The 215989-nt window shown below is 39.7% G+C and overlaps 4 protein-coding genes across 10 annotated transcripts; 2 read left to right on the top strand and 2 right to left on the bottom strand.

Annotated features, from left to right (window-relative positions):
* The first annotated feature begins 1082 nt into the window (after window positions 1-1082).
* On the top strand, window positions 1083-27281 carry LOC120804801 (transmembrane protein 132D). The gene is made up of 9 exons (XM_040154438.1): window positions 1083-1185; window positions 6727-7603; window positions 14431-14568; window positions 19426-19618; window positions 21639-21782; window positions 24669-24874; window positions 25161-25425; window positions 25657-25848; window positions 25938-27281. Exons 1-9 carry the CDS (start codon window positions 1113-1115, stop codon window positions 27255-27257), a joined length of 3408 nt encoding a protein of 1135 aa, XP_040010372.1. The 5' UTR covers window positions 1083-1112; the 3' UTR covers window positions 27258-27281.
* glt1d1 (glycosyltransferase 1 domain containing 1) lies at window positions 14099-47033 on the bottom strand. 4 transcript variants are annotated; one of them, XM_040154442.1, is made up of 12 exons: window positions 46492-47033; window positions 46235-46386; window positions 44394-44499; window positions 43147-43198; window positions 42436-42472; window positions 41809-41865; window positions 34685-34783; window positions 33842-33891; window positions 31724-31767; window positions 31097-31217; window positions 30389-30487; window positions 14099-14762 (listed from the first exon to the last, which is right to left on the bottom strand). In XM_040154442.1, exons 1-12 carry the CDS (start codon window positions 46557-46559, stop codon window positions 14715-14717), a joined length of 933 nt encoding a protein of 310 aa, XP_040010376.1. In that variant the 5' UTR covers window positions 46560-47033; the 3' UTR covers window positions 14099-14714. The 4 variants fall into 4 exon arrangements, with proteins under 4 accessions (XP_040010376.1, XP_040010377.1, XP_040010375.1 ...); XM_040154443.1 differs by lacking the exon at window positions 14099-14762 and adding an exon at window positions 23335-23602; XM_040154441.1 differs by lacking the exon at window positions 14099-14762 and adding an exon at window positions 28294-28761 and having other exon boundaries at window positions 46492-47028.
* Window positions 46811-74304, top strand: slc15a4 (solute carrier family 15 member 4). Of its 2 annotated transcripts, none has more exons than XM_040154440.1 (9): window positions 46811-47325; window positions 47548-48178; window positions 50505-50797; window positions 51515-51656; window positions 51842-51922; window positions 54359-54539; window positions 58860-59018; window positions 63375-63533; window positions 72307-74304. In XM_040154440.1, exons 2-9 carry the CDS (start codon window positions 47600-47602, stop codon window positions 72456-72458), a joined length of 1746 nt encoding a protein of 581 aa, XP_040010374.1. In that variant the 5' UTR covers window positions 46811-47325; window positions 47548-47599; the 3' UTR covers window positions 72459-74304. The 2 variants fall into 2 exon arrangements, with proteins under 2 accessions (XP_040010374.1, XP_040010373.1); XM_040154439.1 differs by lacking the exon at window positions 46811-47325 and adding an exon at window positions 47364-47455.
* A 5168-nt stretch (window positions 74305-79472) lies between these two features.
* Window positions 79473-210303, bottom strand: si:dkeyp-14d3.1 (transmembrane protein 132C). Of its 3 annotated transcripts, XM_040156112.1 has the most exons (9): window positions 209477-210303; window positions 182767-183655; window positions 140976-141122; window positions 114424-114610; window positions 96683-96826; window positions 91293-91501; window positions 86489-86762; window positions 83901-84092; window positions 79473-82074 (listed from the first exon to the last, which is right to left on the bottom strand). In XM_040156112.1, exons 1-9 carry the CDS (start codon window positions 209520-209522, stop codon window positions 80905-80907), a joined length of 3258 nt encoding a protein of 1085 aa, XP_040012046.1. In that variant the 5' UTR covers window positions 209523-210303; the 3' UTR covers window positions 79473-80904. The 3 variants fall into 3 exon arrangements, with proteins under 3 accessions (XP_040012046.1, XP_040012049.1, XP_040012048.1); XM_040156114.1 differs by lacking the exons at window positions 182767-183655; window positions 209477-210303 and adding an exon at window positions 156049-156170 and having other exon boundaries at window positions 79475-82074; XM_040156115.1 differs by lacking the exons at window positions 114424-114610; window positions 140976-141122; window positions 182767-183655; window positions 209477-210303 and adding exons at window positions 113179-113302; window positions 114189-114200.
* Window positions 210304-215989: the final 5686 nt, after the last annotated feature.

The raw sequence follows: 215989 nt of genomic DNA, 5'->3' as shown, positions 1-215989 counted from the left end.
CATTAGCCCGGTGTACTCTACTAGTCAGTGTATGACAGTTGCAATATCTTGACTTTCTGTGCAGACAATCGCTCGTAATTTGGGGCGAAGAATTGTAAACTTATACGTTTAGCAAGGCAGAAATTGCGCTGTAGAAAAATTGTGGAAATTGAGAGGAATTAAGGCTGAAGTGGCTTTCTCCAAATGGTTTTGCGATGCAATGTGTTCATTTTAGTAGGCAATGGCCTCCACCATGAGACAAGCATAAGGTAAAACAAAAACGAAGTTAGGCTCTCAGAAAAGTATCAGTATTATTTTTTTTTCCATCCTAGAAAAGACTTTATTCTAATGATATCTGCATTTATTTGATTCTATTTTCAGTGAACTATTATAAAGACATGGTGGGTAAAGTCACCTTCACTGCATCCATGCTTCCAATTCCCGCTGCTGATCTGGACACCCATCCCCTTATAACGGCTATTGAAACTATTGGCGTCATGATATGTTGACTCTGGTAACTTAACGGATTAAGTGATCAGAAATCAGTAGACACTAAATGCGTCGCGCTCGATCGTTTCTTATGACATTACATCCAAACCAGCGCAGGGTTAATCCTACCAGCTGCGCACTGGACGTGGCTTCCTGAGCGGATGAACAGTGGCAGATGATGAGTTCAGTGCCCTGAGGATTGTGCACAAGACAGTCAGTGATCTTCTAACAGCCGCGTAACACCGCAGAGTCCCTGCCGCGGCAGAATGGGAGAGCGTCTCAATCTGGACTAGTTGAGGTTTCTTGCTTAGAAAGGTAATATCGATTGAAACTGAACATCCTCCATCACGCAGTTTCAGCTCAAGATTCCCTCACCTTCTGACCGGACACAAAGTCTCCAGGATCTTTACGCACAACTTTTGCGCACAACCGGGGGACCTGCCGAGGAACAGATCTCGATGCGCAGTCCGTGATACTTTCGACACGGACTACACTACAATTTATACTCCCACAGGTGTGACTATGTTGAGTGTGCGAACTGCAGAAATGGATGAAACGATCCGCTCCATCCTCTGCTGAAACGAGACCGATCCTCACGGACACTGGGAACTTGCCTGGACAAGCGAGCCGCGCCGGGTGCCAAAATGAGCCTTTACTGCCAGAGCTGGAGGATCTTACAGATAGTCTTTGCAACAATTACAGCAGTTCTCACCCAAGGTAAGGGGTAATTGGTTGCGCATTTTCATTTTTTTTTTTTTTCCAAAACTAAAATATCCACGAGGGACGACTACAAGACCAGCTTACGCCAAAGTGCAGTGAATTAACCTGAAGCCTCCAGGGACTGGCCGCGTTTAAGCAAGCATACTGTGTCCACATTGTATTTAACGATAATAGCTGAAAAGAAATGAGCTATTAGAACGGACTGTCTTATCTTGTGCACATGTTACTGAGGTGAGGTGGGCCTTTTCTTAGAAACGCTATGCCAGCGATAAAGCAGCCTTCTCTAGAAATCTAAATAATATATTAATGTCCTCATTTGTGCCACAAACTTAGGCTCTTGTTCAACAGTGACACAGCGTTCCAGAGGGGCTAACATAAGCATATGGATCTTATATGTAGCTGCATGGCAGGGAGTGGGATATTGAACATTCAGGGTGAAATCGGTGAGGAGTAAAACACTTGATGGGTTTATATTACAACTCGAGCCATGCCTTAATGCCCAGTACTTTGCTTCTCTCTGGGACTGTATCACTTTCCCTCATGGATTTCAGCTAGAAAGTCGGGTGAGACTGTTTTCACACACAGCAAGACAAACGAGAAGCAGACAATCTAAATTCCCAACTTTGATAAAGGGAAAAAGGGGGGGGGGCACCACAAAGGTATTTACTGTAAAGCCTATAACTGCCTCATAGATGGCTATTTGCAGGGAATGCAGGCAGGATGAGTAATGTGGATAAAAAGATGACTAAAATGGAGAAATTGTGGTAAAACAGATTTTTTTAAAGCAGCTTTAAGAGTCTCATTGGACATAACAATCCCTACCAATCAGTGCACAAGCTTAAGCCTCCCTCAATCTCTCTCTCTCCTCTCCCTCTCTCTCCTATCTTCTCCACCCTCTCACTACCCAGCCCCACAGTACATTACATGCTGTATGATCAGTACTACATCATCTTTATTTTTCTGTACAAAACATTCCCTCAAGCATCCAAGATGGAAATAAAAAAAACGCTGTCAAGTGTACTTTGAGGAGATTTTAGTGATAACAAGTGTTGTGAGCTAACTTTTATCCTGGAAAGAGCATGCAGCCGGGAATGTTTTGCAGCTCTAGTGTTGTCAGCACATAATTAACTGTCATGACATACAGTAAATCGCACAACAACAAATCAGCAAGAGAGTCATGACCACAGAGCATAAATCGGGGAAAAGCTTCGACCACTCTATATTTTATCATTTTTGGTCAATTTTAATGTGTTGTACTCATTGTGATAACCAATGAACTCAGATCTATGTAACTTTTCATTTAATTGGGACAACAATACTCCAATTAGGCTTCCTGCAGCAGACACCACATTATAGCCCTGCTTAAATTTCTAACAAACATGTCTAGAAGCCCTTTGATAATTAACCACACTGCTGTAAGATACTTTATTTAAAAGAAAAAAAAAAATTGTTGAGCTCACTAGCAGGTGTTCCTCCTCTGTTGTAAGCCCCTGTTTCCCTCCGAAGATGACTGCTAAGTGTGTAAATGTCCCACGGACAACATCAATACAAATCTTTATGTCTAAGGACCCACTCATTGGCAAGCTGCCAGATCCTAATGAGACTCTTTGGTGCTCCATTACAGGTAGATGCACTGGAAACATCAGCCGGTCAAAAGATAGGAACACAGAGGGCTAAAATCAGATTGAGAAGACCTTGTTTGCTAAAACTGCTTAATTTGTGTTATTAGCATCCTGCCTATTGCCAACACTTTCTTATCTTAAAGTATTTATAATCAGTGTGTTGCTATATATGGGACCAACATGTGACCAAAAACCTTTAAAAGACAGCATGCAAGAGAAACTTTAAGCCTCAAACAAGTCTTTTAATCTCTCAATTACTGATTAAAATGCAGACATCCATTTTTGTCGTCTGTGATGCTATTGGGAGTCGACTCACTTCGGCAAGCTGTTTTGCACATATGGTAAAAGTCATTACTGCGCATTAGAATTCACAATGGCTGCTCAGGCTTTGTGCATTTTAATAGAATAATACAAAGATTAATTACAAATGAAGAAATAATGCTGAAGGACAAGCACACTGAAAAAAGGTTAGCTGACATGCCATGAAAAGCATTTAATAGGGAGCCTTAAGACAAACCGCAGGACAAAATGTTGCTCATTAGCTACAGAATTGTTTTTATAAAAATTGGTGACAGGGAACATTATTTTGAAAGGAATCTGTAAGACTTAAGCCCTAAGTAAACTTTTAATTTACTTGCACAGAACAAATCTCAGTTATAGTATTATACTTTTCAAGCTTAGGTTACATGAGTACTTTCCATTTTCATCCATGATAGAAAAACTCTCGTTGCACTGTAATTATGTCATACAAGTGGCTTAACTAAAAACACAACAAAACTGAGGGATATTGTACACATGAAAAGCTCAATTTCAGAATGTGACAGAAAATCCCTACCTGAGGTTAATTTTCTGCTGTCAGTAGAAGGTAGTCTTAGTATCAAATGGTGTGTAAAAAAACAACTCCGAAATCTAATTTGATACAGGGAGCATTTTCAACTGGAAACAGAGAGAGGGATGAACAAAGATTTGATTGACAACATATGATTTAAACCCTGGCATAAAAGGGATTTGTTTTTTCCTCCCAGAGAGCACTTAACCTAGATACTGTAGAGAAAAAAAATTAAAAAAAAAAATCAACAGTGCAAGGCAGTGAACATGTTCAGTCTGTAGGAGAACGGCCTTGGAGAGGTGGCTTTTAAAGGCGGTTGTAGCATCTGCATGGCAACACTGATGCTTTTTGACCCAGTCAAGGAGGAAGAGAAGCTCAGGGTCTTCAAAAAGAGCGATTTGAGAGTCTGGAACAGCTGGTGCAACAGATTTGCTCTTATGTTTATCAGTTGAGGGCAGGACTCTCATCATGATGAGGGGAGCATAGAAGTTGAGTTTTACTTACATTGTCTACTTGTTAAATTCCCAAAATACTGGCAAAGGAGAAGGATGCTTCTCTCAAACTGCAATGAATCGTAAACAAACAGTTCCTGCAAAGTCTGGCACCATATTCACAGATAGATTGTGTGCTCTGTATGCTCCATTTAAATGGTCTCCTTCTGGGTTTTACAAAATGAAAAGCATGTGAAATAACATGAAGAGCACAGATGACCCTTTAAACCCAACTGTAAAGGGATGGGCTTGCGTGTCAAGTACTTTGTTTCTACATTGGCGTTGCATTCTCCCTGCTGGAGACAGTGAGCCAGTTTATATTCACTCCAGCCGGAGCTGCTGCCAGCTCTGGTATTAAACAGCACATCTGTCACTATGGCCACTGGTAGGCTAAGCCAGGACAACCCCATTCCCGGCTCCAGTCTCTGCCTTATGCAGTGTGTTGCCCACTCAGCGAACATGACAGACACTCTTGTATTTGTGTGTGTATGTGTGTGTGTGTGTGTGTGTGTGTTTGTGCGTGTGAGAGTTGGGGGGGGGGACTGTTGTCTTTCTTGGGGTCGACATGATTGTGACACTCACAGTATAGTCATTGCTGTGTGAACTGTCAGATCATGATGACAGGCTCTTTGCATGAGTGGATGAGTGAGGGTGCAGAAAAGCACAAGCGCCCATGATAGACGGACCCATCAGATGCCAGCAGCCATGAGGGAAATGACGCCTGATTTTTTGACATGGAAAAACTTCAAGCCTTCCTCATTGAATAAATAACAACAACACTCTATGTGGCGTATTTTGTTTTTAATTTCACAAATGCATCTTACACAGGTCTATAGATCTACATATTTCTTTTGGTAATTTTGGTATACTAGTGGGATGATGTTTGGTTAGGTCTGAGATGCTATTAAAAGTTGTTTTTCACCTTGCTTAGTGCAGCTCCATCCATTTTGTTATAATCTCCAGAGTAAACACCAGTCTTTTTGTCCTTAATTCACCAAGTAGGGCAATTAGCCACCAGATAAACAGTGCACACTCAGGTCAGCTGCTATAATCTTCATAATTCTATCAAAAAGGATGTTTAATGAGGACACATGATGGTTGGGTGACCTCTGCCTCTGCTCATTTCCATTGGTGTAAACACTCACCATAGAGCTTTTAAACCAGATCAGGGAATATTCATGCTGTTGGTTTGTGTTTACTGTCTCATGTAAAAAGGTCAATCTATGCACTTTGTGATCAGTATTTAACAGCCAGACTGTAATCCTGTACAATCAACACAAAAAACTGATGCATAAATGCACTTAACGAATTATACACAATTTTTCAGATGCATTTCTGTCTTAGTTGACTTCATATATTCATCAAAGTCAAGTATCCAAGTCTTTTACCTCACTCGCTGATGCACTATTCTCATTTTTTTCATGGCAGATCTGCTGGGTATTCACAGCCTGCTGACAGTCTGAAAAGCCTCCTTTAATCCCAGTTTCTGATGGTTCCAACCTTGTGCCAGTTGTATCACATCCCACCTTTCCTGCCCGTATAGAGAAAGCAGCTCATTCATGAGAGGGGTGAAACTTGGGCAATGGAGGGGAAACTGGGAAGTACAACATGACAAGCAATATTTTTGAAGAAAATGTTATGTCTTGAACCACTTGACACTTGCAGCACATTTAAGTAACAGTAAACAGGTTTTAAAAAGTAAATTCTATAAGAAATGAAGTGGTGATTTTAATATATTATCTTTCTCCGACATGATCACCTATCTGGAAATTATCTAGGGACTGGACAAAAATTATTAGTGGCTGAGGAGAGGGGGTCAGAAAGTGTGCAAGGTCTTGTAATTTTTCTTCAGCAGGGGAGGGTCTTTGTCTTACTTTGCAAAAATAGTAAATAGTTAAGTAATTAAGCCTGTTACGTCAAATAGACAGCTTTAACGTGCACCATTTTTATTTAGGTGCACTTTGTTATATGCAGAGGAAGACAGTTCTGCCTCTTTATCAGGGTTTTATTGATCCGTACATCTGTGGTGCACATTAGACATTCCTTTGAGATATTAAGATTTAAACTGGGGTAAGTGATTAAACAAGTTTTACGTATTTAACACTTCCATACAGTATTATTTTTACGTTGCGGGAAGGGTGTTGAAGTTTTTCTCTAAGTCAAGAGGAGGGTTCGAATAAATATTAATAACCCTGAGGAGGGCCTTGCTTTTTCACAAAGTGAAACATAAGGTTTCGCTCCTCTCAAAAAACGCCACTAATTTTAGCACAGTCCCTTAAAAAAGCCAGCAAGTTCAAATGCTGCTCCATGCATCATTTCACTTATGGGCTCCGTAATAGGAATTTTAAGGTTAAACTCAGAGGTAGTTTATTGTAATACTTTGATGACCCACTCAGTGGATCATTTGCCCTTTGCTGACTTTTGCGCTGAAGTGTTAGTTCCTGGAACAGAACTATATTTCCAAATGTAGAGGAGAACTGATGTCCTTATTTCTGTTTTTGTTTCAAGTAGAATTCTTGCTTCTTAGAAATGGTACTATGATATATTCAGGTGGTTTTTAAGAAGCCTAATATAATTTTCTATTTTTACCTTACAGATTTCAGCAGTAAAGAGTTGACTGACAGTAAGAGCACAGTGCCTTTCCCTGTCTTCTTGCCAGTCAACTATGATGTGCGAGATGCTGACTACCTCTTCCTAAAGGAGGCCAGCCAGGACTTCATGAGGAACTTCAGCATGCAGAGTCACACGCAGCCCTTTGTTATCTTAAGAGCCAGCCGGCAGCCAGCTGTCAGCGCCAGCTACGGCACTATGTCTACAGAGCAGCTTGTGCCTCTAGATCTTGTCCAGTCTCTGCAGCTCTTCAACGCTCCAGAGGTCTTCACCTTTAACTGGAAAATCCAGGCCTTTGTGCTGACACCTCTGGTTTTCTCCTCCAAGCCCAAAGTGCGGGTGCTCTTCTATGTTGCAGGGAGGGATTGGGGCAGGGGGAGTGGAGCTGTGGATGAGCTACCATGTGTGACAGTGTATGCTTTCTGGCAGACCCAGGAGGTGAGGGGTTCCTGTGCCATGGGAGGGGAGAGGGGAACCTGCATAGCTGAGCTGGCTCCTGCGCCTGGCTGGTTTGCCCCAGGGTCAGAGGGCACCAGCAGAGAGAGGCAGGATCCGTCTGCTGGGAACCCTGTGGAGCTGTACTACCAGGCTCAGCCTAAAGTCAATGGGAAGTGTAATTCTGTGGATGGAAGTCGCTGGAGTGGCTCACAGCAGCAGGCTGAGTATGTTCCTGTCGCGCCCATGCAGAGGATTGGCAGTGTACGTCTTCTGCAGGTGCCTAAAGGAATGGCAACACTTTCTCGACTCAAGCTTGGAAATGCCATTGTCATACGGACATCCTCCAAACCCCTGAAGAAGACTGACATCGCCACGTTCTACATACTCATGGCCAGCTCTGCTCAGCTGACTAACTTCACTCTCAGGTGAGACTGTGTTTTCTGTTAGCTCACAGTTTCCAGCTGTCAGAATGGCTAAATTGTATGCACTGCCGCACACTGGATTGAAACACTGCCATCACTTCAGTGGGCTCTGTAATTTCAATGAAGTCCAATTTAATTGGTCAGTAAGAACTCAACACTGGGAATTGTTCGCTAACAGTATCAGTCCTTATCTCCAATTCTTGCACAAATCCTGTGCCATCAAAAAAATAAGGGAATATTGGAGGAAATGAGATTTAGGATGGATTATGGCATTTCTCTGAAAATATCATGGAGGCTGACAGTCTTTCCAGGAAGTGGGGTAGATTATTTGAGTTAAATTAGAAAAATACACAGCCAGATGACAATAAGGGCTGTTTCAAGAGTTGTAGTCATCAAGGTTGACATGGATCAAATGAAATCATGTGTAGTTTATGACTCATTATTGCTCTGCTTTAAAGGGTATGCTCAGGATCTGTGTTCATATATGCTATGCACTGCTATTGAATGTATGAAAAACATGGGGATTACAAACATAGCCTAATTTAATTTAAAGCTCTGTAATCATTTCACAATGCAGAGTAGTCCTGTTTGACCGGAGATGAGAGCATTTGTAGTACCATCTTAAAGCTGGAGGTCTGTGACACCTTTGGTAATAAAGGCTAATGTTATACAGATATTGTAAAAGAAATGTTTGAAAAGAAATATTCCCCAAGAATTAATACCTTGACCACCTGTCCTATTATCCTCTGGAGGAAAAGAAATATACAAATGCACAAAAGAAAGAAAAACAAAAAAAAGTCCCTGTTTCAAAGTGAAATGATGCAACATGGGAGATTGGCACCTCAAAATTGGATTTGAATTAAATGCCTCCAACTTGCTCTTAACGTTTGTTTCATTGATGGTTTTCATGGTCATCTGCAGCATAATACCTTTTGTTATCATCATCCAGATGGAGATCAAAGCATAGCTGGATTTGTCTACGTTAGCTGTCAGAGCAGACAAGTAAAGATTTACACAAACTTGAATAGAGATTGACTTTTTTAAAATTATTATTCCAGACACTGTCAACTTCACTCCAAGCCAGTGAATAATGGACTTTCAGGAGGCGTGAAATGCTTTTTTCTTACAGTTATTCATTGGGTTTGTGTGTAGATTGGGATCATGAGTAAAGCATGTCATAAACCCACTTTAGATATGGGGTTTGGTTTTTACATCATGTAATAAATGATAGGGGAGGTGTTTGGTGTTTGCAGTGTTTTTGGGTGATGTCCAGTTAGGTGTCCTGACTTAACAACAAGGAGAAGAAGAAGACCAAGAAAGTCCTTGAAGGCAGGTAATCCAAATGTGTGTTCGTTCTGAAACAATAGTCACAGTCTTTCCTCGTGGATTAGGAAACACTGTGGTACACAATCAGTACTTCCCTGAAAAATAAATAATTTCTGACTGACTTCCACCTTGACTTGCTCATACATGCTTCAGTGGAGGTGAGCAGGTGAGGAGACAGTCATGGATTATTAATTCCTTTCTCACCCGGTCCCCCATTTATTCACTTAGACAGTCACTTACTCAGATCAATTGTGAAATCTGGAATAGCTAAATATTAATTGAGTGGACAGCTGTGCATGGATGCACTTGTCCCCCTTCAGATTTCAGAGTTGAGTCTGAAACAATTGGTCATAATTTCCCTTCAGATGTTTAGTTATTTTCTGGGGTAGCCAAGCGAACAAAGATACATAAAGCTGAAGGTGTTTTGTCCAACATTTTATCTGAAAATCGTTAAATTGCATTATAGAGCATAACCTGTGCGTTCATGTGTTTTAAAGGGTTAGATCATGTATTTGAATTAATTGGATGGTTTCATTTTGTTTCTGTCTCTTGATTTTAGCTGAAGCAATGAAGCCAAAAACGAAATCCTTATTTTTCCCTTTTTATTCTGTTGCTTTTAGTCATTGCTGCTTTAATTCATTTACTCAGTCACACGTTCCGAACAAAAAGCGGATAGCAGTAATGTTGCCTCTCCTCTCCTCTCATTATTGTTTTCCTTTCCTTTCCTTCAACTCTACTCCTCTCCTCTCCTCTCATTATCCTTTTCCTTTCCTTTCCTTTCCTTTCCTTTCCTTCAACTCTACTCCTCTCCTCTCCTCTCATTATCGTTTTCCTTTCCTTTCCTTCAACTCTACTCCTCTCCTCTCCTCTCTCATTTTCGTTTCCTTTCCTCTCCTTTAACTCTACTCCTCTCTTCTCACAGCCACTTTCTGTTGGTTGGAAGATTGGCAAGCTTGTTAGGAGGCTCTGTAGTAATTAACCTTATGTGATGTGCAGTTGTGTTTATACAGTACGTACTGGTGACTAAACTCTGAACTTCCTTTTTCTGCATCAAGCATGACATAATACACTGACTGTTCTCTAACTCACATAGTCAGTGCCACAGTACTACCCTCCCCAAGCTTAATAGAACATTAACAAGCCCTGTGCATCCAGTCCTGCAGCTGTCTGTGTGGTTTATCACTGTCTGAATGTCCCATTAAGCTTTGCTTAATACTCTCTCATCAGCATGATAAACCTATTATTGATGTCCATAGGTCGAGTCAAGGGACATACAAATTTGAGGCCGACTGAGAAAAAGACAAGCCACACCTGTCCGTTCCAGCAAAATGAAGCCGTCATTCTCTGTGACAGTGTGATAAAGGTTATAGATAGTATTGTACTACCAACATCACACTACGCATGTCAAGGGCAGTTAGATTATTCCTTTGGTGTACACCCAGCAAGTCTGATCTTACTTTTTTTTCTAAAAATCAGCTGTGAGGCACAATACTTTGTCTTGTTCTTTGGGTTTTATTTTAAGGCAGCATTGTGATTAATAAACTCGAGCCTTTTGTATCAACAGGACACAGTGTCAGTGAGCTCTTCAACCAGGGAGCCTAATCATTCATCTTTGTTACAAATAGAACTTTTACATCCATGTTTAGTGCGGTGGTGCCTGCCATCTGGCAGGAGTGTTGCATGAGCATCTCCCGAACTCCCTAAACCACTCCATAAGTACGATAAGCACGTTGCCGATGGCTGGCTATCAGACTGGCTAAACGTTGGGCATTTGACTGCATAATTAACGGTTGCATCTGTTTCAGGTTGCACTGGGGTTCAGCGGTGGTACAGTGGCCCCTCAGTGCAGCATTCACAAATCCAAAGATGGGAACACAAATCATATCAGGGGAGTAATTACAAACCCTAAGTAGAACATTCTTAGCAGCCTTGACGATGAAATGCATCAGGGCCATGTTGTCTAGCTCACACAGAGGATACAATCTCTCCTCTAGGATTCTGATCAGACTCAGTCTGTGTTTTATTGTATTATGTAGTCATGTTTTTGAAAGTTCACATTGTTTTACTCTCCTTTTTGGTTCCCATGGCTCTGTGATCATTAAAATTGGTTTAAAAAAATCTGCTTCCCACAAATAAATAATGGAAGGGAACTGACTGATAAAGGCCAAGTGCCAATGTCTGCTTTGAGTGTATTTGACAGCGTGTGTATCTATTTGTGTGCCAGTTTGCGTGTGTGCATATGCGCGGTGGCATTTTTACATGCATTCATGTGGTTGTGAGTGAATGAAGAGTATGTAAAAGGTGAAACAATAGTGCCACTCACACCTTGCCCGGTCAGAAGTGAGATGGATGGCAGGTGCAGCACCTGAGAGCTACTTTTCTCACACACTGTCAGCTTTAGTCTCCATAGTAATCCATCTTCTCTGCCCTAGTGCCTCCTCTTGCCCACTGCCTCCTCAGAGTCTGCTAACCAAAGCCATGGACGCTAGTTCCTGTTCCCAGCCACTTAGAAGAAAAACGCCTCTTCCAGTCACAGGGGATTTTTTTTTTAACATTTTTTTACACAAGAGGGGCTGAGAGAGAGAAAAAAGGGCTTTAGATAAGTCTTCTTGTTACTGTCACTTTTTATCAGTTAAACCCTTCTCCACTCCGCTCAATACACAGAGGTGTTTCATCACAACAGGGCATGTTATTCAGAAGCCATTACTAGATTAACAGTCCTAGGTTTTCTCATTAAAACAGTGAGCATGCCATCCTGCTTACTTCATTGATTATGCTGGATTAAAGTTTTTCCCATTTAAGATTTCTCTAGTGCATCTGTACTTTTTCCACGTCACATGTGAACAGTGTTTCACACTTACTTATTTTTCATACACTTAGAGAAATAGTTTGACATTTTGGGAAATATGCTTATTCGCTTTCTTGCCGTTTGATGAGAAGATTGATACCGCACTCATGTCTGTATGCTAAATATGAAGCTACCACAGGCAGGCAGTTAGCTGAGCTTAACATAAAGATTGAAACAAGAGGAAACCGCTAGCCTGGCTCTGGCCAAATGTAAGAAAATCCACCTACCAGCACTACTAAAACTCACTAATTAATACACTTTATCCCTTTGTTTAATTCGTACAAAAACTGAAGTGTAGATATGGCTCTCGGAGACTTGGATATATGTAGCCCGCATGACATTGTAATGTGAATTATAACCGTCGATTGGCAAAGTGATGAGGCAGAAATAATTACGATGTGACATATTACCTCCACTGCCATTAACAGGAGTAAAAGGGTGCAGGTACTTTCCTTCTTGTTCATACCTCACCTTTCATCCTTATTAGGAAACTGTAGCCTGTTTACATCAAAACCACATGTATTTCTCTTTGCTCATTTAGCCCAAACTGAGTGTTTTTCCCCCGTGTTGTTGGCTCTCTGCCACCTGGGAACCCTCCTAATGGCTATACCCCTTTCTGCTCTCTTATGTCTCTCTCTCTAATGCAAGTACACAGAGAAGTTAGTTTAATTTACAATACTAACAAAGAGACCATGCAACACTTACCGTATTTGGGTCCTTTTTCTGCTTTATTTGAAGAGAACCGCTCAGAGCCAAAAGTGATTTAATAAGTCGGGGTCGGAATTTGAAAGTCCATTGTGTCTCCAGATACACGTCTGCTGCAGCAACCTCTGCAGTAACACCAACGGGGAGTGAGAGGTTAGAGGCTTCAACACAATTACCTACCTTATGGTAAATAAAATGGCCATTAAACCGTCCACTGACTCTTCAACTGTAGCATTCAGCTGTGTGCAATTGTGACCAAAGGACTTGGAGGTTTTTATTTTCAAGCCAGCCACAGCACCAGATGATTTCCCCCTTTAGCCCTCTGGTCCCTGGCAGAAAACTGTGTTAATAAGATAAACCATCTTCTGTGGTGTTTCTGCTGGAATGGAAATCGGCAGTCTCCGTGGTCACGGTGGTCCAGAAAGTCACGGGTCATCGTGGCACATGATTAAAACCACAATTGAGGAACACTGCTCAGTCATCTATTTTTAATTGTGACCTTTAACCTGTAAGTTCTTTGTCTGTTTTAATTTCAGCAACGTCACAAATGCCACAAGACGAGCCAAATCCATTAATTCTGAGAAACAGACAGAGTGGAAAAAAAAGTGACCTTTCTATCTTGCACTCCTGCGGTTAAGGCACCAGGTCGTGTCAGACAGTGTGGCTTTTGCAGCAAAAACCTCCATGCCAAAATCTGTGGCCACTTGAGACCTCACTTTCTGATTACATGTTGGTTGTGCAGATGTTGTCACAAACAAGGGGGTCACACAGACATCCAAAATGTGCACAATGTACACGTGAGGTCATCTTAAATATTTCAATTAATAAAATAATGCCTGCTGGTAGATTGTTTTTTGTTGTGCTGAACAGGGAGCAATGTCTCCTGTTCAGAACTGCTCAGCTTCAGATTGCTGTTGCTCCTATCATACAGTAGATTACACCCTCCTCAGAGACTCATAATGCACTTTGTTTTTATCTCAAAGATTCAGAGATAAACCGCACAGCTTTGCATGCAGATGAAAACCAAAGAATTACACGAGAATGTTGTTCTGAACTATTTGAGACAAGAAGTCTGAGCTGTTGCTGGGTATGCAGAGTCTTATTAGAGCTTTAAATATACAATATAAAAGAAGGAGCAATACATAGTGAGAGTGGTTGACCATATGGATTACTAGTACTGTTTTAGCAGAGGACTGTATTTTTATGAGATTTTCACATGCGTGCTTCTCCTGGCCTTACTCGATCGTAATTCTTCTACAAGAATTTCTCATTAAATTTTGACCTACTGCAAACTGCTTATGCTGGGAAAGCCCACTGGGAAGGTCTACAGACGCCGATGCATAATGCCTACCATTTACAAATTAGTGCCAAGGAAACTAATGATCTATTAGTAAAGTTTAAATAATGAGCGCACACGAGGATGAGCAGAAAGAACAAGGTTTACTTTTCAAATGTAAAGGAGTTGATGTGAAGGGGGGGGTTATGGGTGGTAGTAAATCAATGTTTGTTGACATTTTCTTTTGCAACTTCCTCCACTTTTGCTTTTATTTGATCAATGGTTTGTCTGAGTATTATATTTATTTTATAATGCATAATACATGACAATGAAATGAATGTATGAGACTTTTTTTTTGTGTGGAAATCCTGGGTTTTATGGAATTAACCTGAACAGATAAAGTTTGAATGAAGAAATCAAATATGTTCTGTCTGAGGAAACTGGATTTCCTAACACTGCTGACAAACTATAAATTAGTAAGTCACAAGAAAATTTAAAAAAAGGCATGAAAATGGGATGAAGAGAAAAGGTAAAGATATGTTTTGTTAATTGTTCACATTATATACTTAAACTTTGGAAAAAGAACCATTTATTGCCTTATATTCCATTGGTTGTTAATAGGGGACATTTTAAATTTGCCACATTCTTGACCTTTTCGTTTCTGACTTTTCACAGAGCGACAGTTAAGAAAGGTGTGACCTTTCGAACAGCAACACCCAGTAACTCTTTACTGTGGGACATAACTCTGGATATGGGAGCAGACGGAGCCATCGCTGTAATTTGTCAGAGGAAGGCTCCAATACCTGGAAAAAGGCAAGTGTGTCTAATATACCAGTGTGTTATATCTTTGTGTGTCTATTTTGTTTTCACTGAGAATTTGATCACATATTTGTAGGTTTAAATGGCTATTGCTTGAATAGACAAATACTCCAATGTTGGTTTGCAGTGTCTCTAGCTGTTTAACTGTTGTAATGTCCTGCAGAGCATAGCGGTATCTGTCTCTGCACCTGTGGATGAAAAGACAAAGCATCTGTACTGTGCAAATCTGACAGCTTACTGCAGAAACATACTGTACTGTGTCCTGGGACGACATCTCTTATACTCTCTAAGCACAGATTGGCTGCAGGTGCTCCCGTAAAGCTGAACTTCGTAAACAGCTATTGCTTTTTCCCCTAATTGCCCACTTCTCCTCTTTGCTTTAATCATTTCTAAACATTTACCAATTGTGCATGTCAATGCGTTTCTAGCATGTAGTAAAACATATTTAGACCTGTGATTTAAAAGCTGCAAGCCAGGAAAGTAGTTATGGCAAAACTATAGCCATTTCCAAACATAACACTTACAAACATTTGCAGGTTTCTCCATTCAAACTCGGCTCTTTGGGGATTCTAAGAAGTACTTAACTTGCACTGTTACCTTATTAAACAGGGCTACATCCTTTCCCCAACAAGCAGCTTATCACAGATGTCCCTTCAAGTTCAGCTAAGTGCAGCTTTATTTCACTGAACTGAGATCATTCAGTTTATTTAATAGATAGGTCATATGAGCTTGACCCATGCTTCCTCAGATTAGATGACACCCTTTTTAAATAAGGTCATAGGCAAAAAAAAAGGGTAGAGAGTTTCTGCCATGTCCTTTCATTCCTTCTCTGTCTTGCACAATTGCTTCTTTCCTTGCTGCAACAATAGCAGCCTTAAGTTAACCTGTCTTTCAGTTCTTTTGTATTACATGGGCTCTATCTTATGGCTAACTGAAAAATGTAATACAGGCAAAACTAGAGTCTAACTTACAGCCATATGGCTTTGTCAGACCGTACTTAGGCATGCAGTACTTTGAGCTAAATGCTAACACCAGCAAGAAAACATGCACACAGTGACAATGGTAACACGCTGATGTTTGGCAGGTATAATGTTTACCAAGTTGACCATTTTAGTTTTGTGTGTTCGCATGCTAATGATGACAGAGGAGGGCCGCAAGGGAGGGCTAACCCTCTTCTGACGTAATAAGGATAACTTCTGAGCGCGCTGGAAAGTATACATGCTCAACAGAATGCTAACATTTGCTAATTAATATTAAACACAAGGTAGCTGAGGCTGTTAATGCCATTACTTTTGCAAGTATTTGGTAAGAAACAAAAATATCCGGCTAATTTAAAGTTGGACGTGATGATGGTGCTACATTAAAATTTTGGATCATCAAAGTATTACAATTCATCCTGAAGGGGATATAAATGTCTGTACCAGATTTCATGGAAATCCATCCAACAGTTGTGGAGACACACTATAAAACCACAAATGGCAGCAAATGGCAATAGAGGAAAAGTCAGCAGATCACCAAAGCCGTATAACACCCATTCAAAGACAATGATTGGATATGGATAGATATTTCAATCTGGATGTAAGTTGTGGACTGACAGGCAGACAATGCCATGCCACTAGTGTGTCATCGGTGAGCTAATTGGTCTAGCTGAGCCAGCGATCACCCAAACAACTTGATGCAACATACATTCAGCAGAATACGACTTATGTTGTTAATGTGCACTTGATTTTAATTCTATTTTTTTGACACTTAAGCTTGACAGTGGTCCTAAATACTGATCCACTGAGATTTAACTCGAACAGTAAGATTATTTCAGCCTCTAGAGCAGCACCAAGAAATGCTTGTAAAACTAAGGCTCTAATCTGTGTGTGAATGGTGAATGGCTCGCATAGCTGGAGAAGAGCAAGTGTATGCAGCCAACTTTCCCAGGATGAAAAAAAAAGAATAGTAATAAAGGTAGACAAAGAATAACATTCGCTGCTTTGCTTTAATATAATGTGTACCCACTGTAGTACAGGGATAAATTTAAACTTCCTGAAGCTAAATGTGGGTTTGTCTAACACAGACTCAAGAGGTCATACAATAGACACAGCTTACTTTAACCAGAAAAAAAAAAAAACACTGACCTTATCTTTGCTCGTCATTATTGGTTTGACCTCATTAAGTTGTTTTCCCCATTTGCCGTGGATTATGACATTGTTTATCACAACTTATTTATGGGTTAACACATTTTTTCACTCTGTCATTTTGGCTAATCCCCTCTAAAATGTCATGAAACTAACGGAACCCCTACAGAGAGCGTCTACTGTCACACCACTGTGAGGATTTCTCAGACTTTTTGTCTTCCTGGCTTTAGTGAGCACTAAAAGTATTTGCTGTATCTGTACATTAAGGCTTTTGTTTATCCTCTGTCGCAAGGGCTTGGTTTGGATCTTACTATTAAAGCACAGCTACTCAAAGACAGACTGCCGACCATAAACAAGTTGTTGAAGCATCATTCCCCTGAAAGCTTCACAAGAATGACTGAGGGTGTAAATAGAATGCCAGCATGCCCTATCTTATGGATATCTGTGTTAATGCGTACTTAAGGGGATATAGGCATGTTTATGTGCGTCAAGCAGATCTTGTTTTGATACTTGACCAGAATTCCGTTATTATCTTTTAATCTCAGGTCTCTGAGCAATATGCTAAGATTATCCAATTTCACTTCATCTCTATCTTGCCTTTAATAAAGCCAGATATGAGAGGGGGATACAGAAAAGGACTTTTGTGTGCTTTGTTGTTGAGTTTGGAATTTAATGGAGGATTAACTGTGTGTCTGCAGAGCTCTGACACAGATATTTATAACATGGACACACAGATGCAGAGGGTCTGATAATGTCCATGCGGGAATTTGCATGCTTACTGCTTACCAATATATCTTTTCTACAGTTCAATACGGTGCCAAGAAATAAAACCAAGGATACTAACTTGGGCGATGGGAGAAAATTGAATCCATGGCTAGGGCACTCTGTTCTTGCTGGCATCACTGAGAGGCCATTATAACGTACAGGGGCTGATAATTTTTTTGTGTGTGCAGGATGCTGCTGTCCTCAGACCACCTTTTATTCTTTTTACACTTAACATTACCAGATACTCCAGCATAGGGCCAGCACAGAGAAATTCAGCTCTACTCTTATTTGGTTTGGTTAGTGAAAATGCCTAGGGATGGAAAGCCCTCTACAAAATAAAAAAAAGGGGGATTGGGTCTTGTCACAACTACTGGGATCACATCCCTCTCCTAAAAATCCCCACACTTTCTACCCAAGGGGCCAAATTCACAACATCAAACTATGAGTTTCGAGCTGAATATTTCCAAAAATCCAGTCTTGGTCTTTATCAGTTTACTTTTTACTTTGCTTTAAATAGCTCCAACAGTTTCCGAAGTATTAAATAATTTCAGATTTAAATTCTGATGGTGGAATGGCTGAATCCACCCTTTAGGGATGTATGGTCTACTGGTCATTGTGGCCTATAAAATACACACTGCCTTTGCATCATACAGTAAATGAGGTCTTATTGATGAATTCTGAGCTGTGAATACCATGACATAATCCTATTCATCTGGTCAGTGGTTAAAGTTATTTTGCTTGACACCCATTATTAAACATTAGCTCTGGTCATAGAAGGTGATGTCTTCATCCAGTTATCTATTGTTTCCCATATAAATAAACCATTTGGGTATTTTCAGCCAGTGACACATTTTGTGTATAGCACAGACATGGTGAGCCCACAGGAAACTAAAGCAAGTGGGTTTCAATGCTATTGGCATGGCTCCATGAATGTCAGTGTCAATTGGTGGGTCCACCACTATGTTCTATTTACTGAAATATCTCAACAAGTGCTGGATGGATTTTCATGGAATTTGACACACACATTCATACACCTTCTTAGGATGAATTGTAATTACTCTGACTTTTCATCTAGTGCCATCATCAGGTTAAAATTTCAATATGTCCCATACACTAGTTTATGTCCAAGTACCTCCAAAGCTCATGACATTCCCATCAGCCTCAGCTGCACTTGCGTTTTATGCTCATTAGCAAATGTTTGCATGCTAACACACAAAAGTGTGATAAAGACCATGGAAAACATTACACTTGCTAAACATTAGCATGTTAGAGTGGCATGTTCGCATACTGATGTTATTATTTAGCTCAAAGCATCACTGTGCCAAAGTACAGCCTCAAAGAGCTGCTAGTTTGGCTGTCCTTAGTCTTGTGGTAATTATCCAATTAAATATCTAAAAATCCTAACGCAAAGTCTTCATCAGAATCCTAAAAAATTAAAAAAAAAAAAAAAAAAAAAAACATCCATGGATATTGACATGTCCTGTATTGAGAACACTGAGCCACAGGCTGAAGTGGGGGATACACTGCTGTAAAATCACTATGCCTTTATTCAGACATAATTATCTCTACAGGAACTTAACGTGAGGCAAGAGATTTTAAGATTCCAATGGTGAAGTAAATTATATTAAGTATCACTGGCTGTGATGGAAGGATTTTGTCTTTCTGTCGCTAATGTACAAATTGAAGGTATTGAAAGAATTAGACGGTCCCCAAATAGTCAAAACACTAAAAAATGTAGTACTGCTTGCAACAAATGATAATAATAAATTGACACTGGAAAGCTGCAGTAACATTCATTTTACCATATGTCTTTTCTTATTTGTTTTGCTTTGTTTAACTTCATTTTTACACCATAATTTGTTGTATTGGAATTGTAGGCAGGTGCTGTATTTATGTATGTGTATATGCTGTATGGAAACTGTATTTGTCTAACTAACTCAGCTCTTTGTTTCCCACCCAGGCTTGAAAGCAGTCTGCTAGAAGTGCTTCAGATGGATTTTGAGGTCAAAGAGCCGAGCAGTCCTCTTGATAGTCAGGTGATCATATGGAAGCTGGAGCTACCGTCTGCATCCAAAAATGTAGCCAAGACTGAAGGAGCAATGAGGATCTATACCACTCAGAGAGACTTTGTTGGCTTGGCTCCTCTTGTAATGGTGAGTTAGCTGACAGCTTCCATGTCACACCTAATCATTATTAAAAACTGGTGCATGAAAACATCATAAAATGCACTTTGCTGTGATCCATTCCTGTCTGGTTTGCATATGCAGAAGGCTGGATATGCTTTGGACTGTTTAGTAAATGGGTTCTATTTTGAGCACAGAGTGACCTTGTGTTGTTGACTGTCAGCTAGCTGATGTCTCTCTTCTGTGCTGTTCCGCTCTGTTCTGGCGTGCAGTATGTGGTCATCCTCTCCTCCTAACAGCTGCTTCATGTTCGTCTATTTTGGTGCCGCAGGCCTCTTTATCATGCTACCTCTATAATTAATCCATGATATAATCGCCACTACTAAATATGGAAGATTACACAAGAGTTTACACCCCTTTGAATTACAATATTGAATCTGATTTATCTGTCACCTGGGTCAGTGACTTCTTAGTACACCATCGTTTGTGAGAATGACACACGGCAATGACAACCTGTCACCGAAAACACTCAGACTGCCTTTTTAATTTCTAAACATCTTTAACCACATATTATTGATGAAATATGAAATTTATAAAATTAAAAGTTAAGAATTATTATGCTTTATGTTATACTTTTGGGCAGTAGGTTACTCAAATTTTGCCGTGCTGTTTCCATCATAATGGTGCTTGAATTTATGAGAATACGCTACAGTATCCTGATTTGTGATTTTGACATGGTTCATCTCTCTCTGTGGATTAGAAGCTGACCTCAGGCTGAGGGCCAAACACGAGGAGATTTGATGGATGGCTCGAGGGGACATTAGCGCTGACTGATCACTCTTAGCCTTGCTCCACGAACCCCTGCTAGTGCTGCTGCTCAATACTTCTCTACAATGGCGAAAGCCTCACTGACACAACCTTCAGATCAGTGTTTTTTTTTAACTATATTATAATGACAGTTGAAAAAAAAAAAAGATGCTTGGTTATTTCAGCTTCATTTAAACCAGTTTTACAGTCAAGGGACACGCATCCATCTGTTTCATTTTCATACTCAGAGTGGCCAAGTGTCTCTTTTAATTTAACTGATCATTCACAGAACTTGACTGGGCTGCGCTCCACTGCTCTCATACTAATCTACACACACGTACACAGGCGTTATTAAATTATTTCAACTTCATTTGAAACTTTTTTTTTTTTTTTTACAGTGGAGGACACATATCCATCTGCTTAATTTACATGCTTTCATTACCCATGTATGCATACAAATGCTTGTACAAACAAACAAACAAACAAACAAACAAACACACACACACACACACAGTCAGAAAGATACCCGGTCCTTGGTAAATGGAGCGCATTTATATATTTATCCAAATCACTTCATAAGTCGTGTCTCTTCACCCATTCACATACATACTCATACCATTGGAAGACGCCTCCCATGCCGGTGCTGGCCTCACTATCCTGAGCAACTGGGGTTCAGGGTCCTGCTCAAGGACACTTTGCCGTATAGATGGGGGAAGCCAGGGATCAAGCTGCCAGCCCTGTAATAAGGGAACGACTCATTCTATCTGCCCCAACTGCTTTACCTGCAACAGCTGCCCTATTTAATAATACATTGAGCATTAAGGAACAGGCTGTACTGTATTTGTGTAGAGATTATTCTTAGTCCGTGCCCATGTCTCTAGTGATTTGGCCATGTTTGAACTGATATCGCATCCCTCTGAGGAACATGCCCGTGCGGAAAAGTCCGAGATTAGCTCTCCCTTCCATGTGGCATCCCGGTCATCACCCAGCCTTAACCCCCCCCCCCCCCGCCGGCTTCCTATAGAGGGGAAGCTGGATTGCTGAGTCACTGAGTCACAATTCATCACACTTGTCTCTCCTACCTTAGTCCTCTACTTGCACCCCTTATTACTCCTACAGAGAAAAGCTTTAGCCATCTGGTAGTCCCACCCCATAAAATGTAAAATTAAATAAGATTAAATTATTGTAATAGAATTGTTATTTTTATGTTATGACTGTGTCTCATTTTCTTGTCTCTCTACAGGACACAGAGATCCTGAACACAGCCATACTGACTGGAAAGAAGGTGGTGATGCCTGTGAGGACAGTAGCTGTGGAGGAAGATGGAGTAGTTACCGATGTGTCTGACTACACAGACTGTAGCTCCACTGATGAAGATGTTATCAAGGTAAGACTTCCTCCTCCTCCTCTTCCTCTCCTTTGCATCAGGACTGACATTCACATTCTTCTGTTTACTGCTGCTAAACGCATTTTTTTCCTCAGGTAACCATTTAGAAAGTAGTGATTGAAAAATTTTTTTTTACACAATACTACTGCAGGGAAAGTGATTTAAAGTTGAATAAAGAAAAAAAAAAGATCAATTTCACCTCTTACCTTGTCACTGTCCTTTTTATGAAATAGACTTAAGAAGCAATTTATGCTACAGTTAAAACAACTGTAATTGGATTGTGTGAAACTAAATAAACTGGAAATAAAGAATCAGAAGGATATTGTTCACTGTACAGTATCTGGAGGGATGTAAGAAGGGAGGGCAATTTGGAGTGGATGTTAAAAAACTGCTCCATAGGGACAAGGTGGGTTTCATGTGTGCTGGTAAGGAGAGATCCCGACAAATAAGCTGTACCAATGTCACCTCTGCTACCTGTCTCTTTTCCACAGTAAAACAAACTATTAGTTGATCACACATCAATCTCCCAGACAATGAAGAGCCACTGTGCTAAATCGCTCACCACAAACGACCTCACAGTCTGCCACTGTGCTCCCATCCTGTGACTTGTCCCTTTTATCCTGTGAACCTGAGCACGGCTGACTGCCAAAAGCCAGCTTTGTTTACTGATGAAATTGAAAGTCAGGCCCCTTGCCCCTGAGGTAAGAGGTTGTGAACGTATTTACTCAAGGGTAAAGTGGCATTGTAAACAAAGAATAAAGACATGAAGTGGACTCTAGCACTCTACTACGTTTTTTGCTAGTCAAGTATGTCCCAAAGCAGTTTTAGCAAACAACAGATGTCTTGGCTAATAAATATAGTGTTTGTTCAGTATTATGTTCATTTGTGTTGCTCCATGAGGCGATCCAAAGGACAGTATATACAGTAAATGCACATGTATTACGTGCAGATGGGTGTCAATTAGAATAAAGCAGGATTACGTGAGGATGTCAAGAGGCCGGATGTGGACTAAATCATTCTTTTCACCCCTGTAATGTAGTCGTCTTTGCTGTTGTTCTGAGCTTACTGTAGCTCTCAGTGTATTTGCTGACCAGATAGCAGCTCCAGTCACAAATATTCCCTTTAATCTTCTTAGCCTAACAGCTCAACTCAGATATCTTTTCTCTTCTGTTGTGCCTGAGGAGTATCAAAGCTGCTAATGATAGAATGGAAAGGATTTATCTAGAATGAACAGCTCATGTGACTAAACAAAAGCAAAGAAAGTCTAAGGTTTTTCACGTGTACATGAATGACAGAGAGCATAGGCATTCTCTTTGTCAGTTCAGGATTGAAGGATTGACACTTGAACATTTATAAGCAGGGACAGGTTTTGCATAGACGATAATCAGGACTTTTTATGGCCTAGCGTAGCAATTTGACTAACTGATTTACATTAAGCCTGAACTGAGTGTAATGCTTACCTAATTTGCCCCTTTGCAAGATATATATTAATTCTTCACACTCATTAAAACTTATTTAACTTGTTTATTTGCACAAGGAAACCACAGCCACAGTTGTATCAGTAAAGCAACCATTACAGCATTTTTTAATTTCTGTCTGTCTTTAACACTTTACGCAATGATGAAAGTCAAATTTCCATTTTAGATAAATATCTTTTTTGACACCAAAACACAGGGATATTCTTGGCTGCAGAGCTGATTGTGACTAGGATGAGTGGGCGGATGGCACATTAAAATGGTATTCCCTTTTAACTGATACTTCAGAATATTATTTGAACGTGGCTCATATTAACTTCAGTGTAGCTCTTGGAAGATGTTTCTCTAAAAAAGAAGAAATGAGCAAAGTATCTTAGATCATGGATGACTGGTTGAATGCCTCCACACTGAATTAAAACACAAGAACTCCAAATGACTTCACTGGAACTACATCAGCCCATCTCTGTCTTTTGTTCCATGCTTGCATTAGAAATTTTCCATAACAACAACTGTTCAAGGGCTTCAGTGCCACATACTGTAAACCTGCTGTTTGCATATAAATCAAGCATAGGATTATTCACAGAGAAGAGGTCAGGGCTCAGTTAGCAGCAAGGATGACACGTCGTAAAAAGCTTAAGCTCTCGTCATGGGTGCAGAATGACTGACGCTCAGATGCAGTGATGATAGAAGATCCTCTCAAAAATAGCATGTCCCTGGGAAGGCACATCCTCTAGCTGTTGGGTCCATGCAAATGAGAGAGGGATATCTATTTGCTAATTGTATTCCTGCTTTGGCTATCTGTCAAAGTCACTGTTTTTCTTCTCCACTCCCCTGTGCACTACCAAAGGCTGGTGACTGAATTTCAATTCTACGTTAATTGTCCAATTTGTTTAACAGAGGCTGTTGAGTCGACCAATGAAAACCTCCTGACTCGTGTCTCAAAATGCCCATGAGATCTTTCAGCAGTTGCCCAAACTTGCTAAGGTCACCTTTGAAATCACAGTGTAATGAATGCACTTGGCTGTGAAGGACTGACGTTCAGCAGTGCACCACATGATATTTTGATTAACATAAAATTGCAATGCTGCCTCTTCCTAAAGCTTCGGACTGGTGATCATCACAGTAGTTTATTAGATCCAGCTGACATTACTATGGTAACACATGCAGTCCAAACTGCTGGAAGGCCATTTGTTGTTGTAAGAATAGCATATTTGTTTGGATAGTGACTTTTATGAGAATACCTGATTATTCTTTGTCATTGGTTAGATAACTAACATCTCCTTCACTGACAACCATCTCATCCTCTGTTTGATATAGATCGTTTACACAAGTGTACTTACACAAACTTTGATATTATCAGGGAGATTAAAATGATAGAATATTCATGTTCCTTTTATCTCTCCCTACCCAGGTGTCAGACAGGTGCGACTATGTTTTTGTGAATGGCAAAGAGACAAAGGGCAAAGTGAAGATGATGGTGAATTTCACCTACAGCTACCTGAGTGCTCAGCTGGAATTGAACGTGTGGATGCCCCAACTTCCCCTCCTGATTGAGGTGTCAGACACAGAGCTGAGCCAGATCAAAAGCTGGCGGGTACCCATACTAACCTCTAAAAGGTGGGACAAACAAACAAACAAACAAACAAAATAAGCAAACCAGTTGTTTAACATATAAACTGTCCTTATTTGGTTTTCTAGGTGGGATTTCTGGAAGTGCCCTTCAGCCCATACAAATTATATCTCTCCAAGGGTTTAGGGTTTTGATTCCATTACATAATTTACTGTAATATCTCAATGTGATCCAATCAAGCAAAGAGACAGGATTGAGTGATTGGAGTATAGCAGGTCAAAGCATTTACCGAAAGGTGTGACCTACACCTGTGTTTTTGTGCTCATGTCCCAGACCTGGCTGGAACAGTGAAGAAGATGACAGGAAGGGAAAGGGCTGCATGCTGCAGTTTCAGCATGCACTGGTACGGGTGCTAACTCACTTTGTGGCAGAGCAGATGGATCCTCGGGATCCCAAGGCCTATTTCCTGGGCTCTGACTGGCAGGTGGATGTCACGAGGCTGGTTCGATATTTCATGAAGGTGGAGGACCCTCGCGTGGCAAGGCTTCAGGCAGGAAGGGTGCTGTCAGGACGGGACCTTGGGACCACCACCATCCAAGTAATAAACTGAACTACTACTTGAATTAACCTTGTCCCCAGAATCCTGTGACCAGTGGCTGGACCCTAGATAGGATGGGGTAGTTTCTTCTTTGAGTAGACAAAAGTTGGATTTAAGTTTACAAGGACAAAAGTTTTACTTTGAACCTGATGAAACAAACTGATCCCGACAAGGAGGTACAGTATGAGGCACCCTAATTAATTTATTGTGTCTCTCATCGTTCTGTGACAGGTGTTTTCTCCACTTTCTGATGCAATCTTGGCTAAGACAACTATCAAAGTTGTGGATGACAAAGTGACCATCACAGAGTTGGGGGTCCAGCTGGTAACAGGCCTCTCCATGAGTTTACAGCTCAGTCCAGGAAGCAACAGGGCCATCTTGGCTACCACAACGACACAAGAAGTTCTAAAGAGCCCCAAACAGGTAAAAGTCTTTATCGATTTTAAATTTCTCAAAGATAAACTTAAAATTCAAAGCACAATTACAATTTCTGCCATTTTCTGTTCTTTCAGGAAGCTTTGGTCAGTGCCTGGGTACAGTTCAGTGATGGCAGCCAGACACCTCTTGATATTTATGATCCTGCTTACTACAGGGTGACGGTGACATCTCTAGATCAGGGGGTTGTGTCGGTGCAGGGCATGCCTCCAGCTGTGGTGGCAGAGGGAGAGGGCGAGGGAGTTCTGGTCAGAGTAGAGATGTCCATCTGTGAGGCCTGCCAGAAGTCCAAACGCAAAAGCACTATAGCTGTGGGCAATGGCAGCCTCAAGATCAAGTTTCAGGTGAATAGCCGACGGCCAGACGGGAATACCAGTAGCTTTGAAAGTAGCACTGTTAGCAGCAAGGACAATGGCAGTGACTATGGGAATGATGGGGAAGAGGTGGACAGTGAGAGAAAGCAGAGGAAACCATCTCCACCACGCAGCTCAACCTCAGAAAGAGAGGAGAGCGTCATGCAGAAGATCACAACCACCATTAAATCTACAGAAATAACCTTCATAACCAGCGGCAGCCTCGGAGGAGTGGGTAAGACCAGCCATTCAGGAAACCCCAGCAGCCCTACCACTGTGGTAAATGTAAGCATGATCAGCAGCCCCAGTGACAGCAGCAAAGGATATGGCTCAGACAACATGATAGTGGAGGATATGAGCAGTATTAGCTTTACTAGCACTGTGAAGGCCCCTGGGAACTTGGTAAACTACAACAACTTCCCCACCAAGGTGGAAGAACCTGGGCAGGAGACAGTGGAGGTAGAAATTGGTGGTGAAGAAATGTTAGCCAACAGGCCTCTCTCAGACTTGGAGATTGGCATGTACGCTCTCTTGGGTGTCTTTTGCCTGGCTATCCTGGTTTTTCTGGTAAACTGTATCTCTTATGTTATTAAGTTCAGGCACAAGAAGCCTCCCTCTCATGGCCAGGAGCCCACAGGGCACAGGCATGACTGGGTATGGCTTGGCACAGATGCTGAGCTGGTGATGAGCGTGCCAGGCAGCCCTGTCCAGCAAGACTCCCAGACAACAACCACCGTGATAGACATTGGACCTGGTAAAACCACCTCTCTGTCCAGGAGGCCCAGTTGCTTGGCCTCTGTTACAGACTCTCCCCTCAGTTGCGTGGGCTCCCTCAGGAGCAAACCTATGCAAACAGAGTCCCTCCACTCGCCCACCAGCAAGAGAAAGAGAGTCCAGTTCACCACCTTCTCCACACTGGAACGCCAGCATTCGCCACATCTCCCGCCAAGGGAGAATGGCCATGGAATCCACTGGGTTGGGAAGGAGGACAGTTGTGAGGAGGAACCCCAAGTGCCCAACACAGAGCCTGGGGACCAGTTATAATACAGAACCTGATCAGACCTCACATGTACAGTAGATGTGGCTTTGATCACCTCAATGCCTTTGTTAATTCCAACAACTGTCAAGAACATGTGATTTGGGAATTGCCCTCCTCTACATTTCATTACCTATTAAGGCCTTTTACATGTACATGTACTGTATATTATTGTTAATATACACAGTGTTGTTAATAATACAAAATGTTCAAAGCCACCAAATGTTAATGCTGCATGTGGATATCTACTTCTGTAATTTTTTGCACTCACATGCTGGTATAAACAGTACAGACACACTGTGTAAAAAAGTATCCCAAATTACAAATACAACATATTGATTACCAGTTATAATATAGAACTCAGTCTGACAGATATGGATTTCACTAAAAAGGTGGCTTTGATTAAACATAATACTAGCTGAAATTGGTGTTTTATATTATGCAATATCCAAGACGTTTTTCTTTGTAAATTTAAGTTATTTTTAATTTTAATTTGATTTTTTTTTCATTAAAACACTATGATCTTGAATGCTGCCTTTCATTTGATTTTTTAAAAAACTTTTTTTATGTTAGGTACCTATCAGTTTTTTAAAGAGGCACATGACCTCTGGTAACAATATGCTTGTCAGCTACTGATGTTTATCCATATTTTGCGTAATGCTTAATTTTACAGTTGCATAAAAAGTAGGCATAGTGCAAAACCTTTGAGAGAACATTTAATGTTTTTCTAACCAGGCAATGCCCCAGTGTGTTACCAAAATCAACCTTTGTAAAGACAAATTACAAGAACCTTTTGTGCCCCTTTACCCTTTAAACAAATTGAGTTTTTGCAGGGCTCTTGAATGTGGTAGTTTACAGTCTGGAAGAAATGCAATTTTGGAACCATTTTTAGCAAGAGTAGATTAGCTGATCCTGCACAGCATTTGAGAGAAAAATCAAGATTTAATGGTACTTCCAATTTATATTACAAACAGCTATTTTTGCCTCAGTAGACTGAATGATAATTCACAACCATCCCACATATTCAGATTACCAAACAGGGGAGTTGTTTGCCTCTTTTATTAAGTACAATGACTAAACAGAGAGCCCATTCTTTTCCTATATTTATACCAAACCATAAATAACAGTACATAATCAATTTCAAATACAGTGCATACAATATATTAACAAGACAAGCAACGATTTCTACCCTAGGTCTTTGGTTCAAATTGCTCTGCAGAATAATTTCAATCTTGTAGTGCAGATAAAACAGGATTATTTTGTATAGACATCTGTGTAGCCTGAATTCTTGAAAGACTGGGAATAAGGACACCTATAATGTTCCTGAGTAAGTTTACAGTGGGAATGAATGTTGTGACCTTGTGCTCAGTGCAAAATGTCCACCAGCCGCTGGTAGGTTTCTCTCTCCTGTTTCAGGCTGTGATGCTCTTCCACATAGTTTTTTCCATTCCTCACCACTCTCTCTCTCAGCTCATGATCTGACAACAGCCTCTGAGATTGGTGCACAAATTCCTGGCAGGGATAAAGGCAAAATGAGTCTCATTTACTGCCAAATGCCACTTGAAGCTTGTCATTGAAGTTGCCTGAAGATATGTTTTTTTAAAGGCATAAAAGATAATCCAAGGCATGAGAACAGAGCTCAGATAAAAGCCTGTGTGCTGATTAGTAAATACTGCAAAAGCATCTGTACATTGCCCAAGGATGGAGATATTTGTGGCTCCAGATCCAAATATGGCTGTCCAATGGACCTTTTCAGTCTATCCTAATAGCTGCCACCTCTCATTTGCTTATGAAGAAAGAGGAAAAACAAATAAAGTGACTGCTACAGTAAAACAATACTACCCAACCAGCTGCCACAGGGACATTGGGAGTGGAAGATGAGGATAAAATTTAGACAATTAAAAATGCGTAATGGTGCCATCACTGAGCATTGACTGAGATGTGGTTTATCCACACAGCATCCTGAATTCTAGTTGCTCATCTGTTAGTCCATTAGACTTAGAGAGGCCTCCAACAAAATGAAGCTGAAGAGCCTTAAAGTGTTTCTGCAACATGGAAGCCAGCATTTACGGCAGCAGGGAGCCAATGGGCATACAAAGTTTTAGCCACTGCCAGTCAGCAGGCCACTTACTTTACTTCATGTCTCTCAAGTGATGTGATTATGTCTGGAGAGGCTCTTGGTAGGAAACTGCTCTTCTGTATGGCCATATGAGAGCTATAAATCCTCAGCAACAGGATTAAAGCTCAACTTATGAGAAGCATGCTCATAATCACTTCACTTTTATTGCAAATTATAGAGCCAGACAGGGAAGGCCATTTTTCTCTTTAAAGATTTCAAGTGCTTGTGTGTTCGTTTCTTCTGACACATTTCTGAATACCTATAGTCCTCATATAATTACTTTGAAGGCTTAAAGAACTAGAAACACTGTCAATCACAAATAAGACAGGATTTTAAAGCATGCAAAAAAAGTCTCGAGTATGATGAGGTCTGAGGTCATGGTTTATCCAACCCAAGGCGCTGCAACCATCTGTGAGAGCTTCCTCCTGGCAGCTCAACTGAACACACGTGACCCCCCCCCCCCACAGGCTAGGACTTATCACCGCCATTTCAGCAACATCACACTATAACCTATGGTATTCTCCTTTTGCATCAAACTTCACCAAATATCAGACTTAAGTGTTCTCATGTGGGCTCCCCATTTTGCACTTTCTGGCTTGCTGCTATCTGTTGCATCACTATGTGGTAGTGTGGTATCTTTGCTCTATCCTGAAGGCTTCACTTTCTAAACACCTGAGAAAACATCAGCTCCTTTTGTTACATATTACCTACTTAGATTGGACTAACGACAAGGATTTAAAGTACAAAGTTTTAGAGAATTATGTTAAAGTTGGAGTTTTCTTTCTCAAAATTGTGAGGCCTTTTAAGATAAATCTGTGCAAGGATGGGGACACATATCTTTAGACATCCTGAGGCATTGCTTCAATACTACTTATTAGCAGGAAGTACTTTTCAGTCAGTTGAGGTTGGCTACACTGTATATGCAGTACATTCTCTCTATGGTCCATCGACAGAGTCAGTGTTAAAACTTAAAACGGCTTAACGCATGCGGTGATATGGTCACTGATTGTTACTATATACCTGATGAGAAGAGTATAGCAGGCCAGTGAACTCATGCTGCACCACAGCTGCATTTCCTGGAATGTCCCTAGCCAACACAGGAACTCCAAGATCCATGGCCTATTGGAGCAGAGAGCATTAAACACTCACAAGTCACAGACTGAGATTCACAGTCAGACAAAAGATACTTGCTCCTTCCATCATTACTAGGAAAAAAAAAAGCACCTAAGCACCTACAAAATTGTACAGTTTGGCTATTCTGCTCTTCAGTGCCTGAGTTCACTTACAGAATTAACAATCTGTATCGGCTAATACTTTCAGCAGGTTGTTGAGTGAAACATGCTAACATACTAATCAGACTCTAAGCCTACTGTGGATTGTCTTAATCGACTGTGTTTAAAAGAGATTAAGTAGATTTGCTCACTCAGGAATGGAAAGATTGGAGTCAAGCAATTAATTTGGGTAATTGTCCCTGAAGTGGTCAGATAACATTGTAGCTAAGCAAGAAATGGCAAGATAAGGACTCCTGTAAATATTCACATTTCAAGGGCTTTGGATGGCAAAGTCTCAGTATATACTTTGATAAATCAAATTCTCATTACATAAATATTATTTTCTGCACCACATAGCACGAGTAACAAAAAGATAAAGTTTGTTTAGCATTTGAATTGTTGAAGTCAGGACATAGTATCCTCCAATTACTCCCTGAAGAGCCCTGAAGATGTTTACCTCCAAGATGGCTGCTGACATGCCCTCTGAGATAGAGCTGTTGACCACAGCGAAGCACCTTTTCATTGCAGCATGAAGCTCCTGTTGGCTCCTCTCCTGGGCCAAAAAGACCCCTGCCGTTCTGCGGAAGCAGTGGCAAAGCTCAGTTCTGCGTGACTCAGGGCTCACAGAGGCGTGAATGATGCTGAACTGCAGTGACAAGCTCAGGGCAAGAAACACAGCTGCACTATATGTGACATGCACAAAGTGTCCAGGTAAAGTCCTAACCAGAGAGGGCAGCTTCCTGCTGCAAAGATCTTTGTTGTGGTGAAGGCCCTTGGCCAAAAACTGAAAGATCAGCCAAGACTCGAGAGCAGGATGACAGGAAAAAAAAAAAAAAAAAAAAGGAAAAAAAAAAAAAACAAAAAAATAAAATAAAAAAAAGTGTCTTAGCGCTCCCCTCAGATCTGCATTCTGTTCACATTGTGTTAAGATAAATTTAAACTACCATAAATAAATAGTCAGAAACAGTCTAAAATTTCTCACAGGAGCAAGATCTTGGCAATTAGACTGTCAAATTTCAAGTTTTGCATTTATGAAATGTGTAACTGATAAAGAAGAGAAAACTAAAGAAAGCAGAAGGTTTACCTTTTAACAACGGCTTCCACTTCCACAGTAAGCACAGGATCAATCTGCAAGTGACAAAGATTACAAATACATGTGAACCCCCTTTTCCGAGCTCTGTTTGCATCAAGGACGGCAGCAACAACTTAATCAGAAACATGAAATAAACAATGGCACAATTAATAATCTCTATCATGAGCAAATCTTTCTCTAAAAATCCTATATTTTCAGAGATTGGGGTCAGGGTGTGGTGGGTGGCCAATCTGATTAATTGCAATGTTGGATTTGTGTGCATTAGCCTGCCTACAGAAAAGTCAAGCAATTTAGGTCAAAAATGCTGCCAAGCAAGCTCCTACTTTTTTTCCCCCTTTCAATCTATAGGTCATGGAATTTCTAAATTGAATCTGCTTTCAAGCATGTGTGCATTTAAAATCAAAGAATCTAAACTAAGAACATTTTTGTTTCCTGGTGCAATCTGAGAGTTTGCAGACATTGTAAAACAGAATGGGATAGATCAAGATAAAGGCGGTATTAACAAACACATATGATTTAAGCACAGATTCTGTTCTGTTTTAGGGTGAATCACCAGAAACTGGAAGGGAAGGACATAACTATTCAGAAGGGGAAGGTCTTGTCCTGTGCCACATATTTTCTTGTTTTTAAGCAACAAATATGGTGCAAATGCTATCATCATCTATCATCATTTTCACAATAATCTTTAAATTAATTTTTATTTCATTTTAATACAAAATATGCTGCACAATGTAGTGCTTGATAAAACCCAGTTACAGAGCAGTGAGATATGTCATTCCTGACAAACTGACCTGAAATTTCCTCTTAATGACAGATGCTGTGCAGCCAGAGCACTTATTACTTGAATGAAGTGGCTGTGGATTTATGGTAGATCAAAACAGCCTGAGCTATCCACTCCTCATTCTTACTTCCATTTGTATTTTTACATTTTACTGTTAATTCATTAAATATAACCAACAATGTTTATGTTTAATTAGCTGTGGAATCCTAAAATTATCAACAGTCATATAAATACATGTTTATTGTAACAATAATATATGGCTTTTCCTTTCTCAGACAAACAAACAAACAAACACACTTCCACTGTGATTCAGGAGTGTCGAGAAGAATCACACGTCTCTGCTTCCACCGAACCATTTCATCAAACAACAACAAAGCACGGCAGAGCAAGAAGCTGCAGTAAGACAGTGTATAAGCCCCTGGCCATGTCTAATTGAGTTGTTTTTGAGCAAAACTAAAGTAGAACATACCTTTTGCCTGACACCACTGTTTGAAGTGTCACAAAAATACTGTACATTGACGTCATATCAAAGCAAGTCAGGAGCAAGGGAAGATAAAGACAAACATACACAGAAATCAATGAGTGGAAATGAAATGAAGAAAAAAAGAACAGTCTTAAGAGCACTGAGGCTGCTACTGTTGGCTGGGATATGACTTATACCTGCAGAACAGCATAAAAGTGAAATCAGTTTAAAAAAAAAAACTTTTATAGCAAATCTGTAAAAACTCCCTTGTCTGGTTTGACTGTCTGGCTGACTGGCTGGCTGATTTATGAATATCATAAATGATGGCAGACTGTAGGAGTTCAATTGCTTTTTCCAGTTATTTAACTTGCTTGACATGAAGACATGTAACCTTTATAAGTGCAGTTAATGTCGTCAGGGCTGATACACAGGACAGAAACATGATGGTGTGTTGCAGGGCTACTAACGCTTTGGCACATGCCCAGATATATGCCCATCCATGTGTATTAAAATGAGGTAGCTCTATACAGGTCACTAGTCAAAGGTAAGTGCTCATCTGGAATAGGAAATGCAGTACATCAAGCAGTAAGCCAGAAAAAAAAAGCCAAAGAAAACAAACAGGACCACTACTGCTGTTGTTGACCCTTGTCCTGTTTGAAGAAGATTGCCATTTCCTCCCAGCACTAGCTGTTAATTCCAGCTAAACAGCTAATACCAGTATCTCTGCTACATCCAATTAGAGGCCTTCTGTATTCCCAGGGGAGTTTTCAAGGTAATTTCAACAGTACAGAGCCCTGGTCCAGAGGGAGATACATGGCAAGTATGAAAAGAATCATGAATTATTGTATAATGATCGTGTACGTACCTTTGGCCCAATAATGACCAGCACATTCAGTGGATTGTCACAATGCCACTCTGAAAGACACAAAATAAAACTGGATGAGTAAATGAAAACACCACAGTGTGGGTAAAAAAAATGAACAGCGGCAGCTTTCTCAGAAGCAGTAAAGCTGTTTCTCCATATAATTCTTGCAGCTATACTTGCTTAGTGCACCATATGTTTGTATTTTTAAGCCTCTGAATAGTACAATTCAATTCCAAAAAATGCAATGTGAAAATCCACACATCTGGCTCTTCTATCTAGATGAAACATTAATATATAATTTGACGCCCTCTAGCGCTGTCTTATTACTACTGTGTTATGAAAGTCAAAAAATAAAAGATGATTTAAAAAAGAACCCCCTGATGTTGCTAATCAGTGGTAATTCCCATTGCTGACTTCATTAGATGCATATAAGATATATAAGATAGCAATCATAGAAAGAATCACCATAAAGACGAGACTCAATGAGATAAACTATCTTTGTGGGGCCAACATGAGCTGTCAGAAGTATCTCATTACACTTTTATATAAATTTTCAATTATGTGAAACTCAACCACAGAGATCTAACATCATTCCTAATTGATGAGGGACATTGCCGTTGCCTCTAACACATGCTACTACAGAAATACAGTGGGACATGCTTTGTAATTTGGAGATTTACCTCACCATAAGTTGAACAGGGTGATAACATGCCAGCAAGAAACACCATCCCCTCTTTTAGCTGGCCAACTTACTATATTACTTGACTATGTGTTTCATGTTTTTAATCACAAGTACATATGTATAAAATAGATGGTAAACATGAGGTGTATTGTATGGTATACCTGAAAATACTTTCACCAGATAGAGGGGGTCCTTGACTCTTCTGAGGCCACAGACCAACAGGAAGACACGCATCTTATCCATGTGCTCACTGGTTACACCTGGAGAGAAGCCAGACACAAAGAAAGACAGCGCCACAATTTCAAAACACTGCATAATGAACATCCCAAGTACATCGGCAGATAATGAAAGCAATATATCACCCAAGGTCATGTGGAAAATAAGACAGCAGTGACTAATGCGCTTGCACAATTCTCTGATCAGAGTTGTAATGCTCAAGAGGGAAATAGTCTGCTGAAAACATTGGAAGGTTGCAGCCTAATCAGTGTGTAATATGGCATCATAACTACAGAAACAGAGCATTTGCTCACTGAACAGCTTAGATTAAAATTAGCTAACCCAGCATCATGTCAACAACATCAAATGTTTTTGAGAACCTTTCTTTAATTGCAAGGCAGGGCCACTAAACTGACTCTTTTCCCAGATCATCCAAATTTCAGTATCAATCCGGAGATTAGTCAGAAACTGGCTGGCATACTGTGCTCACTGCCAATGAATACTGTACTTCACCTCACCTTCTAAAGACAGTGGATAAAAGTCTTTAAATAGATAATTACTTCACACCAAGGCCATAATTATAATACATATTATGAGGGGTGGGGGAAGCAACAACCTCAATTATCAAATATGCTGAAAATGCCCCCCCCCCTCAGTATATAGCTATAAATAAAAATGATTGCATTTGTTGATAATTATTAACAAATGTAATGATCATAGTCATAACTGAACTTAAACTGCCATTAATATTACTACCGGTTCTAGTGTTACGGTGTACTGCGTGTGGTGTGTCCAAGTGTTATAGCTGCACCCCAGCAGAAGCCGACTGATAGTTGACTGTGATCATTTTTGTAAAGTCTTATGAAAATGATAATTTTACGAAGGGTTATCATCTGGCAATTTTCTGCTAAATTTCTGTCAGAATCTTAGCTAGCTAATATGCATTCTGTGCATTAGCTAGCTAACAGCCCACACATTCTGAGCATATTCCAATCGCAAGCTTTATGTAAAGTTAGTATCCGTGAATGTTCCCATCAGTTGTAGATGGGACATTTATTATTGTAACACCGTACCCATAATAACACTTCAGTTCGGACAGGACATGCATGAAAAGGTAACATTAACGTCAAAACGTCATTTTGTGCTGGAACGGTAATTATGGTAATAAATAATATTTTACTAAAAAGTATCAGTAACTGCATGGAGTGGAAACATTTTTGGCCGATTTGCAAGTGTTAATCAACCAACCTTAGCTATCGTAGCTAAGTTACCTGGAAAATAAATCAACCACACATTCACCCAGTGACCAACATTGGTGCTCATGGGCATATTCAACTAACATTAAGTCTTCATTATGTTATACACTGATCAGCCACAACATTAAAAACGCTTACTGGTTTTAATGTTGTGGCTGAATGTTGACATAGATCGATGTTCTTAACTGATTCATCAGACCTTGACATTCAAGTGTTGCCTCTACAACAACCTCGCTTAAAAAATACATAACATACTGGAAGTACAGCTATACAGTATACTATATGAAAATGCAATGAATGAAAGCTACTACTGTCTACAAAAATTACACCTGCAGCACAACATAAATGATTGAAACTTTAGTCAGATTTCATGTGGGCTTTCTGACAAATATACCAAATGGTGTATTGGGATATTTTAACATTGGAGGGTTACATGAGAAAATTAATCTGTGATCCCTGACCTTTTATGCTTGACAATATCCCAAAATGATAAATCATAAATGCTGAGTACTGCTCCTTGTGGTTATGCTGGCAAAGCAATATTGAACCACACCTTAAGTGTAAAAACAGCTCAGGTAAGAGGTACTTTTAAAGTGTCTGTGACAAACTGAGAAACAAACCATTTTGAAATTATACCACAGACAGACACCAGCACATGCTTAAAGCACAGTGACAGTCGAGCAAAATCCCCTGCTGCCAGATAAATCCAGATCAGGAGGCTGAGGCAGCTCTTTTAATGCTATTAAAGAGCATCTTAAAATGACAGCATGGAGTCTGGGCATTGACCCTGATCCTAGGAGCTGATTGTCAAAAAAGCTCTTCATCTATCAAACTTCCTCGCATTGATTCGCAGGATGAGAAAGCTTGTCAGCTAAGGTAAACAGCCATGCCACTAACTGAGAACAAAATGCAGGAATATAATGGAGGATTGCTGGAATCATACCACACCAGACCTTTCAAAATGAACAAGAAATTCAAAGAAACAAACAAATCCTTTGGATCTGAGACACAATTCATCTTTCCTCAGGGGAGAAAAACAAATTGTACAAATCACCTGTTGTGCCAGCAGCAATCTTTTCTCTTTCTTTCTTTGCAGTTCTGCGAGTTCTATGCAAAACACATTTTGTTCATTTGCCTTTGATTTCAGAAGGGCATTCAGAACAATCCTCCTCATGCTTTAATCAGTATGTGTGCGCATGTGTGTAGATGTGTGCGCATGGATGTGGGAGCGCATATCTATCTGAACAGCTCCTAGTAATCTCTTGAGTGGCACAGGGCGTTGACAAGATAATGACACCATTGAAAAAAGAATTTAACTACAAAAATCACATATAAAAAAACATAACTACACACGTGAGACATATTCAGTCAATTAGCATTATGTCTCAAATTTGATAGTTTCTGCACAAATTGCTGGTGCATACCCCAAATGTGAGAAGTCAACTTCAGTTAGTTTCCTTCTCTCCACCTTCGACAAACACATACATACTGTATAGATGAGTAGATGAGAAGCATTTTTCATCAATAATTTTAAAATAATTTATATTTTATAACATGTTTGAGTCAACATCTCTTTGTATGAAGTCACCACTGAGGAAATACATCTAAATTAGGCAGAGGTATAGGGTGGGAAACAGCATTTCCAGTCAGAACTACACTCACCAAGTTGGACAAACAGGACAGGAATTGTAGCATTTGTGCTGCAGTTTCACTGTGTTCATTCTGTTGAATTCTGTTCTGATATCGCCATAAAAAAAAACAAACCCCAAAACAACCTCTTTCAACAAAGTTAGCATGCTAACCAGCAAGCCCCGGCCCTGCAGGCACGTCTCATCACTTTCCAATAGTGAGTGACTGTAGTGTCCAATTTCACCTTCGTCTGGCATGAGAGGATGAAGAAGTAGCGCTGCTAACCTCTTGTCTTGTAAATGTAACAATGGATCTGAGCAAGAAACCACATTCGGTGGCAGAGAAAACATCCTCTCAAGCACTGTCAGGTTGGATGGGGACTATCAGTACACAGCCCTTTTCAGGTCTCTCCAGAGATGTTGGATTGGCTTTAAGTCAGGGCTCTGGCTAGGGCACTCAAGGACATTCACAGAGTTGTCCCTAAGCCACTCCTGTGTTGTCTTGGCTTTGCTTTGCTTTGCTTTGGGTCATTGTCCCGTCGGAAGGGGAGCCTTCGGACCAGTGCTCTGGACCAGGTTTTCATTGAGGATCTCTCTGTAGTTTGCTCTCTTCAGCTTTTTCTCAACCCTGACAAGTCTCCCTGTAGCCACTGAAAAACACCCCCAGTGCATGATGCTACCACCACCATGCTTTACCAATGGGATGGCATTAGGAAGCTGATGAGCGGTGCCCGATTTCCTCCAGACATGACGTTTAGAACAATTCAATCTTGGTTTCATCACACCAGAGAATCTTGTTTCTCACAGTCTGAGAGTCCTTTAGGTGCTTTTTGTAAACTCTAAGCGGGCTTTCGTGTGTCTTTCACTGAGGAAAGTCTTCCGTCTGGCCACTCTGCCATCAAGCCCAGATCGGTGGATTGCTGCAGTGATGGTTGTCCTTCTGGAAGTTTTTCTTGCCATCTCCACACACAGGATCTCAGCAAGAGTGACCTTTGGGTTCTTTGTCACCTCTGTTTCCAAGGCCTTTCTCCCCAAATTGCTCAGTTTGGCTGGGCAACCAGCCCTAGGAAGAGTTCTGGTTGTTCCATACTTTTTACATTGAAGAATTATAGAGGCCACTGTTCTCTCGGAAACCTTTACTGCAGCAGAAATTTTTTGTAGCCTTCCCGAGATCTGTGCCTCGAAATAATCCTTTCTCTGAGCTTTGCAGGCCTCATGGCTTGGTTTTTGGTCTAATATACATTGTCAGCTGTGAGACCTTATATAGACATGTGTGCCTTTCCAAATTATGTCCAATCAATTACATTTATCTCAGGTGGACTCCAATCAAGGTGCAGAAACATCTCAAAGACGATCAAGAGAAATGGGAGCTAAATTTCAAGAGTCAGACTTCAAAGTTTTAGAATGCACCAGTCAATTTTATATTTCAGTTCTTCCTTTTTAAGGAATTTAAAAAAATTACTAAAATTTTGTTTTTGCTTTGTCATTATGGGGTACTGAGTGTAGATTAACAAGGTAAAAAAAAAAGATTTTAAATGATTTTAGCATAAGGCTGCAATATAACAAAATGCGGAAAAAGTGAAGGGGTCTGAATGATTTCTGTAGCACCGCAAGTATTCAGAAATATGCGCTTAAAATATCTTAGCTCGAAAAACACAATGCATTTGTTTTTTTTGATTCAATATGGAAACAACAGTCTGATAACTCATCATGGTAGTATAATGACTGAGGACCATTAAGGCCCTTTTCAAGCATGACATGACCTATATGACACAAACACTGTTCCCTAATCATGTAGCCACACTAGACCACGTAACCTTCGCCCATTCTTTGCTTTTTAATTATCTATTTCTACAGCTACATCATTGAAAGTTTCATATGTAATTTTATTCAATATCAATCATCCAAGGACCAAGTAACTAGACAAGGTGACAACAGACCCTCTGATGTTTCCCCTCATTCTTCAGTGATTCAAAGCATCGATGCACTTTCTTCTCATGTATCCCCTTAACCCCACCTCACAAGGCACACAGCAGGGGCCACAAACAGCATACACTAAGTGGCTTTCATAGACTGACAGCTTCTGGATCACAGTGCTGATGTCAGTGCCTTTGGAGGTTACATGGACCCAAAGGATAATCACAGACACACATACAGTATAGTCAAGTATCTTCAATCAGGTAGGAGGGTTGCTTTGCCTCTTTTATGTTCACTGGTGGATGTCTTTTTACCGTGTGCCCCTGCAGCACTGGGCCATACAGAATACATTTATTCCCAACAGTCAAACTGCTGCACAACTTTGTTAAGATAGCCTATGTAAGATATACTCTAGATTTTGCTATTTAGTAATGATTCATTTATATCACACCAGATGGAGAGATGAAAAAGTAAATCAATCGCACCAAGATCTGGGAGGAGAGAACACACACATGGGATAGTGCCCCCTGCTGTGCTGGGAGTGTGTGAAGACAAAAGGAGGATGAGAGTGAGGAGGGAATACAGAATACTCCTATTGCACGAATCATTCTGTCAGACTGCGTTGTTGCGTTTGAGGAAAACTAAAACACAAATGAAGTTGTTGAGAGTTATTACTGAAGGTGACAAAGCAGGAAATCAAGGTTTAAATGGAGTACATGGAACATTTCATCTTTTAGACAGCAGAAAGCCAAGACCACCCAATGACAACTAAACAGCAATGCTGAAAAAGTTTTCATTTTTATGAAAACTTAAGTACAGTTATCCACACAAAAGCACATTTATAACAGTTAAACACAGACTGCAGGATGAGTTATCATTTCATTTGACTGAAGTTTCAGCTCTCTGGCTTGATGTCATACCAAATAGTCCCTATTACATACAAACACAAATAAAAATCTAGAGAACGTGTTGTCTAATGCACTGTGGTGTTACCACTGTGGCATGAAAAATACAAAATGAAAAGGACTTTTTCTTAATGATGCATCTAACTCAGACAGCAAATAAATGACTCAGACAGCACATATGCAGAAAGTGGAACAATGTTTACAGCTCTAAAAACAACTATGAGTCAGATTACAGCGCTTTCATCACATCTGAGGAAGAGCGCAATAGTAGTGACTCCTATTTCAAGTATAACAAATGGAAGAGTCACTGTGGGCAATTAGTATTACTTGCACTGGTTGTGAAGCATGGTGACAAATAGCCCTGGGCTAGAGGGCTATTAATCAACTGTTCCTCCCTGTAGTCAACAGTGCTCTCTATGAGCACTAATGTACCTGCGATGGACATCATCTTGCAATGTCCAATTTAAAGTCCAGGCTGTTTGCGGAGAGGATGCTTAAAGTAACTATGCATATTGTATTTACTGAGCTACTTAAATGAGTGTTGGAAAACTGTAGGACAGGAGGGAAAAGGCTGGATATATGGAGTTCTCCTACAAACTCTGGCCTTCGGAATCATCACACTGATGCTTCTAACATAGCACAGAGTAGATGTATGCTCTCTTATTAGTACTTTTTAAGTTTTGGGAGTATGGAGAGAATATAAGGAGAGAAGGATGCAGTCTAGAATATGGTAGAGGGCATTTATGTAGAATATTACAAACAGTTACAAATACTGTATGTGGCACAACTGTGTGTATCTGGTCAAAATGACACCAGTTGACCAATTTTACAAGGGAGCTTAAATTTCAGTGTGCAGGTAAGTGCATTTTATTGTATCGACCATTGTATTCAACACCTGTCCCACTAAGGTTTTTGTTGTTATGCACACAACTATCCCTGCTATAGTTTGAGACACAGCCTTGACAATTACATGAGACACAACAGTCAGCTTTATGATGCTAACACCAGACTGACTCAGTACTTGAGCAAAATGTTACTTGCCAAAAACAAGGAGTTCTTAAAGAGCAAAAAATATCAAGCTAAAATACAGTATTTCCTAAGTATGACAAATACATATAATAGCAATTTCAATTTTTTACTATTCAGTCTTGCTATTAAAGGGTCAGTACAGCAACGAAAATTATTGAAAGAAAAATCTGTTTTATGTGCTTACTCTGGATGATCCGCAGACCTCCTTCAGAATAATTGATATACTTATAATAAGTAAACCTGACAACTGTCTATAGAGAGATCTGTAAATTATCAAGTGCCACATTATCTAGATAATAGCTGGAATGACGACCAACTGAAGCATTAACAGTACCTGAGCTCCTCAAGAATTCAGCCCAGCAGAATTTCTCAGTCACTTCCGTCTGGATACCTAGACAAATACAAGGCACAGTGATCTCAATTTAGCTTTTACTTTACACATAAACCATAAAGTCCTCTATGAAACAAATGATTGAATTAGCTTGTAATTACAGAAGTAAATAAGTAACTCCAGAATAGTTTTTATGATCATGACCTTTGTTAGTAATGAGACAACTCAAGCCATAAACAGCAAACACATCCTATATTCTTCACAATCTTTATTCATATTCGGTACATACATTGATGTTTGTATAAAAAAGCAACCTGTAAAAAGCACTTCAGTGTAATAATTATCTGGTGACGAGCACAGAAAATAAGCTTTCACTGGTCTGGGTTCAGCCATGCAGCTGGCCCAGGGCTCTCCTCTAATCTATGAAGGGAGACTATTTGCCAAAAAAGGCTACTGGTGGGAAACAACATGGAAGAGTGATTTGGGCTGTCCTACATGGCACAGTGGCCAATGGCAAGAGCAGACCCAACTCTGTACTGCAGAAAATGTCAAAGCTGATTAATATAACACTTCAATGGTGAGTCAGGGATGCAAAGCATCAAGCGAGGATATTTATCCTGGAGAGCTTACCTTGGGGTTGAACGTAGATTTTACTGCTCTGGGAAAGCTTTAAAGGAAAAATACATCTGGTTAAAACAAGTACTAAAATATAAATACATAGGTGTTTTAAATCAATATAATTATTTGCAGCATTTGTTTATACAAATTACTTTTGATTACACAGTATCTAGCTGTGTTTCTTTCTCTTTATGTCAGAAAATAGAAACAGCCAATTAATGCTCTTTGTGCTCCAAACATATTTAAACCAAAACCAACCTTTAAAAGAGAGTCGGGAAAGCAGTTGCTAAGATAATGGGGGTGCTACAAAATAAATCAGAGCTGTTGGAAAGGAAATTGACTGGATGTTATCACACTAGATCCATCCCCTATGTGTGTTTTCTGTCACAATAAAAAGCGTGGCAATGCCTCTCACTGCCTGTCCTGTCTGCCTGCTGTCAGCACTAAATGGCAGAGATAAAGCATACCACTTGCCTCAAACTGCAGCCTACGGCTGGAATCTAATCTGAAAATAAAACACGATAATATTGTTTTAATGCCAAACTATCACGGGACAAGCCAGGATATTGAGTTTGTATAGTAAAAGCCCTTCTGTTGTATTTATTGAAGCTGTCAGGCTCCTGCTGTGTTGTTGATGTGCCGTAAAATGCAAACAAAATCTTTTGCTCTCAGATACAAACTACTATAGTTGATATTTTAAAATACAAAAGTGTAGAATCATACCAAAAATAATTCTGCCTCTGCTTTCAGTTTGTCAGTAAAGGCAACTGCGAACCTGATAAAAAAAACAAAAACAAACAAACAAACAAAAAACAGTTTGTTTTCACTCCTGTAAAAACAATTTCAATGAAACAAGAATTTTCATCGCTGAGAGTAAGTTTTTGCCCTTTACAAGCAATGACAATTTTGACAACAATAGAGGAAAAAGTATCAGTAACACCAATAAAACACAAAAGTCTCAAGACTGAATACGTAAGAGCAGAAAAACAGCTTGTGGTTTGAAGGCCGTGGACTTAAGGATGAATACAACAAGAATACAAAGAGCAAATCAAAGGCAATGTAAAGCAAAAAACAGTGGGGAGATATTAATTTGCACGTATGTGAGCAGGTCAATGGGCTCACAGTGCAGACTGAATTTCATGATCAAGGTTTGTGTGAGAACGCACTAACAGCAGGAGGTGCATGGATTCAGATGTTTGAAGTCATGAGACCTGGATATCCCCTGTTCTCCCAGAACGCAATTATCCCCTTAGATTTATTAGATGGATGCCCCACCATCTATTTTCATCATAATGATAACATAGATACCTGGGTCTGATGTCAGGGCAAAGGACAAGATATTGATAAGCCTGTGTGCGTATTAACTTTTCAACTTTAAACTAGGAAGAAGAAAGAAGAAATGCCCTGGCAAGCTCAGCAACACCAAAACGCCTGGAAGACCATGGAAGACAACTAAACTGAATGATTGCAGAATTCTTTCGTCAGTTAAGAAAAACCCCTTTAAATCTAGTCAGGTCAAGACTACTCTTGAGGAGGTAGGCGTATCACTGTCAAAGTCTACCATCAAGAGACGCCTTCATGAATGTAAATACAGAGCGTTTACTACAACGTGCAAATGACTGGTAACACTCAATAACAGAAGGGCCAGATTAGATTTTGCCAGAAACCATCTAAAAAAGCCTGCTATATGTAAAATCAATTAAATCAATTCATCAATCATTTGAGATTTCCTGCTAACTAACAGAGATAGTAACAAACAGATGGGACAGAAAACATATTCTTCACCATGTTTGTCGCTTTATGCAAACTGTGACTCTGCAGTTCTTCACAGTGGTCAAAGTGGTCAAGACCACAACACATATTTTCACAAACTTTTCCAAAAACATTTTAGGAAAGTCGTTCAGTCTGTGTGATATGTTGAATGAAGAATTAAAATTCATTTACTCAGTAGTAGCTTCCTGCAACATCACCTGGCTTTCAGTAGCACCTGCTCCATAACCGCACGCTTCTGTGCAACTTTCACATCTTCATTTATGTCTGTTCCACCAAAGATGACGCCAAAGGGTACTTGGATGTCTGGTGTAAAGGTTAGACATAAAAAAGGATCTAAAATTTGTCGGACAGGTATCTGTGCACTTGTAGGTCTGCTATTATGTTGACAAACGCAAATGACTTGAGTATGTGCAATGGCATGAAAAAGTTTGGGCACACCTGGTCAAATTTCTGTTGCTGTGAATAGTTAAGTGAGTAGAAGATGAACTGATTTCCAAAAGGCATAAAGTTAAAGATGAAATAATCCTTTCACCATTTTAAACAAGATTAGTGTATTATTTCTGTTTTATTCAAGTTTGGAGTGAAAAAACGAATGGCGCTCCATACAAAAGTTTGGGAATCCCAGGAGATTTGAACTATGACATTTACCAAGGTCTCGGGCCTTAATTAGCTTGTTAGGGCTATGGTTTTTTCAAAGTCATCCATAGAAAAAAAACAGGGGATGCAAATTTCAAAGCTTTATAAATACTCTGACTCCTCAAACCTTATCCCAACAATCAGCAGCCATGGGCTCCTCTAAGCAGCTGCGTAGCACTCTGAAAATTAAAATAATTGATGCCCACAAAGCAGGAGAAGGCTATGAGAAGATAGCAAAGTCTTTTCAGGTAATGTTTCCTCAGTTTGTAATGTAATTAAAAAATGGCAGGTAACAGGAACAATAGAGGTCAAGTTCAGGTCTGGAATACCAAAAAATCTGCTCATAAGATTGCCAGAAAGGCATCAAAAGCCCTGTTCGACTGCAAAAAAGACCTCCAAGAAGATTTAGCAGACTTTGGAGTTGTGGTGCACAGTTCTACTGTGCAGCGACACCTACACAAACATGCCCTTCATGGAAGAGTCATCAGAACAAAATCTGTCCTATGTCCTCAGCACAAAATTCAGCATTACAAGTTTGCAAAGGAAGATCTAAAACAAGCCCGATGCATTTTGTAAAACAAGCCCTGTAAATTGATGAAGTTAAAATGGAACTTTTTCGCCGCAGTGAGCAAAGGTATGTTTGGAAAAAAAAGGGTGGAGAATTTCATGAAAAAAACAGCTCTTCATCTGTTAAGCAACGGGGGTGGATTGATCAATCTTTGGGCTTGTATTGCACCCAGTGGCACAGTGAACATTTCACTGGTAGAGGGAAGAATGGATTCAATTAAATACAGCCAAATTCTGTGAGCAAACATCACACCCTCTGTAAAAAAGCTGCAGATGAAAAGAGGATGGCTTCTACAACAGGATAATCATCCTAAACCATTCCTCTAAAATCCACATTGGACTACCTCAAGAGGAGCAAACTGAAGGTTTTGCCATGGCCCTCACAGTCCCCACGACCTAAACATCATCAAAAATCTGTTGCTAGACCTCAAAAGAGCAGTGCATGAAAGACGGCCGAAGAATCTCACAGAATTAGAAGCCTTTTGTAAGGAAGAATGGGCGAAAATTCCCCAAACAATAACGGAAAGACTCTTAGCTGCTACGGAAAGCGTCTACAAGCTGTGATACTTGCCAAAGGGGGTGCTACTAAGTACTGATCGTGCAGAGTGCAAAAACTTTTCTTTCGGGCCATTTTCCTTTTTTGTTATTTTGAAACAATAAATGTAAAATATTCAAAAAATGTGTCATCTTAACTTAATGACATTTGGAAATCATGTTGTCTTTTACTTGCTTAAATTTTCACAGCAACAGAAATTTTGACCGGAAGTGCCCAAACTTTTTCATGCCACTGTACAGTAGATAAGTAAATAGATCATGTAACAGCAAGCATGTTTACCCAAGAGAAGTCTGCCTGCTCTGAACAGATGGATAGCCAGTGCACCCTGAAATGGAGGATTTCGAGAAACTAGGTTTGCCACCTCTGCAGGTGACCGAAATTCTGCTGCATCTCTGAGCTCACAAATGTGTCCTGCTGACTCAATGTGGGACCTAAAATAAAAGAAACATGTGACTGTGAATGGCTGTTCTCACAGGCTAAATAATAATTAACAACAACTGTTGTAGCTAGCTACACTTAGCAACAAAGTAAATTACCTTATTCTCTCAGCTGTAGTGTGGTTCCCAGTTTTAGGGCTGAGACAAGCAAGAAAGAGTAATTTCATATCTTCATTAATAGCCGGGCTGTTGAGCTAACAAGTTCACATGTAAACATTAATGAAACCGGATGGAATGATATAGAAAGCAGAAACTCTATGTGCTGTTTTAGGCTCGCTAAACCGAGCTATCACATTTCCTGAAACCATGCCTGTAAGTTACACGTAGAGCAAAGCCAGCCCCACAAGGTTAGCTCATTACTTGGCAGTAAACCACGTTTGAAATGTTTACAAGTCCGTCCCCTATACGATCCTCTGGAAACACATGATGGTAGAACATACTGCACAGGCACAGTTGCCCCATTGCAGTACCGTATTTTATTTCGAAACCATATTTTTTCGGTTGTCCCAAAATAAAAATAAAAATACACGCAGAACATACTCCTGTCTGTTGACAAGTCTGTCAACGCCAAGAGCAGCGGTAACAACAACTAAACGAAAACCATACTATCATTTCCTTCTTTCGATGGTACATTGCCTGCGTGAACGGGACAGACTTCCAAATCACATGGATAGGCTGTTAATCGCCTCGCTGAGAGGGCACGTCGGATAAGTTTCATTTACAGATCGTCTCCAGGGAAACGCAAGTGCAACAGTTTGTTGACTGAGCTATGTGTCACGCGATAGTACTGTGACTGTTTTTTGTTGTTGACTTCTAGTTCACCCTTGATAAAGTGTTGATTTTAGACGAGGCAAAGTAAACATTTGAGCGGTAAACATCATCTAGGTTCATGGAGATAACGAAGACCCCTGGGGCGAGTTTCATTAATTAAAGGTAACGTAAAACCAAACTCTTAACAAGCCATCGTTGTGCTAAAGCTAGGTCAACGTTACTTAAGGTTTGGACTAAGTGCTTGTATTACATGTGATAAAGAAGAGGGCTCTCCTCGGACATGTGAGATGTTGTGAGTAAAGCACAGCTAGCTGTTTTCTCTTTGTAAACATTGATGACAACGTTTGGCTAGTCTGTCTAACCTGCTCTGTATTTTCTTCTCAGGTTTGAACTCTTACTAATCAAAAAGGAACCTGAACCATCAAGTTGGTTGAGAATGGCTAACAGCAGGGATGCCAGTGAGAGCACTCCTCTTTTGGACTCAGTTGATGGGAACAGACCTTCACCACCATCAGTTTTCCAGGGAAGACGACTAGCATGTGCAGCCATCCTGCTGGCTGAATCATTAGAAAGGATTGCCTTCTACGGCATCACATCCAATCTGGTTCTTTTTCTCAATAGTAGTCCTTTTTATTGGGAGGGCACTCAGGCGAGTCAGGCACCTCTGATGTTCATGGGAGTTACTTACCTGATTTCCCCATTTGGAGGCTGGTTGGCGGATGCATATCTTGGAAAATTCTGGACCATTGCTTCAAGTTTGATCCTATATTTCACTGGCTTGTTGTTTTTCCCTTTCATTTCAAATGAAGACACCAGGATACACCTGTGTGGAGAAGAAGTGGCTTTTCCTGTGCAACCTGCTGAGTGCCTGAGCACAAACAGTACCCCTCCAAACAATGTAACCTGCCCCATCCGGGCCCCATATTGTGGCCCAGTAGTCTACAGTGGACTTTTTTTAATTGCATTGGGTGTGGGTACTGTGAAGTCCAACATCACTCCATTTGGGGCAGATCAGGTAGAGTATGAACAATATTACTTTCAGATCTCAAAGTCTGTATAAAATAAAGAATATTGAGAGGAGACTTGGAGTCTATCATAAGCTAGAATGTCTTTGAATAAGTTTTTTTTTTTTTTTTTTTTTTTTACATAGGCCTGTGTAAGATTGGGTATGTAGAGTGTCATCATGGAAGTCAGACATGTGATGGGATTTCTGTTGCACCATGACAGTTCACTTAGACATGCATGCTCTTGATAATCAGGCCAGACCCTGTGGACCACTATGTGGTGTCACTGGCAATCCCTCTATTTTTCTGTAACTCATACAAATGTACACTCTCACAAACACTCAAGAACAATGCTTTGAATGATATTTTGGTGGTAATTAGAAGTGAAACATAATACATCTGGCAGTTTGGTGACAATATAATATCAGATTATCCAGAGGACCTACGGTCTAAGAGGCAGTTTAAGAGATGGGAAAGTTCCACCAATGGGATCATTGTTCCTCATGATAATCGAATCAGGAGTGGGTAAAACCTTTCACAGGGGACGGGCAGGGTGAATACGCTTAGGACTTGAGCCCACTACGCTCATTACAAGATTTTCACATTTCTGTCAATGATTCTATTGGTCATATTCAAAAACACAACATGCACAACATCAAGCGAAATCCATACATTGGTGTAAAACAAAAGAAACACAGAAACAGATACATCTCACAGAAGCACACACCATAAACAACAGCTATATATGGAATACATCAGCTAGGTTTTTACTAGTGTCAGAGATTGTTAAGGCAAAATAACTATAAAACACTCGATTATCTTGACAAAACTTAATACTTATTTTAGAGTTCTGAATTTGAAATATGAAAGTAACCACTTAAAGGCAAAATGTTCATAATTGGCAGTGGGGGCTGTTAGTACTTGAAATTTGCTCAGTTTGAGTAAAATTGAAGATTTTATGTTACTTGGGACTTGATTTCTGTCTAAGGAATAATTGCAGCCTTTTGCAGCATGAAACTCGGCATGGTTGATGTTGTGAATTTTTTTTGTGTTTATATGCACCTTGAGCATAATAATCATAACCTTACGGTTTTACTGGGGTTGCACCCCAGGCCAGCATAGATGCTTCTGTGTAGACAGCTGTTGCTGGACAGATCTTACAGTTGAGACATGAAATGAAAGCAGATTTAAGAAGGGAGAAAACTGCATTGCACCTGTGTCCCCTTTTTGATCTTTTGTGAGTCACCGCAGATGTAATATCTTTCATCGTCTGATCAGTGTAATATTTACTGATCATATTCTGTATTTTAAAGAGGGTCAACACTGAAAGAAGATAGTAAAATAAATGTTTGTCTTGTCCTCACATGACTACAGGCTGGTGGGAACACAACCACTTACTCTGACTGATCTTGTGTCAAAAGTAAATGAAGGAGCAACAAAAGCAAAAATTACTTTGCATTATTTTAAATCTTGTTACAGAGCAGTTGTTGGTAATACAGGACAACCAAGTGATTTTGTAACTGACACTGCACAACTTCAAAGAGGAACCCCAGAAAGATTTATGCACAGTGTTGGCTTTTGAATGCCGTTACATTATCTCCCCAGTAGTTAATTGTAGCTGTACTGCTGCATCTTTTGTGCTCATATATAAAAGACATATCCACTCCATCAAACACCGATATAATCTTTTCCTCCACAGGGATAACTGCATGTGGAATGGCTCAGTGCCATTATGAGAATAATACTATGTGCTTGCATAGACATTTAACTGAATTTATTGCAGTTTTGGTAAGCTAACGGCGTAGGCTGTAAGAATGCTCAAAGCCACAGTAAGCAGATAAAGAATAAACAAAAAGTTGCGGTTTATTTTGTTTGTTTTATTACTCCCTTAAGTAACAAAAAAAAATCCCCCCTCTCTTGTCACCTTGTACTTTTGACAGTTTGATATGACTATAGTCATTCCATGCAATGCTTGGGCTGCAAAAAGATTTTACTATTAACTATATTACTATCACACTAATTACAGTAATTTTAATCATTTTACTTACTTTCACATCCCTGTCAGTTTCAGTTTGTGTTCATGGTTCCTCTTTGTCGGTGCAGTTTGTCTTTTCTGTTGTGTATTTTCATGATTTTTCAAGCTGGTCTATATAATGCATTTTTTAGTTGACTACGGCTGCTAGCTGAAAAACTGTTACAGCTGTTGCAATGTTCAGTGTCAAAGGTCTTCCCTCTGTGATGGCTAAATTATTTTATTTTAAATTGTCTACTTGTATGTGTGATAAAATTAGAAAGACATGATGGATTTTTGTCATCCTGCTCTGTATGTAATCTCAGGTCAAAGACAGAGGACCAGAGGCCACGCGCAGATTTTTCAACTGGTTCTACTGGTGCATTAATTTAGGAGCCATCCTTTCTCTGGGAGGTGTGGCCTACATCCAGCAAAATGTCAGTTTTGAGCTTGGCTACATCATTCCAGCAGTTTGTCTCGGGGTCTCTTTCCTGGTCTTTCTCCTGGGCCGAACCGTCTTCATCACCAAGCCTGCTGATGGCAGTGCTTTCACAGATATGGTCAAGATCCTGAGCTTCGCCTGCTGGTCTCAAAAACCCAAGGAACCTAACTTGCTCCGGTGAGAGCAGCATACAAACCTCTGTGTGTCAGTCAATTTAAGGCATTTTATATACTGATGGGGAAAAAGATAAAACTGTATTGTCATGCAATAAAAGGGGTAAAAATTTGCTGAATGACAAACAGCATGCTCACAATAACTGCGGTGTAGCAAAGCATTCATCTGTCTTAATTGGAAGGCTCCTTTTAATAGCGTAGCTAGTATTTTTGTTCATGGTAAAGTTTAGTGGGATGGTGTCTCTGATCCAGTGGAATAACTGAGCTAGGTGTTGTTGGTAGATCTTTACGTTAAAGCCTCTTTTGATCCCCTTGTATAATTGTTTTTTATCCACTGGTCCAGGATTTCATCTTCATTCCCTGTGGTGAAAAGTTATTCTGAAGTGCTACTACATGACTTTGAACCCAAGCAGCACAATTGGTTCAAAAACTTGACATTGAGTTTTTTAAGATGGCCAATCCCTTAGTCTTTCAAGAATTTCTTATTAAGGCATTCTCTCCTGGGATGGAGATTATAGGATTTAGACAAAGTTTCTTTCCAGTCTCTAGAAGTGCTGTTATTTAAGAGGGAGATGTTCACAAAGAAGGTTTCCCACTTCAAGATTTTAGAATAATTCCAGTATATTCCATAATTTATTTATTTATTTATTCATGTGTTTATGTTATGCTATCAATCACACTGTATTTTAAAGGTTATTTTTCTTTTTTTATTCCCATGAAGCAACAAACCGACACTACTAGACAGTGCCAAAGTGACCTATGGAGGAAAATTTCCAGAAGAGAAAGTAGAGGAGGTGAAAGCCCTGGTGAAAATCCTCCCAGTTTTCTTTGCCCTTATCCCATATTGGACGGTGTATTTCCAGGTAAGATCAACCCATTTTAAGTTGAATCAAAACCTATGAGCCATTTTTCACATTAGATGAAAAATATGAAGGGATTATTTTCTGTTTCAATATTGGAGGAGAAGGGTTTTGCAGCAGACATCCTGGTGATCACAAAATAGAGAATTACTTCATGCTGAGACTCTAATCTCCTCATTGTGTTGCAGATGCAGACAACATACGTCCTGCAGAGCCTCCATCTAAGGATTCCTGATACTGGCTCGAACAGTACTGTTGACTCCCACCAGGTAACCTAAAGTGGAGACACTCTCAGTCCGAGTACCTGTTTCTTGTTTGATAAAAAAAATAGCATCAGTGCGGCAACATTGTGATTTGCTATTCACATATTAAGCAACTAGTGTAGAATTCTGTTGCGTTAAACAGCTGCCTCTACATAAGTAGGCATGAACTACATTTTTCAGTGCTGAAAATAAAGGAGTCAGTAGGTCACTGACACAGTGGTGGGCAACAGCTGGAGGCAGCAGCAAAGGTTGGTAATGCCTTGGGGATTAAGTCAGAACTTTACTTCACAGACTAATACCTCGCAGATTAGCAACCTGGCTGTGATTGTATCTCTCCACAACAGTGCCTCTAACTGATTCTTCCTGACGAGTGTTGCTGGCTTGCCTGTGTCTCACTCTGACGGATTTTGTGTTAACTTCTGACTGAAACAATGCCACTTACTTCACATGATACACAACTCCTCAAAAATCAAAGAATTAAAAGTGATGAAACTGGAATAGACTAGGAAGTGTGTATAGCACAGGTGTTTTGCTTTTTGAACAGACACACTAGAGGTGATAGTGAAGAGTACTGACTTCATGGAAATATGAAGTGAAACACTTGCCTGTAAGACACACAGTCTAACCTAGTGTTAGGTTATAATTGGCACATATACAGTATATTCTAATATTTGACAATAATATTCACTGAGGCTTTTTACACTTTTAAACTGGTCTGACAGTTTTGTTTACTCGTATTCCACTGTGTTCAACTGTGTTTAAAAACTATATTGGCTGTGTTTTTTTTCCACATACTTTTCGTTGGGTATCAAAAAGGGAACTAAGCCTGCTACCAGCCTCAACAGTTCTCAACATCAAAAGGGAAGTGAGATTAGATGCCTCTATGATTTGCTCCCTCACCTCACCTGACACATTTCAGTGGCTAAATTGAACAAATTCTGTCTTTTCAAGTAAACAAGAGTCCATGCTAATAATAATAACTGGAAATGGGAGGTAGGAGGGAATGTGTTGTAATTATTTATGAACAGATTAAGTCCTGGTGTTACTACTCTATTGTAGTGGCATGTATTTGTTTTAGGATTAGTATTTTCTGACATATTTGTTTGGATTACATTTGTAAGGAGTCTGTACTTTTAAATAATTAAAAAAAAAAATGAAAACTACCTTTTAATGTGTCTATATGGTATCCTGTGATACATATAGGGCAATGGTTCCCAACCTTTTTGGCTTGTGACCTTTATATACAAAGCAAACTCAACTAACCACACCTTTAAAAAATAACCATAAGTCATACGAATTTTCTTCACAAAGAGATATTTTTTCTTCTCACAAATAACTTAATTTTAATATATTTTGATACCTGAAGAGGTGAAACTACCCATTTTTCTACAAAAAAGCAAAGATTTGAGAATTGTCCACAAAATAATTTTGTGGAGCAAAAATAAGCTTTCTTTCTTGCTACCTTACTTGTTTATCATCTCTTTAGTTCCCAACCTGGGACCCATGATATAGAGTATATATGCATACAATAAATGTGTATTTAGTCCATTTTTGGAAGTAGAAAATACTGCCACAGATCTAGGCTTGTTAGAAAACGTCTGTCATTCATGCCAGCCTTTCCCTGACAAAGAAAAAAATCTCACATAGCACTTTCTATCATTCTGAATATGATAATGCGCAAACAAGGGGGTAAAACACTCTCTAAGGGGCTGCGTATAGATTGCCAGCCGTTACTCCAAGAAATGGAAATTCAATTTGAGAATAAATGATGCTATCAGAAATGTTAAACCAGGGATGCATCAGGAGCTTAGATGGCACTTGAAATTTGAATTGCTAAAAACATCTCCAGCAGTTTGCAGTCTTTCATTGCTTACTCAATGAGATATTGCCTGAACTTGTAGATAATTTGTATGCTCACTATGGATATTTCACTGATTGATATGTCATCCAGTCTGTTTGTACAGCATAATTATTCTTTTCATATATAAAGCTCTACAGTAATAAATGTAGATTTGTCCTGAAAACACATTTTGACAATTTGTCTCAAAGGCCACTTGAAAATTTAATAGATAAGCATGTAAAAAACCAGTATACTATTACTACTATCACTACTTCTACCACTACGCATAATAATAATAATGATTATTTTAATTAATAAATAAATAACCAAATATCCAATTTGTTCACTGATAATAAATTTATTTGACTGTGTGTTTTCTTTACTGTGAGTTGAATAAATATTTTTCATTTCATTGTTTGTTTTTGACCACCTGGGGGTGCCAAAGCAATATCAAGCCCAAAGTACACACACTCACACGCACAATCATATGCACAGAAACACTTGCTGAACTGTGTTGGAATGCATTGACACTCTCCGTAGTTTTCATGCCTTGTTGCCTTTTTACACAGTTTTACCCCATCTCTCTCCTCTGGATCCCCCAGATGACGTTTCGCTTCCCGGCTGCCTGGCTCACAATGTTTGACGCAGTGCTCATCCTTATGCTGATTCCCCTTAAGGACAAAGTGGTGGACCCTATCTTGAAACGTCGCGGCCTGTTGCCCTCGTCTCTGAAGAGGATTGCGGTGGGGATGTTCTTTGTGATGTGGTCTGCTGTGGCAGCGGGTGAGTGCACTAACAGACATGTCCTCTCTAAGCTGTCACATAAGTAGGCCAGAAAAACACCAAGGAAACAACAAAGTTAGCACTTGTTTTCTGTGATAAATGCCACATGAAATCGGTACTGCCAGAGCAACAAGCAATGAAGCTGTTGTGTCACATCTACAAAAATTCTTACCTTTACTCAAAAGAATCATGTTACTGTTAACAGTCCCTCACCAACAGTGGTATAAATGTGGCATGCTCTAGGAGAAATATTATTGCTGAGGCATTTTCAGTCTGCCCTGAGTATGATTTGAATGTATTTGGCAAATCCTTTTTTCTAACTAATGGTTGCCTTTACTGTGTTGTTTTTTGTGGAATTCAGTAGATGGTCTGTGACAGATGTATTAATTATCCCTGAATCAAAACATCACTTTCTACCTGGCAAAGGGGGAAAACAGCCCCAGAGTTTTGCCTTTTTTCCACACCCCGTAGTGCACAGGGGGAGCTGTGGCATCTCCCTTTCTGGTCCTGAATGACTGCATCCGCATGCGGCAGCGCTGCTCAGTCCTATTCACTTCCAGTGTGTGGATTACTTTGGAAATAAAGTCTCAGCCAGGCCTGTCAGTGGGCACTGCTGCATTGATACATCCAGGCTAAAATATTTTGAAGGAGACAAGCCTGGAGGCAGGAAAAAAACAAATCAGTAACACTCCTTAGAATGAACATGTTTTGTCATTAGTGACCTTTTAGATATTGGCTGGTGTGCTTCAACCAGATTGCCAAATGATTTTTAAACATGCACTGCATCAAGTTTGGCAACAATTGCGCAGGATAATTATTTATTTTTGAAGAGTTTATTTAATACTTTGTTTGTACAAATTGAAATCATGATAAATTAGGAACTAACAAAGCTTCAGTAGTTCAACATTTTAAATAGAGCAAATAATATGATGTGATTAATTATTTCATTATTAAATAAAGTACCTATTAGAGGTCGGAGTAGCCCTGTTCATTGATTTTAACATGTGATTTTGGAGTCCAGATTGGAAAGCTCTAACAAATATTTTCATAAATGCCATTTGAGCATAACAACATTAGCTTAAATTTACCTGTCACCATGTATGAATATTGTAAATGTATGCTGTTGGAGCAGCCCCATGAGTGCTAATCCTGTCCCCCTGCAGTGGTCAAATAAGATCACACTTATTTGCCATGAAAGATTCCAAAAACTTAGATATTCTTAGTCCTGATCTTCATTACAAAGTTATTAATTTTTTGCATCTATAAAGTCATCTGATAGCACAACCCGATCAAAATATAAAAGTCGGCATGACACGACAACAGGCTAATACATAAACAACACAGCATTTAGATATTATTATACTTTAAAAAGGAGCTTTGAATGTTTCTGTGCCAATGCTGACAACAGCCGCTGGCGACAGCTGTGTCCGGAGGCATTATGTTTTTAGTTGTCCGTCCATCCGTCCAACCATCCGTCCCATTCTCTTGAACGCCATATCGCCAGGAACACTTTGAGGGAATTTCTTCAAATTTGGCACCAACATTCACTTGGACTCAAGGATGAACTGATTAGAATTTTGTGGTCAAAGGTCTCTGTGACTTCTCAAATCATGTTTTTGGCCATAACTCAAGAATTCATACGCAAATTAGGATAAAATACACTTAATACCTTTTATTAAACTCCTTAAAAGTCTTTACTACATATATTATATGAGTCTGGACAGACATGGATATAAACTGCAACTTTTGGTGGTTGGTGGCATATAAATGCGAGGCGGTAGTTCTAGTCTTATGTGGGAAAAGCTCACCTTATGACATTATGAACCTTTTTAATCACCCCCTGGTACAACCAGAAATATGCAAGTGGTGAGTATGATCTGTAGATTAAAGGAAATAGCACCCATATAAGCATCTGTGTGGTTTTCTTGTGTGATTTTAAATATAAGGGAGAGAAAGGGTTACTGGGCTAAACTCTCATTCTTGTGCAGTACTTTATATAGAGATAGTGAAGAAGAGATGAGAAAGTTTGTTGAGGGAGAGTTTTCAGATAGTCTAGACTGAGTTACTAAAGCCTGACTTAGCCCATCAAAAAAATCCTTTTCAATTAGCGAAATGTGGTAATAGGACTATTAACCAAATCCGATGTGTCTACTTTTCGGTTGAAAGTAATATTTTCATTTCAGAGGACATGATCAATCCTAGATGAAAGGGTCTCTAACATCTTCATTTCTGATGTTCAAAAGCTGTTCAGGTATTTACTTTTCCATTTGGCTTCCTGAAGGAAAGTGCAATCCTTGCATTTGAATCAGGCTAAATAAATTCTGAATATTTCAGAAAGCAATTTTGGGTCCTGGAAGTGGAGAGAAAGGGTTTATGGTGCAGTGGTGTGGGCATTGGTCACAGAACAGTGGGTGAATACACAACTAGTGTGCAACACAGTTCCGACCTGGATTTTAGGAGTCAAATCAGACACTAAATCTAATCTGTATATTAATGTACTTTGTGAGTTATTGAGATACAGTATTTATGAAATTGTATCTGCATCTTATTGTGACAATTATTCATCCCAGAATAATTTGCTGAGCTTGTGTGTCATTTATTTCCTTGCTTTACATTTATTCAGATACACACATTGACTCCTGGGAGCTGCCTTATACTGTTAATATGTTTTGAACTGTGTTTCCCTCAGCTGGCTTTCCATGTGTCCTCAGTGCTTATCTGCATATGTCCATCCCTGAAACTGGATAGTTGTGAATGACCAAGTGTAGCATCTTTTGCCTGGAGAATAGCCAGTCCATCACATTGCATTGTTAGCCTGCCACTTAGTGTCCATGAAACTGGCCAGACTACTGCTTTTCAGAGATAGAATCACTTTCAGCATCATGTGCCGGAAATTTGCACGAATTTGTCATGATAACATTGGTGCAGCAATATTTCACAGGATTACAATGTACACTCTGACACGCATGGCACGGGGGCAGCTGGACCACCCATGAAGCACAAAGGGACAGCTGAAGATATGCTGTCAAGTGGACAGTGGACTGATTCTGATCCCCTATCCATTTGTGTCCCAGACTTCAGCCACACACTGAGCCCAGCTCTGAAAAGCTGCACTGACATTGCTTTTGAAGAGATGTTTTTAAAAAAATTTTTTTTAGCATGTTTTATCACATTCTTTATCTTCATGGTCTAATCTGCTTTGGTTACAACTCAATGACTTTTAGGTGTCCAAAAACATCTCTCTTTTTTAAAAAAAATAAAAGCCAGAGCAGAGTTGCCAGGGATAACAGTGGGTTGTTTAGTATGGGAAATAAAAGCAGGGATATGTGTTTATAGGGTGAGACTTGCTCTGGGCAGCCCAGTGACCACAGTGGCTGTGATGGACAGCTTGTATTATAGAATAGTTGGATTAAAAGGCTGCAACTCCTCTCAAATACAGCATTAAGTGTAGTTATGATAGGAGGCTGTCTCTGGGAGTTATCTGGAAATAGCCGCTAGTTACATGATAATAGCCATCAAATAAAGCTTTTAGGAGGCGGTAGCCATTGATGACAACTGCTTCGCTGTTATTATTGAACTGTCTGCAATGTTCTATTACTAACTGCCATAATATAGAAGCGTGCAGATGTGATCTTAATGAAGTGGTAGGGTAGCCTTAAAACTAGTTAAATCCTTAATGGGCTGTCACTAAATCTTTCAACTCTGGCTGTGTTTGGCTGTTTGTTGGTGTCATGGACTTTAGAGTGATTAATATTTTAACAAGTTTTTCTTCATCCTGACTGATATATAAAAGTATTTAGATTCACTTGCACCGTTTGTATTTTTTTTTTTTTTGGTAGCTACAAACAGGTGACAAAGTTAAAACCAACATAAAGTGTCTTAGTAAGATGTTAGGCAACCACATCCTGCCAGAACAGCTTCAGTGCAACTCGGAATTGATGCTCCAAGTCTCTGGAACTCTACTGGAGGGATGAACAACATTCTTCCAAAAGATATTCCTTCATTTGGTGTTTTGATGACGGTGGTGGAGAACAGGTGTTCAGTTCGGTTGAGATCTGGTGACTGCGAAGGACATATCATATGACTCACATCATTGTCATACTCATCAAACCATTCAGTGACCCCTTCAGCCCTGTGTGGAGGCATTTGCATCTGCTAGGTTACTCCACTAATTTATTCAGGTTTTTCCCTTATTTTGTCACCTGTCTGTATGTTTGTGTAGTTTTCTTTTTTTTTAGGACAATTCTCTGTCCATTTTTTCTTTCTCTACCCTTAGCTAACTGTTTTTATGTGCATTGTTTTCTGTGTCCTTCCCCTCAGGTATTTTGGAGACAAAACGCCTGGAAATCGTCAAATCAAATGGTACAATTGACCAGGTGCTTGGCAACGTTATCTACTACGCAGCAGATTTACCCATATGGTGGCAAGTTCCTCAATATGTGCTGATAGGAATCAGCGAAATCTTTGCCAGCATTGCAGGTACAGTTGTTTGAAATTTCCTGTGGAATTTGCAGCTAGTAGAAGCTCTCATTAAGCACTGCAGTCAGGTTGACAAGATGAATTAGACTAACAGTAAAATACAGTATCCTCCATCGATGAGCTTCATGGTTTGAGTTGGTCTGATTCACCTTCACATTTAGTCACTCTGAGTGGATTGTGGGCAAAAAAACGTACGGCCCATTCTCCGAATTCAGCATAATTCAGTGACGACAAATGCATAAACCCTTTTTGAACTGTTTGTTTGATTCATTGCCAGACTGCACAAGCTTAATGTGTTTGTGGGTTGTAGTCCATAGTAAATAGCCTAAAATGTTGATCGATGATTGATTAACCTGATTTTCTCACACCACTGCAAGACATTGTTCAGTAATGGGACATTTTATAAATAAGTCGTGGATAAAGAAACCGTTTACAATTGAAATGATGATGAAGCTTTGCCTTTTCTCCAGCCAGTGACTAGCCTCACATTAGCCCTCTTCCTCTGCTTGTTGTCCAAACATAAAGAGTAGATAATAAGATGGATAAACACACAGATTTCTTCTTTATACTATACCTATATCCCTGAAGTTATAGTCAAAGTTGCAACTCATTTAACATCATAAGATTAACTTTTCACCTCCATGTTCAGTCAGCTGGTGTGTGCTGGACATTTACCACTATCAACTTAAATATGTCCCAGCATATGGAATATTGTATCACAGTGTATGCCCTCTCCCCTCCACCATACTCAGACACACTGAAGAGGGATAGTAAAAGATAATGTACAAATCTCACTGACATGAGTTGTATTGCAAGTTCAACTCTTAATTATCCAATTAGCATGGTTCCTTGGCTGTCACACTGTCCACAGGAACATATTACACTTGAATAAACAGAAAATGAAGGCATGTTTACTTATCAGTCCAGCACTTTGAGGATGGTGACAGTTACTTTTGAATGTAGACCAAAGAGGCAGGGAATGAGTCTTTAACATCCTTATAAGAATGGTACGCACCAACTCCCACTTTTAGAGGCATTATACTGTAGACTCTAATGACTGCAAGAACAAAGGCAAAGTCCTTTTCTTACTGTAAAGCCAACAGTATATTACAATTGAAACTGGTATATACTTGTGGGTTTATAGCAGACACAAGCACACACACACACACACACACACGCACACACAAGCACACACACACACTGGCCTTCAATCACTGCAGTGAACACAAGCCGTCAGTAAGAACTTGTCAAAACTTCGTATACCACACTCTAGCATTGGGTGATATGGATAAAATCAGTCACTTGGTAAAAGAGCCTGTTGTGAATGTCTGCTTCTGGCTAATTCAGTGAAATAATACCTGACAAATCAAAGCACTTCATCAAATTTAAGCAAAACTCTCATAATCCACAGTATTTCTATAAAGTGGTCAGGCTCATTGATTTGCAAAATTGGCCTAATACAACCACAGCTATTGCTTCCGTGGTATAAAGGGTATAAAGAATTTCTGCAGGTTGACAAATTTCTCACAGTAGAGCACAAACAAAATTGATTAATCTCCATTGGAGTATAGGGGTGGCACAGCCAATGTTCCAAAGGCAGATGTCTCAAAACCTTGGCACAATAAACCAAAACTATCTGCAAGACCAGGCACCACTACAAATGAGTGTGACTTGGGGGAAGTCCTTAGCTTTGTAAAAACCTTCCTATTAATTATTTTGTCCCTTGTCAATAGCTTTTTATCTTCTATCTTCTGTTAGTAGATAGATTAAGTTCTTCTTTTTTTTTCTTCCGGCACTTGGACCAACTTTTCACAGTAGAAAGCTTTGTGTATATGGCCCCATGTCTGATTTCAATTCAAAGTTGTGTTATTGTTCATTCCATTAAATATCATTCTAAACATATGTTCATCAGTATGAGGCCACCCATAATACTTCACCGGAAATTTAGCAGAAAGTGCTCTTCAGAGAAATAGACTCCCTGTTCTTTTCCAGAACAGGATTAAAAAGAAAAGCATTGAATCAAAGCAGGTCAGAATAGTTCATGCTGGAACTGACAGCTGCAAACTTCTCTTTGATAGTTTCAGACTATCAGCTGAAAAAAACTGCACCATAAGAAGCTGCCTTTCATTACTTGTGAGCCCTGACCTAAAGAGGAAATGGCATTTCATTAAAAGCTATGAGAAGTAAGGGCATATTGTCCCAGTAATACAATAATGTGACAAAGTGAGAAATTCCACTAATGTTATATCAAATCCTGGCTGCAAAATGCGAGACAAGCATGGAAACAACAGCAACAGTATTCTCCTTTATTAAAAGAGGGGGAGTTTGTGTCTGTGAGGAATGTACTGAATGTCATATAGAACATTGCAATGTGGCTGCTGTGGGCCATTTTTATCCTACAGTATACTCTGGAATACACAACGGAAATCTGCCTTGTATCTATCTGTTTGGAGTATATCTATGTGTCTAAATGTTTTTCTTTTTCTTTACCGTTTTTCCTCTACAGTCATGATTGTGGCTTCAGGCCTCAATTATCTTTGTGATTCGAGTTTGTTAAGGCTTCTAGCCATGCCTGAGTCATCCTCCTATTACTACAGATCATGTTGTTGTTGGCTCTTCCATATAGCACTAACTTTATTTCTATATTAAGAGTGAAGATTGAACCATTAATATTGAAGACTTTTTTTTTCTCACCACAGTGGAACGATTATTGAGCCGATCAAGTCACTGCTGGGTTTTTGTGGGAATGAACATCATCTTTTCGTTTAAAATCCATGGCCACTAAGATTTGTCTAATAAGGGTATTATAAAGCCCTTAAACAGAATTCCATTGGGCTTCTATAAAACACTGGAATTTGCACAAACTATCAGGGTCCCTATGAAAGTCAAATCCAGACATTAGAAAGCGATATATTAAAATAAACTTACTCTCTTCTCTCCCTCCATACCATCCAAATGGCCTGACAGAATTGTGACATATGTCTGGTAAAGAGAACTACTTCCCCTTAGTCTTCTTCTGTTTGAATAAATCTGTGTAAAACCTCAGGTGCCAACAAACTTCCTTGCCGCAATCCCCAATCTTGTAGGACTATGGGTAATTCTTTGCACATACACCACCCAAGTTTGTCTGCTTTCAGGCAATAAGAATATGCAAAAACTTTTGCAAAATGATTCCCTACAGTATTTTTAATTATGTATTGCAATTTTGAAAATGTTAAAGGCTAATGTTATTTTCTAAGAAAGAAAAATCACCCCTCTAACAATGCCCATGGGAGGAAAAAATTATATATATATTTTAAATTCAATGCCTTTCTTTTTTTTCTTTTTTTCTCAATAATTCTGCCCTTTGGTCGAGAAAGGTGAAGCTGTTTGCTCTGTGTGTGTTGAAAGCTGTGGATGTCCCTGTGATTGTATCTTAAATTATTGTTGTCACAGCCAGATAAGAGCTGGAGCTAACATGATGTTACAATGTTGGTCTGTACTGTTCTCTTTGCTATGTGCAGAGCTGTATCTGAGAGCCCACATCAACCTTTACAGTCCCCTGTGATATGCATACTGTAGCTATTGACATGCTTTCATATCATTCCTTTTCTTATGATGTTTTTTTTTTTCCCCAACTCGCGCAGGTATCAGTGGGAAAACTATTCGTCACATTAAATTTAATTTGCACGATGTCCCTCTCCAAGAAAGGTCTTAAAAGGCAAATGTATTTAACTGTAGCTCCCTAATCTCTCCTGACAGATGTAGCTATAGGGCCTCATTTGAAAAATCACATGTTTGAGGTGCCATGAAATTATCAATGTCAGCTTGCAGGCAGACAGATCTTTAGGGATTTTTTTTCCACTCCGCATCTCCCTTTCTCTTAGGTCCCTTGCCCTTTTTCTCAGTTTCTCAGCTCTTTCTTTCATGACACAATAAATACTGAGTGATGATGAGTGTGATACTGTAATTTCCAGAACTAACTGTTTTTTTAGGGAGCAGTACCAAACAATTGCACCACAGACGAGTGCCACAATGTAAAATTAGCTGCCAAGCAGCTGCTGAGGAAGCCTTTTGGTTTCACATACAACATACTAATAGAAAAACAGTCACTGTCAACAAAACGCATTCATGTTACATGCATGCCTCGTTTGTTCCACTATCACAAACATGATTTTGACAGTATGTCTTCTGGCAAAGCTTATAACTAATTAGCATAACAATGCAGGCTACGTTACACTGTCACTGGCTGCAGAAAGTGAAAACTGTGCTTTTATTTTCTGCAGGTCAAAGCATGTTAACCGTTTTAACTTTTTTATATCCTACACATTCCTCAACAGTTCAACAAATACTATCTGTTTACTCTTTTTGTTGCAGGCCTGGAGTTTGCCTATTCTGCAGCCCCGAAGTCCATGCAGAGTGCCATCATGGGGCTCTTCTTCTTTTTCTCTGGGATTGGCTCCTTCGTGGGCTACGGTTTGTTGGCTATTGTCTCCCTCAAGGAGATTGGCTGGATGTCATCCCACAGAGACTTTGGTAAGAGATACAGTAACTTAAACACTCAATGTGTGCTGTAATTGCTGCACACCACCAAACTAAAGCAAAACAAAGGACCAAGTCACTATGTTTGATGTTAAAGGGGTCACTCATAATGATGAACCCACAGAGAATTATCAACTGAATCTGCAGTTACCCTAAATTTGATGGAGCTTTATAGCTTTTTGCAGCTCATTGTTTAGGTTGTCCGGCCAGCAACTTAACTTTGTTTGGTCAGTCTCACCGGTCTCATAAAGTTGTTTCCAGCCACAGCAGGGAGCAGTGACAAATATCACTTTACACTACCTGTACGGCACCAAAAAGCAGACAGACAAAGTTAGCGACTAGCTGGTGAAGGTAGTAGAGCATTTAACCACTAAAGAGCCAGATATTTCTCCCAGGAATCTGAAAAGAGAGCTAAAAATAAAGTAGATATTTGACCTACGTGCACCAGGTGGGCAGAAACACAACTCCCAATTAATGTTAATGCTGTATTTCTCTGTATGTGCTAGATGTGTAAAAAGGCAGTGCTATGCTAAGTTTGCCATATCAACTTAAAAGGATATGTCAGTGTTGTGTTCACAGTACATTTGTGCTGCCAAAAAAAACCCGTTATTGTTGGTTTAAAGCTTTACATGTTTTTTTAATTTGATCAATAATCAATCTATATCTTCAATAATAATATTGACATTATCCTGAAAAGGAGCTTTTAATGTATATTAATAGAGCTGTGCAGTTGTGCATCAGGCTTTAATACGATATGTTTTGACGTTGCTCAGAAACAAGCAATTGCCCCAATTGGTGGGAGATTCCAGTGTGTTGGTTATAGCCATTTAACATGCATGTGGACTCTCATGAGTCTACATGGGTGTACCAGGGTCCACTACATAGTTTTGTTGTGACTAGGACTAGCTTCCCTGCCATCGGCAGCAGAGCTGCTAGCATCCCAGATTGCGTGCATTTAAAAAACTATGATATTTTGGCCTGATTTTCAGAGGTTTGGGTTGACATCTGTCCATCTTTGGTTTTAGAGGGATTTACAACACTTGCTGGAAAGCTTTTATTGCACTCAGTGTAACAAGTTGTCAACCTGTCTCTCCTCTGCTCCACTCTACTTTTTACATTTTTTTTAACTTTGGGTTCCCCCCCAAGGCAATGGTAGGGGAAACAATGCAGGTGATTGACCATTACTCATACAGTTTTCTTGAGGCTTTCCATAATCTACCTGAATTGAGCATTACAGTTGTCAAACCTGCTGTTAGATGCCCAGTGCATATAGAGTGCACTATTGACTTTCCACATCGATTGTATGTATGGACTCGTAATAGAATTGTTGGTATCGATTCAGAATACAGAAATTTATATTACACGGACATACCTTAAGAATGTTCATAGCTCGTGCTGATTTAAAATCCACTTAAAGAGTTTGTAAATTAGATGCGGGGGGGACAATAACACCCTGTGCAGCTCTCTTGTTTTCAGAGTGTTTCCCATAATAAATAGACATGTCAGACTAACGACAAAAGGTTTGTGTAAATCTGTCCAAGTGGTAGAATGAATATCGTGGTGGTGGCAGCAGATGGATGGGCTCCCTAGTGAGAGCAGGCTCCCAACCCAAATGCACTTTTCCCTGAGCATGCGGTAAATAAGCCAACACTGTAAATTGTTTACCCACAAACACCTAATAGCTCATTAATACAATGTGCCGACAGGTAGGGAGGTGCTTTTTTTGATGATGTTAGCACTCGAAGATCTTTGGCACGCTTCATAAATCCATCCTTTGCTCAGCCTTGCTTCACTTGAGGGGCCGGATTGCCCGTAAGACTTCTTTTTGCTTTCCAAAACAAGTCATTTAAAAGGTGAGCTGCAGAAAATGGAACAAAACTTCCTCCTGGCCACTGATAAAAGACACATGGCACAAAGCTTAGGCATTAAGTACAGTCAGGAATCATGCAGTTTGCTTTTGTAGCTGTTTTTCACAGTTTGTTGGATGTTAGCTTCTTCCACATCTCGTGGCTCTCTCGGTGGAATGGATTCAACTTCTTTCCATGGCTGCGGGCAAAATGGTGTGCAGTAAACAGCATCTTGGGTGAGCTGTGCTGAGTTGTACTGAGCTGTGCAGGCCGGGAGACAGATGAGCAGCATTAATCACAGGCTGGGGTTCTGATTACATAGCCCTGCTCCTCTTAAGTAAAGCTGTCCCTGGAGCGTTACATGGAGATGGCACTGCTAGACTGGCATCACTCTGGTGGATGCTCAGCTCTCCGCTGTCGTGCTGTAGCTCATTATAACTCTGCTTTGCATAAAGTGATGTTAGTCAGCATAAGTGAGGTGTTACATGAAAAGTCTGTTGAGTCTGTCCTATGTTAGGCAACTAATGGGGGGGGCAGGCAGATTTTTGGGAGATGTGTGTTTTTAAAAAAAGCGTATAAACAACCTAATAATTACTCGTGACCTAATCTGTCAAGATAGTCATGTATGTTATGTGTCAAAAACACAGATATCTTGAACATAACCAAAAAAAACAGGTCACTTCTATCTACAGCCTCCTGTTTTCTGACATTCTGAGTGTCCATATTTGAATGATTTTCCCCATTTACATGTGGAATGACCATATATGCGACTGAAAGCCCATGGCAATGGTCTGCAGAACCATGGTGAAAATGGTTATACAGTATTTCACATCTTTTTTCAAACTTAAAACAGTGAGCTTATGTGTTTAAATTATTGATCTTTCAAATCCCACGGCACATCCTTCCCCCCTCTAGTTACATCTAGTGGAGTAGTCATTCATCATGCTCTTTTATTTGGTATTTTTATAGGGCTGGCCTAACACCATCTCATCCTCTCCTGTCAAAGATAGTATGGAGCTGTTTTAACCTCATAAGCCAAGTCAATCAAAGATCAACCTTTACTTACTTCGCTTGCATTATCCTTTTCACAGGAGGAGGTTTTTATTTCCAGAAAATGTCCTTTGCTGCATTTAATTTGTTCCACCTTTTGTGGGAGTGTCATTCACTCAAAGTAAATGGTTTTTGTGAGCCGCTCTGGTCACGTGACAGGAAATGGCCTTTTCTTTGACCAGTATTCAAGTCCTGTCTGATCTCATATCGGATGTCTGGGACGTGTTCAGACATTCAGAGTGAGCTGACATTCGCACATCCTGCTCATGGAGTGTTGGATCACACTCACAGTGAAATGTCAGTGTTTTAATGGAAGCCTTTAATGTCAGATCTGGCAAATTTAACATGAACTCTTACTCTGTTTGAAAGGGATCTATCTGAAAATGTAATTTTTGATGCGTGTATTAGACATGTCAGAATCAGCTGAGGGCACATTAATATAGTTAGCATGACATGGCCATTTGCAAAACTCCAGCGTCAATTTTAAAGTTTTTATTAGGCACAGGAGGCTGCAGAAAAAAACTATATTTATAGCTGAAACAAACATGCATTGATTCCCTGTGATTTCATTTTGAGGTAGAGGATGGCACAGAATGCACTGAAGCATTAAAACGTTGGGTCATTCCACTGAAGGTCTGGATCAATTGATCCATTTTCAAATGTTAAATTGATATCGATCTGTTTCATCTGGACTCACATGGTCTGCTCAAACCCACAAGCAAGTCAATTGTCCCACAAGTTAATATAACTCAGATATTAGATGGCTGACCCTTTCTGTTGGAGCATTCAGTGTAATCACAATCTTGTCATTTAATAACTCAGAGCTGTAAAACATGGACCTCTGAGCACATGTGGAAATCTCTGAGACAACTTGTGTTCCACTCTGATTGGTTTACACTATTCCCTAACCTTGCTAAGAATTTGCCTTTAAAATAACTGTCAAATATTTATGGGCTTCATTAATGTTTTTTACAGCAACTCCTTGTTTAGTCTTTTGCTGCTGTAATTAGCCTTCCATATTTTTCGAAAGTGCTTAGCAGCCAAGTGGGCCCTGGGGGCAGAGGCTGGAAGGGGGAGGTAGAGCCTAACTTAATGTATAATGAAATTAGAGCAAGAACCCTCACAAAACTGAAACCTTGCACAATTTTCAGGACTAAAAAATTGTATGTAGCTTTTTTTTGCCATACCCCTTTTTCATTCCTTGAGTGCTAGTTAAGAGAGAGGTTTTGAAATCTAGAACAAAGGTTGGGATTCAGTCATCTGTCAGAATAATCTTACCGGAGCAGTAACATTTTTTCCTGTAACAGGGTAAAAATGTTTTAATATCTGAATTTGTTACATGCCTCATGTTGACACTCAGTACCTGCCCAAGAGCGAACACGGAGAGCGTTGAAAATGTTGCTATAAATCCCGCAATTATATTCGTAATGTCTTTATTCTACTTTTCCAGATCATACTTTAGTAAAAGCTTTGGATGTTTCTGTTCTCTGCCAGTATACATATGTCTTCCCTCTCCATTATTGTGTGCTATATTTTTTGCTTTTTATTAAGCGATACTGCTCTGTTAACTATGACTCAAGCAGTAGGCCCCTTGGTTTACTATCTGTTTAAGTGACATATCGATTGAAAATACAAGCACCCTCGCCACAAATGCACTTTGCACCTTTTTCCTCCCTTGCTCTCCTGTCTAGCACATTGTTGTGCACTTCACGAATTATTCAAACACTGCTTTGGTTTTTGATTTGTTTGTCACGATTTAAACCTTTGACCAGATTAAGATCACAACAAAATAAGTTAAAACTTCAGTAGGGGTCAAAGTGTTTGTCAGGTTTTCCATTTGCCACTCATTTCATTAATGCTCTGGCAGAATTTCACAGTCATCAGCCAGCTCTCTATATGTAGTCAGCATTAGGATCAGTAATCTAAAAATCTGGGGTGGCAATAATGGTTGGTCGATCGTCCACCACTTCGGTTCAGACTTAAATAGCTCAACAACTATGGGATGGATTGCCATGAAATTTGCTGCGGACATTCCTGGTCTCCAGAGGATGAATCTTAATGGTGGTGATCCACTGACTGTTCCTCCACCAACCACTCAAAATTTGGTAATGCTTTGTTTTACTTGTCTGTAATATTTTAATAATTAATTCATTGTAAATGCAAATGTAAATCATCAATTTTAATGGAAGACAGTAGATGCATTTAAATCGGCATTAATATACATACTGTATGAAAAGTTTCTCCTTCAGTTCATTCAATCCCTGCAGCATCTGAAGGCAGCCGGATACATACAGTATGTTGATAAATCTGGAGCCTCCAATTTGAGAAGTGCCGCACCAGAGCGCAGTGCCATTACACATGATCATCCACTGTGTTTACCTTGATTAATTCACATGCAAGTGACACGAGGCTGCTACAAAGTAACCACCACAACAGACGTGTCAATTATAACTAAGCATTCTGCTATTTATGTAGGAGACATTAGATTACCAGAGCTCATTTATCCCACAAACACGCCTTCTTTTCTAATTAAAAAAAAAAAAAATCAGCGGTTCATTTTTTATTCTTGAAATCCATTTCAAAGCAACAATAACATTTTAAAGATATTTATTATTATTATTTATTTATATTATTGCTCTACTAATTAAGTATCAAAAAAAACCACACCATCTGCCTCTGGCTACAAATTTGTGATCCTTTGTGCTCACGTCATGCCGCCCTGCACCATCTAGACGACAATATGATTTCCTGGACAAAGCGTTTTTCCATTTGTTGAACTGTTGTTGTCATGCGTCACTGTGATTGGCACAGTTGTTTCACAGCTGTGAGACCAGTGATGTGCCTGGCTGAGATCACCACGCCCTCTCCTGATCTATATTCAATTTTACCCAGTCCTTTTGCAGTTCGGGCACCTGCATATACATGAAACAAAACAGGTTTGCTTGCAGACACCCACACAGTCCACTTGCCCAAGACCTACCACTTTGCACTTGTCTTAGTCTTACAGTCAGGTACATAAGTATTTGGAAAGTGACACAATGTGACAGAAACTTTGCTCTTTAATTCAAAGGTTCATTGACAACAAATCCTTTGCAGTTGATGCCTGCCTGAAGTTTCCTCCTTTGAGATGCTTTGCCAGGCCTTTAATGCAGCTACCTTCAGTTGCTGCTTCTTTGTGGGGCTTTCTCTCCTCAATTTCATGGTGTGACCTGTCCAGAGAATCTTGTTCCAGAACTGTTCAGGTTTTTTAGATTTTTTCTGGCAAAGTGTATTCTGGCCTTTCTGTTCTTGAGTGATACCAGTGGGTTGCACCCTGTGGTAAACCCGCTGTATTTTCATTCAAGAAGGTGTCTCTTGATTGTAGACTTCAACAGTCATATGCCTACCTCCTCAAGAGTGTTCTTGATGTGGCTAGATGTTGTGAAGTGTTTTTTTCACCAAGGAAAGAATTCTGCAATCATCCATTTCAGTGGTCTTCTGGGGTCTTCCAGGCGTTTGGTGTTGCTGAGTTCGCCAGTACATTCCTTCTTTTTAAGAATGTGCAAAATTGTTGATTTTGCCACTCCTAAAGTTTCTGCCGTCTGTCTGATAGGTTTGTTTTGTTTTTCCAGCCTATTGATGGCCTCCTTCATTTGCATCAACACCTTTTTGGACCGCATATTGAGAGTTCTCATGAACAGCTACCGAATGCAAGTTCAAAGCCGGGAAACAACTCCAGACCTTTTATCTGCTTAATTTGTCATGAAATAACAGAAGAACAGGCCACAGCTGTCCACAAAACTGATTTTCAGTCAATTTTCCAACTAATTAGTTATTTCTGAGAAGAAAATGAAAATGAAAGACTATATATAAAAATAGCTGTAATTCCTAAACAGTTAATGTGATATTTTTGTAAAACACTTTGTATTAAAGCTGAAAGTTTACACTTCAATCACGTCTTGATGGCTTTGTTTCAAATCCATTAGGGTGGTGTAAGGAGGCAAAATTGTGTCACTGTTCAAATACTTATGTACCTGGCTGTATATGTAAGCATATCACTCAAAGACTACTCAAAGGGCAGTTTCATTGAAGTGATAGCAGGCTTTCTGGATGCTTTCTACAAGGCTTTATATACAACACATTCAGTTGTTCAAGCACTGGTTTTGTTGTTATAAAGGCTGATGACGTCGACCATGCTGTGAATTTGAGCTGTTCTACTTTCTAAAGTAAATCCTTAAAAACAATTAGGGATTGCAAAAAACAGTTTGCAAAGTCAATCTAATTGGCCTGTATAGCAACACATTCCAAAATGATTCAATAATAATAGCCAAAATTGTATGGTCTGACATGAATAAAGGAATCTTTAGACATCCTGTTTTATTCCTGTCAACTGTAAACTGACAGGTGTCATTAGATCAAAGTCCCGTATACTCACATTGCACACAACCCTGCCACGAATAGGCAGAACTTGAATTAAGAATTGGCCCCATATCTAATTAAAATCAAGCCTGCTTCTCTTTCTCTGCATTTTATTCATTGTGACAGCTCCACATGGAGATTCTAATGGGAGCTCTCTGAGAAGACAGCAGATTGCTCTGGGGCTGTACATATTACATTATTTGACAATAATGTAGGATGTAAGGTATAGGTATCTCTGTTCACTTGTGAAACCGTGCCTTACTCGGAGCCTGTTACATAAACCAAAGACTTTTTTTTGTTCTTAAATGTGCTGTAGCAGAAAAAAAAAAACCTCTGCTCAGTGTAAGGCACCCTTCAGCAACCAGCTCCCCCCTAAACGTGTCCTTGTTCAGCACAGTAGTAAATCGCCTCATCTTATGCCGTTGGCTACAAAGTCATTTGATCTGCCTGACATGGTCAAGAGGACAAAAGCTGCTCTAATACCAGTCCAATTGTCTCCATACTTGAACAGTGGAGACAATTATATTGTCGTCAGCTTTGCCCTTCGTGTAAAACCCTAGCAAGGCGAAAACAGGATTTGTTTGGAGCTTTCCTCTTGAGCTTTCTTGCCGAATGAGGAAGAGCACTTCAATCAACTGCGCAGCAAATGTTAAGACAATTAGAATTTAAAGGCTGCTGGTTGAATTTTTCCAGACCAAGTAGGAAAAAATGGATAGGGAATGTCAACAAATAGCGTTACCCCATTTTTTAATGCTTGAAAGTTACTCTACAGTGTGTCCTTAGTTCTGTCAGTGTGAGAACTGTGTTTGTCTTCCCTTCCCTCCTGCACACAAGTCATAATTCAGTTCCAGCAAATCACAGTGGAAGCTTCAGTTTATTTTTTCCTCGTTTTTAGTGTATCCCATTCCCATGAGGAAACAAACAGTCTTTTAATACTGATGAACGACTCCCAGGGTCAAAGCTGAGGGCCCATATTGCTCTGTTATTTCTGATACTTGAGTCCCACATCATCAATACCGCCTTTCTGTGTCAACGTCAAAGTGCAGGGTCAACCGTCTTTACTTTCAGAAGGTTTCACAGTGTTGTGATCAGAAGTAACAAGCTCCCCCCACCCCCGCCACTGAATCCTAATTCCTCCCAGAATCACATTTCCCTGCCAAGCTAACTTGAAGCCCGCCTTTCATGTCTAGTAAAAAAGCACAGGTACCTGTCACAGTTGCAAGCTTACGGCCGTTTACCTTTGCCTTTTGGTTTTCTTTTAACAATAAGTAGTACTTTGTGATGAAAGAACCCTCCTGCTGTCACCCTCTGAATATTTCGTGACTGACTGTTTTGTTCTCCAAATTTCCATATTTGTCATTTTTCGAGGAGCTCAGAGTTTTTAAGCATCAAGTGAATGCCAATCTTGCTGTTTGGAGTTTTTAGGTGTTCCGTATTCTGTTATAATAATGTCCTTGTTTTCTTTCTTCTAGGTAATATCAATGACTGCTCTCTGCACTATTACTTCTTCCTCCTGGCAGGGATCCAGGGCATAACCTTGCTGGTCTTCCTTATTGTCTCTGTCAAGTATGACAAACAGAGGGGCAGATTGGGAAGCCAAAGACAGAGACACGCCTCCTCTTGACTCCAACACATGTCCCAGTATCCCCGTTCACCGTACCTGCCTTTTCCTGTTATATCACTCAATGCCCAAAGACCCTGTTGAATGGATCCTTACTAATCACATCATACAAAAGTCTGAGTTACCTCATGTGATTCTGTCATGACTATATATTTCTTATTTATGTTGGTTGAAGCTTTTATGTAGGAATCCTTTATCCTTTTTTATAACAACAATGGTTTTACATCACTGGGTGAATGCACAGATACCACTGAACGTATAGAGATTAATACAGCAGCCATGTTTGAATCGTTTCTACTTTACTCCCTTTCTCTCCAGTGTGTTTCCAACTGTTGCCTTTCTTTGAACATTTGCACTTGACTTGAGGAGTGGTACCATAAAAATATGTTATCTTGATATTTTCTAATCATGAAGAAGGTTCAGTTGTTTTATAGCTTGATTTTTACTTTTTTGTTTCCTAATAAATCTTATTTTTGGACTAACTCTTTTACTAACCATTTTACCATCCTGGGTATGATAAATGAATATTTAGTCAAACCAACCATTTGAATAGTTTCTCAACATACACTATCAAATGTGAAAATGGGGTATTTGTGCATTATTATTATGTACTTGAATGTCAGCAATATTTTTTACCTATGGAGCCATGTAGTTGTGATCACATCAAATGGGAAATTAGTTGTGATGCAGAGGGTAATTTTATGTTTTAGTGTTGTTGCACTTTCCCAGAATTGATTGCTGATAATATTGAGACAGGATAGGGTTTTTGTTCGAAGAGATTCCAAATGAACACAATAGAAATTCCGTTTGACTAATCTAATATTCAAATCAAATATTGGCAGAAAAAACATTCTACTACAATTGTTTCCTCTGTTTCCACAGTCCTCAAACAGCAACATACATGAATAAAGATAACTCCTCATGTTAAAAATACTCCATGACTCCCATGAAGCTTCACAGCAGTATTTAATTTCTGGTCAAGCTGCAAAACTGCAGGTATCAGCATGACAAACAATTAATTGGAAACTAACCTTTGACTTAACCAGCAACCTTGAGTGTAGCTCTTAAAATATCTGTGGCATTAATGCTTGGAGGGTGATCAAAAGTAGTTCTGGATTTAAATTCATTTAAAATAAATAAGTAATCAAAAATTAAAAATATAATCCATTCACACTGACATCATGTCTACATTTGGAATTCATAGCAAAATGAATCACAACTTCCAAAGTGTTTGCTGTCAGAAACTTTTTACAGTGTTATCATGGCTTTGCAGCTTTGCCAGAAAATCTTGAAAAAGAAGCCTCTGTTTTGTTGTTGTATTTATTAGACTGTGATGCATTTGTTTTAGCTTTATACTGTTAAGAATAGTGCTAGTGTGTGTGTTTCTTCAATCCTCAGAATAAGTAGAGCACATGGTACTGAATTTACTCTCAGGGCTTGATGAATAGTGTCAAGTGGCATAACTCTGCAGGAAATGTAAAACTGCCTTTGGGAGCTCAGAAGAGTGTTTAGCCTGTGGTGTAAATAAAGTTACTTTTGTAACAGCACATTAAAAGAAGACGCTATCACACTGACGATATGTGATGCTTTTTATGATGGTTTTAATTTGTGTTTAACTAGTTGGATAAATGGATGTTCCTCGTTTTATTGCATATTTTATATATACTTGCTTTGTCATCTCAGTCATCTTAAAATGATTTCTTAAGTTTATTTTGGAATTATATTCTTCTTTCATATTGCTGCAGAACTGGAATATTGTTTTATGGTTATTTTTATGGCCATTAAAGTATATTAAACTGAGAATTGGGTTTCAACCTTTGCCTAAATAAAGCATCACTTGCAAAGCTAGTTCAGATGGTACTTAACACAGTGGTTGTAAAAAGTTTTTTTCTTTTCTTTATTCTTCACTTTAATTGTGCATATTTATTTATTTATTTCTTGCAAGCCAACACTGATTTTTTACAGGCTGTGCACTCAGAAGTTATATGTATAACTGAAAATTTAGTAGCCTACTTAGTTTACTCCTGTATTCACACATAACTGATGTAAATGTTGTGTATTTTAATCATCAGAAAACATTAATAGCTCAGTGTGATAACTCGGCGGTGGGGTGACTATTGTTTGAATATCGGATTGTGCCTTTAAAGCCTGCCATGATGCTTTCATAATTAGGGGTTAAGGCAAACTCAAAGTAGAGTGCCTAATTTTTCATATTACAAAAACACACCCTGTGGCAGGCTTTTGCAAACACACAGGTATAAAGCCTAATTCTGCATTCCTGCTGGGGAAGGCTGCATATTTCTTCTGAGTTTCATCAGAAAGAGATTGAAATCAACACGTCATCACAGATAATTTTTTTAATGTTAAGGCCTCCCAGCCATGACACTCACAGAGAGCCATTTCCTGTTTAATTTGGTCAGAGAGCTCACATAACTGACTGAGCAGACAGCTTGATGTTTGAAACCAACACAATGCCTCCGGTCATAATTCTAGTGTGGCGGCTTGTTTCTCATGCTGAGAGGAATTTCTGAGACATCGAAATTGTTATGGAGGCAGAATGGCAAGGCAATAACACCAAGATACATAGTTTTGGTACTGGCATTCAAGTATTTTAAGTTGATTTATTGCCAGAATTGAAGCACAGTAGTACCTCGGAGATAACACCCCTTGCATATATTCATAACTAGTATTGTTTTTTTTTTGTTAGCATGGTCTATTAGCCAAGGTAATGCATGGCCTGTGAAGGCAGTGTTGGTCTGTCAGTCCACTGCTCTGGTGCAGACTGACTAATGGATGGATTGCAATGACAAATTGTACAGACATTCATGGTCTCCAGAGACTGAATCCTGATGACTCAAGTCAATAGGAATCATCCTATGACATTTTTTACTTATCCTGTGAAATATCTCTACATCAGTTGGATCGAGTGGGACTGTGGGACAAAAGTTTGGGCAGTCATTCCTGGTTCCCAGAGGATGTAGCCAGATGATTTTGGTGATCCCGACTTCTCCTCTACTGCCAGCATGAGGTCTACAATTGTGTTTTGAGAGAAATGGATTTATCTCAAAGCACTGCTGTGCCTAAGTACAGCCTCACAGAGCTGCTAGCATGGCCGTAGACTCTTTGTCTTGTTTATTATTTCCTACGAATTATGTGCCTAGAACTAATCAGTAAGACTCAAAAATGTAAAAAAAACAAAAAAAAACAGGTTTGTTCAAGCTAAAAGACTGCCAATATAGTGTGACAATAAATAACAAAGTTTAAGCTATGATTGCAAATTGCAGTAAATGGCATTTACTTTCTCCAATTATAGTTAATTTAGATTTAACAAAAAAAGAAAACAAGTTGGTGTGTGTATGTCCATGTCTCCTGGAATTTATTGCTTGATTAAGACCATTTCCCATGCTCTATGACAAACAGTTTTGTCCCCCGCATGACTTTTCGGGGGCATGTGGCAGTCTAACATAATCTACAGAATGTTAAGCTGCTTTTAATTGTATTACAGTCTTACCTGTGTATGAGCAACTGGCAGATGCTCCCTACGATGTTCCTCCAGTAATTGGAGGATTAGGAGGTATCATCGCATGTCAATTAAGATAAGCTAATGCAGACCCTATGTTTAAGAAAATGGCCAAGCAGACAAATCACCCATCTCTAAGTATTAATCATCTGCATTTACATAGCCCTAATTATCTTTTCTGGGCTGTCTTTGTTAGGCATCCTGGAGCCTTTTCTGTGGGAGATTCCAAACGGGACAGTGTTTGATGAGACAAGTTATTTCAGGGTTTTTCAGGGTTGATCTGTTTGTAACATGCTACACCAATGAACTCTTGCTGAGGATATGAGCTATGGAAAGGAAAACATATGTGGGGCCTCTCACAATCTCCTGTTCCAGAAAATGTGCTTGTCTTGTCACTTGAAAGAATGTTTTCTGTGGGACTGAGCACAATGGCGGGTTAAGGCTGTTCATTCAGACAGATGATCTGTGAAATAAGAAACCGTAAAATGCTTTAACAGTGTACATCCATCTGGATTTATGGCATCAACCATGGTTATTATTAGCAGGCCCTGTAGTTTAGAGCATCTTATTTGTACAGAATGGGGCTTGACTCCCATAGAACAGTGCAAGTATCAAGATAAATCTTTCTCAGCCACACTGAGGAATACTATTTGTGCCAGGCGTATCTTGGTGGCCCTCTGACCTTCTGTTGTTTTCCAGCAGGTAGAGAAATGCCCTGGCCTGTCTGAGAGCACTTGCTGATATGTCACTCCCCTGTGAACAGTGCCCTGCTAGTCCTCCTGGGCACGCATATCTAAATGACATGGTTGGGTACTCACCTCATGCTGCTGAAGGGCTTTGCTAGCTACTGTATTTGTTTGTTACCTTTTGGGTTCTTGAGTTATTGCTCATCTTTTTTGTTGTGCATCTTTTTATACTGCTATGTGTGAGTTTGTGTTCGTAAGACTTTGTGGGAATCAAACTCTAATTGTCCACTGGCGTTATGGGGACACTCCTCTATGCTGGGGACCAAAAAGCTGTTCCATACAAATTTAACAGTTTATTTCGGGGATTAAGATTTATTTTTAGGGATTAGGTAAAAGGATAAGGCTGGAAATATTTTATATACTTCTTATCATCAACAAATCCTATAAAAAGATCAAAACCAACGATTAATTGATCCTAACAATAATTTCCTGTGCAGCTAAAGCCCGGTGTAGATTATTCCTCTGTGCCATCAATTTCCATTGTTGTCCAAAAACTGTTAAAAACACATCAGTGAGCCACAATTATGTGCGGCATGACATGTTCCTCCATAACAATGAACATGGGCAATGTAGTTTATTTTGAGTCAGTGCCACATATGCTGTCTTGCTGCTCTAAATACTCACTGGAGCATCAAATGTGTATCAATCCACGACTAAAAATGGTACACAACAAATGCACTATTAACTTCTCTTATGAGTAGCACCTTAGAAAGATTGCCAATGACAGGGTAACAAAGTCAGAAAATATTGAGAGATGGACTAATACATTGAGGATTTTGATGTTTCATGGTATATATTGACAAAAAGAAAGTGTAGAGTAAAACCAATCTTATCCTGTAAGGTAAGAATAGGGTTTAGGTTGGGGTCAGGTGCTAGGTTGAATGTAGACAATAAAGACTCCTTACAAGGATAGTGTGTGTGTGTGTTTGTGTGTGTTTGTGTGTGTGTGTGTGTGTGTGTGTGTGTGTGTGTGTCGCATTCCCGTCAGGTGGGAGATTGTGTTAACAAGACACAGATTCGGCACAATGGTTTTGTTTATGATCAGTTTTGTCTTAGTGCCCTGTTGCTCCATCTGTAGAAATTGGTAAAACTGGAATGTCAAGCTGACCTTGCCAGCTGCTCCTTCATTCCTCTGCAGCAGCGTGCTTATGTGTGTTTAGTCGCTGTAAAACTACTGTGAGCTGATTTTAAAATGAATTCAAAGGAAGCAACATAAATCAAGCAGCGACTAATCATTTGGAAATTGCAAATACAGACCTGGCACATTAGGACCACAGGGAGCACAGCCAACCATTAGTGAGAGTTTGTTGGTCTCACATCATCAATTTAATTAAAAATCCATTTAAGATGGAGGCCTGGGGAAGGTTTTTTTCTTTCCTTTCAGGGAAGTCAAACTTCAAGGCCACCAAAAAAGAGTCTTGAGTTACCATGCTCCAAGAATGGAAGTGAATATAATCATTATATCTGCAGTGCCACATCCCAGTAGGCATGAGCACGTCTAAGACCAGAGCCCAAGGGGTTGGAGATGGTGGGTCTTTAACGGGCTGCGCTGCTTTTCCTACCTGAAGAGGCTGAAGCCACAGACTATGGTCACAGAAAGAGAGTCGCAATGGTGTTTTAATTACACAGGGCCCTCCATCAATCATACCCCTTGTGGCTGACAGTTAAATCCCTCTCAGGCCTACACTGGCTCCCCTCGCCCTTCACAGTCCACAGGCTGAGCACAGAAGCCTCAGTCCCAGCACACAGCATACGCTGCACACATACCCCGCCTCAAACCCCTGCAGCCACAGATAGAGCCACAGAAGCAGGAAAATCACACAGGAGACAGCAGATTCCACCACAGAAGAAAAAAAGAGAAACATTTCAGGACAGAGCAGAAATGTAGAGAAAGGAGTAAGGTGGCATGTGTTTTTCCTCTGAGTGTGTGCATGCAATGGCTAAGCTGATGTCTTATTTTTTTTCGCTTTTACTAGACTCAGTTTCTTAAAAATCAGTGATTAAAATACTGTAAAACCGGAAAACATTACTGTAGTTTAACATTTTAGGAAATATGCTTATTTGCTTGCTTGCCAAGAGACAGATGATAAGATTGATAACACTCACATCTGTGCAGTATGTATGAAGCATACACCAGCAGCCGGTTAGCTTAGCTTAGCATAAAGACCAGAAACAGGGAAACAACTAGCCTGGCTCTGTCACTGTTCATGCAGTTTAAATAAACGAACTATAATCTATTAAACGGTTCGCTTTAGAAGTGATGGCAGGCGGATTTTATTGTTTCTAGTCTTTATGCAAAGCTAAGCTAACTGGCTGCTGGCTGTAGCTTCATAAACAGACATGAGAGTGTTGTCAATCTTCTCATCTAACTCTCCGCATGAAAGCAAATAAGCTCATTTCCCACAATGCCAAACTAAACCTTTTTTCTTCTTAATACCTATCATGGCTTATTATATTTCTATTTGAATTCTATTTGGTGGGTTTTTTTTGTCAAGTTAATTCAATGTTCTGGCTCAGCATGCATGAACCAGTAGCAGCAGCCCAGAGGTAGAGAAGAGAATCTGTCAACAAGCGACTTGAACTAATTAAATGAAAGTAGAAAAGCCACTAAACTTTCACACAGGTGTCTGGAGGGGCTCCATTCAGCACTGACTGTTGACATAACTGAGCTAATCTAAATGGCATCCCTAATTACACTCAAGATAGTGCTACCATTTGCTGAAGTATCTCACCTCCCCTCTTCCAAGCTAGTAATGTGAGCGTTGCTGATTAACAATCTGATCCACACTGCAGCAACAGTTAACATAATGTGAACATTTCCCTGCTTGATGGAAAATAATAACGCAAAAAAACGCAATCAGCCAACACCACTGTGATGATGATAACATTCACTGAGCAAAATGCAATTTTTCAGCTCACTGCCTTTGTTTAGGATGTTTTCAGAGATGATTATTATTTGTGCAATTATCAGAATAATAAATGATCTATTTTAAAAAAAAATCCCTTTCCCACCTTCCCCGTAATTATCCCTTTTTGTATCTGCATGCTCCCCGAGAGATGGAGAGTATGTTATATCCCAGTTTGTCCATCAGTATGCTTTTCCTGGAGGCTATGGAACAGAGGTTAACGAGACCTTAATTGGAATTTTCTGCAAAGCTCACAAAACTGTAAACTGGGGGGTGGCAGCAGGAAATGTCACATTACCATGTTGTCCAGCCATTTAGCTTAAAAGCCCCTTCATACACTGGCTGTCATGTTAGGTGTTCTAATAGATAAGATGAAAGTATTAATGGCCACTGCCTTCCGACACTGGCGAGGATTAAAAGGGTAACATATTGTGTTTTGGGTAAATTGCATCTCATATAATACTTTTGATACAAAGGTGAATGTGTAATTGCCCTCCCTTCCTCACCCACAGTCCTCAGATAACCTTAGGATGCAAGAAATGACTAGCTTTATGATGCTGCAGTCAATCAAAGATACTACACGCTCTTGACATTGTTGTGTATTCCTTAAATGTTATGAAAATACAATATACAGAGCAACAATACAATGCTTTGGAGACTGTTCAGTATATACATAACAGGTCTTCTGCCATGTTAAGGAGGATGCGAATGAATGGCAAGGTTGTGCCTTTTTTTTTTTTCCAATGACATGCAGAAATTTCACTTGGCTTGCTTTGGCCTTTCCAGAGCTCTTCCACAGAATAAGGATCTGGCGTAAGAAATTAATATCCAAAATGGTACAAAACCTCCAGACCCATTTAATATGCACACATATTCAGAACATCTATCTAGTTATGTCACTTTTCTTTTTAAAATCTACATGTCGTCTCAATATCACAGATCATAATTGCTGCAGATCAGTCCTGGGATCATTACTTGAATTCTATCTAAACCCTGTAGTAATAAAATGATGATAAAAAGGTAATCATCTCATCAACAAATGGAAACAAAAGAACCACCTGACATCCTCATTCACTGACATATTTTTCGTTAGTGATTCATAATCAGTCATTTGTGGAATCGTGACAGTCCTCTTAAATTTAATGACCCTTTGGCAGTTTTGGGTGATTCTGAAGTAACTTTCCTCATCTTTCACCTACTTAGAGGTCCGGTTTCTGTCCAGACCACTTTGCTCTGAAAGGCATAAGGGTGAGTTTGTTACAAGTGCACAGGGTACATTATGCCACCTCTTTTAAAGCACTGTCATTTAACCTTTCCATGTAATTGCGCAACTCCTTGGAGTCTCCCAGCTCCACATCTTGGCACACCCACTTAATGTCCTGGTTGTGGCTTCCAGTCAGTGTGTTGACAGTGGGGTAGCTATTGTCCGAGGGGATGGTGGTGAATGTGGTGAACTTGACACGCTTCCTCTTGGTGGTGGGTGAGTCTCCTTTGCTGTCCTTAGCTATGCAGCCTGTGTCTGCCATCCGGTGCACTTGGCCATGCACGTTCTTCTGGGCCGAGCCTCCATTCAGTAAGTGGCTGCCCTCCTCTAGGCCGCTGCTTGAGTCCATCATGGAGGTCTGTTCCTCCTGCTGTGGCGACAGGCTGATTTGGCTCTCCAGCAGCTCTGCCTCATTCCCCAACCACACCCAATCATGGGCATGGTTCATGTTTTCCTGGCCCTCAATGGAGAGCTCCTTGTGGCGGTATTTCAGGGTATAGGAGATGCAGTTGATGAGAAAGACCAGGATGGCAAGGCAGAAGACCCCCAGCAGGGCGTACATGCCGATCTCCAGGTCTGTGAGCCCACGAGCAGTCTGAATGAGGTCATCATCCATGTTGCGGCCACGGGGCAGGTCCACTTGTGCAGGGAAGTCAGCAAAGTCAATTGGCATGTTCTGGCTACCATCATCTGAAAGTTTACCCCCATTGGGTCTGCGCATGATTGCACTTCTAGTGGTGGTAGCTCTCCTCAACACCCCATCCTCCATGTCAGAGATGGAGCTGCCATAGTAGTGGGTGTTAAGTCTGGTCCTGTCCTGGGAGGGGGACAGCCTGCCTTTGTTCTCTATATCGTCTCCATCGGGGCCGTAGTCACTGCCTCCTCCCCTTGAGCTGTCACTATGACCAAACTTTACCCTGACGTTACAGTTCCCCGCTGCCAGGACGCTGCGACGCTTGAACTTCTGGCACACCTCGCAAACAGTCATTTCAACCCTAACCAGTAGGCCTTGGCCCTCCGCTTCCGTCACAATGACAGGCCATTTCCATGAGGGGTCCTGCTGCACTGTCACTACTTCCTCATCTAGGGAGGTGGCTGTCAGGACAAAAAAGTCTGGGTTGTACAGGTCTAGAGGAGCAACAGAGCCATCACTGAACTGTAGCCAGGCGCTGATCAAGGCCTCCTGTGGAAATACACACACCAACACAGACAGAGACACAGACACAAACAACAATATAACAACAATATAACAATGTAAGGGAGAGAAAGAAAGAGAAGATAGTCCCTGACACAAAGATAACATGGTGTGGTTTGGTACTACAAAACAGATGGAAATTACAGTGCAAAAGTACTGCATCTAGCCTCATTTCATTGAAATAGCCTAGAGAAGATATATTTGTTACCTCTGTCAAAGAGGTTATGTATTCTTGCCTTTCGGTTGGATTGTTTGTTGGTTTCTTTGTTCATTTGTCAGCAAGATTATAGAAAAAAGTACTTAAATAATTTGCATCAAACTTCTGGATCTGGATCTTGATCATTCACTATGAATCGGAATTTTTTTCTCTGAAGTCTGGTGTATGTTGTTTGACATTGGCCTTTCTGCTCCATTTTCTAGTTTTCAATGTATTAGCTGTGAAATTGTGAAATTGCAAGGCTTCTCTGCTGGGTTGTCAGAGCAGCCCAGTTGTTCTTCAGGTACATTGGTTGTTTCGACCGGCTTTTTCTCTCATGGATGCATCGAATTGGTAAAAATTAAACAATGATTATTTGCATTCAATGTTCCTTTTGTCAATGCACCACAAGGACTTACAGTATACTGAATATGGAGCTTGTATTGTAAGTCAACATTGTAAGTGGAATACAAACTCACTAAGTCGTATGGTTCTGCACACTCAGTGGCTATTTTGCCTACGCGAAGGGGGATACAGATTAAAAGATAGGCGGGAAAGATCAAACAGTAACATTAAATATTGCTCATGGGAATGAGGATTTGCCATACAGTAGGCATCTTAAGGCCTTCTCCTACTGCAGCTTCACAGTTTGCTTTTTAATGTTGCCAAATCCCCAAAGGCGCACAAGCAGATCCTCAAAGTGGTCTGTCAGTGCTCCCTAATTACTGACACCAGAGGACTTAGAGTGCAGTGCTGCCTGATTATCTTCACACTGCATATGGAGATAGGGCAGATAAATGGCCTTCCCATCCTTCCTTACTTGGAGGAAGAGGGTGAAGACAAATGTAAAGGAGCAGTTCAGAGAACTTGTGAGAGAGCTTGATGGGCAGATCAAAGAGGCAACAATGAGAGTAGCCAGGGTAAATGAGAAAGGGAGGCAAAATGTGATAGAACGGCCAAGTTTGGGCTGTAAATCATATTCTGGTACAGAGGCTGTGATGTTGCTTTTGCATGCTCTGAGATTAAGCTCCCGTTACTATTAGTTGCCCAAGGAAACACATTCTGTCACACCCTGGCTTTCAAGCCTTGGAGTTAAGAGCGTTAGGGATGGTGTGGAACAAACAAATAGACACGTGTACACAAACACATGCACAGTCACAGCTTTCTTTGATTGTAAAATTGCTCATTCAAGGACCCTGATAGTGTGAAATGGAATCTGGAAGAAAGTCTTTTGTTTCTGCACAGTAATCAAGGCTGCAGAATGTACATTTTTGGCTTCAGTAGATATATAAACAAATGGCCAAATTCATCAAATGGCTATCAAACCAATGAAGAATAATTTAATATGCTAGGAGATAATAATTACTGGTATAAAACAAATTAAAATCATTCTCTGTCTTAATCAGAACTGGCTAAATTATTTTTGCAAATAATTACTGGTCTTTGTTCTTAATCTATTAGATCAGAATCAGCATAGGTTTGCTAAAGGAGGCTTTGTATTCAACTATGGTGGCTAAGAGAGACATGAACTGTAAGGCAAAGCTCAATTCATACTTAATTTTTGTTTCAAACTTTACTTCAGCTATTTTATAGTAAGTATATATTACGGTATCCTGACCTGCTTGGGGCTCTGCAGAACCTCCTGTGTGGTCGTGGTAGCCAGGATGGCTCTGTTGCTTCCTGGACTGAGCTGCAGGTTCATGGAGAGCCCTGTCACCAGCTGGACCCCCAACTCTGTAATGGTGACTTTGTCATCCACCACTGTTACAGTCTTTTCTGCCAGGATTGAGTCTGACAAAGGAGACAACACCTACGAGGTGCAAAAGCAAGACAGTGAGGAAAAAATGAGAGGGAAAGAGATTACACATTACAACATTAAAAGAATTTTAAAAAGAAAAGTTCTTCCACAATATTCTTCTCAAATACGTGATTTTCAAGCAGTGACCTGTGACATTCTGGTATGATCAATTACTACTGTGCTACTCTACAATATTGACTAAACCCATTGTATAGGAGGTCTTTCCCAGGAGAAATCAGCAGTAACAGCAACCACAGCTGAAGAGAGAAAAGAAAAGAAACTTCAGCGACAGAAAAACTAATCAGAAATAAGTCAGTACTGGTCACACTGCTTGATTGACAAGTCATTCCTGGCAAGTGGAATGCAAAAAAATCACATCAATGAGCACTTAGCAGTGAAGATGTCACCGACATGAAAAAAGCGGATTACCACGAGTTACAGGTGATTTAAGAAAATGTCTTTCATCTAACATAAAAGACTCACAATCCTCCTGCGCAATGTGCAAAACGTTACGCAAAACCAAGTTTTTTAAAAATCTTTTTACTCAGGCTATGTGGATCAAAAAACAGCTTGACTTGGCTGCCATCCAACCCCCTTACCTCCTATAGTTAAGAATCCATTCCCTTTGATTAATACTGTTTATCTAGAGGAGAGGCCCACTTTAACCCCAAAACAGAAGCAGGAAGTCTAACTGTGTTTACGAAGAATACCATGAGAGGTATGTATGGCATCAGACTGCGTGGTGCGTGGCACGGGTAGACACAGCTGTCAGATCATCGCACCCGTCATGTTTTCCAGTTTGTGCCTCTTTTGTGAGAGCATGGATGTTTTGCGAAGGTGAAGACATGTCTGCACACAGACAGACGGATGAGTCCTTGACACCAGGATGCAGATCCCACTCAGACAGATGTCATTAGGAGGCTGACATTCATCCAGTTAGCCCGAAGAGCCTGACAAAACAAAGGGCCGAGGGGGAGGACCTACTCACTGTTGAGAGCCCGAAGTACAGGCTGTGACACACCAGTAAGCGCCTGTCTGTGCTAGACTAAAGGAGATACTAGTCAATCTGTAGCAAGGACAGTGGCATCTGTTATTGTCCCTGGAATAAATAATACGATCATGCTTCTGCAGTATATTATCTTAACATGTTTTTGTGTTGACAGAATAATGTACCATATTGAGGTTGAATAAAGTATGTAAATGTAATAAATCTACTTCAGGGTGCTTTTATACACTTTTTAAAAAATAATAATTCAAGTAGTTTGAATGTTGGTGATACTTTAAAAGTAATAAAGTCATTATCATATTAGTTTCAAGACGTTCAAATAATTATTTAATTGTATTCTGTTATTACTAAAACAGACCTTTGCCAAAATTCTTTGCAACCTCCACTGCCCTCTGCAATGCATTTTACACAGTGTGACAACAGATTTTGGGAGAAACCTGAAAAATAACTTGACATCACAAGATCGGAAGCAGGCACTGATCTTCCAAAACAAATATGAGTGAAGCTTTAAGGGATTCCAATGGCAGATGGTAGAATGACTGAACGGATATTCACTTTTACCAAGAGATGCTTCAGGATCCTCCTCTTTTCACAAAGCATTGATAGGTAGAAGCAGAAGGAAAAGTGTCTTTGAGCCAGGAAGCATGGGCTTAATTTGGGAAGCACTGGGACAAGTGCAATGTTAGAATTACTAATGCTCCCTACCTCCTGTGTCATTAACAATGCCAATAGCATGGGACGGCAACTATGACCTTTTTATTTTGGCATGCATATTTAGGAACCACCACTGCGCTAAAAAATAGTTCTGGTTAACTACAACTTTGGTCTTACTTCCATAGTTCTAGCCATCATTTCTTGTAGTTGTGATGACATTTTACTCACTAAAGTAGCGGCTGAAATCTGGGAACATGGCCTCATTGCCTCAGTGAAGTCCAGTCAGACAATCAGACAGGTTGTTATCAAGCCAACAGTTAAGCCAAATTACTTGAACCAGTTTATTTGAAAGTGAGCACTACAAAATGTCAACAAAATCCCTCATTTCACAGGTAAACCGTGTGTGTGAAAAAAATACAGAAAGTGCAACAGGTCAAAGTTGAACTAGGAAGTCAGTCTGTAAACTATGATGGATGTTTACATCCATTTGGGGTAATCATTTTTACAGCTCATCTTCCTTTACTATTATATAAGTTTGGCCAACCTGGGAGTTTGTTCCAAACCTCGATGATTGTTCAACTGCTCATGTTTCTCGCCCCATCTGACTAGTGAGTGCAATCTTAGCACTCAATAATGCAATAGAGAAAATGGCCAAAAATACAAAGATAAGGCCCAAATTGTATTAAAATGGAATTAACATGTATAATCCTTTAAGCAGTGCCCCCTTTAAAACTGACACATGGCCTACCTGGATAGTGGTCATCCCGATGTCGAGTCCCATCAGTATCCTCCTGTCCAGTAGCTGTGCAATCTGGGGGTCCTCTACCTTCAGGAAGTCCCACACCAGCTCTGTGATGTCCACCTGCCAATCAGTGCCTAGCATGAAGCTTGTCTGGCCTCGCGGATCAGCTGACTCGGCTACGAAGTGGGTCAGGACTCTAACCATGGCGTGCTGGTACTGCAGAGTGCAGCTTCTTCCTCGTCTGTCTTCATCGTCCTCGTCCTCACTCTCCCGTGTGGACCTGGCAATAATAATAATAATAAAAAAGACAACCCCGATATACTCTAGAGATGGCAATGTTTCATTTAGGGCCAGGTCAAAATCTGAATTTGTCCAATACTTTTACTCCAATTGCTGCAAAACTAATGACATTCCCATCAGCCTCAGCTTTACTTTGTGTTTTGTGCTAATCATTAGTTTTTATAGATGAGAAAAGAAAACATCAACACTGTACTCTGCATTGATGTGTGGTTTGTGGTATTTACAGCAGTGTTTTCACTTAAACCAATCTCTGTCAAATGTACTCACACATTTCTTTCTCAATGTCTATCCTTCACCATTTTGAAGCACCAGGTCTGGACTCTGAATGTGTATACTCCTCCTTTCTGCTTTACTTAATAGCTTCCCCGATTGCTCCGTTGCTAGCAAATCTAATTTTATTACTGTAGGCAACAAATCAGCCAACAGAGACTCAGCTCTTTCTCACCAGTAAAACTGCTTTGAATATGACAAACTAGGTTTAAATGGTTACAGTACAGCTACTGCAATATCATTACATTTCGCCCATTACTATTTTTTTCTTTTAAATTTTGCTTCAACAAACAACTTTATAAAAACACACATAAAGCACCCTGAGATGTTGAGACAGCAATGTTTGAACAGTTGATCTGGGAGAATAAATGCTGTAACAGCTCTTCAGTCTTACACTGGGGCATAGTTGGGATACTTGCAAACAGAAAAGTGCTTTGCTAACAAAACTACCCATCGTATACAGTACTGTAGACTTCACACCCGCCTCTTCATCTAATCATCGTCATTTGTTCCTCTGTCCCTCTTTCTCTGTCACACAAATACACACTAGCAAAGGTTGTGATCATGATAAAGGGTAGAAGAAAAGAAATTAATCTCTTAAACTGTTTTTCTTGCGATTATCCGCTCTACTTGTCTCTTTCTGACTGAATCCCCTGCGAAATCTGACTGCATGCGAAGCCGTGGGAATAAAGATGTTAGCTGCACGCTCCAGAGAAAAGCCGAGAGTACAGTGAGACTTGGAGTTAAGGGCTTAAATCCTTAGCTGGCAGGACCAGTTTCACATGCAACTGAAAGACAGCCATTCTCAGAAGAAATTATCCTACTATGGATATTGTGGGATCACGAAATTCACGATTCAACAAGGTTCAAGAACAAGTGATCCCCACTTAAAATTTTGACTGAACTGTGTTGTCTAAATACAGAACAAAGTTTTACTATTACTACTTAATAACTATTACTTTTTCTATAGTTTTATTAAGACCTTTTTACTTTCTCTTTTGCTCTGTCTTGTAAATCCCAAAACCCCTGAAACCTTCATATCAAAGTATTTCTCTACAACACAAATTATTCTTGACTGGATAAACAACAATTTAAAGTAAAACAACAGTTTCACACTCAAAAACGCAGATATTGTTTTTCATTAGGATTGTGTGAGTGTGGTTTGATCAGATTTGATTGACAGGGGCCAAACAACCCACCAGCTGTCATCAGATTTTGATTCAAATGTTGCTAAATCATGATTGGTGCACAGAACTACGTGACGTCATCTTTTTCCAACTGAAATGAAAGGATATCAGCCTAGAGTCATCAGTCCAGGTCTTACCATTATATCAGACTTGGATGGATGTCTGTTGATCAGCTTGTAAAGCTGCTGTTTGTGCTGCGTAACACCGCCAACACGACTCTGAGTTGTATTTCAAAAGTTTTGTCTTTAACACTATATTGGAAATACTTGTAACACTAGATTAAAAGAGATCAGCAGAACAGTTGTGCCTGAGTAGGCCCTGTATTTCCCATTTTATGCATATTAATTATTGCTAACTCCTCAGTGGAACACTGGTAGGGATGGGCTTGTTTGAGTTCATTCCTGGTCAATAGTATTTTTGCTTTATCAAATGCATGGAGCCTAATTGCTGGGTTACCTTGGTCCACCATGGCTCATTAAAGGCCAACCTTCGAATTCACATATAAACAAAATAAATCCCAGCTGCATAAAATGTAGCACCTTTTGACATACATTGTTTGTTCCAACAGACTAACTAAGGTTTGTGATTCATGAATGTGTGATCAAACATTCATTTTCCTTTGATTCACTTTTTCAATTTCTGTTCTCATTTCAAAAATTCCTGTTCTCTATTGTCTCGACATTCTTTCTCCACTCATTTACATATTATATGCAGAGGAGAAAACCATCTGCCAGTGATTTCAGTCCCCGTCTTCCAATTATTCCACTGGCAGTATCTAAAAGTTTCTTACCAGTGACTGCTTTGATTGAACCCTTTTGAGTCATATTGTGAGTGTTTTGAGCATAAACAGAATTTGTTATTTGACATTCATGGTCAATTTATTGACAAATGGCACTAATGCTGTAAGAGTATGTACTGACATATTGACTGACTTAGTGTGTACATTATATTTATATTTATATTCATATTTATAAGGACATTTAGTATTAGATATTAGTCAGGTGTAAAAGATTCAGGAGTAAACAAGCTGATAGTGAAGTCCATCCGTTTTATCTCTGGTATAAATCTGATATACCAGTGTTTATGCAGCAATCTCAAAATCTAATCTAAGGTTAATCTAATAAACAAATCACACTCGACGCTTAGAACAACCTGCTTCACAGAGCAATTTTTCTTTCTGCTTCATTCACCTTCAAGCCCAGCTCTTACTTCAGAAGAGATGCTGCATATTAATGTGTATGTCATGCTTTTTCATTTTCATTTTTGTTGTGCCCTGTGGATTGCGTGCTGTATTTGTTTTGGCGTTTTGCTGCATTTTATTTTCTGCTACAAGAACATGATGAAGGTCATTTGGACAGAAATAGGCAGATCGGCTTCTTTATATACAGAAGCAGCTCTATCTGACAACGGTTGTTTTTTATTGTTTGAATCTTGTTTGAATCTTTTACGGAATTCAAGTACAGCTGTTTGTTTTACAGTACGAAGAGAACACTCCGTACACATACTTTAAGACAGCTCAGTATAAAAATAGCATTGAAAATTGAGTTATAAAAGGTTACTGCAAGAGAACTTTTAAAGCATCATTAAAACTGGAAAAAAAAGGAATCTCAATACACATACCTTGAAAAAAGTGTTAAAGCAGTAGTGCTACGCCTACACTTAGGTTTGCTGTGTGCAAAGGCTTATCTTGTCCCTGTTTTGACAGGGTTTAGAGAGGGAAGAGGTGAGCCATCCAGTCTATGTCGATCAAAAACTGTGTAAGGAGTACTTTTGCAACTATTCCACTAACAGGTCTGCTGTCTCTTTAGCTCTCATTTCTTTCTCTCCCCCTCAGTGTGGCCATGACTTGCCAGCCTGGCTGACAGAGGAAGGTCCTGCCACTTGCTATTGTCGCTCGCTGGCACAGGTCCTTGTGGGCTTATGGACAGTGGACCAATGCCCATTCTCACCAACAGGCATAGTGCTACTACGCAAGGCCATGCCTGTTGTCCCCTGATAAACAGAAAAGGATGGAACATAGGGAGAAACAAAGCTTTTTGCCACCCATCAGCAATGGTGCTGGTGTCAACAAAGACAACACAACTTGGCAGTCCCCGTCGATAAAGGCATACCAGCGAACAGCTGGGAAAGCAACATCCTTGACAAGCCATGGCGTTAGTCAAATGCTGTACCTCTGTCACTCAAAATAAGATGGAAGCAGGAATAATTAGAGCGGCCAGTCTGGTGTGTGGGATGACTCCAAGTCCAACCTCAGTGCTTCTACAGAAGTAATTACTGCAGGTAGGCTGATAGCTGCTCCGTCAGTTGATGGATTTCAACAGTTGCAGAATAGCACTGCACAGTTGCGTTGGCAGAGGTGCTGTTAGTTATGAGGCCCCAGGGGGAGAGGTCTGACCTCCAGACAGATCTAATAATGTTCTGTCCTACTGACAACTAGGAGGCATAATGGCAGGCCACCTTAAGCCAGTTGTAATGAAAAGCTGTATTGCACAGGGTCAGCCATTTTGTTTTTGAACTGTCAGTAGTACTGAAGTCAGGAAGAGACGGGTGGAGTGGTGTTCAGTCACACATCTCATCATTATCTTATCTAGGGCTGCCATGACTGAAATCAAACACATCACCTAGAATAAAGGCTATTTGTTACCCTCTTAAACAAAGCTAGTGCTGCAAAGGTGGAAAACAAAAAGGTGAGCATTTCTGTGATGCCAACAGGAAAATCTAGAAACACAACACTATTTTTAGAGAATGAAAAAAAATAAACAATTGCATTTATAAATTGAACATGGATGCACTCAAAATAAAAGTTGGAGCATTACCCGGATGCTGTCTCATTGCATAACTGGAAAATTATGCCTGAATAACACTTTGCACAGCAGAAGACACAAAAAAACTGAATGGCACTCCGTCCGATTAACATTTCAATTTATTTCTTTATTGTAAATAACTACTCACTTATACTTCTGGTGTACTCTGATACAAAACGTTTGTTAAATAAGAGAGCAGAACCCACTGTCACAAATCCCTGTAATGGACAGATGCATGCAGGACTGTACCTCTGACTGGTGACCATGATGGGTACCCTCCACCCTTTGATCTGGCTGAGCTCTGTGTCTGACACCTCAATCTGGAGGGGGAGTCGAGGGATCCAAACGTTGAGCTCCAGCTGAGCGCTCAGGTATCCATAGGTAAAGTTCACCATCATCTTCACCTTGCCCTTCATCTCCTTGCCATTCACGAAAACATAGTCACACCTGTCTGACACCTGCGTGGGAGGAGAGGGAAGGATTATGAGAGAGAGCATTTAAGTTGAGCTCCTTTGACGGTTGCACTATATGATTACACAGTGAATTACACAGTGCAGTATACTGTACAGTGTACACTGGGGGCCAGGCCCTCCAAGTTGATTATAAGGCTTTACACTCCTGAGCTCTCTACTGATACAGTATTCCTGTAACTACTTTGAACAAGATGAAAGCTCCTCTATCTGCTCCACACTCAGGATAAGAGGGAGGAGGGCAGTAAGGACATCTTTGAACCTGGGGGAAAACAGGTCGTGGTCTGCTCTTCTATTATAGTTCAGCCTACAGCTAAAAGAAGAACCAACAGATGGAAACTAGTAAAAGGAGAGCAGTTGTCTCTTGATAAAATAACCAAACTCAAATCCATCTGTTTCATAAATTGCTTTACAAAAGGAACGAGTGGGCCAATTTTGTGCTATCGAAACACACAACTCCTTGTTGCTTCAAATTGCTCTCTTTGAAGCTCCACTGTTTCTTCTTCTTTCTTTTAAATACTCGTACCAGTGTTTGACTAATGTCCAGAATCCTCTCTCTCCCTCTCTTTTAAAGCCTTATGATGTGGTGGTGCAAGCACTTCAAATATATAACATACGCAAATACACAAAAAGCCAAGAGAGTTATCCAACAGACACACACTCACAGACACATAGAGGTAATTAATCAGCAGTCTTAAACAGAGATACCAAGTTTTTTCTGGGCATTTAGTAAATCCTCTTGATTCCAACATATAGCAGACTACCATTGCTAGAACCAGACAGAATTATATGGTCTGGGGACATGTCTTTTTTCTGCTTCCAATTTATTTCTCCACAGCAAGATAAAACCTGAAACAGCCATTCATCATGAAGCCGCGGCAGGATATCCTCTGTGACTAGGAAGAAAACTTTGTGTGTGACAGATTCTGTATCTTTATGTGAGCTCCCTCCACTTCACATCACCTTGAGGATGAAGCCAGCAGGAGAGTTTCAGTGGAAAATACATTTGGCGAGTTTGTATAAATAGGAGAAGGTATTTGCAGAATTGCTGAATTGCACTTAGTTACTTACCACTATTACTCCTAACCTTAACCATAATTTAGTTGCGATAAACAGATTGGCAGCGCTGGATGTCAAAAAAAAACAACAACATCACTAAACCTGTTCAACATTATTCAACTATATGCACACTGCCACCTTGAGGCAACTTAAATTCTCATTCTCTTTTCTTTCTTTTTTCTTCCTTTTTTTTTGGAGTATAGCTGACCATTTATAAATGGTACAAAAAAACTTCCGTCCAACAGCAAGCCAGGAAAAGCAGTGGACTTTTTTCACTGTTTATTCACTGGCCTGAGCCAGAGACAAGAATAATATACAATAAAGAGAACATACTATATATAGTAGCACCTTGCTCGTGCATTAGTGCCGCACTACACTGTGATGTAACAGGTACTGGCAGAGTTGCTTAATGAAGCTTTTGAACATTTCTACAAGGGCGGTGTCGCTCTCCTGGCTACAGTCAGTCATGGAGCAGATTGGGCTCCATCAGGGCTTCCAGTGTGAGAGGGTGTTTGAACTGATAAAGATGTCAGAGGGGTCTCTGCTCCTTATCAGCCCTCATTGTTCAGCTTGTTCTCTCTCACTACACTCAGTCTGCTGAGGCTGAAGTGCTTTCGACAACCTATTCGTCTCAGACTTTTCTCACAAGTCTGCTTGGCAACCTGTCCGTACAAGCATTAGGTTGCAGACTGCAACACCTGGGCTCTGTGAGGCTCACTGACCATATATAACTGTGATATGAATAATCAATAAAATAGATGCTGCTGACAAATATGTTTATCTTTTTAGTCTTATTTTTCTTGCCGCATTCACCAAAAAAAACAAACATATGAAGCCTGTTTACATTTATTTGTAGTGGGAAAAGAATGTGTAAACGAGTGTGGGATTTCCAATGACAGGGAAATTAATTGCCTGCTGGCATTTCTCCTATCTATTCCGAACAATCTAAGCAAAAACAATTATGGGAAACATGGCAGCTGACATCCAGCCATCCCAACACATGGATGGATGTGTGTACACCTTCCTGCTGTATTATTGGCCAACATACTGTAGCTCCAAATCAATATTTTAACATATAAAGACATCCCCACTTAATCAGCAACCACTTTAACCCCTCATACACCCTCCCAGCAGGATATGTGTTGTAGCAGACTGAGGGTGGGACCGTCTCTGTGAATTACACACTCTCCGTCATTCTGATTCACCAAGGATCATAAACGTCCAGGAAGATCCACTGACACATTAATCAGACATACCAGGCAGCTAACGGGAGAATACTTACAGAAGACATTAAGGCTGTCTCTGGATCTAGCCAAGGAAATTAACAACTCACCAGACAGATACAATCCACGGCATATATGAGTGATGGGAGTAGGGAGCGTGAAGGTGGGGTGAGCCTGTCTCTGGCTTGTACACAGAGTTGGTTTGACAGAAGCAATTAAACTGCTCAGACTCCTCAGCATAAGCTACACCACTCACTTCAACGCAGGGGAAGGTCTGTACATATTCTAATAGCCCTGTTTCATGATAGCAGCAGTTGTAAGAGCCCACTTATAGGATAACCTTGAATAACTAAAGTTCATGGATAACATGGAGATAGAAAATGCTCTGGAAACTCATGAATACACAACAGTGGAGAGTGTCTCTGCTGCTGTTTTAATTATTCTTTTCTATATGAGCAACTGTAATAAATATTTTTTTAATTTAAAAAAAACCCTGGGAGACAAAGGTACATTCTAAAACATCTGTTTAATTCCAGAATATAGAAATATTAGTTACTCAGAGAATATTTGGTCCTTCACATTGAAGGCCCAGAGAGAAATAAGCAAAGGTCACAGCAAAACGATGCATTTAAAAGTCATGTTTAACTCACATAATTTTAAACCTGCATTAACCAATAATTTTATGGCCACTTGGGGGCAACAGAAACAAGCTATAAACACAAGATTTTCTTATTATCATTTTTTAAGTTAATATGGCAAACTTGTCACCGAACAGCTGCATATTTACATTTCCAGCAGATAATATAAGTCAAATATTCAGTCTCGTTTAACTCTGTTTTTGGTCTTCACCAAATCCTAGGGTTGCATATCTTTCTCTTTAGCTGCTAAAATGTGCTTCTTAGTTAGTTAGCTAGTAGCTAACTTTGTTTACCTGCTGTTTGTTGTTATACATAGGGTTTCAGAGCTTTTTAGGGCCTAAAAACAGCTGCCTGATGCCGCTTGAAACGGTGAAGCAAACTAGTAAAGTTGGGGGTCATATAACCAAAAAAATATAACACACATGAAACTGGGGGGGGACTGCAGAGTTGGGTAATAATCCTTCTCAGGTTGGGTCTAATTCTTTCACATATATACAAGTATTAATGTAATCCATGGTTAATATAAAAATTTGATTATAGCCGTTTTAAGTCTTTGAAAATGCCCTTATTGTTGTATAATGGTTTTCTGCTCCGCCTGAAGCTTTATAATGAGTTTAGATGTGAAGTAGATGTGGTTTGACTGTCCTTCAGACTCTAACACATTCACATGTACCCACAGCCAACACAGCCCACACAAAAAAACAGGCAATATACATATCAGCTGTCAAAAATATAAATCCAGAAAAAGCAAAATGTGCGTGCAAAATAATAATGGCAGAGCCATATTTTTGCCTATACATGTCAGCCAAAATTTGTTGAAGCATCTCCAAAGAGGTTTAAAGAAAAAGCATATGACCTGAGGTATTTCTTTCAAATTCACTGTAATTATAAGGCCACAAGTGAGTAGAAGGACCATTTAATGTGCACAGTGATTCATTATTCAGGTATAATGTCAGTCTGTGTTTTCTTATCACTGATTCCCTAGGTCCAAATTAGATAAATTAGTCATGTTTACATACATGATCGCAGGCTATGATTAGAAAAAGCCTTCCCTGAGCGAGCAGCAGGGAGCATGCCGGGTGAATGCTCTGAACTGTAGATCTCAGCGGCAGAGCTGTGGCTTTTAAAAAAAAAAAACCTTTAACTACAATTTAATTTCCCTCTGGAACTCACTTAACCATCCCTAACTCACACATCAGGCACGATAAAGTGGATCGATGTGGCAAAATATCCTCCTCTTCTTTAGTTTTTGATGTTGTTTCATTATCGCTTTTTAGTGTAAATTGCTTGAGTTTGATTTGCTGCATCTTGCTATCCTTTCTGATCTTGACAGGTTCAGACAGGAAACATGAAGGAGAGAGCCCGTGGGGTGCTGTTTCTAGACACTGAGGAACATCTTAGTCACTTCGAATTGGAAACAGACCACAGACATATGTGGTTTTTTCTCTCTGGTTTTTCATAGAGTCTTTCTATAGATTATTAAGGAGTCACTGGGATTCTGGTGGAAAGCGACTTCTTTTTTAGAGGAGAGCAAGGGTACCAGGGCTCAACTTTATAAAGACTGTAAGGGACTTTTTATTCTGTTGTGCCTTGTGCCCCAGGTTTGAAAAGGGGTCTAAAAATAAAGGAAAACTTGAGCAACCTGTCAGCAGTCACTGCATATCAAACACACACTTTCATGTTGTTTGCTGGTGTTTGTTTATCCTTTCTGGAGGATTTATATAGATGCGCTAAACATAGAAAACCTTCTTATCTGTCGCATTTTTAATACTAATGTTTGTAAATCTTGACAATACCTGCATAGTGTCAGTCATTAAATGTATATTTGTAGTTAAACCTTGTTCACTTCAATCTGGTATTTACTTCGCATTGAATTTGATTTAGTAAGTAAGTAAATATATTATGCAGGTAAATGTATATATACACAATATGGGTCCTACTCTTTGAGTCACTTCACTTACTTTTAACAACATTGAGATCCACTGAGAAAAAAAATTCCTTTACATACTAGACAACTGAGAAAAGGTGCAGCCATTTTATACTGTATATCAAAATAACAATGTGCCTATCCATATTTATATAATCATACAGTATTTGCACATGGCTTCACCTTGTCTCCATGTTACACAATGTTCCTGCTACTAATGTAAAAACTTAGTGAATCTGTGCCAGTCTTGGAAAAACATTAGCAAAAACCTATTTGAAGAGATACAGAGGTTAATTTTTGTCAAACAGCTCATCTTGCTGACCTTGACCACATCTTCATCAGTAGAGCGACACTTGACTGCTTCGGAGACATCAGTAACGGTGGTGTCTATTCCAATGGTCACCACTTTTACTGGGACAGCCACTGTCTTCCCAGTCAGCACGGCAGTGTTCAAAATCTCAGAGTCCTAGAGACGGAAAGAAAGAGAGAGCTCAGCAGAGTACTGGTCAAAGGCCTGGCAGATCTGTAATCCATCCATTAACAGACAATCAGTAATTACCAGCTCAGAAGAATAGATGAGTGCAAGTAACAGTGGCATTGAAAATGACCTATAGAGGTTTCGCACAATCACTGCTCAATTAGTGATTATTTGGAAAACCACTTTGAAATCAGAACCACTGCTGGTTAGACAGCTAATGACTGATGGCAGCTGCTGAGCTCATTGTCAATGAAATTGTTACAGCGGCTAAAAATCCATGGTTTTGTCATTTAAATTCTATAAAACTAGGTCCAGTGTACAACTAGAATCTAGTTTGAACTTCCCCTCATGTATTTGATCTCCAGGAAAGAATTTCTTCAGTTTTTAAAGGTGCAACATGCAGCATTTTGTTTCCATTGATTTTTGAGCAGCTACTACTATATACGTAATTAAGCATTATTATTTTGGGGGGTTATTGTAATTATTGTGAATGTAATTATTAGGATGAATACAGAACCTTCCCCTCGCTGCCATGCTCTTCAGCTGTCTAACTGATGAAAGTAATTCAAATAACATTGTAATTGGCTGGTCAACGAAAATACAAATTACAAAAAATTATTGAAAATTAGGTATTCAAGCTTTATTACATGAGTATTTTTCTACAAATCATTTCCTTACTCAGACACTTCATCAGTAAAATAACATGACATCACTGAGTGTTTCTGTTGCCTGGGTTTTCCAGCTTTTATTCCTGTTGTCTGGGCTCCATAGTAAATTGATGGCTCTCTTTGCAGTCTCTGTGGTGGTTGTGATTACCCTACTCTTATGCATGGGTAATTGCCTAGTAAGAGTACTGCCAGGAGACGTCTCAGTCTCTGCTTTGTTTGGAATACACAGTGAATGCCACTTCTACCTTCAGTCATATGCTTGGCCTCTTTTCTCATAGTCTTCCTAAAACCCTATGTTTTAAAGTATAGGCCGCAGGGATGCTGGATGGGCTGAGGAGGACATCATAGATTCAGGGTCATTTATATATGATAACGGTTAATGGTAATTATACATTTTATTGATAAGGGGCTTCTCTGACAGGGATGCAAAGTGCAGTTAACAAAACAAACACACAAACAAGAACACACACACAAGTCATACCTGGGAAATTATGGAAATAAAATGCAAAGCAAGAACAAAACAATCATCAGTACAGAGAAAAAATAATAATAATAGAAAGAAGCCGAGAAAAATATTGCCCTACAAAGTGAAGTTGAAAAAAAAAGGCTAAAGTTTTAAGGCACGCCAACAAAGTTAGCAACAGTTAGAATGGTTGTAACGCCTCTGTTTTACCAAAAAAAATAACATTGCAACAGAAGAGAATCTACATAATAACTAAGAAATACATATACTGCATTTTGCATTTGAACATAATCCAGGGAGAAAATGTATTGTCCACCAAAAAACTTTCTCGTCCATAAAATACCCTTATTTTAATCATTTACTCTCCATGGTTCATGGAATTTAACTGTAGGTATCTCTTTTTTGCTGTTTCCTGGCTGTCCTACTATTAATATGTTGAAAAACTTTAAAAAAAAATACATACAATGTAATAAATCTAAATATATATTTTAACGTTAGCTTAGCCACACCAAATTGCATGAATTCCACTAGAGTCAAAAACTAATACTGTGGTTACTGCTACTCTGCTAAGCTAGTTAACAGTAGTTCAGTGCTAGCTTAGGTGTTTTTCTCCATCATGACTGAATTTAGCTACTATGCCGTTTAGTTATGTGGAATAACAAACTAAATTACAAAGATTTCACCTGGACAATTACAGATAACAGCTGGGGAAAAATAAAAAAATAAATAAAAATTTGTTTTTTTTTTCTCTTTAGATAAGGCTAGCTCTGGCTATGTCATTAGCTTACCATTAGTTCTCTTGCTATAATTCTCTAGTTAGTTAGCTGTTTCTCTGTGAGTGCAGTTACTGCAGTCTGGCTTGGTTTTAACTTCTGTTTTATAGTCACTGGAACCTTATGTGCTTTTTTCACTCAAATTATATTGCATTATAATTTTTATATGATAAAACGGGCATTCAGAAAGTCAGGTCTTAACTTAACTTTGATGAAATATGTGGCTTTTGCATTTCAGCTTTGGAAGCATATAATATAGTTAATGTGTTTCATAAAATTCATGGTGAAACTTAACCTACCGGGACAGGTCCATCTTGTGTAGCGTAATACTTACTGCCAGAACACCTTTAACTAACCTGTATGTAAAAAGCACCAATTCTGTATTTTGCCTCTCATTGTGGGGGCTCTTATTGAGTGACCTCAGCAGTCTAGATAGCCCTGGTTCTTTAAATTCAATGGCAGAGCTTTATTACTCTGAACAGAAATCTTAACCTTTTATTACACATACACACACACACTGACACACAGTACTGTTGTCACAGAGGATAATTGGGGCCAGTTAAGATAAGTTTGAGGTAACTTTTGCTCTCTAGTGACCCATGCATAATGGATTGTTTCTTCTGCCTATTCAGTCCAAAGAAATTGCACTTCAATTACACAGATTACTATGGAACCCTGGGCACCAAAGTAAATAGTTGCAATTGAGGTCAAAGTGTACCTCTTAATACTTCTACTGTATGACAAACATAGCATTCTTGCTATCGGGGAACTGAAATGACTTTAGCTAATTGTACAGCATGACAAAAGTCTCTCATTGTAAGCTGTTTTCATTGTGTGGGATGGTCTTACACAAAAGCCTGGCACTGATTTCCTATTTTTTTTCTCTCTGTGTTGAAGCTTTGCAGGCACTAAAGACATGTCTGTGTTATTCTATTTAGGTAGCAACTATTCTTTTTTTTAAAAGAGAAATCTAACTCTGGAAGGATTCCTGTTGAATAAAATGTCACATTCATCAGAATATTATTCAGAATAATATTGCTAAACCTGGCAAGCGCAGACAGGACCAATCTACAGTGTCTGACTCAATGTCACCATATTCATGTGTATTCCACAGTCACCAGCAAAGTACACAAGATTTGTATACTGCTCTATTAACTTGCTTTTTAAAGACTTACCCTGCGTGTGTGAGCTTGAGAATCAGAGTCATTCAAAAAGAGAAAAGGAGGATTAGTTTGGTTGAAAGGAGCTTGGTTGTTTGTAGGCATCAATTACTGAGACCATTCGGCTTTGGAGTGAAATGATTATTAGTTGAGCCAGGAGATACCAATGAATCACAAAAAACACTTAATCTTCAAATGAATTTTCATTACAATTTTATAGACTGTGACAGTGTTATATAGTAATATAAACCCCCCTCTCCCTGTGGCGCTGACTTTGATTCAATTCCCCTTAAAATTGAGGGTTGCTGTAAATTAATTCTGTCTACTGGGATTCCTCCATTTCCAGAGGGTCTTCTATAATACATGATGGGGTAAATGGTTAGGACCTGGTGAAAGCGGAGGCCAATGTTAGATTACAACAGCTGGAGATGACCCAGCAGGTTGAGAACAGCAGAAAGCAGGGCCTGGCAGTAATAAGCCACAGCGGGATCCCACAGTGATGCATCAATGGTTCACACAGCCAGACAAAGACAGTGGAATTAAACACAAAATGGAGACCAGTGGTGCACATCAGCAGTGTTACTCAGTTAGTTTACAGTAGTGTGAAGGAAGATGCAATGAAATATAGGCCACTGAAACTGGAAAAATCTGTCTATTACATGATGAGAGCTTTTATTATGGTCAGAGATGAATGAGTTTCTTATTTGAGGTGTTAGATATCCTAAAGGGGAACTTTACAAAAATTAATTTTAACTTTTAACTTTTCTTTCATAAAGGAATTTCCCTTTGTATCAAATAATAATCCAATGGATTTCAGGACAAAACTAAAAAAAATTACACTTCATGTAAAACTAGGTTTTAAATCATGATTTTAGGGTCCCTTTTAGGGCCACACAAGGGAGATCCTCAAGATTATGTCATAATGCAGATGTCACATTAAAAGTACAGTAAGCGATTCTAAATCAATACACTTTTTGGAAAATTTAGTGAATATCTCCTGAGAGTCTGCCAGCTGTTCGTTCTATGTGTGTGCTGAAAAAAAAATCTACTGTTTCTACACAGCCCTGGCTCTGTAAATGGGAAACAAAGTGGCTAAAACCGAGCCACGAAACACTATTCCACCTGATCAGCAACAGGGCTCGTTTGTGTATAGGACAAGGGAAAGAAGAATTGGGGTAAAGGGGGCAGTGAGAGGAAAGGAAGGGCTATAATCAGGCAAGGGCGACCTCCGAGAGTTGAAAAGCCTGAAGATGGATGTGGAGGGTGCTCTGTTTCTGCTTGCCATGTGGGTAACATTAATTTTGCTATGTTTCACAGAGCCAGTAGGTCAGTATTGTTTTGTCCTTTTTGCTAATGTTTGTGATAGCTAATTCCAACTGGTTAGTTAGCAAGCAGGTACCTGTGTCACATTGGTGTGTCCAGTAACGATAGATGACCTGCCCACTGACATTCAGCTTAGTTTTAGTTTGCTAAGGTATGGTTTTAATTTTAGCTATAGTAGCAGGAGAGCTGGCTATGGGAATTTGTCTTGTCCTCTCTGCATGTTAGCGTTGCAGCAGCAACTGTTGTGACGGTTTGCTAACTCACAACCTATCTAACATTAGTTACATTGCTGTCTCGTTGTTTGTTCTATATCATGGTATTTTGTCCGTACAACGTGCAAAGTTTTATAGCCACAAAGACCTAAAAATTCAAGTTTGCTAGCACAGTGGGATTATTTGGAGTGATGCATAATTCGAAATGCTATGTCAGGTAACGTTAACTTCCTTGTTATCTTAGCTACAAACCTGTGGACCTCTCTTCTGTCACTGTAGTTTTATAAAAACAATCTAAACAACTAACTTGCAAGTTTTTACACCATTGTGTTTTGGATACTGTGTTTGTGTGCATGTTGTTATATAATATAATGTTTGTTTTCCTTCAGCTATAAGAAAGTTTATCCACTTCCACGCCGTATAAGACGCTCTGGTATCCGCCATATTTTTCTTTTGGTCAGCTAGCCCAGTTGTTGGTGATGTTGCCTTGGCAATGTGTGTCCATGAATTTGGGGGATGGAGCTTCTGAAGGAGCAATGAAGGGAGGGGGGGATTTGTTTTGCTGTTGAATTCAAATATCAACAGTCTTTCTTCAGAATCGCTTGCCCTTCCTTTAAGGCCCCTATCATTACAGTTCAGATTGTGCTTTTACTGGTGCATACACTATTACCGAACTAAACTGCAATTAAATCACACAGTGAGTCTGGAGCCTTTGGGACCACCAAGGATCTCGGACCCCAAAACTGTTGTTCGCTATGCCCAGTTTGTAATCAGGCGAAGTAAATGTAGAAGAAACTGTAGCCTAGTAACACCTGAAACAAGTAGCCTAAAATCTACAGAATAAGCATTGGTTTAGAAGAGTGATACAGAAACAACATAAGAGCTGTGCAGTTATCTGAAAATAATGCACACTCTCCCAATCAAAACTGAGTGCTCTCTAAGGTTATTAAATATAGCCCCTTGAAAAAAAGGCCTTGATGTGATATAAGGGTAAAAAGGAACATTATGTGAATCAAGTTCTTCTTGTCACATCTTTCTGTCCTTCACCTGTGCCTCTGCATTGACAAGAAAAAAAAGATAATAAGATAAGAATAAAAATATTTGGATATCACTTAACATGGAAATGCTTAAACAAAGAACATGAGAGACAGTAACACAATTGTAAAAATGCACTATTTATATTTTTAAAGATGTTTCTATGCATGCACCATGCTTGTAGTTCATTTGATTCTCAACTGTTGATGCTGTTGTTTGTGCTTTACTTACAAACAAATCTGCTCCCTGCAGTCTAACAGACAAGAGTCTTTTTGTTCAATAATCTGTGGGAGAACTGCCTGTCTGCTTTATCAAGGATCTCTCTGTTAGCATTCAGCACGCTTCTGTGGCTGGTAATGTGTTCTGGGCCGTAATTTCTGCCTGTGTCTCAGTTGGATCTGAAAATAAGTGAGATTTATGGTGTCAGACTGACTGACATGGGCAGCATGAGAAGTAGTCAAGCTGCCTGTCCTGGTGTTGTGATTAGCCTCTGCTTCTACCCTGTGCTAACACATCCACATTCTGACCCCACCATCCTGGCTACAGCTACAAATGAACCGGTCAAGCACAGTGTTGAGTTGGGGGTTTTAAGGCCTGCATTATTCATAGTGCAGCTGGGAAATAGAGGGCAGAAAACATAGTGTATATGCTTAGTGTGTACACCTACTCATTTCAGCCCCTCATTGTTGTGGCTGTCTTAAAGACAACAGACTGTCAAGATAAACACAAAAGCGCAAGTCAGGACAGTAAAAACCATATAAGCCAAAACACCTAATCTGGTGCTTTTACCACCATGATTGATGACTTGTCATTGAGTCTCTTTATAATCTTTTATGTCATTTCTAGAGCAAAAGCATTAAAAAACAGGCCATGAAATATGCCAACAGTCAACTAACCTATAGTGAATGAAATAGTCATAGTTCTGATAAACAATCTCATCCCTTGATGATAAAGTATGCGTACGTGTGAAGAAACTGAAATGGGAGTAGGGGGATTGTGAAGTATATGCTGTAGACATTAAACGCCACTCAGACAGTGTCCTGAAGCTATTAAGCAGACTAAAAGAGACATGTCCTTTCATCAGCTCCTCTATCCACACTGTGCATTGCTCAATGTGGCACTTCCTCCCCTCTATTCCAGTGGGCGTTAAATTGGCTAGATTCAAGAAACATGGCGGAGAGTGGGAATAAAGGCCTTGGTAGCACCATGCAGAGCGATACATCACTGCATGACAGCGCATTGAAGAGGTGGGATGGGTGTGAAGCCAACACACTGCCTTTTAATGAGGGTCTCTCTCTTGCTCCCTTCTCTTCTCTTCCCACTCTTGCTCCTCCGAGAATCAACTAGTTCCTCTCCTCACTACCTCTTCCCCTTTTCCATGTTTCTTCCTGGCTAACGGGATGAAGGTGGCTGCAGTACATGGCACACAAAGACCCATCTCCACACGGCAGTCATCCCTCGCTGCCTCCCAAAAAACCTCTAACCTCGTTTCAGTAGCAGTGCCCGACTGAAGTACACGGCAGTTAGAGATCTGATCTGCTCATTACTGTTGGCTGTGGCTGGTCCGGAGAAGATTAACTTGATGCCTGCTTTGATAGTGGATCCACTCCAGAAAGTGTCAATATAAAGAGAGAAGTAATGAGATATCATGCTGATGGTCACATAGACACAATGAACTGGTGCCTCAGAATTAGCAGTCATGTCGAGGGCCACTTTAATAGGGGCCTCATTCAGTAATTAAGAGACATAATAGAAAGGGCACTTCATTCCCTGTCAAAGAAAATAGTAGAAGTCAACCACACAAAAGAGGCAGTATATGAATGAGCTGAATTGTTAAGCTCATTATACCCGAGTGTTTTTTGTGGCCCATGGCACATATATGGGTGTAATTAAAATAATATTATTATTTCTTAGAACAATAGTATATGTTTATTGTTTTTTGTTTGCAATTTGTGTGTATTTGTAGGCATTCCTACCAGAACGTTTAGCAAAACATGTACATCCTTTTATTAGATACATATATGATCTACCTAGGAGCATAGTGTCAGTCCAGGCAGAACACTGAAGTCGCTTCTTAATTAGCCAATTGACATCAGCTGCTTTTTTTCATGCTTCATAATGACTTCGCTAACAGCTGACTACTTACGTCCAACTCTTTTCAAGCAGGTGTACAATGTGGCCAATCTGACCTGACACTTGTCACAGTTACTCTATTGATACACACCCTTGCCAATGCTGTTCGCTGCTGCAGCTTCCTCCACCATCCAGACCTCATCATTATGTGCTAAGCTTTTGGTATTGCTGATTTAACTAAAATTTACTGTATGTATTTATTATAGGAATAGATCAGCATTTTGGGAAATAAGCTTATTCACTTTCTTACCGAGAGTTATATCAGAAGATTGTTACGACTCACATGTCTGTATTGTAAATGTGATTCAACCACCACTAGCTGATTAGCTTAGTTTAACAGCTAGAATGGCTCTGTCCAAATGTAAAAAATGGTATTTACTAAAGCTTACTAATTAACACATTATATGTTGTTTGTTTAATCCCTACAAAATGCAAAATATGGAAAAGACAAGTTCTGGTTTTACCGGGGGGTATCTGTCTCTGTTGTCTCAGAGTCTCACAATGATGAAAAGACTCCAGTAAATCACCGTGGCCGGCCAAGAAATAGTCCAGCAAATAATCCCCTGTAAAAGCACAACTTGCCAACCAGGCTAGATGTTTCCTCCTGTTTCCAATCGTTATGCTATGTTAAGCAAACCATGTAATGGGTTATAAAATGAATTTCCTAAGATGCTGAGATATAAGCCTTTACGGGGGTAATCTCACCAGCAGAATCCTCATTGCTGCTTGGATTCTTTGAGGTCCCTGAAATATCAGAGCCTTTTCCACCTGAATCTAAATGTACAACTGTTAAAAATGGCCAGTTCCTCGACACAAGTTTCTCTGACTGAAATAAAAGAATAAAGCATCTTCCTTCAAAATGTATGACCTGAATTTGACTTTGGACAATCAAGCCATAGTCACCAAGAAAGCAGCAAAGTAAGAAAGAAAACATCAAAAGGACAAAATGGTTTGCAATGAACCTTCTAGACACTTCTCACAATACCTGAAGTAAAAGTGCTGGATACACTTGCAAAAAAATTCCTAAGCCTAATGGACTCAGTGGTGGAAAGATTTATGTTCTGTTGGTGCACTCGCAAACTTCAAAAGAAAGGCAGCCAATGACGTATTAAGAACTCGTACTTTTTTCATCTGAGCTGCTTGGCTGGTTATGTAAAAGGATTCACACAATAGTTCATGGACAGTATTGGTGTTTTAGTCACATTGAATTGCTCTCAAATGTAAATTATTTATAAGTGCACATGATTTATGGGTAAACTTTGACAACAGGGAAGTGTTGCAATGGCACACTGCTGACGGGACAAACCCCCCCCCAACAAATATTAATTACATTATGAACTGTGCCCGATTCTTGAATCAACATGGCTTGTTGACAGTATAATACATTTTCTACAAAGCAAAGCGTCTTTCTAAGGGGGAATCTGAAATCTTATCAAGCATCACCATTTGATTTTTTTAAAGAAGTATCCAGAATATAAAGGAAGACATTTTCTGCGTGATAGGTAGATTTATGAACTGCAGTTACATCCCTATATGCTGCATCCATGCAACTTCAGGGCATCTCTTGTAAACCCGCCTGTCCATAAAATGAAAGTGCGTTAACAGAGTGCTTAAAAGTGTCTGTACTTACAAAATAAAGTTTCAGTAGAGGAATTATTGAGGGTTGGTGCTGAAAGAACAAAACCACACTCTGGAGCCCATTGGCCATGAATTGCACCTCATGTAGTGAAAAGGAGCTTGTGAATAAAACATGGCTGGACGTGGGAGTACTATATTTTAAGTTTATAGGACGAATTGCCTGCAATTCTCATGAATACCATACCTGAAATACATCTAGATCAATGTGTGAGGAGGGAGGAACGGGTGTCTCTAGTGAATTAAAATAACAGCCAGACTCAGCTATCGACGAAACAAAGCCAGGCACCAGGGACACAATCAGCTTTCTGCTCACCTTGCTTTGAAATTAGTATTCTAGCTAAATTTATGTATAGTGTTGACTGTATTTAATGTATTGATGTATATTGATGAAATTTTATGTATATAATGCAATTAATGATCATCATGTTATATGTGTTATGTATTGTATGTCAGGTGTAGACCCCAGAAAGATTAACTGATTCCCATGGCATCTGCTAATGGGGACCCTTTAAATAGACAAATAAACATATAAAAACCTAGAGATGAGTGAGAGAGCTGCAGGAGCTCAGGGGAGGGGGCTTGCGGGCGCTTTGACTGATGCGGGCACTGGTGAAGCAATGCCTTGCTCGTGCCCCTGCTGTTTGCCTATTGAGCTGGGGCCTGGCGGCCAGAAGGCAGGGAAACAACCCTGCCTGCACTAGTCTGCTCAATTTCAGCCCGATATCTATCACACTCATGCAATCAATGAAGAGTTCTTCACCAACAGCCAACCATGCCTGTAGGGGGATGACCTCCTGATCTTCGTCTGATTTCTTCACCCATCTCTGATCAAGATCCATACTGCCAGCTTAGCTTGGTTTAGCTTGGCTTAGCTGCCCTCTGGACACAGACCTCTCCCAGCAGGGACAAAGGTCAGCTCCACTATAGAGTCCATTACTGCTAAAAAATACACACATTCCTTTCAAACCTCAGTGGGCCAGGATTAAAGTCAGAATGAATAGGACTGAGCCTGAATGTGAAGTGGGATGTTAACAATTATGGGGAGACATGAGATATGGACATGTGCAGACCCTGTCACTCACAGATCGATCTGTCAGTCTGGATCTGCCCTCCACTTCATCCCTGCATTTTTTGCCTAGCTTTACAAACTTTCTTTCACCATTACTGACAGGGTTAGGAGAATTGAGAGGGCTACAGCAACAAGGGTGAAGGTTTACAGCATTCCATTAGCAAAACTAGAATATAAGTGGTTCCACAGGGTAAAGGTCTTAACCATTTTCTGTACGCACAGCAAAATAAATTTGAACATAAATGCAATGTTTCATGCATGAATCATGCAATGCATTGTGGGTCATCTTCTTAGAATTGCCATGGCACAGGAAACAAGTCATTTGACCTCACTGCTGGAGGAGCTTTCAAAAACATTGTGCAAAGATTACCTTTCTTAATGGAGACTGCTAATTTTCTGATGTCACTGAAATGAACAGGCTTTGCAGAAATAGGTTCTGCAGCAGCAAATTGTATGTAAAATGTAATGTAAAAATAAAGAAAGGTTGTATAAGCCTGTGTTTTAAAAGGTATCAAACCCATCCCACTCACTTTTAGCCTTTCAAATACAAAAGGATGTCTGAATATACAATATTCTACCCTGAGTGACATAGGAAGAATTGCCATTAAATCTCAGTGTAGCTGTTTCTTTTGAAATTGTGCAGTAGTGTAATGAAAAGGTAGGTACAGTAGTTCACCCACTCACTTCCTCACTTGTTAATGTACATGCAGTGTGAATGAGTGTCAGTTCGTCCAAATACCTTTTACATCCGGTGATGACAATGGAATTAGGGATCAAGGAAAAAAGCCATACAGCGTCAAGGACTCCGCTTGTTTTCTGGATTAACAATCCATTGTCCTAATTAGCATTACATGTAGTATGCCACATGTGCATACTGCGGGAGCCTCAATTAGTGCTACCACTTCATCATCAGCCTCTAAGCTGTAGTAGATGCTAATGGATTGCTCGCTTGGGGTCCATCTATCAGCCCCTTACTGTAAAGTCTATGACTCATGCTATCTAAAGAAAATGCTATTGCTATCCTGTTCCACTGAAACGGCAAGGGGCATGCAACAGAAACTCAACCCAAGTGGAACAGAGTGGCTGAGGTTATTAGATGACAGAAATTAGGTATTTTTCATTTTCATGTAAGCTGTACAGAACATGCTCTTCTGATAAAAAGCTTGCACGATATTTTGTGTGCATATGATGCCTTTCTGCCGGATTAGCTGGCATATACATGCTTATGTCTGGATGTCTAACTATGTGTTTGATAAATGGTTCTCCAGATTTCACTTGCCTGGCAGAGAAGATGTGCATTGCAACAGAGGGAATGGAATCGAAAGGAGTAAAATGAAACATTCATTGCAGGATGTTGATAGATGACTTTATCATGTAAGTGCAGAAGTGGCCAGAGAAGGCTGGGGTGATGATGTATTGTTTAACGATACAATGGATCGGTACGTGAATACAAACGGCTGCTTTCATTTCTCCTCATCTCTGTGGCCGCTAAGCTAGTGTGAGTGAGCACAGTTTGGTGTCTCGTCTGGAACAGGAAGACTGATGAGTCCAGATATGATGTATGCCCTGTCCTTCTGCTCCCTCTCCATCACCAGGCATCCACAGCATGGGTAATGATGATGAGGGCAGCCTGGACAGGAGCATATTACTTCACGATGGTAAAAGATAATGGACCAGCCTCCTACTGTGCTGGGGAATCTGCGCAGGCATCCAATTACTGCCTTTAAGATCCATCTCAAGATGACCCAAAAAAACACACAGCTCTTTCAAACTTTAAGTGAAATGGAGGATGCCAACACAAGGAGGCGGAGGGTGACAAGGGAAGCAATTAATCTACACTGTTAATGTATTAATGTATGTCGTCTGGAGCAAGCAGAGGAAATATAGGGAGAGAAAAGACGTAGTAAAAAAAGTTGGAGGTGGAATAGATCTGAAAAAGCAGGTGAAGAGAAGACAAGTAAGGACAGACAAGCAGTATTACAGCTGACAGAAAGCGTTCTGAGGCATTTCCTCGCTCTAAACTGACTAAAACTTTTGAGTACTCTTTTCGTTTTCTGCTTTTGAAATAATTGCTGCATTTGCAGAACTCCGGCTTCACGGTTTGAAATTGGTGACAAAGTGGTGAGCAGCGCTCTGAGCGCTCCCAATGCAGGTGGGTCTGTGACAACACACAGGAGGAGCCCTCTTCAAAGGGAGGGGAAAAAAGAGAACTCATCTTTCAAAACGATGTCGCTGCTTTCCCAGAGGTGTCAGCCATGGCAGAGCCCATCACTTGGCTGCAGAAATGCAATAAAAAGACCTTTTTATAATAATCAATTCTAGCAAGGGCACAGTAATTTAGATCACGGCATAAATGGGCAGGGAATGGGTCTGACGAGCCATTGAAGTAATAGGCCATAAATGTGATCAAACCCAAAATAAGCTTCCCATTACTAATACTCATTAGCTTTATTACATTACAACCTTCAGAGACATGGTCAGTTATGGATCCTCATTCAGTTAATGAGATTATTTTTGGTCAAAACACAATTACAGCAGCTTTTCCATTCCGACAAAATACAGTCTAGCCTATTAGACTAATTAGTACTAATTACAGATGAAAGAACTTTCTACAGCAAAACCACGGAGCTGTTGTGTCAACAGATGCCTTCAGCATTCTCTGTGAAGTCTCCGCTCTCAACTTGATTAAAAAAGATTGGAGAATTTCCCCATGTCTCTCCCTCTACACTATCTCTGAAAAATACCTCCCTTTTTCCCTGTTTCTCCCCTTCCCTTCTCCACACTTCTTTCTTCTTTCTTTCATCTGTATCCTTGATTTACTTTCAACAGCACTGATCATCAATTGCAAAAAAAAAAAAAACAATAACCATAACAATGGCACCAAATAGACCACATGACAAAAGACTTTCAGTTGGTCTTTATGTGGAGATACAGTACTGTAGCTAACTAAAAAGGCAGCTATAGAAAGTCATATTTCTTTAAAAGCTCCATTAAGCAGTATTTTTTGATAATAATACTTACTGTCTGGGATGTAATTGCCAATACTGTTGAGCACACTGAGGATCAACACTACAGTCTGCACTTCAGCTTCCTGTCCTGCCCAGCTCATCACTTTGGGTCTCAGAGACACCCAGATTTTTTTTCTCAGAAGCCAGGGAATGAAACAAGAGGCAAAACAATTGATTAATTGACTTACATTCCACCAATGGTGAGACACAGGACTCAGGGCTGACGGGATGTCAGTTTTACTCTGTTTCTGCTGGATGTGTGAGTAATGTTTAAAGCTTCTCAAAAGGGATAAACCGACATTTCAAATCAGATGCTGAATACCACCAAACCACATTCATAGAAATTGCCACAGAATTTAAACATCACCTTCTTGGAGACCTGTACCGAGGGGGTTACTTCCTCTGGGAAGAAAGTCTTTTGCACTCATCTGAGTCAACTTCAATTATTACTGTGCACTTGGCGAAAAAAGCTTAAGGAGCAGCAGAGAGCAATTTTTTATATTATTTACCCAGGGTTTTGCCTCACAGGTTATATACAGTCTGCCCTACATTACTGGTGGAGTTTTTTGGGGGCTGCATACGGCCTGAGAAGAGCCTCCTCTGGGCTGGAAAACACAAAAAACTTACAGTTAATGCTATCCTGAAAGAAAATCGAACATCAATTTTAAAAAAAAAAAAAAGAAAAAAGGGAAAGAAGGTGGCCTTGTAGCTTAAACGTCACTGTATTAAACAACATTGTAACCAAGAGCGACATATAAAGGAAAGATGCATTTCCTTGTGCAAAGCTTCCAAATCTGAATCTGAGTAGTTGAAAAATGTATTATGGTCAGTACTTTTTTGTACAGTACATCTGGAAGGAGGGATCTGTGCTGCTTAGGGCAGACAACTTGGGGTTATTAGGTCTGACCACTTCTCTGTGTGGTGCCCTTATGATATTCCCATATGGCACACTGAGAGTGCCACCTTAAAGTAATTCAACATTTGGTCCCTGAAGTTACAACCCTTCCCTAGTCTAACAATCTCTATATCTCTCCATCAATGAGTTTCGTTGTTACTGGGCATGTGATTGTCATGTATCCTGTCCACCCACATTTCTTGTACTAAGTCTGCTACAGCTCTGTCTTTGCTACTCAACCAGGACTCAGTGACTTCAGTTCTGTGTGCAGAGACCTGTTTTCTATTGGAATCACTGAGTTTGCTTTCCCTTTGGTTGACAGAGGGTGCTGTATCTGTGTGTGTGTTTAAGGTGGGTTGAGAACACTGCTCTTACATTACCTTACTTCCTCTATTCTATCAGCGAGGAGTGTGGCAGAGGGGAGGGAGAGGAACTTATCTGTGGTCCTTTCATGCCACAGTGATCCCAAGTAATCTAATTCAGCCCTCCTCTTTCTCGCTTGTGTGCCTCTCTCATATTGGTGCATGCAAAGCAAGTGCAAAGCCTTGTGTGTGTGTGCATGTGTGCCTGTGTGTGTGTGTGTGTGTGTGTGTGTGTGTGTGTGTGTGTGTGTGTGTGTGTGTGTGTGTGTGTGTGTGTGTGCAAGCGTGAGGGAGAGTGGGGAGAGAAAAAGGGGACAGAGGGAGAAAGACAGAGTTAATGAGTTCTGATTGTGTTTGCACATATAAGTATTTGTGTTATGTCTTAAGTACCATGGGGTGGCTGGCGATGCAGTGCACCTTGGGAAGTTGTCTGTGCAGGAGAAGCACTTGTGTGGAGCTTTATGGTAGAGCAAAATAAAACGAAATAAAACTGTCCAACTCAACCTGTTTCCAATAAACAATGAAATTCCAAATATTTGCATCGATGGTGTACGCGGATCAGGGAACCTGATCCTTTAGCAATACACTGTATCCACACACTCTCTGACATGAGTCACTACTCATCTCACAGGAGCCTCACGGGAGGCTCCTGCCTAAATTATCCTGTCCCTAATTGATTTAGCCAAATTTAGCAAATAATTGTAATATCAGGTTAACTGAAATGGATTTTTGTCACTGTGAAAAAAGTTACATGATTTATAGTGGGCCATAAAACCCCCTTCTTCTTCGTAAAATGAGCATAATAATCAGAGTGAAAAAGCAGACACTTTGATTGATTGATGCGTGCATGTTAGAGTTTGGAGGGGTGCGCTCATTCACAGATTCATTTTAAAATAACAATAGTGGAGGTATCGACTTTTATATATGTACAAAGCCAGATGAAATGAAATCGGCCAGTAAAGTGAAGATTTTATTTAAAATATGCTTTTCAGTGAGCAGACAATAGCAAATTATTTGGCTGAATCTCTTACATGTTTTGAGCCTTTGCAAGATAATCATGCAAATCATCTTTGCAGTTTTTGTCAGCAGAGGTTGTGGGAGCTAACTATATATTCCTAGAGCAAGGCAAGAAGGCTGTTGATACGTCTATGACATGAAAAGGATCTGAGAGAAGGAACTCAAACAATACTGCAGCATTAGACACATGGCTTCAATTATCCTGAGAATGGATCAGTGGGTGAGGATGCGCCGCATCCCTCTGAATCCAGGAACAGCCACCCACGGGCTTCTGTCATCTACACCGCTATGGGCAATATTTAGAGAATAACATTGACACAACAGTCAGCTCTGTATCATGCAGATCAGAAGCACCAAAATAGAAATGAATGCAATCTTTGTTTTAGTAATCAGTGCTGATGTAACAGCACATCCTTCTCTTTAGTCAACACACTTGATGTTACTCATTTTTACACCTGAATGTTTTTGATCGAAATCAGAAGTGGTGCTCTACAGGTCGCTGAACGAAACTGTAGAGATGCGTGAAAAGCCCTCTGTGTGAATTTCTATAGGTGGAGCTTTGGTTAATCTACTCAATAGAGTACCTTTGCTTTGCTGAGGGAGACACACAGCTCCAGGCCAACCCTCAGGCCAGAGCCACCCTCTAGACGCCATCTGAGGGCTGCTGGAAGGTACAGCACCTCCTCCTGCCCTGCTCCTAAACGCACTCTGTGGACACAGACCTACATTACAGCTCTGCCTTCTCTATCTGAGTAGCAGTGGTGGAACAGGTATTCAGATCCTTAATTTACTTATAAGTAGTAATACAACAATGTCAAAGTCCTGCCATTAAAAATTAATCAAGTAAATGCACTTTAATATTGTCCGCAAAATGTACTTTAGGAATCAAAGATAAAAGTACTCATTATACAGACTGACCCCTTTCAGAGTGTTATTATGTGTGTATTATATGCATTACTGCATTACTAATGTATTAGTGTGTATGCAGCATTTTCATGATGCAGCTGGTCAAGGTGGATCTAATTTTAATTATTTTATCTTGAGTAGTGTAGGAGCTATTTTTAATTCGATTGGAGTGTTTTATTTATTCTTAATATTTGCTTTGTAGCAGTTTCTCTTGCCTGTACTTTTTATTGTATAAGAATTGGGTAGCACCTCACTAAGCTCAGGGTCCTACACCTGGGTAGGCAGGTGTAGGACCAGCATGTATTTAGGACTCTGAAAAAGAAACTAGTAAGCAACCAGATTAATTTAATGAAGTAAAAAGTGCAATATTTCCCTCTGTCTTAATGTAGTGGAGTACAAGCAGAAATGAATATACTCAAAGTACAAGTACTGCACTAATGTACAGTACTTTTGTGAATGTATTTTGTTACTTTCCAACACTGCTAAGCAGCAACTGATACACTGTCTGTGCAACATTGTTTGTTGTCATGGTCCGATTTTACTAATACCAATGTATTATTAGGAGTATTTCAGTGTCAGTGAAATTACTTTTACTCCACATGATAAAAGCAAATGTCCTGCTCGCTATTTTAGTGTTTATTCATGTGGTGTTACTAAGTACTTAAAAATCTGTAGAAAAACCTGTGACCTGCTCATGAATACATTCATCTTTCTCCTTCAAGCTGCCACCAGTCATTCTCAGCCGTTTCCAGTGCAAAGTATTTCATTCATGTGCTGAAAGAAAACATTTGCAAACGTTGATTCAAAGTGTAAAATTAATAGAATATGGTGTTCTATATTTTCAAGACGCACTATGTCACATTCAGAGTATTGAGTGTGCAACCATCTATTTATTGCACTGAGCTGGAAGCGGCAACACTCACCATGGCCAGTGGCACGATGCCTGCTAGGTCCTCCTGTGCCAGTCGGATCTCCGTCTCAGCCTCTTGTGTGGTGGCACGACTGACCGGGTACTCCACCTGCCAGGCCATCCACCGGCTGCCCAGCGGCTCCGGGAAGCTTTCCATTTTCAGATCCACTTGGAGCACCCTCTGCACTCCCATCTCAGACCTGCCAGAGTGCAGTAGAAAGAAAGTGTCAGTGAATGGTTAAGCAGATTGCTGGGCGAGAGTCTGAAAAAGAATAAGTGTGTGTGTGTGGACTCAGCTGCTCGTGTGTTTGTGAGCTCATTCAACATACTGTCTTCTGTAATGACGACGAAAGGTAAAAGCTGATGAATACGTCTGTGGCTGAGATCTATGACATTTTATCAACTGAGATTCTTCAAAATGTCAAGTCCCTTTGTGTTTGGCTCTCTGGTCAACCCTCCACTTCATGGAATATCACCCTCTTTTTCTTTATTCCTCTCACACTTTTCCCCAGGTGATGTGCACTGTAAATAGAACCTATAATCTTGTGGCTGCCCCTTAGAGCAGTTCAAAGGAATACTTTACCAGGCATCACCCCCGCTAAGGTGTTGATGGTCAGGTTTGTCACCGGTGCCCTTGTTTGCAGCAGCAGAGTGTAAATATACGGAATGCTTTGGCACGATATATGGCAGGCCTGAATTAAGTCAGACAAATGGAGAGCGTTGATAATAAAGTTTCCCATGGTGCCATAAGTCTCTGGTGCTCAGGGTTTAAATATAGCCTGGAGGCAGGAAAGGTCAGCTTTACAGAGGAGCCGGAAGATATGGGAAATGGCACAAGATCTGTTAGCCATGTCTTGCGTGTCAAATGGCGGGACTCGGGGCCAATAAATTTCATGCATGGTCTCTGTGGCACACCAGCACAAAATAGCATCTTGTAATTTGAGCATGGTGAAGAGGAAAGAGTAGGAGAAGGGGAGAGATGAATAAAGCCACATGGTATTTTATTGGGAGAGGAGGGTGCATGTGAATGTAACATGGAAAATACTGTGAAGCACATGGCAGAAAAAAGGCAACCTTTAAAGCTCCGTTTAGTATCAAGCAAACAAAACACTGCCATAACAAGAGATAATACATACTTGGTACATCTTGGAAAGACAGCAGAGGAAATGTATAACTTCCTAAATTATGAATAGGGGACTAAAATGATAAATAATACAAAATGTTTTATCCAGAGCTCTCCTATTCACATATGTGTGACACTATTTCCACATCATTCTCATATTATTCAGTTTTATTCTGAAAGAATGAGAGATTTGTTGCGCGGCAGAGCACAACAACCCAATTTTCACATCCAACAGAGGTGAGTATAAATAATTAAGATGACAACCAAATAAACTGTATCACATTTCATAACAGTGTACCAATCAGAGCACGGAGCCGTTGAAGGCATAGTACGACATCATGGACCTACATAGCTATTCCACAATGCTTTGGAAACACACACATGCTAATCTCTGCTTGCAGATCGGTAAAGCCACGAGCTTCATTATGCAAACAAAGTTAACAGATGATGCACTAAACGTCCAGAAATAAACCTCTGAGCGCTCCACAGTCACCGAGCATCACAGAGGACCTGTGTCAGCCGTCAGCCCAAGTGGCCTACTTTCCCCAGCACAGGCACACTTTTACTGCAGAAAGGTTGCTCTGGCAAACATCACACACTTTAGACGGGCAGGCAAGAGAATGGAAGTAACTGTGCAGCAGAAAGGTTTGATTGAGCTGTACACACACTACCCAAGTACAAGAGCTACAGACGGGTGACAGGTTAAAGGAAAAACCTTAATAAAAGAGCGGAGAAACAAAGCAAATGCAGATGCCTCCAAACAGGGCTCGAGGGGTCACTGAGTGGTTTAAGGAGTATGAAAATTGTGTGAACCATATGCTATGGCCTACACTGTCACCAGATCTCAACCCAATTGAAGGCTTATGGGAGATTTTGGACAGACATGTTAGAAGGTCTTCCCCACAGAGAATCCTTCCAGTAGAGTTCCAGAGACCAGTAGAATCTATGCCAAGGCGCATCGAAGTTGTTCTGGCGGCACGTGGTGGCCCAACACCTTACTAAGACACTTTAGGTTGGTTTTTCCTTTGTCACCCATCTGTACACTCAACACTTTCACAAAGTTAAAGGACCTCCATAAAAGACACAAAAGTTGTCTGTCTAGCTTTTTCCTTCAGAGATGTCAATTATATCCCTGCTCACATGATCCAGTTTGCAGAGTTTAATAGCAGCTGTGAATGCTAAGAAATTTATGAGATGTTTATGTTTGTTCCCACAAGAAAGGTGCCAACAAAATATTGAGCTTAGAAGCATGTACGGTGTAGGGTAAAAATAGTCCCTCTGCTTCTTTTTAGCATTCAGACACGCTGCTAATTTTGCATTCTTTTGACAGAAATATCCAACTTCAAAAGAAGACCTGAAATGGTGAGAGCAATATAAAAATGTGAAGAAATAAGATCTTGGGGTATTGCAAAGATTAGATCAAAGAAAAGTCATATAAAGACATATAAAGAAATGCACACCATCACTTCACTTAGGCCATTCTTTGACTTCAATAGATGACACCTTTGCAGGGAAATGAATGGAAATGAATTGCAGTGCATTGAGAATGTCCGCAGGTGTGTGTTTGACTCTGATTTAAGTAAGGGTTCATGATTTTCAATGCACAAGGCTGGTACTAAAATAAACACAATGTCCATGGTGAAAGTGGTTTATTTATTGCATTTTTATGGTGACTCTTAAAAACCAAAGCTGCTGCTGGTTGTATATCTAGCTAGCAAATACATTGTAAAGGAGACGGCAAAAGGAGGGAACGATAAACAAAGACATATTGGGCTCTTTTCCTCACAGAGAAAGTCTGGCAGCATTCCGTTTTTGATTTTCCTGTGTACTTGACCCCCATTGACACATGTCATAAAATGAAACCTGACAGCAACATCGGTGTCAGGGTGAATGCGACTCTGGAATTGAGTCAGATACATTATCCACATACACCAGCATGCCATCCTGAGCCGACCTCCCCTCTCCAAGTCTGCTAATCACATGGCTCGCTGGGGGAAACTGTTCATTTCTCTGTCACTTCCAGCATGCGGCTTAATTCAATTAGCAACAAAGGGCCTGTGGATGCGTGCCACACAGCTGGCCTCAGCCTGATAATTATCTGTAAACTAGCTGTGGTTTGACTGAATCTGAGGCCAGACAGATGACCGGAGGGCATCCAAAGGCAACAGAGAAGGGGCTCAGCAGATAACAGGCCCTGAAGTTGGAAACAGCTGGCCCTCTGGCTTCAGAAACCGGGCTGGAGAGGAAATCCGACTTGACAAGATGCTGCCCGAGACGGCGGACAACAGACTCACTGAGAATAGCACAGAGGATGCTGTTTAACCACATTCAGGATGCCCATAAATCACAACGACACCAGCAGATCGGTAGGAAACGCACTGACTTGGTTAGTAACAGAATCTATTTGTTCCAGTTGCTACATGTAGCATTTTTATATGTCAAGATGACAATTTCGATATATATAACGGAGGTGACTGTGACATGACAATCAGCTCTCACACCACTGGTATTGTAGAGCTAGAGTCTCTAGAAATGACCAAGACATTACTATAAAGCTTATGTGTTCCCTGACACAAAGAAAAGGCCACACCGATGTGTTTTTTTTTCTTTTAACTTATCGGAGGTCAGACTGCCATAAATAGTATAGTTTAAATTCACACGCATACACAGTAGAAATTCTGTGTATGCATAGTTACCCACTGTCAATATTCTCACTGAGAAGTCACTATGATATATCAGACTTTACTGTGTGTTTAGGCTAGAAATTATGATAATGTGTTCATCGTTTTTCATCATCAATAAATTTCTCGATTAAAGGAACAGTTTGCGATTTGGTATACACACTCATTTGAGTTAGACAAGGAGATCAATTCCTCGCTCATACTTGTCTAGTAAGTATAAGGCTACAGCCTGAAGCTGTTTATCTTAGCTTAGTTTAGCATTAACACTTAAAACAGGGAGAAACATCAGCCAAGAGTTAATTATCCCCTGTAAAATGACAACTTGTAACCGACGACAACAAACGAAATACAAGGTGTTAATGAGTGAGCTCTAGCGGTGCAGATAGGTGGGTCTTGTTACCTTTTAAGTGAGCTGCTAAACTAAGACAACCAGCTGCTGGCTGTTATATTATATTTAACAAACAGATATGAGGGCAGTATCCATCTTCTTATTTAATTTTGGGCAAAAAAGGTGAATAACTACTGCTTTAATCAAAAAATGGTCAAAAAACTAGGAACAACACTCCAAAGCTTTAAGATATTCAGTTTACTACCATGTTTGACAATGACAATGACAGGCAGAACATGTTTGGCCTTTTTGCTTGTCTTAAAAACCCTTAAATGATTAATGAATAATCCAAATAGCTGCTGTTTAATTTTCTGTTGATCAAATTGATTAATTGACTAATCTTTTCAGCTCCACCTTGCAAATATACAAAGGCCGAAAAATCAGGTACTAGCATATTATTAGAATAATATTTTCAACATCCTCCACATGTCCTTTCAAAATGTATCATCGACAACCCCAAACTTCTAGTTTTCATCCTGTGTTCACTAATTACATGTTCGAAAAAGCTCTTTGCAGCTCTGCCTGATCTTGATGGGAGCAATTCAGAGAGCTATTGAATTTGGCTGCAAGAAAGTTACATTTAAATGTCAAAATGAATAAACAGACACAGGACAAAGTTACTGGAGGAATTTCCTTTTAAACAGATTTCTCTAGAGAAAGAGCTATAATTGAAAGAGCTTCCATTGTTCCATTATCAAACTCACTGGGTCTTTGTAACACTCCTTGTTTAATCTCCCCCTGATGTGATAGGATCCTCGTGTCCACTGCCTCACCCAGTGGGGTTTAGAGAATAAGAGCGAGAGACAGACAGGAAGTCTTTGTGGGATAAATAAAGTGACATTTTCAGGTCCATTTTCTTCATTTCTGAACTTGTAGATTAAGTATTCTTAGACATCCCCGGTTTTCACTGTAACATTGCAACAATCGAATGATTTGGCCCCATGTCTGGCAAAACATTTCAAGCTCATGCCTGACAGTTTTTTCTGAGTATGTTTTATGTATAAGATATTAGAGTAAGATGTAGAGTACATAGCAGAATGGGCCATAACAAAGCTCCGCAGAGCAGCTTGAAACGCTGCTAATTCACTGTAATGAGACATGTTGAATGGAAACAGAGTGGCAGATGAAGATGCATAATGCAGGCTGGTGGAAAAAGAGGAGATGCTGTCCAAAACAGTCTGAGGCGGTGGTGTCATTGTGTGATTGCATGTGTGAGTGTGAGAGTGTGAAGGGGGGCCTCAACTCTAAACTACTTGTGGAGGGAAAAAATAATCAAATTTGTGGCTTCAGTGGTGCTTGAAAACAGCACCCTGAAACTCTGCTGTTCTCATGCTCCGTCACCTGGAACAGCAATAAACCAGTCAGCACAATGAAGCCAGGACACACACATGCACTCACACACGCAGCCACACACAAACACACACAAAAAGCATACATGACGATACATGTATGTGCATAGACGTATATACACGCATACACGCATGAATCCGGCCTGCACTCACCTGGACAAACATTGTGGACCTAATCACTCATGCAAGATGAAGTTGCCTGAATCTAATACAAACATCCATTTGCAACAAAATGTCTTGACTACTGTCATCTGTTCTACTATCAAACATAACGGCTGCTACATGTGTTTGCATCTCCACAAAACCTTTTACTACATGCAAAAGCCATAGTTTGTCAAAAGCACATTGCAATTTGTAAATTCAAATTTTTATATGCATTTGTGTCAAGAAGTTATTAGAAAACACAAATACACCATAACCCTCTGTTACAAAAAGTAGCAGTGTAACGATAATGATTTCTACCTGATTTTGTGTTCAAGATATCCATGAGCTTCTGTATTCTCATGCTGCATTATTAATAATGTACGGATTATGGGTCTTCTGGTGCTATTATTTTTACAACTGTTGACAAAACTGTTGCAATTGCTACACTATTACCAGGGCTGAAGCCAGGAATTTAGAAATACAAATAAAAAGCTGTCCACACAATGCCAGGAATATAATTCTGTTGGAGAAGTATGAAATCCCTTGATTTATGTTTTTGGCCTAAAACAATCAAATTTAAGAATTTAGACTGTAAAAGGACTGTAGAATCTAAATTCCTCCTCACACTGTTTAAAACCCCAGAATTTCCTGAAAATACAGTAAGACATGACCTCAGTGTCCTCAATGGTAACAACCCTGACCAACCTATGTTACTGATGTTTCGTCCTTTGAAAAGTTCACAAAAAATATGAAAGGTAAAAGGGAAGAAAACAGATGTAGGTGATGATGGACCGATACATAAATAAATGTCCCATGATACGACGACTATAACAGTACATATATAGGAGGAGTTAATGTTATTAAGACACACAGAACAGTCTGGCCCATTAGAGCAAATATCTTGTGAACGCCATGACAGAGTTCTCTAAACTGTGGGAGTTTAAACTGTTCTAATGGACTCCCCTCCACAGCCTGAGGGGAGTCCATTAGAACTAAATTACCCCGGGCCTCTTCCAACAAGCATCCGCCTCAGAGGTCAGAGCGTCTTTTAAGGCCTGATTTCTGAGAAAGGACCCCAATGGTCACAGCATGAAGCATAATCTTTTTGCTGAGGGTGCCTTGGCCAGAAACCAGAGTCCTTAAGTCACATTTTCACTGCCCTTTGCAATCAAAGCAAATAACTCCTGAGTCATAGTCACAGCCTGAATGTGCTGTAGTCATGGATACATTCAAAAGCCGAAAAGTCAATGTCTACAACAGAAAATTATACAGTATCAATTTGAAAAACAAAGGAAAGAAACACTGCATATGGAATGGAGTTTCCATGGATACTTAGTATAAATTAATATTTATTATTAGCCTAAATTCACATAAGATTTTGAGTGTGGCAGTAGAGTGCTGTACTGAAGGAATATCAAACTTCTGCAAGTTAGGCAGAAGAAACTTGAGTACAAAGCCAGTATGGTAAGTCCATTCGTAATTTTATACTCCAAAGAATTTTTTCCAGTCAAATACAGTATGTTTCTGAAAAGGGTGGGAGGTTGGGGGTTGCGGGGGTTGGGAATGAGCCTAGGAGGAAAAGACACCTATCCCCAGCAGAACTCTTCATTTCAACCTTGTCCAGAATCCAAAGAGAGACGGTGCCAGAAGGAGAAAAAGGTGTAAACTCCCCCTGAAAAACTATCAAATAAAGGGGAAGACAGGAACAAGAATAAAAGTGATAAATGTCAGTTAGGTGTAGCTGCCTCTTTGGAGGTTCAGGGTCATGCAGAAATACATTGTATGTAGTGGCCACAAGAGAGTTAGAGCCAGATAGAAGAGAGAGAAATCATACAAGAATACAAACAGTTTAAGATAGGAGTAGAACAGAGTAGACTCGATGGTTTAAAAATATAATGATAACACTTCTTTCAGTGCAATCATTTTGAAGTCTACGTATGTTTCTATCTGGCAGAATAGAGTGAAAAGTACATGTTTATTGTGCTCTGTTGGAGCCACAAGCTCCATGATCATCATAGGATAAAAAGTGAAAAAGTACACAAACAGACACCCTTACAGTACGTTGGTTTTTCAAAAATCAAGAACCACATTCAAGGTTTCGAACCAATTTCAAGCGTGTCTTGGTTATAAATGTGTCAATATAAAATTTCACTCTAGGTTAGGCACGATGTAAGAGAATAAAAAACATCAAATTCAAAGCACCTTTTTTTTCCCTTTCACCTGACAGCAACCATAAGTTCTGTATGGTGAGGCTCTCTCCATCTTGTCCCGGATCTAAACTGTAAAGATCCTGCTGTACAAAGTGCCTGCTGATGAGACCCCACAGCCACCAGCGTCCAGCATTAACTTGTCAACATGATGTTTAAAACGACACCAATTTTACATTTGATTAAACTTTAATACCGAGCCGCATCTGAATGTATGGGTTTGCATCCGGGGGTGTGGGCGTATATGCATGCAAGTGTGTTTTTATATGGCTCGATGTGCATGTGCAGGATTTCTGTATTTCAAACAAATCAAAGTGTTTCCTACATGAAGGCTTTGTGGAAGACCAGTGACACAAACAAGCGAGCCGGAGCATATCTCAGGTTGCTATCATTTCCTTTGAGATCCTAAACCAATACCTTTGATTTACGGTCTGTCACCTGACATTCACTTACACACCTCTAAACTGGCAGAATAAAAATTGAGGAATATTAAACTGGGTTGTTAAAAGAAGCTCTCTGTTTAAAGGTTATGCTGGAGATGTGGGAGTGATGTGATGTTATGTGACGTGAAAAAGCGTAGATTCTGGTAACAGTCCTTTAAACTTTACAACAGGAAGCATAAATCCTTTATCACATTCTACACTGTCATGCCATACTATAATTCCCCAAACAGTAGCCGTTGATGTTAAAGAAGAATAAAAAACGTGCATTTTAAGAAGAAAGTCTTGTTTAAAGGTAAAGTGGTTGACTTATCTGTAAGTACTCTGGCATTAGTTTTTAGAGATCTTATCCTGGAATTTAACCCTGATTCAAATGCACTGTTACATCCAACTTCTTTCCTCACTAATGAAACAGTTCACCAATTTAGCATTGATTTCCTTTAACACTGTCAGACTCACAAAGGACAGTTTAAAAAAAAAGCATCAAAATCAATTTCATGCATTCTTCTTCTTTGTCAAAACTTGGCACCTTCATCACCCACAATGCAACTCAACTGCTGACAGAGATTCCGGTATGTCAACTAAGTACATTTAGTCAAGTACTGTACAGTTTTGAGGGTTTTTTAATTTTTATTTTCATTTTCCTCTTCTTAATACTGCTATTCAACTACATACTTTGTAACTGGTCACTTTGCACAATAAGTTTCCCTGACCAACTACAACAGTAAAAGGCTGCTTACACATTAAGTAATCATTTGCATGAATCAATAATAATAATCCAAAAAGATAATATAGAATGATATAAAATTTTTGGCCACTTTAAGTCTATTGTGCTCATAATGCTTCCATATTTTTACTACATTTAAATACTTTTGCCTCCAGAGATACTAACAAACCACATAAACCCAGTAAAATCCAATGTGTTTGTTTTAAGGAGGTTTATTAATGTCTCCTTTTATAAAAATAATTAAGTTAGACATTCAGACTTAAAAAAAATGTTCAATGGGGCACCATTGACTGGCATGTCCTAAGTTTGTGTCATGTCCGGGGTCTTTTTTTGCATGTTCCTCACCTCTCTCCCCACTCATTTCTTGTCATCTCTCTACTGTGGGCAATCCAAAAAAGGCATAAAGGTCCTAAAAAAATTAATAAATAATAATGTTATAATAAAGTAGGAGCCCTATACCTTCAAAAAGGTGTTCTACATCATTCTCCTTTGTTCTTCAAATTGGCAAGAAATAAATTCTGTAAATGTAATTTCCATTTTTCTTATTCTTCAGGAGTGCAAAAAAATGATCGGGCTGTTACATTTCAAATACCCTACAGTGCCTGAATTAAAACCCACTTTTAATAAGCATCAGATTCCCTTTAATTTAATCATTTATTCTTTACCCCTTTCTAACGTGCACACAGAGAAAAGGGCTGAGTACTAATAATTATACGATTATAATGAAGCATGGGTGCAAACCGAGGGCTTCTGGCTTCTGTGCATCAAACCCAGTAAGGGGATCAAATTTCCGATTAGCTTAACTGTGCTCTGCAGCATTCATCAGCTAAAATATTCAACTCCCACACACACACTGCTCTCTCTCCTCAGCTCCCTCCCTAATACATGCAAACTGTCACATACATGATTAAATGTACATGGGAAAAGGGAGAATTCAGTCTTTCGGACTGCCATATTTCGTCCCAATTTGGACACGGAAGAGTTTTTGTCATTGCTTTGCTTTTTTATGACTCAAATCATTTACTGACACATCAATAAAAATGCTTAGTTGGCAGGTTGGTCAGCTTCTACACAGAGACTGAAAGACAGTGTTTTACAAATAAATTTTATCAGTGCAAGCAATATGGTGTGGCAAGAAAGTAGAGACAATATATGTGTGGGCAGTACGGTTCGCTAAAAGTCAATTTGTCTGGTGGGTATAAAAAGGGGAAGGATGTTGAATGTAAAAGGTAGAAGAGTGTCAGGAGGGGAATATTCCATTATTACATTTGTTTCTTAACTTGCTCCAGATTGCCTTGAGGGAAACAGGGCACAGTCAGTGCAGGCTCAAACAGTGGTTTATCCATTCCCAGACAACAAAATCTCATCTTGGAGTTAATGAAATACACCATGCCAACAACTGTCTAATCAAAACCAAATGCTTTTCTGCGTTGCAACGTCATTAGAGTCCATCAGCTGAAGTAGGCTCCATGGTGTAATGGATCCCTAATGACTGTAGTTATCATCACCAGTGACCTCAGACCTTTTTTGCATCTGACATTACTTCCCAGTCAGTTGCACTCTGTATCTGTCTCATTCATAGGAAAGCTATCTAAATAGCTAAATTGCAATATAATAAATGGCTGCTTGTCCTGACTGTTACACTCAATTTTCCCCACATCAAAGCACTCATCTCAAGGCTGGATAATAGACATTAACCACTGGGAACGGCCAGCAAAGCTGCTGATAACTCATCCACAGACACACACACACATACACTAGGGGGCAGCAGACACTGAGCACTGGGGCGGAGATGCAACCGTTTGTGCAGATAAACTGACCCCCCCCCCAGTTGATCTGCGGGTGTGACCGTCCGGGCCTGCCCTTGCACCTGCAGGTGCTGTGACACTGGCAGCGCCTGTCCTCCTTGGAAAAGTCCATAAAAACCCACAAAACCTGGGTCCTTTGAGCTCTGCTACTGTTGGCATGGCAACAGAACCTGGAGAATACACAGGAGTCATTGACCAGAGGGGCCCAGACTGTCAGATCAATGGTACTCTATTATAACTTAGGCTTCAACCCCCCCCCCCCGCGCTTGTAGATTTGCAAAGGTTGAGCTTGGACCTGTGTCAGGGAGAGGATGGGCTCAATATTATAGAACGTTTTTTTCACACAGGTCAGTGGAAAATAAGGACAATTCACTGTCAGCAGAGTGAGATCTGTGCCAGCATCTTAGGAAAAAAACTGCAAAGATCTAAATGAGGGGTATTTAACCTCATGTGACGACACCATTTAAAATCGGATGCAAAAAAATCATGCTGTAGGCAAACATACAACACGCACAGTCACATGATAACTGATGCATGTACACACAAATATACATGCGCACATACAACATATGTTCGCATGCACACACTTAAATCAACAGGTTAAACTCTTGCTTTTTTTCAACCATAACCATATTTGTACACAGAACTGCTTTGTTTGTATAATCACAGAGTTGGTGAGGAGGAGATGCGGAGGCTGCGTGGGCACGATCGCCTTCTACCTTGGTCTTAATGCAGTGTCTCATGGGTCAGACAGGTAGGACGTACTGGCGGAGGCAGAGCTCCTGCCTCCTTAGGAGTCCTTAAGAGATCCAATTTAATTCAGAGACTCACAATAAATTCATGTGACACCCATATTCTGGCTATACTTTCTCAAAAAAAATCAGTTTTCCTTTAGCATACATTCCTTTTTATGTGTTAAGACTGGCTTCCAAATGTGCTGACAGTTTCAAATAAATTATCTTCTAATTCTTACATTTCACTGCACATTAACCAATGATTATCTGTGCAGCAGCTATCAAACAATAAAAGATCAGTGCATTACCAGCTTGACAAAAGGCTGCCCAGTCTTCACAAATGGTCAATTTGCATCCACTTGGAATTAGTAGTTATATCACAGATTCTTTGATTCCTTATTCAATTAAACTTGAGTTACAAACAATATTGTAAATTTATGGACACAAACATACATTTAGAGGATGAAGAACAGTGTGTATCACAGTCTGTACAGTCTGGAAATAAGTAGAAGTTTTGCATGCTACAGATTATTAAGTTACTTGAATGATCTCAGGACTCACAATCCATCTGTATAAGAAATAAATCTGAAAAATAAAAAAGCTTTCCTCTTCTGTAAATGTCTTTGAAATCCCTGTGTACATGACATTTTGGATTCATAAATCTCCTGAGCAGCTATCATGGCCTCTTGAAAACTGAACCCATGGACCCTAAAGGCCATTTTTAAAACCCATGAGTACTAATTTACAGTCTCAAAGTGTTAGAACAGCACCTCCTCCTAGTGTACACAGGAGTCAGGAGTGCATTTAGGTATTAAGGAGAATTTAGCCACCTCTTATGCAGCACTTAATGAGCTCAGTGCTAAATTACTACCAGAGCAATTACAAACACACCAGCCCTGTATTCCCCGACATATTACATCCACCATACACATGTCAGCAGTACAAATTCAAACAAGCTATTCCATAAATCAAACTATATATTTGTTCAAATCTGATCACGTTTATTAAAAAAATCTTACCAGTGCACATATTACATATATCAGTAGGCTTTAAGCAGCAGAATTTCTCATTGATCAGCAGTTGTGGAGTGTGGTGTGATCAGCCGTGTAAGGCAGAGGAGAAATTATAAAGTATTTTGTAACGGAAAGACTCCCTCCACACGTCCAGGGGTGCAGAAATGAGACATTGATCCATAATTGGAAGCACTCAGTCATGAAATCTAAAGACTAATTAAAGAAAGAGAGCTTTAATGGCTCCATTTACATATTCAGCACAGTGGTTCAACGCTACTGAGAGATGGAGGGTTGATCCGGAGGCTGCGAAGAGCTGAGTTAGATCACATCACGATAGACTAACGAAAAGTGTCTGAAACGTCTGGCTGCATCAGCGTCAGCTGCTCGTACGACATGACTTTGATGCTATTGTGGCTTTGGCATCACTGACAGACACATCAGCAATGAGAAACTCGTGGATATGCAACAAGGTCATCTAATGACGGTGATCATGAATATGGTCTGGTCACAAATGGCAGTGAAGGTTGTGAAGTAATCGCATAACTGAGGAGCTGCTGGATGTCTTTTCAGTGTGACCTACCCAAGCCAAGGACAGCTTCTGATGCTTCACGATCACCTGAGGTTCAAACCTGAATTGTTCCGACAACACACGTGAATCTGTTTGTGTGTGTAAGTGTTCAGGGACACCCATGTATCTGCCAAGTGTTTACATGTGCGGCTTCAAGGTGGAAGAGGTGACATGTACAGAGTGGCATCTCATCTGGAGGCATGAACATGTCCGCTTGTCCTGTTGTGTTGAGGCGCTCAGGCTCCAGCTGCTGATACCCCTGTGGCCCATTGAGGTGTACACACCACCTGATTAGATGTCAGAGCTGGTAAGTCCTGCTAAACACTGCCTACAGTGGAATCCTAGTTTTCCCTGCATGTTATCAGTTGGACAGAGATCTGTTTTTAACCTGTACGGTTAGGAATGATAACAGAGGACAGCAAAAGATTGCTTGTCAGTGTTAGCATGCATAAGTGCCTTAGCGCAGACAAGAGGATGTGACTCCTACCTTTTCTGTTTGTCTTCTGGTTGACTGAATCTGTGTCTGACTGAAAGCAGAGCTGTCCATTTGGGTTTCATGCACTGAGTTCTTCAACAACCCTTCCTTTGTGCGTGTGCAGCCCCCCCTTCTTTCTCCAAATTCTGCTTCTATACCTTTCTCAACTGCTCAGGGTCTCTTTTAATAGGCTCATTTAAATAATTCTCCCGTGCAGGTTAGAGAAATGAGACAGCGTTGGTGCCAGACTAGGCATTTCTTTAAGTGGGATAGGCTTCGCTATAAAAGCCAATCATCTTGAAGGCCAAGTTAAACTGAGGGTAATTGGAGCCAACTGCAGGCAAAGGTTTCCTTTGCCTATTCAGTTAGATCAATCTGTTGGGAGTTTCTGAGTGAAATTTGAATGACTATATTAAAGACAAGTGGAGCTTATTCTCACTGCTCAGTTGATGTTCATCAGGGGCGGAGTGCTGAATGAGGGAAACCAAACTTAGTACACACCACGCTACAAAGATGTAATTAGAAGAGAAAAAAAACAGTATGTTTGTCAGAATGCCTGTAGACAATTACATGTTTACATCTCAACACACTTTGCCTCCCTGGCTGAATGCCACCTGCAGCAAGCACAGCAACAGTCTAATTTCCCCACAACTGTGTCTGTCTGCTCTGAAAACCTAGGGAAATTTTCCGCAGAGTTTTGCATTAATTTTTTGGGGAAAGCGTGGGAAATAAATCCATGCTGTGCTTATTTGTGGCCTTTGTTTCGCACCAAAGAATTTAAAAAACACAGTCGAAGGCTTCCGATCCCTCTCCGATGCAGGTTGTAAACACAGCGAAGAGTTGACCTGCTTCATCCAATTGTTAGCTAGACCACTGTTTACTAATGAGTTTTAAAAAACGTATCCATTTAGTAATTTGTTAAATGTACTTTTTAAATAAAGTGACAGACACATACACATTTGATAAAATAGCCTAAGTAATTATTTCTATGTCAGGTGCCAAAAGGAAAAACATTTGATAACATTTCAAATTACAGTCCCCAAATTACAGTGTAAATATTTTGGACATTTGGTGCATCAATAAAATCCTCACTGTTTACCTCCTGGTAGGTAAGGGAAGAATTACAGGGAATAAGGAGCAACACATTTGCATTGAGGAGGGACCTAGACAATACTTTATGTTGAAAAGGGGTGAACAGGTGACTGCTTTATTTTACGGTCCACATACCCTGGACTAACATTGTAATAAGGGAGTTTTTTCCCACATATTGAATTTGTTGCCATGATTGTATTGTATTGTCACCAATAGATAGCAGGCAGCGGCTCAGATGGGATTACTCATGAATGCTTTTCAAAAAAAAGGAGAGAAAATTAATGTGATTTGTGAGTGATGAATGGCTTGATACTATCTTCTTTATGCTTTATGTTGTCCTATAAATTCCAACAAAGACATCTGAAGACGTGTTAGGGTGACAGTATACTATATGTAGTCGCTTTCTTGATGATGACATATATGAGGAGATGAAAGCTGTTTGCTTCTATTATAACATCAGTTTTGATTGTCAGATGGATCCCAGAACATCGTCATTTTAAAAATATACACATAACTATTTTAAAGCTATAGATATAGCATTAGGACCTTCTTCCTGGCTTAGCCTAATGTTTTGTTCCCTAGTAACAATAATACTGCACAGCATAGTCAGTTAACAAGTACTCCAGATTCAAAAGTTTTCACAATGTAATTTCCAAAAATTATTTTTGTAAGGATATCATAATTTTAAAATAAATTACATCATTAAGTTGTTACACCCTGATTCCTTGACTTATTGTCTTTTTCTCTTGTACTATTTGTCCTGGTATAGGTACCCAATAAGTAATTTACTGACACCCAACCTAGTCTCACCAAATGGCATATGAATAACAATCCAAATTCTTTACGTCATTTTGTGTGTTATCACTAAACATTTTTTGCTCATTTTCACGTAATTTCTCTACCTACTAACCCGTAACATGTGAAAAGCGTAAAACGTATAGACATGGCACGTGAAATGTCCTGAAAGTGGCGTGCTATTTGTATACAGTCCCATGAGATCACATACCCAGTATGTACAAAACAATTACACTGTAATTTGCAGGCCATAATTTAAAGCGTAACCACAAGACAATTTAAAAATGGCACATGATGGCTGCATATAAGGATGAATGAAGTTTAAATCAGTCTGTACATTCATGCATCACCATGTTAAATACAATTTTAAAGGCAAAATGGTCAAAAGGTGACTGCAACCAATCAAATGATTATGCAATATGCAATTCAATCTAAAACAGCTGTGCAAGAAAATAGAAAAAAATAATATAAATTTATTGACCCATATAACAGTACTTTTACTCGTATTAGGTTAAACAAAAATGTTTTATTGAAGGTAACTACAAACAAACTCTGTTAATACAACCCGTCAAACACTGGTGGCCACAATCTAATCCTCCAGGGGATTAACCTCTAAGAGCAGGATATTCACTCATAAACCTTCATAAATCTGGAACACATGAACTCTCTGGGACACATGTAAACCACAATCTGTCCCTACTCTGCACATACACTATCCACCACATGGTGCCAGCCACAAACAAATTCTGACATACGGCATCCATCGTGGTGTGATAGGAGTGAATCTGAGCTACCATGCAACCTCTCATCTCCCTATGTCACTCACAAGGGAGGAAATTGTGATACGCATAAGTTTTAATCTTTGACAAGGGTTATCCTAGCAACTTCATGGTCACCCGGTGTACATGTACACAATACAGATCAGATCTTCCTAATTGAGTGGTATTCCTGTCTGACCAGTTAACTGAGAAAAAGTGCAATGAGGCATACTGGGACATTATTTCCCTATATTGTTTCCTTGGCAATGGAATAGAGGAGCAGCCTGAACAGTCACATGTAATCTGGGCTGACTGCTGTAATCAGCTGGCTGTCCTGTGGAGACACAGAATATGCCACATCTCTGCTCCGGTCGTGATAAAGGAAATCAAGCCACATCTATTCCATTAAATGCAATTTAAAAGTTCCTTTCTCATCAACCTTACATTATAGCACCTAATAAGACCTCTAGTGTTCACTCTGTCTTGACAGAAAAAGAACGTCAGTAAAAAGCTGTGATGCGCCTGGGCTGTCACACGCGAGCATTGATCACACATCATTTCTATTACTAGGGGATGAACTAAAAAAATAGAGCAGTGTAGACACTTGTGTAATGGTAAATACTGCCAATGAGGCTCCAGGAAGAGTGTTTACAGTAAATGGAGTCCACTGAGAATAGGGCTGATTCATTATTAAGGGTGCTAGCATTAAGACTGTCAAGTTAACATTCAGACTTGCCCCTAATGTAATTGGGCCATTTCATTTGACCCTTGATTTATGCTGCATTATATATCATTAAAGGCTGATGCGCTTTAAAAAAAAATGGATTCATGCAGAAATGCAAAAGAGGTTTAGCACCTAATTTCAAATCAAGTTCGAAATCACTGAAATACCACAGACCTGTTAATGTGCTGTAGTGTCTGTGAAAAGAATTTTGTTTTTAAAGGATTTTTCTTGAAAGCCATCATTCTTCCTATAACTAGACTTTTTTACATCTCATACAATTAACCACATAGAAGCACATTTTTCTGAGAACCTAAGATAACAGAGAAATAATGATACAACCATGGCTGTATGAAGATGGTTGATATTTTTTTCAGGGGCCTTGAGGTCTAAAAAAGCTATATTTGGTTTGTTTCATTTCAGTTTTGCAGTAAATGTCACAAACTATAAATAACTATGTTCTTAAAGGTTCCCTTGACTTTGAAATTGAGATAAATTGCCAGGTCGCTGCCAAATCTCACATTGTTATTACATAGCTGTATGATTTCTTTCCCTCTGGGATCTGAACCATTCACACTGATGAGATCTACAAGTCTGCTTTAGAGGAAAAGTCATGTATCTTTATGTTGAAATTAATGTACGCTGAATTTAATCACATTAATTCCAAACTCTATACAGATTTCAGACAATGTAAAACAGGCCGCAAAGAGCCTGTCTGAAGTTTGGAAAATTAAAAAAGATATTTAAAATATGACCCCCCCCTCCCGTCCCACTTGGACTGGCTCTCTTGTGGAGTGGCTGTAATGAGAGGAATGTCGACTGTCTATCTGCCGGGTGTGGTGTGGGGGATTAATGAAGTGGTGGCTCACAAAGGAGATCCATCTGCACCCAGACAGTCCTAATGTACTACCAATGCCCAGACATGGCACTTTTACTGAGGCCTCCAATTATGGCTTATGACATGCTGAGGAAGCAGGACTGCTTTTGTTTTGAATGGGCTCACTTTTAATGGTGACAAAATGAACTTTTCAATCTACCAGAGTGCACTTCAGCCAATGTGTGTACTCCGCATAGCAATTTTGTCCCTTTCTATAGGGACTTCTGATTTCTTTGATGTACTGTAACACCATCACTGAAAATCTTAACCTGTCAAAGAGAGGGAGCCAGTATTTACAGGATGACAAATAACAAATAGCATACAGCAAAATACAAGCGAAATTGGAGTTGAGCCCTGTTCCCCTTAGTTACTTTTGGCATATACTATGTATGAAGTTTAAAATGATAAAAGTGGCAGATTTAACACTCAAAATTCAGACTCTTCACACACAAGTAAACAAAAAGAGGCCAGTCATTTCCAGCTAAAATCCATGGATTTTGTTGGCTGAAATGCAACAAAAGCTAGCTCAAGATAACACAAACCCTAAACTCTGTGAGTTGGTAGAAAAAACCTTCTCCATCTGACTTTTTAAACATAATATCGTGCCAAAAGACTGAGGCTAAAGCATAATGCCCACTGAAAAGTTAGCATCCTCACCACATGATGGTCTATTAACAAGACAAGGAAATAAGGAAGCCGCAATGTTCATGTATTGCAGTGTAGAGCTAGTTAACCCTGGTGTTGTAGTACAGTGTTATTTATAAAAATACAGAAAGTACAGAAACTAAAATGTTCTTTGCCCTAATGTAACCATTGAATGGTTTGGATGCTTACAATAGAGTATATATAATAATACATGCAATATACTGCTACTATGTTCCAGTCCTGATCAGATATTTTTTAATGTAACCTGTAAACCCACATAATAATAGTTATGCTAGTTCTAGCTAATGAAGCACCTTGCTTCTGGAAATGACATTAGCTTACTTTACTGCTGTAGGTAGTTTGATAGTTAGCTGGGCATGCTAAACTTTGCAGCTTACATACTTTTTAATCCATTCCTATACTTTTAATGGTAATAAAAGATACACCTCTCTCCAAACTCTTTAGATTCTGAGTATCATCCTTATTAAAGCCCTATACATACTGTTTCAGCATATGGAGAAATCCAAAGCTTGATAGGCCTGTTGTGCCTAGTAACAGGTGCTAAGATATGATTAGACAATTGTTATTTGTAGAACTTCCACCTTATTACTGCATATGCTTAAAAGCAGAGACTAATCTAACAATTAATTACTTAGTCTTCAAAGTAATAACAAGTGCAACATTCTCCCACGATCTAAAGTGACCAGACCTGGAACGAAAACCAAGGATATTCCCAGTTCGTTGGTCAATATATCATTAAAATATCCAAATTTTTTATCTGTGAAATAAAAGGGGGGCAGTTCCGGTTTCATATATTTTGACCATGTGGTACTGTAATAAACTTTGGTGAAGGCTGACTGTTGACTTAACTAATAAGACTTAACTTTTTCTTTTTCAATCCTTCTCCTCTTCTTTTCTTCGTTTGTCTTTCCTCTCTTTGCCTTACAACTTAATTCTTCAGTCCTCACTTTACTCTTAATTTTTCCTTCTCACTCTCTTCTCCTTCCTTTCTGATCTTTAATAATACATAAGTACACTATTAGATAAAATACTTTGGTAAACAGATTCCCATTATTTGCCTCTATTTTGTATTTTATTGTTTAGAATAATAAATCGGCACGCTCTGTAATCATCTTTTTACCTTTCCTCCCCTATCTCCTTCGCTCTTCTTCCTGTTTTATTTTTCAGGCTGAGTCATATTCCCCATCTACAATTTCTAAAACAAGTTAAAAGGGCATTAGCCCTTGACGCCTGCTAAACAAATAGCATGTTAAATATTTTAAATAAAAAATTATGCACTATATTTGTAGATCACATCCAACTAGATTGTATGTCTACAAGTCAGCTACCTATCACCTGGTAGTACGGTTCCTAAATCCTGTAACCCCACCCCGATTCTAACCCTGGGTTACTTCCTGGCTTGAAAAGAGGTTTGTGATGATGCTGTGGATTAACTTTACACTTGCTAGTGTCTGTTCGGTTTTTACACAGCGGTTTTCTCTAAAACTAGGCGAGCAAGTGGTTAGTAGTAGAAGAATGCTACGAAGCTGCTATGGCGAGCAGCCAGCGCCCTCTGTTAGCCAAAACAAGCACGATGCAAGACGTCCGCCCTTCTGGTCTGCTGCCTGGGCTTTCTTTGCAGTCTTTTTTTACTCCACAGTTAAAAACGGGGACAATTCTGGGGACAGCCCCAGCCAGGGTCAGGCAACCAAAAACGGGGACTGTCCTCAAAAAATGGGGACGTATAATAAAGAGGGGTTATTTCAGCTACTTCATGTTCTTAGTGGAGGTAATTACATGAACAAGTGCTTTGCTCAAAAACGATTGTTCTTTAGTCGATCTGGGAATGAAGTCCCACCAATTTAACCCAATGCAGCTTTACCGTGTGTGTCCCAGCCTGCAGCACAACTGGAGCAGATCTGGCTTTTCATTACAACATCTCATGACAAAATCGAGGACAGCTAATTAGTCATTATGGAATGCTCAAACGATTTCCTTCATTGAGTTGAAAAGAACTGACATCAGGTGTTTGGTGGCGTTTCCCTCAAGGTGAATTCAGCTCTGTTATTTTCAGTCAAAAGCCCAACCTGTCTTTACACTGTAGCACCCCTTGATGAAAAACTGTCACCGAAGTATTGCTTTTATTAGGCTGATGCCACCAGTCAGAGAAAGGCAAAGTGTGCAGGATCCAATGTCCTCAGGGCTGAGAAACTAATGATAAGAATGTGCTGCATAATGAAATTCGTGTTGTTTGATGAATACTGTCAGAAATATATATTATGTTTTACAATAGATGTTATGTTAATTTGAAAGTTGAGAAGAAATAGTCGGCAAGTGCACAATGGCAGTTTCTTTTATTTATTTTTTAAATGGGAATTCACAGTGATTCGGGTGTGGTTGAAGCATCAGCTGTGAGTAGGAAGAAAGGAGCAGCTCAGCTGGCCAGGGTGAGTAGCTTCAAGTGACTGACTGAACCTGCACATGGAGTACACCTGACCCATCGGTAACGCTGTGCTCTCAAGCTTGCAGTGGGACTGGGCTCCCATCATGGCAAACACACACACACACACACACACACACACACACACACACACACACACACACACACACACACACACACACACACACACATTTCAATTACAGACATTATTCAATGACACTTAAGTCCAGTCCATAATCTAAGATTCAGTGGCAGTGGCAACGATCCATTTGTACCACAACTGACAGTCTGATTGGTCTGGTTCCAATTTTCAGTCTGTGTGTGTGTGTGTGTGTTTGTGTGTGTATGTCAAGATGAAAGTCCAGCCTCGCTAGAATCATGAGAGCAGTAACTGATGACATATATTGTGTGTTTGCCAGTGTCATTACCTAACTTGCTAACAGCTGTGCACCCTGACAGGCTGAGCCACTCTCACCCTTTCATCCAAGCATTGAGACAACAAAGAGAAGAGTATCCATCTCTAACAGCTACACTGTTCTTTAATTTTTTAGTAAATTATTTTCTGGATTGAAAGTATTTTTGGGGAAATTACTAAAAAAATTGAGTTTTATTAAACATTTGACACTAAATATTTGAAAGTTCATTTTGTTTCTGCATGTCACAGTTTTTAGTTTCGATGTGTAAATGTCACCCAAGATTGTGCCAGAGCAATATTGTTATATACAGGGGCAGTCTACATTTGGTAAGTGCCACTCATTGCCAGTCATTCGAAATGGTGTAGGAATATGGAAGTAGCTGACAATCAATAATTCACTCTTTTAAAAAAAAAAATTGTGATTTTATTTAGTTTCACAACTCCTTCAGCTTTCCATGCTTCCATCCGAGCAATGTGTTTTCTTGGTTACATCCCAATGTTTAATGTTGGTGGCTTCACATAAAAGTGGACATGCAATGCATGAAAAGGTAATAATAATAATAATAACAACAACAACAACAACAACAACAACAACAACAACAACAATAATAATAATAACAATAATAAAAAGCGGGGAAATTTCATGGGCAAATCATTTGATACGAACGCTTAACTTTGAGTGTGCTGAAGTGGAGTAATAACTCAATACAATAATCAATAGAATAAATACTTTTTCAGTGTGACTATCCAGCAACTTTCAAGTCTTTGGGCACCTTTTTAACAGGACTGGAAGTGAACAGCTTTTAGTAAGGTGAAGGTACAATCTGCTAAGTTATAAACTATACCCAACACAGATATGCCCACAAAATTTAAGATAAGGACAAGTAATTACAAATCAAAAACATCCAAAAATCTAGGTTGTCACTGGTCAAACACATTGTACTTTTAGGTAGAGCGGTTCTTGAGAAAAGGAGCAATCTCAAAATGCAGTTCAGAACTCGTATCTTGTTAAATGGATAATCATGTTCATCCTCTAAAGACTAGATCAAAACCTAGTGTGTGGTCAACGTTTGAAATTGAGGACACAGTTGAAAACGGTCGTGTAAATGCTGTAAATGACTCCTTTCAGTGGAAAGTAGCTAATGGCTGCTTGAAAGTTTGTTAAATATCGCTTGATGATGTAATACGCCAATTAGCATAATCATGACTTCATCGCATCGTATTTGCATTCTGCCTAACATCAGCCGGTTTCACCCCTTTATTTGTTTTTTTCTATCCTACTGTCTGTGCTCACATATGCAGTATTTTAATACAGCTGAATTCCCAATAAAGCTGTTTTCATTTAAATGTTTTTCTGTTTTTCTCGTCGGACAACCAAACAAGTATGAAATAGTATCTGAAACGCGGCCCATTAAGTCTACATGTTAACCAGCAGTCACTTCCAAACCATTTCCAAGCTACTGCTCTTCACTGCTGAAATCCTGATTTTATAACCATGACGTCGTCTGGCTAAATCACCATTGCACACCAAGTTAAAGACAATGGCTGTGCTGTGATTTAGGCTTTATTTAGTTGTAAAATGATCACTCAGAGAGAAAGTTAGAAGCTCATTCACATCTGTGTGAGCTGCTGTGCGGTCAGTTGAATGAGGAGGGAAAACTTGCGCTCACGGAGCAACAATGGCGACTCTCTGAAAGAGATTTTTCACTTGATGTTTTTTTGGACAAAAAGTCACTAATGGGTTCTGAAAAATCTGTTAAATCTAGCAATAAAGGCGTTAAGTTGGCGCCATTTCATGTTGAAACAGCAATGGCCAATGGGGAAACTATCACAAACTGAACTCTATCACTCACGTAGCCACGGACATACGGAGATGTAGCACTGGACAGTGGCCAGTCCAGTAAAAAACAAAACTTAAGATGTAAACTAGATCCACATATGTTTGACTTACAGCATTCACACACCTCGTCATCCTACTATCCTCATGAAAGGAGCACAGAGAGGAAAGGAGGCTGAATGACAGCTCAACAGATGAAATAGCTATGTCTAATCCCTTTCTAAATGAGCTTCATTGAAATGACTGGGAGCAGGGAGGACAAGACGAAAGAAAAATTGGAGCATTGTGTATTGTATAGCCATCATGGGGCGTCTTTGGTCTTCTCTGTGAAGTGACTTTGACAGCTGTGGGGATTAAGGAGCAGTCCATCGTACAAGGCCCAAACAGCAGGGATTAGACTAAATATGCTCACTCTTGTCTCTGGCTCCTTCACTTAGTAAATCAATAAAACATGATTTTACTACAATAAGAGAGCAAAAGTGTGTGTGCGTTTTGTGTGTGTGTGTGTGTGTGTGTGTGTGTGTGTGTGTGTGTGTGTGTGTGTGTGTGTGTGTGTGTGTGTGTGTGTGTCTGTCTGGTTGTGTTGGGGTGAGGGGTCATGAGGCAGAGCAGAGAGACTAATACCTGCATAAAAGGGGGAGAACGGCTCCAGAGGGAAGGAGGAGCCAGCTGCCAAGTGTTCCTGCTCACTGTTGCAGCTTGTTGAAAGCTCCTTTTTATGTTGTTCAAGATGCTGCAGCTCCGCTTAGAGCCATGCACATGCATTTTATATTAAATCTATGGGAACATTAATGTTAAAGGCCTATAATTCAACTTGGACCATCTGTGCCAGACCCTCACATATTCAGGTTAGCAAGTAGTGTTTTGGGATTTTAAAACAAAAATTTTATTCCACAGAAACATGTTCATGCTCACCATATTTCCAAGTGAATCCACTAAACTGCTGACACCAGCTGCAAAAGAGCACTAAAATGGCTTTCAACATTCAGGCTTCTTACTAAAATAATATAAAACCAGCTCTAAAATCATGTGTTTAAAATCTTACTAGTGTACTGCAACAATCTGATGGCAGAAATCATTTTCGTCTCACTTCTGTAGCTTATCATGTGCTTTTAGTCATGATCACAAACTAAAGTAGCTACAGATATTCTGGCCATTATTGTTAAATTACTAAAAAAGAGGGCGGATCAGGAATATACACACATAATGATTATCAACAGCATATTTTGCATCCCTGCATATTTGCAGTCCGCTGAAACCTTTCCATTTATAAGAATGAGATGTCAGAACTTCTCATACAAGTGAACGGAAGATATGAAAAGAAGTTTCAGTGCGGACTTTGAGCCCCTAAGGCAGCTCATGTTTGCAACTTACTGTTAATAAAGTAAAGTTGTACTGTATTTTCTAAGTAGTGAGAATATTAAACCAACGTTAAAAACATGCCCCTGAGATCTGAGTGCAACCATGAGCAACCCGCACGACTGAGCTGCTGGTTTGAACGTGGCACTGCGATGTCACACAACAAATTACTGCATGAGAGGTCAATTAAAGAAAATCTTTATTAGCCATTTCTGATTTTAGAGCCAACGGCTGTTCACAGACAGGCACGGCTATCTTTGTTTAATGTGCTATGGAGTTGCAGTTACACCATAATCATTCCTCGCCGTGATCCACTAATAGCAGCATGTCTAAAGAAATCACTGGACCAACAGATTTAAATTACACATGTTTCATATACTGCTCTACACTTAAATAACCCCTACACAAGTTTGATTATAAAGTTGCAGTTGCAATGTTAAGAATCCTGTTTTCTTAAGGGAGTGGTTAAGAATTTGCTAAGTGGAACGAATGCTACAGAGCAAATAAGTGGAGCTTTCTCCTACCCCAAATCTGTCTCTAATCCATAAAATTACACCTGTCACTAGAAAGTTAGATTTATTAAAAGTGCTTCCTGATCCCAGAAGGAAAACCATTAAAACACACAAAGGCCTTCAATCAGCAGTTAATTAACACAGCAACCTTTTTCCAAGTGCTGGCAATCACTTCCCTATCTGCCAGATTAGTTTAAGGACATGAATACAGATAGGAAATGTCCAAAACAACTTTAAGGCTATGGCAGCTGAGAAAATAAGTATACAAATAAAAAAAAAGCACGAGGGAGAAGGGAGGATGAAGAGAGAGAGAGAAAGTTAGAGAAGAGGGGATATTGCAATAGTCTATTAACCTTCCCTCCCTACAGTGGATTCAACAAGACATATCCCATGGCCTCTAAGTCAAGTGTGTCATTTCAGCAAAGGGAACATCACTTAGATAACCATTCACACTGTATGTGTCAGTGCTTGAATGTCTCCTGCAAAATGTGAACAATCAGCAACAGCACTTTCTAAAATGTAAAGGACTGTAAAAGCATTTTTGAGGAGATTGGACCATCACTCAGTCTAAGTGATCTTGCTATCTCACTGGCTGAGTATCACAAAAGTGAGAAATGAGAATTTGCAACAGCTGTAAAATTAATTTGAGTAATTTTTAATTGTGTTATGAAGTCTATTTTTTTTGTTGCATACAATTTAAAAATCCTTTTAGACAGCAAAAGGACTACTTCTGCCGTATCAGCTGACCATGAAGAAAGTGGCCGGTGGGTACCTCATATGACTACAAATCACTAAAGGACAGATGAACATACATATCAGTGTTTAGTTGAAATAGAAATTAAAGCTGCAATAATTAATAATTTTTATATTGACAATGGAAAAAATAACTACATGTATTGTTGGAGGGGTCACCAGTATTGATAAACCCACAGAGAAATATGACCCAGTGATGCAGCTCCCCTTGACTCTGCTGAGAATTTTAGTGTCTTTTAGCTCATCGTTGTGGTTTTATGTCCCGCAACTTTTTGTTTTAAATGTTTGGATTCACCCTCACCACTCTCATCAAACTTGTTTGCAGCAGCTGGCAGCAGTTTTTGACAAAAAAAAAAAGAAGAAGAAAAAAGTACTTCTAAACCCCAATGTATGCTACCTGCCCAGCACCAAATTGCAGACAAAGTCAGTTATCTAGCCTTTAGCAGCCAAAATCCCTCAGGAGTTGCTAGAGACCAAAACAGAGCTAAAAGGAAAGTAAATATTGGGCTTACATTTACCATCTGACTCCAAATAATTCCTAATGTTGCTCTGTGTCTGCTAGAGGTATAAATAGACAACTGTTTGCTAGTATGCTCGCTATATGTTAAAAAAAATCACATTACTAAGGAAAGGTAACTAATCAGTCGGCCAGTCTCCCAAAACCTTGATGTGTTCCTTTAAAGTGAAGTAATTTATCTGCTTACCTGTGCTGATCGTAGCTGGACTCCTTCCTGCGGCAGTGCAGAGTCACCACCCGGTGGCCTTCGCTCCTCAAATCCTGGCTAACTATCCACTGAGTTGGGTTGCTGGGACGAGCCCCAAGAAATGTCACTCCTTCTTTCAACTTCACTCTGTGGAGAAAGAAAGACATGTTTATGAACATACAAAGCAGAAAGATTCTCTTCTGTTCCCAAAAAGATGCTCATTTCAGTTAATCACTGGATTTATCCAGTTGATCCATGCATAGCAGCTGTGTCCAAAAAGACAATGATTTTTTCCCCCCTCATCATTCTGTCTAGCAAAACATTATCCAGATGGTTCACTGCACTGTGTTGTCTTCAAAAGATGTCACAGCTGTTATCTTGCTTTTGATCACACTGTTTTTGTTTCCCAAGAGAACAACTGGTTGTTTTAAACATGTGTGTTGTCTTATGTGTTTCACCAGTTAAACAAGTAACCAAAACACAGACAACATCTGCTATTTTAATGTGCAATTAGTGCATTGTCAACTGTCTGGTAAGTGTTGGTGAACATCTTTGCTAAAATCTCATTAGGTTTGATTCGAAAAAGTATGTATCAAAATTAAAATCAAAATCGTCTGTGGTGAATATGCTGTTTACCATGACATGAGGGTATGCGTAAGTGGGATGTGACCGTACCATTATGTCACTCCTCTCCCTCATTTACCTCATAAATAATAGATTCACTATCTCACAGTCTGAAAAGGACCCTATGTAAAGTTTTTTTTTGACAGCAGCAAAATTAAAACGCGTCAATATCTTTGGCTCAGCGGACTGCAAAGAAGGAAAATTTTCATAGGAAAAAAAAAACTGGAAATGAAAATCTGCTTTAAATGTAACCCATACTGTAAAGTATATCCACATACAATAGATTAATGTTCCATAGTATAACATGTTCAAAGGGCTGTGTGATTTGGTCTGAGAGTGACAGCGAAGTTCTAGGATTGAAGAGAAGACTAAATTATAACAGAGGGCCCAATCACTTTTCCTATGCAATCCATACCAGATGAGATTGGCAGATGAGACCAAAGATAGGACTTTATTTTCATTTTGAATTTGTTGCTGCACTTTAAAATGTTCTATGCGATTGCCTGTCTGTATGCCAATGAGTATGTCTGCCCTCTCCGGTCAAGCCTCTTTCTTTGATGTGATGTCTTATCATGTTGTGGAGGGGGCTTATATGCGAAGTGGAATTGGGTAATATGACAGATGGTATGCCTCCCGTCGCTATAAGAGTGAAGATAAACACAACACGTAAGGGTAGCTCTGAATGTTTGTGTGTATATATGTGTGTGTACTCCATATGAGTAAGTGTCTGTGTAATCATATTTTTGTGTTGCAGTGTTTCCAAGATGTTTTGATATATTTTTACCAGCTGCTTTCCTCTTTGTTGCATGTGTGTGTGAATGAAGGCCTGCAGACATTTACAGATTTTGCCAGAACTCACACAATCACATATTTAGTTTTGGAGTACACGCTGTTTTTGTCTTTTGAGATGAGATCTGTGTCAGTCCAGGCAACCAAAGAGTCATAAATTGTAGCCATGACTTGGTTGAAAGACATGGCAGGTGACGCACTGGACCCCAACCAATCATAGCTTGCCATCTTTCAGAACATGCCTGATGTGAGGTGAACTGTAAGGTGTTCCACCTGACAACACCAACAAATATAGGCTTTTATGAATGAAAGCAAGCCCTGAACCATTCATCATCTCTCAGCAGGGACTTTGGTCCTGTCTTTTTCTTTCCCAGAGAACAGAGAGAGGGTAAATGTGTGGATGAGCAGCATGCATAAGTGTGCAGGGGGTGATGTTGGACCCACACGTGCGAAAAAAATTCGGTTTCATGCTCCTGACCAGAGGGTGATAGTTGAATGGTTATAGGTTTACTAAACATTATTTAACATCTATACTCTTACATTTTGTCATGTTTATAGTTATGACTTGAAGACCACTCTGTGCTTGTATAGGCCAATATAATGGAACAAGAAGTTGTCAAACTAGGCAGGGGAGGACAAAACAAATCTGACATGCTAGTCCCTTTGTCAGAATGTCATTCCAAATTCTGCAAAGGAAGATGATCAAATAATTGCTATAGTAAATAAACAGTTGGTTGGATCAATGGCTCATAATACAAAGCAGCCACAAGATATTATATTTTTGAAACCTTAAAAACATCCTTGTCATGTCTTGACTAGAAGGCTATAGTTATGTTCCCATTTATCCTCCTTTGACTGAAAGTAACACGAATGTGCTTGCAAAACTTAAACATAATGGAATAGCAGGGAATCACCTAAACCTGTTAACTTTATATGACACAGGAGGAAAAGTGGTTGCACCAAAAAGTAAATCACAACACTTCATCTTAACTCACTAGAAATCACAACAATAAAAGCTTAAATATCAATCCAAGGGTGAATCCCCCCCCCACCCACACACACACACACACACACACCTAAATGGAAGATCCACTGTTCTAGCCTGAGTGAAAGGAAGTGCTGAGGAGGAACTTACTGGCAGTGAGCATACGACTTTCACACAAAAAGCTTATGCACAGTCCTCCTCGTGTCCCAACGGGAGCAGCAGGGTCTTGTATCTGGTTTCTTTACACTTCAGTGATCAGGATGTCTATCAGTGGTTTCCAGTGATGCTTCAGAACGTTTTAAACACAATCGAGTCTCAGAGGGGAACCGGTCATTACTCAACAGACCACATCTGAGTTCACAGAGCAGCTGTTTTATCGACTTAATGGTCAGTTTGGCCTTGTAACCAGCCAGCGTAGGAGTCTCCTGCAGGTTAAATAGCAGTCATCTAACGCTAGTGACTATTAGATTCATGTTGTAACCTCTGCCAGGGAATATAAGCCTTCAAATAGGACAGCTCTAAAAACATAACTTAGTATGCAATCCTCATATTTATCAAAACTAATATTTACCAGAGTAAATTTATTAAACTCCAAGCATGACACTTGAGCTAAATATGAACATGAACATGATCACAATGCAACAAGTTCAGAATGACAATGCTCACATGGTGATGTTTAGCAGGTACAATATTAGCCTGCTAACATTTGCAAATACAACTCAGGCTGATTGAAATGTCATTAGTTTGCAAGGTATCTCTTCATAAAACCAAATTACTGGGAAAATCTGACCTGATGATGGCGCTGGATGACAAGTTATTACAATTCGTCCTTAGTGGGTCATGAATGTCTGTACCATTTGCATTGTGAATCCCTCCAACTGTTGTTTTCACATTTCACACAAAACCTCATAGTGGCACTAGAGGAAAAGTCAGTGTGATTCATTGTCTGGGACAAACAAAGTTTGTACAGCATTTGGTGTCAATCCATTTAATAGTTTAGTTAATTTTGAGATATTTCACTAGACGAGTGAAAACTTTGACCGGCTAGTCGTGCTACAAGAAATGAGATCACCCAAATCTCTAGGTATCATCCTCTGGGGATCATGCATATTTGTACCAAATCTCATGTTAATCCATCCAATATTTACCAAGACATGTTGGTAATGATCAGAAATGTCAACCTGTTGGTTGCGCTAAAGAAAAAGTTAAGATATCACCAAAGTCAGTAGTATTCATCATCTGGGAACAATGAATGTCTGTATAGAATTTGATATAGTTCAGTCTGGACCAAAGTGGTGGACCAATCGAAAGACCATCCAACAAAATGACCTTGCCATCCCTTAAGCCATGCCGCTCTAGCATGGCTAATAAAAGAGTATTATACACTGCACACTGTATATTTCAGGTAGCTGTATCTTTATATGTAGCTTTTATGGATGGGACATGGTTTTCGAATTTTCTAATATAAAAAATGGAATAGTTTATGCTTCTATCGTCTCATCTTAAAAAATATATCTTCCCTTGTTTTTACTGGTGCCTGGTAGCAAGTAATGTGTTACTACCGCCAGAAAGTGGCAGTAATGCACCTGAAAGCTGTTTTGCCAACCACCATTCAACAACAAAAGAAGAAGAAGAAGACATTACTACCAGGTTCCAGTAAAACGTGTGTGGCACTGTGAGATTAGATGCTACTGTACAAACAGGAAAAACATGCAAGGACAAGCTTTGAAGAGTAGTCGAATAGTTCCCAGTGAATATCAAATAGCATTTTGCTTGAAATGGCCATCCCTAGTAGCTGTATATATGTTCTCCTTAATCTTGCTGTCTTATTTACCCATTTAATACAACCAAACTGTATCGCTCCGGACCCAATTAAAGACTGGAGTCAAGGGCAACGCTCGCAGCAGTTGGATAGAACTCTCCTCAAAGTTGGTGACACTCCCCCTGAAAATGAAAGAGGAGGGAACACTTTATGTCAATGCACCTGGGCTCTCCTCAGTCTGTGAATAGTTTTTCTGGGAAGTCATGGAGCTACAATCGAGGCTGAATGTTCTGAATGCCAAGTATTACACAGCTAGAGGGGAAGTAAAGAGACAACGGACCACAGAGGGAAGAAGCGGAAACGTGTGAAAGGGAAGCAGCATTTAGCTAACAGTTTAAAGTTACACTAGATGCAACTCATCAACATTCTCAGCAATCACAAGAGAACCTGACGAGTTGGCACCGTAGTAAATCTGAGCCAGACTGAGCTGAACAAAGAGTAGTGGATGCAGAAATTACAGAGGCAATCAGAAAACACAGAAAACGCAGTCCATTCCTTATTCCAATGCCATTTCATGTCATCACTGCCCTTTCTTGGACAAAAAGGGAAGAAAATCATGCAGCAACCACTGTATATTCTATCTTCTCATTCTTTTCCTCTTCTGACTCTGTGCCTCTACTTTCTCTATACCGCCCATCCTCCCTCAGACCTGAATGTATGCTCAGACTCCTCAGGGGCTCCCTTAATAAATAGTGATGAGATAATACGAGAGCTACTTCTCAGCGGGGCAGTGAAAGAAATAAACATTTCCGGGGGAAATCCAATAAGGTTGCGGCTGGACGATAATGGGAGTCCCCAGCCAGTAGTCTGTGTCCCGCGACCCGGGCTGCACTCCAGTTACCTCTGTGGTCTGCTTCCATCTGGCTCTGTCATGCTGCTCCTGGCTAACATGCATCACAGGGTTTGGTGACCTATTATGACCATTTCTCCAAACTGACTCCTCTGCGGACCATATGCATCCATAATCAGCAGCTCCCCAAGGAAGCCTTTCCTTTTTTATTGTGCCATCCTGCCTACATAAATAGTGTGCAGGGAATGCAACAGCTCAGTGGGGAACAGGGAAAAGAGTGAAGCTGCAGTGTAGGGGAATGGCAGAAAGACAGCGGGAGGACAGGACTTTGTGATGGTTTGTGGTCGACGACTAATGGAACAGTGTAAAGCATTGCGCTCATCTACGAGTCTGCTGCTTCACAGACCATAACTGCTGTAAGAGCAGACACTGACACACACACACACACACACACACACACACACACACACACACACACACACACACACACACACACACACACACACACACACACACACAGTGGCAAACAAAAAATAAATCAGCCCAAATACCCACACTCCAATGCCGAAGCAACATATCAAAACAGACTCATTGTATGTCTGCAATGTACAATAAGACATGGGAACTCTTTCAAAGTCTGAAAAATGTCAAAACTAATTTTTAATGCTTTTTACTGATTTTGTGTTTGTGTGTGTGTATGTGTCTGAGAGTGTATGCAGGGGATCGTATCTCTTTAATAAAGTGTGGTGTTATTGATGGATTTACCACACCAACCCTCCCTCTTAGCTATTAGACAGCATTGAGCAGTTGTGTGTATCTGCTTGCTTATGAGTACACGTGTTTGTAAAGACATATACTGTAGGTTATCAGGGTCATCGAGGCAAGACTGGGGATAGCCCAGGGTGCCTTTATCAAACTTTAACATCTTGAAGTCCGAGCAGGCAGTACAAACTAAAAACAAGGGTCCATATACACAACCCTGTCTCCTAGAAATCACATTTATATACTGTACAACAGAACTGCAACAGCAAATAGATTTCATAGGAAACATAATTGCTGACTTTATTACATTCAACATTTTTTTTTGAATTAATGAAGCTGTCTGTTTCTTAACGGCAGTGGATTCAGCCAGAGGTGGTCGGGCTGGATGGCGTGCGTACAAGGTGCACAACTGTCACATCAGAGACCAGGGTTCACATCCACAGTCCCATGTGTGGTTAAGTTTAGTCAACAAAGCACTTTTGTCAAGGTTAGGGAAAGATTGTGGTTTGGTTAAATGTAAATAAACACCTTGCGTCTGAAGTCACTGTGAACATCTTCTGTATTAAACCAGACCACAGTCTGTAACCAAGTGCTGTGAGAGTCTAAACATAACCATAAAAAAGTGTAATAATGCTGGAGTCACGACAAGTGGATATTGTACTGCAAGATCAGATATTTTGACGAAAAACAAATATGTTTTTTTCTGTGAACATTTTACTGATACGTTCAGCAACAACGTCTTTGCGACTTGTCAAATACGTAACTTAACAAAATGTCCTCATTATGTCAATAGAAAACGTAGTCCGGTCATAACTCTGTTTCCTACAAAACGTATCTGTTGTTGCAGTTTAGTTGTATATAAACATAATTGCAGGGAGACCGACAGATTTGATCTCCAGTATACCACAGCAACATCAAGTCTATCCTAATGTTTGGTTCTGAATGCTTGCAGGAAACCAGAGCTGTGCAAAGAACCATATTGTTTCAGATCGATCTGGATGGAGAAATACCTCTAAAGAGCTGCTGACTCTTATTCTTTTTTCTTTTAATTTCCTTTTCAAAAAGAAAAGGAAAAGAACAAAAAGAAATACTGTAGGTGAGGCCATAGGTAGGTAGGAGTTTAAGTAAATAGAAAGACAGTGAGACAGAAAAGGAGAAAAGAAGGTTAGGGAAGAGTGTGTTTGTAGTCACAGATCGTGACTGTACGCTGTAGTTACTTAAATCCAGTTACTTAAATCTGCTGTGCTGCTCAACTCAACCATTCATCAGAGAAGGAAAACAGATGCTTTGATACTATAGGTTACAAGAGACCAAAATGACCGGTGTTTGTAGATTTACAGGGGCTCAGAGATATGAAACAGTTAAAATGTCAATAGGATGACAGCTAGAGTGAATCACATGTAATGTAATGTGCTAACACAACAATTTTGAGTCCCTTTATGAAAACTGTAATAAATGTAAACGTGAGGTTGAGAGAGACCGTCACTGTCTGCTGGCTGTCAGCCTGATCAGGTAAACACAATATCCTCAATCTATCTGCTTCACATCAGCCTGTTCTCTTAGTATGAATTATTCATTTGCTCCCTCGTTTTAAGATACATAATGCCAACATAAATGATTAGAAAGTATTTAGAATTCCCCACGTGTATCCATGCAAATATTAACATTTATTACAGCATATAGACTGGCATATTTTAATTTTTATTTGGTAGAACAGGGCTGTCGAAGGAAGTGCCACAGCCTGCCAGAAAAGACTTAGTATTAAGAGTCTAAAGCAGTGCAGTACATCAGACAATTATGTGCCGTTTGCTCACGTGTCAGTGTGGAAGACATTAAGTGCCAGTAACATGCCCTACCCACAGAAGCAGTCATTTTCTCCACCTGCTAGGAGACACATTTCATTGGCTTTTCATTCCTGAATCACACAGCAGAGATTACAGAAGTACCCATTGTTATGCTGAGTGGCCATAAAAGAGAGGGGAGATGCATTTTGTATTGAGATCTGCTTGCCAATTACTATACAATTACTACTATCTCTGTGTAGACACTGTGTGAGCAACGAGAGGGGAGCATTGAAAATCCCATATGAGGAATTCATATGATTGCTATCGTGGAGCGTGGTTCTCGCAGAATGTGTCCACCTAATTGGATTTTCACGACATTCAAGAGTGCAGTGAGTGGGGGAAAAAAAAACATTTAGGAGAAAAAAAAGCAGCTCAGAGAAACAAAAACAGTCAATTATACTCAGATGTGACTTTTCTAAGGTATTTAAAGACTTATAAAATATTTGCACAGCTTTTCCTCCCCAGTTTCATCAGATACAAGGGTTTTAAATCAAACCAGACAAAATTTAATTTAACAAATTCAAGAATGTGTCTCTTTATTATGCAGCATGACTGACTACTGTTAGTTAGTTTGAAGGTTTGTGATATAGCTCTGGTAACCTGTGAATTGCAGTATCATCTCTTGTTGGAGGATATCAAAACATATTTGAGGAGCTTATTTAGAGTGAGCAGGTAGTGAGGCTCAACAAAGGCTGCTGGAAAGTGTGTGTTTCCACTCTTTCCTGCATGGGGCCAGGCATGCAGCCGCAGGCTAATCTGCAGATGAACGTGTGTGTAGGTAAACTCGCCTTTCATTCTGAGCACAACAGTAAACGCTCTCAAAACTCACACAAGCACAGGCACAGGAAAATGTGTCAGTACACACACACAAACACACACACAAACACTCACAAATGCACATGCACACATGTACTCACGCATGTATGGCATGCGCATGTATGTACACGCACTCTGGAACAAACGCAGAAACATATACTCATAGGAGCAGGCCTCTGTTAAGCTGTGATGAAGAGATTATGTCACAACATTGCCTTTGGCATGAGAGATTTACTCGCTCGCTATTTTTTCCCCCGTTTTTGCTCCTTTTCAATTCATTTCCAGTTTTGAGAAAATGGGGGGAATAAATAGTTGCGTGCCCAGAGGAAATGGTTAGTAAATGGGAAGCTATGTTGAAGGCTGTGGCTCTGCTGCGTACACACTGATGTCATCTCTGGTTTCATGCGGTGTGTTGGTCGGAGTTAAAGGATGCATCACATAAAAGTGAGCATCCTAAATCGTAAGGTTAACTCAGTTGATTTTGCAAAGAGCCACATAAGTTTCAGGTTGATCTGCATGGACAAATACCCCTACACAGAGCTGCTACCACATTAGTAACTTCTCCTTGTTTACTTTTTTAAAAGGCATTTAAAAAAAATAGACCTCCAGTTTCTCGCTAAGTTTGTCTCATCCAAGTTGTTTCATTGTTATCAGCGCTACAAGAAGTTACCATAGTTACCTCATATGAAAAAAAAAAATAGTTCGAAAACAGACATACTTTGTATGCACTTATAACATGCATGCACACCTGCTGTATATGTCCTGCTGTTCATCTTATTGTACACTCCTGTTGCTGGATCTACAAACTGGTAAAAAAAACAAAAAACGTAGAGGTAACTTTAATTTTATCGTGATGACATGTTTTACAGATTATATATTACTTCAAAATGTCAAAGAGTGCTTATTTTTTGAATGTTAATAAAACTGAATTAATTGGTGCCTGAAGTTACAAAAGGTGACACTTTACTTTGCTGGAGTTTAAAAATGTTCCCTGCCTCAAACCAAAACACAGTCTGCCACCTGTGGTGTACCAATGCAATAGTAATGCAGCAGGTGTCCATCAACAGGGTGGATGGCGGTCATAGTCACTGACAAATAGAGATCTGTGTGCCCTGACACACCGATGTGATGACTGGCATGAGAGGCACAGAGCTCTGTCAGGTTGGGGAGGACAGGGTGGCTGCAGGGGCTCTGACTCCTTCAGGGATAGCGTTTAGTATTCAACATGGCATTGGCTTCTTAACCTTCCCCCAGAGCTCAGGGTTATTTATGCCAGCCGGTAGCTTCCTGCCTTCTATTACACATCCACTCATCCTCTGCCCCACCCCCATGTCTCCCCTTCCCAAGGGGGTACGGGAGTTTGTAAAAGATAAGCTTTGTGTCATGGCAGAGGCAACTGACATCACTTCAACAACATGAGGATTTAGCCTGCAAACAGAGAACTAATGCCCTGCACGTGCAGGGAATCTCAGATACACACCAGCACCCATCTGCTATGTATAGCTAAACATGAATGGTAAGGCACACGCATAGGCTGACGCATGTGCAGACACGTTCAGAGTGAAATAAGCATAACAGAACCACCCAGGAGTTCACACAAAGACAAGCGGGCACATGCGCACATACACACAACCACAATGAGGTAATGAACAGCCTGCTTCAGTAAAAGGCCCCCAGCATGGCTTACTCTAATGCTCACAAAATTGCTTTTAATTGAGGGAAGCGAATAAATCAATGCAAACCATGTTTAAAATACTGGCAAAAGTGAAGAGGAGAGGAATGAGGACAAAAAATCAACAACGAGGTACAAAGGCTGGCGCATGCAGATCATCAGACGAGGCTGCTCTAGAAATGAAAAAATGTTTGTTGATGAATTATTTATTTATTTATTTATTTTATTTGATTAATTTTTATTTTTTGCTGTTTCCCTTTTCTCCATAGCCTTATAAATTTGAGAAACAAGTGCACTGCAACTTTTCATTCAGACTGCAGGACCATATCTCCACACAAAGAATCAGTGATAAGTAGTGGAGAATCCTCAGAGAGGCAAGAGGCCCCTGGGCACCACGCAACTCGGCCCCCCTCACCCATAGCTGCTTTGATGAAAATTAGCTGTCAGTCTCTGGCACTCATCTGATCGACACAACTTCATCTGCGGCTCACTGACCTTTACAAAGAAAGCAGGGGAAGGATGGCTGCCCACCTCGTGTAGAGATCAACACACTGAGAGATAAAACAATAACAACCTCAGTAGCTCAATGAGATGACACAGCAAAGAGTTCGACTTCTCAGAGATAGATAAGACTGGAGTCGTGAGGGCTGATGTATACAAAAGGATGTAGTTATGTGTATATGGTGCACACGTATATGTTAGTGTGTGAATCTGTGTCCAAGAAATGAAAAGCAGTGGTTAAGAAAATCAAAAGGCTTGGGGGAGCTATAAGCCCAAACCAAAGCCAAAAGGGACAGTGCTGTACCAAAGATGACTCAAATTAATCATATCAAACTCGAAATATAGACATAATCTCCTGTATGTCACTGTTTCATTACCAGCACAAAATGAAAATTGCACCTTTTCTCTTCAGTAATTCTGAAGGAGTTGATATACCTTAAAATATTCAATTTGCAGGCTCACCAGGTAAAATCCATTAAAGCCAGCCAGTAATGTCTATTGAATTAGGGTTTCTTCATATAATGCATGGATTCCCTGTTCTTTCAGCTGAGTGGCTCTGCTGGCACCTTGTTTGTAACCACAAGGCAAATGGGATTAGAAGGAGACACCGGGCGCTAATGTAACGACAAAACTTTTCAAATCATGCCAAACCGCAGAGAACCACTAACACTCTAATATAGCACAGAGAGAAAGCACTGCAGTCTATTAAAGACTCAATTTGTATCTGCAAAATTGACACCTAAATTGCTGAAACTCTGTCAACCTACGTAGTGAATTAGGTGGGTTTAGAAAATTCTCTTCACATAGAAATTAACTTTGTGAACACAAGACTTTAGGCACTGTGTGTGATGCTGCAAGCGTTTTGTTATGAGGTCTGTTTGGATCTGTAGGGTTTGTAGATAATAATAAGCCTTATGTCTAGAGTTTGGTAATTAGCCCTTTCACATTACATGCAGTAATATGATCCATTTTTTTAAAACAAAAATATGAATTATTTGTTATTATTTAATTCATTTTTAAACTTACTCAAATTTAACCCATTTACTGACCTTTTCTGAAGCTTTTAATCACATCTTACGCTCTTGTGGTCAGTTGTCATGGAGATGGCTAAATTGGCATCATGTGACTTTAGTAAGTGTGGAACTTTGAAAAAGCCAGTGGGTGCATTTTGAGTTAAGCTTATTTTGTCAAAGTAATGATAAAGAGTCAGTCAGTAGTGTAGTTGTATTTGTAGAAGTGAGGGAGTGTATCAAAAAAAAAAAAAAAACTGGCTGGCCTTGAGTGACCTTGAAATGAAAGCAATAACTGACCTTCTGACCTTGTTTCTATCACTTGTCAGGAACACCACTATCATGTTGTTGCTGTCTTTGGATCTTGTCCTTATCTTTGTGGTGATGTCAGCATACTACAGTATATGTAGAGTAGTTTAGAGTTTTTTTTTTCTGAACCTAGTGTTCGGCTACCATACAGTTTAGCAATCATAAAGACTAATATTATGTAACACGATAAAATGTCGGTAATGTCAGCTGCTTGTGGAAGAAGGCAATTCATAGTGTTTACTCTTTATATCAAATTTGACCTCCAAACTGTATCTTAGCTTAGCAATTTGGGGTATTTTTCTGCATCCTAAACAACAAAATGACCTTTCCTAATAAGAACTGATGGACCACTGTCCCTGCACATCCATCACTCCACCACTGCTGCCTTGAAACCTACAGTATGTGATTTTCTTTTAATTTAAACAATGCTTATGTGGGGTGTGCTGACCCCTATCATGTTTTATTTTTTAAAATGTATTTCATCTTTATTTAATGTTGACGTCTCAATGAGATTAAGTTCTCTTTTCCAATTGAGACCTCAGAACAAGAAACAATCACAGAAAAACAATCAACAAAACAAAGACAGCATAAGTACACAATGCAAGGAACTAAGAAACAAGGAATTAAGAAAAACAGTTACAAGAATCATAAAAACATCAGATAATAAAGCTTTAAAATCTCCAGGCAAAATGTAAGACTCTAGTTTGGGGGCATTTTGCAGTTCATTCCATTTCAGTGGTGCATAGTTCCCAAAACCAGTTCTGCCAACATTTGTGCGTACATCAGGAATATCTAATGTTAATTAGTTACTGGATCGTGTACTGTAGTTACAAGATTTAAATGGGAGAAGAGATATGAGGTAGTTTGGAAGCTTCAACAGTAGAGTTTTATAAATGAGGTGGCTATTTCTTCTTGACTGTAGGGAGACAAACCCACTTTGTGGTACAGAGAACAATGACGAGTACAATGTTTGTCATTTGTGATAACACGTAGTGCACCATGATACACAGGAGTCAAGTGCTGGAGTGTAGATGGGGTAGTATGACAAAACAGAATATCTCCATCGTCAAGAACAGACATGAAGTTTTGACTGAACAATAGTTTTATGGTTAGAAGAAGACAGACATCCTTTAATTCTATAAAGGAAGCCTAATTCAGTTTTTAATCTTTGAATCAAATGTTGAATATGAGTCCTGAATGATAGTCTACTGTCAAGTCAAATTCCGTAATATTTGTGTGACCCAGCAATAGCGACATGGTTGCCATTCAAAGTTTTAATGGCAGGATGGTCATAGACACTGGTGGAGTTGGAGAAAACGATGTACTTGGTCTTTTCTGCATTTAAACTAGTCTGTGATTAAGGAGGGATAACTGGAAATCCTCAAAGGCAGACTGAGGACGAGTCATGGCTTGGGCACATATAAAATTGTATCATCAGCAAAAAATGGACATTGAAGTAGTAGTTTGTGGATTTATGATCAATGGTATCAAATGCTTTTGATAGGTTAATGAAGAGAGTAGCACAAAATTGTTTGTTAAGGGATTAGACAAAGTTACCAATGACTGAAACTGCAGCTGAGCTGTGGCAAAACCAGACTGCTGTGGCTGTAGAATGGTTAGGTTAGTGAAACAATATAGGTGCCCAGTTGTCTATTAAACAATGATTCTAGTATTTTTGCTGAGAAAGGAAGTTTAGATATTGGACAGTAGTTGTTGAGATCAGAGACATCACCACCTTTGTGTAAGGGTACTATACTTTTATGGCTTTTGCCATGGAAGTGCTGTTAAAAAAAAAAAAAAAAAATATATGATATAGATGTGGACACAGACAGATTATTAACTTAAATGAGAAAAATTAGACTCAAAAATGAAAACTGCACCAGTTTTTTTTTGCACTTTAAACATAGTAAAGAGCTTTTTGCAATCTGCCCTGCTTACCAAACAAAAATATAATTTGCAGTCAGATGAAGCTGAGGCATTGGGGACTCCCTCTGCTGGACCGATAAGGTAATTGTCTACAGTTGAATCTGCAGACATATTAAATAAAAGACCAGAGAAGAGGAAATGGTGATTAAAAGCTTCAACCATGGATGATCTATCAGTAATATGAACAGATTCTTATTTTATTTGGGGTGGGATGTGTGTCTGTGGTGAGTTCTTAAGAGATGCTATGGTGTTCCAAAATTTAGTGGAACTATCACAGGCAGAAAGAGCTGACAGATAGGAATTTGATTTAGCCTTCCTAATCATGCTGGTGCAAATGCTTCTTTGTTGCCTAAAGGTTAACCACTCATCAGGGGTGCCACTGGATCTAGCCTTAGACCAGGCTTTGTCTCTGTTGTGGACAGCATTGGAGAGTTGTGGGGAGAACCAAGGACTGTATCTGTTTTTCATTCTCTGTTTTTTAAAAGGGACATGTCTTTCAGCAATAACAACAAAGGACTGTGAAAAGTTCTCTAATGCCATGGCTGGATTAGTAACAGAGAAAATATTATTAATATCAGAGATTGACAAATCATTTTAAAAATCCTGAAGATTAAAATGCTTATAATATCTTGTGGTGATAATTTAAGATTGAGATTTAGGGATTTTGTTGTCTCTGAGACAGATGACAGGACAGTGATCACTAACATCAAGGGCATGAACTGCAGAGGCTGGGTATTTGTTTGGTCTATTACTAAGAATGATATCAATTAATGTGGAATGAAGAGGATTTTTGAAATTTGTTCTGGTGTCTTTGTCTATGAGCTGAAAAAGATGAAGTTCCAGGCACTTTTCTTTTAATTTTGTTTGAGCTGTCAGCGAGGCAGTTCAAGTTAAGATTCCCCATTATTCTTAACTCAGAGGAGGCATGCAGTGACCAGAGCTCTACAATGTCATCCAAAGTGTCAATTTATGCTAAGGGAGGGGGATATATACCAACAATAGTTATGTCCCTACCAACACTGAGGTCCAACACGATATATTCATATTTCTTTGGATCTGACACCAAGGTGATTTTGCAGACTGTGAGGCCGTCCTTTATGTAGATCATAACTCGGCCAGGCCAAAAGTAGGCAGATGTTGCTCCAACTTCCTCAGCAAATCGAGTCTGTTACTCAACTGGATTGACCCAGGAGGTGAAGTAACGTTACGGGAAGAGTTCCTACCTCGTTTCTTGTCACCCAGGGTTGTCAATCCAGGGTTCCAAAGGAGCAGGTGTGAAACAGTTACAAGCCTTGGGATTGGCTCCAAGCCTGGGCCAGGGTTCCTCCTCATGGATGTGATGACCAGTGGCTCCGGCTCTGTGGTTACAGAAAGACCAGTGAAGTGGTGTCGGGAAATTCAGAGGGTTCTGCAGCCAGTGAGTCCAGGAGTTGCACATCCTCTTGGATCTGGTAGAGATTTTAGATCCGACCTTCAAGATGGGTTATTTTTTGACTTACCTGCCCAAAGCAACCAGAGCAGTCCGGAGGAGAGGTGAGTGGTGGCGTTGATGAAAAAATGTAGCTGCAAGGTTAGTAGTAGCAAGCCTGCTACCAAACAAGCCAAAAATAGAGCGGGATCCGTCTGTTTTGACTGAGTTGGTTTGGAGAGAGTAGGTGTCTCCAACTCTAAAGTCTACTGCAGTTATTTATTTTTATTTTAACTACAGCTGGTGGTGCCCTTTGCCACCATCACTTGACAATACATTACTCAGCTGTGATTGACAAGTGAAGCAGCCTATGAAAGGCAAGGTGACACTGTATTGAAGTGGGCAGCAGAAGTTGTGTCCTTGCCCTATATATATGGCCAGAGAACTAAGGACAGCTGATAGACTCACTTGTCAGCGCAGCAGCCCTAGAGCTCTTAAGGCACAAGGCTCTTGCCCATCCCACCAGGGATAAGTGTCCTTCAGGTTTTTCACTCTAACACATGCTCTTACATACAAAAAAACAAAAACTGATACTGCTGTGCTGAATATGAATATCTTTCAAGGAAACATCTGTCTTCAAGCGCTTAAAATCTTACATATTTAACGGCAGAATCAAAGAACAAGGGTCCATACAGAGAGAATTCAACCAGGAATGATGTAGACCAGTCTCTCCTCCAACAACAGGAGCCTGAAACTCTTTGACTTTTCAAGAAGGTAAAGTACATGGGCTTCTTTGGTTACTGCAAGGCATTTTTGCAAGTGTAGGAAAACAATGACTGAAGTCATAGACAATAGACAAATCATCTCGACAAATAATAAGTAAACTACATCAAAGTACCATTCATACAGTATTATTAAAACTGATATGATCAATATTTCTATATTAACATAGAATCAAATTGGGTGTCGCTCGCAGTGATGAACCCACAGGTAATTCAATGAGAATTCCCCTCTGCTCATTCAGCTCATTCTTTTTTTTTTTCTTTATGGCCAGCAACTTTACTCTTTTGGTTCACTTTCACCACTCTCATTAGTATTGCTTCCAGAAATCCATTTTAAAAAAGAACAACTACTATCTGCCTACAGTAGCAACAAACAGCAGACATTCAAAGTAGAAGCTTGGTTATGTAACGCTGGCAGGGCTAGGTGGTGAACCACAGTAGCTAGTGAGCTAACCAGTAACATACTAGTCATCCTGAAACATGCAAACGCTGGCCACAAGAGATCTTCAAACTAGCTAGCGTGCTTCAACAGCTAACAAGCTTCTTAGCTTGGTTGCTGTCAGTACAATAAGTTCACAGTTTATTCAAGAAATGTGTTTCCACCATCAAGTGCTGTCACATAACTGTCTGCAAATCATTCCAGGGATAGTTTGACATTCCGGGAAATATTCTTATTTTATATCTTGCCTTAAAGTTTTATGTCTGTACGATAAATCTGAAGCTACACCCAGCAGACAGTTAGCTTAGTTTAGCATAGAGATGCGAAACAGGGTGAAAAAGCTAGCCTGGCTCTCTCTAACAGTAACATAATACACATCCCTGCACTTCTAAAAAAAGTAATTAACACATTCTATCTGGTTTTGTAGTCCTTTAAGTAAAATTGAATGGTGCAAGACAGCAAATAGGAGACAGCTTCCTTGTTTTGGAATCAGCACTAAGTAAAAGTATGCACTACGCCTAAAAATGGGATACAATATATACAGGATATTGATGAATAAATTATATATATTGATAACTGAATGGCTGAAATGACTGTATGATTAATGAACTGTTCAATCCCTTCACTGAGCCAACATTAGAGACAAGATCTGTCCTCTGATATGGCAGAGGATAGAGAAAGCAGCTGAACCACAACACAAGGTAACCCAATACTATCTACAGACTTATACCTTTACAGACATATATCTATACATAACATTTATACCTTTATGGACATTTTGAAGAGGTGATCTAGAAACCAAACCTACTGCCACAGGTTTAGACATTAATATTACAGACAGCTACATGCTGAGCTCATCCAGGCATCTCCTCTCACATAGCCTACATCTCTCTTCATTTCCATCATCAGTCTCCTGCCATGCTGTATGTGGCAGGAGCAGTTAATGCATGTGGTGGTCGGCAGTGTCTATTAGTAAGTGGATGTCATGTTCTGTGTGGATTAAGGATGCACATTAACTGATGCTTATTTCACGGCTTGTTATTTCATTGACAGGAGTGTGTTAACCAAAGAGGCTGATTTATGACCATCTGTCTCTGATGATTCGCTGTCACGATGAGGCTGAGGAGACAAAGGGGAAACGGTGGGAAAGGAAAAGAAAGGAAAGGAAAGGAAAGAGGAACACTGTTTTAATAAGTGCTGAGTTTCCATTTCCTTCTATCTGTTCCTTTGTTTTTCTTTATTCATCCTCACCTCTTTCTCTCTGATATCCAACTGTCATTTCCACTTGTCAGTAAGCAACCTTGAGGCAATCATTGTAGGTATACACACAAGAACACACACATACCTACACGCTGTTTCCTCTCACTGCTAAGTGCACATTATTTGCAGTATGCTTAATTTCATTTTAGCTAAGGCTGTTTACTCGGTATACACTGTAAGTTAATGAGACTGGGACAATTAATACCACTTGTTTACAAAGTGCCAATGCTGTCGCTGCTGAAATGCCTGAGATGAAGCTCTTAACAGTGGCAAAACAGAACTCTATAAAGGGAGGTATCCTTAGAGCATGTGTGTATTTCTGAGTACAATGGAAATAAAACACCACACAACAGTTAAGGAAAAGCCTAAGAAGAGGCAGGTATGATTCTATCAGAGCGTTTGAAGCGAGCAAACACGTCTCTGTTTGCCCCATGTCTAACAAATGCAGCAGATCCACATCACAATCTTTACAGGTACAAGATAGTGATCTGCCCTTCTTGTATGATATCTAAATGTTGCAAGGTGGCATGTGGCATTACAAAAAAGTTTGACATGGATACACTATCAACCGCATGCCTTTCAGAGACTTGCTTTGTTTGAATTTTATTCTTGCTGTAAAACGGGGCTTGAAATCAACTCTCCATGATGTTTCAACAGGAGATCTCCGCTATCTGTCTGCACAAGTAACCAGTAAAACTCAAGGATTTCCCTGAACTACCATCATCTGAAAATACGCACAACAGATGTGCAAACAATGTCAGGGCCTCAAACATTAGAGACCCGAGAGCGAGCTGCTTGTAACCATGTTGGTCGCCACGCTTTGCAGGGTGAAAAAGTGTGCTGCAGTTTGTGCAGAAGGATATTGTGGCATTTTACCAAGGCTCAGGAGGATGGATATAGCTGACACTCGCGTCCTCTGCTCAGCAGCAAAGAGATGGGGACGTCACACAGTAAATTGTCGACAGAACAGGAAAGCTGAATCCTGTGAAATTTGCATTTTAACAGCCACAGTACACAAAAGTGTCAAGAGCCACTGCCATACAAGATGATAAACTGAAAACCAGAAGGTGAGGGAGAGAATATGTGAAGGGACTCTGGTGAAAACTGATTGGTGGCAGAAATTACATGAGGAAACGGATCACAGAAGATTTCACTGTATATGTTTGGAAATTTTATACGTACTCTGCCAACTGTCCCCTCTTAACTTCCTTAACTGTTATGAAGGGCTGAGCTTACAGCAAAATCACTGCATAATCACAAATGGTGGAATACATAGGGACAAAAATACACAACAGCTTTAGACTTTAGGTGGGCAAAGTTTTCTTTTCCAAAATTTGCAATTCTGATCTTTGTCCTAAATCCTGAATCATTCTTGCTTGTGCATCAAGATGAAAGTACTGTGTACACTGAATATTCTTTCACTGCCCCCTCACTAACATTACAAGGGAGTAAATTTTGTGTTGCCCAATTTTAATCAGGACTTTATTCAGGCTTTCAGTTTACATTATTTAATTTTGATGATTTGAAAATCTCCTTGAGTAGCCTACTCAAGGTATCAAAAGTGACTGTTGAATGGAAAAATGTTTTGATTTTTTGACTGAATGAAGAAGCAGCTGGATCTGCTCATCCACAATAAACAGGCTTGATTACAGGCCACAGGAGGCGATGATCAGTAAGCATAAATTGCAATTTTTAGGAGATAAAAATGCTTATTAGGCGAGCAAGTTAAGGGTCACTGTGAAGTCACCAGGTCAGTATACAAAATCATCATGGTTATAATTACTGGATTGACTCCAGAGTATAAAAGTTACACACAAAACCACATCTGGGCCAATTTAAGCACACACTAATACTCTAACCGGCTTTCAGTCCGTAATGGTCGAATAACTGACGAATTCCAGGATATAGACCGCACAACCACTCATGACTGGCATGCTGAGGAGCTGAGTAAAATAACAGATGAAACTGAAAAGAACAGGCACTTCATTTTCAGGTTGGACATGAGAGCAAGTTAAAAGCTAGGGTACGCTCAATACTGTAAACCTGAAAACCTGCTAAAATTTAAATTGAAAGGACACATAACAGAATTCATTTGCTTCTACAGCAGCTGTGACCATAACTTTGCAGTAGTTTCAAAATATTAAAAAAAAGGAATACACTGCCTTTCTGTAGTGTTCAGTTTTTGTTACGAATACTAATTCGGTTGTTTGTATAGAGTATTTATTTACATCCAGATAGGGTTTATGTATGTACTGTAATGCAGTTGTAAGCAGATATAAGGACATTTTTAATTATTTATTAATGTGCAGCATTTGTCAACTTCTCCTCTGACATGTTCTATATTATTACAACTGTGATTTAGTACATTGTCATATCTGTTTATACACCACTCTCCACTTATGGGTGCCACATGAGGAATTATACATCAATGTTATAATGTTACAACATTATTAAACTGGTATACCATTTATTAAATGTTTATATAGTGCTTATAATTACTAAATGTGGGGGATGGTTGGGGGGTATAGTTTCTGTTTTTCCTATCATCACTATAAAATTACAAACAACAAAGCTGCTCTTAGATTACATGCAATACTTGTGTACTTCAAACAACAGCAAGCCCATGAATACACATTTATTATGGCACTAGCAGTAGGGGAAACAATAATTTGTCAGCCAAGGCAGACAATGAAACAAATTAATCTGTTCCACAGTCAGGGAGGATTTATTCTCAAATATATTGATACTTTGTTTATGAGAAAGTCACAAACACAAAATTACATTGACCTATTGAAAATTCTATAATAATCTACAGTGAAGTAATTGAAATGAAAATGACTATATATTTTATCAATGCTTTTAGTCAAGATACTTGTACTGAAATTTCATATCAGCACATGCTAACTGGAGACCTAAAATATTCTCACTGCCAGTTACCCCTCTCTTAATTTCTCAGTAGAAGAGTAGAAGAGTTTATTGTCCCACCAATTATCTGGATTTCACATTCAGTTTATTTTGTTCTGATCTAGGTTTTTAATTACTTGTTCCCTGTTTCATTGACACTGGTACACTAAACACTAATCTTTGAGGGATACCTTTTCTGATCATTATTATTCAATCTAAGGACCATTTTGCCTGGAGAGGTTTGATGCTTTGCCATGGTAAAGGACTCCAAGTAGAGAGGTGAAAAAAAATCCATAATCTCTTTTCTTTTCTCTCAAGGTGAAATTTGTTTTAAAAGCACTCTAATCTGAGCTGATATAAAAGGACCTTTACAAGCCATTTCACTGGCTTTTGTTGCACGTGTGTGTGTGTGTGTGTGTGTGTGTGTGTGTGTGTGTGTGTGTGTGTGTGTGTGTGTGTGTGTGTGTGTGTGTGTGTGTGTGTGTGTGTGTGTGTGTGTGTGTGTGTGTGTGTGTGTGTGCACTTAATGATTTTGATAATGTGAAAAGGTTCCACTGAAGCCTCCACACTGGCAGAAAAACAGCTGAACCTCCCCCGTTTCATGGATATCATTATGTCTTTCAGAGTGACAATGAGACAAAATGCTCTAATCTATTTATGTGAGCTTTAATGCTAATCATGATGTGACCATCATTCTTCACTTTCCCTGTCAGTCATTTTAGCCTCTTTCATCCCTTTTGGTGTTGCATAATAATACAACCACATCATTAACATTTTGGAAATTCTAAGTAGTTCAGAAGATGCAATTTGAATGCTGTTGGAGTGCACTGATTGTCAACTTAGTGTACTTTAAGTCTAAGCATGCCCGTGGTATCAGCCTGACCCAAACAGTTAGGCTCCTCTCTGCCTTGATCTGTGGGTCAGAATGGCTGCTAAACACTGATTGCTCGTAAAAGCATGCACAAGCCACGTCCCTGTCCCCTGAACCTGTCCCTGTCCTCAGCCAGCTGGTCAGCCCCCCCACCCACCACAACCACCACCCACCCAGCCAACCTCTTGCCAGTGTGGGAAAGCTATCTTCCAGTATCAGCTTGAAATGTGATGGATGGCAGATGGGGGGAGAGAGAACAGGGCTCCTCAGAGCCCGTCAGACTTGCTCCTTCTACCCATTACTCTTCCATTTAGCCCAGCGCTGGGCCAGCCACCCTGATCACGCACACACTTGAATTTTCTGGTCAATGATGAATCCCTAACCTCTCTGCTGCAGGACAGGCCCACAGTCTACTTTCACAGGAGAGAGAGAGGCCACCATGGTTCATCTCTCCCAGTCTTTAGCCATTCAGATGAACCACTTTTCTCCACTTCTCCTTCCCCACTGTCAGATAGTGCCTAATGCTACAGGAGGAGCTGTCATATTCTCATTGTCTGTTTATGGCGGAAACATACTGCAGAGGAGAGGACTGCACTCTGCAGGAAAGACACATACTGCAGAGTGCATTGTTAAGACCCAACCTGCAGTGAAACAAAAAAGTGATTTTGAATTTTTAACTGACAGTGAGAAACTTGGGGTCAGCTGTTTTAGTATGTTCTTTTCTTTTGCTTTGGTGCCAAAGGGCTTGTCAAAGAGTCCTTGCTGTGCACTGGCACATCTCACCACAGATCTGCTGGAACTGTAATTCTGCAGCCTTTTGGGTAAACCATAGGTGCATTGATTAGCTTGCGAGAGATCGAGAAGGAAGTGGCAGACAGAAAAGATCACAGACGGCCTGCTGAGAATTGATCTGTAGTGCTGATCAGCACCTTGTACAGCCCAAACAAAGCCCAGACCTCTGACATCTCCCCCGGAAAAACTCATGTTGGACACACAGACATTGACATTGAAGGCACCAAATGAACAAGCAAAGGTTGTGACCTTTGAAAATGCCAGACAGTGGAATAACATAACCAAATTGGGAAGTGCATGCAAAATGCCAGAGTTTGGCTTTAGAGTGGTCAAATCCCAAGGTGTTGGGATGAGAGTGAGACAAACTGTAAATATTGAGCAGAATGTACCTCCAATGGACTGAAAAACAAGAATAATATTATTTGATTTGTGGTCAGAGAACATTTTAGCATTATCAAGATATGATTCAATCAAGGTGAGGTACAATATCTCCATCTAATCGGTCATTGAAACAAGAAGCTCAAGCACCATATTGTAAGTGCAAGCCAAATATTACATTATCCCACTGCAACGTCCTGGCATAAAATCTAATCTTTAAGTCATTTCACGTTCTACCTCCATATTCTTTTTACGAGAAAAGGGTCTCTTCAGGTTAATAACAGTTTCTTCCAAAGATTATTATAGGAAGAAGAGGATGAAATGTAAAGAAGGGAGCTTGTATTTCCATTTCCATCCAGAGACGGGCTGAATATAAAAACAGTCATTACAATAGTATACTTGACAAAAGAGAAATGGATATATTTTACACACATACAGTACTGTACATCCCCACTGATTAAGTTTCACACAAAGAGATTAAGAAAATGTGCAGTTTCACTACTTAAAATTATTCCACTTTGAAGTTGTGACACAGTATGTTGCCACCAGAAGCATATGCCTAGAAAGGTGCTACCAAGCACATCACTACATAAATGTACAAGTAATCTAACATGATGTGGTCATGTTTGGTTGGTTTTTTTCTAGCGATGCAGAGTACGGTTGAAAATACAGTTTTACCTCAATAATCAACAATGTCAGGAAAATGAGAATCAAATGACCTCTGATTAACTTTAATTAATATGCCTAGTATGCTACAGTAGCCAACAGCCTTTGTAGTTTACAATGTTTTTATTTACAGCTGTGAAATAGCTCCACATGATGCTCCTCTTTCATTCAGCCATCACTTCATTCATGTGTCGGATTGGTGCTGGTAATCAGGGTGCACAGCGCACCGCGTGCGTTCATATTTGAATGCACACAACATGACAACAGCAGTTGAGAAGCAAAGAGTGCATGCACTTAGATGTGTTCATGACAATGGAGCATTTTTTGCAGTTTGCAGACAGTTCTACTCTTTGATGAAATGGGTGCAATATAGAAGAGAGAAACTGAAACTGGTATTGATCCTATTGACACTAGAATTGATCTTCAAAAATGAGACGTTGTATCTGTAGTATCGATATTTTTCGATCGATCCACCCACCCCTATCTTAGAGTGGTACTGCTACTTTTTCATAAGAAAAGGTTCTAAATATTCCACCGCTACTGGTAATTTTAGACAGTATAATACTTAATAATAAGGCTTTCTTTTACTTCAGCATTTTCTGTTGTTAATCCAGTTATTATCTGTCCTGGTTTCCTGAAATACTTATTCATTTATTCCATAAAGTTGTGAACTGTTCACTTTGGAACTGGAAAAATGTACTTTTTTGCCTAAGTTCTTTTTTTTTTTGTAGTGGATGTGCTGTTTTTCTGTTTTTTATTATCATTATTCTTTAGGCTACCTCAGGTGAGTAACAGAAGTATTATTTACAAAAGTATTAACAAAACAACAACAGAAACACAAAGACATTAAGATATATATATAGGTGTGTGTGTGTATGGGAAGATATATGGGTGTGAAGATCTGAGTGAGTGAGGCTGTGTAGAGAGGAATCAGCTCTGGAACTGCAGGAAAGGAGACCAGGTGTTATGGAATGGGATCAGACTGTCCTTCTGGGCTGATGTGAGCTTTTCTAGGTTTCCGTGTTCTGTTAACAGATTCAGCCAGTGATTTATTGATAATTTTGTTCTGTCCTTGTAGTTGAGTAATATGGTTTTCTTGGCCACAGTTAATGCTATTAAGATGAAAGTTTGGAGATGAAAGTGGGATTGCAAGTGAGGAGAGATCTCACGCCTAAAAGAGAGATGGAGCGGGAGAGGGGGATGCTGAGGTTGAGGATCTCAAACAGCTTTCCCATGACCTTTGACCAAAACAGTCCGATTGGTGTGCAGAGCCAGAATGAATGGAAGTGGTTGTCTATTGCAGTGGGACAGTGTGTGCAGGTGTTACTGTCTGTGTAGGCCATAGGGTACATTTTATGAGTGATGAAGTGTACTCTATGTACTCTTGTACTGAATTAGTTGTTGAGTTGTGTGACATGGAGAATGTACTCTTGCATGTAGTTTGACAATTGATGTATGAATGATGTATATTCAATTCTGATGTTCATTAATTGGTATTGAAACAGTGTTGTCATGATGAGAAAACAGTTTGTAAATAGTATATGATAGAAAGTGTGATAGCAATTTTTTAGTCTCTTTCATCTGTATTTACTGGTAATGACAGTGGTGGGGTAAGTTCTAAGTTGGTTTGAGAAGGTCAAAGGTCTTGAGAGAGCTGCCACTGAAAAGGTGCCACAGGCTGGTTACCATGCAGGGAAGTTGATGGGTTCCTTAATGATTTTAAAAATAGGGTTATGCCAGATAGGAGTAAGAGTAGAAGGAGATCATTTGAGATTAAGTATGTCATTTGCTTTCCGTTTTTTAATTTTTATGGTGGAAATGCAGCCAATTAAAAAGAGGGGGAGTTTATTCCATCTATCCAGGTCTTCTTTGATGCTGTATAGTAATGGGAAAAATTGAATGTGAATATATTATTTGGGTTTGCCGGAACATGGATTCTGAGGTATCTAATTGATTGAGTTGTGTGGTTATAGGGTAGGTCCCCAACCTCAGTGTCCCAGTCAAAGTGGCTTAGAGGCAGAATATCAGACTAAAACTAGTTAATGAACTAGCCAGAAATGTGTCCAAAGCTGTTAATCTGATTATGGACTGACTGGAAGGAGGTTTAGGGATTTTTTTGGATACAACCAGTTTTCATCAGCATATAGACTGATAGACTGGTTTTAATGCCTGAAATTCTGTCATTCTGTCTTATGACTGAGGCAATGGTTCTATGAAAAGTCCAAAAAGTAATGGTGATAATGGGCATCCTTGCTTAATACCCCTGTTTAGGTTAAATGATCTATATAGTTTTCCACTGATGATTACAGATGCCGAGGGTGTGTTATATAGACTTTTAATCCCATTGATGAAGTAGGGGCCAAAGTCAAAATAGTTTAAGGATGAAAAGAGAAAAGGATGGCCTACCCTGTCAAACACCTTTTCAGCATCTAGAGTTAAGGTAATGGCAGGATGTTTAATCTTTGTATCCATTTTGGTTTTATATACAGCAAATGAATTAGGTTGAATAATTTTTGCATGTTTTTTGAGGAATGTCTTCCTGTGATGAAACCAGCCTGATCCAGGAGCACAAAAGACTAACTTATAGATTTCAGTCTTAATGCCAAAGCTTTGCTTATAATTTTAACATGAGTGTTTATTAAAGATATTCTTCTTATTTTTGGAATATGCTATTATTCTACCTCTTAGAACTGCTTTTGTTGTTTTCCGGAGACCACTTGTGGTTATATCAGGGGTGCTGTTGGTTTCTACAAAGAATGTCCATTTCTTGTTCAAAATACTTGATAAAAATTACGGTCTTTCAGGGGTGAGATAGTAAAGCGCCAAGTTGGGGTGGGTTTAGGTGAATTGCTGTTAGCTATTTGAGTGTGACAGGATCATGGTCTGAAATAATACTGTAGGTGTTGGATTCTATTGCTCTGTGCGTAAGTGACTTGTTGATCAGAAAATAGTAAATGTGGGAGTATGTTTTGAGGTATGAGAAGTAGTAAGAATATTCTCCATTGTCTGGGTTGTGTAGTCTCCAGATATCCATTATATCCGCACTCTGATATATATTGTTTAATTGTAGATGAGGAGTGGAAGGGCTTATCGGAAGTTGAAATAGAGGAGCGATCAAGATCTGGATTTAATACAGAGTTAAAATCACCTCCTATAATAATATGGGAATTAGAAGTTGGCTAATTCTGAGAAGAGGGAGTGAAAGAAAATGGGGGAGTAAGTGGTGGGGCCATAGACACTAGCTATCGTTATACTGTCTTTCTCAGTGTTACCGCTGATGATAATGAAACATCTTTCCGGTTCAGTTACAGTTGATTTATGAGATTATGCTTTGCTTTTGCTAATCAGAATGGAGGCACCACGTTTTTTGGAATTATAAATTGAGAGTTAGGCCAATCCATCTGGCTTTGAGTTCCTGAGACTCTGCCTCTTTGAGATGGGATTCTTGTAATAGACAGTATTTGTTATGCATATATATATATATATATTTATATATATATACGCACACATAAACACGTATTCCATTGTAATTGTTTGTACATATACATGCAGCCAAATACACACATACTCATACATACATGTTCATAATTCATACGTGCGTGCATTCACCCATCCGTTCACATTAACAGATGGTGTTAAAGGGTAGACACTTGCCTAAGTTCTGAGTGCTAGTGCAACATCATCAGACAATGTAAAAACACTTAACACTGGCCATGATTGATGGTCAAGGGAAAGAATAGCTCTTAGAAGAAAGACCCATTTCACCTGTGGCAGAGAGATGAGTTGGTAGCTATGGAAACGTGAAAAAAATATATACAAATTGTTTGGATTTACAAGTATTTGGTATAAGTTTTTAATTAAAGGGTTTGAACTGCATTTGAACAGAAAGGGTTTCCTTCATCCTAGATAGGAATGTGGGTATAGTGCTCCAGAGCTATTGCATGGTGTTGTACAGTACACCTATACTGTAGATGTGGAAACTGTTGTTAGGTATTTCTATGTTATGGGACTTTAGTATCATGCATTCAAGGTATGCTTGTTACAGACACTGCACAGCAGCAAGGCAGGACAGGGAGAGGGAAAAGTGTGACTACTGTATGGAAGTATAATGGCACCCAGCCTGAAACCATTGTTCTAATGCCGGTCTAAGGGGGCGGGGCTGCACAGGGGGACTGCGATCACAGGGGGCTGTATCTATGTCTGTGGAGAGCAGAGCTGTTGCTAGGTACACATTTTACTGTCCTGATCGGTGGATTCAGTCAGCCAGATATACACTAGTTGACACACAAGGTGGGGATCAACTGAGTAAATCCCTACATTTGAAGTGGTTTCCAACAGGGTTTTGCACAGAGGTCATCAGAATCAGGACAGAGATTATGTGTTAAGTGTCGGATTGGCCCGGCAATTTGTAGGCCAAAAGAAATCCAACCTGAGGATCATGAAAGGGGAAGGGAGGCACATCAGCTCTGAATACCACACTGCTCCTGCCTGAGCAAGATGAAACTAGATAAGTCATGCAAATTTGTTCAACAAAATGTAATGGTGAACAAAACTGTGCAATATGCTGGCTTCACTGTCAAAAAAACAGAGTGATAAACACGGTGAGGTTAAACCGGGCAAAATAAATGCTATGTGTCCCTCTTTGCCTTTTGGCTGGACTTCCAGTGCTTTCTAGAATTTAAAATCAGTAGAGAAATAGAGCAGACACTGATTATGTTACAGTTACGGATTACGGTCCCAGTAGAGCTTGTGTCCTTGGGCTCTTCACACACTGCATACCATTATGCCCTCTGAAAGGCCAAATCACTAAGTCAAATTTAAATAACATGAGAGCCATGGCAATGAAAATTAAAACAATTGGAAACATTTGTCTTTTTAGGCTGACTGGTGCTGAGCCTACAACTGTTAATATGTGGGAATTTGCATTATTTGAGAACTTTGGAGTGCTTTTGACTGTAAATTGTAGCTTGAAGACTAAAGCATGGATTACAATAGAAAAGTGTAATGTAAGTTTGTCTTTGGCTGTTGACAGATAAAGTGACAGAATGAGGAAAATGACAATTTCGACATTCTCACATTGGTCCAGTAAGAGACAACAGCACATTCTATCAAACTTCAAATCCAAAGCCAGAGGCAATCTGTAATATGTTTCCCCAAGAAGGACTTGAAGACAACACTATATAAAATGTATTTCATATTTTTGATGAACAGATAATAATAATAATAATAATAATAATAATAATAATAATAATAATAATTAACAAATGTGCAACATTTTTTGTTTTAATTAGTAAAACTGCAACCAACATTATTTAAATGCAGCGGTTCTTCATCAAATTAAAATCTTCGTCTTTTTGTTTGCTGTGTTGTTAATATCACTGAGAAAAGTCCCAAAATGAAATAAACTGTCCTTAAAGAAGGTGTTCAACATTTTGGGAAATAGACTTTCTTGTTAAGGGTTCGATTAGAGGATCGATACCATTCTAATGTCTGTACGGTAATTCTGTAGCTAGAGCCGGCAGCCAGTTAGCTTTGCTTAGCACAAAGACTAGAAACAGTTAGAAACAGCTAGCCTGGCTTCAAAGGTTACAAAATATGTCCAGACGTATTGCCGGTAGACATATTTGGTAGCTTCTTATTTATTGTACAGACATGAGAGTCATATTGATCGTCTTATCTAACTCAGCAAGAAGGCGAAAAAATGTATTTCCCAAAATGTGGAACTATTCCTTTAAGGACAGACTACAAATAGTATCATTTGGGGGTTTTGGAGATAAGACATCTAAATAAATAAATAGATGAAAAAAACATAAAAAAGCATTTGGATACAACAAAGTGTTCTCACGTCTTCCAAATTTTATTCTACTAATCAAGAATTTGATCGTGTTTATATGTGATAGAAGGATAATCCTCTTATTTTTATTCCAACCTCTCCTTATCTGAATATCAGAAGAATGCAGGAGTGAGAGAGCCCTTGAGAATCACCACGTTTCCTATGTTGACCACTTTTTTATTTACGTCCGATAACAGCAAGAATGCAACCAACAGAGATAATTAGCCACTGTGATTGAACAAGTATCAGGGAAGATATAATACATCCATTTACAGTGCCAATTACAGAGTGTTAAGGGCAAATTAAAGTCAATGAAAATTAATAAGAAAACCATTCAATTTAGTCTTTTGTGTTCCCTCCAAGAAATGGCATTAAATCATATCTCTGTACTTCCTGACTGCTAATAATCTGAGCATTATTCAAGGCCTAATGGATGATACAATCATACTGAGCCAAAGAGTCAAGGTTTAAGTGTAGCCTGTTTGACATACTGTATTTCTAGGGGTATCGTGAGGGTGATGGATGGATGGGTCTTTTAGTACAAAAAAATCAAATTTGCATCTGCTTTGCCACAGATTGTGTTATATAATGCAATTGTGTATTAAACTAAATCAAAACTATTATATATATACACATATATATATATTATGTTTATTCATTTAAAAATGAACATCTATAATAAAGAATGACCAGTCATTTGAAAAGACAACTGTATATTAACATCTAAACCAGGCCTTTGGAATGGAAACTATCATTATAAGCCTGGAAAATTCCATAAAATACTGACCCTAATTAAACATGAAACTACTAGCTAAAAGGGTCTAGCTTAGAGTCTGTAATTAATTATAAGAAAAAATGCTTTGATCCTGTTTATGCTTAGAAGGGAATAAAAGTGTGAGGGACAAAAGAAAATGTAAGTAAAAGACTGGGGATTGAATAAGATGACCCATTAATTAGCACTGAATAACAGAAGGAATTATTGTAATTTAATTCAGTCATTCTGCAAAGAAATAATTACCGCTGCATGTATTATGAAGAGAGCAGGAAAAGTATTGTGATCTCTGAGGCTCTGTTCTTGTCAATATATTCATCAGTGGTGAGAGCTTGGCCTCTATTAGCCTTCTGGCAGGTTATTTGATTGCGAGGTTCAATTTATTTAATATTCGTCAACATTTAGTTAGCCTGCTAATCTTATCTCAGTAGGTCAAGGTGGTTACAAATGTAATCAGTGAATCAAAATGAAAGATACACTATCTGTAAGTACATTCAACAACATGGAACAGCTGCTGAAATCAAGGAGAGAATTATTCACCTATCTTTTTCACTACGGAGTCTATGGAGTTGCATTTGTTTCCAAATTGTGAGCAGGCAATGGGACGTTATTGTGACGTTATTATGTTGCAGACAACGGCAGACATGCAAATAAATTGAGCACAGAATATTTCTTTGTTTGCTCAAATGAAATTATTCTTTTCATGATAACAACTTGTCTGCAAAATATATTTAAGTTACCTGGTGAAAATGTCCCATTACAAAATCAGGATTTTGTAACACAAAAACATTAAAACCCAGCTCACTCAGGAAAGAATACTAATAATTCATTAGTAATGTTTCAGCTCTTAAACATATGACTTGATGTTTTCTTCTGTTTAGTCAGTTTTCCTTTTTTTCAGTGCAGGTAGGAACAGGCTTGCCCTAAACTTAAAATAGATGCAAATTCTCACAAAAGCTGCTCACAATGGTCAGACACCTTTACTGTAGGCAAGATGCCTGCTTCCCAAAATTGGAAATATCGCAGCTTCCTGCCACACCGACTGCACACGGTTGACACTCCCTGTTCATCACTGGCTTGTTGTTTCTGCGGGAACTCCGGCCCAATGGCTTCCTCCTCTGCCTCCTTAGAAAACGCACCGACAATCACACAACCAAGGTATTTTTGGAGACAACAAGAAGAAGGTGGGCGCAGCCCACTCAAGTAACGTACACATACATTTCTGCGAACAGGGCAAACACACCATTGGAGGAGATTGCATGCAGGTTTTCCGCAGGAAGTTTGCTGAGAGCTATTTCTACTTCAAAAACCATTATGCATTCGCTGTTTTTATGTTGTAAACTATTGCTTTAGCATACATTTGTGTGTAGTTTTATTGTGCATTAAAGTTGTGGGGAAAAAACACAATTTCAATCTTACCTGTAATGTGAAAACTACTGAATTATGTCATGTTCATCAGCACTAGACCAAGTGTGGAGGGGATTTTTGAAAATGTCCCATCTTGCAGAATCGTGACACAAATTTAATGCCAATCATTCTGTTTGCAGACATCAAATTACAAAGCAAACACAACCTCCTATATAACAGGTACGCCAACAGAACATCTGTATTGCTGTCTAATTATATATGAAAGCTATTCCTGGGTGTACAATAATGTATTTTCACTAAAAGAGCGATTAGAGGCATCCGAGGCAGATGATAAGACCCCCCGTGGAGCTGTGAGGGATCGATGGGGGCTAGATGTGGGAGCTATGCACCACTTTGCTCTGCTCTATCGCAGCACTGCCACCTCTCTGTGTACCGAGCTTTTGGCAGCAGCGTTCGTTAACAGGGCCTCAGTCAGCCGCTGGCAAGGCCACGCACTGTACGAGGTAATAAAAATGTAACAAACTTAATAGGACAGATTTAAATCGGCACGCGCAGCATAGGACATGTTGATGTTTGACACCTTGTAGCACCCGTCTTGCTGCCTTATTAAAGCCGTGAGGAGACTCCTTAAAACAAAACAGCTCTTCAAAATTCACAAGTGCTGTGCGTTGGTTTTTGTTGGGGGTTTTTCTTTGTTGTTGTTTTTTTTCTTTTGCAGGAAGGTGTATTACCGCATCCAAGACGGCTCCACACACTCTCTGCTGTGACAATATTTGCCTCTTTAACAGGAAAGAAGACAGTTTGTTTTAGAATAAAATAATAATATGAAACCTCTCACAGACTAAATGGAAAACTACAAAGAAATGACTCATAATGACTAGGAGACATCTGACAAGATTTATTTAATGCATGTTAGAAGCCACTCTCTCAGATACATTTAGTCTTAATCATTTATATCTGGTCCCTGGAGTGCTTCGTTTTTTCCACTTTCAAATAGAGAAGCTGTTTTAGGAAAATAGCTTATGGAATCACTGCCTGCCAATAAATGACAAGGCATTTTCTTAGTCTTTCATCACATATTTTCCACTGCAGAAGCACCACAGCGGCTGCTGATTCACAGTCTGTTTATAGCCGGCGATGATGGCTTTCAAATGAGATTGCACTATAATGAATCAGATATGAGTATGTGACCACTGAGTTGATCTGTGTGCTGTGGTCTTACGTGATGAGAGGGGGTCTCGCATTTGGCTTAAGCCAGCTAACCATTCATGTTCTCATATCTCCATTTCTCAAGCTGAGCGGTTATTCATTTATTCTCTATGAAGTATTGTTTTACAGGGACTTTTTTCTCAAGCTATTAGTGATCAGAAGCTACAAACTGGCAGCTGAAACAACATGTTTGCAGCTGACTTCACTTGCCATGCTGTTAGCCTACAGACCAGAGTGACTGTATGTGAATGTGTTAATGAGCAAATTAACACATAGTGAACTGGGGAGCTAATAGTTTCAATTTTTACACTGAATTACACTGTATGCACATGTGAATAACTATTGTACCATGTGAGCCAGTTGATAAGGGGAAGGCTATTCTAAGGAGTTTTTTTCTAGACCAGATTAATAACCAATAACCAATAACCACAGAAAATTAATCAGAGAGGTTCCAGCTTTTTTCTGTATTTTGTAATAGTAAATTGACTATCTTTGATTTTTTTTTTCTATTTTTTTTCTGTCATAATGTAATACTCATGTCTTGGGTAAGTTGAAAGAGTTATCGGCCGCAACAGTTTTCATAACTGATTCATCATTACAGTTATTTCTAAGTAAAATAACCAAAAATCACTGGTTCCAGCCAATTTCACAATAGCAGGCTCAATATCTTTGTGTTTCTGACTGTTGGTGAGATAAAACAAGAAATATGAAGACATCACCTTGGGCTTTAAAAAATTGTGATAGGCATTTTTCACTATCCTCTGACATTTTATAGACGAGCGATTAATCGAGAAAAAAATCGGTAGATTAATCAATAATGGAAAGTAATCATTAGTTGCAGCCCTTGTATCTTACTCCTGGCAGGTGCGCACAGGGTTATTGCGGATGTTGTGTCCTGGCAACAAACCTACATGCAACTACCAGGTTGTATCTCTCTGTCACAACTCTGCACAGTAAGACTGTACGTGGAAATAAGAGGAGGGAATTTTCTACAGCGAAGACTGCCACTTTGGAAAACACCCACTTAATTTGTCTACAGTCCACTCGGCCTGCTGGAGCCTAATATTAGCTCATATCAGTGGAACTTTAAAAGACCTTTTTACCATAATGAGGACTCACCTCCCTCTTCCCCTGTTTCCTATGGTAGTCGCTCTATGAAGGCATTGCTTTGTGTCCAGCATGGAGAGGAGGGATGGTTGCATTGGCCCATACCTCTTTTAATGTATAAATAGTAAATGCAGTGTAATGTTGTGTGATGCGTTTGTATTGCATTGTTAGACTTGAAAAAATCCAACAATCCTTTTATTGATTAGTCAAAAAAATATCCACAAAATATTCAATAATGAAAATAATCATAAGTTGCGGATTGAATACGTCTTAAAGAAAAATATTAATTTGTTAGACTCATACTCAGAAGGAGGTTTAACCCTTTTCTGGAGAATTATTCTACTCTGGTTACCCCCCCCCCATTGCCTCTTGCATACATTAGTCACTGTTGTCTATCAGCACACATAATGAAGCGTAATGGTAGATAATTTGTTCAGTGATGTGCTGCCTTTTAAAGCGGAGGCAAATTGATTCTATCACAGTCGCTCATACGCTACTTTTGGTGTTCACAGTGTGAGCATAGCACGGTACTCAAACATGTCAGCATACTTACACAAACACTTCTGTACACACATAAACACATGCATAAACACCTCTGTTTACACACAAACACATGCACAAACACTTCCATACACACACAGACAGGACTGCAATACACGAGGTGATTGCAAAAGGCTGACAGTTTTATTGAAATCTGTTTGCAAACAAATGTTTGGTAGAATGTTCTCTACGGGAGGCAAACGATTAAACAAACTGCATGCAGAAGACCAGCGGTGTTTATCTGCTTGGCACGCACGGCAGTGTAATCACACAAACAGCCATGGAAGTGTACACACAACACACCTGCATCTGCCACACGTCTGCATTACACGCACAAAGAATACATACAAGCATATCAGCCCAGTTTCCACATCCTCTCACCACACACAAGCACACACATACAAAACGTATATGAAAGTACAACCACAGCAATAACACTTATTATCACCACACTGATGACAACACAGAATTCCGTGTCATTGCAACCAATTTCTTTCCAATCTTTGCCATTTTAGCTCTTGTTAAAGGCAAGACAAATGGCACCCAAGGGAGGAAGATCAAACTAAATACTTTTGAGAGACACTTGTAGGATCTAAATGTAACGTCACTCCCAAGTCAACGCACTTTATATCCATTTGACAAAATGTAATCGTTGATCGCACAAAAAACTTAAAATTTAACAGTCAATTTCATATTTCTATATTGATACTATGTGTGCATGAAAGGTTTTCAAGGTTTTTCCTAAGGGGTTGTACAAAAATCAGGGGGGAGGAGAGCTCAGAGAAAGGGGAGGACATTCTAATGAGGGTTGGTAGTCTGCCTTTTTGGAGGAGCAGGGGACGGTCTTTTATCTTTTTCACAACACTGACGTGGTTTATTTAGCCTCCCTTGTAAGATTTATGTCAGTTTTGAGAAAAGCAGTACAAGTGGATCTTTACAGTTATTAATCGAAAGAAATTTCGCTAGCCAATACACACTCACCTCTAAACCTTATTCTGCATCATAACAGCAAGCAGAACTACGGTGGGGTGACATTTATTTATTTAATGATACTTATTTATTCGTAGTGGCTGGTCTTGACACTTTGTAATGTTTGCTATAAATCTGGCAATTTCGTAATTTCAGTGCTGATGTGTGCAGTGGTGGCTATGTGGTATGTGGTTGTTTAATGGTAAACAATTTGCACCAATGCTTTTACATTATTTTGAGATATTGATGGGATAGCTGTTGCGTTTTTCTTCTTTTAGTCAATGGGAGGAGTAAAAGAAAATATCAAAGCGGAGCTCCACCCATTTTACACATCAAAGTTTGTTTAAAGGTTTTGGGGAATACTACTGTATATGTGAAAAAAGTCAAATACAGCCTTTTGTGGCTCCAGAGGGAGCTGTGTGAAATGTAATAAGTTGACTCAAGTGACATCACTTGAGACAGCGTCGGCTGTGTCTGAAGACTACAAGTTTGAAAACGAAAAAATCTGGTGGTGCTGAGTTAGAAAGAAGCAAGCTCAAGGCTGCATTTACTGCTAATAGCATAACACACCCAAATCTCTGACTGAACTGTCGGCACTTGATTTGAATCGTGGTTAATGTAGGCACCAGGTTTTAATGAGGAAGAAAAAGCATAAAAAAAAAAAAAATCAATGCTAAATTGGTGTAGTACTCTTTGAATGACGCTGGGGAGGGCCCTGCTTTTTAAAAAAAATACTAATGATTTTGACACAGTCCCGAACAGGCCGCCAACCTATCACCAATGGTGTGTGTTTGCTCAATTGTTACTTCAGTACAACAGGAAGAGAACTTTTTGTGTGGGACGTAATCTGCATATACAGAGAGGTGAGAAATACACTATGCCAGGGAGAATGTATGTTCTCTCGAAATGTTCTCTTACTTAAACCGTCTAATCTATTGTTAAAACAACGGCTGAGTAAAGCCACAGAGGACAATGTACACATAATGACCCTCACTGTACAGTGACTCATGCTGTATAGCAGCACTGTACCATGATAGAAAATAGAGCAATTTCCTTTTATGCTCTGTTTTTTTTTATACCACTTGAGAGTGCTGGAGGAAAATTATCTTTAAAATAATTTCCTTCATTGCATTTCATTTGCATATGAACCGTATAATACTAAGGGATAATAATGAATTATCAGTGACATATAACAATCTAAATTGCTTGCACAGTGATACCAGAAAACATATTATGATAATGACTTCAGCTTATACATTACTTGCATATTAAATTTAATGGTTTTAAAGTCTTAAGTGCCTTTTCAGTGTTTTCTTCTGTCATTTGACTCCCCTGAAACTGTGCAGAATCTGATGTGTTTGCAGAAATGTCTATTCTTTGAAGACATTAGAAGAGGTAACTCTTGTTTGTCATGAAACATGTTACATATAATAATTCCATTTAGTAAAACTTCAAAAGATTTATATCACCTGGTTATGACATGACTGCAGGACGTGTGAACTTGTTGAAAATGTCTTGAAATATCTTGATGTCATTAGCCGGTTGATGGTATAATAGCATAGCAATATTGCATTTACTAACATTTCTTACTTCATTAGAGTTTAACAATTTTGTAACAGATGATGACTTGCATCGCCAACAGTGACTGTCACTTTACAGTATGGGGTTTGGTACTAGAAAAGTTTCGTAGTTTAATTATGTTTCCAATACCATTACTTTCAACTACTAGATTCTTTTGACAAGTACATCTCAATGGAAATGTAATTGCTACCTGTTATGCTCAATGTGAATATTTTTTCCAGTGACAGGAGTCCTATGTTTTGAACCACACAGTACAGAAAGTGCAAGACCTAGATACCAGACAGCGGGGTTCGTATAAGTCCTGCTTGTGGTTAGGTTAGGGCAGCAAAGGCCAGTGGTTTCATTTAAATGTAATCAGTGGACATTTTACAGATACGCTCTGTATTATTATATTGTTTGCGACTTGGCATCCATAAAAGTTCATTAAAAACAATTCCTCATTATTATTATTATCATTTATTTGATTAAAGGAAAATGGAGTATTCTGTATTTGCTGTGTTATATAGCTAAATATAATTTGTAGGAGATTGGTTCAGGTAAGCCCCCTAGATCCTCACGCATCTTGTCTTGACATCCATTTACTTTGTAACTGACGGTTAAATGTTGCCCACATGGCATTTGCCCTGTGAGATAGTACCTGTGCTCTTTTTGCTGAAGATTAATGCTTTATTTCATAAAAGTATATACATTTTTTATGATGTTAATGCAGATGGTCTTTGTTTCAGGTTATTTGGCCCACATCTGCTTTAAAATACTGCAGCAAACCCTGTAGTGGAGACAAATTATAGCCATAATCATTTTAATCTTAGCAACTAAATACTTACTGCTGAATGTTTGTGTAGTGTTGAGTTTAAATACCACTGAATTTATAGCATATAGATATATTTTACTTTGAAAACAATGTGTCTGCATTGATGTGGTTTAAACTCACCTCTTTAAAATAATAGTATTGAATTCTGATTAAAGTGTTCTTTAAAAAAAAAAAGAAAGGAAGAAAAATCAGAGGAAGAAGTAGCCTTTCCTGATGTACAAGTGCAAATTTTTCCTCTTGAATTTTGGTGTCTTACTTTGACTAATCCCATTTTAGCGACATCATGTTTTTCACCCACCTCAAATCTTTAAATCAGAATCTGACTGATTGAACCTGATTAACTTAAATATTTTGAATACCAGACACTTTAATTTGAATTTGTGAACACACACACCCACCCACCCACCCACACACACACACACACACACCCACACACACACACACACACACACACACACACACACACACACACACACACACACACACACACACACACACACACACAGAAGATTGGGACACTTCAAATTACGAAGTGAGAGGGGATTTCAAACCACATAAAAATGGCTTTCTCAATGAAATAAACATTTAGTGGTATTTACATTTCTACATTAAGTACTCACTAGTGGTTACATTTCACCATTTGGTTGCTTATAAAATTCAAATTATAAATATGGGGGTGGGGTGTGGAAGCTAACGATGGCTCCTATACCCTGCCTTATTTGTCAATGTCATTATTACATTATTCTTTTAAGATGTGACACACATTTTGGATAATAGTCCCATTTATAGGGATATTTTGTTTATCATCAAACCATTGCTATATTATCATTTGGTGCATACGTGCACTCTGTAATGAAAACAGGTGTTAGTGATGTGCAGTATTTATAGATATGATGTGCCATATGCAAATGAAGCAGTATTCTGAGAATGCTCTCACTGCAGGGAGCTGTAGAAAACAAAACTCATGAAAATGCAATTAAATTAAATGGTTTTTCATTCAGCGGGAAATCGCAACTCAAGGGAATGGGGTAAGACATGTGTTTAGAAAATCTGCGGTGAGAGTAAAATAAGAGGTAGCTTGTATCATCAAATGAAAATAAAATCCTCGTATGAGCATTTGGTGGCCACTATTATGCACACTCCTATTCCAGATTACTTTACGCTATGAGGCATACTGTATTTTTAAACATGAGTGCCATCTAAACAGGATCTCTCCACCTTGGCATTAGTGCTATGCAAACCATGTCATTTTTCTCCAGTGGATGATGGCTTATAAAAAGAGAGAGGAGACAGGACATAGAAATGTACTTGTATGTCAGGATGACTCATGATAGTGACTAAAAGTAGAAACCATTAAATGCTCCACACCAAAATCCCCCTAAATCTGAGGAAAGTAAACTACAGTAAAACATTTTTCTGCTTCTGAGTGACAGATCCTATCAACACAGAGGAGGTCAAATCAAATCAGAACCAATCAAATTAAAAAGAGCATGTCAGACAGAAATAACCCAGCAAGGCATACCATGCTGGGCATCCACATAGCAATAAATTGGCTGGATGATTGGCTATTAAATATATGTGAAATTAGCTTTCATTGCATAACATCTATCCCAGCATGAGCCTTTCAGCATAATGGATGAGACGAAGGTGAAAACTGAAGGAGAGAAAAGATTTACTGAAGGGCTCAGTGGCCATTTTAATTTACTTTAAGTGAGGATTTTAATACAAATTCAGTGTGTTGTTTACCCATGCTCAAGTTGAATCCGGTAAAAAACTAAGACATGGAATATGAAGGACTTGGCATTGGATTTTGTTTTTAAATGTACCAAACTCAGGATCTAATAAACATTTTAAAACTACAGTATCAGAAGGTCTGTTTGACAGATTTCACAGGATCATAAGCTCATCCTTCATTCGGGCTACACAGCTAACAATGGCCAACACAGAAGTGTGTAGTACACAGATGATAATGATGTAGTGAATATAGAGATCAAAGTCTTCTCGCTCTGGTGATTAAGCGTCCTAACAAATGCATGTATGAGGACAGCCTTATCACCTAGGACCACACAGAGGCCCTTTCCATATCTGTCGCTCTCAGATGGCCAAACTGCACCCGCCATGCACTACCCTGCCAAATAAAAACACCACAGGCATTGCCCATGTGGCCAGCCTGGCCTGTTCATTTGACTGATGAAAGAAATCATTCATAGTTTCTCGGTTTAGGAAAAGAAAAAAAATTCACTGCTTTATCACTTCAGGACAACTAGTCAGTAATTAAATGTAGCACAGGAAGGACGCAAGTCTGGAGAATTTGTTTGGCTTTTTTAAACTTCACAGCGGTTGTGAACTTGTTTACCTTGGTTCGAATTTTGAGCCTGAAGCACAAACTGCGTATCCTTTTTGCTAGTTGGGAAAATTATCTTCATTGTTAAACAACTGGAGAAAGAAAAACATAGTGGAATAGCTTTATATAAACATCAATATGTTTCATTTTAAAATTGCTTCTGTGCTTTTCACCTTGCCTAAGCAGAAAACACTCCTATTCAGCATACAGCTTCTTTTCCTTTTCACACAGGTTGACAAATTGGCTTGACCCCGTGTTGTGGCATATCAGAAGGTTTATAAATGTTCTAAACCAGTGTGATTAAGATCTGCCTCAGTCATTACACTAATGGACATGCATTTTAATTAATGGCATCTTCATTTCCACTGCATGTAAATCATCTAAGTCATTGTGTCTCCTTTGTTCACTGTAATTAGTACCTATAAACAGCTTCACTGAATCATGCTTTTTCCAAGAGATAGCCCTGCTTTTTCTCTACTTCACTATAAAGGAAATGCTTGGTTACCTGACTGAAGTTACTGTATAATAGTTAACGTGGCAAGATAAAAAAAAAACTAAATAAGTTTATAATTTGTTTACCGTGAAGTTAACACTAAATTTTACAAAACACATCATCTACTATACACATAAAAACTGAACTTGTATGTACTGCAAATACTGTAATGTACTTAATATCAAAAGTCAGGTATTCTGTTGGACCAAGTCACACAGTAAGATAACTGTCATTTCACGGCCAGATTTGATGTGGTAAAACACAGTAACGACACATTTTAAAGGAATAGTTTAACATTTTTGGGAAATTGACATTTTGCTTATTTGCTGTCTTGCCAAGCCGTAGATGAGAAGATTGATACCACTTTCCAAATAAATATGTAGTAAATGTGTGGCTGCAACCAGTTAGCTTAGCTTAGCACAAAGACCAGACAGAAACAGCTAGGCTGCCTCTGTCCTAATGTAACAAAATTTACCTTCTAGCATCTCTAAAGCACACAAATTAATATATATCTTGTTGGTTAAATCATCATTTGTGAGTGTGCGTGTGCAGGCTTGTTGTCATCCCTTATGTGAAATGCGTGACAAAGTAAATTGACTGAAAAGTAGTTATTGAATTTATTAAGTGTTTACAGTGTGCAGGAGCTGATTTGATGATTCATCACTTATTCTCTTATTGACCTTGTCTGGTTATGTCTGGAACACAGGTGATAATAATCACTTTTCCAATATGAAAACACAAGCCTTCACATACTGGTTGTGTGCTGTGTGTTTCTTCAAACTCTCGCTCTCATCGCTCATTTCGAATTCCAGTACTGCCATTCACACAGTAAAGTTGGCGCTATTAGCCCGTTTATATTTGTGTTGACACAATCAATAATGATTTGATCAGTGGTCTCAGTGCAGTAGCAAAGGATTAGCCTACTGTTCAACTTGGTTGACAGGTAGCATTTATGAGCCATGATGAAATCATTATTTAATGCTCATTCAGTTGTCTGACTTCAGAAAATGAAAAAAAATGTGTCAGTGAGAACGACAATGACAATTATGTTGTCATGTTCTGTTATAATGAATACACAATATAACTGATCATGGAAAGCAGGAAAGGACGGAACAGAGTCTAACCTGCAAAGTAATAAGTCTCTGTCTGCTCGCTATCATGCCAGTCTTAGTGTTTGCAAGTAAAAAGAGGAGAAAGAATAAGAGATTTGACTACGTTCCATTTCTTTTAGTGTTTCAGTTTGGACAATTTTTTTAAGACTTAGTGTGGATATTGCCTTTAAAAAGAACAGAATGACTATATAATACGCAATAGTCAATAGTCACTGGCTGCAGAATTCCACAGTCTGAGACTCTCAGAGAAAGTCTGCAGCCAGACATTTCATGGAACAACAAAAAAAGAAATTATGTCTTACCTTAGAGTAAACATCTCCACAGGAGAGTAAGCTGACACCGTGATAAAAGCAGAGACGGTTTCCCTCTGTCTCATGGGTGTGGCTGGAACCATGACCATGAAGTTATTATCCAGCCTGTGTTCAGCCAGAGGAGGAGGAGTGGGGTTCTGGTAGAGCTTCACGCCGCCGATCCTCCTGAGCGGTGTGGAGGTGAAGGAACCAAACAGCCCTTCCTGGCTCGAGCGGATGAAGCTGTCCTTCCTGGCTTCCTCTGAGTGGCACTCTCCTGCTTCTGTGGACTGCAGCATGTAGTAGAGCTCCACTTGGGTGCCCTCGGATACTTCAAGGTTCCTCTGGCGTCCTGGCACTACACTGGGCGGGCTGAACCAGCTTGCCAGTGGCTCCAGCTCGGCCACACACAGCCCCAGCTCCCCTTTCAGCTGGCAAGTGCCACGTACCTCCTGGGTCTCATGGAAAGCAAACATGTGCACGCAGGGCAGCTTGTCGATGGCGCTGTAGTCATCCCAGTCCCGTCCTGCTATATAGAACAGAACCTGGACCTTGGGCTTGGTCAGGTGAATCTTGGTATTCATGATAAACGTGTGCACCTTCCAGTTGAAGGTAAAAACAGAAGAGGCAGGAAAAGTCCCTGGACTCTGGAGGAGCTCTAAAGGGACAGGTTGCTCTACAGAAAGAGGTCCATAGCTACCATTCACCGACGGCAAACTTCTAGCTTGGTAGATGAAGAAGGGCTCAGTCCTCGACATCAGGCTAGAGTTCCTCATGAAATCCTGATTGGCTTCCTTCAGGAAGAACGCCAAGTCGGCGTTGAGCAGCTGGTAGTTGACAGGCAGGTATGTGGGGATGGAGGAATATCTCTGCAATCCCTCTAAGACCCGACAGTCGGCTACTACAAGGCAGAGGAGAAGAGCTAGGTTAGGAGAGGCTCACCACAGAGTCATTTGTTGTAACCTACTCTACCAAAAAGCACTCAGTGTAAATACGGAGTCTTTAAGGAAAACTACAAACTAGAAGTGGGTGAAAGCCATTTGAAGTAGTAAAAATTTGTTTCACTACACGTATTCTCTATGTGTGGTGAACTCTGGTGGGTTATCCATTCACTATATTGATAGCACTGTGTTCTATTTATTACAGGACGGTACATACGGTATATTTCATGCCATATTTAAAATCTTTGACTTATTCCATGGTACCTATTGTTACATTGCTGTAGGTTGTGAGAAGGCGAAGGTGAGTTACATAACTGTATGTGTACTGTACTTCTAAATGTATGAAGACAACCCATGGTAATGTTAGTGTTTTTATTAGTGCTGCACCAATAAGCACTTAATGAATATGCCGATCAATAGAAAATGAAACAACAATTTTTAAACCCAAGTAATCATTTAAGTATTTTCACTAGTTCCAGGCACTCAAATGAGATTTGGCTGCTATACTGTACCATCGTAAATTTAATATTTTGGCATTTTGAAGCACTAGCCAGACAATTGTAATATCATCACTCTCAGTTAGGGCTACGTGCCAGTTAGTTTGTTGTAAGTTTCTTTTTACACAGTACAGAAGGCTCATAACCAAGAGAGTAAATGTGAGCTGTGCAGCAGTAACATCATATAAAAAAGAAAAAAAGAAAAAAAATACATAGATCCAAACAGCTATTTATCAGTAGCTGAATATCATTGGGCCCCTGTCATCAGGAAAATGACAATCAAATTGATCGACACTGTCTGTTAGTTTGTGGTAATTTGATTAAATTGTATTTGGGAATATGCACCATGTGAATAAAATACAAACTAAAATGATAAATGTCTTAGAACTATATTTTGACATCAAGGGTCCCTCTAAAAGATATGATTAGATACGAAATGTGCGAAATAGCGAAATTAATCAAATTACCAATATCCACTGAAATGCAATGAAGTGGGCCTTTTGATGATCCAGCCTTGTTCAAAGCTCAATACTTATTTGGTACTGACTGCAATGTGGCCGACCAAGTATCAAAAAGTATTAAAAGTTGGAATCGAATGCCTGGTGAAATCCATAGTGTTGTATACTTAAAATCATAACCTTGCCAATTTTATTTAATTTAGGCAAAGTTCATGTATGTCTGCTTGTGTTGCAACATTTAACAATTGAGATCATTTACTTTTTTTGATAAACTAAAAATTGGTTTGAGGAAATGCATTTCTATATTTCTAAAAATAATGTATGAAAATAAGTGGGGTTTTTTGCAATCAGTATTGTTCTGGTTTCGGTAACAGCACTCAAAATATTTTAATCAATGCCCAGCCGTAGTCTGAGTGAGCCTCCAGCTCTAACTAATGTATTCCTCTACGACCAACAATTACAAAATTCTGAAAGTGTCATTGATACCTACTCTGTTCACACACAAGAAGGAGATGTTGTCAACCATGTTCAGACGCCCAGACAACAGATATGGCTGCTTATCAAATCAACTAAAGACATAATCATAATTATGATTATGTTACACAGTTCACAGTGAGAAAATGAGACATTCAAATTAAAGATCCCTTTGTTATCACCTATGGCCCCACTGGTTGAGGAACAGCACAATAATCACAATAAAATTGGGCTTTGACCTTCTTCTTAAGAGTAATCCGCTGTGTGATTACACTCCCTCAGCACACTCCCATCTTCAGGCTGGCTGCCAGAGGATTTCTTTCCTCTGGTTACCCGTGTAGATCGCCATTCTGACAGGTTACAAATCAGTCGGGAATTTCTGATTCACGGTCCTCCTCTTGACCTCAATGCTGCTGTCCCACTGAAGGATACAAGGGTGCAGGCAGGCTCCAACTGTCAACCCTGGCACAGCACCAGTCCTACTTAAAGCATCAGTTAGCTGCCTCTGAGTAAACAGACCTTGAGTGAACAGACCTTGTCTTTACACCAAGGAACACAGACTTCTGAGCAGAAGAGCACCGCAGAGTAAATTTATATTTACCCTGAACAAGCGGGGGCTTTGTGTTATTTGTTGGCAAGAGGCATTGTTGTGTAAGTGGCATCCTGCTGCTCCCAAATGAAAAGCTTGATAGTCCAGCAAGACAAAACCGTCAGGAAAAAAGTCATCCTCTCCCTGTTACACTCACTCTAATGTTGTAGCCCTCATGTCTCAGGTAAAGCAAAGAGCTCTCTCCAGAGGACTGAGCACCCCACTCTGTGTTGAAATGTGCTTCCACCTCTGTTTATACACACAGGCTGGAACATATACGATTACATACATAAATCACTGCTCATTTCTCATTAATAAACTATGAAAAACGCATGTTAAATGACTAACTGTCAACTGGATCCACCAATGTTATATTAAACTGACTTACAGACCTTACATTTTGCATCAACAAGAGGCTACTGAATTTTTTTAGATATAAAACAATTACATTTCAGAGCAAAAAAATCTCATATCTACGGGGAGGAAAAGATCCACTGTTCATATATGAACATATGAATATTTGTTGAATCTCAAGACTGCTCTTTTCATATTTGCTACCAGCAAACTAGATACAGCAAGACCCACAGAAAATGAATAAGTCTCTCACTATTTACAATTACAAGTGCGACACAAGGACAAGAAGAGCCTTTGAACAAAAACATGTTAGGAAAAACCTTGTCAAAAAGATAGACTGAGCATACGTATCAAAGGAGTTATTTGAATTCTATTTAATGCGAAACAATGAAGCACATCTTGTGTACACACAGAATCTAAAAGTAAAGTCACCTTTAATAAAATGAGAGGCTAGTCTAGTGGAAAAGAGGAAATGGAATAGAAAATTGAAAATCCAATACAAATCAGGATCTTGGTATGTCTGTACCCAACTGTTACTTTGTCAAATAGTACAACATACAAGACACAGATAGATTCAGAGATGGGCATTGATTTGGCTCACCTAAACTTTAAGCTATCTTTAGACTTGGATGAATGCATGGATCTCAAAGCCTGTAGCTACGCTGGTGGTCTTTTCATTGTATTTCAGTGTGTGCCTGCCCCCAAACAGTTGAGTGCCAGTTCAACCAGCTTCAACATAAGCATGCAGACCTTGTTTTCTGTAAGGCCAATGCCTGAAAACTGACACTGTAGTTATGAATTGGAAAATAATCCTATCTCAAACCAAATAAAACCTGGAGCACCCCAAACCCAAATCCAACATAATCAAAATCAGCAAGCCTGTGTTATGGATTGGAATTACTAAATTGTTTAAAGCTTTTTCAAGATGAATCACTCCATTCTTTGTTCTAGAGAGAAGAAATTAAAAAATACAATACAAACCTACTTTTCAACCTCCACTAGCTCTTTGCTTTTCTGTGCAGCGGGGGTGAAGCTCAGCTTTCTGGACCCCCTGAGGAAATATTTCTCTAGGCACTCCTGTTTTATACAACCTTTTTTTTGGAATATGTGTGAGCCCTCTCCAGCTTTGGCCCACTAGCAATTTCACTGCTTTGCAACAAGGACTGGACTTGGTGCAACAAGATATTTGGGGGAAACAGTCACAACTTTTCAGGTAGATTGAGTGGGGCATACAAGTGTCCCAGAACACTACTGAAAAGTCTGTAGAATGTGCTCTGGGTATAGTGTCTGTTGGACCAGTTATCACTGCACACTGGATGCAATATATTGATTGTATATTAGCACTATATCAATAGTGTACAGCAGAATTTTCTGTATCAAAAGAATTATTCGCCATTTCTGGAAATGCGCATATTTGCTTTCTTGCAGAGAGTAGATTGAAAAGATCAATACATAAATCATTGCTCACTTCTCATTAATAAACTATGAAAAAAAAAGCATTTTAAATGAATGATTGATTTTAGACGACTGTCACATTCTCATGTCTTCATGGTAAATATAAAGCTACAGCCCGCAGATGGCTAGCTAAGCTTTGAATGCAAACTACAAACGGGGAAACAGCTTGCCTGGCTCTGTCTAAATCCACCAACTAGCACCTACAGTAAGCTCACTTATTAACACATTATGTCTCGTTTGTTTAATGTGTACAAAAACTGAAGTGTACAAATGACCAGTTGTCATTTTTAAAGCATTTTAAGGCTGGCCTTTTCTCCTGTTCCTAGTCTTTATGCTAAGCTATCTTAAACTAACTGCCTCCTGGCTCTATCTTCATACATGGTTGGCAGAGAAATGCAAAGACAAAAGAAAAATAATGATAATATAAGATAAAATAATGATAATTCAACTGAGAAAAATGTCTATTTCAGCATACACTTTATGATGCACATCATGTATAATTAAAGTACCCTATTCTGTGGCATTAAATTGTAAAAGGGTAGCCAGCATTATGCTAAGCCAGATAAATTCTAATATTATAATCTCTGTCTTCATTTCCAATTTTTAATAAAGAGGGATTTTTGTCTCCCCTCTGTATATGGAAATACTGTTGAGGCTGTGTTTTCCTCATGGAATAGCTGTCAGGACCTCTTGCGGATGAGACCTCGACGATTGCCCGTCTAATTAATACAGAGAATGGGTACTTCATAAAATGTTACTGGTAAATGGCCATTATGAAAGCACTGTACTGTATGTCTGCACACAAGTAGTTATCATTTTTTGACTAGAATCTCGTAGCATAGCTTTATGAATGGCCATGTTGGTCTGCTGGTCAACCACTCTGACCCGTACTGAAACATCTCAACAACTATTAGATGGATTAGGAGAAATTCTGTCCAGATATTAATGGTCCTCAATGGATGCATTCTGATGACTTTGGTGACCCTCTGAATTTCCTCTAGTGCCAAAATAAAGTTTAGACTTTTGGTTTTTTTGAAATGTCTCGACAGCTATTGGATATATTGCAATCAATTTGTTAAAAATATACATGAATCCCAGAGGATCAATCCTCGTAACTTCCTTGATCCCCTGGCTTTTCCAATTGCAGTACCAGCAGGTTGGAATTTCTTGATTTGAATGAAATGTCTAAACAACTAATTAATATATTGTCATGAAATTTGATACTGACAATCATGTCAGGATGAAATGTTAAACTATTTTTATTCTATAATCTAGAACCATCATCAGGTCAAAATTTTAATTTGTCCGATGCTGTGGTTTATGACTAAATATCTGCAAGACTAATAGCATTCCCATCAACATCAGTTTAACATTTTTTTTTAGTGCTGATTAGCAAAACTTTAGCATGCTGACACACTAATCTGGATACTGAACAGGGTTAACATTATACCTGCTAAACATCCACATGTTAGCGCTGTCACTGTCTCTGTCTTGTTCAGATACAGATTTCCTGTTACTTGCAGATGTAGGATAGCTACAGTATCCTAGCAAGACTAGGTCAAAACATAGTATGTCACTGGATCTCCCTTTATCTGTTTGCTTCTCTTCTACTCTCTGTGCTCACATATGCAGTATTTTAATGCAGCCAAATTCCCACTAAGCTGCTCTCATTTACATGTTTTTCTGTGTCTGTTGTCAGACAATGCAACAAGTATGAAATAGTGATTGAAACGCGGCCCATTAAGACTACATGTTAACCAGCAGTCACTTCCAAGCCATTTCCAAGCTGCTACCCTGCACTGCTAAAATCCTGATTTTATAAACCATGACATCGTCTGACAAAATCACCATTTACACAAGTTAAAGACAACGGCTGTGCTGTCATAATGGCTATATTTGCTTGTAAAATGATCAATTAGAGAGAAAGTTAGAAACTCATTCACGTCTGTGTCAGCTGCTGTGCGGTCAGTTGAATGAGACACATGGAGAGGTGTGCCCGAGGAGGGAAAGCCCAACCTTGCACTAACGAAGCAATACTGGCGTCCCTTTCATTAGAAAGTAGCTAACGTTTGTCTAGAAAGTTAGGTCCTTTTGTGAAGAAAAGTTGCTAAAAGGATGAGTCAGTCAGTCAGTCACAGACATCCACTGTTGCAGAGTCAGCCCATTAGTTAGAGGTCCTGACAGCTGACATTATTTGAATGACAAAGTTACACTTGGACTTAACAAACACAGATTTTATTGTGGGCCATAACAGAGCTCTGTGGAAGACAATCTTAAAATCTCATAGAGGAAATGGATTTTTCAATCTGTCAGCACTGGTCTACTTTCCATGTAATCTAGTTTCTAAGGCAGTATACAAGCATACAGCCTGTAATAGCCTTAGAAAGTATTTTAGTTCTAATTATTTTAGTTGTCACTTAGAAATATCTGATGCGACTTTTTCACATACAGTCAATTTAAGCTTCCCAGTTTCTGACTTGACCAGTCAGAAGTTTTTCTGTCAGACACCGATGTGCAGAGGTGTGCAGGGGAGAAAGCCAGGTCACAGATGAGTGCTAACTAGCCAAGCAGCACCCCTCCTATCATACAAGCTCCCTGATTCTACCACTGGTGCTCCACGCTAGGATATGTAGAGCTGGAATAGGACTGGCGGAGCGAAGAGCAGCCTTCACACTTGCAGAGGCTGAGTAAATGAACAGCCACAACAGAGGACACTGGGGAAGGAGAGGCCACATTCCTGCTGCCCACTGCAGGCTATAATAAAATGGGTGGACACAAAAGTGAATGGCTGCCTGGGTGGCTGGGTGGTCGGTTGCCTGTCTTCTTGCTTCATCACACAAGTGAAGGCAGACAATAAATAGGGAGCAAGGACAGAAAGCTCAATAGGAAGTAGCAAGAGTAGATGGTGAGCAACAATGAACAAATTAACAGAGAAAAGGCAAAGTGATCTTACCATTATACCTGGATTCGCTTAAGCGATTCATTTTTTAATAATCTCTTACAAAAGGGTCATACAACATTTGTAGTATAAATGTGGTTTTCTCGGGACGGAAAACAGTTAATCATATTGGAAAGCTGACAGAGAAACACTCTTTGTCGAGGTTTACTATTACACTCCCTTTGACCCTAATCCTGACCCAAAATCATTCTGGACATTGCCATGAATGCCAAGCAGGACAGTCTTAAACATGAGAGATGAGAGAAAGCTCTCTAGTCCCATTGCATTACCTACATCATATTTCTCTCCATGTTCAATTAATAAGGGCTATTGAATTTGCGACCATGCGTCAAGAATAATAAATACAATATTTCCTTCAAGGATCATTTGCGGATGATTTATGCTTTTGACCCACCAAGAAATTCAAGATATAGGGATGAAAAAAAGAATCAATACATGACACAGCATGATATTACTTCATGCCAGCCCCCATAGAAGAGAAATCATTCAGGGAGATAGAGGTCTGTGGAGTATGCCTAGCTGGTAAGTAAGAGTCATGGAGGAGGGAGGTAGGGCCACAATACAAAGTTTTGAAACCTTCAAGGGGAACATGCTAGGCAGGTGGCTCTTCTTTATCTTTGAGATGAGCTGAATGCAATGCACAATAATTGTTCTTGATTAAGGGTCTGTTTAAATTAATGTGTGTGTTTGTGTGGGTGTTGGCAGGCTATTGAGGGAACTGCTGGGGATGTTTGTTGCCTCGCCTCTAATGGATGGCCACATTTAAGACGCTAAGAGCTAATAAAGACTAATGGGTCTGTGGCTTCACTCCGGAGGAGGAAGAGCTATTTTGAGTTCATGAGAGAAAGCATTATCTCGGGGATTAAAGAGTATCGACCGATGAAGAGTAAACACTGCAATGCCGTGCCGCTTTGGTAAAGCTGTGGATGGAAAAGACGAACCCGAATAGGCGCCGCTGTTAGTGGCTGGAAGGGTCAGTGGGGATGTCATTAAGGGATGCTGAGAAGGGCCTCCAGGTGCTCCGAGGAGGCCTGATATGTCTGGAACAGTGTTATTGCAGCAGGAGACTGCAGACTGAGTGGCAACAACCCTGGGCATCCTGGGCATCCTCCGGGCTTAGAACAGCACCTCCTTTGTGCCAACCATTGCACATGGCTGGAGGGGAAAAGGGCTGAGAGCTTTTGGCTTGGGTTTGGGGGATGAGACAAGCACATATCTGTGTGCCAATCAGTATTCTTGTGGCCCCTCCGGACTTTTCTAAAACATAAACTAGGCTCCTTAATGAATCTCTTCCCCTCACACTGGCCTTTATTGCAGAAAGGTATCATAAATCAGGCTAAATACAGAGGCATTTGCAGGACAGAGTCAGAAGGCCTCTTTGTGGGTGCACAGGGACATTAAATGGTGAGTGAGCTCAGTTAAGACAGAGGAACAACGGCACACAAATCCAACAAGGACTAATTGGCCACCTACAGAAGAGGGCTCAGTTAGGTTAGAAATTATACAACAATTACACGGGAAATAGGATTACTGTGGAGGATTACATGACTATTGATAACAATCAGTGTATCATGTAAAATAAAACAATGGGGAGAGATTTTGGAATGGACAGTAGGGACATATCCCTACCAGTGTGAAGGTGTAGCTGATTTGTCCATGCCGATATACAGTTGGGTACATAAGTATTTGGACAGTTAGAAAATTTTCGTATTTTTGCCAATGTGCAGCACCATGGTGATTTGAAACAAAGCCATCAAGATGTGACTGAAGTGCAGACTTTTATCTTTAATTAACAAATTAACAAAACAAAAATATTGACTGACAATCAGTTTCGTGGCCAGGTGTTTCCTGTTCTTCTGTTATTTCATGAAAAATTAAGCAGATAAAAGGTCTGGAGTTGTTTCCCAGCTTTGAACTTGCATTTGGTAGCTGTTCATGGGAACTCTCAATTTGCGGTCCAAAGAGGTGTTGATGCAAATGAGGGAGGCCATCATTTGGCTGAAAAAACAAAACAAACCTATCAGACAGACGGCAGAAACTTTAGGAGTGGCCAAATCAACAATTTTGCACATTCTTAAAAAGAGGAAATGCACTGGTGAGCTCAGCAACACCAAAAGGCCTGGAAAATCACAGAAGACAACTACAGTGGACGATCGCAGAATTCTTTCAGTGGTGAAGAATAACCCTTCACAACACCTAAACAGTCAAGAACACTCTTGAGGAGGTAGGTGTATCATTGTCAAAGTGTACAATCAAGAGATGCTTTCATGAAAGTAAATACAGGGGGTTTACCACAAGGTGCAAACCACTGGTCACACTAGACAGAAAGGCCAGATTAGACTGCCAGATCTAAAAAAGTCTGCCCAGCTCTAGAACATGCATTACGCATTGCTGACCAGCTGCAGCCCCCGCAGTAGCAGTGGTGGTGTTGGTGATGAGTGGTGGTGAATCTGAAACAGCAAGTATTTATAGTGTAAAGGTTTCAGATGTCACAGCATTGAAAACGCATTCACTGGACAATGGTTTTTATGTTAGATCATTTGTGAGGCTAAAAAGCCTCCCAAAGCGAATAAAGACATCAGGTCCTTTTTAAAGAAGATCTGAAGTGTAAGTAACAGATGAGCTTAATCAGTAAGAATGTTCTGAAATCGATCCAAAATTGTATCTTCTTTGAAATTAGTTGGAGAAATATTTTCTATTTAATGTCTCCCTCCCAATTTCCATGAGTGGATCGAAAGCAGAGTGATTCCTGCATATGGGTCATTAAGACATGAAAATTATTTATAAACTAAATTAGCCACTGCTAATTGTAACAACTGATTTGTTTGTTAATGTAAGGTATCGTTTTATTCCTAAAATCCTGTCTGCAAAAGCCTGAGCAACACAGAGACACAGACAGGAGAGCTGCAGGCTCTCAAGTAAGCTCTGATTTCCTTGTGAAAGATCTTGCCATAAGTTCAGTAGCTGAATGAGAAATTATACAAGAATAACGTTCTTGATATAATTTAAAGATGAGAGTGAGGATCACCGTGGCTCTGCCATTAAACTCTTGATTTGTGTTTACCAAATCAACAAAATTAAAGAATCTCATGTGAGATTTGAAAAATGGCTCACAGCAGATTGCTGGTTCAAACAGAGTAGCACACTACCTACAAGCTTTTTTTCTTGTAGTATTTAATTGAAAATCTATCATGAAACAGTTTCAGGCAAGTTACATCAGCAAACACATAGTCAATTCAAGTAAACTTTCTGCAGAGTCAGGCTCTTTATGTGTGTACATGTGTGCAAATGAATGAGAAAAGAGAGATAGAGAACAAGTGTGCATATTATTTTGGCAATCGGACAAGAAATGTCCTTACCAAAGATACAACCAAACCTAAGCCCTTGATTAGAACTTAATGTTACTGTAATTTTCTTTTCTTCAACTCTATCATAGTTCTCCTCTTTAAGTGTGATCACCAGGAAATCACCTTAACGCTGCACCAAATCAAGGAACCAACGAAAATCAAATTAAGAGAATATTCAGCACAAGCAAAGCAGAGGGATTATAGATGGTGATGCTTGTCTGTGATTTTGCAGCTTGAAAATGACATACTGTGCTTCTCTGATGAGTGTGATGAGTAAGAGGCAGCCTCTGATAATGAAAGAGAATGTAAATCAACCCATGACATTCTTAACTTCTCCTAGGGTCAAGAAAAATCCATAACAAACTTTTACAAACCCAGCAAATATAACTTCAGAGTTAAGCTATGGTCAATTCAGAAAGTCTCACAATGAACTGTTGTTACTTACAATTTGTTCAAGCCAACATCGTGAGGCTTTAGAAGGTTTGCTCAGGAGGCGGTGGATGATAGTAGTAAAATCCGTAAGTTAATTAAATCAGTTTATTTAGTCAGTGCAGAGGTAAGATTTTATCCGAAACCCCTTTATTTATAGAAAGGAGTGAAAAACAGCTGGTAAATGAAGAGTACCGTAGCACAGTGTCTTTGCATGCTTAAGTGCCTCCATATGCAACCCTGCTCCCTTCCCAAATCTACTGGTAAACCTCTCCCCAAGGTCACACATAGGATGATAGATTCTGCTTGGAACTATCCTGACAGGGCTGAATTCCCATATATGAAGCCACACTTTGATGAGCATTGGCTACACATCGTATATTAATCTAGTGTAGACTTTTCTCTGAGTTCTTTTCTGGGCTTTCTCTTCTATATTGTACACCGCCAGTCCATAGGTTCATTGCTAATGAATAGGTGATTATTAGGCTGACAATTGACCGTGATTGGATAATACCTTGCAATGCCTAATATGGATGTCTTCATTTGAAACTGAATGGGGTTTTCAGATTAATTACCAAGCAAAATTTGGAGGCGGTACAGACACATTCAAAGTCAATTGATGTGAAAGATGTGAACGCACAGAGAGAGGTGCAGATTCACTCCAGAAATTCATAGCAATCCCAGGTTGTATGATCCCTTCATTGATGCACAGAAACAGCAGCAGAAAAGAACTAGTGCGGTGGCAAATAAGTGGAACTATTGAAGAGTTCCTGGTAAGTTATAAAATCAGTCTGTCTCAGCTGTCAGTCAAACAGATACACAGACACATTTGGTGTGTTTTCTTTCAGCTACTGGCGAACTGTCTGTGAAATGTCACACTAAGGAAAACACAGCTGTTGGGTGTTCGGGGCTAATGAACATGGAACTCCAAAAACATTTGAGCACTTAAATCCATACCAAAGCAGAAAGACAAAAATTTACTTTGGTTTGTATCCACAAGTCCACATCAAACCATGGATTGCTTTGAACCATCTTGTCTTGTTGGCACATTCAAGTGCTTGTGAGAAGCTTTATCATCTGAGATTTGACTGTTGGTGGCCAAATAACATAAGAACCTGAATACAACTAATTCTGAGTATTTAAGTTCTGACTATTTAGTGTGTGCATACTAAAGCTGCTTCATTTTCGACTGTGGCGTGGTCAAAACTTCCAGTCATTTCTAAATACACAGACATGATATAAATATTTTAAATTCACTTTGACTTACACTTCCTGAGGATATCATTATCTCAAATAGTCATTGTGAACACACATCCATAAATCTTCTTAGAAATCATAGAAAAAAGATGCTCCATATAGCTCGGCAGAACTTGCTTGAAAATCCTCATCTTTTTAAGTTTTCTTCTGTATTAAAGTAATCCAGTGGAAGTTGTCTGGTACATCCATGTGTATATTGCAAACAGGAACTGCTATTAGCAATTCGGCATATTTTAAATGATGCCAGTTGCCAAAATGGCAGATGAGTGGTGGTTGTTTGTTGTCCTGATGTTGGCGTCTTGATGTTGTCTGAGGGGGGGCGCACAGAGTCATACTTGGAAAACCCCCCGCTTTATAGTGCAGATGTGAGATAAAGCTCTTGAGTGCACAAGTTCTGCTTGTTTTTATAAAGTCAAACCTGAAATACAAACAGTAACCAAACTTGGAATGTCATAAAAATATGAACTTGTTAGCATCTTGCATCATAGAGGTCCCTGTCCAGCAACTATATTCTTTTTAACATTACACTGGTGAATTGTGTTTTTATCCTAACTATTCAGGACTATAGTGACTACATTCATAGGGGGGGCTGGAAAGAGTACTGAAATATTGCACTCAAGTAAAAGTACTGTTACTTAAAAGAAATTTTACTCAAGTATAAGTAAAATTATAAAAATCTACTTGGATAAAAGTACAGAGTAAGTCAGTTAAAATGTACTCTGAGTAAAGGTTACTGCATTACATTTTTAAAAGGGGGAAGGGGAGGAGTAAAAAAATGTTATATTGTGATGATAATAATAATATTTGCTAAAACTATTAAATTAAAGAACATCTTTAGGCTACCAGGCGTATAAGCTTTGGTATTTCAATAATAGGAATGGTTGATGTTGTACTCAGATGCCATATGTCTCTGTTCTTGTCTTTTCATCTTTGAAAAAAGGTCAAGGTACCTCCTCTCTACTCTAACTGCAGTGCTGCACTTTCTGCAGTAAACTGTACCAGTGGCCAAAACAGAAAAATACATTGAGAGCAACCCTAGATTAACTTGACAATGACACAGTGTATTGAGATAGGTATCTTTCTTTAATTCTTTGGACCTATAAAAAAAAAAACGAGGTTCTTTCCCTCTGTAGAATAAGTGTCCATTCACCCCACACTGCCTTATTCCCTTCTGAAAAGAGCTTTTATTGCGGCTCCAGATGGACTGGCTTTAAATCTGCAGTTTAACCTAAAACCTGTCAGAGTGGGAACTAACTCCATGAACAAGTAGCTCTATTTTGGGCCTGGGAAAGAAAACTATTAAAGCAAAGGGAAAGAAATGTTTCTATTTCAGACTATATCAGAAAGAAAGAAAAGTGTGCTTTCACGCCAGTGACAAAATGTGTTAGTTTTAAAGGAATATTTCCAACTAGCAATGCAGCAGGGCAAATTTTGTTTTCAAAGCCTTCCTGTCCAGTTGGCACGCTGAACTTTATTTCAGTGATTGACAGCAACTAACGCTACACTCCAGCAAAGTAGTGTGTACGAATCCCCAGAAGACTAGACAATTCCTCTTGAGCCAGTTATACAGCAATGGACTTTCTAATGTGTTGAAAAAATAGGCTAGGAAACAAAAGCTGATTATAATTTTAGTTCTACAAACATTTTTTGGATGCAGAGCTTCTCTGCACGCAGAGGGAGAAATTCACTGTTTAAGTTAATCTTCAATGGGCCAAGCTAAAGTGCCACAGTTTTTCCAGGCTAAGTAATGTTAGAGTGAACCCCTGTGAAAAGCAGAGAAGGCGGGGGGGGGCAGTCATTATTATGAAGCCTTATACTCTTGCTGTGAAAAAGGAAAGGAAAAGTGAAGTCATCTGGGCATATATTAGCTGTTACACCTAGCTTACCTGTCAAGTTCATCCTAGTCATAGTTTACAGCTACCCAGCATTGGTGCCATTATTATCAATGATAATTATTATATAATTATATAATTATCATAAATGATAATTATGATAATTATTAATGATGATAAAGTGGCAAAGCTACTGTGTCTTTACCTCACCATGCCGATGTCCAACGCTACAGCTGAGAGGAGTTTCTCAAGTCTTCCTTGTTTGGAGACCTGCATCCAATCTACAATGACTAAGAAAAAGCTTAACTGCTTTTCCTGCACATACACAAAGACCGAACTGATGAGTTGGACATGAACACAGTGTTAAATAGCTTTTGCAACGGGAGTGATAGGCACACACAGTACTTTGGAAAATAAGCCTAGGGGACTAAACCTTGCTCTGTTGTGGTGCTGTCTATTTGTATGTTAGTAGGCATATTGGATGTAAAGTTTTAATAGGAATGAATGAATGAAGGAATGGGTTTTGCTTCTTTTTCCAACCTTATTAAACATACTATATTGACTGATTGGTTGGTTGGTTACATTATAACCAATCAACCAACATTATTATTATTATACATTATTATTTTCAGAGTGAAAAACATAAGGGTCTGTATCTACAGGAGGCTGGAAACGACTTTTGAGTCAGCACCCACTTGTCCTTAATTTCTAATATAGCAACGCACAAGAAGTGTTTCTCAGAAGAGTGCTGTGGGCCGTAGACAGCCTTCCAAAATCACCCCTTGTTGGCAGGCCAATATGCTAAAAAAAATGAAAACTTTGAGGAGAAGAGGAAATAAAAAAGTAGTTTATATGAAAAAGTTCACTAGCCTATTACGTCATCCAAAGCTGGAGGCTCCCCCACTTGAAAAAAACTCATTCCAGCGCTGCTGTTACCCAGCATCAATAAATTGGTCCATGTTGCTCCCTATCAACTAATCACACCACGGTTTGACCGAAAATGGATCAAGCTCTACCTTTGTTGTCTGTTTCAGTGTGGTTGTTTGGCCTGCACCAAGGTTCAGATTAGCAGTACTGAGAGTAAATAAATGTACAGCCCCAGAGCAGAATAGAATAGTCTGGCTTTTTATTTGTGTGTTTTCATTCAGGTAAGAGTATAATTTGAATCAGTGTTTAAGTAGATAAAAGGAGACATGTAGGGCAATTTCCAACCACGTAAAACCGTGGCTACACTGATTTGGTCATACCACTGCCATTAATATCATTAAACCCTACTTCAGCATTGGGTTCCTGGTACTCTCTGTATCATGGATGCCCTGTTGTCACAGCATAGCTCTATTTCTTACAACATGAAGAGATATACCAAAAATAAATCACAAGTTCCCTACCCAGTTTCCTCTGTGAAATTGTGTGCGACTCCAGATCCCTTATCAAATAATTGATAGAATTCTCATAGATCCTACGCTTTGAGGTTTTATGTAGTTTGTATGCTTTTGTGTGAGAGAGGATCTGAACTTGCAGCATGTATTTAGTTTCTTAGTGTTTGTCTCAGAGGCAGGTTCATGTTTACTGTGCCATATCGCAGCAACAGAGAGTCATTCTTCACTTCCAATCTGTCTTCATTCACAGGGGGCTGCTGTCTCTGAGATTAACTCATCTTTCTCTGCTGGTCAATTTAAAATATATTCCCAGACATATTTCCCATTTGGACAAAAGTTGCTTTGTCAACATGCAGGTCAGATCCCGAATATTTCCTTGGATGAACCACCCTGGCTTCCATCTCTGGAAAGAACAGATAAGTGTAACACCAGACATCATTAGTAGTTTTATAGGTCATTTATCCTTATCATTCCTGTACTTTTTGTTACTCCTTCCCCTGTCATTTGGCAGGTACATTGTTGAAGCATTTGTGCTTACATCAAGAATGCAGGGTTGCACTGTTTGCTTGATAAAGTTCACATCTTCTGTCAAAGCAATATACACTAGTGTTAGTTACAGACAGGCTGTAAAATATGCAACCCAACAGAGAAATCCCATATTTGGACTGATTTTGGATAACTGGCAAAGAGTTTGCAGTTTCTTCACTCTCGCTAAATTATCCATCCTTCACTTGGCGTGTGCAATTAAGAATGGAGCACAGATTACATCACTCTGAATTTCAGCAGTTGCTATAGTCCCAGAACATCTAATTACAGGGCCTTCACACAACAATCTTCAAGGTTCTCCAAGAATGCACAAAAACAGCATGAAGCAAGACAGCAATAGTAATCAAATGCAGCCTAGCAGGGCAAAGAAACACTTGCCAACTGCTTTTTTGCACTTGCCTCAGGCTTATACAGGGGAATAGTTAGCATGTCCTCTGAGCGAATCATATCAAGGCCTCCATCATTCTCAGTGGATCTTAACCAGAAGTGGAGGAGGCTTGAGTAAAATGTGAAGACAGCTGCTTGCTACTGTTTTAACACAAATAATCATTTCCGCACATCACCTAGATTATTGTAAATCGAAAACATTAGACGGAGGGGAGGTAGAAGTGTCTTATTAGTGGAAAGTAGTGTGTATCACTCGAATTAAGAGCCAAAAAAGATTCAAATCAAATACTAATACTTTCTTACACATTGGTAATTAAATGATACAAGCTGCCATATGACTTCTTTGCTGGTATGTATCATTATTCAAATAATACTACTCTGTACTATCTATAATATACTGCTGTAGAAAAAGTGCTGCTAGGCTTCTAATGGATGCAAAGACAACCACCATATTAACCTCCCTCCCCCACCATTAAAGTTCAGAGTCAATTTTAAGGTTTTGCTCATTACCTTCAACACAGTCAATGGACTGCCTTCAGCTTACATTTCTGAACTTTCAATCCAGCATGCAAACTGACAGACAGGGTTCTGTAGGTTAACTGCAAGTCGGTACTGTTTTATCACTTCATTCCGAGAGTGCTCTTTAATTATTCTCTGATTTTGTCTGGTATTGTTGTGTATTTTCATGCCATTTTGTAACCTCTTTTAGAAAAATGTTAAGTAAGAAGACCTCAAATCTGTACTTTGGCAAAGCGGCGCTTTAAGCTAAATGCTGTATGCTAACATTCTCACAATGTCAACATGCTGATGTTTAGTAGATATATTATTTACCATGTTAGTTTAGTGTGGTAGCATTTTAACATTTGCTAATTATCAATAAACACAAAATACAGCTGAGGCTGATGGGAATGTGAATAGTTTGCAGGTACTTGGTCATAAACTAAACTATTTGACAAATTAAAATTTTGACCTCATGAATGAATAAAGGAATGAAAAGTGAAGCGATCACCAAAGCTATGGCAATATTCATCCTGAGTGGAAACCTGAATTTCTATACCAAATTTCATTGCAATCCATTAAATTGTTGTCAACATATTTCACTCAGAGGGATCAAATATCTCATAATGGTTCACCCTCTGGATGTCACCATGAATGTTTGTACAAAATTTGTGCCAGTTCAGCTAGTCAATGTTGATATATTGCACAAAATAAGACACATAAATGGAAAAGTTGGAGCATCACCAAAGTAATTAGGATTCTTCCTCTGGGGACTGTGAATGTACAAAATTTGATGACATATTCTGGGCCAAAGTGGACTGACAATCCAAAGAGCCATTCTGCCCATATGCCAAATAAAAATTATTATATAACTAACCCAAATTCTATTCTGAGCAGGTGGAAAAGACAGCATTCAGTGTTGCAATAACATTCTGATACCGTTTTATTCCCAATTTGAATTGAAATGTAATATTTTTTTGGCTAATCCTTCGTTATCATTGGGGTCATTCTGTCTCAGCTTGGTGTGCCTCTTTCCGATTTGTGTGAAATGAAGGGCCTCTGGGTTAAGAGGAGAATCTGCAGGCGCAGATAGCGGTTCAGAACGAGCCGTGGCAGGATGTGCTAACTGCCAGCGCTGCCCCTCCTGGCCTGGGTGACACCACTGAGCACCACAGGGCCAATGACTCACTATTGCCACACTGTCTATGCTGTGACTGGACAAACCTAATCCTCACTCGTCATGAGCTCACTGTCCCCGAGCATGAGACAAAACAAAGCAGCATGAACACTCCAGGCTGCAAAAAACTGACGACTGGAGGCTGCTGGACAGCAAGGACAAGATGACAGCATGAAAATATGTATTTCCTTCACATGTAGTTAAAAAACGGGACAAATAAATATCAGGGCAATGCTTCTTAGATCCTGGAAGTTAATGTGCACAAGAAGACTTTTGTGCTCAGTGAGTTCACTCAAGGGAGTTCATTAAGTTAGAGCTACTCCTGCCAGACTTGTACACTGATTGTACTCTGAGGTAGCCATTACTTTCACACTGATTTGGAACCAGTGATTGTGTCAAGACTGATTGGACACACACACATACAGTGGCATTCCAATTACATCAAGCACCATCTAGCCAATGGTTGACTGTACTACAGGCTATTTACATTTAACTGAGAGACAGGGAATGAACAAATGATTATCCTGTAGAGGTATTTCAGTTGCGCACCAGCTTTAAAATCAAAGCAGCAAAGAAACATCACTTCCCATGATCAGTGCCACACATTTGAACATGACTTTTAATCTCCTTCACCCCAGTTGGTTCAGTTTGAATGCACACTCTGTATGTAACAAGTTCTAAACTGTTCTCTCACAGACAGAGACAAAGAAACATTGATAACAGCCTATGTATAATGACATACCACATATTGTCATGTAATACATACAGGTATGTTAAACCCTCACCGACACTGGTTATTTGAGGCCAAACTGATACATACATTTTACAAATACTAACACTTAACATAAGTGAACACTCTGGATAAGGATCCCTTAAATTTGACTATCAAAATTGCACTAATCAATATTTTTTTTATACAAATAATTAATCAAATGACTATGTGTAATGCTAAAGAAGTTGTTTATAGTTATGAACCCAGCCAGCTCTGCAGTTCCCCTCTACGTTTTGTTTCACGATCTGCAACTGTGCTGTTTTGTTTCACTCTCACCCCTCTCACCAGCATTGTTTTCAGGCTCAGCAGGCAGCTGTTTTCACAGAAAAAGCTCTGATAAACCCACTTATGCCACCATCCCAGCACAAAACAAAAAGCAGACAGACACAGATAGCAACTGGCTAATGCACATAGTGGAGCATTTAACTGCTAAATGAACAGATATTTCCTCTGGAGTTTGGTGGAGACCAAAACGACTAAAAGGATAGCAAAGACTGGACTTAATTTGCTGGTGGCCTGAAACACAACTATAAGCGAATGCTAAAATTGCTTGGTGTCTGTTTGATGCGAGGCAACTGTTTGCTAGCAACTTTTCCAAGTGATCCTGTGTCAATGTTGCATTTACATTTTGCTATGTTGACCCCACGTGGCAAAAAACCAACAAAAAAACAATAAATAAGGATTTAATGAAATGTGATCATGCTATGTGCTGAGCTGAACAACAACCTTGTCAGTTCTGTTTAGCGGATAAACTATTCAACTGAGATACCATCGCTTAACTATCTCCAACATATCTTTGGAATTTCTCTACTTTAACTTATCATTTAATGGCCAAGATACTGTACAAACCAATAAATCTGCAACAAGGCAATATCGGCCAATATGCAGACAAGATTACTGCATTGCAGGGGTCCATGTAAACTAACTTGTTGCTCTGTGCACGTGTGTTTATTGCTGATAATTTGTTCCTGTAAAGCAATATTATGATAAATATGTCAATAAATATTAATACAGCAACTGTACGTCACTACTGTTGATAGTGAAAAAAAATAGACTAGGAAATATACATGTTTGATCATTCAGACAGAGTAACACTGTCATTATTTTGAACAGAAACAAACCTCAGTCCATGGGGATGAAATGATAATCTGTGACGTCACGCTGAACTAAAGCCCAGAGCTGCTTCACTGACAATAAATATGTTGATTTCAGACAGTAATTTTTTTTTGGTTTTTTTTATTTTCAAAAGTTTCATATTAGGTTAATGCTCTTTGTCTCAAATGATAAAATGTGCAGCGTCAGACGCACCTTTCCATCTAGCATAATTCATTCTTCATGCAGCTGTGCATTGGTTTGCTCTCACAGATGAGAGGGCACAACAAACTCTTCGGACTTGTTCCAGCTACAGCAGACAATAGTTACTGTTCCGAAAAAGAACGGCCTGCTTAAGGGACAAAAGTAATATATTTTCAAATTAAAATTCAATGGTAGTTTTAAGGCGGCTGTTCAGTATTCTAGTGCATGAGCACACCACTGTGAATCACAAAGAGGTACACGACTCTCATTTCAACATAATCTCGACAATCAATCAGCCACACCACAAAGAAGTCAATGGGCCTTGACAGTATGTACCTGTCAGATCATTGCCTCTAATGCATTAAGCTCTGATGCCTCTGATAGACATCGACAGCTCCACACACAACCGAGTGCTCCGCTCTCTCAGATGTGGCGACAGCCTTTTGTCCAGCCACCTGCCTGTGATTACTCAAATCAAAAATGCATAACCAATTGGAGTTATGGATTCATCTCCACTGACAGAAAGGAAGCAAGACCCGGCTAAAGAACAGCATATGAGAAGCTATGCTATAGGTAGCAGGAAAAGCAGAAAATATACCTGTGATACAAAAAGATTTTTTGCAGACTGTGATTTTACTATATTGAATTTTTCATTTCTTGTTAAAGTTCTTACAAAAGTATTCGCTTAATTTTTGTCCTCACATTTGCGCTTGTGGGGAAGACACAATACAGTCCTTGAGTGTATTCATATTGTTTGAACCTTAATGCAGGATATGCTACATAAAAATCTAATACTGCGGGATGCTGTCTTAGCAGTTTTGTTTCCAGAGAAAGCTCCTGGAGTAATGACATTTTATTAATGCATTGAAGTAATAAAAACATAATCTAATTCTTATTCTGGTGTTTTTGAATATCACATGATTCAGTATTTTTGATATTACAGTAAACAGTGAAAATGTCTTTTCCTCTTCCTCTTTCATGCGGAATAAAAATGTTCAGCTGTTATAAAAAGCAGCACAAATAATTTCAGTAAAGAAGTAGGTTAAAGAATGGAGCTGTAAATGCATAAGGGATTTGTATGGGACATTATCTGCAGGAAATACACCATCATAGCTCAGCACTGTTAAGATGTGTGGGGAGTGTGTATGGGAGAACGTGTGAGAGGGAGTTTCTTTGCAGCCTTAAAATCCTAAGTTTACCTGAAATTGTTTCGTATAGCTACGATGCGGTTGCATTTGTATCAAAGCCCACAGAGCAAAGTAAGTAAACAGACAGAAACATCAAGGCATATGTTTAAGCGCTGAAACCATTCTTAATGAAATACATCCCAGTGTTTCTACTCTTTCCTGAGTGAGCAGGGTTTTCGTATCAGTTCTTGTGTTACAAAAAGATTACATCATTAGGTATAAAGTGTGCACTTGATCCTGCATTATGTGACTACAGGAGTTGGTTGCTTGAAGAGGTAGTTATGTCAACCAAAGAACTGCTGCTGTGGCGTACATAATTTTCAGGAAGCTGTTGAGTCTTAGGGGAACATATTATTTTTAATTTTTACATAAGAGTTTCTTAATTCTGCCCAAAAAAAATATATATATATTTCTTAAGAAACTTTAGTATGATCTGTTTAGTGACTTCTTATTTAGAATTCTAGCCATGCTAACAGTGGAGCTCTAGGGGTAGCGACAGTGCTTTGGTCCAGGCACAAATTTTGTGCGCGCATTCATAGTGCCCGGAGGGTGAGTCCTAATGACTTATGTGATCCTTTGCCCCTAGTGCCACCATGAGGTTGACATTTTTGGTTTTGAGTGAAATGACTCAATAACTATTGGATGGATTACAATAACATTTTGTAGAGGTCTTTATGGTAATAAACGATAATGACTTTTCCCAACTTGACTTCCCAACTTTTAATGTAGTCCAACACTGAGGTTTGCATTTGAGGTTTTGAGTGAACATCTATTGGATGGACTGACATTTCATTTTATACACACATTTGTGGAGCCCGGACAATGAATTGTAACATCTTTGGCAGTCCCCTGACCTGTCAGAAAAAGTAATGATATTCCTATCAGCCTCAGCTGTGCTGTGCGTTTAGTACTATTTAATCAATGTTAGCATGTTAATATTCTTAATTGATATGATTCAAGTTTTAGAAACTGCCTGTTTAACATCAGCATGTTAGCTGTGTCATTTTGTGCACGTTGGCATGATAACGTTAGCACTGCTGGACCTAAGTACAGCCTCACAGAGCTGCTAGCATAGCTGTAGAGTCTTAGTCTTGTTTTAACTTTATTCTGCCTCACAGGATTTTTAAATTATGAGCTCTAAATCTGATCATTCTAATCTGAAGTTGCTTGTGCAGCCTCAGTTTATGATCAACAATGAATTAACTTCTTCCAATTAAAGTGTGAGTTTGAAACAGTGTGCAGTCTGATGTGGACTGGTGGTCTTGGCTATTTTCCCTCTGCTGCACCACATTTAACGGAAGCAGACAGTCTGGCTGTGAACTCCCCGACAAATTTATGAGGAGTAGGTTCTTTGATCAGACACAACTATCCCCTGATGATGAAAGAACACATAAATACTGCATCAGCACATTTGTCAATTATTACAATGACCCCTCCCTCTGCGCTCAGACACCAACACACACATTCACAGCCCCTCCCTTTAAAGCTTTTACATAGATTTCCTCCCTTCATCGTCCCTAATCATGAAATTTGATTAAATTGAATGTGAGATCACGGCAGTTATAAAGAGCCAATTAACACAGGGCAGAGTGTGCTGTTGGAGCTATTATACTGATGATATATGAATTTATGGCGACAAAAACCCTCTTTTGACTCAGTGATTGGAAGCAACAATGTATGCTTCCCACACACACTTTAAATATAATGAGCACGAAAGAGCAGTAGAAGGGATTTAGATAAGAGTCCACCTGTTTCATAAAACAGCCATTAAACAAAGGTAGACGGTTTGACATACAAACATATAGCGTGAAACATATGGGAGGGTTGGTAATTACACAGTAGAGAAGTTCAAACCCAGCGTGCACTGTGCTGCTACTGTGCCTCTTTTCCTTTCTTCTTCCATCAAGAGAAACTAGGGGTAACATCCGAGCCACGCCAAATTGGATCTGAGAGAAGGGAAAAATCTGCCTCTTTTTATCAGTGTCCTCTGTCACAAATCTCAGAAGTGCGCCACAGTGTGCTCAAAGCACAGCTGTGAAATAACCTTGATAAAAATACCACCGAGCCAGGGATTTATTCTGTTCTTTTCATGTTCTCTGATTTCTAAATAAACACCATAACTGAGTTACCACCAGCTAAATGACATTACAGGTCTTTATCCAATGCAAGCTCACTGAGGACAGAAACTCATTTAAATTTTATCGACAATGTGTTCCTGACACAAGTATAATTGATGCTTTCAAAGGTTTGAAGCAGAATTTAGGACTAGTAGTTCTCAATTAGACTTCCTGGACTTCATTTAAATGTTCCAGTTCAATAACAAAAAAAAATATGACAAGAAGTAAAGTTTTAAATGAAAATATCCACTGGAGTGCTGATGAAGTCAATTACCAGAAAAAGTCCAGCTGATAGTTTCATCTTACTTAAACATTGTAAAACCTAAACCAGTGAGAAAAATGCATCTGACAAGGTTCAGACAAACACACTCTACAATCAATATATGTAACAAAGAATGAAGACAAACATGATCAGTTTATTAATATTGTGTGCTATCAGCTGGAAGTTGACATGTTTTTGCATACAACTTTGTGTTATTCCATTGATTTGAGTCATGTTTTCCTTTTCCAGTAGATTTTAAAAAGACACACTTTCCTTTGCAGAATATAATCCCTCTTTCTTATTTCTTGGTCCTTGCTTGCTCAAGGACACGAGTTGCAAGGCTTAAAGGACTGCTACGGGCAAAAGAAGAGGAGCTGGATGTGTGCCACAGCACTGGGGTGAAGGACCACAGAAGTGGATCATTCTGAAGACGATTACAGATCATAACTCTCCACTGAGAAAGAGCCTAAGAATATCTGGGGGGTTAATAAAATGTTGGTGTTCAAAAAAAATGTTTCTACAGGACAAGCCGCACCCCTTGACGGAGATACAGACGCGTGAGGACAGACACATGGCGGAGGCAAGAGACAGCACGGGCAGCGTGCTTAGTACTTAAAGATGTAGACTGAAGGCGATCCTTGCTTGATCCCCTTTTGGATCTTGTTAAGCTCAAGGATAAGACAAAGGGAGGGAAGATTTGATATTCCTCTCAGGAATCCCGGCGAGGTTTCTCGCTAGAGCACACCTTGTGGCTTCAATTAATAAAGAGGACTGACTTTTTAAAATATAAGGAATAGGGCCAGTTCTCTGAAAACAGAAAAAGACCTTTAGTCCTTATCTTCACTTTATCACAATGACATTTTATTCAGCAGATTTTTTGGCAATATTTGGCGTCTAGTAACTCTCTGCCCTGATAATATTTCTGCTTTTCAACCAAAGGTTATAGTCACAGTCACACCAGAGTACCACAAGATTTCCCTCCCTAATTATGGCTTCATTATGCTGTGCAGGCATTTTTCTAGTATGGATCTGATCCTCTCATTTCCTGGAGCGTGTTATCAATTTTCATCACTATTCACAGTGAGAAGCTGTGTCCTGCAGCTTTATGACACACAATGCTCAATTAGGATCATACTGTGTATGGTTACTGAGAAGGCCTCGGCATATGGCAAACATCATTACCATACACTTCAAGCCAGTGAGTCAGCACTCATAAGAGAGGCGCTGTCGAATAAGAGTCATCCTCTGAGCCCCGACAAAGAAGCATCATCAAGGTGTACATGCACAATGGACGTGTGAGATGTAGTCTGAGACTGTTTAGCGGTAACTTTCTGGAAATGCATTAGCTTTCATTCTATAGGGAATCAGTGTAGGTGTCTCTTTTATTTGTACCATAGGCTTCTATATGAATACAATCGGATGATGAATCTTGATCACAAGGCAGAAAAGACAATCGAGGTATGGTCGCTGACTAAGAAAGATATCTGTCATTGCAACTGATAATAAATTGACTATTTGTAGCTGCAAAGCTTAACAGATTTTTTTTACTTAAAGGTATAACATGAAAAATCCAGAAAGACAGAAAGACAAAAAAAGACAGGCATTATCTGGAAAAAATATTCATAACACTGGTCAGGAAACATTCAAACATGAAATCCTTTTCCTACAAAACACAAGGGATTCATTAGCGAGCCCACCAGCTGCCCCCAGATCTGTATATTCTGGCTGCAGGGCAGCCAAAGTTAATGCTGCTCTCTTCCATGTGGGACTGAATGATTGACGCAAATTATGTCCACCGAAACTGAAATTTACATTGCCATTGTTTTAGCAAGAACTCAGATAGACAGGAAGGGAGGGCTTTTTTATGACATGATGTGATGTGGCTACTGTCACGTTGTGATTTCAGCTATGGAGATCTCACCACCACAGGTCTGTGTAACTTTTCCCATAAAATACTTATGGGCTTTGAGATTAATTTTGATGTAATAATATGACAATCCACGCGGTAATAAAGCCCCGGTGCTTTTGTTGCACAGGAGAATCCCCGTCATATTGAAATATTCATGAGATAAATGTTATTTAAGGCCAGCGCTGCTCTGAGCATGTCGTACAGGTGCAAAGCCACTGAGCACTGGCTGCAGTGGATTCTTCCTGATACATAATAGATAACTGAAGAGATATGACCTCTGATTAGTGTCGGGGAGTATAAGTCAGTGAGTCGCGTGCAGGATAATGCCGTTGTGGCACATTCGTTCAGACCGCAGCGGACTGACACCCGCACATAGCAGTGACTCACGGGATGTTACTGCCCTGACTCCCCTGTTTCTCAGGTAGGCTAGTATCTGTTCAACTGGGTTGTGTCTGGCTGCACACTGTTTGTTTGGTTGGTTTTTTTTTTTTTTAAATGAAACAAACAAACAAAAATACAAAACAAAAACAACAACACATATTAATAGTTAAAAGAGGGGGCTAGAAGACACACGGGCAAATAGGCTGAAATTGTGCTTACCTCCCAAAAGTAACAGCGCCGACTGAAGCGCAAGGATATGCAACATGTTTCTTTGAGCCGTGAGGAAAAGAAGAATACCCCTAAAAAATGTATGGAAGCCGAAAGGGCTTAATTCAAAGAAAAAAGGGCTACTTGCAGAATCATTAGTAAAAAATGAAAAAGCATCTTCTCTTTTTAAAAACAAAAAAAACTATATACATATGTCATGCCTCGTCCAGTCATATGCAAATGCTAAAAAAAAATCATAACGCGTGTCAGCAACAATTTTTGAAAGCCTTTTCAGTCGCGTCGTATCAACTTGTTTCTGTCAGGAAAATTCAAGAGCCGAAGAGAAGGAACTTGCACGCAGCTTTGCGTCTCTCTTTGAAGCATGTTTGGAGGGAGAAAACGCTTACATGGCTGGCACAACCTCAATGGGACCGCCGTTGCGACACATTTCCACAATCATTCTCGCTGAGTTCCAAATCAGTTTCATCCAGAGGCAACCAAAGTGAAAATGAACTCAATCCCTTTTGCCTCAGTCGCTCAGTTCGTCTGCTCTGTATCCTCCGGCTCGCCAGGTTCCCGAAGTTGGCTGCGGTGTGGCGCGGGTGGTCCCACGATTTGGTACGAACGGAGGCAGTTCCCGCCCGACATCATGCACGGCGAGACGTATCGCAGGGGAGGACTGCCAAGTCCCGACACAGGTCACCGAACACCACCACCCAGGCGACCTTAAGGTTTTTTCTGTGAAGTCCCGACTGAGCGCAACTCCAGCAGCCACGGCAGAGCGCGCACAGCGCCCTGCTCCCGGAGCCGATTTTTTTCTGCTCGCACTTGGAATTAGACTCCGGCGCCGGGGGGGGGGGGTTCGTTGTTCAGCGAAAGTCCGGTTTCAAGCCTCCATCTGTCTGTGTTTTATGTAGACAGGCTGTGGGCTACAGTTTGAGTGGAGCTTACGCACTGTCCGCGCGTCCAATGCGCGTCGAGCGAGGCAGAGAGGGAGAAAGCCTATAGCAGTGACAATAACTGGCAATGTTACACATGGGGGGGGGGGTGGGGGGGGCTCCGGTAGCACATCATACTCCGCTGATGGTGTTGAGAGTAAACATCAACATTTTTATCACACACTTTTAAGCAAAGGAACTCAGTTCAAACCCAAGGGCACCTCCCTCTAAGCACTGTTCGTCCTCTAACAGGATTGTCGGAGCGCGATTTTAACCAAAGTCCTAACTCTACATCTTCCCTAAATTTAGTTTCCTGTCGACGCCGCTAGACTCCGCGAACTGTGAAAAGAAAGCTTTTAAAAGTTGATGGGCATGAGTACAAAACCACCTGGCAGGCACTAGCGACCCCGTGTGGCAGGAGATCGGAGCTAAAAAAAAAAAAAAGCTTTGTGATGCTCAGGTTGTGTGGAGGTGGAGGACAGAAGGCAACAGACATCCAGCACTGCGGACAGGGTAGAGACAAAATTAGAAATCGGTGATCAAAGGGAATGACAGCGGGGGAAAAAAAAACAACGAATCTGATGTGACTATGTTACTGATCACGTCTTGACCCACCCCTGTTATCCTGAGAGAGATGCATCCAGTCACTGCAGTATGTTGAGGCATGTCTGTAGTGCTCAACAGTGAGTTGTTGTATTCTCAGCTTATTGCTGTTGGGACGTCTTCATTCATTCATTCATTCATTCATTCATTAGTTCATTAGTTCATTCATCCATTCAGTCAGTCAGTCAGTTAGTCACTCGCCCTACTTTCCATACTTATTCCCATTCGGGGCCATCAGGGACATAAGGTCCATCCCAGCATGGATAGTTTTTTCTTGAATACGTGTGCAGCAGCCTTCTAATATGACATAGTGGACCACCCTATAAGATAAGAAGCCCTTTTCACAAGGTAATGTAGTTCAACAAACAAGCGTGCATGGCTTTATCGCCTCCATCATACATGGCTTTACACAGTATTTTTATACAGTACTTGGTGATATTAAATGTAGTGGAGTGAAATAGCTGAGGCTTTGTTTGTGCCATTTAAAGACCGTTTTTTCATACATTTTTGTTTCAGTCATTCAGGGACTTCCAGCTGTCACCACAACCAGCAGCCAAAGGACACTGTACACTGGCAGCAAATCACCTTTTTGTACTGCGTTTCTTATACCGCTGTTAACTCATATTGTCTTTAGCCTATTCTTTTACCTATTGGCTTTAACCCTTTCATCATCCCACAATCATTTTATTATATTATACATTTTTATTTAAATGTTGCGCTTTCTGTACAGTTTGTATTTATGTTTTTTTGTATTTTTAATTAATTACCATCTGCGACAGCAGGGCTGGCATTGTTTTCACCTTGTAATTCTGTGTGTGTGTGTGTGTGTGTGTGTGTGTGTGTGTGTGTGTGTGTGTCATTATGACAAAATGTGATCTTGCTCTAACGGGAACTACCACTGAGGCGGCTTCGAGTACTTTGGCAGGTGTTTATATGTCTGTGGACAAATGTTGTCACCCTGCAAGATACAGTTGCAAAAGTTTACAGGTGTGTAGTTGAGATCAAAATGAAAGCTGAGTTTGAAAATGCGTGTGGTTTGACCCATGAGTCCAAGGAGTTCATGTAGTAGTAATTACTACTGAGTATTCATGTAATAATGTAGTAAAAAATACTCATCAGCTGTGTTAAAAGCATTGTCAACAGGCTGACCCCTGAAACATTTCAGGATTTAATGACACAGCTGCAGGACCTGACAATGGAGATGAGGACAGTTTGAAGGAAGTTATCGACCTCATCTTTGAGAGGGCCATGCTGAGACCAACCTCATCTGTGATCTATGCCAACATGCGCCGCTGTCTCTCAAAGATAAGTCATGCATCTGTCCCTGGGTGGTAATTTTATCCTTTTTATTATCACTTAAACTTGTTTTTCTCCCAGATTTTTGCCAGTTTTTTTGCACTCTAACCTTGATTTGCTCCAATTATGAGTTCATTTTGAGTCTTCTACAATGCTCATGGCAAGAATGGGGAAATAAAACATCACAGAGCAATTACTGTTAAGTGCATGATATTTTTGTTCTAAAAAATTTTTTTCCCATGTAAATATCACAATGTTTTCCAAAGAATTTGAGTTTTAACAGGCTTCTGTATTGTCTCATCTTCAGGTCCAAGTCCAAACCACAGCTGACCCAACTGCCACAGTCAGCTTCCAAACTCTTCTCATCAGGCACTGCCAGACTGAGTCTGAACAAAACCATGGCACAGACAACGTTTTTGAGTGGAGACAGAGATGGCTGGAGACAGCCGAGGATGCAAGAAATATGTTCTCTTTGTTGAATTATCATAAATATTAAATTTTTTCTTCATGAAAATAAAAATATTTCAATAATTTGTATTGACCTTGACAAAGACCACAGTTAAACATGTATGTTTCCTTGTAATATGTCAACAGGAAGAAGAGCTCAAGCGACTGAAGAAAGAGCTGGATGATGCCAAAGCTTCCCGTCGCAGGCCAGATGGTGTTGTGAAGTAAGGATAAAGAAAGGTCCATGAACACTAAATAGAGAACTATCAGATGTTTCACCCACGGTCTAATTATTCTTTTCCTGAAAATTGGTTTGTTTCGCATTTTGATTATGAGAGAGAGAGTCGTGCTGTTTGGAGATGTAGTTAATGTAATTATCACTCAGTAGAAACGGGAACAGGAAGAAGAGCTCAAGCGACTGAAGAAAGAGCTGGATGATGCCAAAGCTTCCCGTCGCTCAGTCAATAACACCAAGTTTATCGGGGAGCTCTTCAAATCAAACATTCTGAGTCAGGCTGTCATGCACAGGTGCATCAAGAGACTCTTAAGGACCTGAGATGAGGAGTCTCTGGAGTGCCTGTGTGTGCTTTTCAGGATTATCAGCAAGGATCTGGAGGTGTTCTCAGCCAAGAGGGTCATGGTATTGCAAACATGTACTTTGACAATATGGATGGCCTTAGAAAGGAAGGGAAGACATCATTCAGGTTTCCCTCATGCTAAAGGACACAGTGGACTTGAGACAGAGAAACTGGTTGCCTGAGATCAATCTGAACGAGGTGAATGGTAAGAGCACTGACAGCCAATCCTCAACCTTGCAGCCAGTTGATCCTGTAACATCCTGAGGATAAAATGGCTGTAAATTGAATGCAGCCTCAGGCTCTGCCGCCCAGCCCAAGCTCACTGTGGATGAAAAGGCACAGCTGACTCCGGACAAGAGTGAGGAAAGTGACAGCCAGCTACAGCTAAAGGACAAAGAGACTGGCCCCACTTGCACTCTTCTTGTTAAACCCTCACTCACAGAGGAGGACATGGAGACCATCTCTGAGGCCATAATTGATCAATATCACAACAGAAACAGCTTGACAGAAGCCCTGCTTTGTGTGGCAGAGCAAACCAGCCCCTCTGTCCTCCATGTGTTTGTCAGGTCTGCTGCGGACTTGACTTTCGAGTGCAGCATTAACACTCAGAGGAAGATGGGCCTGTTGCTGCTCTAAATGCGCGAGTCAGGAGTCCTGCCAGCTGAGCAGCTCTTAAAAGGTCTGCAAGACATCGTGGAAGCTGCAGACTACATCGCTGCGGAGGCGCCTGACATCTGGCTCGCATCGCTGAGCTTATCAGCCCCATGCTGTATAGGGGAGGCGTCTCCGTGGCTGAGCTCTTTGCAAAAATCAAGACTCTTGTGCCTCTTGAACAGGCTGGTCTGCTGCTGGCAACACCCAACCCCCACCCTGTGCTATGTTCTCGAGCTGTGTTGGTGGGGGCGTGTTGTTGCATGTACCGGTGAGACAATGAAGTCCAGCTGGAGGACCAGATTTATGAGCCTAAAAGGTTATTAGACACCAAAAACAGCACTGTGGTTTGTAACACTCAGACAGGATTTCACAACTCGTTATCAAAGTTATCATGGTGGCAGCTGTTTTATCTTTGGTTGTGACAATTTCGAGGTAAACAGCAGAAAAACAGCCTTCACATTACAGTCATCCACCAGGCATTTGTCACTGTATGTACAGTAGGGTCCAACAGTCTGAGACAACTTTCCCATTCTGAGCTTTGACAGATGACATCACGTGTTTAAAAAAAGTTGAACTAGATTCAGCATTTTTGCCACTGCATCGTTTTGAACGACTCCACCTCGATGTCCACCCAGCTTTTTCTCACACAGCTTGAATGTCTGTCTGATTAAGGCCTTGGCCTGTCCCAGCTCACACCAGACACCAAAGTGGATAATGGTTGAAAAATAAACTCAAAAACCTCTGGATCATCTGGTTTTACTTCAACTAGTGTAGTGCCCATTCAAAATGTGCTTGTTATATCATTTATTTATAGTTCAATATTTTGTTCAGTCAAATAATCATCATATTTCCACGTCACTGCTGTGTTATGATATTAATAATTATAATAGACCCTATTTGTCAGACACCTGATCACAAAATACTGGACCACAAATTCCGCAAATTTATTAGGTACACCTAGATAAAACTAATGCAGTATAATAAAACAGGCCTGCAATAAATCCTGCCTTCATGATGATAATGTTCCGTTTTTATTGAATCTGTTTGAAAGATGTGTTGATTTATTTTAATGGTCATTTTGGTGGCTGATATTTGTGGTGCTGTTGTACTGAACTGGGTTATACTGAGAGGTGTTCCTAATATTTTGTCCATCCCACTTATATGAATCTGAACTGAAGACAGTTTTATGTAGGTGTACCTAATAAACTGGTGTACTGTAGATTAATTTAATCACTATGTGTCATGTTTTCTCACTCATACATGGCCGTTAAAGGAAACAGAAAATATACAACAGCCAAATAACAACGTTAGATAACGCATGGTGAAACGTTACATTACCATAACAGCAGCAGTGCATAAATTACTTGTTCCAACTGTTAATAATCCTATTATATCATGCTTGCGTGGGGATAAAAAGTCACCAAAATGGTGCTGTCTTGCTGTGGCTGCATCTTGAACTAAGCGCGCTGGGATGCTTTTGCTTCAGACGATCGTACATAGCAGTTGTACTGCTGTGATAAGCAATTTGCAATTTGCAGAGCTTGGGTCTCTGTCTAAACGCCTCCAACACTGTAGATGATCCTGTGCAAGGTTTGTAGCTGCAGGCTGTTTTCCAGGAAATCCATGCTGTGACCGTGCGCAGCCATCTTTTGTGACGCGTCGTTGTCCTAATCGATGACGTTGGCTACATGGATGCGTCGTGCCAGCCCTAACCGACTGTCCTTTAATGTTTCTCTTTTTCTGTTTCTCGAGAACCGGTCATCCAAAAACCTCTCAAAGTCAACACTGCACTTACTTGAGTCCTCAACAATACACACTTGAAGTCTGAAGATGATCAGAAGAGCGGTTGTCGAGGAAATTGAAGGACAGACAGATAGACAGACAGAGATGTCTCCATTTATTACTAGGATGTATATGGAAAGGCGTATCACAACCTATACTTTGACTCCGTATGGGGTGTATGCGGCATCTAAAAAGGCCTGACAAAGAGAATGAAAATCACCAAGGAC

The sequence above is a fragment of the Xiphias gladius genome, chromosome 19 (assembly GCF_016859285.1).
Source record: "Xiphias gladius isolate SHS-SW01 ecotype Sanya breed wild chromosome 19, ASM1685928v1, whole genome shotgun sequence".
NCBI lineage: Eukaryota > Metazoa > Chordata > Actinopteri > Istiophoriformes > Xiphiidae > Xiphias > Xiphias gladius.
The sequence above is the reverse complement of the archived record's forward strand: the minus strand, read 5'-3'. Positions and strand labels throughout refer to the sequence as shown.

Excerpts from the sequence above, each read along its gene's own strand:
- LOC120804801 (XM_040154438.1), top strand. The coding sequence starts at position 1,113 with ATGAGCCTTTACTGCCAGAGCTGGAGGATCTTACAGATAGTCTTTGCA. Across the intron at positions 14,569-19,425 it reads GCTCCAATACCTGGAAAAAG|GCTTGAAAGCAGTCTGCTAG; the intron begins GCAAGTGTGTCT and ends TTTCCCACCCAG. Across the intron at positions 21,783-24,668 it reads CTGATGAAGATGTTATCAAG|GTGTCAGACAGGTGCGACTA; the intron begins GTAAGACTTCCT and ends CTCCCTACCCAG.
- glt1d1 (XM_040154441.1), bottom strand. The coding sequence starts at position 46,559 with ATGAAATTACTCTTTCTTGCTTGTCTCAGCCCTAAAACTGGGAACCAC. Across the intron at positions 42,473-43,146 it reads CAGAGGCAGAATTATTTTTG|CTTTCCCAGAGCAGTAAAAT; the intron begins GTATGATTCTAC and ends TTTCCTTTAAAG. Across the intron at positions 31,768-33,841 it reads TGGTCATTATTGGGCCAAAG|ATTGATCCTGTGCTTACTGT; the intron begins GTACGTACACGA and ends TGTCACTTGCAG.
- slc15a4 (XM_040154439.1), top strand. Across the intron at positions 59,019-63,374 it reads AATCTTTGCCAGCATTGCAG|GCCTGGAGTTTGCCTATTCT; the intron begins GTACAGTTGTTT and ends TTTTTGTTGCAG. Across the intron at positions 63,534-72,306 it reads GTCATCCCACAGAGACTTTG|GTAATATCAATGACTGCTCT; the intron begins GTAAGAGATACA and ends TCTTTCTTCTAG.
- si:dkeyp-14d3.1 (XM_040156112.1), bottom strand. The coding sequence starts at position 209,522 with ATGTTGCATATCCTTGCGCTTCAGTCGGCGCTGTTACTTTTGGGAG. Across the intron at positions 114,611-140,975 it reads TCCAGCTACGATCAGCACAG|GTCTGAGATGGGAGTGCAGA; the intron begins GTAAGCAGATAA and ends GCACTCTGGCAG. Across the intron at positions 96,827-114,423 it reads GCATCGTGCCACTGGCCATG|GACTCTGAGATTTTGAACAC; the intron begins GTGAGTGTTGCC and ends TTCCGTCTCTAG.